Source organism: Bufo gargarizans, chromosome 1, assembly GCF_014858855.1.
Source record: "Bufo gargarizans isolate SCDJY-AF-19 chromosome 1, ASM1485885v1, whole genome shotgun sequence".
Lineage (NCBI taxonomy): Eukaryota > Metazoa > Chordata > Amphibia > Anura > Bufonidae > Bufo > Bufo gargarizans.
The window spans coordinates 336899875-337101914 of NC_058080.1; the positions used below are offsets into that span (position 1 = coordinate 336899875).

Genomic DNA, 202040 nt, shown 5'->3' on the forward strand with positions numbered 1-202040 from the left:
TCCTCTCCTCCGTGGGTGATATGATTGCGGTCGGTAGGTTCAGGATAATAGCAAAGTCAGGGCTTCAGAGACGGAGCTCAGCTAAACACGTCCGTCCATGCTTCGCTCAGGCCACGCACCCCACAAGCGTGACGTTTACATGCTCTCCTCCATTCATGCAGACACGACAATCGAAATTGAACGAGCAACTTCAGTCATTGAAAAGCCCCTCTGTGTCCACAACTATAATTCGCTCATGGGAGGGGTGGACTTCAATGACCAGATGTTGGCTCCTTATTTACTTTCCCGCAGAACCAGACGCTGGTATAAGAAGGTGTCTGTATATTTATTTCAATTGGCACTGTACAATAGTTTTGTTCTCTACAGTAAGGCTGGGAGAACAAGATCCTTCCTCAAATTTCAGGAAGAGATCATCGAGAAACTCCTGTATCCAAGAGGTTCCGTGGCCCCAACCACCAGTGTAGTGAGCCGTCTACACGAGCGACATTTCCCCAATGTCGTTGCTGGTACCTCAAACCAAGCGCCACCCCGAAAAAAATGTTGTCTGTTGCAGGAGAGGAATAAGGCCTAACACCTGCTATTTCTCTCCTGACTGCCCTGACCACCCTGCCCTATGCTTAGGGGAGTGTTTCTGGAAGTACCACACACAGGTACACTATTAGTATAGGGATTGCATCACACTGGACAGGCACACAGGGCCCTTTCACTCACAGCTGCTGCAAACCGCTCCTTTCACATGGGACAAAGTGCATAATGTGCAGTACAGACCAAAGTTTGGACACACCTTCTCATTCAAAGAGTTTTCTTTATTTTCATGACTATGCAAATTGTAGATTCACACTGAAGGCATCAAAACTATGAATTAACACATGTGGAATTATATACATAACAAAAAAGTGTGAAACAACCTGAAAATATGGTCATATTCTAGGTTCTTCAAAGTAGCCACCTTTTGCTTTGATTACTGCTTTGCACACTCTTGGCATTCTCTTGATGAGCTTCAAGAGGTAGTCACCTGAAATGGTCTTCCAACAGTCTTGAAAGGAGTTCCCAGAGATGCTTAGCACTTGTTTGGCCCTTTTGCCTTCACTCTGGCGTCCAGCTCACCCCAAACCATCTTGATTGGGTTCAGGTCCGGTGACTGTGGAGGCCAGGTCATCTGGCGCAGCACCCCATCACTCTCCTTCATGTTCAAATAGCCCTTACACAGGCCTGGAGGTGTGTTTGGGGTCATTGTCCTGTTGAAAAATAAATGATGGTCCAACTAAACGCAAACTGATGGAATAGCATGCCGCTGTGCAAGATGCTGTGGTAGCCATGCTGGTTCAGTATGCCTTCAATTTTGAATAAATCCCCAACAGTGTCACCAGCAAAGCACCCCCACACCATCACACCTCCTCCTCCATGCTTCACGTGTGGAACCAGGCATGTAGAGTCCATCGTTCACCTTTTCTGCGTCGACACAAAGGACCGGTGGTTGGAACCAAAGATCTCAAATTTGGACTCATCAGACCAAGCACAGATTTCCATGGTCTAATGTCCATTCCTTGTGTTCTTTAGCCCAACAAGTCTCTTCTGCTTGTTGCCTGTCCTTAGCAGTGGTTTCCTAGCAGATATTCTACCATGAAGGCCTGATTCAAACAGTCTCCTCTTAACAGTTGTTCTAGAAGATGTGTCTGCTGCTAGAACTCTGTGTGGCATTGACCTGGTCTCTAATCTGAGCTGCTGTTAACCTGCGATTTCTGAGGCTGTGACTAGGATGAACTTATCCTCCGCAGCAGAGGTGACTCTTGGTCTTCCTTTCCTGGGGCGGTCCCGCATGTAGCCAGTTTCTTTGTAGCGCTTGATGGTTTTTGTGACTGCACTTGGGGACACTTTCAAAAGTTTTCCCAATTTTTTCGGACTGGACTGACCTTCATTTCTTAAAGTAATGATGGCCACTAGTTTTTCTTTACTTAGCTGCTTTTTTCTTGCCATAATACAAATTCTCACAGTCTATTCAGTGGGACTATCAGCTGTGTATCCTCCTGACTTCTCCACAACGCAACTGATGGTCCCAACCCCATTTATAAGGCAAGAAATCCCACTTATTAAACCTGACAGGGCACACCTGTGAAGTGAAAACCATTTCAAGTGACTACTTCTTGAAGCTCATCAAGAGAATGCCAAGAGTGTGCAAAGCAGTAATCAAAGCAAAAAGGTGGCTACTTTGAAGAACCTAGAATATGACATATTTTCAGTTGTTTCACACTTTTTGTTATGTATATAATTCCACATGTGTTAATTCATAGTTTTGATGCCTTTAGTGTGAATCTACAATTTTCATAGTCATGAAAATAAAGAAAACTCTTTGAATGAGAAGGTGTGTCTTTTGGTCTGTTCTGTACTTCGCCACATCTGTGGGCGATTTGCGCTTTGTACATTGTCCCATGGGGAAGGAGAGGTGTGTCCTATAAAGGTAAAAAATAAAATAAATCACAGATAAGCAAAAAAGTTAATGTTCCAAAAGTTCAATAAAGTATTTAAAAGTTAATGTTCTGTTTCAAATGTTATCTAAAGTTAATGCTAATAAATTTATTGTGTTGCGGCCTGTTTTTTTTGTTTTTTTTTGTTTAGTTTTTTTACCTTCTAGGTGGACCAACCGATCGACCAGCTGCAGCACTGATGTGCATTCTGACAGAAGCATTGCGCTGCCGCTGCAAGACGAGATTTCTCCTCTGCAGTAAAAAACATTGCTGAGGCTCATGAGCTGGGGGGCGGTGTTCATATGCTTTGGCAAACACTTTGTATATAAAAAATTTAAATTCCGGCAATGATTTATTCATCCACATCGATTGATGTGAATGGAGAAATTGGGTTTGCCAGGGCATACGAGCTGAGTGGGTTTGGATGTTGGGCGAAGCTCCTATTCCCTGGCAGACACCTTTCACCTCCTTTTCTTTTTTTTTTGCACATTTTTTGACAGAGATTTTTTCATCCACATTGATCGATGCGAATGAATAAATCTGTGCCGTTCATTTTTTTCTTTCAGCCTCGGGCCTGAACGGAAAAAAAATCTCATTACCCTTATGCTCAATATAAGGAGAATATCAGAATCACGCCTAATGCTGGTCCATACATGTAATGATTGCGGAGACCCTCAAATGCCAGGGCAGTACCAAACACCCCACAAATGACCCCGTTTTGGAAATTAGAACCCCCAAGGTATAGCGGAGGGGCATATTGAGTCCCATGAAAGATTGAACTTTTTTTCCCAGTTAGCGGAAAGGGAGACTTTGTGAGAAAAAATTAAAAACAATCAATTTCCGCTAACTTGTGCCAAAAAAAAAAAATCTTCTATGAACTTGCCATGCCCCTCACGAATACCTTAGGGTGTCTTCTTTCCTAAAGTGGGGTCACATGTGGGGTATTTATACTGCCCTGGCATTTTAGGGGCCCTAAAGCGTAAAAAGTAGTCTGGAATCCAAATGTCTTAAAAATGCCCTCCTAAAAGGTACTCATTGGAATTTGAGGCTCTTTGCGCACCTAGTCTGCAAAAAGTTGTCACATGTGGTTCGCCGTACTCAGGAGACGTAGGGCAATGTGTTTTTTGTGGTGTCTTTTTACATATACCCATGCTGAGTGAGAGAAATATCTCTGTCAAATGACAACCTTTGTATAAAAAAAAAAAAGGGAAAAGTGACTTTTACAGATATATTTCTCTCAACCCAGTATAGGTATATGAAAAAAATCACCCCAAAACATATTGCCCTACTTCTTCTGAGTACGGCAATGCCACATGTGTGACACTATTTTTTGCAGCCTAGCTGTGCGCAAAGTGACCCAAATTCTAAGAGCACCTTTAGGATTCACAGTGCATTTTTTACGTATTTGGATTTCAAACTACTTCTCACGCTTTAGGTCCCATAAAATCCAGAGCAGTATAAATACCCCCATGAGTGACCCCATTTTGGAAAGGAGAAAGTTTAGTGGAATATGAGACTTTGTAAGAAAACATAAAAAAATAAATCATTTTCCGCTAAACTTGTGCCAAAAAATAATAATAAAATGCTAGGAACTCGCCATGCCCCTCACGGAATACCTTGGGGTGTCTTCTTCAAAATGGGGTCAAGTGTGGGGTGTATTATACTGCCCCTGGCATTTTAGTGGACCTAAAGCGTGAGAAGTAATTTGGAATCCAAATGCGTAAAAATGCCCTGTGAAATCCTGAAAGTACTCATTCGTAATTGGACCCCTAGGCAATGTGTTTTGGGGTGTATTTTTACATACCCATGCTGGGTGAGAGAAATATATCTGTCCAAATGACACTTTGTATAAAAAAATAATTGGAAAAGTTGTCTTTTAGAGAGATATTTTCCTCACCCAGCATGGGTATATGTAAAAAAGACACCCCAAAACACATTGCCGTACTTCTGAGTACGGGCGATACCACATGTGTGACACTTTTTTTGCAGCCAGAGATGTACGCAAAGGGGTACCCAAAGTCCAAATGAGTATCCTGATGAGATTTCGACAGGGCATTTCTACTGAATTGGATGCCAACTACGTTTTTCTCACGCTTTAGGGCCCCTAAAATGACAAGGGCAGTATAAATACCCCCACTTGTGACCCCATTTTGGAAGAAGACTAACCCCCAAGTATTCCATGACGGGGTCTGGTTAGTCATGTAAAATTATTATTTTTTGTCACAAGTGTAGTGGAATATGGAGACTAATTTTTTCATTTTTTATTACATAATTTTCCGCTAACTTGTGACAAAAATAAAAACTTCTATGAACTCACTATGCCCATCAGTGAATACTTAGGGTGTCTACCTTCCGAAATGGGGGTCATTTGTGGGGTGTTTCTACCAGGGGCTGTGGAGATCGGTAGATAAATGCTCCGATCCTCCGTTTTTTGTACTTCCGACTCCCCGACTCCGACTCCTCTGTATTTAACATGCGAATGTATTTTATACATTCCTTGAAGGAAAGAAAGAAGTTCTTCTAAGCTCTTCTAGCACAGAGAGGTAGAGGGGCAGAGAAGCTGCTGCCTGTCTCCGTTGTGGTGGCTGATTCCTTCTGCTGAAGATAGGGCGAGTGGGAGGATCCAGGAAGGGGACATTTTATTTTAAAACCATGATTTCCCAGAGAAGAATCCCATAGATCCATGTTTAAAGTTTTAAAGGGACACTGACAGGGGCCAATAAGCATATTGAGGTATATATATGGCAGTACAGGTCTTATAATGGGTATTACAATCATATAAGTATCCCCCCTGTCCACATTATACATACAGTAAACTTTAAGTTTTATAACCTGCTCCAACGGTCTTCAATCTGCCCAAGGGGCGGCGTTTCACCTCTCTTTGCGCCCAGCCAGCCTCCCCAACTGCCGCTTTGAAGCGCCGCCCAGCTCATGAATATTCAGTTTGCTGGGCGGCTTCTGCGGTCCCTGCTCTGAAGCGCTTCGCTTAACAGTGCCCGGCGCATGCGCCGGATCTTGTGAAGTCCGGTACAGTAAGGCGCCAGCCCAGCTCATCAATATTCCCTTCGCTGGGCGGCGCTTACTGTCCCCGACTTCACAAGAGCCGGCGCATGCGCAGGGCACTGTTCAGCGCAGCGCTTCAGAGCGGGGACCGCAGAAGCCGCCCAGCAAACTGAATATTCATGAGCTTGGCGGCGCTTCAAAGCGGCAGTTGGGGGAGGCTGGCTGGGCGCAAGAGAGGTGAAACGCCGCCCCTTGGGCAGATTGAAGACCGTTGGAGCAGGTTATAAAACTTAAAGTTTACTGTATGTATAATGTGGACAGGGGGGATACTATATGATTGTAATACCCATTATAAGACCTGTAGTGCCATATATATACCTCAATATGCTTATTGGCCCTGTCAGTGTCCCTTTAAGATAGCATTCTGAGTTTACACGTTTTATAGCCTTAGCTGAATGACAGCAGTTTTTCCAATGGTTTACAGCTTCAGTCTTGAACTTTGACCCTCCATTCCCTTCACTTATACAAGTGTCTCTAGTCCTGCAAAACACATACAGTCATGTGAAAAAATTAGGACACCCTTTGAAAGCATGTGGTTTTTTGTAACATTTTTAATAAAAGGTTATTTCATCTCCGTTTCAACAATACAGAGAGATTAAAGTAATCCGACTAAACAAAGAAAACTGAAGAAAAGTCTTTTCAAGATCTTCTGTAAATGTCATTCTACAAAAATGCCTATTCTAACTGAGGAAAAGATAGGACACCCTTGCCCCTAATAGCGAGTGTTACCCTCCTTTGGCTGAAATAACTGCAGTGAGACGGTTCTTGTAGCCATCTACCAGTCTTCGACATCGGTCTGAGGAAATTTTACCCCACTCCTCAATGCAGAACTTTTTCAGCTGTGAGATGTTTGAGGGGTTTCTTGCACGTACAGCCCTTTTCAAGTCACCCCACAGCATCTCAATGGGATTCAAATCTGGACTTTGACTTGGCCATTCCAGGACTCTCCATTTCTTCTTTTTCAGCCAATCTTTGGTTGATTACTAGTATGTTTTGGGTCATTGTCAATGTTGCATGGTCCAGTTCCGCTTCAGCTTAATTTTCTAACTGATGGTCTCACATGTTCTTCAAGCACCTTCTGATACACAGTAGAATTCATCGTGGATTCTATGATGGTGAGCTGACCAGGTCCTGCTGCAGCCAAAGCAGCCCCAAACCATGACACTTCCACCTCCATGCTTCACAGTTGGTATGAGGTTCTTTTCTTGGAATGCTGTGTTTGGTTTACGCCAAACATGTCCTCTGCTGTTGTGTCCAAATAATTCAATTTGGACTCATCTGTCCAAAGAACATTATTCCAGAAGTCCTGGTTCTTTGTCAACTTTATCTCTGGCAATGTCAGTCTGGCCTCGATGTTTCTCTTGGAAAGCAAAGGTTTCCTCCTTGCACACCTCCCATGCAAGTTAAACTTGTACAGTCTCTTTCTGATTGTAGAGGCATGTACTTCTACATCACAGTAGCCAGAGCCTGCTGTAGTTCTCGAGATGACACTTTAGGTTTTTGGAGACCTCTTTTAGCATCTTGCGGTCTGCTCTTGGGGTGAACTTGCTGGGGCGACCAGTCCTGGGCATGTTGGCAGTTGTTTTGAAAGCCCTCCACTTGTAGACTATTTCCGGACAGTGGAATGGCTGATTTCAAAATCTTTTGAGATCTTTTTAAATCCCTTCCCAGACTCATAGGCTGCTACATCTTTTTTCTGAAGTCCTCTGACAGCTCTTTTGCTCTCACCATGGTGCTCACTCTCACTTCAACAGTCAGGAGCACACCAAACTAAATGTCTGAGGTTTAAATAGGGCAAGCCTCATTCAACATGCAGAGTAACGATCTACTAATTATGTGCACCTGGTGTGATATACCTGTGTGAGATCTGAGCCAATTTAAGAGGGAATACATGTGAGGGTGTCCTATCTTTTTCCTCAGTTAGAATAGGCATTTTTGTAGAATGACATTTACAGAAGATCTTGAAAAGACTTTTCTTCAGTTTCTTTGTTTAGTTGGATTACTTTAATCTCTCTGTATTGTTGAAACGGAGATGAAATAACCTTTTATTAAAAATGTTACAAAAAACCACATGCTTTCAAAGGGTGTCCTAATTTTTTCACATGACTGTATTTACTTAATCCCTTATCAGTGAGAGGCTAGGTAAACCATGGGCATTGTGTTCCCTGTAACATCAGAACACAACACAATGGAAAGTATATGTATTGCCACTCCTAATTGTGCATTGCGTGCCATATAGTGAAGCATATGAAAAGCATGCTTCTTCACATCACTGAACGCGTTTGTTTTGCGGTTACGTGAGGCACTGCATGCATTGGCCTTTATTCTTACAGTAGAGAAGTCATTAATTATAACTGTTTATGAATTCGGACATTTAAACTTGCTTTTTTTATTTTTTATTCCAATTTAAATTTAGTCGGAGTCGGTTCATTTTTTGCCGACTCCGACTCCAGGTACCCAAAATTGACTCCGACTCCGACTCCACAGCCCTGGTTTCTACTGTCTGGGCATTGTAAAACCTCAGGAAACATCAGAAAGTCAGAGCTGCTTCAAAATGCGGAAATTTAAATTTTTGCACCATAGTTTGTAAACGCTATAACTTTTATCCAAACCAATAATATACACTTATTGCATTTTTTTTTACCAAAGACATGTAGAACAATCAATTTTGAGAAAAAATGTATATGGAAATGTAGTTTATTTGAAAAAATGTTAGAAAACGATAGGGTAAAAATGAAATTTTTTGCAAAAATGTCGGTCAATTTCGATTAATATAAAAAAAAAAAGGTAAAAAATGTCAGCAGCCATGAAATACCACCAAATGAAAACTCTATTAGTGAGAAGAAAAGGAGGTAAAATTCATTTGGTGGTAAGTTGTATGACTGAGCAATAAATCGTTGAAAGTAGTGTAGTACAGAAATTGTAAAAAGTGGTCTGGTCATTAAGGGGGTTTAAGCTAGGGAGCTGAGCTGGTTAATAATCCATCAGTTTTGTTAATGCCAAAAAAAAAAACAGGAGTGGATCTAAAACAGAGATGACACGTGAATGGAATATTTGCATGTCTTCTGTGTGTTGTACCCACTCCTGCTTTTGGCTATCAAATCATAAGCCAAGTCTGATGGGACCATACAGGACTTATAGCTGCTCAGCACAGGCAGGATCCGTTGTGCATCTCATTTTCCATTCATTCTGACGATCATAAGAAAGGTCAAATAAATGATGTCAGCCAGGCCGAAAGCCAAATAGTGGCCCACTCATGAAGTGGGGAGAGTGGGAACAGAGTGGAACTATGACATAGTGTGGAGATGGCATCAGGAGACCGCAGAGTGGCCCGATGACAGAGTGTGGAGGTGGCAGCAGCAGCATCAGGAGGATACCACAGAGTGGCAAGGTGACGTAGTGTAGAGATGGCAAGCAGCAGCATCATCAGACCACAGAGTGGCAAAGTGACATAATGTGGATATGGCAGCAGCAAGAGTATACCTTAGTGTGGCAATGTGACATGATGTGGATATGGTAGCAGCAGGTGGCTACCACAGAATGGCAAGGTGACATAGTGTGGAGATGGCAGCAGCCGCATCAGGAGACCACAGAGGTGGCAAGGTGTCATAATGTGGTTATGGCAGCAGCAAGAGGATAACACAGAGTGGCAAGGTGACATGGTGTAGAGATGGCAGCATCAGGAGACCACAGAGTGGCAAGCTGACATAATGTGGAGATGCAGAAGCAGCTGGAGGATACCACAGAGTGGCAAGGCAGCATAGTGTGGGAGATGGCTGCAGCAGCTGGAGGATACCACAGAGTGGCAAGGCGACATAGTGTGGAGATGGCAGCAGCCGCATCAGGAGACCACAGAGTGGCAAGGTGACATAATGTGGAGATGGCAGCAGCAGCATCAGGAGACAACAGAGTGGCAAGGTGACATAGTGTGGAGATGGCAGCATCAGGAGACCACAGAGTGGCAAGGTGACAATGTGGATATGGCAGCAGCAGCTGGAGGATACCACAGAGTGGCAAGGCGACATAGTGTGGAGATCGCAGCAGCATCAGGAGACCACAGAGTGGCAAGGTGACAGTGGGGCGGTGGGTGGCAATACCAGTACCCGATGATGAAGATGGCTTAAAGAATTTGGCATCAGACTGGTGGCAGCAACAGAGTAGTAGCTGAGGCAGGTAGTTAGAAGAAACCGTTCTCTTTTATCAAAGTGTTGGTGTGGCACCATGGATGATCTAGTCTAATGCATCAGGAATTGTTGTTGGAAATCCTGGTTGATCCACGCCAGATTCATCTTGACAAAGGTCAGTCTCCACATTTTGGGTGGACAGGCGGGTTCTACTTGGGGTTACTATGGCCGCCGCAGCACTAAACACCCGCTCTGAGCATTACTGCACAATTAACTGCAGAAATGCACTGAGAATATATTTTTTCTTGTTGTACTGAGATAGGCCACTATATGCTTTCAACAGAAATAATTGCAACAGTGCAGTGCGTATATATTTTTCAGTTTTTTACTGTAATGCTCCTATACACTTTCAACAGAAATAACTGCAGAAGTGAACTGAGAATATATTTTTCTTGTTGTCCTGAATAAGATATTAAGCCACTAAAGGCTTTTCAACATAACACTTGCAGCCCAATAACAAAAAGCTGGAATGACAGCTTTCTAATGACTATTTGGATCCCCAAATAATCGTTCCCTGCACTTGTAAATCACTTTCATATCCCTGCACTAAGATGCTGTGAAATGATTCCTCCCTATGCTTTCCATAATTTTATTTTATTTTTAAACATAGAAGTTTTTTCAATTGCTTTCACTAGCACCTTCATACATCTGTCCCTGCACTCTGAACGCTGGAAAATGTCTGACTGTAAGATGGCAGACTTATTTATAGGGCTGTGAGATCACAGGGCTGTCTGGCTGCTGATTAACTGCATGCAGGCATGTCAATCAGGTTGATCCCGCCTTCCCAGAGTAACTTGCCCCATGTCCTCAGTCCTCACACGTGTAGCTGCCATTTTAGGAAAATTGTGATTCGTTACCACGAAGCGTGAGGAGATTCGCATTAGTTGGGAATCAAATTTTTCCTTAAATTTTAAACGAATTCCACTTCGTCAGCTTCGCTTCGCTCATCTCTAATAATTACAGGCAGGATTAGAAAAAGTTAGCTGCAATAAAGTGATCTGTATAAATCATATTGTGCCAATTATTAGACATAGTGGCCAGTGCAGGTTTTTGGTGTTTGTGTAAAAGTGACGTGGAAATTAAAAAATTACTTGAAAAGTTATTTACAATATGTTAAACATAAAATGATTTAAACAGCAGGTCATTTTCTGATGACACAAAGAGCCTACCACCACAATGTATAATCGTGCAGGGGTAAGGAAAAGATTAAAGGGAGTCTGTCACCTGTTTTTCACCTATATAACTAAGAGCACTGCCCTATAGAAGATTGCATACACATCCCAAGCATACTTGTGTGCACTCTGTGCCGTCATTCCATGTCTAGGAAAAGTGCTTTTATTCTGCTGGATAACAGCTCCTAAGTGCCCAGCTCTGCTGCTGCAAGTGCCCGAAGCAAACCAGAGTGAAGATGAAAGGGCTGCTTTAGTTGCTCATATCTTGGGATTGATAGCAGCAAGAAATATGAACCTGACTTTGTTTGAAAACTGGCATATACCAGCTGTTTCTCAGCAGAATAAAAGTGCTTTTCCTGGAAGTAGAATACAGACACATAGTACACACAGGTATGTTTGGAATGTGTCTGCAATCTTCTGTGGGGCAGTGCTCTTAGTTATATTGGTGAAAATTGGGTGACAGACTCCCTTTAAGGGGGTCATTTATTATGCTAAAATACATCATCTGTTGTGTCGCTATCTGCGACTTGCCCCGCTCACGATAGTCTAAAATTGTGGACGAGGCATGGAAGGGGACAGGCTGGCAGGCCCGTCTTTTAATCATTTTCTACGCCATGGTGGTCAGTACTGTTACCAATTGTATCACTGTATATATACACAAAGGTGTTACATAACAATACTACAACCCCTGCAGTCTGCATGGACAACAGCTGTGGTTTACGACCCTCTTAGGCCTCATGCACACGACCGTTGTTTGGGTCTGCATCCGAGCCGCCGTTTTGGCACTCCTTGTGCTGTCCCGCATCCGTGGCTCCCTTCCACGGCCCTATAAAAAAATATATAACCTGTCCTATTCTTGTCCGCGCTTTGCGGACAAGAATAGGCATTTATATTGCCGTCGCCCATTTCGTTCCGCAAATTGCGGAATGCAACACAGGCAGCTTCCGTTTTTTGTGGGACCGCACACAAACGGCACAGCCGTGTGCATGAGGCCTAACACCCATCATTATAGTACTGGTCATTCAACAAACAGTAGTCTCTAAGATCTTCCTTTTAGTTTACTGAAATGATTCAATGGAAGATTCTAGACTGGTCAGCCATGAAAACTCTGGAACTTTCCTTTAGTGGCATATGATTACATTTTGTCTGCATTAAACCTCACTCTCTTCCTCCTACATATTCCAGCTCCACAACTCCTCCAGATTATGGCCTGTCGCCCAATTATAGAGAGATGAGTTATGCCTGTTTTGGAGGCTTAAGTCTGTCAAGCTGATTGTCCAGGACTGCATTGAAGTCCCCTAAAATAATAAAAGGGGATTGGGGCAGCTGTGACACCTTAATTATGACCTCATCCAGTATGGATCTATAAAAGGGAGGCAGTGTATATATAGACCCGCTACAACAGGACTATCCTGGACCAGACTGTATAAAATCACATATCTGCCATGTGGATCTATCAAGACTGTACAGGTCCTTCTCCAAAAATTAGCATATTGTGATAAAGTTCATTATTTTCTGTACTGTACTGATAAACATTAGACTTTCATATATTTTAGATTCATTACACACCAACTGAAGTAGTTCAAGCCTTTTATTGTTTTAATATTGATGATTTTGGCATACAGCTCATGAAAACCCAAATTTCCTATCTCAAAAAATTAGCATATTTCATCCGACCAATAAAAGAAAAGTGTTTTTAATACAAAAAAAGTCAACCTTCAAATAATTATGTTCAGTTATGCACTCAATACTTGGTCGGGAATCCTTTTGCAGAAATAACTGCTTCAATGCGGCGTGGCATGGAGGCAATCAGCCTGTGGCACTGCTGAGGTGTTATGGAGGCCCAGGATGCTTCGATAGCGGCCTTAAGCTCATCCAGAGTGTTGGGTCTTGCGTCTCTCAACTTTCTCTTCCCAATATCCCACAGATTCTCTATGGGGTTCAGGTCAGGAGAGTTGGCAGGCCAATTGAGCACAGTAATACCATGGTCAGTAAACCATTTACCAGTGGTTTTGGCACTGTGAGCAGGTGCCAGGTCGTGCTGAAAAATGACATCTTCATCTCCATAAAGCTTTTCAGCAGATGGAAGCATGAAGTGCTCCAAAATCTCCTGATAGCTAGCTGCATTGACCCTGCCCTTGATAAAACACAGTGGACCAACACCATCACTGACTGTGGGTACTTGACACTGGACTTCAGGCATTTTGGCATTTCCCTCTTCCCAGTCTTCCTCCAGACTCTGGCACCTTGATTTCCAAATGACATGCAAAATTTGCTTTCATCCGAAAAAAGAACTTTGGACCACTGAGCAACAGTCCAGTGCTGCTTCTCTGTAGCCCAGGTCAGGCGCTTCTGCCGCTGTTTCTGGTTCAAAAGTGGCTTGACCTGGGGAATGCGGCACCTGTAGCCCATTTCCTGCACACGCCTGTACACGGTGGCTCTGGATGTTTCTACTCCAGACTCAGTCCACTGCTTCCGCAGGTCCCCCAAGGTCTGGAATCGGTCCTTCTCCACAATCTTCCTCAGGGTCCGGTCACCTCTTCTCGTTGTGCAGTGTTTTCTGCCACACTTTTTCCTTCCCACAGACTTCCCACTGAGGTGCCTTGATACAGCACTCTGGGAACAGCCTATTCGTTCAGAAATTTCTTTCTGTGTCTTACCCTCTTGCTTGAGGGTGTCAATGATGGCCTTCTGGACAGCAGTCAGGTCGGCAGTCTTACCCATGATTGCGGTTTTGAGTAATGAACCAGGCTGGGAGTTTTTAAAAGCCTCAGGAATCTTTTGCAGGTGTTTAGAGTTAATTAGTTGATTCAGATGATTAGGTTAATAGCTCAGTTTAGAGAACCTTTTCATGATATGCTAATTTTTTGAGATAGGAAATTTGGGTTTTCATGAGCTGTATGCCAAAATCATCAATATTAAAACAATAAAAGGCTTGAACTACTTCAGTTGGTGTGTAATGAATCTAAAATATATGAAAGTCTAATGTTTATCAGTACATTACAGAAAATAATGAACTTTATCACAATATGCTAATTTTTTTAGAAGGACCTGTATGTATGTAGTTGTAATGAAGTTCTCTTACTGACAAGGATGGATACTCCCCGCGCAGTATTCGTGTATGTCGCGTGATTTTGTCCCACCCAAAGGCGTCGAAAAAGACGGCACCTTGCAGTCTCTTAAATGCATCTCCTGCAAAATAATCAGATCAGGGTTTTAAGACATAAGATAGTTGAAAACCAAAGCTCTTTTGATCTTGCAATTTAGACCACTCACATTCCAAATTACCCTAAGCATTACCATATTGAGAACAGAAACATATCTCTTATTGAAGAGACCAACGGTGACAATCACATCTTCATTCATAGACCCTACTGAGGAAGTGAAAAAGTGAGTAACACTTCCGCAGTGCGGTTTCTCATTTTCTCAATATCATGGGGCAAAAAAATTAACATCACTTTGTAGGTGGTCTATTTTTGCAGTTAGGGCAATCTGGCAAGCCGCTGTGGCTGACATAATTTTGTCTGCTTGTTGCGTGTCAGCAGATAGAGCCGCAGACATGTCCTCCTCCTCAGTTTGGCTCATGTTGTCTATCAAGACTTTGCCTGGAGTGTGAGGGGGCACTGAAGCTGTCTTCCGCCCATATACAGCAGCTTCTATGATCAATGTAGGTCGTAACCCAAGAACAGAGACTTGGAGCAAGAAACGAGTAATAAAGCACTATTCAGATATAATAAGTCTGTCTCCGTTCTTTCCCTCAGGATCAGTAGCATATGGCTGTATTCACCCGATCACAAAGTCCCCTTAATATGCAGGTCCCAAGTCAGCCAGGACTCCCAGGCCCCCAGTACCTGTCCTTCAGTGTAGAAAATTAGTTATCTGAGGGTTTTCACTCCAACTCTTCCATCTACAGGAGCCTAGGGTGCTGTAGATGGCTGCTGCCAGTTCAGGCCGTGGTGTTCGTGTCTCTGCAATCCCTAAGTGCAGCGCTCCAGCACCTTTGACAGTCGGGAGGTGCCTTTGTGCTGTCCCCAAAGAGTATATGTCGGCTATGGATGTCTCAGCACTCACCACCCCACTGGTCTGCGCCACACGCTCTCCTCACTCCCTTAGCAATGGTGAGCGCCCTTATTTCTCTCCATTGGTACTATGACTGAGCCTGTGCATCCAGGGGGTCTCCACCAGGTAAAGAGGGCAGCTGGAAGGATACAGGGAGATGGGGGGAGGGGGGGAGCAGGATTCTTGGAGAGCCTTCTTTAGTGCGTCCTCACGCCATGCTTGCCAGGCCACTCCCCCACTGTATCTAGTTTACATTCCGGCTTTCAGCGGACAGCAAAATGTTACAAGCGACACTTTTTTATCTGTCCGAAAGTCGGCTTGTATGCCAAAAAGCTGACGGATTACCTCTGGATCCCATTATAGTGAATGAGGATTCCTTAGTACACGGTGGTATCTGGCTATGATGGATTCTGTGAATTCCGCCAGAACAGACTGCCGGAGTTCACAGCGCTGATGTGAACCCAGACTTACACACCTACTTGCGGTCCATCCCATCTACTGTCATTCTGGCATGCTATAAAATGCTTATCCTGAAATCTGATAAGGGCATGCATGTTTTGTTTGTGGCAGAATGCCCGGTCAGTCAACAGCTCTCCTTTAATCTATGTAACTATTGTCTATTTGTGCATATTTTGCAACTGTATCCATCCATTAGCTGGTTCCTATCTTTATCTAACAGCTTTATCCAACAGCTATTCTGTCCCACCTTCCTTTTTTACATAGACACTCGATTCAGCCAGGTATGCATCTGTTCTCAGAGGCCCTTTGGCGACTGCTTCTCTCCCATGAGCACAAAGGGTCAGGCATGTTGAGTCTTCACACCTCCCATACACCAAAATCAACATTTGTGGAACACTTTGCTGTTATGTGAACGGATACCATTATTTTAAATATTTAGAATTGTTGCTGTTATACTTTTTTTATTTTTATTTGTTGTCATAGAGATGATTCATACTGGCCAGATTCTAAAAGAATGTCTTTGGATGATCGATATCATGATTTTGGAAGGCTGGATCGTTATCTAGACTTTGCAAATAGAGACCGTGGGCGGTACATGGATCACATGCACAATGACAGGTAATTTTCAAGTGAATTGTTATGTTACGGCATCTAAAAATCACCTTAACCCCTTAAGGACCCTGCCATATTTCACCTTAAGGACCAGGCCATTTTTTTGCAAATGTCACTTTATGTGGTGATAATTTTAAAATGCTTTTACTTATCCAGACCATTCTGAGAGTTTCTCATCACATATTGTACTTCATGACAGTGGTAAAATGGAGTCAAAATAGTTTTTATTTATAAAAAAAAAATGCCAAATTTACCAAAAACTTTGAAAAACTAGCAAATTTCAACTTCTGTACTTTCATAATAGTAATATCTCCAAAAATAGTTTTTACTCTACATTCCGCATATGTCTACTTCATGTTTGGATCATTTTGTGAATGCCATTTTATTTTTTTTGGGGACGTTAGAAGTTTAGAAGTCTTGACATTTTTCAGAAAATTTCCAAAACCCACTTTTTAAGGACTAGTTTAGGTCTGAAGTTACTTTGTGAGGCTTACATAATAGAAACCACCCCAAAATGATTTTAGAAACTACACCCCTCAATGTATTCAGAAGTGATTTTTCAAACTTTGTTAACCCTAAGTTTAAATCACCTGCGGTCTCCAGTGAAAGAGGTACACTCCCACAATATACAGAATAACACAACAGAAAAGGAGTGCGGAACACACCAATATAGAGTAATAAAACCAAATTTATTAATGTATAATCATAATTTACAATACATATATGTAAATGAGCAGGGACTAACCACAGTCATACATCACCCTGCTGTCAATCCCATAACAGTAATAATGATGGATATACCCCCAATGATCTATGGTAAATGGAAACAATATCCTAATGAATGTGATTGATCAGGGAGATATGACGTATATATATCCAATTCCAAATGCATGTGTGCCCTCTAGGAGTAACGGCAACACTGCCAAAGCTCAGAACCACCAGGTCTAAAGGCCAGGATGTGCACTAAACAATAGGGCAACTTACCAATATTGCTGGGGCTGACAGCATACCAATATTGCTGAAGGCGCTCCTCGACGCGCATTTTGCGTATAGTTCGCTTCCTCAGGAGGAGTTGATGACCAGGGGAGGGGGGGCGAGTTTAAAACATGCCGCTTACCAATCAGGTGTCCCGTTTTAGATCATGTGATATATCACATAGCTTTACTTTACTGGAGCGGCGCATGGCCAATCTGCGCCCGCCACGTCAGACAACTTCCGCCCTTCCCCTGAGGCCGGTGGTGGAGAGGGAGGTCACACATCAACGATGCTGATCGCCGTCGCCACCACCACCAAACCTGCACAAGAGAGAGAGGGCGGAAGCGGACGCACAAGTGACATCGGTAAATCGCGGCAGTTGTAAACATTAATCTGTGCCACTTAATTGTATCTCTGTATATCCAATGCCGAGGACCAATATATAGCAAACAATAGAGTCACCATCAGTTAAAAATCGCATAACGATTATTATCAAAATACAATGAAAAAGTGCAAGTGCAGTACAATTGTGCCAACTCGGTTAATTAGAAATTTAGTCCATGAAGTGTTTTGACATTGTTATTCACAATTCATAAATAATGAATATCATGAGTAATATATAATAAATATTAATATACAAAAAATAATTTAATTCAGTGATAAACATTTTGGCATTATTATTCACAATTCATAGATAATAAATACAGTGATTTTGATACAATAAATTTTAATATACAAAAATGAATTAAATTCAGTGATAAACATTTTTGCATTATTATGCACAATTCATAAAAAAAATGCAGTGATTTTGGTACATTAAATATTAATATACAAAAATTAATTAAATTCTGTGAGAAACATAGATTCCTAATAGTGCTGATTATATGCATCACGAATGTAATACATGATTATACAGTGCATATATGGAAAAAAAAAAAAAGTTTAGGTGTTCCTCAAGAATTAATGGTAAATAGAGATGAAATTTCAGAATTTCACTTTTTGGCAGATTTTCCATTTTAATGATTTTTTTCCACTTACAAAGCAAAGGTTAAATGCCAAACAAAACTTAATATTTATAGCTCTGATTCTGTGGTTTACAGAAACGCCCCATATGTGCTCGTAAACTGCTGTACGGGTACACGGCATTGCGCAAAAGGAAAGAAATGCCATATGGTTTTTGGAAGGCAGATTTTGCTGGACTGTTTTTTTTTTTTTTTTTACACCATGTCCCATTTGAAGCCCTCCCGATGCACCCCCTAGAGTAACTTAAAAAAAAAAACTTAAAAAAAAGTGACCTCATTTTGGAAACTACGGGATAAGGTGGCAGTTGTGTTGGTACTATTTTAGGGTACATATCATTTTTTGTTGCTCTATATTACACGTTTTGGGAGACAAAGTAACCTAAAATAGCTGTTTTGGCACTGGTTTTATTTTTAGTTATTTACAACGTTCATCTGACAGGTTAGATCGTGTATATATATAGAGCAGTTTGTTACAGACTCGAAAATACCAAATATGATTTTTTTTTTGTGTCTCCACATTATTATTTTTTTGAGCGACTGTCTTGTGTTGGGGCTTATTTTTTTCGGAATGAGATGACTGGTACTACCAGTCATCTCATTCCGAAAAAAATAAGCCCCAACACAAGACAGTCGCTCCAAAAAAAAAAAATGTGGAGACACTAAAAAAAAATCATATAGGGTGTATATACTTTTTGATCGCTTGCCATTATACTTTTTGTGATGTACAGTGCTTTTTTGGCACTTTTTTTTTTTACGGTGTTCGTGTGATATCTTACGGACGAGGCTACACCTAATATGTGTACTTTTTATTTGTTAGTTTTACACAATATCATTTTTGAAACAAAAAAGTCATGTTTTAGTGTCTAAAGTCTGAGAGCCATAGTTTTTTTTATTTTTGGGCGATTGTCTTAGGGTATCATTTTTTGCGGGATGAGGCGACTGTTAGATTGGTACTATTTTGGGGAGCATACGCCTTTTTGATAGCTTGGTGTTGCACTTTTAGTGATGTAAGGTGATAAAGCAGGTTTTAGCAGTTTTTTGTTTTTTTTTTGACGGTGTTCATTTGAGGAGTTAGGTCATGTGCTAATTTTATTTACTCTATTTTGGGAAACTGACTTTTTTTTTTCTTGAAACTTTTAATAATTTTTTTAAAACTTCCTGTATTTTTACAATTTTTTTTTTGTCTCACTCTGGGACTTCAACCTTTGAGGGTCTGATCCCCTTTACAATGCATTACAATACTTCTGTATTGTGATGCATTGGCTGTAAGTGTATTACAGACTGTAATAAACTTACTTCCTGTTCGCCTGTGAGATCCTGGGGGCTGGATCTCACAGGCTCTCCCGGAAGGCATCGGGGCTGCCTTCCCTGCCATCGGGTCCCCGTGACAGCAGCGCGGTGACCTGATGGATGCTCTGATTCCTGCTAGGATATCGCACATGACCATCAGCACTGACCACAGCACATCAAGGGTTAATGTGCCAGCAACGGTGATTTCAGCAATGCGGGCGCATGCAGCAGAGGTCCGGCTATCAGTGACTGCCGGACCACTGCCACAGATCGGGCGGACGCATCTCCTGCAATCCTTAAGTCATGGACATCTGCGCCGTACATCTACGCCGCAGTTCTTTAAGGGGTTAAAGAGGACTTTATCATGGATCCAGACATTATGAAATAACTAGTAGGATATGTAGGGTACTGTGCAGGGATGTAATATTGCTTACTATTTTTTCTAGCCGCCGCTCCGTTCCCCCACTGTGCCCTGCTGCAGTTTTCCCATTTGCTATGCTAATGAATACCATCTGTATATGGAGGTGAAGACTGCCCTGTTTCTCAATGGTCTTTCTCCCTGGCTTTTGCACCGTCCATTCACAGCGGAGAGCATCACAGCCAGGGAGAAGGAGACACCCATTGAGAAACAGGACAGTCTACTCCTCCTTGTACCAATGCTATTCATTAGCATACCAGGCGGGAAAACTGCAGGGGGGCACAGCGGACAAACAGAAAAAATAGTAAGCAATATTACATCAGTGCACTATGCCCTACATATCCTTCATAATGTCTGGACCCATAAAAAGTCCTCTTTAAATGTACACTTCCATCAAAAAGGAGTATTTTTGCAACTTAACCGCTTCACGACTATAAACGTCCTTGGGCTGGTCGTTTATCTCTGATTTGACGTTCTGGAACATCAATTCAGAGATGGCAGCTGCACGCTAATCGTGCAGCTGCCAAGGGGGGGGCCTGCTGTCAGTGACAGCAGGGCAACCCAGAGAGAAGGCAGGGACAGTTCCCAAGTGTCCCTACCTTCTAGATTGCTGTATACACAGTGCGTCCTGTCCCGGCCTGGTGGTCATGTGACCGCCGTGGCCAGCAGAGTGCAGGAGCTGTCGGGTCTTCCACAGACCTCGATCAGCCCTGCACTGAGGCTGTACAGCACTGTATACTGCTGTACAGCCTCTCTGGGTGGCGTATTTCCCCTGTAACTTGGGCTACTATGTCAGCCCCAGTTACAGGAGGAATCAATAGTGGAATCAATATATAAAAATCCCCAATTAAGTAATTAAAAAAAAGGTTAAAAATAGAATTTATTTTTTAAATAAAATACATATTTGGTATTGCAACATCCGTGACAGCCAGCTCTATAAATATCACATGATACACCCGTCCGATACACACCATACATTTTTTTAATAAAAACTGTAAAAAATAATTTTTGGTCACTTTACATCACATAAAGTGCAACACCAAGCAATCAAAAAGGTGTTTGCCCCCCAAAATAGTACCAAACAACCTATGACCTCATCCCGCAAAAAATGAGACCCTAAGACAATTGGTAAAAAAAAAAAAAAGCTATGGCTCTGACTATGAAGACACTAAAACCTCATTTTTGTTTTGTTTCAAAAATGCTATTGTGTAAAACTTAAATAAATAAGAAAAAGTATACATATTAGGTATTGCCACGTCCATAAAGATCTGCTTTATATCAAATTGTCACATGACGTAACCCCTCAGATGATCGCTGTAAAAATAAATAAATAAAAACTGTGCTAAAACAATTTTTTGGTCACCTTGCCCCATAAAGTGTATGAATGATCAAAAAATCATATGTACCCAAAAATGGTACCAATAAAAATGTCAACTCTGGATTTTTTATTTTTTTTATAAATACAAGTAAAACATATTGACTCAAATTTACCATTAAGAGTACTTGTTGCCATTTCTTTACTTAAGAGATAGGATAACCGGATTAAGTTGCTTCTGAACTTATCTTGTGTATTACAGCAGATCTCTGATGGAGGACATACTGACACAGGCACCAGCTTTTTGTTTGCTCAGGAACACACACTGCTTCTTACTGCGCAGCCTCTTTTTTTTTTTATGTGTGCAGCTTTATTTAAACACTTCCTGGTTAACAAACAGACAACATATTCATATGACTGTAGATCAACGGATAAGCTGTATGCATACAATTGTGTTCAAAATTATTCAACCCCCAATGCTGTAAAGGGTTTTAGGGAATTTAGTGTACATTTGTAATTGTGTTCAGAAGGAAATCTTACAAGAACTTTTTAAAGAACCAAATGCAACTAAAATGACAAATTGTTTTTGTAATGCAGTATTAAATGTTTTTTTTTGTGATTTCTTCATTGACACAATTATTCAACCCCTTAAAGACTACCACTCTTAAGAACAGAGGTTCATTCAAGTGTTTTCGATCAGGTATTGAAAACACCTGTGGATGTCAAGGAGCAGCAATCAAGCATAATAAGCACCAATTAGGCAGATTTAAAAGGACTGTGATACTCAGCTCCTTCTAGACATTTACTGGTATGTTAACAAACATGGTGAAGTCAAGAGAATGGTCCAGGAAGACAAGAGAAGAGGTGATTTCTCTTCACAGGAAGGGCAATGGCTATAAGAAGATTGCAAAGATGTTAAAGATACCAAGAGACACCATAGGAAGCATCATTCGCAAATTCAAGGCATAGGGCACTGTTGAAACGCTACCTGGTCGCGGCAGAAAGAAGATGCTGACTTCGACTGCTGTGCGCTACCTGAAGCGCAAAGTGGAGAAAAATCCCCATGTGACTGCTGAGGAACTGAAAAAAGATTTGTTAGATGTGGGTACTGAAGTTTCAGCGCAGACAATAAGGCGCACACTGCGTAATGAAGACCTCCATGCCAGAACTCCCAGGCGCACCCCCTTGCTGTCTCCAAAGAATAAGAAGAGTCAACTGCAGTATGCCAAAAGTCATGTGGACAAACCACAAAAGTTTTGGGATAGTGTTCTGTGGACTGATGAAACAAAATTAGAACTGTTTGGGCCAATAGATCAACGCTATGTTTGGAGGAGGAAGAACAAGGCCTATGAAGAAAAGAACACCTTGCCTACTCTAAAGCATGGCGAGGGGGTCAATCATGCTTTGGGGCTGTTTTGCTTCTACAGGTACAGGGAAGCTTCAGCGTGTGCAAGGTACCATGAATTCTCTTCAGTACCAGGAGATATTGGATGAAAATGTGATGCAGTCCGTCACAAACCTGAGGCTTAGGAGACGTTGGACCTTTCAACAGGACAATGATCCCAAGTATACCTCCAAGTCCACTAGAGCATGGTTGCAGATTAAAGGCTGGAACATTTTGAAGTGGCCATCGCAGTCACCAGACTTAAATCCGATTGAGAACCTCTGTTGGGACTTAAAGAAAGCAGTTGCAGTGCCCAAGCCTAAGAATGTGACTAAGGCTACTTTCACACTAGCGTTCGATCGGATCCGTTCTGAACGGATCCGATCGTAATAATGCAGACGGAGGCTCCGTTCAGTACGGATCCGTCTGCATTATATTAGCTAAAAAAAGCTAAGTGTGAAAATAGCCTCGGACGGATCCGTCCAGACTTTCAATGTAAAGTCAATGGGGGACGGATCCGCTTGAAGATTGAGCCATATTGTGGCATCTTCAAACGGATCCGTCCCCATTGACTTACATTGTAAGTCTGGACGGATCTGCACGCCTCCGCACGGCCAGGCGGACACCCGAACGCTGCAAGCAGCGTTCAGCTGTCCGCCTGTCCGTGCGGAGGCGAGCGGAGCGGAGGCTGAACGCCGCCAGACTGATGCAGTCTGAGCGGATCCGCTGGACGGCTGCGTTCGGGTCCGCTCGTGAGCTCCTTCAAACGGAGCTCACGAGCGGACCGGCGAACGCTAGTGTGAAAGGAGCCTTAACTGGAGGCTTTTGCCCATGAAGAATGGGCTAAGATACCCGTAGATCGCTGCAAGACACTTGTGTCAAGCTATGCTTCACGTTTAAAAGCTGTTATAACTGGAAAAGGATGTTGTACGAAGTACTAAGATTGAATGTCACTTGGGGGTTGAATAAAACTGATAATGATGTGAGCACAGAAAATACATTTGTGGTTATTTCATTATAAATGCTATGTTATATTTGCTGACTTACAATTGCCTCTTTGATTTAATTGTAAACAAGATGACTGAAATGATCAAAATGGCCAAAACACTCAATTTCAGTGGGGGTTGAATATCTTTGAACACAACTGTATAAAAAAAAATAATGTCCTATATCTTAACACCCCCACTTGCTCTTATACTGCTTATGAGAAATAGTTTGGTACAGTTACATCATTTTACTATCTATATTCCAAAAATATAACTCGCAAACCTATCAAGCTTAGACTTTGTTATTGGTTTAGTCATAACATCGGCTACCATTTTATCCGTAGAACAATACTCAAGAGCTATCTTGCCTTCACTCAGAACAGATCTAAGGAAATGAAATTTAATGTCAATATGTTTGCGTCTCTGATGGTAAACTGGGTTCTTTGCGAGAGCTATCGCACTCTGATTGTCTTCAAAAATCTTTACTGGCTCATACTGACATTCACTGTCCAATTCTCTTAGCAATTGTGCAAGATATAGACTCTCCTGTGTGGTTGCGGCTAATGCTATATATTTAGCTTCACAGGAGGATAGTGCTATTGTTGGTTGTTTCTTTGACTTCCAAGAAATCAGAGGTCCATTTTCAGTCAGGCTGAAACAATATCCTGTTGTGCTTCTCTTATCAATCTGGTCTGAGGCCCAACTGGCATCACTATACGCCTCTAGTTTTAATTTCTCTTTACATTTTCTGTAGCATAGTTCAAAATTGACAGTTCCTTTCAAGTATCTCAGTACGTGTTTGGCAGTGATAATGTGTTGTACACTTGGTTGTGAAAAATGTTGTGACAGTTTGCTTATAGTCCAACTCAAATCCGGTCTTGTACACGTAGCCACATAAATCAAACTGCCTACTATCTCCCGATAGCTTTTATCGTCGAAATCTAATTTTTGTTCACAGGGAGTAGATCTCGGTACACAATCTGACATAGAAAATCTTTCTATAATTTTCAAAATGTATCTCTTCTGATTCATCTTCACCGTTTCACTAGTCTGTCTAAAATCAATGCCCAAAAAATAGTTTAGTTTCCCAAGATCCTTCATTTTGAATTTTGTCGCAAGTGTTAACTTCACATCATTGAGTAGTTTTTCATTGCTTGCAGCAATGATCAGAGCATCAACCCATATTAGTAATATTGCTTGTTCATCGCCTTTCTGTTTGACATATACACAATGGTCTACAGAATTTTGTATAAATGCATTTGAACATAGATAATCATGTAGCATCTTGTTCCAGTTTCTTCCCGATTGCTTAAGACCATACAGTGACTTTTTTTAGTTTGAGAACTAGCTTTTTATTTGTGTCATCTTTGATCTCAAAACCTTCTGGTTGGTCTATATATATATATATATATATATATATATATATACATATATATATTCACAATCAATTGGGGCATGCAAGTAAGCTGTCTTCACATCCATTTGATGCAAAATTAATTCATATTGTGCTGCCATTTGCATCAGAATGCGTAATGAAGTAAAATTTGCAGTTGGAGAAAAAGTTTCCATGTAGTCAGTTCCCTTTACTTGACTATAACCTTTTGCCACAAACCTGGCTTTGTACGTTTCAGTTCCATTTGCATTGCTTTTTATCACATATACCCATTTAAACCTTCCCCCCCCCCCCCCCCCACTGAATTTTTACCTTCTGGTAATGTGGTCAATGTGAAGGTATCATTATCCTTTAGTGATTCCATCTCTATCAGTACCTGATCATCACGAACAGATTCTAGTACATGGTCATTTAAATACTGAGGAGTTTTTTTCTATTTCTTGTAGGGTATCTTGTACCCTGGTCATCATCTTTGTCCTCTGCAATCTCCACTAAAGAATCTGGGGTCTCTTTAGTCATTGAACTTGATACAGGAATTACACTCCTTTCCTCATAGTCATCATCATTATTGTCCAACAGCTCAGTCTGAGTTTGTTTCTTGATTTACATCCTTTTCAATGATTTTTTTCAGTCTGTGCTTGAAGACTTTGCCAGTTTCAGGGTAATACATCAGGTAAGAGGGACTATTTTTGTCATATCCTACAAAAATTCCTTTTGTGCATTTTGGATCCAGCTTTTTCTTATCATGTTTGTATGCAAAACATTCTGACCCAAAAATCTTCATTTTTGAAAAGTCTGGTTTCTTCCCTGCCAGTATGTTGTACGGCGTTTGTTTCAAACGACTGTTAAAGCATCGATTTTGAATCATAGCTGCTGTTATCACTGCATATGTCCATAACTCTTTTGGTACTTTTCTCTCTATTAGCATACACCTTGCTATCTCGATCAGTGTTCTCCAGTTTCTTTCAGCCGTTCCATTTTGATGTGGTGAGTAAGGTGCTGAAGTCTCATGTCTTATGCTCCTCTTTATGAGTAGTGACTGGAAGTCATTCGATGTGAATTCGGTACCATTGTCTGACCTCATTCTCTTGATGGTCCCATAGTATCAGCGATAAAGTTCTCTGTGGCTAGAACTGTGTCACTCTTGTTTTTCAGAAAGTATACAAACACTGCACGAGAATAATCATCAGTGAACGCTATGATGTATTTGAATCTGTCCTTTGCAACTGGCTCTATAGGACCTGTTAAATCTGTGTGTACTAGTTCAAGTGGGTATTTTGCACAGGTGTCACTCTGTTTCTACTCTGAGCAAATTTCCTTTGGGTACAAATCTCACACTTCAGGTTGGACTTATCAACCTTACCTTGGATCTTCATTCCATCTACTAGATTCTGTAGTTTCTAGATATCATCGTAATTACAATGACCAAGGATTTTATGCCATATCTGAATATCGTAACAACGGTCTTCACATCCCTTATAGGTGTCCAAATAGTAAAGCCTGTTGTATTTCTTTAGAATAAATTTTGTACCATTCTTATGAGCCAGAATACTGTCATCTTGTCGGAATTCAACAGACGCCCCATTCCTTGTTGCTGCTTCAACTGAGAAAATGTCTTATTGATATGTGGGTATAAATAATGCGTTTTATAGCAATGTTCTCATTTGTTTTCCCTTACTGTCCATTAGGTACACTTCTGCGTCGCCTCTCTTGAGTGCTACAGCGGAAGTTCTTTTCCCATCTGCCAACTCCATGTAGTGTTTCTCTGGCTTAAACGAGGTGTCAAATCTTTTCAATTTCTTAATGTCTGTAATAATATGCGATGTTGCTCCTGTATCTACCATCAGGCTTTTTGTTACGGGATTGCTTAACTGGTCTTCGCTTATTTTAAAAGCAAATGTTTGTAAAGCATGTAGTTGATGATACAGAACATTGTCTCGTGCTTTTTGTCTGCACAATGTCTCACTGTGAGTGGAGCTCTTGCAATAATTACACCACTGTGTCTTCCTTTTATTCACTCTGCTTGGACATGCATTGGCTTTGGGACCTTTCTGATTACAACTGTAGCAGATAATGATGTCTTTCCCCTTTGTTGGTATAACAGGGGTGCTGACCTTCATAACATTATCAGTGCTTGTGCTGCTACGATATTTTTCAGTGTCCTCAAAAATCCTTAACTGGGTTTTAAAGTCGGTAAAAGTCATATCTTCTTTACCTTGTGGTATATGGATTGCAAATGGTTTGAATGATTCAGTCAGGCCTTTAAGAGTCATAGCAACTAATAGTCCATCACTGAGGGTCTCTCCTGCATTTCTAAGTGCTGTAATAGCTGTTTCTGTGCGTATGATATAGTCTGTGACACTTTCACATTCAGATTTCTGAAGAGATGTTAGTTCTGTGTATAAATTTATGATACGTGGCTTACCTTGGCCAGCATAATGATCTTTCAGGATTTTCAGCGCTTTTCTTCCATTATCAGTTGCTTCTCTCATTATAAGAGATAGACTTTTATCATCTAGGAATTGTATTAGTTCAGCATAAGCTTTTTCATTCTTACTCCTATCTTGCATAGGGTCTACTCCATCTGCTGGTTCACGCAGGATGGTTTCTTTAAGATTCATCAAGCGTAGATGGCCTAGGAATTTTGTCTCCCACAGCTCATAATTCTTCTCATCTCCATCGAAAAGTAGCCTGTTCCGGGGGTGTGGCCTAAGAGCGCATGGAGTAAGTCGCACCGCTCCTCGCTCCTGCCGAAATCCTGACATCCAGAGTGGTAGCAGTCACTGAATAGCTGCTAGATCCTTGCCTGGTGGGTGAGAGGTGACCGGAGGGTGCGGTGACGATCCTGCGCGCACGGACATGCCGAGGAAGTCCAGCAAGGGGCCGCGATTCGACGCGCCGGAGGTGAGCCAACATGGCGCTGAGGAAGAAGAGGGGCCGGCCTTGCAGCCGAAATTGAGCCAGAGTGCGGCTGCGAAACTGAGCAGGTTTGCTCGTACGGAATGTGGTATGGGCGAGGGGGCCGAGGAGAAGGAGCCGGAAGCGCACACTTCCTCTGAGCAGGAGGATGGATCCATCGATGGGGAGGCTCTGGATGCGGTGAACTGGCCGCCATTGACCCCTGCACGCCCTGCTAAAAGTGCGGTAGGCCCTAAAGTTGCGGCTGAGGAGGAACCCACCTTGAAAGATATCATGGCTGCTGTGGCCAGCTGTAACAGCACCCTGAAGGTGCTTACTGTGCAAGTTGGTAGCCTGAGGTCGGATTTGTCTATAATTAGGCACGACCTGCATAAGATCTCTGAGCGCACCTCTGAGTTGGAGAAGAGGGTGTCCACCATTGAGGATGATATCCACCCTTTACAACTAGCGGCGAAAACTACTGCTAAAGACATAGCTGCATTGTATTCCAAGACAGATGACCTGGAGAACAGGTCCAGAAGAAATAACCTGCGGATTGTGGGAGTGCCAGAAAAAACGGAGGGGGATAATGCCACTGAGTTTGTGGAAAGCTGGCTGCGTCAACTATTTCAGGAAAAAGGGTTGTCTTCCCTGTATGCGGTGGAGCGGGCGCACAGAGTCCCCATGCGGCCGCTCCCGCCGGGAAGGCCTCCCCGTCCTATACTGGCAAAGATTCTGCATTTTAAGGACCGGGACACTATCCTGCGGCAATCAAGGGACAATGAGGAGATGGTCCTGAATGGGGTTAAAGTGTCCATATTCCCGGATTATTCCAATGAGGTCCAGCGGAGGAGAAGCAGGTTTCTGGACATAAAAAAGAGGCTGAGAGGATTACAGGTCCAGTATGCTATGTTGTTTCCTGCTAAATTGCGTGTGGTGGCCCTGGGATCCACCAGATTTTTTGAAGATTCGGAAGAGGCCGCGCAGTGGCTGGACGTCCACGAGCGACAATTGCGGAGTGGGGCTCTGGACACTTGATGGAGGCTAAGATGCGGTTCTTATATTTAATTGATATGTGTATTTGCACTCTGGGGTTGTGTTTAATGTTTCACCAGTTAAGGAGTGTATTATGCAATGCTACCATTAGGTAGATCCTGTGAGGGAGTTGGAGGCTGAGAAGGGAGAAAAATGTGTTTCTCAGATGGGGAGAGGTTTCTCTACCTGAGGAATGGTGTTATAATCTGTTATGATCTCGAAATGTTGAGGGTCATGGTGCTCTCGGATTGCCCTGTTTTACTGTGGGAGGTTGTTATCAAAGGGATAGAGATCCCAAGTTATTGTGATCTGACTATGGGAGGGAGGGTTGGGTGGCAGTTGGGGGGAAGGGTTAAGGTCATGATTGTTGTGCGGAGGGAGTGTGAGCGGGCTGTGAGATTCATGTATGGTTTGAAGTTCTACCATGTCACAGGGGATTAGAGTTTTAAGTTGGAATGTGAGGGGAATGGCAGACGCAAGAAAGAGACAGTGTGTTTTTCAGTACTTAGGACGGTTTCAGCCGGCGATATGCTGTCTTCAGGAAACGCATCTGATTGGAGACAATTTACAATGAATGAGTAAAAATTGGGTGTCCTATGCGTTGCATTCAACCCATTCCTCTCACTCTAGGGGTGTGAGCATGATTGTGCACAATAGTATTAGATTTGAGCGTTTGCAGGACTGTGTGGATGCTGATGGTAGGTATGTGTGTATGGTGTGTAAGGTGGATGGGATTCGGTTGGTGCTGGTGTCTGTGTATGTGCCCCCACCTTTTGCTTCCCCATTGATGAGAGAGATTATGGAATTTGTGGCGGACTTCCCTGGGTTGCCGTGGCTTCTGGTTGGGGACTTCAATTGCACGCTGAATAACTCCCTGGATAGGTGTAGGGTGGAAGGAGCAGGGGGTTCACCGGGGAGCGGGGCCCTCAGGAATATTATGTGTGAAATAGGGGTACAGGATGTATGGAGATTGCGTAACCCTGATAAGCGTGCATTCTCGTGCAGATCGGCCGCACATCATTCGCTATCGCGTATTGATTTGGCCCTTGTTAATGACGTAATGCTGCCGCTGGTGAAGGATGTGGTGTATCACCCTCGGTCGTTGTCTGACCACTCTCTGGTGCAGATTGACTTGTGCCTGGGGGTGCTCAGACAGGGACCTAGGCTGTGGAAATGTAACTCACATTGGCTGAATGTGTTGGAGGATTTGTCGGGGATCTCTCTGGAAATTAGGGAATTTTTTGCTATTAATACTGGGACAGCTTCGATACCGGGGGTCTGGGACGCCATGAAAGCATTCCTGAGGGGAGTCCTGATGAAAGAAATTAGCAAGCATAAATCCAGGTCTAGGGAGGCGGATGTCAAGGCGCACGTTCTAGTGGCTGAGGCTGAGAGAGAGTTTGGTAGACTCCCCACCCTGGTTAATAGTGAAGCGCTGGCGGTAGCTCAGGAGCAGTTGAGGTGTCATTTAGTGCAGGCCGCAGAGAGAAAGAGGAGTTTTTATCGTCAAAGATCCTTTGAAGAGGGTGAAAGGGTGGGGCATCTGCTGTCGGTGGTTTCGCAGGCCCAGCGTGCCTCCTCTTGTATTCAGGAGCTCAGGGATGACATGGGGAATGGTAGGCAGGACACAAAAGGAATATTAGATATTCTGAAAAGTTTTTATATATCTCTGTACGCTTCCACTGGCTCTAGTTCTGAGGAGGCTCTGACTGATTTCCTGGTGGGGGCACAGTTACCGGTGCTGTCAGAAGAAGATAGAGAAAGGCTGGAGGAGCCGATAGCGCTTGAGGAATTGGAAGCTGCGCTTGGGGGTATGGCGAATGGTAAGGCGCCCGGTGCTGATGGCCTCCCTGTAGAGGTATATAAAAAGTTGCAGGGGATATTACTTCCTGAATTACTTAAGGTGTTTGAGCACTCGCTGGAGGCAGGTTCGCTACCACATTCGATGCAGGAGGCTATAATTGTGGTTTTACCTAAACCTGGGAAGGATCCAAAGATGCCGGATTCTTACAGACCAATTTCGCTTCTCACAGCTGATGTTAAGCTCCTGGCGAAGGTGTTGGCGAACAGGCTGTCCAGAGTGATTCTGACTATCGTGCACCCGGATCAGACGGGTTTTATGCCTGGGAAGTCGACGGCTATTAATCTTCGTAGGTTGTATGCTAGCCTAAATATTCCGGCGGATAATTGTGGTGACAGGGCCCTGCTTGCTCTTGACGCCGCCAAGGCGTTCGATAGTGTGGAGTGGAGCTACCTGTGGGGGGTCTTGAGCAACATGGGATTTGGTCCGCGGTTCGTTCAGTGGGTAAAGGTCCTATACTCTAGTCCCAAGGCGAGAATCAGAGCAAATGGAGGGTTGTCAGACTGTTTCGCACTCGCCAGGGGCACCAGACAGGGATGCCCATTGTCGCCCTTGTTGTTTGCTCTTGCAATAGAGCCGCTTGCGGCCTATATCCGCTTGTCAACAAATATAGAGGGGTTCAGGTACGGTGACTTGCATAATAAAGTGGCCATGTACGCGGACGATACTCTGCTTTTTATGGGTGACACGGGTGCATCCCTGGATGCGGCCATGGCATTGATTTGACAAATTTGGAGGCTTTTCTGGGCTTCGGATAAATTGGCAAAAATCCTCTTTGATGCCGATTGATGGGCAGGCCCTGGCAGGTAGGCATGTAGATAGTTTGGTTCCCTGGGTGGATAAATTTAAATACTTGGGACTGCATATAACTCCCAGACTGTCGGATTTTGAGGATCTTAATCTGTTTCCGTTGCTGGCTAACTTTAGGCTGAAGGTGAGGTCATGGTGTAGGCTTTTTCTTTCGGTGGTGGGTAGAGTGAATCTATTAAAAATGGTTATGATGCCCCAGTTGCTTTATGTACTGAACAATGCTCCCGTGTGGATACCCCTGGACAGATTTAGGAAAGTTCACTCTATATTTAGGGATCTCATATGGAAGTATGGTCAGGCCAGGATTAAACTGGAGACATTGCAGTACCCTAAGTCTGAAGGCGGCCTGGCTGTTCCTAATGCATGGATTTATTTTTTGGCTTCCCAGTGTCAGCATTTCAAGGGTTGGATTAGCTTCCAAGTGCCGGACATGACAGGGCAGATATTGCAGCGTTGGTTGGGCAGTCGTGACCTCATGGGCATTCTGGAAGGGTCAGGTATGCATGGTGGGAGGGGAAAAGTCCTTCTGGTTGAACTTATGAAAAAAGTTTGGGCAAGGGTGAAGCAACTGAGAGGTGTAGGTGGAATCAGTGAGCTTTCCCCTATTAGAAATAATCACCTATTGCCTGAATTTTTTGCCATGACAGGACTTCGGAATTGGGAAACTCATGGAGTGATGAGAATTGGCCAATTGATGGAGGACAAGCTATGCAAGTCGTTTCAGAACCTGCAGCAGGAATTTAATATCCCTAGGGGATGGTTCTATAAATATCTTCAATTGAGGCATGCCCTTGAGGTCACGCTGCGGAAAGGGTGTGTGATAGCACAAATGGAGACGGTTCATAAGCTTGTTCTCTCGACAGGAGGGGGGAAAAGAGGGCTGATATCACAAGTGTACGCTCTTTTACTGGATAAATTCTTAGAGGAGTTCCCGCTCTTAAGAATGAAGAAATGGGAGGCTGACTTGGGAGGTATGTCTAAGGATAAATGGGAGGATATTCTGGAAGGAGTCCCCAGGGTGTCCTTGAGTGAACAGGGCAAGTTGTCCCAACTATTTATCATACATAGAGTGTACAAAACACCGGTATTCCTAAAAAAGGTTGGAGTAAGAAGTGATGATAAGTGTCCTAAGTGTATGGAAGATGGGGAGGATTTGTTGCATATGCTGTGGTCTTGCCCAGTTATTGGTGCTTATTGGGATGCTGTCAGGAATATGATTAACAGTAAAATGTCTTTGCAAATTCAAAAGGACCCTAAGGTGTGTGTGTTGGGGTATGTGTCTGAGATTGGAGGGACTGAATCGGTTAAGGTGGCTGTGGGGAGGTTGTTGTATGTGGCTAGGAAGTTGGTGGCCATGAGGTGGATCCAGGGAAGTCCGCCCACATTAGAAGAGTTTGAACGGAAAGTGCATGACATGTTGATATTGGAGAAAGGGGTGTATGTGAAGAGAGGGTGTTCTCAGAAATTTGATAAATTGTGGAGTGAATGGCTATCTCATACTCATGTGGTTATATAGACATTGGATGGCTCATGACCAGTTAGTAGGGTGGGGGGGGGGGTTAGGGAAGGGATGGGGGGGGGGTATTTGGGAGGGGTATTGGGGCTGGTTAGGACAGGTACAAATGTTTGTCTCATTACCTGTGTCTACGAGTATACATGCTATATACTGATACCTGGTATAATCATATGTTGGTATTTATATGGATACTGTTGTATATTGATTCCACGTGGTGGATATGATGCGGAAAGGCTGTATTGTTTTTATGATGTCCTACGGCTATTGTTTCAATAAAAACGATTTGATTCAAAAAAAAGAAAAGTAGCCTGTTCCATCGGCTTGTTCCCTCTCTCCTGGGCCCATAACCTGTTGCCATTTCTTTATTTAAGAGATAGGATAACCGGATTAAGTTGCTTCTGAACTTATCTTGTGTATTACAGCAGATCTCAGTTGGAGGACAAACTCACACAGGCACCATGCTTTTTGTTTCCTCAAGAACACACACTGCTTCTTACTGCACAGCCTCTGTGTGCAACTTTATTTAAACACTTCCTGGTTAACAAACAGACAACATATTCAAATGACTTTAGATGGATAAGCTGTATAAGGGCATATAAAAAAAAAATATATCTTAACAGAGTACTTTCGCACTTGCGGCAGAGGATTCCCGCAGGCAGTTCTGTCGCCGGAACTGCCTGCTGGGTCTTTCAAAACGTATGCAAACTGATGATATTTGTCAGACGGATCAGGATCCTGATCCGTCTGAAAAATGCATTGAAATGCCGGATCCGTCTCTCCAGTGTCACCTGGATAAACAAATCCGGCACTTATTTTTACATTTTTTGTGTTCTGAGCTTGCACAGACCGCAAAAACTGATCTGTCTTGCCGGAACACTGTGGGCCAGATCCGGGTTTAATGCATTTCAATGGAAAAAAATGCTGGCAAGTGTTCTGGATTTTTGGACTGAGGTAAAACCGCAGCATGCTGCCGTATTATCTCCATCCTGAAAAGGCAAAAAGACTGAACTGAAGACATCCTGATGCATCCTCAACGGATTGCTCTCCATTCAGAATGCATTAGGATAAAACTAATCAGTTCTTTTCCGGTATTGATCCCCTAGGACGGAACTCAATGCCGGAAAAGAATAACGCTAGTGTGAAAGTACCCTAACATTAAGTGCAATGTGTTATGAGAAAACAATCTCTGAATGGCTTTGATGAGTAAATGTGTTAAAAAGTTATTACCACGTAAAGTGTCACATGTCAGATTTGCAACATTTGCAACATTGCAACATTAGGACTGGTCAAGAAGGAGGTAAATGGCCTGGTCTGGAAGTGGTTAATATTCATAGAAAAAAAAAAAAATATATATTTTTTTTTTTCTATAATGTTTGGCTTCTTTTTGTTTTGGCAGTTATGTTCTATTAAAAATTAAATGCCAAATGTTGTCCTTCTGTTGTAGTAAACCTAAGACTTTCTATGTAGATGGTAAACCCATTGTCAGCTCACTGCTTCTGTGAATGAAAGATGTTATCTGAAGGGTAGTCCTCATAATAATAGTTGATGTAAAATATACTTAACAGTATGACAGCTTCTATTCTTTTGATAGACGTAGCTAAAGATGCCCCCTGTAAGACAGTTAGTTTTCTTGATAGCTAAAGATGTTTTGATTTATAGCTAAAGATGGAACAAATATCACAGAAAACAGATGATAATGCACTCACAAAAAAGAAGCAAGCATTATATATTTAATAAGGCTACTTTCACACTGGCGTTTCTGGGTCCGCTTGTGAGATCTGTTTCAGGGCTCTCACAAGCGTCCCAAAACGGATCAGTTTAGCCCCAATTCATTCTGAATGGATAAGGATCCGTTTAGAATGCATCAGTTTGCCTCCGTTCAGCCTCCATTCTGCTCTGGAAGCGGACACCAAAACGCTGCTTGCAGCGTTTTGATGTCCGTCTGACGAAACTGAGCCAAACGGATCCGTCCTGACTTACAATGTAAGTCAATGGGGACGGATCCGTTTTCACTGACCCAATATGGTGCAATTAAAAACGGATCCGCCTCCCTTTGACTTTCAGTGTAAATTAAAACGGATCCGTTTGCATTATACTAAACAAAAAAAAGATTATTTTTTTTGTTCATGGTAATGCAAACGGATCCGTTCTGAACGGATACAAGCGTTTGCATTATAGGTTGCGGATCCGTCTGTGCAGATACCAGACGGATCCGCACCTAACGCAGGTGTGAAAGTAGCCTAATCCCTCAGTCTAATATAAAATCTGAGACTCTCAGCCAATATATTTTGATCCAAACACATCTGTGCCTGCCTACCCACGTCAGGGTGGTCTCAGTCAGGCAGGTCCTAATCTAAACTTACCTATGCAGCTGTGCATCTATGTTCAGCAGAGCAAACCCTGCAAATAAAGTGTGCTGCTCCTAGTCACATCAGCTTTATGCTGAAGGCAGCATAAAATAGTGACAGAAATGCTGATTTCAGCGGTGTGTCACTCATGAGCTAAAAGTAAGTGGTTGCCAAGAACCGGCATCACAATCATTGCATTTCTGTCACTATTTTATGGTGCCTTCAGTGAGGTCAGTATAAAGTTGATGACAGGTTCCCTTTAAGACCAGTGTCTAAAACGCTAGTCTTAATAAATGTGCCCTATGATTTTTCTGAAAAACCTCTTCTGAAAAAGAGCTATTCTCTGCTAAAGTGATACCTGCCATATTTCCAAAATCTGGCTTGCTCATTTACCCCTTTAAGGACCCATGATGTACATGTACAGTCGTGGCCAAAAGTTTTGAGAATGACACAATTATTAGTTTTCACAAAGTTTGCTTCTAAACTGCTTTTAGATCTTTGTTTCAGTTGTTTCTGTGATGTAGTGAAATATAATTACACGCACTTCATACGTTTCAAAGGCTTTTATCGACAATTGCATGACATTTATGCAGAGTGTCAGTATTTGCAGTGTTGGCCCTTCTTTTTCAGGACCTCTGCAATTCGACTATGCTCTCAATCAACTTCTGGGCCAATTCCTGACTGATAGCAACCCATTCTTTCATAATCACTTCTTGGAGTTTGTCAGAATTAGTGGGTTTTTGTTTGTCCACCCGCCTCTTGATTATTGACTACAAGTTCTCAATGGGATTAAGATCTGGGGAGTTTCCAGGCCATGGACCCAAAATTTCAACATTTTGGTCCCCAAGCCACTTAGTTATCACTTTTGCCTTATGGCACGGTGCTCCATCGTGCTGGAAAATGCATTGTTCTTCACCAAACTGTTGTTGGAAGAAGTTGCTGTTGTTTTGATACCATTCTTTATTCATGGCTGTGTTTTTGGGCAAAATTGTGAGTGAGCCCACTCCCTTGGATGAGAAGCAACCCCACACATGAATGGTCTCAGCATGCTTTACTGTTGGCATGACACGGGACTGATGGTAGCGCTCACCTTTTCTTCTCCAGACAAGCCTTTTTCCTGATGCCCCAAACAATCGCAAAGAGGCTTCATCGGAGAATATGACTTTTCTCCAGTCCTCAGCAGTCCATTCACCATATTGTCTGCAGAAGATCAATCTGTCCCTGATGTTTTTTTTTTTGTTTTTTTTTTTTTAGAGAAGTGGCTTCTTTGCTGCCCTTCTTGACACCAGGCCATCTTCCAAAAGTCTTAGCCGCACTGTGAGTGCAGATGCGCTCACACCTGCCTGCTGCCATTCCTGAGCAAGCTCTGCACTGGTGGCACTTTAACCCCGCAGCTGAATCCTCTTTAGGAGACGATCCTGGTGCTTGCTGGACTTTCTTGGACGCCCTGAAGCCTTCTCAACAAGAATTGAACCTCTTTCCTTGAAGTTCTTGATGATCCTATAAATTGTTGATTGAGGTGCAATCTTAGTAGCCACAATATCCTTGCCTGTGAAGCCATTTTTATGCAACGCATGATGGCTGCACGCAGGTTACCATGGTTAACAATGGAAGAACGATGATTTCAAGCATCACCCTCCTTTTAACAGGTCAAGTCTGCTATTTTAACCCAATCAGCCTGACATAATGATCATGGCAAAGAAGGACTATGCACTTCATCTGATCACTCTTCATAACATTCTGGAGTATATGCAAATTGCTATTATAAAAACTTAAGCAGCAACTTTTCCAATTTTCAATATTTGTTATTCTCAAAACTATTGGCCACGACTGTACATCATATTTGGCCGTGACTTAAAGGGGTTCTGCATTTTGTTTAAACTAATGATCTATCCTCTGTATAGATCATCAGCATCTGATCGACGGGGGTCCAACACCTGGGACCCCTGCCAATCAGCTGTTTGAGAAGGCAGCGGCGCTCCAGGAGCGCCGCAGCCTTCTCACTGTTTACTGCAGCCCCAATGATGTCACGACTAGTATCAACTGGCCTGGACGCAGAGAGGCTCCATTCAAACTAACTGCAGAACCCCTTTAAGGACCAGTGACGTACATGACGTACATGTGATCGGGCAGGTGCAGGAGCTGCGTTCGCCTGATCAGTGGCAGGAGTCCAACAGTCACTGCATGCGACGACTTTGGTAAATCCACTGATGCCGGTGCATTAACCCCTGCATGGCCTCGGTCAGCGCTGACTTTAGACATACACCTTACACTTACAGCCAATGCATGACAATACAGAAGTATTGTCATGCATTGTAAAATGTAAAAATAGGGAAAAAAATAAATGCAGACATATCGGGTATCGCCACGTCCGTATCAAAAATGATACCCTACCTAAGACAATCACCCAAAAAATTGAAAAAACTATGGCTCTCAGAATATGGAGACACTAAAACATGAATTATTTTTTTTTAAATTAAATTATTATTTAAAAAAAAGGATACTTATTAGGTATTGCCACATCTGTAAGGACCGGCTATATAAAAATATCACATAAACTAACCTTTAGATGAACACTGTCAAAAATTCAAAATATACACTGTGCTAAATAAACCATTTTTTTCTCACCTTACATCACTAAAATTGCAACACCAAGCAATCAAAAAGGCATATGCCCCCCAAAGCAGTACCAATCTAACCAACACCTCTTCCTGAAAAAAATGAGCCCCTACCTAAGACAATCGCCCAAAAACTTTAAAAAAAAAAACTATGGCTCTCAGACTATGGAAACACTAAAACATGATTTTCTTTGTTTCAAAAATGATGTTGTGTAAAACTTGAATAAAAAAAGAACCTGCTCTATAAAAATATGATATCACCTAACCCCTCAGGTGAACACCGTAAATGTTTTTTAATAAAAACTGTGTCAAAAAAGCCATTTTTGTCACCTTACATCACAAAAAGTGTAATAGCAAGCGATCAAAAAGTCATATGCACCCTAAAATAGTACCAATCAAACCGTCATCTCATCCCCCCAAAAAACACAAGAAAGTTGCCCAAAAAAAATTAAAAAACGTAAGTTCTTTATTTGGGTCGAATCTTTTTCTCTACTTGATAGGTCGGGTAATAAGCATTTACCACTTACTCTATGACAATATGGGTTCACTAAAAGTAGTCTCCTTTAATGCTAAAGGGCTTAACATACCTCAAAAGAGGAGTCAAATTTTTCATGTACTTAAGAAAGCAGATATTCTGTTTCTGCAGGAAACCCACTTTAAACACAACCATGTTCCTGTCCTGTTCACTAGGCACTATAAAAAATGGTATCATAGCACACATTCCTCTGCTTCTAGAGGGGCTTCAATAGGATTTGGAACCAATGTCCCCTTCAAAGAACAGGCTCACTATATAGACCCAAGTGGACGTTATGTATTTCTAAAGGGAACATTGCATGGAAGTAAAGTCACACTTGTCAACATATACACTCCTAACACCAAACAAATATCTTGGCTTACCAAGCTTTTACAATCCTTGCAAGACTTCAGAGAAGGATTATTGATATTAGGTGGTGACTTAAACCTGGTTCTAGACCATTCCTTAGATTCTACTTCAGCTATCCCTAAATTCACAGCCAAACAAATTGGCAAACTCAAAAGAGCGTTAGCTTCCCATCAAATCTCTGATGCTTGGAGATTTGTTCACCCTAGTTTGAGAGATTTTACCTTCCACTCAGCGGTACATAGAACCTACCAACGCTTGGACTACTTGTTCATTTATAATCATATTATTGAGAGGATTGAACAAGCAACTATTGGCGAAATCTTGGTCTCAGATCATGCCCCGAGACTCTATTGGAGAACGAACAGGATAGGCTTAAGCTAGAGAGTAAACTAAAAAGTTTCTTTGAGATTAATGTCTCTCCGTCTGTAAATGAGGCTATTGTTTGGGAATCTCACAAAGCCTACATTAGAGGAGAACTCATAGCTCTGGGAGCTTGGGTGCGTAAATAAAGAACTGCAAAAATAGACTCTATAATTGCCCAAATCTCATCTATTGAAAATATTAACAAACTCTCCCCTACAGATACCAATTACACGGATTTCACTAAACTTCGAAGTCAGTTGAGAGATCTCCTAAACATCAAATCCGCCAAAGCCCTTAGAATAGCCAAATTTAAACACTACCTACATGGTAATAGAGGTTCAAAACTCCTCACACAAATGATAAAAGGACAAAGAGAAAAGGCTTTCATACCTAACATAAAAACAGATAAGGGGCTTAACATTTCTAGTACCCCATCCATAGCTAAAGAATTTGCTAACTTCTACTCAAAGCTATACAATTTAAAACAAATTGACCCTTCACAATTGACCGAAAAAATATATTAATTTCTTAAGTCGGTTCATGTCCCAAAACTAACTGAAATTGATAGGAATGCATTGCTCTCACCGATAAATGAGGTAACAGAGGTGTCGTCCCAGGCCCAGACAGACTCCCTGTCATTTATTACAGGAAATTCCAGAAATCTCTCATCCCGCATGTACAAGTATGTGTAACTTCCTACTAAAGGGAGGCTCACTCCCCCCACAATCGCTTATTGCCCATATTTCAATTATCCCCAAAGAAGGGAAGGATCCCACCAAATGTAGTAGCTATATACCAATCTCACTACTTAACGTAGATGTTAAGCTTTGGGCTAAGCTGTTAAGCCATCGTGTCGCAAGGCTCCTCCCTAAGTTAGTAAATGAAGAGCAGGGAGGGTAAACATAATGTAAGTAGAGTCCTACATGCTATTTACTACGCAAAAAAACATAATATCCCCTTAACACTTTTGGGAACGGATGCAGAAAAAGCCTTTGACAGGGTCAACTGGGCTTTTATGGAGGGTGCTTTGCGACACTTTGGCTTCCCACCAATGCTTATAACTGCAGTTTTCTCATTATACCGTAACCCATCAGCCAGAGTTTTAGTTAATGGCACATTGTCTCCACCATTTAGTATATTAAATGGGACGAGACAAGGCTGCCCTTTGTCCCCGACCTTATTCATCTTCACTCTGGAATAGCTTCTAAGCAAAATCAGATCTTCTGAGGTGATTAGAGGTTTGCAAGTTAAGGGGAGGACTCACTCTCTAGCAGCTTTTGCCGACGATTTACTATTATTTATAACTAATCCCAAATAAGCTATCCCGGAAATTTTGAAGATTTTGACAGACTATGGAGAAATCTCAAATTTCAAAGTTAATTATGACTAATCAGAGCTATTGAATATCTCAGCCAACACACAACACATGGCCAATGGAAGCTATCAAACACCTAGGTATTATGTTACCAGCAGATCCCCAAAAACTTTTTAGGCTCAACTATATACCACTTTTCTCCAAAGTAAAATCCTTTCTGAACTCAATTAAACTCCCTTTCCTTTCCTGGATTGGCAGGAAAAATCTGCTCACCACATACGTATTACCTCAAATACTGTACACACTGAGAGATGCCTACCTGTCCCGCTCTCTAATAAATACCTATCAGCAGGGCTGTCTTTAATATTGATTGGACCCTGGGCAAAAATTTACTTGGGCCCCCTGGATCCCGCCTTCCCACACCTTAGCAGGCAATCACGGCCTCCACCACAACACACACACAAAAAATCCACACATCTGGTAGAGTACAGTGAATGACTGTAAATACTTCCAGTTCTGAAGACTCCAGCGGCTCAGGATCAGTGCTCTGGGCAGCTGGGCTCAGGCTGGAAGTGGGCACCGCTCTGCAGGAAGGAGACCAGAGCTCGGCTCACCCTAGTGTTACAGTGCACCCCAGCACCCCACAGTATAGCACCCTATAGTATACAGCAACGCACAGTATGCAGTATAGCACCCCACACTATATAGTAGAGCAGTATAGCAGCCCACAGTATACAGCACCCCACAGTATACAACCTCACAGTATGCAGTATAGCACCTCACCGTATACAGCACCCCAAACTATACACGATACAGCACCCCACACTATACAGCCCCCCACACTATACAGTACAGCAGTATAGCACTCCACACTATACAGCACCCACAGTATACCACCCCCCACAGTATACAGTACAGCAGTATAGCACTCCAGGCCCCCCCACAGTATACAGCCCCCCCACACAGTATACAGCCCCCCCACACAGTTTACAGCCCCCCCACACAGTATACAGGCCCCCCACAGTATACAGCAGTTCTAAGCAGCAGATTGTGCAGTGTGAATAACCATCTGCCGCCTAGTAATAATGAATCGCTATTGCTCGTCCCCTTACAGTGCAGGAGATTGCAACATGTAAATGCAGCTTTTTTTCTCTATTTACGAGCAGGTAGTTATTGGGACGGAGCGGTCCCTACCCAATAATTGTCTGCTCCATCCGCACATTGTGCCTTGCCAGGGCAATGAGCTGCAAGCAAAACTACTTTCCCTTGTAAGCAATGGACCCCACTATATAACCCAACAGGCTATGATGCAACTGGTAAAATAGCCCGTGGGGTTTCTTTCTCTTAATTTTATAGATCAAATAGAACTTAAATTTTGTTTGGTCTTTTTATAGATTGTGAACATGTTTTAAATATTTTAGTACATCTTGAGATTTTAAAGCTTGATATTATTCTTCTTAGGAGGGATGACTCACGATCTGGCATGGGAGGGAAACATGTGAGTATGCTTAGTTAATAAAAATAAAATAAAAATTAATGTGTTCAAACATCTGTATCCTAACATTTTGCAAAACCACTTTAGTAGATTTTCTCTATTTAGTTCTTATGATCATGCTTAATTTCAGAATTATCCAGATCACCATGGAAGAGAGAGCCGTGAAGTGTGGGGAGAGTACAATAGACATGTGCATGAAGGAAGAGGTATACCACCACATGGAAGGTATGCAATTAGAGGCACTCTAGTCTGCTGTATCATAGCAGAGGTCCTCGGAAGCATTTATAGCTAGGATGACTACTTTTTGGACCTTCATGTAACTTAAATAGATTCCTTAAAGCTGATTCTTCTTGGAAAGGCATTAACATGTCTATTTCTTGATATAAATGACAGGATACAGAGTTGATTGAAAATTCAGGCAAACTTAAAAATAATGAAATAGTCTTAAATGAAGTGGTAGAATGGCAATGGTAACGTTTCTCTCGAACAATAGATTCTCATCACAGCCCTGAAATTGCTGGAGGGCGCATAAGCACCCGCCCTCCATTCATTTTCTATGCAATATTTTATTTTTAAATTTTCAGTAAGGAAAAACAACACAAAAAAAAAGGAATCAATATAACACAACAATCTCTCCTATGACACCTAGAGATGAGAATACAGAAAACAAATATAGACATGATTATGTATGGAAACTGAAGCTAAATCAAGAAAGATTACAACTTAATTTCAGATGGGTTGCTTCGTATCATAGGAAAGAAAAACACATCACAAAACGGGTGTTAACCCAACAACAAAAGATCAGTGCAGATATAACCCTTAAGTCTGAGAAGAGTAGTAAGAGCTATTGCGCCAAATATCCCATCTAGAATGATATGTAGGAATTTTGTCATGGACCCTTGCAATAGATTGTTCGAAGGAACAAGTAGTATTGACTTCTTGCCAAACCTCTTTTATATGGGGAGTATCTGTCGTTTTCCAGTGTCTTGTGATAATCAGTTTTGTGGCCATGACTATGTGTGCCACTATAGATCTGAATTGGTATGGTACTTCATCTAGGCCTAATAGTAAAAGAGCTAGCTGTGGAGTAAGATTTATATTGATGTTTAGAGTATTCCATATTAGGAGTTTTGCTGCTCTCCAGAGGGGTCTGATGGCGTCACATTCCCATAATATATGAAGAAGTGTCCCCTTCTCACCACATTGCCTCCAGCACCTATCAGTGGTGTCAGAAAAAATGAAGTGGAGCTTACTGGGGGTGTAATACCACCTCAGATAAGTCTTAAAGAGCACTTCCTTGTGTTTTGTGCTATGAAAGTATTTGTGGAAGTTAGCAAAAGAAGCGTACCAGTCAGCTAAGTCTAATCTGATGTTCAAATCTTGCTCCCATTTAACTATAGAATGGTTTGTAGAAGAGTTGAGGGGTTCTGTCAATTGTGAGTAGAAATTCTCCTTTTCTTTTTAAACAGACTGTCTACTGAAATCATGTGGGGAAGCTTTGGTTTATATCTAATTTCTCGTTTATTTATGAAATCTCTGACAATAAGATATCTATATAGATCATCCCTATTAAGGTCGAATTTATTTTTGAGCTCCGAAAAGGATAATATTCTATCCTCCACAACAAAATCATGTAGGGATTTGATTCCCAAGTCGCTCCATTCTTGGATAGGGACCAAGTCTACCTGGTCATGCAGGAAGTCAAGCGTACAATCAGATATTGATATGTGAACCTTTCCTTTCCTTATATTGAGGAAGGATTTCCAGACATTGTCCGAAAACTTGATTATATTAATAAAGGGGGGGGGGGGTATGCCTAGAACAGGTGCTAATAGTCTCAATTTCAATGTTCCAAGACCACAAATGTTTCTCTCTATCTGGACCCAGATCTTGTCTGGATTATTGGACCACCAATGAGAAAGTTGATCCAGCACTGCAGAGTGGTAATAAAATTTGATGTGTGGGACCCCCAAACCTCCTTTCTTTTGGTGCCTAATAATGGTCTTAAAGTCCACTCTAGATTTCTTATGTTCCCATATGTATTTTCTTAATCTATCATTCAATGACGCGAAATATGACTCAGGAATTTCGACTGGTATCGACCTGAAGAGATACAATAGTCTGGGCAGAAGCAGCATTTTATACGCCGCTATTCTGCCCAGCCAGGATACAGTGTTTTTTGAAAATTCAGCCATGTCTCTACCCATTTCAGAGGCTAGTTTAGGAAAGTTTTTATCAAATAGTCTTGAGGATGGATGCGACACCTGTATGCCCAGATATGTGATCTCAGATTCTTGCCAATCTAGTTTAAATCGTTGTTTAAGGGTATGTAATACTAATGGATCAATATTAATAGGAAGGGCTTGGGATTTGTCCTGATTGATCTTATAAAAGGATAGTTGGCCAAAGGAACTAGCCACTTCAAAGAAGGCTTCTAAAGACTTATGTGGATTTGTTAGCGTTAGGATAAGATCATCTGCAAATAAAGCCAGTTTGTACTCATGTTGTCCCAGTCGAATGCCCTGTATATCTGGCATAGATCTGATTGCAGCGGCTAGTGGCTCTATGGATAATACAAATAGCAGGGGGGAAAAAGGGCACCCCTGTCTTGTCCCATTTGTGATAGTAAAGGATTCTGACATGCATCCGTTAACATATACATTGGCAGATGGGTTGCTGTACAATGCTCCAATGCCGGTTTGAATAGATCCATTGATACCAAAGGCTTCCAGAACTTTTTTTTTTTTAAACTCGCTTTATTGAAAAGTGATAAGCAAGAAATACAATAGAGCAATCAAGGACAATTACAATGAGTTACGCATTGCATTGCAAAACAATAAGACAGAAATAGAGAGTATTTCTTAATTAAATCGTTAACAGTCAAGGCATATCAATATTACAGCATGACAATGAGCCCTTATTTTACATAACACCTCGTATTATTGTTGTCCAGTAAATACTGATTTGAATTCCTGGAGCTGTATGGTGAACAAACCAGTATGTTTAGGTTACGGAGTGCAAATGCGCTGTCGTGGCAGTTATAGGGGATTCACACCAAGGACCCCATATTTTCTGGTGTTTCTGAGGGCATCCTCTACGGGAGTAAATGATCTTCTCAAGGGGAATGATATTGTTGACCAGGACTTTCCATTGACTAACTGTAGGGGGCCTATCCGCCATCCATCTAAGAGCAATAGATTTTCTAGCTAGGAAAAGGGCTTCCCTGATAAAAGTGAGGGTGTAGCGTGATCTTGAGTTCTCATCAATAATTCCCAGTAGACAGACCTTGGGACAAACTGCCAAAGTATCTGGGATCAGGGAGGAAACAACATCTACCACCCCCCCTCCAGAAAGATTGAATATAACTACATTCCCACATCAGGTGCCAAAAATCTGCATTCAGCTGTGCGCATCTGTGACATCCAGTGTGTGGCCTTCTACCCATTTTATAGAGCCTAGTCGGGGTGAGATAACACCTATGTAATATGAAGAGTTGTATCAGTCTATTGGTGAGGGATGGAGATACAGCCATCGGTGCTTCAAGGGCCTCACTCCACTCCTCATCTGTTAATGTGGGTATATTCCCTCTCCATTTGATTTCCGCTCCCAATGGAGACGCTGAGATTTTGAGGTTGAGCAGGTGTGTGTATATGGCAGATATCATTCCCCTCGGTCCCTGTGTTCTAAATACTCCAATGAGTGGGTACGAAGACACCTGTCTCTTAAGTGCTCGGATCTGGGCCTGAACGGCATGCCTAAGCTGCAAATATCTGAAGAAATGTGGCCTCAAAACTCCCACTTTGGTCTGCAGCTGAGAGAAGGAAAACAAAATGCCATTCTCATATAAATCTTTCAAATAGCATATGGCATATCCCTTCCATATCCCCTCCCCTTCACAGAGTATCAGATGTGGAAATAACGGATTATTCCACAGCTGGATATCATCCGGTAGGTCATTGTATTGCTGCAATTTTGCAGCTCCCCAAACCTGATGTGCCAGTTTGTGAATCGGGAGGAGCGAGCCTGATATGGACGTCAGGCCCTCCAAGACCGGCCATAAAGTGGAGAGATGCAAATATTCTTGCAGATAATACTCTGAATTAGGAAGCACATCCCGGGTCACCCATGGCACCAGATATCGCAACTGACCAGCGAGAAAATACAAGAATAGGTCCGGCAAAGCTGCACCACCCTCCTCCCAGCTTCTCTGCAGGGATTTAATCGCAAATTTTCGTCTGTTCTTGCCCCATATGAAAGCCGCCATTAGAGAGTGCAATTTGTCAAAGAATTTACGTGGGATGGGTACACATGCATGCTCCAATAAATAAAGAGCCTTGGGCTGGAGAACCATCTTAATTATGTTTATGCGGCCCATGGTGGACAGCGGTAAGGTGTTCCAGGACTTAAATTTATCCACAAAATATGGTATTAATGGACTCGTATTCAGTTCGAGCGAGGTAGCGGGTTTTTTAGTAATGAACACTCCTAAATATTTAAATTTATCCACTACCATCAAATTCTGATACACCAGAGGCCATTCCGAATCCCACAATGGCATGATGGCTGATTTTGCCCAATTTATACATAGGCCAGAGAAAACCCCAAACTTCTCAATCAGGCTAATCGCTCTAGGCAAGGTGAGATCTACTGAGTCCATGTACAAAATGAGGTCATCAGCATATAGACCCAACCTATCTTCCCTATTTCCTATAGCTATCCCCTTATAAATACTATCCTGCCGGATTCTTAATGCTAGATGCTCAATGGCTACCGCGAACAACAGGGGCGACAAGGGACATCCCTGTCTGGTTCCTCTGTACAATTTAAACTTCGGCGAGAGGGAGCCATTAATCATAATATTTGCGGAAGGTGCGTTGTAAATGATATTTACCCATCTGATGAACAAAGGGCCAAAGCCAAAATGCCTGAGGACGTGTATCAGATAGGGCCATTCCACTGAGTCAAACGCCTTGGCCGTGTCCAGCGCGGCCAAGGCCCATCACTTCCGATCTGCACATCCCACCTGAGCTACAACCTGCGCCCTTCGTATGTTACTGGAGGTGGACCTGCCAGGAATGAAGCCGGATTGGTTTTCGTGAATAATAGATATCGCTCTGTTCAGCCTGTTTGCCAATAATTTGGTGAGGATTTTGTAATCTAAGTTTTTAATAACGATATAGGACGGTATGACCCGCACTCCATGGGATCCTTGTCGGGTTTTAATAGGATTACAATAGAGGCCTCGTATAACGATTCCGGGAGAGTGTCAGTGTTCAGGGACGATTTGTACATACTTAGGAGCTGAGGTGCTAAAATATCCGCATACTTAGAGTACACCTCTAACGGGATCCCGTCCGGCCCGGGGGCTTTGCCCGAGTTCAACCCTGAAATCGCCTCACACACTTCCTCTAAAGTGAACTCCCCATCCAGCATTTCCCTATCTGATACTGACAGCTGCGGGTACGAAACCTCCTGGAGATAATCCTCTAATGCCTGGTTGGTATACTGTGCCCTAGAACAGTACAGGTCTTGATAAAATTCTTTAAAACGACCCAGTATGTCCTCAGGCTCAGACATCACTGTCCCACCGCTGTCCATGATGCGTAGTATTGGAGGAGACATATTGTTCCTCCTCACTACCTGTGCCAACACTTTACCTACTCTACTGCCTTGTTCAAAGGATTGCTGCTGTAGAAAAAGCATCTTACGATCGCATTTTTCCTGTAAATGATTCATATACTGTCTGCCCTTCACCATCCAATCCCTCCTATTGTCTTCGGTGGGATCAGATGTATATGCAAGTTCTGCGTTCCTGCACTGCGTGCCCAACTCCTCCTCCTTACGGCGGGTAAATCTCTTAATGTAGGAGATAGAGGACTTGAGGCACCCCCGCAGGAAGGCTTTCAAAGTCTCCCACAATAGGGCTGGATCAGTGTCAGCTGAGTTAGCAGCAAGAAATGCATGGAGTTGGTCGGGTACTCTATCATTCAGGGACATTAAAGATAGCCAGAAAGGGTGTATACGCTGTTTGGGAATACGGGTAGCAGAATATGGGTCAGTGATCGAGGCCATAATAGGCGCATGGTCAGATGGACCCTGGTGCCCATAATGTATCTCTCGAGTCGCCATGAAGGTGCCAGGGGTGCCCAGGAGGTAGTCAATCCTTGAAAGAGCTCCTCTGGAGGGTGTGAAACAAGAGAATTCAATTCTATCTGGATATCTTTCCCTCCACATGTCAATCCACCCAAGCTCGGACAACAGGCGCGCCAAAGCAGTTTTACTGGATGTCGGTCCATAGGAACTATTGGACGGGTTACGGAATCGATCTTTCAGATCATCCAGGACCAAATTAAGATCCCTCATGCCGAGGATCCCGGCCGACGGAAATTGTGCTGCGAATCCTGCCGCCGGCTGCAGCAGGGAGATATTGGCAGGGGGGGGGGGGGGTTGTACATATTCATGATCACATATGGCATCCCGTTGACATGGGCATATACAAAAATAAACTTCCCTTCTGGGTCAACATTCATGTGATGGAGCTCCCACCTGACAGAGCGGTGGATCAACAATGAAACCCCTTTAGAATAAGAGGTACCTTATGCGCTTTCCACCCACTGAGCCCAGGGCTTCCTGACCCTCCCTCCAGTTTCTGTGGTAAGATGTGTTTCTTGCAAGCCCAGAATTTGTGGAGCATAACTACGGATATGTGCAAATACTGCCATTCGTTTCCTTGGACCACCTAAACCTCTGACATTCCAGGACATCACTCTTAACCCTGTCATGGTGGATACCAGTCACAGAGAGAGGAAGGTGCACCCAATTCCTGGGGTTCACCATGACAAGGATAATGCTCATTGTATATAACTCTTATATCTTGACCGTTAGACATCACAATAATAGCGTAACTCAAAGTGGAAATTCTAAACCACCCCAACAGTGGGTGAACTGTAAGAACATCATCACATCCATAGTAACAAGTGGCCATGTGCTTGGGGGACCTGCACCGTGTATATAGGTGGTAACCCAGTGCAGGTGGAATAGCTGGCTCCCAACATTTGCAGTAATACTTGCCGGTTACAAAAGTGACATTGAATAAGAGCTGTAAACCAGTAACCCTTAGTGTCCCTGAGACCATATGAGGAGAAAAGAAAAAAGGGAGGGGGGGGGGGGGGAGAAAGGAAACATGAGGTAATACATTACCCAGCTCTAAACCAGGGTAGAAGTGAAGAATATAAATGCAAATAACATGTGACGAGAGGGTGTCCATGGAGCAGGCTTCGCAGTAACCCTTTCATCTCCCCTACACAGAACAACCAGGCCTCAAGTGCAGCGTAGCTCACTTAGGAGGGGAACGGCGACGTCTTCCAGATAACCAGTCCTCCGCTTCAGCCGGATAAGAAAAGAAAAGTGATTTGTCTCCATCCACAACTCTCAAGCGTGCAGGGTACGCCATAGAGTACTTGAGGTTCATCTCCCGGAGGCATCTCTTAATGGAGACGAAGGTAGCACGTTTCTTCTGAAGGTCAGCAGAAAAGTCGGGATATAGAGAGATGTTCGCAGAGCCCAAAGATATGTTCTGTGTGACTCTAGCTTGCGCAAGAATGAGATCTCTGTCACGCCAGTTCAGCATGCGGGCTAGTAGAGGTCTTGGGGGGGCACCAGGAGGTAACGGTCTGGCAGGGACTCGGTGCGCCCTCTCCACTGTATACGCAGATGAAAAAACAGCATTAGGGAACACCTCCTTGAACCATCCCTCCAGAAAAGCTGCTGGATCTGGGCCCTCAGCCCGCTCTGGCATGCCAATGATGCGCACATTATTGCGCCGTGCGCGATTTTCAAGATCATCACATTTCTGGCGGAATAGCTCCACCGATGCTTCCACTACGGTAATCCTCGCCGGTAAGGGGTTGGTCAAATCCTCCAAGTCCGACACTCTGGTTTCGGTCAATCGGACCCGCTCACGCAGCTGCTGCACATCGTGGCGCAATAGGCCCAAATCCACCCTTACCTCCTCTATCTTCCCTGTCAGGGAGACCTGGCACCCGGTAATGGCCGCCATAAGCTGTTGGTGGGAGGTTTGCAGGGTGAATTCGGGCTCAGCCTCCGCATCGGAGTGTGGCTGCTTTGTCATCTGACTCCTGGTGCTGGCCGCACGTGTCGGGGACGGAGCTGCGGCGCCATGTTGAGAATCCTGTCTGGCGAACTCCTTAAGTCTCTCCGCCGCCATCTGCGCTTTGCTTGGACTCATGGTGCTCGTCGATCGCTTGCTGCCGACTTAAATGAGCTGGTCAGGTCTGTATTTGGCGAAAGTAGGGGTCAGGATGGCTCAGGATAGCTGTTGGGAGCCGGAGCTGCTCTCAGATGCGTCCGGCCATTACGGCAGTTGGCCACGCCCCCCCGGCTTCCAGAACTTTAAACGCATATAACCAGCTGATGCGGTCAAATGCCTTTTCGGCATCTATTGTGAGGAAGACTGAGGGGGTTTTGTATTTTTCACAGCATTGGAGCAGGGACAGAACACGCCTTGTATTGTCTGGGCCCTGTCTGTTTTTCATAAAACCAACCTGATGAATTAAATCGGGTAGTATATTTTGGAATCTGTCCGCGATAATTTTGGAATAGATTTTCAGGTCCACATTTAGGAGAGAGATTGGTCTGTAATTCTTTATTTCCAACGGGTCTTTATTAGGTTTAGGGATCGTTACAATAGTGGCCCCTAACATGTCTGCTGGAAATCTGCCTGTATTAAATGCTAAATTATAAACTTTATGAATATGTGGGAGAAGGGTGTCAATGAACATTTTATAATACTCTGTTGAAAAACCATCTGGGCCTGGGGCTTTCTGACTAGGTGAGGATTTGATAGCTTTGGTAATTTCCTCCAGAGAAATTGGAAGATTTAGACTCTGAAGATGGTCTGCTCTAATTTTGGGGAGGTTAAGTTTTTCTAAAAATTCGGTAATATGGGCTTCTCCTATTGGATGTTGGGGATCAGGGGCTAGGTTGTATAAATCTTCATAAAATTGTCTGAAGGCATTGGCTATGTCCCTAGGGGCCAATTTGATCTGTCCATTGAGAGGGTGTATAATTTGGCGTATTTTTGATCTTTGAAATTTCGCTTTCAAGCGTCTGGCAAGAGCTCCTGCTTTATTATCATGAGTAGTAATTTATTTTGGATTGCCTTACCATTTTTTCATATTTAAATAACATAAGGTTATATATTTTAAATCTAAGTTTCTGGAGATCTTGAGTGAGTGAAAATGATGGATTTAGTTTATGTTTAGACTCCAGATCCTTGATCATAATTAAAGAATCAGCCAGTTCCCTCTCTCTTTGTTTTTTGAGATATGAACCAAGTGACATAAATGATCCCCTGATCTTCGCTTTATGAGCAGACCAAACAATGAAGGGATCCATGTTTGGGGTATTATTAATGTTGAAATATTCCTTCAGATCTGTATTGATGGAATCCGCCAATTTATTATTCTTTAGGATATAGGAGTCCAATCTCCATACATAGTCACTGATCTGATGTCTGTTAATGGAAATCTTTAATGTGATAGGGGCGTGGTCGGACCAGACTATGTTTCCAATATCAGAACCATACACTAAATCGATAAGGGGTTTCTCAACTAGAAAATAATCTATTCTCGAATATGACTTATTTTTATGGGAAAAATGGGTGTAATCTCTTTCAGATGCATGCATTAGTCTCCATATGTCAAACATTCCCTGTTGCTCAATTAAATTTTTAACCGCCGTGTCTCTGTATCTGGCTCCATGGGTGGTATCTAATTGCGCGTTTAGAACTGCATTGAAGTCTCCTCCCAATATCAGATGTCCCTTTTTGATTTTCTCTATCTTATTAAATACTTTTTTCAAAAATCTTGTTTGGCCAGAATTGGGGGCATATATATTAACTAAAGTAAATACTTTACTATCAATAAGGGCAACCACTATAATGTATCTACCCGCCGGGTCAGTATATTGTTCCTGGACTTCCACTGTCACAGTATCTCTGAAAGCAATCAGAACCCCCCCTATTTTTATTTTTTTTGTATGTAGAGTATATGACTTTTGGGAACCGTTTATGGCGCAGTATGGGGGTATTATGTGTAGATAAATGAGTCTCTTGGGCATACAGGACGTCGCAGCCTCTATCCACAGCCTCTTTCCACATCTGATGTCTTTTAAAAGGGGAGTTCAAGCCCCTTACATTTATCGATGCTAGGGTAATAGACATGGCCAAAAATCATACACAGCTATGTATCGCCAAACAATCAGGTCAGAATACCAGTCATACTTACTGCAATTTGCGTCATTCTTTTCTTTAGGGTGCCTGGGTCCAGGACAGCAGCAATGTGTAAAGGCGCATAAAAGGGCATCAAATTCTGCAAGAGTAGCGTAACATAGTTGCGGGGCTACTGTATGTAAGACAGTAGTTAAAAAAAAGTTTAAAAAAAACAAACGGCCCTTTAAAAATCAGGGCAAAACCGTGTGGATGGACAAATGCCATCAAAAGGTAGAAAAACTATAGGGCGGGTTAGTCCGGCTAACATGGGGAGTGTCCCTCCACAGTGTTGAAGCTCAATGTAGCAGCCTCAGGTGGTACATCTTTATCTTCTCTGTGCTTTTGTTCCTTTGTCCTCTCTCGGTCTGGCAGGGCGTTGGCTCCCTTGAGGTCTATTGGAACTTCCATCTTGATAGCGCGGCATTGGTTCAATCTTCAAGCCCCACTGTTTCAGGGTGGCTATTGCGGTTTCAGGGGAGTGCAAAGCGTGCAATTCTCCATCTTTGAATACCAGCACCTTGACTGGGAAACCCCATCTGTAGTTGATGTCATGTGCAGCCAAAGTTCTAGTAACCACAATAAAGTTTTTTCTGGCCCGAATGGTTGCCGCGGATAAGTCTGTAAAAAGTTTTAAACCAGAGAATTGTTCCGGGAGAGAGGGATTCTTCCTTATTTCCCTCATCATCAGCTCTTTAATATGATAAAAGGTGAAACGAGCCAGTACATCACGAGGTACCTCTTTGTTTAAAAACGATGGTTTTGGAAGCCTATGGGCCCTATCAGTACTAAGCTCATAGTCTTTTGCATGTGGGATAAGGATTTTGATCAGGTCCACGATATATGGAACGAGATCTTTATTTGACACAGATTCAGGGACCCCCCGGAACTTTATGTTGTTCCGTCTACTGCGGTCTTCAAGATCAATTACCTTTGCTTGCAGCGACTCCACAGTGTCTTCAATCACGTTGTGCCTATCAATGACTTCATTCTGTGAGGCCGCAAATTCCTCCATTTTAGTCTCCACATGAGACCCTGTCTCCAATCTCTGTAACAGCCTGTTGCAGGGGGAGGATCGATGCTTTAAAATCAGAGTTGATGGAGGCTTTCAGAGCCAAGAGCATGTCTTTCAATAAAGTCGCTGATAATTCCTTGTCTGCCGCTGGAAAGCTGGCAAAAGTATCATGGCTTAAATCGGATGTCTGTCCAGTGTTCACCGCGCTTCGGCTCTGGTCACGCTGCGTCTTGTCCTCTTCTCCCTGCAGACATGCCGCAGGCAGTGTGTCACTTGAATCTTTGCCTTTCCCGGCCGGCTCACTTTGTTAATAATCGCTGGGCTCCAATGAACCCTGAGACCGGGCCTGCTGTTCCACAGCTGTCCCCACGGCCGGGTGGGGTGAGATAAGGACCGGGTGCTGCACTCGATGAGACCGTCGCTGCGTCCATCGATTTTCCCCTTTTATATGGAGTACAGGGAGGCAGCTGTGGTATCCTCTTCTCTCTGCTGATCGGGGTAGAATAGGATGATTTATTTCCAAGAATAGGGGCCCTCCTGGAGCTGGAGGCCGATGATATGTCCGATGCTGATCCTGCATCGTCCTGGTCATCTCTCTCATGGCTGGAAAAAGATCTATTCCTCCTAGCCGAACGTTCAGAGTTTTTAGACCGCTTCATCCTTGAGCTTCTGGATCTTTTGGTATTGGAAAAATAATCCATTTTGAGGCGAAATGTGGCTTTTTAGTCACTTTAGAGCCAAACTGCAGAGGAGCTCCTACCTCATGCGACCATCTCCTTCAGCAGTCAGCCACGCCCCCCTCCATTCATTTTCTATTGGGAGTGGTGGCCAGTCATGCATGGTGCACTCCCATTCACTTCTATGGGGAGTGTGCTTGGTGTTGGCTGGAGCGGAGGCCTCCAGCTACCACTCTGTTCCCGTGGTGGGTCTGCAGGAGGCTATGCATCTCTCAGGTGAGAGGGGCGCTTGGTGGCAGAGGGTAACTTTGCGATGTTTAATCACATGCAGGATTACCTACTATTATGGAGGAGGAAAGGGTTAAGGCTGTTTTCTTAGATATGGGTATGTTCCTTTGTCTTAGACTGTGCCTAAGAAGGTGGTGGCCAAGAAAAAGAACAAAGAATGCCCGATTTGCAAATGCTCGCTGACTTCTTCATACACTAAGAAGCTCTGTCAGCAGTGCATGGAGAAGACGGTGGCTGAGGAGACTCCGAGTCTTCTGAAAGATTTAAAGTTCAGTGTCCCTGAAAGCCGGTAGGAAAAGAAAAAGATCGGTGAAGCAGGAATCGGACGTGGAATCAGAGGATAGTGAATCTCACTCCGTGGATGAGGACTCTAATGATTCCTCCTCTTCTGTGGATGATACAAGAGAAAGAAAGTTCCTATTTCCAGCGGAGGATACGGACAAATTATTAAGTTATCCGATCTACCCTGTAGTTAGAAGATACCAGGGAGGACAGATCAGTGGAAGATGCCGTGTTTGAGGGGCTTAGGGAATTCCTTTCCCTAAGCCCCTCAAACACGGCATAGGTGTTTTCTTGTTCATAGGTCTATCTTAGCGGTAATAGAGAAAGAATTGAAGAAGCCGTTCATTTAAAAAACCTTTAAACGGAAGTACCCCTTTGAGGAAGAGGCTTCTACATCCTGGGATAAGGCCCCAAGACTGGACGTAGCAATTTAAAACATTTCTAAGAGATCCTCCTTACCTTTTGAGGATATGGGTTTTTTAAGGGACCCTTTAGATAAGAGGATAGATTCTTCTCTTAAGAATTCTTGAGAGTCTTCTGCGGCGGCTTTCAGGCCTAGTATAGCTGCCACTGTAGTTGCGAGGTCTATGTCGCTATGGTTAGACTGGAGGGGCAGATCAGGGACAAGTGCCCTAGAGAGCAGTTGTTGGCATCCATACCCACTTTTCAAAAGGCCGCAGACTTTATTGCGGATGCCTCAATGGACGCGGGGAGACTAGATGCGAGAGCCGCATCCCTTTCCAATTCTGCATGCCGGGCTTTGTGGCTTAAAAATTGGAAAGGGGGGGGATATGGCATCCAAGCTGAGGCGATGTAGCATTCCCTGTGATGGCCAATTTCTTTTTGGGTCTGAACTAGACTCTTTACTTGAAAAAGTGGAAGATAGAAAGAAAAAAATTTCCCCAGGAGTCCTTCAAGCAGTACAAGCGGCCCTTTCGGAACCCGTCAAGATTTCAGAATAAAAAGCAAACGGGGGGGATAGAGAGCAGGGAGCAAGGCCTAGATCTTGGAGTAAAGGTTTTTTGTTTAGATCAGCCACAGCCTGTACAGAAAAACAGGGAAAGCAATGACGCCATGATCCCAGTAGGAGGAAGATAAAAATTCTTCCTTCCTGCTTGGGAGAAGATGGCAGGAAAATGGCTGGTAGGTCTTCTGCGGGAGGGTCTAAGATTGGAATTCTTGAGATATCCCGCAGAAAGATTTGTGATTTCAAGGTCTTCTCTCGTAATTCTGCAAGAAATAGAAAAAAATAACAAACAAAAAGGTGTTAATTACTGTCCCAGAGTCAGAGCTAGGGAAAGGTTTCTATTCTACCCTGTTCCTACTGAAGAAGCCAGATGGGTCATACCGAACATTATCTATGCGTGAGTCTGGAGAAAGTTCCTGTCTTTTATAGGCGCAGAAGGGGTTTCTTGGCCGTTAGAATTTTCAGTGGTTCAGGTGTTGGATTTTTTACAGAGAGGGTTGTCCCTCGGGTTGGCAAAAAGTACACTGAAGGTGCAGGTGTCAGCATTGTCGGTCTTAGGGAGAAGGAGTTTAGCCATGGACCCTTGGGTCGTTAGGTTTTTTTAAGGCAGTTGATAGAATTACGCCAGGGACAGGCTCTAGATTTCCTCCCTCTAGTTTCTTGCTCAGTTAAATTGCTTACCCTTAAGCTAGTTTTGCTGGTAGCCTTAACGTCATCCAGGAGCGTTGGGGAGATTCAGGCCCTCTCCATTAACCCCCCTTTTATGTCCATCAGAGAGGACAGGGTAGTTCTCAGACCAGATCCCGGTTTTATGCCGAAGGTTCCTTCTAGGACAAATAGGGCTCAGGAGGTAGTTCTTCCAGCTTTCTTTTCAGAACCAAAAGATGACAGAGAGAAGGAGCTGCATTCCCAATACATGTCAAGAGGTGTATTTTGCAGTATCTGGAAGAAACTAAAGATTGGAGAAAATCTTCCGCCTTATTTGTTCCATTCGGTGGGGCTAGAAAAGGTAATACAGCCTCTAAGGCATCTATTGCCCGCTGGATCAGAGAAGCTATATCCTTGGCGTATTCAGTGTCCGGTGTTTCTCCCCCTGTTTCTGTGAGGGCTCACTCCATGAGGGTGGTGTCCACTTCCTGGGCAGATAGGGCCAGCGGATCCATTGAACAGATCTGTCGGGCTGCCACCTGGTCTTCTCAGTCCACTTTCTATAAGCACTATAGGCTTCAGCTTGACTCTATTTCTGACCTTCTCTTTGGCACAAAGGTCTTGAGTACTGTCTTCCACCCTGGGGATGATCTCTGAAATCTCTCTCTGAGGTGCTGTTGTGGGGAGGGGAAAAATTATGATTACACTTACCGGTAATCAGATCTTCCTGACCCCACGACAGCACCTCTTTATTCCCTCCCTCTTGGTGTGTGTTCACGGGTATCGCATAAATAAAAAATAAAAAAATATGTATAAGAACTAAACTAACGTAAGGGGAGAGTCCCTCTCATGCTTTGGAAACTTACTGAGGTGGGAGAGTAGCTCCACCTTTTTATGCTGCAGGTTTCCTGTCCTTGGGGCAGAGCCATCTCTCTAAGGTGCTGTCGTGGGGTCAGGAAAATCCGATTACCGGTAAGTGTAATCATAATTTTCAGCACACTATTCCAGAATCAATTAAGTGCATTATCCTGTCACTAACTGCAGGTTTAGACGGGCCGATGGAGCTGCCGGAATGCTTCCTTCCCGACAGTCGGCTGCTTGCTCTGTGAAGGAGTCTGCTGAGTTTACATACTATAGCGATCCCTTGTCCCCATACAGAATCATTGTTTCTGGGCAACAGATTGCTGTTTATGCAGTCTGCTGCCCAGAAATTATGATTGCTTGTTCATCAGGTGATCGGCAGCACGTTTAGATGGCCAGATTATCGGGAAAGACCGTTCTCGGGAACAGTCGTTCCTGATAATCTGGGCAATTATTGGTTCATCTAACTCCACTTTAGGACTACACAATCTCATGGTTACTCCTATCAGAAGACATACTTTCCCTATCAAGAACATAACACATTGGAATATATACTAATAGAGAAATTAACTGTTGGCTGATTCATTTCAGATATAAATACAAAATGCCCAACTAAAGGCTACTTTCACATCTGCATTTTGGCATTCTGGTCTTGAAATCTGGCAGAGGACCTCAAAACCGTGCCAAAACAGATCTCTTTTGGGCAAATGCATTCTGAATGGAGTAGGCTCCATTCTGGATGCATCAGTATGCCTTCCATTCTGTCAGCATTCCGTTTTGTGACCTGACACAAAACCACTGGATGCTGTAGTTTTTTTTGTCCAGTCATCGAAATGGATCTGTCACTAAAAACAATGTAAGTCAATGGTAGCGGATCATTTTTTTTTACAATCCTGAAAAACAGGATCCATCTCCCATTGACAGTGTATGTAGTGACGGATCTGATTTGTTCGGTTTCGATTTAACAGAACCACATTCTAATGGAACGGATGCATACTGATGTGTAAATCAAACCGGAACTGTTTTGGAAACAAAGCCGCAGATGTGAAAGAAGCCTGTGACAATATAGAGAATCTACACTACTGTTGCCCTTATTTCTTCCAGCTACATCTAGGGTGACTAGATCAAAAATATATAACAACTGCTTACAGATGCAGCTGCCGTTGTGTCTGTAAGGGTCTGTTCACACTGTGTAACTTGAACCTATCCATAATGCACCATATACTTGAGAGATGCCGAAACTGTAATCTTTTGGCATCCTTTGGTTTAGTACACGTTTTTTTCTAGCTGTACAGAAAAGCACAGTCAATTGCATTATTCCATACTGAGCTACTTGGTGAAAATCATGGTACGTCATGAAATCTCATGATGTTTACGAACGTCAGATGACCATTGTTGTAATTGGAGATGAGAGAATTTCTCAAAAATTTGATTTGGCCGCTTCGCCAAATTTTCCGAAAAGCTATTTCCTGGCTGCACAGAGCCTGTATAGTTGTGTAGAACACTGTGCCTTGCAGTAAGACGCAAGTGGTGGTGAAACAATACTGTCAGTCAGTATGACCTGTAGATGACAGGCATCGCTCTTAGAATCACTGCACACTTCACTGCAGTTACGGGGCCAAAACTGACCAAATAACTCAAGTGTGAACTCAGCCTTACAGGTCAACGTTAGCGCCAGGTACAGTTAGGTCCATATACAGGTCCTTCTAAAAAAATTAGCATATTGTGATAAAGTTCATTATTTTCTGTAATGTACTGATAAACATTAGACTTTCATATATTTTAGATTCATTACACACCAACTGAAGTAGTTCAAGCCTTTTATTGTTTTAATATTGATGATTTTGGCATACAGCTCATGAAAACCCAAATTTCCCATCTAAAAAAATTAGCATATTTCATCCGACCAATAAAAGAAAAGTGTTTTTAATACAAAAAAAGTCAACCTTCAAATAATTATGTTCAGTTATGCACTCAATACTTGGTCGGGAATCCTTTTGCAGAAATGACTGCTTCAATGCGGCGTGGCATGGAGGCAATCAGCCTGTGGCACTGCTGAGGTGTTATGGAGGCCCAGGATGCTTCGATAGCGGCCTTAAGCTCATCCAGAGTGTTGGGTCTTGCGTCTCTCAACTTTCTCTTCCCAATATCCCACAGATTCTCTATGGGGTTCAGGTCAGGAGAGTTGGCAGGCCAATTGAGCACAGTAATACCATGGTCAGTAAACTATTTACCAGTGGTTTTGGCACTGTGAGCAGGTGCCAGGTCGTGCTGAAAAATGAAATCTTCATCTCCATAAAGCTTTTCAGCAGATGGAAGCATGAAGTGCTCCAAAATCTCCTGATAGCTAGCTGCATTGACCCTGCCCTTGATAAAACACAGTGGACCAACACCAGCAGCTGACATGGCACCCCAGACCATCACTGACTGTGGGTTCTTGACACTGGACTTCAGGCATTTTGGCATTTCCCTCTCCCCAGTCTTCCTCCAGACTCTGGCACCTTGATTTCCGAATGACATGCAACAGTCCAGTGCTGCTTCTCTGTAGCCCAGGTCAGGCGCTTCTGCCGCTGTTTCTGGCTCAAAAGTGGCTTGACCTGGGGAATGCGGCACCTGTAGCCCATTTCCTGCACACGCCTGTACAGTGGCTCTGGATGTTTCTACTCCAGACTCAGTCCACTGCTTCCGCAGGTCCCCCAAGGTCTGGAATCTGTCCTTCTCCACAATCTTCCTCAGGGTCCGGTCACCTCTTCTCGTTGTGCAGCGTTTTCTGCCACTTTTTCCTTCCCACAGACTTCCCACTGAGGTGCCTTGATACAGCACTCTGGGAACAGCCTATTCGTTCAGAAATTTCTTTGTGTCCTACCCTCTTGCTTGAGGGTGTCAATGATGGCCTTCTGGACAGCAGTCAGGTCGGCAGTCTTACCCATGATTGCGGTTTTGAGTAATGAACCAGGCTGGGAGTTTTTAAAAGCCTCAGGAATCTTTTGCAGGTGTTTAGAGTTAATTAGTTGATTCAGATGATTAGGTTAATAGCTCGTTTAGAGAACCTTTTCATGATATGCAAATTTTTTGAGATGGGAAATTTGGGTTTTCATGAGCTGTATGCCAAAATCATCAATATTAAAACAATAAAAGACTTGAACTACTTCAGTTGGTGTGTAATGAATCTAAAATATATGAAAGTCTAATGTTTATCAGTACATTACAGAAAATAATGAAATTTATCACAATATGCTAATTTTTTTTAGATGGACCTGTATATTTGGACAGAGACCACATTTTTCAAATTTTTGTTCTGTACATTACCACAATGGTTTTTGAACAAAACAATTCAGATGCAGTTAAAATTGAGACTTTGATTCAGTGAGTTTGCATAAAATGATTGCATAAAAATGAGAGGAACTAGAGCATTTTTTAAACTCAATCCCTTCATTTCAGGGGCTCAAAAGTAGTTGGACAAATTAAATATTGTAACTAAAATGTGAATTTCTACTACTTGGTTGAAAACCTTTTGTTGGCAATGACTGCCTAAGGTCTTGAACTCATGGACATCACCAGACTATGTGTTTCCTCTTTTTTTTATGCTCTGCATGGCCTTTACTGCAGCGGTTTTCAGTTGCTGTCTGTTTGTTCGCCTTTCTGTCTAAAGTTTAGTCTTTAACAAGTAGCATGCATGCTCTATTGGGTTCAGGTCAGGTAACTGACTTGGCAATTCAAAAATATTCCACTTCTTTACTTGTAATAAACTCCTGGGTTGCTTTGGCTTTATGTTTTGGGTCATTGTCCATCTGTATTATGAAACGCTGACCAATCAGTTTGGCTGCATTGGGCTGGATTTGAGCACACAGTATGTCTCTGAAAACCCCAGAAGTCATCCAGCTACTTCTGTCCTGTGTCACATCATAAATAAACACTAGGGATCTAGTGCTACTGGCAGCCATACATGCCCAAGCCATCACACTGTCTCCGCCGTGTTTTAAAGATGATGTTGTATGCTTTGGATCATGAGCTGTACCATGTCTTAGCATGCTCCAGACTAAAAAAAAATACCTAGTAGCCATTGGCTCCTGAACTGAAAAGTTTTGGAGCCAAATCAAATTTTTAGTCGCCAAATCGAAACCAAATCTAAATTTTGGTATCGTGACAACGCTACGCCGATCAGATAGGTGTAGGGTTGTTTTGATACCAAAATTTTGATTCGCTTTCGTCACCATAAAGAAGTATTGCGATACTCAAAACCGTGCAAAAAAAAACAGGGTGCATTTTATGAAACGTTCGCCCATAATAGAACAGTTCTATCCTATTTTTTGGGGTGACAAGGTGACTAAAAAATGGCAAATGCTCACCGCATAGGAGATATTTTTTAATAATTGAATAGTTTGGACAGTGCTATGTAATATGTTTATTTATTGTTTATATATTTTAGATGTAAAATTGGGAAAGGGGGGATTTAAACTTAATTTTTTAGTAGGGCTGCACGATATGGGAATTTAGTGCGATTGCGATTAGGGCCCTAAAAATTGCGGTATGCGATGCAATATTTTAAGGGAATTGTGCTAGAGGTCTATTTGCTTGGATTTTCAAGGCAAAATCACACACAAATTACTGATGATGCTGAAATGTAGTTATGCTTAACTCAAGAACTGAAATGCACAGTGTTTTTCAAAATAAAACATCTTTTACTAAATTAAATAACATATTTGCATTACTGCAAAAGTACAAAATACAAAACTTGCCATTTTCTTAATAGCACTGCACAGAACAGATAAATAAAATAGAATAAATAAAAGAACATTTGTTCATTAAAATAACGACTTGCCTCCGGCCGCGCTGTGCAGCATAGCAGCCGGCGATACATCCATGTCAGCCACATAAAAAGTCAACCATCGCTTTATAAGGCGCACTGCCATTTTCCCCCCGCTTTTGGGGGGGGAAAGTTTGTCTTATAAAGCGAAAAATATGGTAATATAATTGCAGCATTTTTGGGTCGGCCAATTGGCGATTGCGATATGGCGATTAATTGCGATTGCTTTGGCGATACATTGTGCAGGCCTATATTTTAGGGTACTTTCACACTAGTGTTTTTCTTCTACGGCATAGAGTTCCTTCACGGGCTCTATACCAGAAAAGAACTGATCAGGCATATCCCCATGCATTCTGAATGGAAAGCAATCCGTTCAGGATGTCTTCAGTTCAGTCATTTTGACTGATCAGGCAAAAGATAAAACCGCAGCATGCTACAGTTTTATCTCCGGCGAAAAAAACTGAAGATTTGCCTGAATGCCGGCTCCAGAATTTTTCCCCATATGAATGTATTAGTGCCAGATCCGGCATTCAAAATACCGGAATGCACCCGCACTAAATCCAGACCCATTCACTTCTATGGGGCTGTGCACATGAGCGGTGATTTTCACGCATCACTTGTGCGTTGCGTGAAAATCGCAGCATTATCTATGTTGTGCGTTTTTCACACAACGCAGACCCCATAGAAATTAATGGGGCTGCATGGAAATCGCAAGCAAGTGCGGATGCAGTGTGGTTTTCACGCATGGTTGCTAGGATGAAAATCTATTCACTATATTATTTTCCCTTATAACATACAGAATGCATAGTAGAATGTCAATATAATAAACAATATATACCCCCCCCAATATATATAATAAACAATATATACGCAGTGCGCCCCCCCAATATAATAAACATTGGTGGCGCAGTGCGCCCCCCCCATAGTAAACATTGGTGGCGCAGTGGGCAGTGCCAATGAGGGTTAAAAAAATAATTAACTCGCCTCCTCCAATTGATCGTCTCCCGTTCTTTCTTCAGGACCTGTCAAAGGACCTGTGGTGACATCACTGTGCTCATCACATGATCCATCACCATGGTAATGGACCATGTGATGAGCTCAGTGACGTCGCCACAGGTCCTGAAGAAAGAACAGGAGACCGGCAGCTACGCGATCAATTGGAGGTGGTGATTTAATGTATTTATTTTTTTATTTTTTTTAAACCCTCATTGGCACTTCCCACTGTGCCACCAATGTTTCTTATACTGGGGGGCGCGCACTGTGCCACCAATGTTTATTATACTGGGGGGCGCGCACTGTGCCACCAATGTTTATTATACTGGGGGAGGCGCGCACTGCGCCACCAATGAAGATAACTGACCTGTTAATACAAATACAGGAGGCGGGTGCCAGAATCAAATAGCCGGCACCCGACCTCTATGACAGGTTGCTGCGATCAGCCGCAGTTAACCCCTGAAGGGTTAACTCAATTGCCGCTGATCGCAGCTCCCTGTCATAGAGAGGTCGGTTATCTTCATTGGTGGCGCAGTGCGCCCCCCTTCCTCCTCCTCCCGTCTCTCTTCTTATTGGCGGCAGCAGCAGCACAGGGGGGAGGAAGAGACTCCTCCTCTGCGCTGCTGAGAAGAAGTGAAGAACATCGGTGGTGGGGCAGAGAACTATCAGCTCCTGTGCCCCGCCGCTGTATTCAACGGCAGAGCTGCGGCGGTGGGTCTAGTCGCAAATGGCGACAAGACTAAAAAGTAATTTAGGTCGCCATCTGGAGCCCTGCTTAGCCATACTTTTTTCTTTCTATCATTCTGGTAGAGGTTGATCTTGGTTTCTAATGCCCAAAGAATGTTCTTCCAGAATTGTGCTGTTTTTTTAAGATTTTTTTTTTTTTTTTTTTTTTTTTTTAGCAAAGTTCAATTTAGCCTTCTTATCCTTGAGGCTTATTATGAGTGGCTTTCATGCAGTCTACTCTTTATGGTAGTTTTGGATATTGATATGCCTATATCCTGGGGAGTGTTGTTCACTTGGTTGGCTTTTGTGAAGGGGTTTCTCTTCACCATAGTAATTATTCTGCAATCATCCACCAATGTTGTCTTCCGTGGGCGTCCAGGTCTTTTTGCATTGTTTAGGTCACCATAAAAGGCCTGTAGTGTAGATTTTGCCACTCCTAATAGTGTAGCAATTTCTCGGATGTATTTTTTCTGTTTTCGCAGATGAAGGATGGCTTGTCTCATCTGCATGGAGATCTCCTTTGACCGCATGTTTACGTCTCGGCAAAATCTTCAAAATGCAAGCATCACACGTCAAATCAACTACAGGCCTTTTATGTGCTTAATTGAGAATGAAATAATAAAGGAATTGCCCACATCTGACCATGAAACAGCTTTTGAGTCAATTGTCCAATTCATTTTGATCCATTTAAAAACAGGGTGCCACGTGTAAAGGAGCTGAAGCCCCTAAACCCTTCATCCAATTTTAATGTGGATACCCACAATGAAAGCTAAAAGTGTGGACTTTATGTCCATGTCCATTATGCAACTATAATTTGAATATGTTTTAGTAAAGAGGTAAAAATAAAAATTTGATTGTGTCCAAATATATGGACCTAACTGTATAAAGAACCATGCAGATTCCCAAGATTCTACTATAGCGTGAAAGCGCACACTCCTTTTACAGCAATTCACTGATTCCACATAGATTTCTACAGAACCTGTTCTATTAAATGCTTATACAAACCAATTCTGATGCAAAATAGGGACCATGTCATGCATGCCTTACAGCTGCTACATAGACTGCATCCGTTGAGCATCTCATTTTTCCTTCCACCTGACAGATCAGAAGGGTCTAATAAATTATGTCAGCCAGGCTGAAAGGCTTAATAGTAGGGAGGGTGGGAACAGCATGAGAAGTCCACAGAGTGGCCCTATGACATAATGGTGAGGTTGAAGCAGCATGAGGAGACCACAGAGTGGCACAATGACAGCGTGGAGGTGGCAGCAGCATCAGGAGGCTACAGAGTGGCACAATAAGAGTGTGGAGGTGGTAGCAGCAGAAGCATCAGGAGAAGGCCACAGAGTGGCACAATGACAGTGCGGAGGTGATGGCAGCAGCATCAGGAGACCACAGAGTGACCCGTTGACAGAGTGGGAAGGTGGGCGGCAATACCAGTACCAGCTGTAGATGGTGGGTAAGAGAAGGAGCACTTGGCATCAGGCGTGTGGCAGCATCAGAATAGTAGCCGAGGCAGGTAACCAGTGTCTTTTTTCCAGTGTTGGTGTGGCACCACGGATGATCTAGTCTCATGCATCAGGCATTGGTGGGTGGAAATCCTGGCTGATCCATGAGTGATTCATCCTGACAAAGGTCAGTCTCTCCACATTTTGGGTGGACAGGCGAGTTCTTCTTGGTGTAACTATTGCCCCCGCCGCACTAAATACCCGTTGCCACTATACTGGCCGGGCAGGACATCTTTTCCAGGGCAAACTCTGCCAGTTGCGGCCACAAATCCAGTTGTGGGGTGGCAGGGTGCTGTCCAAGTATGCCACCACCTTCTGGTTCAGGTCCGGCTCCAGGTCTAGCTGCTTCTGCTGGTGAGTAGTTTAGACTCAAGTTGCTGCTGATGAAGCTGAAACTGCTCCTACACCCCCACCCTGCCACAGCACCCATGGCAGAGGAATGTGAGAGCAGAGGCCCCTACCCCCCACCTGCGAGACTTGCGAGAGGGTAGGTGATGGTGCAGATAGGCAGCGGCCAACTGACTACATAGGATGTCTCTATAGTAGTTCAGTTTGTCCTCAATCTCAGCGTGTGTAAAAATAAAATAAAAAAAGGCCCCCATTTTAGAGAGAGACAGTAATCGAGAGCCAGAGAGCCAGTAATCATCCCTCTGCCGAATGCTGACAATTCAGCTGTCACTACACAAGCAAGTTAGCATGCATCGGACCATTTGTGCAAGTGACTTGGCGGTACTCCATGCCTCCATCTCCACTGCATACTGTCACTGTGTGTCTGGGTCATCTGCCTCATCTTCCTCATCGCCCTGTAGCTCCTCTGGCTGCTGCTCCTCTCCTGTCGTGTGTATACAAAACACCCATTTCGCTACACATTGCTTGTGCTCCAATGTCGTCCTCCTCCAGTTCAGCCCCCACAGGGCTCATGTGGCCATGAGATCTAGGCGCCACGTCTCTATTCCCCTGACCAGCCAGATTTACCAGCATCTGTTCCAGGACATGAAGCAGTGGAATGATGTTGTTCATTCCGTAGTCCTGGCGACTGACAAATAATGTGGCCTCCTCAAAGGGCCTGAGCAAACTGCAGGTGTCACTCATGAGCTGCCACTGGCTGACATAAAAGTTACACGGGGGGTACTCCTGTCCGCTTGGATAACATAGTACATAAGGCCGAAAAAAGACATTTGTCCATCCAGTTCGGCCTGTCATCCTGCAAGTTGATCCAGAGGAAGGCAAAAAAAAAAAAAAAAAACTGTGAGGTAGAAGCCAATTTTCCTCACTTTAGGGGAATAAAAAATTCCTTCCCGACTCCAATCAGGCAATCAGAATAACTCTGGATCTACGATCCCTCTCTAGTAACTATATCCTGTAATATTATTACACTCAAGAAATACACCCAGGCCCCTCTTGAATTCCTTTATTGTACTCACCATCACCACCTTCTCAGGCAGAGAGTTCCATAGTCTCACTGCTCTTACCGTAAAGAATCCTCTTCTATGTTTGTGTACAAACCTTCTTTCATCTAGACACAGAGGATGTCCCCTCGTCACAGTCCTGGGGATAAACAGATGATGATATAGATCTCTGTACTGACCCCTGATATATTTATACATAGTAATTAAATCTCCCCTCAGTCGTCTTTTTTCTAAAGTGAATGACCCTAATTTTGATAATCTTTCAGGGTAGTTGCCCCATTCCAGTTATTACTTTAGTTGCCCTCCTCTGGACCCTCTCCAGCTCTGTCTGCCTTGTTCACTGAAGCCCAGAACTGTACACAGTACTCCATGTGTGGTCTGACTAATGATTTGTAAAGTGGTAGGACAATGTTCTCATCACGGACATCTATGCCCCTTTTGATGCAACCCATTATCTTATTGGCCTTGGCTGCTGTTGCCTGACACTGTTTTTTGCAGCTTAGTTTGCTGTTTATTAAAATTCCTAGATCCTTTTCCATGTCAGTGTTACCGAGTGTTTTACCATTTAGTATGTACGGGTGACTTGCGTTATTCCTTCCTATGTGCATAACTTTACATTTGTTAGTGTTAAACCTCATCTGCCACTTATCTGCTCAAGCCTGCAATCTATCCAGATCCCTCTGTAGTAGTGTACTGTCCTCTTTAGTGTCATCTGCTAAAATTGATATTTTACTATGCAAGCCTTCTACAAGATCATTAATAAATATATTGAAGAGAATAGGGCCCAATACTGATAATAAAAAAAATGGTTCATGGCCTTTCTCTGTTCGTATAGTTGGTCCAACTTATGGAGGGTGGAATTCCAACGGGTGGAAACGTCGCATATCAGACTATGTTGGGGGTGCCGTTGTGCTGCTGCAGCTCAAGGAGGGTGTGCTTTGTGGTGTATAAGTGGCTGAAGTGCATGCAAAGTTTCCTGGCCATTTTCAAAATGTCTTGCAGATGGGTGGAAGACTTCAGGAACCGCCTGAAAACCAGATTGAACATGTGTGCCATGCAGGGTGCATGACTCTGCCCTCCTTTACACAGCGCCATCACCATGTTCTTCCCGTTGTCACCATGGTTACCGATTTTGAGTTGTCTCGGAGAAAGTCAGGATTCAATTTCTTGATGAAGGACATGGAGCAGTTCCTCATCTGTGTGACTCAGTTTGCCCAGGCAAACGAGGTGAAGAACAGCGTGAAACCGCTGTTCGCTGCACATGTGGTATGCTGAAGGGGCACTGTGAATTGTCCCTGCAATGGAGGCTGAGGACACAGTGGAGGACCAATGGCGTGAGAACATGGAGGCAGAAGCGGCGTCACCTGGCCAAGTTGCTGGTGTGGCTGTGCAGGAACCACATTCACCCAGTGGGCCCAAAGGACATCTTTTGTCCCTGACCGTAGTTACAGCTCCACACGTCGGCGCTGCCTTGCACTTTGGCAGACACTGACAGGCTGAAGGGCTGGCCCACCTTCTGTTCTACATACGAGTGCATGGCTGGTTCTACCCTTTTGGCAAAGAAATTACGCTTGGGACTCTCCACCTTGGCTCGACACAAGCCATCAGTTCTATGAAAGGGGCAGAGTCCACCACTTGGAAAGGGAGGGACTGCAGCAACTTGGCCAGGAGCGCATTCAGCTTCTGCGCCATTGAATGAGTGCCCGCATACTGTTCTCTGTTATCTCTTGGTAATCGCTTCAGTGATTGTTGCTGACGGAATGACTGATTAGGAGAAGGAGCAGGGGCATCAGCACCAGTAGATGATGGGAAGGACAGACAGCTCCCTTCTGCTGAGGTGGTGGAGCCTTGATTGCCTGAAATTGGGTGCATGCCACTGGGTGATGCTTCGGTGGCTGGACCACCACATCGGATACACGGTTCTCCCAGGCCAATTTATGGTGACGCTGCATATGTTGACGTAGGGCCGTGGTGCCAACATTGGCACCCTGGCCACGCTTCACCTTCTGCCCACAGATTCTGCAAAAGGCCATGTGGCTCAACAAAAAACTGCCACACCGCCGAGTAGGTGATTCCGCCCCCCCCCCCCCCCAACAGTCTGCACTGACTGACTGCTATCGCCGCTGCTTCCGTGAACTCCTGCACCACTACTTTCCAGGCAGGTAGGCTCCTGATCTACCCTGGGCACGTTTGGCTCCCGACCTCCCACTGCTGCCACCCTGCTGACTCCTGGCCTCGCTAGCGACTTGCTGTGTCCGCTGCTGCCTCACAGGCAAGCTGCCACCCTCTTCTCCCGATGATGATGAAGACCCTTTAGCCCTGCTTTAGAACATATACCATAAATGTTTTGGTTAAAGGTTTGAAATTTGCACAAAAATTATCAATAAATTCTAGACATACCTTGATGTAAACAAATATGTACGTAAGCTAAATGTATGTAAGTACAGGTTATTGTATCCCAGAGCAGAAATTGTGCCAGTAGAAGGAAATAAAATTGCCCACACATGTATCACGGCTTGGAGGTTGTTTGCCGTGACACTTTCGCCGTGCATGCTGGTTGCCTGTGGCAACGTGTTATATTGCATGTGTGTGTGCTTTCCCTTTAAGGCTGTTGCCCTTCCTTTCTGGTGTTCACGGGGTTAAGGTGTGAGCAAGGTGGAGCTGGGTGTGGTCTCGGGTCTCTTCATATTCTGTTGATGTGAGACTGAGATCATTGTTATGTCTGCCTTTGTTTGAGAAGGAGCTTGCTATTTTCTTGGATGCTATCTGAGGGCCATCCTAGTTTGACATCGATGTCCTCTGCGATGTCAGCCCCTTGTCTTCCCTTTCTTTCTATTCCTTTACCTATGCTCACTTAGTTTTGAGTACGGTGTGTGATTTACAGGGTGTTGTATGTCATTTGGTTTTCCATGTCTGGTCTTTTGGTGTTTGGTGCATCTTGCCGCATGGTGGTCCAGGCAGTTACTACTGCTCCTTTGTTTGGTGTTTATACTGAGTCTAAAATTTGTGTGTTTGGGCTGCAGTGCTTTTCACAGGATCCAGTGGTGGTGGTGCGAACGGCTCGTTCCTTTTAGTTGTTGTGGGCAGTTAAGTGACGTTGTAATCCTGTGGTCTGTTGTCGTTCTGCCACAGGCCACTTACCTGTCGAGTTTGTCTTCTGCTTGCTGTCTGCTCCTCTCCTTGCTGTTAGACCTGCTGGAGATTCCAGTTCATCCGTGTTGTGGATGAACTGGTTGTCTCCTTTTTCCCAGGGATCATCAGTTAGGATCCGAGGTTCCGGTGCATGAGCCCTCCTACCATCTGGGTTCGCTCGTGCGGTTAGACAGTCAGTGCGAGGATTAGGGATCTGCTAGGAGGTTTCCAGCTCCCTTATCCTTGGTTTCAGGCCTGGTGGCATTCCTTTCTTCCCTGACATTGTACGGTGTTTCCCCCATTCCCCACCGTGACAACAGGTCTGAAAGATAAATCTAACTTCTGCCCCATGAATAAGAACAATGAATGCTTTGAAGCAGTGAAAAGGGATATTATTATTGATGATGAAAAAATAGGGTCCTTTTCTCATATTAGATATAACCTGAGGAAAGGGTAGCAATAAAAACCCTAGAAAAGAATAAAGATCTAGTGATAAAACCAGCAGACAAAGGGTCATTATGGATAACGTGAACTATATTAAGGAAATGGAGCACCCGCTAGCAGCTAACAAAACATATAGAAAGTTGAAAAATTACACTACAAATATACGGTATGTAAGAACGAATTAGAGGAATTATTGAAAGGAGGTCTAAAGGGGAACATACTGAGTAAAAAAGGAGTATGAGTACTTGTATGTGAAACTCCCCATTATTCTTGTTATATACCACTTACCTGTAGTGCATAAAAATCCAGAATGTCCCCCTGGAAGACTTATTGTTTCAGGCATTATGTTCCTAACAAGTAGGTTTAACTTACTAGATTTTTTCTGATATGCACAGACTGCACCATCATACTTAAAAGACACAGAGCATGTCATTAATATCTTAAAAAGTCTAAGGCCAATGGAGGTAGACATCAACCTAGTTGACAGTTGATGTCATGTCTCTATATACCATCATCCCTAAAAATAAAATGATAGCAGCTGTAAATTATTATTTGGAATAAGATAATCAGATCAAAGAAAAGCATTGCCTTTTTATTTTGAAGTGCATCAATTTCTGCCAGACACATCATTATTTTTGGTTTGGTGGGTCACTCTACCTGCAGAAAGTCGGAACAGCGATGGGGGCGAAATTTGTGCCCAGTTTTGACAATATATTCATGTGGTATTGAGAAAAGTAATTTATTGATGGAAAAATTGTGGAAAACTGGGAAAAGTGCAGTTTAAAGATGTGGAAGCACTTTATTGATGACTGTCTATTTGAAAGGGTCCTAATGTGGAGGTCGAGGAATTTTAGGTACATTAATCACAATAGTTGGAACATAAAATTTGCAGAAACCATAAGTAGGCAGTGTTCATTTTCTCAATATAGAGATATTAATTGAGGAAAATCAGATTAAAACTAAAACCTTTAAAATCTCAGACAAAAAAACCTATAGTGAACAAAGTCGAGTACTATCTGAAAGATTTTTAGAGAAGGACTCTGATAAGGAATTCCTAGAAAAATGTGTGGATGAATTAGAGAAGGGAGATATTAAAAATACAAAAAAAGATATGTGATCAGTCTGCAAATGACATATGTTTGCATAAGTTGTCTGCCAGAATCAAACAACACAAGTGTGAAAGTACCCTTATCCTGGTTTTTATGCAAATAAGGTTTTTCGGCTCTATTGTTCCCCCATAACACTGTTCAGCTCCCACTTTTTGTTTGATTGAAACTCTTAAGATTCTTCAATGCTGGTAGCAATTACACATGGGAAGTCATGTTCACCAAACAGAGTGGTTATGTTTGGGGGCACCTACTCAACATGGCATTGTTCTTACTTTGAAATAGATATTAGAGGTGACAGTCACCTTTTAAACACTTGCTGAATATAATCTCAATTTAACCTCCTAACAGTCACTTTAACCCTTTTAGGACCCTGCCATATTTCACCTTATGGACCAAGCTTCTTTTTAATTTTTTTATTTGACATGTCACTTTATGTGGAACGCTTTTACTTATCCAAGCCATTCTGGGATTGTTTTCTCATGCCACATTGTACTTCACAATAGTGGTACATTTCAGTCATTTTTTTTATTTTTTTGAAAATCCCAAATTTACCCAAAAATTTGAAAAATTTGCAACTTTCCAAATTTCAATCTTTTTTTTTTTTTAAAACAGATAGTTAAACCTAATATAATAGTTATTACTTTAAATTTCCCACATGTCTACTCTGTTTGGATCATTTTGTGAATGCCATTTTATTTTTTGGGGACGTTAGAAGTTTAGAAGCAAATCTTGAAATTTTTCAGAAAATTTCCACAACCCACTTCAACCCCTTCACGCAACATCACGTACATGTACGTTGGGGAATGTGGTGCCTCACCGCATCCCCACGTGCATGTACGTGATCGGCTTTCACTGTCAGCGCAGCGACTGAAGCGCTGAAGGTTCAGTGAAGCCGGCGTGCTGGGGTTGCTAGGCAACCAGAGAAGCCGGAAGGAACTGTATTGGAGCCCTGACCCGCCCACGATTGCTGTGATTGGTCCAATACTGCAGAGGGACCAATCGCAGCGCATCGGGGCAGGTAAGGGGGGGTTAGGGAGGGACTGTGTGCTTCTCCTTCTCTGATCGTCCCCATTCCTGTCAGGGAAGCGATCAGAGAAGGAGAGAGTGTGACACTGCTACTTAGCGCTCCATGATTAGTATACTCGTCATGGCATTCAACTGTCACCATGTCTGCAGACATGGTGACAGCGCTGAGTGCCGGCTGTTACACACAGCCAGGCACCTTGGGTCAATGCCGAGGGGGGGGTCCTGTGACCCCCCATATCGGCGATCGCTGCAAACCGCAGGTCAATTCAGACCTGCGGTTTGCAGCGCTCTATGTAGTTTCTGATCCCTGCGGTCCCTGACCGCAGGGATCAGAAACTTAAAAATTGCCAAAAATCTAAATTCATTTATGTGGCGGGGTGCAGGGGGGGCTGTTTGTGGGCAGTGCGCAGGCGGGATCGCGATCCCCTGCCCGCCTCCCATTATAATAATCGTTGGTGTACAGTGGGTATACCAGGGTGCCAGCACATTGCTGACACCCTGGTATAAACGGCTGACATCGGTGATGCGATGTCAGACGTTTAACCCTTTCCATACTGCGGTCCGTACGGACCGCGGTATGGAAAAGGTTAACAGCTCAGGGAGCTCCCTCCCTCTCCCATCGGAGGGCTGCTGTACCTTTGCAGCCCCCCGATGGAAAGGGAGAGAGCCCCCCGAGAGCCCCGTCCTTACCCTTCCCCGTCTGCGCAGTTCTGACCATAACTGAGCAGACGGGGAAGGTTCCCATGGCAACAGGACGCCTCCTCAGGCGTCCTGCTGTCCATGGTGCTGAACAGATCTATGCTAAAAGCATAGATCTGTTCAGTGTAAGTAAAATATAGTACAGTGCAATATATATTGTACTGTACTGTATTATACAGACATCAGACCCACTGGATCTTAAAGAACCAAGTGGGTCTGGGTCCAAAAAAAAGTGAAAAAAAAAGTAAAAATCAAAAAACACATTTATCACTGATTAAACATGAGAAAAATAAAATTCCCTACACATGTTTGGTATCGCCGTGTCCGTAACGACCTGATCTATAAAACGGTCATGTTACTTTTCCCGAACGGTGAACGCCAAAAAAATAAAAAACTATGATGAAATTGAAATTTTGCCCACCTTACTTCCCAAAAAAAGGTAATAAAAGTGATCAAAAAAGTTGCATGTACGCCAGATTTGTAACAATCAAACCGTCATCTCATCCCGCAAAAAATGAGACCCTACTTAAGATAATCGCCCAAAAACTGTAAAAACTATGGCTCTTAGGCCTCATGCACACGACCGTTGTGTGCATCCGTGGCCGTTGTGCCATTTTCCGTTTTTTTTCGCGGACCCGTTGACTTTCAATGGGTCCGTGGAAAAATCGGAAAATGCACCGTTTTGCAGCCAAGGCCGTGATCCGTGTATCCTGTCCGTCAAAAAAATATGACCTGTCCTATTTTTTTGACGGACAACGGTTCACGGACCCATTCAAGTCAATGGGTCCGTGAAAGAACACGGATGCACACAAGATTGGCATCCGTGTCCGTGATCCGTGGCCGTCTGCATAAAAGCTTTTTCAGAGCTGAGTTTTCACTTTGTGAAACTCAGATCCGACAGTATATTCTAACACAGAGGCGTTCCCATGGTGATGGGGACGCTTCAGGTTAGAATACACTAAAAGAACTGTGTACATGACTGCCCCCTGCCGATCTCTTACAGGGGGATATGATAGCACAATTAACCCCTTCAGGTGCGGCACCTAAAGGGGTTAATTGTACTATCATATTCCCCTGTAAGAGATCAGGGCTGCCAGGCAGCAGGGGGCAGACCCCCCCCCCCCCCTCCCCAGTTTGAATATCGTTGGTGGCACAGTGTGCGCCCACCATCGCCCCCCTTCCTCCCTCTATAGTTAAAAATCGTTGGTGGCACAGTGTGCGCCCACCATCGCCCCCTTCCTCCCTCTATAGTTAAAAATCGTTGGTGGCACAGTGTGCGCCCACCATCGGCCCCCCCTCTCTCTATAGTAGTAACAACCATTGGTGGCAGTGTGCGGCCTCCCATTCCCCCCCCATCATTGGTGGCAGCAGAGTTCCGATCGGAGTCCCAGTTTAATCGCTGGGGCTTCGATCGGTAACCATGGCAACCAGGAAGCTACTGCAGCCCTGGTTGCCATGGTTACTTAGCAATAGTACAACAGTAGAAGATTCATACTTACCTGCTTGCTGCTGCGATGTCTGTGACCGGCCGGGAGCTCCTCCTACTGGTAAGTGACAGTTCTTTAGCAATGCGCCGCACAGACCTTTCACTTACCAGTAGGTGGAGCTCCCGGCCGGTCACAGACATCGCAGCAGCAAGCAGGTAAGTATGAATCTTCTACAATTGTACTATTGCTAAGTAACCATGGCAACCAGGGATGCAGTAGCTTCCTGGTTGCCATGGTTACCGATCGGAGCCCCAGCGATTAAACTGGGACTCCGATCGGAACTCCGCTGCCACCAATGATGGGGGGAGGGGGGGAATGGGAGGCCGCACACTGCCACCAATGGTTGTTACTACTATAGAGAGAGGGGAGGCCGATGGTGGGTGCACACTGTGCCACCAACGATTTATTACAATAGAGGGAGGGGGGGGCGATGGTGGGCGCACACTGTGCCACCAACGATTTATTACAATAGAGGGAGGGAGGGGGGGGCGATGTGGGGCGCACACTGTGCCACCAACGATTTATAACAATAGAGGGAGGAAGAGGGGGGGGCCCGATGGTGGGCGCACACTGTGCCACCAACGATATTCAAACTGGGGAGAGGGGGGGTCTGCCCCCTGCTGCCTGGCAGCCCTGATCTCTCACAGGGGGATATGATAGTACAATTAACCCCTTTAGGTGCGGCACCTGAGGAGTTAATTGTGCTGATCACGGCCCCCTGTAAGAGATCGGGTGCTGCCAGGCAGCAGGGGGCAGTCATGTACACAGTTTTTCAGTATATTCTAACCTGAAGCGTCCCCATCACCATGGGAACGCCTCTGTGTTAGAATATACTGTCGGAAATGAGTTTCACGATGTAGCTCATATCCGACAGTATATTCTAACGTAGAGGCGTTCCCATGGTGATGGGGACGCTTCAAGTTATGTTCGGGTGTCCGCCTGGACGTGCAGAGGCAAGCAGATCCGTCCAGACTTATATTGTAAGTCAATGGGGACGGATCCGTTTGAAGATGACACACTGGCTCAATTTTCAAACGGATCCGTCCCCCATTCACTTTCAATGTAAAGTCTGGACGGATCCGTCTGAGGCTATTTTTACACTTAGAAATTTTTAACAATATAATGCAGACGGATCCGCTCTGAACGGAGCCACCGTCTGCATTATGAACACAAGTGTGAAAGTAAAGGGACTCCTGACTTTACATTAAAAGTCAATGGGGATGGATCCGTTTGCAATTGCACCATATTGTGTCAACGTCAAACGGATCCGTCCCCATTGACTTTCATTGTAATTCAGGATGGATCAGTTTGGCTCTGCACGGCCAGGCGGACGCAGAAACAACTTTTTTTTCATGTCCGTGGATCCTCCAAAAATCAAGGAAGACCCACGGACGAAAAAACGGTCACGGACCCCGTTTTTGCGGACCGTGAAAAAAAACTGTCGTGTGCATGAGGCCTTAGACTATGGAAACACTAAAACATCATTTTTTTGTTTCAAAAATGAAATCATTGTGTAAAACTTATATAAATTAAAAAAAAGTATACATATTAGGTATTGCTGCATCCGTATCGACCGGCTCTATAAAAATATCACATGACCTAACCCCTCATGACCACCGTAAAAAATAAAAATAAAAACCGTGTAAATTTTTTGTCATCTTACGTCACAAAAAGTGTAATAGCAAGCGATCAAAAAGTCATATGCATCCCAACATAGTGCCAATCAAACCGTCATCTCATCTCACAAAAAATGAGACCCTACTTAAGATAATCGCCCCAAAACTGTAAAAACTATGGCTCTTAGACTATGGAGAAGCGAAAACTTTTTTTTGTTTTAAAAATGAAATCATTGTGTAAAACTTACATAAATTTAAAAAAATTGTATACATATTAGGTATCGCCGCGTCCGTGACAACCTGCTCTATAAAATTACCACATGATCTAACCTGTCAGATGAATGTTTTAAATAACAATAAAAAAACAATGCCAAAAAAACGATGCCAAAAAAGCTATTTCTTGTTACCTTGCCGCACAAAAAGTGTAATATAGAGCAACCAAAAATCATATGTACCCAAAACTGCTACCATATCCCGTAGTTTCTAAAATGGGGTCACTTTTTTGGAGTTTCTACTCTAGGGGTGCATCAGGGGGGCTTCAAATGGGACATGGTGTCAAAAAAAACAGTCCAGCAAAATCTGCCTCCCAAAAACCGTATGGCATTCCTTTCCTTGTGCGCCTTGTCGTGTGCCCGTACAGCAGTTTACGACCACATGTGGGGTGTTTCTGTAAACTACAGAATCGGGGCCATAAATAATGAGTTTTGTTTGGCTGTTAACCCTTGCATTGTAACTGGAAAAAAAATATTAAAATGGACAATCTGCCAAAAAAGTGAAATTATGAAATTGTATTTCTATTTTCCATTAAATCTTGTGCAACACCTAAAGGGTTAACAAAGTTTGTAAAATCAGTTTTGAATACCTTGAGGGGTGTACTTTCTTAGATGGGGTCACTTTTAGGGAGTTTCTGCTCTAGGGGTGCATCAGGGGGGCTTCAAATGGGACATGGTGTTAAAAAACCAGTCCAGCAAAATCTGCCTTCCAAAAACCATACGCACCGCTGTGTGGCCGTACAGTAGTTTACGGCCACGTATGGTGTGTTTTTGTAAACGGCAGAGTCAGGGCAATAAAGATACAGTCTTGTTTGGCTGTTAACCCTTGCTTTGTTAGTGGAAAAAATTGGTTAAAATGGAAAATTAGGCAAAAAAATGAAATTCGCAAATGTCATCCCCAGTTGCCAATAACTCTTGTGCAACACCTAAAGGGTTAACAAAGTTTGTAAAATCAGTTTTGAATACCTTGAGGGGTGTAGTTTATAGAATGGGGTCATTTTTGGGTGGTTTCTATTATGTAAGCCTCGCAAAGTGACTTCAGACCTGTAGTGGTCCCTAAAAATTGGATTTCTGAAAAATTTCAAGATTTGCTTCTAAACTTCTAAGCTTTGTAACATCCCCAAAAAATAAAATATGATTCCCAAAATAATTCAAACATGAAGTACACATATGGGGAATGTAAAGTCATCACAATTTTTGGGGGTATTACTATGTATTACAGAAGTAGAGAAACTGAAACTTTGAAATTTGCAAATTTTTCTAAATTTTTGGTAAATTAGGTATTTTTTTATGCAAAAAAAATAAAATTTTGATACTTAATTTTTCCAGTGTCATGAAGTACAATATGTGACGAAAAAACAATCTCAGAACGGCCTGGATAAGTCAAAGCGTTTTAAAGTTATCAGCACTTAAAGTGACAGTGGTCAGATTTGCAAAAAATGGCCTGGTCCTTAAGGTAAAATAAGGCTGTGTCTTGAAGGGGTTAAGGTTCAGTTATGAAGTCACTGTGGGGCTTACATAATAGAAACCACCTGTAAGGCCTCATGCACACGACCGTTCCGTTTTTGCGGATCTGCAATTTGAGGAACGGAACAGGCGGCCCATTGTAGAAATGCCTATTCTTGTCCGCAAAAAACGGACAAGAATAGGACATGTTGGTTTTTTTTTTGCGGGACTTCGTAACAGAGCAACATATGCGGATAGCACACGGAGTGCTGTCCGCATCTTTTGCGGCCCCATTGAAGTGAGTGGGTCCGCACCCGAGATGCAAAAACTGCGGCTTGGATGCGGACCAGAACAACGGTCGTGTGTATGAGGCCTAAGTGAATCCATTTTAGAAACTACACTCCTCAAGGTATTCAAAACTAATTTTATTAACTTTGTTAACCCTTTAGGTGTTCCACAAGAATTGAAGGAAAATGGAGATTAAATTTCAGAATTTCACTTTTTCCATTTCATCCACCATGAGGGCTACGGATGAGATTGACCTCTGTAGGGGCAGGAATACACAGAGATAGTTTGAAAGCCCACACCCACTCTCTCCCTTTAGTGTTTCCTGTCCCTAGAGAGGGCATTGCACAGAGAGGCTTCCCAAGAATGGAGGTGAAGTTTTTTATTTCACTTTATTGGGGGTTTTCTTCCTCTTTATTTGGGAGGTAGACTTACCAAATTGTGTTCTCCTCTTGTACCTGATATCGGGGGCCTTCTCTCACCTCGTAGCACGGTCTTCCTTCCCTCTGACAAGGAAGCAGACCCGCTAGAGTGGAATGCTGCACGCCGGAGGGGGCGGAGCCAGATTTACCTCCTAGATTCTCATTCGAGGTCGTAGAGGGCAGAGCTTTCAGAGGAGCACGGGCTGATGATGTCAGACGCCTCTCGGGATGAAAAAAAGAGCAGGGCGATCCTGTAGGCGCCGTCCTCCTCTGTCTCCCGGCAGCATGTCAGCTCCCGACTCCCGCATGGACAGCACAGACCCACCTTTGGTCGCTCAGTGAGTTCCCCTGTGGGGAGACTGCAAATATATCCTGTGTCTCTTTATGAAGCTTTCGGATACCTGGTTGCTCTTCTTTCTCAGGGAGTGAAAGAAACTAAAACTAAATCTAAATATGTCAAATTGTACTAAAAAGCTCCCTGATATATAAAAAGGAACTATGCAAATCCTGCATTAGTGATCTATTAAAGGAAGAGCAACCATCTATCCTTATAGAAGTAAAATCCATGATTCAGAATGAAATTAAATCCTCCCTGGTTTCTCTGACGCCAGTTAAGCCTATGCTACCTGCCAAAAAACCAAGGTTATCAGCTCTGTCCTCCTCTGACGCAGAGGACATGGACAAAGAGGCATCCGTCTCTAGACATGATATTGAGGAAGAGCAATTGTCAGAGGGCGAAGTAGTTGAAGACGTTAAAAAGTACTTTTTATGGAGGAACTACTAAAGGCTGTAAGGGAGACCATGGGTATTAAAGACATCCAAAAAACGAGATCGGTACAGGATAAAATATTGCGGCAACGTCTGTTGCTAGGGCCATGTATTTCTGGCTTAATGAGTTAGAAAACCATGTAAAGAATAAAACCCATAGGGAAGAAATCTTGTACTCCATCCCCCTTCTAAAGTCCCCCACTGCGTTTCTGGCAGACGCTTCCACGGAATCATTCAGATTTGCGGCAAAAAATGCAGCCCTTTTAAATTCCGCTAGGTGAGCGCTATATTCCATAGCTTTTTCAGGAGAATACATGTTTGGCCCCGTATTAGACAAAATCCTAGAAAAAGCGGCCGATAGAGGGGTTTTCTTGATGAAGGAATTAAAAAAAAAAAAAAAATAAATGAAAAAATTTTTGTCCATTCAATTTGCAATCCAGACCCTATAGGGGGAAAGGAAAAACAGGATGTTGGCGCTATCAGAAGGGGGACAGAGGTAGAGGATTCCTCCTTAACCCCCAAAATAAACAGAACGATAAACAATGACGCCAGAGTAGGGGGGAGGTTGAGAAATTTTCTGATCCAGTTGGAGTCTTTAAAATCGAACACTTGGGCATTGGAAATTGTAAAGAAGGGTTACAAAAAAGAATTAGCCTCAAACCCCCCAAGAAGATTTCAGACCACTTTCCACAGTTGCGCCATTCTTGTTGGTAGTAGAAATGATAGCCCCCTCAGACAAGAGGTTCTGTTAATCTGTCCAAATATCTGAAAAAAAAATCATAGTAGGAAATTCAGGAGGCGAAGCAATCAGACAAAAAATAACGAATTTGGCTTGGCTAAAAAATGTAAAAAAAGTCATAATTAATCCCATCACCCAAAAGGAAGTTTCTAGGAGTAAGATTGTACTTTGTATCGCAAACCTCATCTCTTCCACGAGAGAAGATAGAAGACATCATAGGAAAAATAAAAAATAATCTCATTACTGGTGCTCAATCAGGAAGCACCAGTAAAATTGGCTCTGAATTGGTGGAAGAAAAGGATAAATCTATCAAGGGGTGTAAACTGGCTCAAAGAAGCAGAGATGCAGATCGTGACTGAAGCAAGCAGTATGGGTTGGGGAGCAAAGGAAGCCTCCTCAACCTGGCAAGGAAAGTGGCCAGAAGAGATATAAAACAAATCCTCAAATTACATAGAATTGCATGCGGTCTGGGAAACCCTAAAAGTAACTCAAAGTCTGTTACGCAAAAAACACTGGTCGCTAATTTAAAACATCAGGGAGGTACGAGGTCCCCAAGTTTAAAATCCCTAGCAGAGAAGATTTTTTTCCTGGGCAAAAAAAAAAAAGTCCTATCCATCACAGCAGTCTATCTCAGAGCATTAGAAAATCTAGAGGCAGACTTCCTGAGCAGAAAGACCCTAGACCTGGGGGAATCGTCTATAAATCCAGAAATCTTTCAAAAAATATCTGCCAAATAGTGCTTGCCGCAAATAGACCTGTTCACCTCTAAATAAATGCAAAGGTCAAGTGCTTTTGTTCCTTCGCCTTCTCAGTAAAATGGACATTGTCAGAATGTTTATACTGCTCTGAAAAACATAGTAAGGCTACTTTCACACTAGCGTTCGGGCGGATCCGTTCAGAACGGATCCGCCCATAATAATGCAGACGGAGGCTCCGTTCAGTACGGATCCGTCTGCATTATTTTAGCAAAAAAAAGCTAAGTGTGAAAATAGCCTAGTACGGATCCGTCCAGACTTTCAATGTAAAGTCAATGGGGGACGGATCCGCTTGAAGATTGAGCCATATGGGCTCATCTTCAAGCGGATCCGTTCCCATTGACTTACATTGTAAGTCTGGACGGATCCGCACGCCTCCGCACGGCCAGGCGGACACCCGAACGCTGCAAGCAGCGTTCAGCTGTCCGCCTGTCCGTGCGGAGGCGAGCGGAGCGGAGGCTGAACGCCACCAGACTGATGCAGTCTGAGCGGATCCGCCTCCATTCAGACTGCATCAGGGCTGGACGGCTGCGTTCGGGTCCGCTCGTGAGCTCCTTCAAACGGAGCTCACGAACGGAATACCGAACGCTAGTGTGAAAGCAGCCTAACATAATACAAAGCCGAAAAAAGACATTTGTCCATCTAGTTCGGCCTGTCATCCTGCAAGTTGATCCAGAGGAAGGCAAAAAAAAAACAGAGAGAGAAGCCAATTTTCCCCACTTTAGGGGAATAAAAAATTCCTTCCTGACTCCAATCAGGCAATCAGAATAACTCTCTGGATCAACAACCCCTCTCTAGTAGCTATAGCCTGTAATATTATTACACTCCACAAATACATCCAGGCCCCTCTTGAATTCCTTTATTGTACTCACCATCACCACCTCCTCAGGCAGAGAGTTCCATAGTCTCACTGCTCTTACCGTGAATAATCCTCTTCTATGTTTGTGGTTTACAAACCTTCTTTCCTCCAGACGCAGAGGATGTCCCCTCGTCACAGTCAGTCCTGGGGATAAATAGATGATGGTATAGATCTCTGTACTGACCCCTGATATATTTATACATAGTAATTAGATCTCTCCTCGGTCGTCTTTTTTCTATAGTGAATAGCCCTAATTTTGATAATCTTTCAGGGTACTGTAGTTGCCCCATTCCAGTTATTAGTTTAGTTGCCCTCCTCTGGACCCTCTCCAGCTCTGCTATGTCTGCCTTGTTTACAGGAGCCCAGAACTGTACACAGTACTCCATGTCTGGTCTGACTAGCGATTTGTAAAGTGGTAGGACTATGTTCTTATCACGGGCATCTATGCCCTTTTTGATGCAACCCATTATTTTATTGGCCTTGGCAGCAGCTGCCTGACACTGGTTTTTGCAGCTTAGTTTGCGGTTTATTAAATTTCCTAGATCCTTTTCCATGTCAGTGTTGTTACCAAGTGTTTTACCATTTACTATGTACGTGTGACTTGCATTATTCCTTCCCATGTGCATAATTTTACATTTGTCAGTGTTAAACCTCATCTGCCACTTAACTGCCCAAGCCTCCAATCTATCCAGATCCCTCTCTAAGTAGTATAATGTCCTCTTTAGTGTTAATTACTTTACACAGTTTAGTGTCATTTGCGAAAATTTATATTTTACTATGCAAGCCGTCTAAAAGATCATTAATAAATATATTAAAGAGTCTAGGGCCCAATACTGACCCCTGAGTTACCCCACTAATGACAGTGACCCAATCTGAGTGTGTACCGTTAATAACCACCACTGTTTTCTATCACTCAGCCAGTTACCCACATACAGACATTTTCTCCCAATCCGAGCATTCTCACCTTTTATGTGGTACAGTGTCAAATGCAGTTTAAAACTGTTTAATTTATTTATGAAAAACAAGCTAGAATCTATAATAGAGGAGATTCTGACTTATTTCCACAAATAAAAACAAGAGCTAACGAAAGATCATTATCTGCGCTAAGTTGAACACTAAAGGAAGACAGTTGTGTACAAAATATATATATATTAATATTTTTAGTGAAATAAATAAAATATAAGACGATATAAAATTGGTGACAATTCAAGTACAATTATATACAAATAATTGGAATAGGATATAGATATAATCAATAATGAATCAGATATCTTAATAATAACGGGAAAATCATGAAACATAAACTCAAAATTGATACTTGTCTTCTCCCAGCGAACAGATTTTCATAATCCAAAATCTAAACAGCGCATGACACAGTTGTTTCTTTATGCACGTGTTTGATTAAATCCCAGGATTATAATGAAAGTAAAATTAGGCATTTTTTATAGATAGATATCTATATATATATATATATATATATATATATATATATATATATATATATATATACACACCACCATAAGAGGACTATAGTGTTCTACCGGTGAAACTTGAAAAATTAGAATATCGTGCAAAGTTCATTTATTTCAGTAATGCAACTTAAAAGGTGACAGTAACATATGAGAGAGACTCATTACATGCTAAGTGAGATATTTCAAGCCTTTATTTGTTATAATTTGGATGATTATGGCTTACAGTTTATGAAACCCCAAAGTCACAATTTTGAGGTACCCTTTGCTCAGGGGATATGGATTAATTGGCTGACTAGAGTGTGATACTTTTAGCCTAGAATATTGAACCTTTTCACAAAATTCTAATTTTAAGCTGCATTAATGCAATTCCTTTTAATTTGCATTGCTGAAATAAATGGACTTTTGCACGATATTCAAATTTTTAGAGTTTCACCTATATGTAACAGTTTGTGTAATTGCACTTTATTCTTCTATTTTCTTTTAATTTGACAAAAAGATAACCCTTGACCAATGTCTTAGACCAAGTTGTAAATATAGATAAGAACAACATTAAGGCAACTAGCTTAATGTCTGTATAATAGTTACTACCTGAGACAAACTCTGTAAAAGCATTTATTCTCCTTACTCCACAATTTTTTTAGCCAGGAGGTAGCTAGCTCCAAATGTCTTTCTTTCACACTTAACAAGATTAAATGGAAACCCTCATCTAATTATATATACAGTTAGGAATAGAAGTTTTTGAACACCCTGCAATTTTGCAAGTTCTCTCACTTCAAATCATGGAGGGGTCTGAAATTCACATTGTAGGTGCATTCCCACTCTGAGACACAGAATAAAATAAATCAGGAAATCATGTCTGATTTTTAAAGAATTTATTTGTCTTGCACTGCTGAACATAAGTATTTGAACACCTGAGAAACAGCAAGTATTCTGGCTCTCAAAGACTTGTTACTGTGCCTTTAAAAAGTCCACCTTTACTCCACTCATTAATCTAACTTAGTAGCACCTGTCTGAGCTCTTTGAAGACGCCTGTCCACCCCCCAATCAGTCAGACGCCAACTACTGTAATGGGCAAGACCAAAGAGCTCCAGAGACAAAATTGTGGACCTCAACAAGGCTGGAAAGGGCTAGGGGGCAATTGCCAAGCAGCTTGAGGAAAACAGATCAACTGTTGGATAAAGACGACTGTCAGTCTTCCTTGGACTGGGGCTTCATGCAAGATCTCACCTTGTGGGGTCTCACTGATGATAGGAAAGGTGAGAAATCGACCCAGGAGTTGCTGGTCAATGACATGAAGAGAGCTGGGACCACAGTTTCAAAGGTCACTGTCGGAGAACACTATGCTGTCATGGTTTCAAATCATGCATTGCACCAAAGTTTCCCTGCTCAAGTCATCACATGTCCAGGCCCGTCTGAAGTTTTCCAATGACTATCGGGATGATCCAGAGGAGGCATGGAAGAAAGTCATGTGTGTTAGATGAGACCAAAGTAGAACTTTTTGGTCTAAACTTCACTTGTCATGTTTGGAGGAAAAAGGATGAATTGCATCCCAAGAACACCATCCCTACTGTGAAGCATGTAGGTTGTAACGTCATTCTTTGCTTTTCTGCGAAGGGAGCAGGACGACTGCACTGTATTAAGGAGAGGATGAATGGGCCATTGTTTGTAAGATTTTGAGCAACAACCTCCTTCCCTCAGTCAGAGCATTGAAGATGGGTCGTGGCTGGGTCTTCCAACATGACAATGACCCGAAGCACACAGCCAGGATAACCAAGGAGTGGCTCCGTAAGAAGCATATCAAGGTTCTGGAGTGGCCTTGCCATTCTCCAGACCTAAATCCAATTGAACATCTTTGGAGGGAGCTGAAACTCCGTGTTGCTTAGCGACAGCCCCGAAACCTGACAGATCTAGAGGAGATCTGTGTGGAGGAGTGGGCCAAAATCTCTGTTGCAGTGTGTGCAAACTTGGTCAAGAACTACAGGAAATGTTTGACCTCTGTAATTGCAAACAAAGGCTTCTGTACCAAATATTTACACTGATTTTCTCAGGTGTTCAAATACTTATGTAAAGTAGCAGTGATGGCCAGTTCGCATTGTTCGCCCGCGAACACATGGGGGCTGCCATCTTTTCTCACAAGTCTAGTGAGGCGCAGGTAAGTCCTTACCTGTGCGCGAGCCGGTCTGAAATCAAATGCGGTCACCGGGAGCAGGCAGCCACCTGGGGCCTTCATCGGGCCAGTTCGCGGGCGCTGTTCGGCCATCGCTGTTCAGCAGTGCAAGACAAGTAAATTCTTTAAAAATCATACAATTTCCTGATTTTTTTTAATTTTTATTCTGTCTGAGTGGGAATGCACCTACAATGTGAATTTCAGCCCGCTCCATGATTTCTAAGTGGTAGAACTTGCAAAATCAAATACTTTCCTCACTGTATCATGAAGATAATTTTGGATTATAGGATTATACTTGACTTTATTTTTTTAAAACATATACATATAGAATAAATCATATAATATCACTCACATTATGGTTACTCTAATTATACAATGAATAGTAAAATTTATTGGGAGAAATTTAAAAAAAAAATTTTTTTTTTAGCTTATTCAGTCCACTGTTTTCAAGGGCTTACAGTTTTATACGACCTGGGAAATGTTTATGCAAAGATTCTTGAGTTTCTTTGCACTTATTTGTCTGAGAAAATCAACTCACTTTGACCTTTTAGAAACCAGACAAGATAGTTACCATAATGTTCATATATGAATCTGCAATGTGACCTGTATAGGCTTTTATTGATGCCTTTTCTGTTCAATATATCTGACAACATGGGATCTGGCATACACTTTCCCTCCTTGCGCGCTAATCCCCCACGTTCTAAAAGATTCAAACAGACCCAGTAAAGGTGATAATAATAGTAATAACCCCCTACTGGCCAAAAAGAATCTGGTTCTCCATTCTAAAGAAAATAGCTCTGGAGGATCCTTGGGTGATACCTTTTCAGGAGGACAAGGGCCCAATTCTGCATCAGAAACCGGGACTTTTTAAACTGCCAGCCTGGATCCTGAAAGCGAGGTCTTAAGGAGTAGGAGTCTTTCAGACAAAGTTATTCATGCATTAAAAGCCAGTAGGAAGAAGGTTACCTCAGCCATCTACCTTAAAATCTAGAAGTACTGTACTTGGTTGGGCAAAGACTCTACAAATGTGTATTCGCCATGTATTCAAAAAATGTTAGATTTTCTTCAGAACAGGCTAGACCTAGGCCTTAGACCAAGTACCTTAAAAGTACAGATCTCCGCCCTAGGGGCGTTCTATGATACAAATTTAGCCTATCATAGATGGGTTAGAAGGTTTATAAGAGCAGCCTCCAGACTTAGACCTTTCTTAAAATAGGGTTCCTCAATGGTACTTAAATTTGGTCTTAAATGGGTTAACAAGATCACCTTTTGCTCCCATTTCAGATATTTCCATTAAGCACCTCTCCTTTAAGACTGCTTTCTTAATAGCATAACATCTGCTAGATGGGAGAAATTCAGGCCCTCATGTAGAGAACCTGTCACAGACGTTCCCGCGACAGGTGGCAGAAGACCAGTGAGACGGGCAAACACGTGCTTTGATCTGACATGTTTTCCATTTGGATCAAATGACGTCTTTGTTGTTTCTGGTGCTTGCCACACCTTTCCCCATGTGTGGCTATTAGGGTCATTTAGACTTCTCTATTTGTAGTTGCTTCTCCCACAATGGTTTACAGCTTCTGTTTGGACCTTTTGAATAGATTGTGGTTGGATCTCGGCTGAGTTCCTGGTGCTTCCATTGCTCCTTTGAAGTTAAGTCTTTCTTTTCCCTTTTGTATTTTATTTGGGTTCTGTGTGTTGCATTTCCCTATTGTTTGTATTAAGCCTGTAGGAGACTCCGGTTCGTCCTTCCTTACGGAGGAACAGGTAGCCTCGTCCCTGCCATTAGTACCTGGGTCCTATAGGACTCTAGTTATTCGTGCATATGAAATCACCTACCTTTGGTGTCTGTTCTTACTGGTAGTCAGGATTTTGGTCGGGGTTTTCACTAGGAGCTGTCCATTTTCCTTCCCTAGTTCTCAGGCCTGATTCTCTGTTCCCCTGTTACCTCCTATGCTCAGTGTGGTGTTTCGCTCCCACACCGAAACATGACATTATAAACCGCCAAAAACTTCATTTTTTTGGTTTGTTTGTGTGCAACCATGGATCTTATTGCTGTACTGGCAGGTCAGCTGCAAGGGCTATCTTTGAAGGTAGTTGACCTCCACACGACCGTCTCGCAGATGCAGAGATCACAGGCTGTTGGTCCTGGTGGTAGTGGTGGAGACCAGGTCTATCTGGAGCCTAAAATTGCCCTCCTGGACAGATTTGACATATGTGATAATTTCATTTTCTTTAAGGAGGCGTGCAAACTGTATTTTATGCTACTTCTACACTCATCTGGGGATCAGAAACACACTTCTGTAATACATAGTAATACCCCCCAAAATTGTGATGACTTTACATTCCTGTCATGCCCCACTCTGGCGCTGTACGGAGGTCGGCCAGGATTGCAGCACAAGTTTAGTGGTTGCTTTGGAGCCGTGCTGGATCCGCCTCTCATCAGGTGCACTGGGTGGGGTCATTAGTTTAAATAGCACACCGCCCAGTGCCCTGAGCGGATTATACTGTTTATTATGTCTGGGAAGCTTGGAGAGAAGGTTAGCTGTCTGTTCCTGCTCTCTGAGATAAGTGTCATTGTTAGTTTGGTTGTTTGTGTCTTCTTGTCCATCCAGGTTCTGTGCGAGCAGACTGCTCCTATCTCCCCACTTCACCATCTTAGGGAATTCAGGGTTTTTGCTAGCCCAGGCTGGAGGACACTAGCACACCTACCTTTAAGGTCTGCTGTGGGCTGAGCAGTGCAGGGAAAGAGGTCAGGGATTAGCTAGGAGGTGACCCTTCCCCTGTCTCTCGTCCAGAGCCTGGTTGGTGTTATCTTTGGTACTATTGTATGTCCGCCGTGACAATTCCCCATATGTCTACTTCATATTTGGATCATTTGGGGAATTATATTTTATTTTTTGGGGATGTTACAAGGCTTAGAAGTTTAGAAGCAAATCTTGAAATTTTTCAGAAATTTTCAAAAACCCAATTTATAGGGACCAGTACGGGTCTGAAGTCACTTTGCAAGGCTTACATAATAGAAACCACCCAAAAATGACCCCATTCTAGAAACTACACCCCTCAAGGTATTCTAAACTGATTTTACAAACTTTGTTACCGTTTAGGTGTTGCGCAAGAGTTATTGGCAAATGGGGATGAAATTTGAGAATTTCATTTTTTTGCCAAATTTTCCATTTTAACCCATTTTTCCCACTAACAAAGCAAGGGTTAACAACCAAACAAGACTGTATCTTTATTGCCCTGACTCTGCCGTTTACAGAAACACCCCATATGTGGCCGTAAACTACTGTACGGCCACACAGTAGGGTGTAGAAAGAAAGGTGCGCCATATGGTTTTTGGAAGGCAGATTATGCTGGACTGGATTATTTACACCATGTCCTATTTGAAGCGCCCCTGATACACCCCTAGAGTAGAAACTCCCTAAAAGTGACCCCATCTAAGAAACTACACCTATCAAGGTATTCAAAACTGATTTTACATATGTTGTTAACCCTTTAGGTGTTGCACAAGAGTTATTGGCGAATGCGGATGAAATTTGAGAATTGCATTTTTTTGCCAAATTTTCAATTTTGACCAATTTATTCCACTAACAAAGCAAGGGTTAACAGCCAAACAAGACTGTATCTTTATTGCCCTGACTCTGCCGTTTACAGAAACACCCCATATGTGGTTGTACACTACTGTACGGCCACACGGCGGGGCGTAGCGGGAACGGAGCGATGTGTGGTTTTTGGAGGGCTGATTTTTATGGACCGCTTTATTTACACAGTGTCCTGTTTCAACCCCCCTGATGCACCCCTGGAGTAGAAACTCCCTAAAAGTGACCCCATTTTGGAAACTACGGGATAAGGTTTTTTTTGGGACTGTTCTTAGGGTACATATGATTTTTGGTTGCTCTATATTACATTTTTGTGAGGTAAGGTTACCAAAAATTGAAATTCTGAAATTTCATCTCCATTTGCCATTAACTGTTGAGGAACACCTACAGGGTTAATAAAGTTTGTATAATCAGTTTTGAATACCTCAAGGGGTGTAATTTTTTTTAGATGGGGTCACTTTTAGGGAGTTTTTACTAGGGGGGCTTCAAAAGGGACATGGTGTCAATAAAAAAGGCCATCAAAATCAACCTTCCCTTTTACTGATATAGCAGTTTACGACCACAAATGTGGCGTTTCTGTAAACTGCAGTATCAGGGTAATAAATATAAACTTTTGTTTGGTTGTTAACCCCTTGCTTTGTTACCTGAAAAAATGGATTGAAATGGAAAAGTGCCAAAAATATTTTTTGGACCGTGTTAATCTAGGGCAGTGGTGGGCAAACTTTTTTGTGAACTGAGCCAAATATCGCCAAAACCACGATTGAAATTTATTTCGAGAGCCACATTTTTAACACCTAAAATATTGCGTCAACAGTACCAGTGAGGACTATTAGGGCTCATGCACACGACTGTGTGCCCGCCGTTGCCATATTGCAGGCCGCATACAACGGGTCCGCCATACACGGGCACTGGCCGTGTGCAGCCCGCATCAAGGACCCATTCACTTCAATGGGTCCAGGATCCGGGATATGAGTGCTACAGAGTGCTTCCATGGTGCTTCTGGCTGTGCCTCCGCAACGCAAAAAAGTAGCACATGCACTACTTTTTTGTGTGCAGCCCGCATCATGGACCCATTCACTTCAGCATGCGCTACTTTTTTGCGGTGCGGGCAGTCGGATGTGGATCGCGAACCCCATTCAAGTGAATGGGTCCGCGATCCTCATGCAGCTGCCCCATGGTCTGTGTCCATGCATTGCGGACCGCTATTTGCGGTCCGCAGCACAGGCACGGCGCCCTTACATTCGTGGGCATGAGCCCAGAGTGTGTTTTTACATACTTTTATATTTACTTTCTTTTATTTGGATCTTGCTTATTATTTCATTTTATCTTTATCATTTTTTACTTTTATTAAACTTGTCTGCAGATGTGGATGTAATGTGGATGACGCACTTATGGGGGATATCTGTGGATGACGCACTTATGGGGGATATCTGTGGATGACGCACTTATGGGAGATATCTGTGGATGACTCGCTTATGGGGGATATCTGTGGGTGACGCACTTTTGGGGGATATCTGTGGATGGCACACTTATGGGGGATATCTGTGGATGACACATACATAGCATAAAATGCTATATATGTGTAATCCACAGATATTCCCCGTAAGTGCCCTCCACAGATATCCCCCATAAGTGCCTTCTAGTAAGTAAAGTAATGTATTAGTGGGGGGAAGGGAGGAGGCAGGGACACTTGCGGCGGGGCCGGTGCAGTGCCCAGCGCTGTGCACACACCGGGGTCAGCTCCTACCTTTCTGCTGCAGGACATTTCGCTCCTCCTGAGCAGCAGCCTCTTCACCACTCCTCACATGGCCGGCAGTGGGCAGCCGAACTAGAGCGCCGCTGCCCGCCCTTCTGCTGCTGTGCGCAGCGTGACATCTCTCCCTCCGTCATGCGCCTCCTGCCCCGCCCCCGCCTGCTTCATTCATAAGGTGGAAGGAGCAGACAGATGGGGCAGGAGGCGCATGACAGACATTTTGCAAGCAGCTTGAGCGGCGCGATATGGCTGCGCGACCGCCAGCCCACACCAAAGAGCCGCATTGAAGGTTCTAAAGAGCCGCTTGTGTCTCGCGAGCCGCACTTTACCGACCACTGATCTAGGGGGTTAGGTCATGGGGTATTTTTATAGAGGAGATTCTTACGGATGCGGCAATACCTAATAAGGCTACTATTTTTTACAATTATTTAGGTTTTAGACTATATTGTCCTTTTTGATACCAAAAAAATGTTTTTTTATCTCTAAAGTCTATCAGAATTTTTATTTTATTTTTAGCCAATTATCTTATGTGGGGGCTCATTTTTTGCGGGATGAGAGGACTGTTTTATTGGCACTATTTTGGGGGCTATATGACTTTTTGATTGCTTGCTATTAAACTTTTTGTTAAAAAATGTTTTGCCTTTTTTTTTTTTTTATCTTGGGGGTTGGGTCATTGGGTATTTTTATAGAGGAGATTCTTACCGACGCTGAGATACCTAATTTGTATACTTTTAATAAATTATTTTAGTTTTTACAATTTTTTTGGGTGTCAAGTCTGAGAACCAGTTTTTTTTTATCTGATGTCAGTGCTAAATTGGGATATAAATTTAGTACTCCATGGAAGTGTGGTACTCCCTGAAGCAACCAATAATGCAGAGGCCCGGATGATCGGGGCACGTGTCACATTGAGTAGTGGTGTCCTTCCGTATCCCCCTCCTGTGACACACTCTGAACCTTTTTTGGGTTCATCCCTTCTTTCCAGTATGGGGGACCACACCTGGAAAGTGTTGGCCAGGGACAATCCAGGCGCCAACAGTTCCCGAGGTACTCCGGCCTGCTCTTTCCCGATCCGAAAAGATCAGGGCCTTCAGGATTGCTGCATAGAACCAAAGGGATGTCCCTGTGTTGCCAGCGCTCCGGGACAGCACAAAAGAGTTGTACATGGCAACCTGTACCAAGTAGACCACAACTTTTTTGTACCATGGCCAGGTTTTGCGCATGGCATTATATGGCTTGAGGACTTGATCAGAGAGTTCAACTCCTCCCATATACCGATTGTAGTCGACGATACAATCTGGCTTTAGGACCGTTGCTGCGGTACCTTACACAGGGACAGGGGTGATGCCGTTACCATGAACTGTGGATAGTACAAGGACATCCCTCTTGTCCTTATACCTGACCAGCAACAGGTTTCCAGTGGTAAGGCCATGGGTCTCACCCCTGGGGATAGGTACCTGGAGGCGGTGGGCAGGGAGGCCACGTTGATTTTTCCACACGGTCCCACAAGCGGACGTGGATCTGGAACAAGGGGACACTAGTATAAAAGTTATCCACATAAAGGTGGTAACCCTTATCTAGCAGTGGGTACATAAGGTCCCACACAAGTTTCCTGGTAACACCCAGAGTGGGGGGACATTCTGGGGGTTGAATACGGGAATCTCGCCCCTCGTATACACGAAACTTTTAAGTGTACCCTTAGGTAATTTTGTATAGCTTCACGCCAAACCTCACCCGCTTGGAGGGCACGTACTGACGGAAAATGAGTCTCCCCTTGAATGCAATGAGACTCTTCAACCGCGACCCCCCTTCCAGTTACATAGGCCTCCATGAATATGGCCCCAAAGTGATCGATGACCGGCCGCATCTTATACAGACGGTCATGGGCACAATCACCTCGGGTGGGGTGGGGGGGATATGCTGCATTATCTGGATAATGCAGACATTTCCGTATGGCCTCAAACCGGGAGCGTGTCATGGGCGTACTGTAAAGTGGGGTCTGGTCCAGGTACAGTACTCCTCTATTCATCAGGGAATCCCAAAAACTCCTCATCACTACTGTTCAGGTTAATCACATTCTGTGGCTCAGTATCACTAGTATCGCTGCCTTCAGATTCGTCATACAGCATATTGTCCTCAGTGCCATCCAAGGCATTGCTAATGCCACACTTTTTAAAGGATCTGACGACGATTTCATCGTTGACTGCCTGCCATGATGTTTTCACCCACTCACAGACTTGGGTGATTGTGGGCCTCTTCATCCGTCCAGTGGGAGTCAGGTCATGGTTCCCAGCTGCCATCCACTTGTTCCATTCCTCCCTCATGAACACTTTAAATGGCTTATTAATGGAAACGTCCAGAGGTTGTAGCTGGCTGGTAAGCCCCCCAGGAATTACCGCTAGATGGGTGTTCACTTCCTTAAATCTTGTTTTTGTGGATTCGGTGATATGTTCCCTAAACTGGTCAAGTACTAGTAGGGCAGGTTTGTTCAGAAGTCCTCCAGTGCGTTTGGACCACACCTTTTCGATCCATACTTTCATGCCATTTTTGTCCATCCACCCTTTGTCGTGAACATGGACAATCACTCCTCGTGGGATCACCTCTTTTGGCATGGTCTTCCTTTTGAAAATCAGCATTAGTGGCAGTTTGGTGCCATCTGCGCAGCAGGACAAGACAACCGTGTAATGTGTTTTCTCCTGTCCAGAGGTCTTCACAGTTACAGTTTTTGTGCCTCTCACATTGGCGGTCCTATTCAATGGAACATCGAAGGTTAACGGAACTTCATCCATGTTCCCAATCTGGCCGATTTCATAGCCATGTTTCTTTCTTGAGTCCAGCACAAATTTATGAAAAGAAAGAATCTTGGACTCATATTCTTTGGGCATTTTTTGTGCTATTCTTGTTTTGGTGCGCATAGCAAGGCCACATCTCCTCATGAATCTGTAGCACCATGATGCCGATCCAGTAAAGTCATCAATGCCTTTCTCTGCAGCAAGACGTTTGGCTTCATAGATGATCATTTTTGTGGATACTGAGAAGCTGTTATTCCTGTGACATGTGATCCACTCTTTCATGTCCACGTCTAGCTGTGGCCACTTTGCAGCACACCCACGAAGAGTGTGTTTACTTTTCTCCGCTTTCTCCAACCGATCCTCTTGTTTCCTCCATGCACGAATCATCTTTTCAGTTGGAGACGGCCCAAAATGTCTCTCCGCTGCCCTGTTTCCATGCTCTTTGGCGTACTTTATCACCTCTAGTTTAAAGGGATTCTGTCACCAGGTTTCACCCCCTCCAGATAAAAATATGGTTATGTTCAGGGAGCTTTAACCATTCCTAATGTGGTCTTATAAATGTAATCTGTAGGCTCATTTTGCTAAAAATACACTATTACTAACCTGTCAGTCATAAAAATAAAGTGCCCAAGAGGATGTCAATAGCTCCAAGCTGCAGCCCTCACCTGCTGCCGTTCGTGCCCAGCTCCGCCTCATAATCTTCTGTGGGATATCATGGACAGTGCTCCACGGATGTCTGCATGACGCCTTAATAATGGGGTCACTTTACTAGGAGTGAGATCACTTTACTAGGAGTGAGCTCACTTTATTACCGTAGGAGTGAGCTCACTTTATTACCCTTAGGGATGTCTTTCTGGCAGGGCACACCACTTTATTATTATGGGTGGCACTTTATTAACACTGGGATTCCTTAGGGATGTCTTTCAGCATTTTCAATGTAAAGTGGGGGGAAGGAAATGTGCATAACACCAAACTTGACAGCCCCCCCTCCTAATAAAGTACAAAACACTGCCTGCATGAACATTTCATACAGTACCTCCAGCGATGTCTGACTGGCCGCAGCGACTGAGACAAGGGGCGGAGCAGACTTCCTTGTCGCACTTGCCAGCTCCGCCCCTTGTCTTCCTGCTCCTGCGCTCCATTTCCTCCTCCGGCCGGCCCCTACAACCTAGCTTACTGAGGCCAGATCGCAGCAACAGACTCCAGCAACACTGCCCGCCGGACATGGGAGCTCTGCAAGTAACAGACTCCGGCACCACTGCCCGCCGGACATGTGAGCGCTGCAAGCAATAGACTCCCGCACCACTGCCCGCCGGACATGTAAGCACTGCGAGCGCTGAAAGCGCTGCAGGTATAATGAAATATAAGCGCCGGATATGTTTTTTTACCCCAGGTTTCACCTATATTCGCCCCATAAGACGCACTAACCTTTCCCCCCCCATTTTGTGGGGGGAAAAAGTGCGTCTTATAGGGCGAAAAATACGGTAGATTGTATAACCTTTCTGGAACTGAAAGACTGGCCATGAGAGAATATATTTCCGAGAGTTTGGCTAAACGACACATAAGACCTTCCAAATAATTGGAAGACTGCTTTTAATACTCCTGAGGGGCAACAGATAATAAATTGCACGCAAAAAGTGTGTTTTTTCTGTACACGAGGTGGAGTTTTTGCGCTACCTGCTGTCATCTTCATGTTTTCGAATGGATCCAGAGAAAGCCCGTGCTGTATTGGACTGGGATCGACCCGAAAATCTGAGGGCTCTTGCGTTTTTTGGGGTTCACCAACTATTATGAAAAATGTATTCAGAACTATTCGACAATAGTAAAACCCTTAACGGACATGACTAAAAAAAGGGACAGATGTTTCAGTGTGGTCTGATTTGGCGTTGCAAGCCTTTTCTGCGATAAAGGAATGCTTCTTTTTTTTTTTTTCTTAAAAAAATAAAAATGATGTGTGGAATTGACAGTTACTGGCCATTAAGTTGGCTTTTGAGGAATGGCATCATTGGTTGGAAGGGGCGATTTATCCGATCAGTGTTCACAGATCACAAAAACCTGGCTTACCTGGAGTCGGCTAAACGATTGAACCTGAGGCAGACCAAATGGTCTTTGTTTTTCACCAGATTCAATTTCACTGTCGCCTATTATCCTGGGGTTAAGAACGTCAAGGCTGATGCCTTGTCACTTAGTTTTCCTGGAGGTGGTGATTTTGAGAATCCGAGAATTCCTAATACAGTCGGAAGAGGTGGTGATATCCGCTCTTTACCCTGACCTAGAGGTGAAGGTGTTAGAGGCCCAGGGAGATGCACCAGATTTGTGTCCCTCTGGGAAACTGTGCCATCGGAATTGCGTCACAAGGTGTCTAACCCCTTCAACCCCGGGCCTGTTTTCACCTTCCTGCCCAGGCAATTTTTTGCAAAACTGATGCGTCACTTTATGTGGTGATAACTTTAAAACGCTTTTACTTATACATGCCATTCTGGGATTGTTTTCTCCTCACATATTGTACTTCATGACAGTGATAAAAATAAGTTTAAAAGAAATCATTTTTATTCATTAAACAACGCCAAATTTACCAACAATTTTGAAACATTTGCAAATGTCAATGTCTCTACTTTTATAATAGATAGTAATACTTTCAAAAATAGTAATTACTTTACATTCCCCATATGTCTACTTCATGTTTGGATCATTTTGATCATTTTTGGGGACGTTAGAAGGCTTAGAAATTTGGAAGCAAATCTTGAAAATTTCCAAAACCCACTTTTTAAGGACCAGTTCAGGTCTGAAGTCACTTTGTGAGGCTTACATAATAGAATACACAAAAGTGGGCCCTAGTGAGACCCTCGGGATTAAACCCAGAAATACACCACTGGCCAAAAGACCAAAGAAAGTCCCTGTAGGGGTCTACTAATTTGGAAAATAAAAGCCAAATACTTTATTTTGTTCATTTAAAAAAGGGGAGTTACTACCCCACAAAAACCACACATTTTAAAACTAACAGGTGGCAATGCAAATTTATGTAAGGATTTGCTTCTCTCTCATTTGAGTTGAGAACATATATATGTGCAGGTGGGTGGTTGGTGACAGTGTACCACAATTAGATAAACCCTATTGCTTTGTGTCCTGGGACCTGGGCCCAAGTTCCGGACACCACTGCGCTGGTTGTCTCTACACTGGCACCAAATAAACACCACACTGGTTCATCACCCACAGAACTGTAGCCCTATTGAGGTTTACACATTTGCTGCCAACTGAACTAAAACAAGCGCCTAACACTAGTCCCCACCCGACATGTTTCGCCGCGATGCGGCTTCGTCAGGGGTTCGGGGTATTAGTTTTTAGTTCAGTTGGCAGCAAATGTGTAAACCTCAATAGGGCTACACAGGAACGGAAGGTAAGCGAGTGGATCTCCAGCCTGCCAGCGGCGATCGCTCGCTGGCAGGCTGGAGATCCGAATTTTTTAACCCCTAACAGGTATATTAGACGCTGTTTTCATAACAGCGTCTAATATACCTCCTACCTGGTCCTCTGGTGGTCCCTTTTGTTAGGATCGACCACCAGAGGGCTCAGGTAGGTCAGTACAGTAGCACCAAACACCACACTACACTACACCCCGTTCAGACGTCCGTATGATTTTTACGGATCCACGGATACATGGATCGGATCCGCAAAAAGCATACGGACGTCTGAATGGAGCCTTACAGGGGGGTGATCAATGACAGGCGGGTGATCACCCATATACACTCCCTGATCACCCCCCTGTCATTGATCACCCCCTTCATTGATCACCCCCCTGTAAGGCTCCATTCAGACGTCCGCATGATTTTTACGGATCCATGGATACATGGATCGGATCCGCAAAACACATGCGGACGTCTGAATGGAGCCTTACAGGGGGTGATCAATGACAGGCGGGTGATCACCCATATACACTCCCTGATCACCCCCCTGTCATTGATAACCCCCCTGTAAGGCTCCATTCAGACGTCCGCATGTGTTTTGTGGATCCGATCCATGGATCCGTAAAAATCATGCGGACGTCTGAATGGAGCCTTACAGGGGGGTGATCAATGACAGGCGGGTGATCACCCATATACACTCCCTGATCACCCCCTGTCATTGATAACCCCCCTGTAAGGCTCCATTCAGACGTCCGCATGCGTTTTGTGGATCCGATCCATGTATCCATGGATCCGTAAAAAATCATGCGGATGTCTGAATGGAGCCTTACAGGGGGGGTGATCAGTGACAGGGGGGTGATCAGGGAGTCTATATGGGTGATCACCCCCCTGTCATTGATCACCCCCCCCCCCCCCCTGGTAAGGCTCCATTCAGACATTTTTTTGGGCACAAGTTAGCGGAAATTTTTTGTTTGTTTTTGTTTTTTCTTACAAAGTCTCATATTCTACTAACTTGTGTCAAAAAATAAAATCTCACATGGACGCACCATACCCCTCACGGAATCCAAATGCGTAAACATTTTTAGACATTTATATTCCAGACTTCTTCTCAAGCTTTAGGGCCCCTAAAAAGCCAGGGCAGTATAAATACCCCACATGTGACCCCATTTCGGAAAGAAGACACCCCAAGGTATTCCGTGAGGGGCATATTGAGTCCATGAAAGATTGACATTTTTGTCCTAAGTTAGCGGAAAGTGAGACTTTGTGAGAAAAAAACAAAAAAAAATCAATATCCGCTAACTTATGCAAAAAAAATAATATTCTAGGAACTCGCCATGCCCCTCATTGAATACCTTGGGGTGTCTTCTTTCCAAAGTGGGGTCACATGTGGGGTATTTATACTGCCCTGGCTTTTTAGGGGCCCGAAAGTGTGAGAAGAAGTCTGGGATCCAAATGTCTAAAAATGCCCTCCTAAAAGGAATTTGGGCCCCTTTGCGCATCTAGGCTGCAAAAAAGTGTCACACATGTGGTATCGCCGTACTCAGGAGAAGTTGGGGAATGTGTTTTGGGGTGTCATTTTACATATACCCATGCTGGGTGAGAAAAATATCTTGGTCAAATGCCAACTTTGTATAAAAAAATGGGAAAAGTTGTCTTTTGCCAAGATATTTCTCTCACCCAGCATGGGTATATGTAAAATGACCCCCCAAAACACATTGCCCAACTTCTCCTGAGTACGGCGATACCACATGTGTGACACTTTTTTGCAGCCAAGGTGGGCAAAGGGGCACCTTTCGGATTTCGCAGGCCAATTTTTACACATTTTGATTGCAAGGTACTTCTTACACATTTGGGCCCCTAAATTGCCAGGGCAGTATAACTACGCCACAAGTGACCCCATTTTGGAAAGAAGACACCCCAAGGTATTCCGTGAGGGGCACGGCGAGTTCCTAAATTTTTTTTATTTTTTGTCACAAGTTAGTGGAAAATTATGATTTTTTTTTTTCTCTTTTTTCCTTACAAAGTCTCATATTCCACTAACTTGCGACAAAAAATAAAAAATTCTAGGAACTCGCCATGCCCCTCACGGAATACCTTGGGGTGTCTTCTTTCCAAAATGGGGTCACTTGTGGGGTAGTTATACTGCCCTGGCAATTTAGGGGCCCAAATGTGTGAGAAGAACTTTGCAATCAAAAGTAGATGGTGCCAATAAAAAATACCATTTGTTCCGGAAAAAAAAAACACGCCTTCATACAACTATTTGAATGGAAAATTATAAAAGTTATGGCTTCGGGAAGGCCAAAAAAAAAAATATTGAAAATGTCCTGGTGTTGAAGTGGTGAAATGGGTTGTATATATTCATGATCATCAAGGTACCGTAGATCATCAATATCTAATCAGCTGTATGAAGAGGAGGCAGTGCTTCCTGGTCATTGCACTATTCGTTGTCTCCTCTGGAGCAGAGACGTAGTATAATTACAAGCACTGGCTCCATTCACCTGAATGGAGTGAGTACTTTTATTACACTGCATTTGCAACGACAAGCAGTGTAATGAAGAGGAAACAGCGCTCGCATGGAGCACTGTCTCCTCTTCATCCAGCTGATTGGCGGGGATGCCGGTTGTCATGCCCCCGCCTATCAGATACCGAAGACCTACGGTATCTTAAGAATGTCATCAATAGATCTGGACGGTCCCTTTAACCCTTTCAGGACCAACCCATTTTTCACCTTTCTGCCCAGGCCATTTTTAGCAAATCCGACATGGTCTCTTTATGTGGTAATAACTTTAACCTCTTTAGGACCCCCCGTGTAGACGATCGCAGAAAACCGCAGGTCAATTCAGACCGGTCGTTTGCTGCGTTTCCGTGTTATTCGGGTCTCTAAGGACCCGATAACCCGGAACAGGATGGTGATTGGTGGTGTGATAATAAAAGGCTAGGGAAAGGTTGGGCTAGGCAGGGATATAAAAGGGAAAGTTAGTGGGAAAAAAAAAAGTTTGATTGCATCACCCTAAGTAGGGTGTCTGGTGTCCACAAATTTTTTGGGACGCAGGCATTTTTTTTTTTTTTTTACGCTACTGTTTTTTTTGTACGCCAACTTCGGAAAAAAAAAAGGGGAAAAAATGTGAATAAAAAAAAAAAAATTATAAACCGCTGATCAACCATCAGCGGTTTATAATATATTTTTTTTTATTCACATTTTTTCTCCTTTTTTATTCTTTTTTTTTTCTGTTCGTTTTAGGGATAAGTACGCAAACACTTGTGCCCCCACACACACCTCACTGAATAAAGATTTACACACACGCACCCTTATGGCCCGCCGGATGTTCTCGGCCGAGGAGGCATTTGCCCAGCCTGCCACTTATTCCGAGAGTCCTAGTGAGGACGAGGATGACCCCACTTTCCTATTGTCATCTGCGTCGTCCTCATCATCTAACGATGATGATGAGCCCTCAAGGCGGCGGAGACGCTGCCAGACTTAGCAAGGGGACCGCCATGCTAGTGACCCTGTGGCTCACCCTAGTACGAGCCGCTCTGGGGCTCGTACTAGTTTTACAGGCCCACCAGTTAAATCTACAGGTGCCCCCTTCCGGTGAACTTGTCTGCTGTAACCCCAGAGTGATTTGAGCCCGTGATTCCTGATTTTGTAGGCCAGATTTCCACAGTGGGCTTCACTGAATGACTTTTTTTTTTGTCTTTTTTTCAGTGACCAACTGGTAAATCTAATGGTGGAGCAAACAAATCTGTACGCCCAACAGTTTGTTGCTCAACACCCGGGCTCCTTTTTGGCTAGGCCCAGTGGCTGGACCCCTGTCAGTGCAGCCGAGATGAGAACATTTTGGGGCCTCGTGCTGCACATGGGCCTGGTCAAGGAACCTAGTGTCAGGCATCACTGGAGTGGGGACGTCCTCTACCAGACCCCACTTTACAGTACGGCCATGACACATACCCAGTTTGAGGCCATCCGGAAATGCCTGCATTATTTAGATAATGCAGCATGTCCCCCCCAAGGTGATCCTGCCTATGACCGACTGTACAAAATCAGGCCGGTCATCGATCACTTTAGGGCCAAATTTGTACAGGCCTATGTACCTGGTCCCGGTTGATGAGTCTCTGATTGCATTCAAGAGGAGACTCATTTTCCCCCAGTATGTTCCCTCAAAGCGAGCGAGGTATGGCGTGAAGCTGTACAAACTTTGTGAGAGTACCTCAGGGTACACTTACAAGTTTCGTGTGTACGAGGGGCGAGATTCCCGTATTCAACCCCCCAGAATTTCCCCCCACTCTGGCTGTTATTGGGAAACATGTGTGGGACCTTATGCACCCACTGCAAGATAAAGGTATGTGGATAACTTTTATACTAGTACCCCCTTGTTTCAGTCCTCTGCCGCCAGATCCACGTCCGCTTGTGGGACCGTGTGGAAAAATCAACGCGGCCTCCATGCCCACCCCCTCCAGGTACCTATCCCAAAGGGGTAAGACCCGTGCCCTTACCATTGAAAACCTGTTGCTGGTCAGATATAAGGACAAGAGGGATGTCCTTGTACTGTTCACAATCCATGGTAACAGCATCACCCCTGTCCCTATACGAGGTACCGTGGCAATGATCCTCAAGCCCGATTGTATTGTCGACTACAATCGGTATATGGGAGGAGTTGATCTCTCTGATCAAGTCCTCAAGCCATATAACGCCATGCGCAAAACCCGGACATGGTACTAAAAAGTTGCGGTCTACTTGGTGCAGGTTGCCTTGTACAACTCTTTTGTGCTGTCCCGGAGCGCTGGCAACACAGGGACATTCCTTCAGTTCTATGCAGGAATCCTGAAGGCCCTGATCTTTTCGGATCGGGAAAGAGCAGGCCGGAGTACCTCGGAAAATGGAGGCGGATCAACAGGTGTAGTCCCCATACTGGAAAGAAGGGACGGACCCCCCAAAAAAGTGCAGTGTGTGTCGCAGGAGGGGGATGCGGACGGACACCACTACTCATTGTGACACGTTCCCCGATCATCCGGGTTGACTGTTGCTTCAGGGAGTACCACACTTCCATGGAGTACTACATTTATATTCCAATTTAGCCACTGACAATCGGATGAAAAACTGTTTTTTTAGACTTGAGACACAAAAACAAAAAAAGGTTTTAAAAATATTTTGTCAAACTAAAATACATTAAAAAAAGTTGACTTATTAGGTATCGCCGCGTCCGTAATAATCTGCTTTATAAAAATACCCCTCACATGAACACGGTAAAAAAACAAAACAAAAAAAAAACGCTCCCAACAAAACTGCCACCTAATCCCGTAGTTTCCAAAATGGGGTCACTTTTATGGCTTTTCTACTCTAGGGGTGCATCAGGTGGGCTTCAAATGGGACATGGTGTAAATAAAACAGTCCAGCAAAATCTGCCTTCCAAAACCATACGACGCACCTTTCCCTACCGTGTGCCCGTACAGTAGTTTATGGCCACATATGGGGTGTTCCTGCAAACTACAGAATCAGGGCAATAAATATAGCATTCTGTTTGGCTGTTAACCCTTGCTTTGTTACTGGAAAAAATTGATTAAAATGAAATTTGAGAATTAAAATCTTTTAGCAAAAAGTTTGTAAAATCAGTTTTCAATACCTTGAGGGGTGTAGTTTCTTAGATGGTGTCATTGTTACAGTTGTTACAGTTACACTCTGGCTGATACTTTGTTGCAACAGTGATACCCCAGATTGCTATGCCATGTAGCCCATTCGGATAACGAAAGACTATGTGAAAGTAAAGACTTTAGCTCTATGGTGATTCTACTGTATTCGTGTCGACTGAGTGCCATTTACCTAATAATATGCACTCAGACCGGAGCTATTAGCTACTGTAATGGTTGTGACATTGTATGTTGGAGTAGTGATTTCTGTCCTATTGTCTTCACATGTGTATTCACAATCTCCCTTTGTCCTGAGAGATAATTGAATTGCTCATTGGTTGTCTCCAGGGCAGAGAGGAGAAAACTAGAATGCATTGTGGGGATGTATTGTGTCTGTGTGTCCTGAATGGTTGTGAACTGTTGTTTATCTGTCCCGTGTCACAGTCTTTCATCTGGTCCCCTAGGGGAGTGTCCACCAGATGGGGACCTGCATAAATACGGGCGGGTAGCCTTCAGGAAAGAGAGATTCTGCTTCTTACCCTCACTGCGTGCGGCAGTGTTCGCGTTATCGGGAGGTTGAGCGAAGTGCCCGCGCATGCGCACTTCGCTCAATGAGGCTGAACGGAAAAGTCTGCACGGGCGCATCAGGCACAGGCCAGTGAGCACGCGCGGGATCTTAGAAAAGGAGGGGGGAGTGAGGGAGAGCCGGAGGCGTATCTAAGTATTTTCAGGCGGCGCGAGAGCAGAGGAGGAGCTGGGCACGAACGGCGGCGGGCGGCATCTTCAAGCCATGAGCAACGCCCTGGGCACCTTAACAAGATGACTGACAGGTTAGATAAAACTTTTTTTAACTAAATGAGCCTGCAGATTTAGCTTATAACACCACAATAGGAATCACAAGGGCTCCATGCACAGAACCATATTTTTAAAAGTGGGGGTCAGAAACTGGTGACAGTCCCTTTAATTTGTTACTGGAAAAAATGGATTAAAATGGAAAATTTGCCAAAAAATAGAAATTCTCTAATTTCATCTCCATTTGCCAATAACTCTTGTGCAACACCTAAAGGTTTAACAACGTTTGTAGAATCTGTTTAGAATACCTTGAGGGGTGTAGTTTCTAGAATGGGGTCCTTTTTGGGTCTTTCCTATTATGTAAGCCTCACAAAGTGACTTCAGACATGAACTGGTCCCTAAAAATTGGGTTTTTAAAAATTTCAAAAAAATTTCAAGATCTGCTTCTAAACTTCTAAGCTTTGTAACATCCCCAAAATATTAAATATCATTCCTAAAATGATCCAAACATGAAGTAGACATATGGGGGAATGTAAAGTAATAACTTTTTTTGGAGGTATTACTATGTATTATTGAAGTAGAGAAATTTAAACTTGGAAATTTGCCATTTATTACAAATTTTTTATTAAAATTTTTTTTATAAATAAAAATTATTTTTTTTAACTTCATTTTACCAGTGTCATGAAGAACAATATGTGACGAAAAAACAATCTCAGAATGGCCTGGATAAGTCAAAGCGTTTTAAAGTTATCACCACTTAGTGACACTGGTCAGATTTGCAAAAAATGGCCTGGTCCTTAAGATGAAATACGGTGTGTCCATAAGACGTTAAAACGCTTTTACTTATGCAGGTCATTCTAAGATTTTCTCATCACATATTCTTCTTGACAGTGGTAAAATTGAGTAAAAAATTTCATTTTTATTTATAAAAAAAATACCAAATTTACCCAAAATTTGGAAAATTTCCAAATTTCTATTTCTCTACTTTTAGTATAGATAATAATAACTCCAAAAATATGTCTACCTTATGTTTGGATCATTTTCTGAATGCCATTTTATTTTTGGGGACTTTAGAAGTTTAGAAGCAAATCTTGACATTTTTTCTGAAAACTTCCAAAACCCACTTTTTAAGGACCAGTTCAGGTCTGAAGTCACTTTGTGAGGCTTACGTAATAGAAACCACCCAAAAATTACCCCATTTTAGAAACTACACCCCTCAATGTATTCAAAACTCATTATTCATTGCCCTGATTCTGTAGTTTACAGAAACACCCCATATGTGGTTGTAAACTGCTGTATGGGTAAATGGCAGGGCGCATTAGGAAATGGAAACGACGGATAAGGTGGCAGTTTTGTTGGTACTATTTTAGGGTACATATGATTTTTGGGTTCATCCCTTCTTTCTCTATATTACACTTTTTGTAAAGCAAAGCAAAATAGCTGTTTTGGCACCTTTTTTTCTTTATAGTTATTTATAATGTTCATCTGACAGGTTAGATCGTGTGGTATTTTTGTAGAGCAGGATGTTAGACACGACAATACCAAATATGACAACTTTTTTTTGTTTTTGTTTCAGTTCTACATAATAAACCATTTTTGCAAAAAAATTATTTTCTTGTGTTTCCATATTCTGAAAGCCATAGTGTCTTATGTAGGGGCTAATTTTTTTCGGTATGAGATGACAGTTTGCTTCTATTTTAGGGTGAGTCTTACTTTTTGATTGCTTGGTATTACACATTTTGTGATGTAAGGTGACAAAAAATAGCTATTTATATAGACCAGGTCCTTACGGACATGGCAATACCTAATGTCTACTTTTTTTTTAATTAAAGTTTTACACAATAATAATTTTTTAAACAAAAAACTGTCATGTTTTAGTGTCTCCATAGTCTGAGAGCCATAGTTTTTTTAGTTTTTTGGCGATTTTCTTAGGTATGGTATCATTTTTGCGGGATGAGATGACTGTTTGATTGGCACTATTTTGGGGTGTGTATGACTTTTTGGTTGCTTGCTATTAACCTTTTTTGTGATGTTAGGTGACAAAAAATGGCTTTTTTGACACCAAATTTATTTTATCTTTTTTACGGTGTTCACTTGAGGGGTTAGGTCATGTGGTATTTTTATACAGCAGGTTGCGGCGATACCGAATATGTATACTTATTATATATTTTTTTACATTTAACACAATATCATTTTTGAGACAAAAAAATCATGTTTTAGTGTCTCCATAGTTATGTTTATTTTTTGGGCGATTGTCTTTATTTTTTTTGTGGGTTGAGGTGACGGTTAAGTTGGTACTATTTTGGAAGGCATACGACTTTTAATCACCTGTTGTTGCACTTTTAGTCATGTAAGGTGACAAAAAAACAGTTTTCATTTAGTTTTTTTGATGGTGTTCACATAAGGGGTTAGGTCATGTGATATTTTTATAGAGCCGGTCGATACGGACATGGCCATACCTAATATGCCCATTTTATTTTTATTTACTTTATTTTAGGAAAAGGATTTTATTTATTTTTTTACTTGAAACCCAAAAAAATTACGGTAGCTGAAACTTATATTTATTTTTTTCACTTTACTTTTTTGTCCCAATCTGGGTCTTTAACTTCTAGGGATCTGGTCCTCTTTACAATGCATGATAATACTTCTGTATTATAATGCATTGGCTGTAAGTGTATTACCAGTGTAATACAAAGGGCTGGGTCTCACAGGCTGTAACGGAAGGCAGCCATGATGCCTAAGGAAGGCATCGAGCTGCCATCGGGTCCGTGTCACAGCAGACCCGATGGCGACCCCACAGATTTCTTAAGCATGCACGTGCTGCGGTCAAGTATGAAACAACTGAAAATATGTCATAGTCTGGGTTCTTCAAAGTAGCCACCTTTTGCTTTGATTACTCCTTTGCACACTCTTGGCATCCTCATGATGAGCTTCAAGAGGTAGTCACCTGAAATGGTCTTCCAACAGTCTTGAAGGAGTTCCCAGAGATGCTTAGCACTTGTTGGCCCTTTTGCCTTCACTCTACAGTCTAGCTCACCTCAAACCATCTCGATTGGGTTCAGGTCCGGTGACTGTGGAGGCCAGGTCATCTGGCACAGCACCCCATCACTCTCCTTCATGGTCAAATAGCCCTTACTTTCAAAGTTTTCCAAATTTTTGTGCTGACTGACAGACCGTCATTTCTTAAAGTATTGATGGCCACTCGTTTTTCTTTACTTAGCTGCTTTTTTCTTGCCATAATCCAAATTCTAGCAGTCTATTCAGTAGGACTATCGGCTATGTATCCACCTGACTTCTCCTCAACGCAACTGATGGTCCCAACCCCATTTATAAGGCAAGAAATCCCACTTATTAAACCTGACAGGGCACACCTGTGAAGTGAAAACCATTTCAGGTGATTACCTCTTAAAGCTCATCAAGAGAATGCCAAGAGTGTGCAAAGCAGTAATCAAAGCAAAAGGTGGCTACTTTGAAGAACCTAGAATGACATATTTTCAGTTGTTTCACACTTGTTTGTTATGTATATAATTCCACATGTGTTAATTCATAGTTTTGATGCCTTCAGTGTGAATCTACAATTTTCATAGTCATGAAAATAAAGAAAACTCTTTGAATGAGAAGGTGTGTCCAAACTTTTGGTCTGTACGGTTATATATATGGTGTGTGTGTGTGTATATATATATATATATATATATATATATATATATATACACACACAATATATACATACAATTCTGAAAAATATATCTTTCATTTTTATAGTGTGTATATATTATATATGGTTTATATACACATAATTATGTATATACTGTAAATATGTAACACGTGTATATATAGTTATATACGGAGTGTGTGTGTGTATATACAGGGAGTGCAGAATTATTAGGCAAGTTGTATTTTTGAGGATTAATTTTATTATTGAACAACCACCATGTTCTCAATGAACCCAAAAAACTCATTAATATCAAAGCTGAATATTTTTGGAAGTAGTTTTTAGTTTGCTTTTAGTTTTAGCTATTTTAGGGGGATATCTGTGTGTGCAGGTGACTATTACTGTGCATAATTATTAGGCAACTTAACAAAAAACAAATATATACCCATTTCAATTATTTATTTTTACCAGTGAAACCAATATAACATCTCAACATTCACAAATATACATTTCTGACATTCAAAAACAAAACAAAAACAAATCATTGACCAATATAGCCACCTTTCTTTGCAAGGACACTCAAAAGCCTGCCATCCATGGATTCTGTCAGTGTTTTGATCTGTTCACCATCAACATTGCGTGCAGCAGCAACCACAGCCCCCCAGACACTGTTCAGAGAGGTGTACTGTTTTCCCTCCTTGTAAATCTCACATTTGATGATGGACCACATGTTCTCAATGGGGTTCAGATCAGGTGAACAAGGAGGCCATGTCATTAGATTTTCTTCTTTTATACCCTTTCTTGCCAGCCACGCTGTGGAGTACTTGGACGCGTGTGATGGAGCATTGTCCTGCATGAAAATCATGTTTTTCTTGAAGGATGCAGACTTCTTCCTGTACCACTGCTTGAAGAAGGTGTCTTCCAGAAACTGGCAGTAGGACTGGGAGTTGAGCTTGACTCCATCCTCAACCCGAAAAGGCCCCACAAGCTCATCTTTGATGATACCAGCCCAAACCAGTACTCCACCTCCACCTTGCTGGCGTCTGAGTCGGACTGGAGCTCTCTGCCCTTTACCAATCCAGCCACGGGCCCATCCATCTGGCCAATCAAGACTCACTCTCATTTCATCAGTCCATAAAACCTTAGAAAAATCAGTCTTGAGATATTTCTTGGCCCAGTTTTGACGTTTCAGCTTGTGTGTCTTGTTCAGTGGTGGTTGTCTTTCAGCCTTTCTTACCTTGGCCATGTCTCTGAGTATTGCACACCTTGTGCTTTTGGGCACTCCAGTGATGTTGCAGCTCTGAAATATGGCCAAACTGGTGGCAAGTGGCATCTTGGCAGCTGCACGCTTGACTTTTCTCAGTTCATGGGCAGTTATTTTGCGCCATGGTTTTTCCACACGCTTCTTGCGACCCTGTTGACTATTTTGAATGAAACGCTTGATTGTTCGATGATCACGCTTCAGAAGCTTTGCAATTTTAAGAGTGCTGCATCCCTCTGCAAGATATCTCACTATTTTTGACTTTTCTGAGCCTGTCAAGTCCTCCTTTTGACCCATTTTGCCAAAGGAAAGGAAGTTGCCTAATAATTATGCACACCTGATATAGGGTGTTGATGTCATTAGACCACACCCCTTCTCATTACAGAGATGCACATAACCTAATATGCTTAATTGGTAGTAGGCTTTCGAGCCTATACAGCTTGGAGTAAGACAACATGCATAAAGAGGATGATGTGGTCAAAATACTCATTTGCCTAATAATTCTGCACTCCGTGTGTGTGTGTGTGTGTGTGTGTATATATATATATATATATATATATATATATATATATATATATACAGTACAGACCAAAAGTTTGGACACACCTTCTCATTCAAAGAGTTTTCTTTATTTTCATGACTATGAAAATTGTAGATTCACACTGAAGGCATCAAAACTATGAATTAACACATGTGGAATTATATACATAACAAAAAAGTGTGAAACAACTGAAAATATGTCATGTTCTAGGTTCTTCAAGTATCCCCCTTTTGCTTTGATTACTGCTTTGCACACTTTTGGCATTCTCTTGATGAGCTTCAAGAGGTAGTCACCTAAAATGGTCTTCCAAAAATTTTGAAGGAGTTCCCAGAGATGCTTAGCACTTGTTGGCCCTTTTGCCTTCACTCTGCGTCCAGCTCACCCCAAACCATCTTGATTGGGTTCAGGTCTGGTGACTGTGGAGGCCAGGTCATCTGGCGCAGCACCCCCATCACTCTCCTTCATGGTCAAATAGCCCTTACACATCCTGGAGGTGTGTTTGGGGTCATTGTCCTGTTGAAAAATAAATGATGGTCCAGCTAAACGCAAACCAGATGGAATAGCATGCCGCTGCAAGATGCTGTGGTAGCCATGCTGGTTCAGTATGCCTTCAATTTTGAATAAATCCCCAACAGTGTCACCAGCAAAGCACCATCACACCTCCTCCTCCATGCTTCACCCGTGGGAACCAGGCATGTAGAGTCCATCCGTTCACCTTTTCTGCATCGCACAAAGACACGGTGGTTGGAACCGAAAATCTCAAATTTTGACTTATCAGACCAAAGCAGATTTCCACTGGTCTAATGTCCATTCCTTGTGTTCTTTAGCCCAAACAAGTCTCTTCTGTTTGTTGCCTGTCCTTAGCAGTGGTTTCCTAGCAGATATTCTACCATGAAGGCCTGATTCACACAGTCTCCTCTTAATAGTTGTTCTAGAGATGTGTCTGCTGCTAGAACTCTGTGTGGCATTGACCTGGTCTCTAATCTGAGCTGCTGTTAACCTGCGATTTCTGAGGCTGGTGACTCGGATGAACTTATCCTCCGCAGCAGAGGTGACTCTTGGTCTTCCTTTCCTGGGGCGGTCCGCATGTGAGCCAGTTTCTTTGTAGCGCTTGATGGTTTTTGTGACTGCACTTGGGGACACTTTCAAAGTTTTCCAATTTTTCGGACTGACTGACCTTCATTTCTTAAAGTAATGATGGTCAATCATTTTTCTTTACTTAGCTGCTTTTTTCTTGCCATAACACAAATTCTAACAGTCTATTCAGTAGGACTATCAGCTGTGTATCCCCCTGACTTCTCCACAATGCAACTGATGGTCCCAACCCCATTTATAAGGCAAGAAATCCCACTTATTAAACCTGGCAGGGCACACCTGTGAAGTGAAAACCATTTCAGGTGACTACCTCTTGAAGCTCATCAAGAGAATGCCAAGAGTGTGCAAAGCAGTAATCAAAGCAAAAGGTGGCTACTTTGAAGAACCTAGAATATGACATATTTTCAGTTGTTTCACACTTTTTTGTTATGTATATAATTCCACATGTGTTAATTCATAATTTTGATGCCTTCAGTGTGAATCTACAATTTTCATAGTCATGAAAATAAAGAAAACTCTTTGAATGAGAAGGTGTGTCCAAACTTTTGGTCTGTACTGTATATACAGTCGGGTCCATAAATATTGTGACATCGACACAATTCTAACATTTTTGGCTCTATACACTATCACAATGGATTTGAAATGAAACGAACAAGATGTGCTTTAACAGCATACTGTCAGCTTTAATTTGAGGGTATTTACATCCAAATCATGTGAACGGTGTAGGAATTACAACAGTTTGTATATATGCCTCCCACTTGTTAAGGGACCAAAAGTAATGGGACAATTGGCTTCTCAACTTTTCCATGGCCAGGTGTGTGTTATTCCTTTATTATCCCAATTACAATGAGCAGATAAAAGGTCCAGAGTTAATTTTAAGTGTGCCATTTGCATTTGGAATCTGTTGCTGTCAACTCTCAAGATGAGATCCAAAGAGCTGTCACAATCAGTGAAGCAAGCCATCATAAGGCTGAAAAAACAAAACAAACCCATCAGAGAGCAAAAACATTAGTTGTGGCTAAAACAATTGTTTGGAACATTCTTAAAGAAGGAATGCATCGGTGATCTCAGCAACACCAAAAGCCCCGGAAGACCACGGAAAACAACTGTGGTGGATGATGGAAAAATTCTTTCCCTGGTGAAGAAAACACCCTTCACAACAGTTGACCAGATCAAGAACACTCTCCAGGAGGTAGGTGTATGTGTGTCAAAGTCAGCCATCAAGAAAAGACTTCACCACAGTGAATACAGAGGTTTCACCACAAGATGTAAACCATTGGTGAGCCTCAAAAACAGGAAGGCCAGATTACAGTTTGCCAAATGACATCTAAAAAAGTCTTCACAGTTCTGGAACAACATCCTATGGACAGATGAGACCAAGATCAACTTGTACCAGAGTGATGGTAAGAGAAGAGTATGGAGAAGGAAAGGAACTGCTCATGATCCTAAGCATACCACCTTATCAGTGAAGCATGATGGTGGTAGTGTCATAGCGTGGGCCAGGCCTTTTTTTCTGGCGTTCCGCCACCTATTTTCTCTGTCTCGCCCCACCCCCCCTTATGGGCGTCCGCCCACCGCCGCAAACTAACCCAGTACGAAGTTAGAAATCCTCTGCGATCCTCTCTGTACTCACAAACTCAGTAGCAGGCCGGGCGGCAGCGTAACTCACTGACGTCACTTGCTACGGGAGTTTGTGAGTACAGAGCGGGAGGGGATCGCAGAGGATTTCTCTTGTTTAATGCCTATTGCCTACATTAATGCCTCAATATTACAGTGAGCGGGGCCCGGTGTAATAGAATACAGTGACTGCACCGAGCCCCGCTGCCATTACAACACCAGATGCCGGCCCCCATACCTTGTATTGGGGATCATTACCTCACAGGGACACTGTTATGGGGGGATCTGTGGATAACACATACAGTGGAGGAAATAATTATTTGACCCCTCACTGATTTTGTAAGTTTGTCCAATGACAAAGAAATGAAAAGTCTCAGAACAGTATCATTTCAATGGTAGGTTTATTGTAACAGTGGCAGATAGCACATCAAAAGGAAAATCGAAAAAATAACTTTAAATAAAAGATAGCAACTGATTTGCATTTCATTGAGTGAAATAAGTATTTGAACCCTCTAACAAAAAAAGACTTAATACTTGGTGGAAAAACCCTTGTTTGCAAGCACAGAGGTCAAACGTTTCTTGTAATTGATGACCAAGTTTGCGCACATTTTAGGAGGAATGTTGGTCCACTCCTCTTTGCAGATCATCTCTAAATCCCTAAGGTTTCGAGGCTGTCTCTGTGCAACTCTGAGCTTGAGCTCCCTCCATAGGTTTTCGATTGGATTAAGGTCCGGAGACTGACTAGGCCACTCCATGACCTTAATGTGCTTCTTCTTGAGCCACTCCTTTGTTGCCTTTGCTGTATGTTTTGGGTCATTGTCGTGCTGGAACACCCATCCACGACCCATTTTCAGTTTCCTGGCAGAGGGAAGGAGGTTGTCGCTCAGGATTTCACGATACATGGCTCCGTCCATTTTCCCGTTTATGCGAATAAGTTGTCCTGTGCTCTTAGACGAAAAACACCCCCAAAGCAAAATGTTTCCACCCCCATGCTTGACGGTGGGGACGGTGTTTTGGGGGTCATAGGCAGCATTTTTCTTCCTCCAAACACAGCGAGTTGAGTTAATGCCAAAGAGCTCTATTTTGGTCTCATCAGACCACAGCACCTTCTCCCAGTCACTCTCTGAATCATTCAGGTGTTCATTGGAAAACTTCAGACGGGCCTGCACATGTGCCTTCCTGAGCAGGGGGACCTTGCGAGCCCTCCAGGATTTTAATCCATTGCGGTGTAATGTGTTTCCAATGGTTTTCTTGGTGACTGTGGTCCCTGCTAATTTGAGGTCATTAACTAACTCCTCCCGTGTAGTTCTAGGATGCTTTTTCACCTTTCTCAGAACCATTGACACCCCACGAGGTGAGATCTTGCGTGGAGCCCCAGAGCGAGGTCGATTGATGGTCATTTTGTGCTCCTTCCATTTTCGAACAATCGCACCAACAGTTGTCACCTTCTCTCCCAGCTTCTTGCTAATGGTTTTGTAGCCCATTCCAGCCTTGTGCAGGTCTACAATTTTGTCTCTGACATCCTTGGACAGCTCTTTGGTCTTTCCCATGTTGGAGAGTTTGGAGTCTGCTTGATTGATTGATTCTGTGGACAGGTGTCTTTTATACAGGTGACTAGTTAAGACAGGTGTCCTTAATGAGGGTGACTAATTGAGTAGAAGTGTCTAACCACTCTGTGGGAGCCAGAACTCTTAATGGTTGGTAGGGGTTCAAATACTTATTTCACTCAATGAAATGCAAATCAGTTGCTATCTTTTATTTAAAGTTATTTTTTCGATTTTCCTTTTGATGTGCTATCTGCCACTGTTACAATAAACCTACCATTGAAATGATACTGTTCTGAGACTTTTCATTTCTTTGTCATTGGACAAACTTACAAAATCAGTGAGGGGTCAAATAATTATTTCCTCCACTGTATATAGCATAAGGTGTTATATATGTGTCACCCACAGATCCCCCCCCCCCTCCCCACAACAGTGCCATCCACAGAGCCCCCATAACAGTGCCATCCAAAGGGACGGTTTTAGGGGTGGGTAGGGGCGTGGCCAGGGAGGGGGGGGTGAGTTCCACCACCTTTTCTTTGAGAAAAAAAGCCCTGGCGTTGGCATGTATGGCTGCCAATGGAACTGGTTCTCTTGTATTTATTGATTATGTGACTGCTGACAAAAGCAGCAGGATGAATTCTGAAGTGTTTTGGGCAATATTATCTGCTCATATTCAGCCAAATGCTTCAGAACTCATTGGATTGCACTTCACAGTGCAGATGGACAATGACCCAAAGCATACTGCAAAAGCAACCAAAAAGTTTTTTAAGGGAAAGAAGTGGAATGTTATACAATGGCCAAGTGGATCACCTGACCTGAATCCGATTGAGCATGCATTTCATTTGCTGAAGACAAGACTAAAGGGAAAATGCCCTAAGAACAAGCAGGAACTGAAGACAGTTGCAGTAGAGGCCTGGCAGAGCAAAAACGGGGTCCGTGATCCGTGACCGTTTTTTCGTCCGTGGGTCTTCCTTGATTTTTGGAGGATCCACGGACATGAAAAAAAAGTCGTTTTGGTGTCCGCCTGGCCGGACGGATCCGTTTGATGTTGACACAATATGGTGCCATTTCAAACGGGTCTGTCCCCATTGACTTTCAATGTAAAGTCTGGAGTTCTTTTATACCATCGGATTGGAGTTTTCTCCAATCCGATGGTATATTTTAACTTGAAGCGTCCCCATCACCATGGGAACCCCTCTGTTAGAATATACTGTCGGATATGAGCTACTTCGTGAAACTCAGATCCGACAATATATTCTAACACAGAGGCGTTCCCATGGTGATGGGGACGCTTCTAGTTAGAATACACTACAAACTTTGTACAAGACTGCCCCCTGCTAGGTGCGGCACCTAAAGGGGTTAATTGTACTATCATATTCCCCTGTAAGAGATCAGGGCTGCCAGGCAGCAGGGGGCAAACCCCCCCCCCCCCTCCTCCCCAGTTTGAATATCGTTGGTGGCACAGTGTGCGCCCCCCATCGGGCCCCCCCTTCCTCCCTCTAATGTTAGAAATCATTGGTGGCACAGTGTGCACCCACCATCGCCCCCCCCTCCCTCCCTCTATTGTAATAAATAGTTGGTGGCACAGTGTGCGCCCACCATCGCCCCCCCTCCCTCCCTCTATTGTAATGAATCGTTGGTGGCACAGTGTGCGCCCACCATCGGCCCCTCCTCCCTCTTTAGCAGTAACAATTGGTGGCAGTGTGCGGCCTCCCATTCCCCCCCCCCCATCATTGATGGCAGCGGAGTGCCGATCGGAGTCCCAGTTTAATCGCTGGGGCTCCGATCGGTAACCATGGCAACCAGGACGCTACTGCAGTCCTGGTTGCCATGGTTACTTAGCAATAGTACAATAGTAGAAGACTCAGTTACCTGCTTGCTGCTGCTGCGATGTCTGTGTCCGGCCGGGAGCTCCACCTACTGGTAAGTGACAGGTCTGTGCGGCGTATTGCTAGAGAACTGTCACTTACCAGTAGGAGGAGCTCCCGGCCGTTCACAGACATCGCAGCAGCAAGCAGGTAAGTATGAATCTTCTACTGTTGTACTATTGCTAAGTAACCATGGCAACCAGGGCTGCAGTAGCTTCCTGGTTGCCATGGTTACCGATCGGAGCCCCAGCGATTAAACTCCGCTGCCACCAATGATGGGGGGGGGGAATGGGAGGCCGCACACTGCCACCAATGTTGTTACTGCTATAGAGGGAGGGGGGGGCCGATGGTGGGCGCACACTGTGCCACCAACAATTTATTACAATAGAGGGAGGGAGGGGGGGGCGATGGTGGGCGCACACCGTGCCACCAACGATTTCTAACATTAGAGGGAGGAAGGGGGGGCCCGATGGGGGGGCGCACACTGTGCCACCAACGATATTCAAACTGGGGAGGGGGGGGGGGTCTGCATTGTCTGTATGAAAGCAACCTACGGCCACGGATCACAGACACGGATGCCAATCTTGTGTGCATCCGTGTTCTTTCACGGACCCATTGACTTGAATGGGTCCGTGAACCGTTGTCCGTCAAAAAAATAGGACAGGTCATATTTTTTTTGACGGACAGGATACACGGATCACAGCCTCGGCTGCAAAACGGTGCATTTTCCGATTTTTTCACTGACCCATTGAAAGTCAATGGGTCCGCGAAAAAAAAAGGAAAACGGCACAACGGCCACGGATGCACACAACGGTCGTGTGCATGAGGCCTAAAGCTGACAGTCTGCAGTTAAAGCACATCTTGTTTGTTTAATTTCAAATCTATTGTGTTGGTGTATAGAGGTAAAAAAATTTAGAATTGTCGATGTCACAATATTTATGGACCTGTGTATATATAGCCAGGTCCATAAATATTGGGACATTGACACAATTCTAAATTTTTTGGCTCTATACTCCACAATGGATTTGAATTGAAAACGCACAAGATGTGCTTTAACTGCAGACTGTCAACTTTAATTTGAGGGTATTTACATCCAAATCAGGTGAACGGTGCAGGAATTACAACAGTTTGCATATGTGCCTCCCACTTGTTAAGGGACCAAAAGTAATGGGACAGAATAATAATCATAAATCAAACTTTCACTTTTTAGTACTTGTTTGCAAATCCTTTGCAGTCAATTACAGCCTGAAGTCTGGAATGCATAGACACCACCAGACGCTGGGTTTCATCCCTGGTGATGCTCTGCCAGGCCTCTACTGCAACAGTCTTCAGTTCCTGCATGTTCTTGGGGCATTGTCCCTTCAGTTTTGTCTTCAGCAAGCGAAATGCATGATCAATCGGATTCAGGTCAGGTGTTGGCTTGGCCATTGCATAACATTCCACTTCTTTCCCTTAAAAAACTTTGGTTGCTTTTGCAGTATGCTTTGGGTCATTGTCCATCTGCACTGTGAAGCGCCGTCCAATGAGTTCTGAAGCATTTGGCTGAATATGAGCAGATAATATTGCCCAAAACACTTCAGAATTCATCCTGCTGCTTTTGTCAGCAGTCACATCATCAATAAATACAAGAGAACCAGTTCCATTGGCAGCCATACATGCCCACGCCATGACACTACCACCACCATGCTTCACTGATGAGGTGGTATGCTTAGGATGATGAGCAGTTCCTTTCCTTCTCCATACTTTTCTCTTACCATCACTCTGGTACAAGTTGATCTTGGTCTCATCTGTCCATAGGATGTTGTTCCAGAACTGTGAAGGCTTTTTTAGATGTCGTTTGGCAAACTGTAATCTGGCCTTCCTGTTTTTGGGGCTGACCAATGGTTTACATCTTGAGGTGAACCCTCTGTATTCACTCTGGTGAAGTCTTGATGGCTGACTTTGACACACATACACCTACCTCCTGGAGAGTGTTCTTGATCTGGCTCACCGTTGCGCTCCTTTTTTTTTTAAGAATGTTCCAAGCTGTTGTTTTGGCCACGCCTAATGTTTTTGCTATTTCTCTGATGTTTTTTTTTTTGCCTAATGATGGCTTGCTTCACTGATAGTGACAGCTCTTTGGATCTCATCTTGAGAGTTGACAGCAACTGATTCCAAATGCAAATAGCACACTAGAAATTAACTCTGGACCTTTTATCTGCTTATTGTAATTGGGATAATGAGTGAATAACACACACCTAGCCATGAAACAGCTGAGAAGCCAATTACTTTTGGTCCTTTAAGAAGTGGGAGGCTTATATGCAAACTGTTGTAATTCCTGCACCGTTCACATGATTTGAATGTAAATACCCTCAAATTAAAGCTGACAGTATGCTGTTAAAGCACATCTTGTTCGTTTCATTTCAAATCCATTGTGGTGGTGTATAGAGCCAAAAATGTTAGAATTGTGTCCATGTCACAATATTTATGGACCTGACTGCGTATATGAGGAGGTGAGTAGTAGCCTGGACAGAGGGGGCCTGTGCATGTAGTGTTTCTGGATTTTGCAAAGGCTTTTGATACTGTCCCTCATAGATGCTTAATAAGTAAAGTAAGGTATATTGGCTTGGAAAGTATAGTTTGTAATTGGATTGAAAACTGGTTGAAGGACCGTGTCCAGAGAGTTGTGGTCAATGATTTCTATTCAGAATGGTCCCAGGTTATCAGTTGTGTACCCCTAGGTTCGGTGCTGGGCCCTTTTATTATTTAATTTATTTATTAATGATATTGAGGACTGGATTAATAGCACCATATCTATTTTTGCAGATGACACTAAGCTGTGTAGAACTGTACGGTTTATGGAAGTCGTCCACAAACTACAAGCTGATTTGAACACTTTGAGTGATTGGTCATCAACTTGGCAAATGAGGTTCAATGTGGACAAATGTAAAGTTATTCATTTTCGTAGTAATAATCTCTGTGCTTCATATGTCCTAGGAGATGTAGCACTGGGAGAGTCACTTATAGAGAAGGATTTGGGTGTCCTTGTGGATGGTAGATTAAATTACAGCACACAATGTCATCAGCTGCTTCTAGGGCCACCAGGATATAGTCATGCAAAGCGCTGGTGCAGCCTCATCTGGAATATGCAGTCCAGTTCTGGGAACTAGTACATAGAAAGGATGCACTGCAGCTGGATAAAGGACAGAGGAGAGCGACTAAAATAAGGGGCATGGAGGGTCTTGGTTATAAAGAAAGATTAAAAGAATTGAATTTATTTTGTCTTGAGAAGAGAAGATTAACCTACACAAGTATATAAATGGGCCATACAAAAAATTTGGTGAAAAGCTGTTCCATGTAAAATGTGCTCAAAAGACAAGGGGGCACTGCCTCCGATTGAAGAAGAAAAAGTTCAGTCTCCAGTAGCGTCAAAGCTTTACTATAAGAACTGTGAATCTGTGGAATAGACTTCCTCAGGACGTGGTCACAGCAGGAACATTGGACAGTTTCAAAAAGGGTTTGGACGAATTCTTAAAAGTAAAAAAAATAAATGCTTATGAAAACATGTAGAAATCTGAGTCTCACTTCCTTCTGGGATTCGCGTCCCCACCTTTCCCTTGTACAGTGTTCATTTTAGGACATGGTCAGATATCATAGTCAAGTATCAAAATAATGCCAATGTGACGCCTGACCCTGACCCTGACGCCTGACCCTGACGCCTGACTCTCACATCTGACTCTCACATCTGATACTGTAGTTTTATATGCTACATCACATAGATGAACAAAATTCACAAGCTTATATAAGGCAAGCTGGTAGCTCAGTGGTAATGCTGCTGCCCCATGTCCAGGCTTTCTGAGTTCAAAGCCCCTTTCAGCCTCTCAGAAATGTTTACATTTTATTATGCCCTAGATAAGAGGGAAATTTAAATGATGTGTGACGCTGACGTGTGACGCTGATATCTCACGTCCTTCACTTCTCAGTGTCACAAAGGATCTTAGTTTTACTGTGGTTTTGTATGTTACATCACATAGATGAACAAAATTCACAAGCTTATACAAGGCAAGCTGGTAGCCTAGTGGTAATGTCATTGCCTTGTGTCCAGGCTTTCTGAGTTCAAATCCCCTTTCAGGCTCTGAAAATACTTTACATTTTATTATGCCCTAGATATGAAGCAAATTTAAATGATGTGGACGCTGACGTGTGACGCTGATATCTCACGTCCTTCACTTCTCAGTGTCACAAAGGATCTTAGGTTTAATGTGTTTTTTGCTATACTACATCTCATAGATCAAAAAAATCACTAGCTTTGGTGTCTAAAGCTATAGCTCAGTGGTAAGACACTTGCTTTGCATGTAGTGTTCATGGGTTCAAAACCCCATTCAGGCTTTTATTAATATTTAAAATTTTATAGAGCTCTATATCAGAGACAAATTCAAGTGCTGTGTGATATAAGTCGTCCTTTTTTATTTTATTAGCACTATAGTAAAGGGGGCACTAATTTACTGTATCTTCATCTATTTCAAGTTGACAGTTTTTTTTGTTTTATTTTTTTGTTGTCTTGAAACAGTCACTGTACAATATAATAATGTATATTCTGGAGTAGCTGATGAGGAGACTTGCCAGATTCATTACCTCTTCACAGCAAACCGAAATATCTTACTGTAAGTCTGCTCTCCTCCACTATCTTACATGGCTTATACATTGATTCACCTCTCTCAAGTGTGTATGCAGTTCCATATTAGCTAGAATCACTGTATTTCTGGTATTTTTAAAAACTGTCTAGTCATGCTGTTTTTACTGTATAGCTTCCTCTAATTTGTTGTTCAGTTTCAATAATAGGCATTTTATGCATCATATAAGCCACTTTTTTTTACCACTTAGGAGATATAGCATGCCTACCTACTGTCACTCTTTTCGACCAAAGTTCCTCTATCACTTTTTGCAACATAAAAAAGTTGTCCGGATTCAGCTCTGGGCCCCTGTATTCACTCATATACTATAAGTGGAGCATCAGAGCTCCCCCTTGCACTTCACTGCATAGCGCAGGATAAGGGCTTATTCTTTACTACCGGTGACGTACTAGCATTGAGCCCAGTGATGTCACTGTCACAAATGGGCGATCTTCAGCGCTGCCCTAGGCTGTTTTAGAGCCTAGGGCAGTACTGTAGAATTCCCATTTGTGCCAACGACATCACCGGGCTCACTGCTAGTTGGAAGTCTCTACCTAGCATACTCAAGGGAAGCCCTTTAAAGGGATTCTGTCACCTGCTTTTACCATTTTAAGCTGGCACCATCGCTATGTTGACTGAAGTACCTTATTTCCAGGAGTCTTCTTTTTACTTTATTTTGTTTTGTAGTTTTGATATAAAAGCGATTTTTATGGTATGCTAATTAGGGTCCAAGGTGCCGAGAGGGGCGTTTTTTTCACTGTATATACAGTAAAAACTGTGTATACAGTAAAAACAGCATGACTAGACAGTTTTTAAAAATACCAGAAATACAGTGATTCTAGCTAATATGGAACTGCATACACACTTGAGAGAGGTGAATCAATGTATAAGCCATGTAAGATAGTGGAGGAGAGCAGACTTACAGTAAGATATTTCGGTTTGCTTTGAAGAGGTAATGAATCTGGCAAGTCTCCTCATCAGCTACTCCAGAATATACATCATTATATTGTACAGTGACTGTTTCAAGACAACAAAAAAATAAAACAAAAAAAACTGTCAACTTGAAATAGATGAAGATACAGTAAATTAGTGCCCCCTTTACTATAGTGCTAATAAAATAAAAAAGGACGACTTATATCACACAGCACTTGAATTTGTCTCTGATATAGAGCTCTATAAAATTTTAAATATTAATAAAAGCCTGAATGGGGTTTTGAACCCATGAACACTACATGCAAAGCAAGTCTTACCACTGAGCTATAGCTTTAGACACCAAAGCTAGTGATTTTTTTGATCTATGAGATGTAGTATAGCAAAAAACACATTAAACCTAAGATCCTTTGTGACACTGAGAAGTGAAGGACGTGAGATATCAGCGTCACACGTCAGCGTCACACATCATTTAAATTTGCTTCATATCTAGGGCATAATAAAATGTAAAGTATTTTTAGAGCCTGAAAGGGGATTTGAACTCAGAAAGCCTGGACACAAGGCAATGACATTACCACTAGGCTACCAGCTTGCCTTGTATAAGCTTGTGAATTTTGTTCATCTATGTGATGTAGCATACAAAACCACAGTAAAACTAAGATCCTTTGTGACACTGAGAAGTGAAGGACGTGAGATATCAGCGTCACACGTCAGCGTCACACATCATTTAAATTTCCCTCTTATCTAGGGCATAATAAAATGTAAACATTTCTGAGAGGCTGAAAGGGGCTTTGAACTCAGAAGGCCTGGACATGGGGCAGCAGCATTACCACTGAGCTACCAGCTTGCCTTATATAAGCTTGTGAATTTTGTTCATCTATGTGATGTAGCATATAAAACTACAGTATCAGATGTGAGAGTCAGGCGTCAGGGTCTGGCGTCAGGGTCTGGCGTCAGGGTCTGGCGTCAGGGTCTGGCGTCAGGCGTCAGGGTCAGGTGTCAGGGTCAGGTGTCAGGGTCAGGTGTCACATTGGCATTATTTTGATACTTGACTATGATATCTGACCATGTCCTAAAATGAACACTGTACCCTTGGTTGAACTTGATGGACGTTTGTCTTTTTTCAACTGTATTAACTATGTAACTATATACATTGAATATAAAAAGTCTACCCACCCCTGTTAAAATGTCAGGTTTCTGTGCTGTAAAAAAATGAGACGCAGATAAATCATTTCAGAACTTTTTCCACCTTTTAATGTGACCTATTAACTGAACAACTCAATTAAAAAACAAGCTGAAATCTTTTAGGTGGAGGGAAGAAAAAAAAAAAAACTAAAATAATGTGGTTGCATAAGTGTGCACACCCTCTTATAACTGGGGATGTACAGTGGGATGCGAAAGTTCGGGCAACCTTGTTAATCATCATGATTTTCCTGTATAAATCGTTGGTTGTTATGATAAAAAGTGATATTATATATTTAACTGACATTTTTTATCGTAACAACCAACGATTTATACAGGAAAATCATGACAAGGTTGCCCAAACTTTAGCATCCCACTGTAGCTGTGTTGAGAATTAAGCAATCACATTCACAATCATGTTAAAAAGGAGTCAGCATTTACCTGCCATCATTTAAAGTGCCTCTAATTAACCCCAAATAAAGTTAATCTGCTCTAGTTGGTCTTTCCTGAAATTTTCTTAGTCGCATCCCACAGCGAAAGCCATTGTCCACAGAGAGCTTCCATAACATCAGAGGGATCTCATTGTTTAACAGGTATCAGTCAGGAGAAGGGTACTAAAGAATTTCCAAGGCATTAGATATACCATGGAACACAGTGAAGACAGTCATCGTCAAGTGGCGAAAATCTGGCACAACAGTGACATTACCAAAAACTGTCCGTCCCTCCAAAATTGATGAAAAGACTAGAAGAAAACTGGTCTGGGAGGCTACCAAGAGGCCTTCAGCAACATTAAAGGAGCTGCAGGAATATCTGGCAAGTATTGGGTGTGTGGAACATGTGACAACAATCTCCCGTATTCTTCATATGTCTGGGCTATGGGGTAGAGTGGAGAGACGAAAGCCCTTTCTTACGAATAAAAACATCCAAGCCAGGCTACATTTTTCAAAAACACATCGGAAGTCTCAAAAAAGCATGTGGGAAAAGGTGTTATGGTCTGATGAAACCAAGGTTGAACTTTTTGGCCATAATTCCAAAAGATATGTTTGGTGCTAAAACAACACTGTACATCGCCAAAAGAGCACCATACCCACAGTCAAGCATAGTGGTGGCAGCATCATGCTTTGGGGCTGTTCTTCTTCAGTTGGAACTGGGGCCTTAGTTAAGCTAGAGGGAATTATGAACAGTTCCAAATACCAGTCAATATTGGCACAAAACCTTCAGGCTTCTGCTGGAAAGTTGAACATGAAGAGGAACTTCATCTTTCAGCATAACAACGAACCAAAGCATACATCCAAATCAGCAAAGGAATGGCTTCATCAGAAGAAGATTAAAGTTTTGAAATGGCCCAGCCAGAGCCCAGACCTGAATCCTATTGAAAATCTGAGGGGTGATCTGAAGAGGGCTGTGCACAGTAGATGCCCTTGCAATCTGACCGATTTGGTGTTTTTGCAAAGAAGAGTGGGCAAATCTTGCCAAGTCAAAATGTGCCATGCTGATAGACTCATACTTAAAAAGACTTAGTGCTGTAATAAAATCAAAAGGTGCTTCAACAAAGTATTAGTTTAAGGATGTGCACATGCACTCAATCAAATAGAACCACTAGAATTAAATAGTAAATGGTAATTTTATTATGATAAATGCGATAAATAGCAGGGCATTTTTTACGCATTAGGATTCCAAACTACTTCTCACGCTTAAGGGCCCCTAAAATGCCAAGGCAGTATAAATACCCCACAAGTGACCCCATTTTGGAAATTAGACACCCCAAGGTATTCTGTGAGGGGCATGGCGAGTTCCTAGAATTTTTTTTTTTTTTTGGCACAAGTTAGCGGAAAATGATCTTTTTTTTTTTTTTCTTTCAAAGTCTCATATTCCACTAACTTGTGACAAAAAAGAAAATTTTACATGAACTCACGAAATACCTTGGGGTGTCTTCTTTCCAAAATGGGGTCACATGTGGGGTATTTATACTGCCCTGGCATTTTAGGGGCCCTTAAGCGTGAGAAGTAGTTTGGAATCCAAATGCGTAAAAAATGCCCTGTGAAATCCTCAAGATACTCATTGGAATTTAGGCCCCTTTGCGCATCTTGGCTGCAAAATAGTGTCACACATTGTGGTATCGCCGTACTCAGAAGAAGTAGGGCAATGTGTTTTGGGGTGTCTTTTTACATATACCCATGCTGGGTGAGAGAAATATCTCTCTAAAAGACAACTTTTCCCATTTTTTTTATACAAAGTTGTCATTTGACAGAGATATTTCTCTCACCCAGCATGGGTATATGTAAAAATACACCCCAAAACACATTGCCCTATTTCTTCTGAGTACGGCGATACCACATGTGTGACACTTTTTTGCAGCCAAGATGCGCAAAGGGGCCCAATTTCCAATGAGTACTTTAAGGATTTCACAGGGCATTTTTACGCATTTGGATTCCAAATTACTTCTCACGCTTAAGGGCCCCTAAAATGCCAAGGCAGTATAAATACCCCACAAGTGACCCCATTTTGGAAATTAGACACCCCAAGGTATTCTGTGAGGGGCATGGCAAGTTCCTAAAATTATTTTTATTTTTTTGGCACAAGTTAGCGGAAAATTATCTTTTTTTTTTTTTCTTACAAAGTCTCATATTCCACTAACTTGTGACAAAAAATAAAATTTTACATGAACTCGCCATTCCCTTCACGAAATACCTTGGGGTGTCTTTTTTTTATATATATACCCATACTGAGTGAGAGGAATATCTCTGTAAAAGTCAACTTTTCCCTTTTTTTTTTTTTTTATACAAAGTTGTCATTTGACAGAGCTATTTCAATCACCCAGCATGGGTATATGTAAAAAGACACCCCAAAACACATTGCCCTACTTCTCCTGAGTACGGCGATACCACATGTGTGACACTTTTTTGCAGCCTAGGTGCGCAGAGGAGCCCAAATTCCAATGAGTACCTTTTAGGAGGGCATTTTTAGACATTTGGATTCCAGACTTCTTCTCGCGCTTTATGGCCCCTAAAATGCCGGGGCAGTATAAATACCCCACATGTGACCCCATTTTGGAAAGAAGACAACCCAAGGTATTTCGTGAGGGGCATGGCAAGTTCATGCAAAATTTCTTTTTTTGTCACAAGTTAGTGGAATATGAGACTTTGTAAGAAAAAGTAAATAAATCATTTTCCGCTAACTTGTGCCAAAAAAAAAAAAATTCGAGGAACTCGCCATGCCCCTCACGGAATACCTTGGGGTGTCTTCTTTCCAAAATGGGGTCACATGTGGGGTGTTTGTACAGTCGTGGCCCAAAGTTTTGAGAATGACACAAATATTAGTTTTAACAAAGTTTGTTGCTAAACTGCTTTTAGATCTTTGTTTCAGTCGTTTCTGTGATGTAGTGAAATATAATTTCATGCACTTCATACGTTTCAAAGGCTTTTATCGACAATTACATGACATTTATGCAAAGAGTCAGTATTTGCAGTGTTGGTCCTTCTGTAACGGCTACCCTTTGAATGAGAGGGTATCAGCCGTTGGGGACGTCCTCTTTCCTGGCAAGCTGCTGGGTACAAGTACGGCTGGTATAATCCCATCCACGAGTTCCAGAGGTAGAGTCAGGTTCAGCGGTAAAAAGAGCGGCGTAACGGTCCCATAGATTTCCCTTTCCAAGAACGAGACGAGGCTCCGTTTAAAGGGTCAAGCAGAACGGACTGTACTTTACTCTTTTATTCACAAACAAGAAAACATAGTACTGCCCACAGGGTTTTGAAATACAACCAATCGGTATATTACAACACATACACAGCAACCAATCGTTCACGCCCCTAGGGGCCCAGAAGGGAGACTGCGACACAGGACAGATACAACACATCCCCACAATGCATCATGGTTCCTCCTCTCTGCCCTAGAGACAACCGAGAAGTAATCCAATTATCTCTCAGGACAAAGGGAAATCGCCAATACACGTGGAGACAACAGGACAGACATCACCATTTAAACACACAATAGAACAATGGGACAATAGAAACCCACCCAGCATATTCCAACTGCGTTCGGTCATATTAATAGTCCAGACCTGCGGCATAGTTCTGTTACACTGCTCCCCTTTTGTGGAAAACTCCGGCAGACCCGGATTGATCCTATTCGGGTCAACTTGGGGCTGTCCGGTCAGCTGTTAAGGTAAAAGTTCCGTTTGTCTGGACAGTCCGTCTGCGTTCCCATTGAACCGGCTAGGGCGATATTGAATGGAAAAGTTATACAGTTGTAGGGCCAAGCTCCATCTCAGCAATTGTCCGTTCTCCCCAGCCACTCGGTTCAGCCATACCAGGGGGTTGTGGTCTGTGATCAGGGTGAATTTCTGACCGTGAGCTTCTTTAGAGCCCAGACCAGGGCTAGGCACTCTTTTTCCACTGCCGCATAGCTTACTTCCCTGGGTAATAGCTTTCTACTCAGGTATGCGACAGGGTGTTCCCCCCCCCCCCCCCATCTTCTCCGACCTGGCTTAGTACTGCCCCCAGTCCGTACATGGAAGCATCTGTGTGGACGACAAATCTTTTGTTAGGGACGGGGGCAGACAAAACAGGTGCGTTGATCAAGACTTGCTTCAGGGTTTGGAACGCTGCTTCACAGGCGGGAGACCACAGGACTACCCTAGGTAAATTCTTCTTTGTTAAATCGGTCAGGGGTTTGGCGATGGCACTGTAGGCAGGGACAATTTTCCTGTAGTACCCTGCTGTCCCTAAGAATGCTAACACTTGAGTCTTAGTGTGGGGCCAATTGGCTACGGCCTCTACCTTAGTGGGTTCTGGTCGTTGTTTCCCACACCCCACTCTGTGTCCCAGGTACTGGACCTCAGCCATACCGAAATTACATTTCTCTGGTTTCAGGGTTAGGCCGGCGGCCCTAATATGATCTAGCTGTAACGAGGGTGTCAAGAACCACGCTTGACTACGTTATACCCGGGGTCAGGAAGTCGCAGCGGTTGGCTGCGCGATCTATGTAAGATAGGGCTGTTTCCTTATGGTAGCTTTCTGGGTTTGCTTTGTAACCCTTTTTGGCTCACTCAGGGATCCGTAGCTCCTTCTCCTCAGCTGTTCCTTGTCCAGCACTCCCAACCTCCTTATATTCCCCTCTCACACTTCTCTGGTTGCCAGATATAGAGCTTCCTGCCTGGACTTCTATACTGACCCACTGGAGCTGTGTTGCTGCGTTCTCTGGTTGTTGGTCCAGAACGTTTCCCTCCGGATCCCTGTTGGACGTTTGTGGACTGCTGTGGTCGCCCACCTGGGTTTATGTGTTTGTCTGTATTGTCTGTCCTCTCCCTGGTGTTTCCCTCTTAGTGTCAGTGGTGCGGACTAGCGATACCACCGGCCCGTTCACTAGCTAGGGCTCATTTTAGGGAAAGCCAGGGTTTAGGCACGTGATCGCCGCACGGTTGAGGAACCCGTCTAGGGACGTCAGGGCAGTCAGGTGCCAGCCGCAAGGGGAGTCAGGGGTCACCACCTTTCCCTCTCCCTTGGGCAGGGCTTTCCCTTTTCCCTCCCTGTGCGTGACGCCGGTCATTAGATTATATCTGGCCCTTATTTTGTGTAGGTAAAAATTGCTGCTCTGTCCAAACAATTTCATGGCCTGTCTCTGGAGGTGGCAGGATTGAAGGCGTCGGTCCTCCAGCAACAGCAGCAATTACAACTGACCGCAAGCCCAGCGGTTGCTACTGGTAACCAGGTTGTTGCGGAACCCAAGGTCCCTCTCCCTGACAGGTTTTCTGGGGGAAGGGACAAGTTTTTGACATTCTGTGAGGCCTGTAAATTATATTTTAAACTGCGCCCTTACTCCTCTGGTAATGAAGAACAGCGGGTGGGGGTTATTTCCCTGCTGCAGGGGGACCCGCAGTCCTGGGCGTTCTCTTTACCCACTGATTCCCAGGCTCTTCGGTCAGTGGATGAGTTTTTCGGGGCCTTGGGTCTCATATATGACGACCCTGACCGAGTCGCACTGGCTGAATCAAGATTACGGAGACTCCTACAAGGAGAGCGGCCAGTAGAGGAGTATTGCTCTGACTTCCGTAGGTGGGCTACGGATACCCAATGGAACGACCCGGCTCTCAGGAGTCAGTTCTGCTCTCGGTTATCCGAAAGGGTTAAGGATGCGCTTGCATTATATGAGACCCCCTTTTCCCTTGATGCGGTTATGTCCCTTTCTATCCGAATAGATAGACGCCTTAGGGACAGGTTGAAAAAACCGGAGCAATTGGTAACCCCTCCCAACCAGCAGTTAGTCTGTACGGACTTAGACGAGCCTATGCAGCTAGGAGGAACCACTCGTCAGGTCCATCCTCCTGAGGTTCGCCGTAGGCGTGTTTTTTTTTTTTTTTTTTTTTTTTTTGTGGGGAGAGGGGTCATTTCATTAATGTCTGTCCTTCTTTCCTCAGAAACAAAAGACCGTCGGAAAACTACTAACCCCAGGCTGTGTGGAGGATGTCAGCGGGGGGGGGGTATATGTTTCCTCCATACATACATCGCAATTTGTGTTGCCAGCGGTTATTGTTTTTGGTGTTAAGACGGAGACTATTTCTTTCTTTCTAGACAGTGGAGCAGGGGTAAATTTGATAGATGCCCATTTTGCCTGCACTATGGGTTTGTCTCTCTGTACACTACAGAAACCTATTCCCATATTCGCTATTGATTCTGCTCCTCTGTCTCAGAGAAACCTCACCCACATTGTTCATAATTTACACCTTCGGATAGGGGACCACCATAACGAGATGCTTTCATGTTATGTTCTGGAGGGGCTTCCCACTCTGGTAGTGCTGGGCCTTCCCTGGTTGGTAGCGCACAATCCAATAGTGGATTGGCAGGCCAGGAAGATATCGGAGTGGAGTGAGCATTGCAGAGAAAATTGCTTAAATAGCAATTGCTTAGTTGCCTCCATAACTATCCTACCTACATTTATTTCGGATTTTGAGGACGTTTTTTCTGAAAAGGGTTGTCAGAAGTTACCACCTCACCGTCCTTATGATTGCCCGGTTAACTTTATTCCCGGCGCAAAATTACCCAAGACCAGGTTATATAATCTTTTGGGTCCAGAGAGACAAGCCATGAAAGATTATATCTCCGAGAGCTTGGCTAAGGGACACATCAGACCCTCTTCTTCACCCGTGGCTGCAGGGTTTTTCTTCGTTAAAAAGAAAGATGGGGGGTCTGTGTCCTTGCCTAGATTTTCGCAAATTAAATCGGATAACCATCCGAGACCCATACCCTCTTCCTCTCATTCCTGACCTGTTTAACCGGATTGCGGGTGCTAGGTGGTACTCCAAACTTGATCTTAGGGGGGCCTACAATCTGATTCGTATCAAGGAGGGGGATGAGTGGAAGACAGCTTTTAACACCCCTGAGGGGCATTATGAAAATCTAGTTATGCCTTTCGGTCTGACCAATGCTCCTGACGTCTTTCAACATTTCGTTAATTACATTTTTAGTCATCTAATCGGCAGGTTTGTGGTAATATACCTAGATGATATTTTAATTTATTCGTCTGATCTGAGAACACATGAGGTGCATGTCAGACTGCAGGTCCTACGGACGAATAAATTATATGCTAAAATTGAAAAATATGTCTTTGCCGTTCAGGAGATGCAATTCCTAGGTTATTTTTTTATCTGCTTCAGGTTTCCGTATGGATCCTAGGAAGGTCCAGGCAATTTTAGATTGGGATCTTAGATTGAGAAGCTCAAAGCACTGCAACGGTTCTTGGGCTTCGTGAATTTCTATAGGAAATTCATTAAAAATTATTCAGTTATTGTAAAACCCCTTACTAACATGACTAGGAAGGGGACTGATTTTCTAAATGGTCTGACGCCGCTAAAGTTGCTTTTTCCTCTCTAAAAGAGAGGTTTACCTCGGCACCTGTACTTGTCCAACCTGATGTCGGTCAGCCTTTTATTGTTGAAGTCAATGCGTCAGAGGTGGGAGTGGGGGCAGTGCTGTCTCAGGGTCCGTCTCCTGGCAAATGGCATCCTTGTGCTTTCTTTTCTAAAAAACTATCTGCAGCTGAAAAGAACTACGATATTGGCAATAGGGAACTATTAGCTATTAAACTAGCGTTTGAAGAATGGCGTCGCTTTTTAGAGGGGGCAGTCCACCCCGTCACTGTGATTACAGACCACAAAAATCTTCTGTACCTTGAATCAGCTAAGGGTCTCGCTCCTAGACAAGCTAGGTGGTCGCTATTTTTTACCAGGTTTAACTTTGTTATTACCTATCGCAGGGCTTGACAAATTTCCTTGGAATCTAGTAGCCAGCTAAAAAAGTTAGGAGCCAGGCGGAGCCGCGTCATAAAGCCCCCAGTAGATTCCCCCATAGTGCTCCATAGAGCCCCCCCAATAATACTGTATACCATGTTACATATGCAGTGTACATGTGCTGTATAGTATGGTATATGCAGTATACAGGACCATGATATATGTACAGTATATGACTGACATTCAGTGTACATGCTGTATACTATGTTACATACGCAGTATACAGGACCATGATATATGTACAGTATATGACTGACATTCAGTGTACGTGCTGTATACTATGTTACATACGCAGTATACAGGACCATGATATATGTACAGTATATAGGACTATGGCATACAGTGTACATGTGCTGACACCTCAGGCTCCTGCCTCACTTGGATGAGAGTAGTAGTAATTTGCACTAGAGGCGTGTAAGTTGCCTGCAGGTGAACCTGAGAGCCACGAGGAGGGCGCAGGTCAGCACTATGGCCCCCGCACAGCAGGTCAGGCCTCCAGCCCATCAGACACAGCAGCTGCTTAACGTGCTGCCAGGCCAGACTCTGCATTCCGCTTATAGAGCACATGGGTGGCCCGAGCCCGTTGGGGGCAGGGCGGCGCTTCTCCTCATCACGTCTGTCACAGTGGACATCCGCGGCGTACGCTCAGCCATGGGCAGGGAGCGTGTCCAAAGAGCAGCCGGGTATAGGGAACCTAAGGCACCGTCACACAGCTCTCCGCTCATCTCCACTCCTGTGCTGCCTCCGGACAGAACGGTGCTCCGCACCCATCGCCCAGGCACCTTTGAAAACGGGCTGACAAATACCCAAGCGCCAGGACTAAATTCCTGGTCGCCATGGCGACCTGGCGCCTGGGATTTGTCGAGCCCTGACCTATGGTCCTGGGGCAAAAAATACCAACATCTCGTTGTTTCCCTGGAGGGGGTAATGTGAGTGATCCGGTACCCATTCTTCAAAGAGGAGTGGTTGTTTCTGCGGTACACTCTGCTTTGGAGGGGAAGGTGTTAGAGGCCCAGGGGGACGCCCCGGTCTCTTGCCCCTCAGAGAAATTGTTTGTACCGTTGAACCTGCGTTTCGAATTATTAAAGGAACATCATAATTCGGCACTTGCTGGGCACCCGGGTAGTAAAGCAACCTTGGAGCTATTGTCTCGTCGTTTTTGGTGGCCAAGGTTGCGTCAGGATGTATTGGATTTTGTGTCTTCTTGTTCTACCTGTGCGCGCGCAAAAGTTTCGCATACACGTCCTGCAGGGTCTCTATTACCACTCGTCATTCCCAATAGACCATGGACACATCTGTCAATGGATTTCATCACTGACTTACCTTTGTCTGCGGGTAAAACTGATATTTTGGTGGTAGTGGACAGGTTTAGCAAAATGGTACACTTCATTGCTTTCCATCCTCAGTCAAATGGACAGACTGAGCGTACCAACCAAAACCTTGAGACATCTAAGATGTTTTGTGTCTGAAAACCAAGAGTTGTGGTCATCATATTTACCGTTAGCTGAGTTTGCCATAAATAATCGTTGTCAGGAATCCACTAGCAAGTCACCATTTCTTGGTGCATATGGTTTTCATCCCCAATTCTGTACTTTCAAAGAGGGGGGGTCTTCTGGGGTTCCCGAAGAGGAACGGTTTTCGTCATCTCTTTCATCGGTATGGCAGAAGGTGCAAGCTAACTTGAAAAATATGGGAGGTAAATACAAATGCATGGCTGATAAGAGACGGTCGCTAGGTCCGGACCTAGGAGTGAATGACTATGTGTGGTTGTCTACTAGGAATATTAAATTAAAGGTTCCCTCTTGGAAACTGGGTCCTAGGTTCATTGGCCCTTACAAAATTGTAGCCATCATCAACCCCGTGGCTTTTCTCCTGGAGCTACCTCAGACTTTTAAAATCCATAACGTCTTTCATAAGTTGTTACTCAAAAAATATGTTCCACCTCTAGAACCGTCACCGCTGCCACCCCCTCCTGTTGTTGTGGATGGTAATCTAGAGTTTCAGATATCCAAAATTGTTAATTCTCGTCGGGTCCGCCGCTCTCTTCAATATCTGGTGCATTGGAGAGGTTACGGTCCTGAGGAAAGAATGTGGGTTCCTGCGTTTGAGGTAAACGCTGACAGGCTAGTTCGGGCTTTTCATGCCTCTCATCCTGAGAGACCTGGTCCTGAGTGTGCGGAGGCCCCTCGTAGAGAGGGGGGTACTGGGTTTATGTGTTTGTCTGGTATTGTCTGTCCTCTCCCTGGTGTTTCCCTCTTAGTGTCAGTGGTGCGGACTAGCGATCCCACCGGCCGTTTCACTAGCTAGGGCTCATTTTAGGGTGAGTCAGGGGTCACCACCTTTCCCTCTCCCTTGGGCAGGGCTTTCCCTTTTCCCTCCCTGTGCGTGACACCGGTCATTACACTAGCACAGCCTCTACGTGTCTCAAGTGCTCCCCCCAAGTCTCACTATAGATCGCAATGTTATCCAGGTATGCGCAAGCGAAATCCTGGAAGTCATCAAGGAGGCGATCCACTAAGCGCTGAAATGTAGCTGGGGCGTTTTTCATCCCGAAGGGCATGACCTTAAACTGGTACAAGCCAAACGGGGTGACAAACGCCGACTTAGGGATAGCGTCCTTGGCCAGGGGAATCTGCCAGTACCCTTTGCACAGATCGATGGTGGTCAGATAGCGTCCCCTGGTAATACGATCTAATAGTTCGTCCACTCGGGGCATGGGGTATGCGTCTGTCACGGTTCGGTCATTGAGGCATCGATAATCGACACCGAACCGGGTCGTTCCGTCCTTTTTGGTGACTAGAACGACTGGGGATGCCCAGGGGCTGTCGGATGGCTCGATAACTCCTAGTTTTAACATCTCCTGAATCTCCTTTCTCATCTCTTCTTTTACGGCTTCGGGGATTCTGTAGGGAGTCTGTCGGAGCGGATTTTGTCCCGGGGTTTCGACATAATGTGTCGCTAAGGGTGTGTAACCGGGCTCCTGGGAAAACGTCAATCCATTCTCAGCTAGTAATTGTTGGAGTTGCTCCCTTTCTGTGGAAGTTAATCGCTCCCCTAGCTGCACTGTATTAAGCAGAGTTTTAGGCTTGGATTCGGCTAACAGATCTGGGATAGGGATGCTGTCTGGGTCTTCAGTGGCCGGGATACATATGGCCGCTATATCTTCGGGTCTTTCTTGGTACTCTTTTAATAAGTTTATATGAAAGGACTTCTGTATTCTTTCGCCCTTGCTACTGGCAATCACATAGGTGGTGTCACAGACCTGGGCCACTACCTTGTAAGGGCCTTGCCAGGAGGTCTGTAATTTGTTCCCTTTAACTAGTCTAAGTACTAGGACTTTCTGCCATACCTGGAACGTTCTCAGTCTAGCGTCCCGATCGTACTAATGTTTCTGACGGCTCTGGGCCGTCTGGAGGTGTTCTCGGGCCATCCTGGCTAGGTGCCCCATGCGGTCCCGCATCTCCAGCACATAAGGTACGATTAGGGACCCCCTCATGTTCTATCTCTCCCTCCCAGTGCTCCCGGACGAGGTCGAGGAGGCCTCGTACCCGCCGTCCATAGAGCAACTCGAAGGGGGAGAACCCTGTGGATTCCTGCGGCACCTCTTGATATGCGAACAAGAGATGTGGTAAGAATCGCTCCCAGTCTCTGTATTCCGCCGTAAAGGTCCGCAGCAATTGCTTTAGGGTACCATTAAAGCGTTCACAGAGACCGTTAGTTTGAGGGTGGTACGGTGAACTAAGCAGGGTTTTGACACCGCAGACTTTCCATAGCTGTTGAGTTAGGTCTGCGGTGAACTGGGTTCCTTGGTCAGATAGGATTTCCCGAGGAAATTCCACCCTGGTGAATATCCCGACTAGGGCACTGGCGACGGTGTCCGCCTGGATATTCGTCAGAGCGACGGCTTCTGGGTAGCGGGTAGCATAGTCCACTACGGTCGGAATGTACTTTTTGCCCGAGGGGCTGGGGTTAGGTAGGGGACCCACTAGGTCGACTGCCACCCTGCTAAATGGTTCCTTGATCACGGGCATAGGTGATAGTTGGGCTTTAGGATGATCCCCTCTCTTTCCTACCCGTTGGCATACGTCACAAGTGCTGCAGTAACGTCGCACATCCCTCGAGATCCCCGGCCAGAAGGAGGTCTGGGTGATCCGGTAGGTGGTCCGGTTACCCCCTAGATGCCCTGCTAACGGAATGTCGTGGCCAATTCGGAGAAGCTCCAACCGGTACTTTCTGGGTACTACTAGTTGGCGCTTCTGCGAAGGGACACAGCCTCTCTTTCTGCCTTCGGTTAGTCTATATAACCTGTCGCCCTCCCTTATAAAACGTTCCCGCTCATCCCCTCTACTGTCGGCTAATTCTCGGTACCTTTGGAGGGTGGGGTCCTGTCTGGTTTCCCTCCCAAACTCTTTTGGGTCGTCCCAAGCTATGGGCCCCTCTGGGGTGTTAGTACTAAGTGCCTGCGGGTGGCTTACCTGGGTCTCCCGACCTGTTGTCGAATCATCCTTGGTACGGATTTGTGAGCGGGTGGTCACGGGACAAGCAGCAGCAGTCGTGGGTAAAAAGGCTGAGGCTAGAGGGCCAATGTCGTTTCCCAGCACAACCTCAGCAGGTAAATTGTCCATGATGCCCACTGTGGTCTTTTCCGACCCGACTCCCCAGTCCAAGTGTATCCGGGCGGTGGGTAAGCGAAAAACAGCCCCCCCTGTGACACGAACAGCAACGGTACGATTAGATACATGTTCGGGTTTTACCAGATGTTTCTGTACCAAAGTGATGGTAGCACCCGTGTCCCTTAGGCCTTGTGCTATCTGTCCATTCACTCGCACCTCCTGGCGGTTATCTGGGGAGGCAGTTTGTATGGGGTTGGCCTCATACAAGATTCCCAGACACTCCTCAGGGCTCCCTTCAATTTCCAGGCAGTGAGCAGCCGAGGGGCGTGATGGCGGGGTCTCTGTGTTAGGGTTTGTGCGCCTCCAGTTATTATTGGCTGATCCCAAAGGGCAATAACGGGCAATATGCCCTGGGTTGCCGCAGAGATGACATGTCACTTTGTAAGGTTCCCGGGGCTGGTTGTTAGACCCCTGGGGACGTGGAGGCCCTGGGGGTACTGGGGCTCGAAATTCTGTGCGTGCAGCGTAGGTTGGGGTGCGTGCCTCTGTTCTAGGTGCTGGTCGTGTGGTAGCTTGGCTCACCTTCCTTGTTTCCGCGTATTCATCTGCTAGTCGCGCTGCCTCAGTTAAGTCGGCAGGGCGGCGATCTCTCACCCAGTCCTGTATTTCCACAGCCAGATCTTGGAAGAAATGTTCCATCAGGAACAACTGTAACACCTCCTCTCCGGTGTTGGCGTTGCACCCTCGCACTCAATGTGACGCCACCCTTTGTATCATGTTTGCCCATTCCATGTGGGAGTCCCCAGCCTTCTTTTTGGACTCCCGGAAGCGACGGCGGTAGGCTTCTGGGGTTACGGCATATCGGGTGAGCAGCGCCTTTTTAACTTGCTGATATTGTAAAACATCCTCTGGAGTAAGAGCCCGAAAGGCTTCATTAGCTTTGCCCGACAATTTCCCAGACAAAATAAAGACCAATTGGTCTGATGGTACCTAGTGTAGTGAGCACTGCCTCTCAAAGTCAGCCAAATATCCATAGATTTCCTCCTCACTTTCTACAAAAGCTTTAAATGCAGCGAACTGTATTTTCTTTCCTGTAGCAGGGGGTGTGGGAGTAGGAACTGCATGTGTAATGGGCTGTCTAGCTGTTACTAGTTCCAGTTCTTGTCTCCTCTTAGTCTGTATCTCTTCCCTTGCTTCCCGGAACAGTTGGTTTATTAGTTCCGTGGACGTTTCTGGATACAAGGATAATCTCCACTGTACAATAGCCGTAATTGCATCTTCCTCGCTGACAGGTGCCAGGGGCTCCGTTCCTTCCATGGATCTATCCATTTCGTCCAGCTCCAGCAGGTCAGCGATCAGCTCCCTCCGTGGTCTGTTACTGGCACTCCTACCACGACTCTCCAATAAATCTTTTAGTGTGGGCCTTTTCAGCCGAGCGTACTGAGACTCCATGCAGCACTTGCTTGTTGGATAAAAGGACCAATCCCACTGCTGCCACCAATGTAACGGCTACCCTTTGAATGAGAGGGTATCAGCCGTTGGGGACGTCCTCTTTCCTGGCAAGCTGCTGGGTACAAGTACGGCTGGTATAATCCCATCCACGAGTTCCAGAGGTAGTCAGGTTCAGTGGTAAAAAGAGCGGCGTAACGATCCCATAGATTTCCCTTTCCAAGAACGAGATGAGGCTCCGTTTAAGGGGTCAAGCAGAACTGACTGTACTTTACGTACAGCCTCTTTTATTCACAAACAAGAAAACATAGTACTGCCCACAGGGTTTTGAAATACAACCCATCAGTATATTACAACACATACACAGCAACCAATCGTTCACGCCCCTAGGGGCCCAGAAGGGAGACTGCGACACAGGACAGATACAACACATCCCCACAATGCATCATGGTTTCCTCCTCTCTGCCCTAGAGACAACCGAGAAGTAATCCAATTATCTCTCAGGACAAAGGGAAATCGCCAATACACATGTGGAGACAACAGGACAGACATCACCATTTAAACACACAATAGAACAATGGGACAATAGAAACCCACCCAGCATATTCCATCTGTGTTCGGTCATATTAATAGTCCAGACCTGCGGCATAGTTCTGTTACACCTTCTTTTTCAGGACCTCTGCAATTCGACTGGGCATGCTCTCAATCAACTTCTGGGCCAATTCCTGACTGATAGCAACCCATTCTTTCATAATCACTTTTTGGAGTTTTGTCAGAATTAGTGGGTTTTTGTTTGTTCACCCGCCTCTTGAGGATTGACCACAAGTTCTCAATGGGATTAAGTTCTGGGGAGTTTCCAGGCCATGGACCCAAAATGTCAACGTTTTGGTCCCCGAGCCACTTAGTTATCACTTTTGCCTTATGGCACGGTGCTCCATCTTGCTGGAAAATGCATTGTTCTTCACCAAACTGTTGTTGGATTGTTGGAAGAAGTTGCTGTTGGAGGGTGTTTTGGTACCATTCTTTATTCATGGCTGTGTTTTTGGGCAAAATTGTGAGTGAGCCCACTCCCTTGGATGAGAAGCAACCCCACACATGCATGGTCTCAGGATGCTTTACTGTTGGCATGACACAGGACTGATGGTAGCGCTCACCTTTTCTTCTCCGAACAAGCCTTTTTCCTGATGCCCCAAACAATCTGAAAGAGGCTTCATCGGAGAATATGACTTTGCCCCAGTCCTTAACAGTCCATTCACCATATTTTCTGCAGAAGATCAATCTGTCCCTGATGTTTTTTTTGGAGAGAAGTGGCTTCTTTGCTGCCCTTCTTGACACCAGGCCATCCTCCAAAAGTCTTCGCCTCACTGTGCATGCAGATGCGCTCACACCTGCCTGCTGCCATTCCTGAGCAAGCTCTGCACTGGTGGCACTCCGATCCCACAGCTGAATCCTCTTTAGGAGACGATCCTGGCGCTTGCTGGACTTTCTTGGACGCCCTAAAGCCTTCTTAACAAGAGTCGAACCTCTTTCCTTGAAGTTCTTGATGATCCTATAAATTGTTGATTGAGGTGCAATCTTAGTAGCCACAATATCCTTGCCTGTGAAACCATTTTTATGCAACACAATGATGGCTGCACGCGTTTCTTTGCAGATTACCATGGTTAACAATGGGAGAACAATGATTTCAAGCATCACCCTCCTTTTAACAGGTCAAGTCTGCCATTTTAACCCAATCAGCCTGACATTATTATCTCCAGCCTTATGCTTGTCAACATTCTCACCTGAGTTAACAAGACGATTACTGAAATGATCTCATCAGGTCCTTTAATGACAGCAATGAAATGCATTGGAAAGTTTTTGGGGGGGATTTAGTTAATTTTCATGGCAAAGAAGGACTATGCAAATTCATATGATTACTCTTCATAACATTCTGGAGTATATGCAAATTGCCATTATAAAAACGTAAGCAGCGACTTTTCCAATATTTATGTAATTCTCAAAACTTTTGGCCACAACTGTACTGCCCTGGCATTTGAGGGTCTCCACAATCATTACATGTATGGCCAGCATTAGGAGTTTCTGCTATTCTCCTTATATTGCGCATACGGGTAATGAGATTTTATTTTTTTCCGTTCAGCCTCCGGGCTGAAAGAAAAAATTTACGGCACAGATTTCTTCATTCGCATCAATCAATGTGGATGAATAAATCTCTGTCAAAAACTGTGCAAAAAAAAAAAAAGAAGGGGAAAGGCGATTGCCAGGACATAGGAACTCCGCCCAACATCCAAACCAACTCAGCTCGTATGTCCTGGCAAACCCGATTTCTCCATTCACATCAATCGATGTGGATGAATAAATCATTGCCGGAATTTTTTTATTTTTTTATATACAAAGTGTTTGCCAAAGCATATGAACACCGCCCCTCAGCTCATAAGCCTCGGCAAACGTATCTTTTTTTACTGCAGAGGAGAAATCTCGTCTGACAGCAGCGCAATGCTTCTGTCAGAATACACATCAGTGCTGCAGCTGGTCGATCGGTTGGTCCACCTAGAAGGTAAAAAAAAATAAACAAAATTTTTTATTTTTTTTACCTTTATAGGACAAACCTCTCCTTCCCCATGGAACAATGTGCAAAGCGCAAATCGCACAGAGATGTGGCGAAGTACATTATGCACTTTCACTCACAGCAGCTGCAAACCTCTCCTTTCACTTGGGACACAATCCCTATACTGTGGGCCTGTCCTGTGTGACACAATCCCTATACTAATAGTGTACCTGTGTGTGGTACTTCCGTAAACACTCCGCTAAGCATAGGGCAGGGTGGTCAGGGCAATCAGGACAGAATTAGCGGGTGTCACGCCTTATTCCACTCCTGCTACAGACACATTTTTTTCGACGTGGCGGTTGGTTTGAGGTACCAGCAACGACATTGGGGAAATGTCGCTTGTGTAGACGGCTCACTACACTGATGGTTGGGGCCATGGAACCTCCTGGATACAGGAGGTTCTCGATGATCTCTTCCTGAAATTTGAGGAAGAATCTTGTTCTCGCAGCCTTACTGTAGAGAACAAAACCATTATATAGTGCCAATTTAATTAAATATACAGACACCTTCTAATACCAGCGTCTGGTCCTGCGGGAAAGTAAATAAGGAGCCAGCATCTGGTCATTGAAGTCCACTCCTCCCATGAGCGAATTATAGTTGTGGACACAGAGGGGCTTTTCAATGACTCCAGTTGCTCGTTCAATTTCGATTGTCGTGTCTGCGTGAATGGAGGAGAGCATGTAAACGTCACGCTTTTCTCTCCATTTCACTGCGAGCAGCTCTTCGTTACACAAGGCAGCCCTCTTCCCCTTTCAAGACGGATGGTAACGAGCCGTTGGGGGAAGCCCCAGCGACTAGGTCACGTGGTGCCACAGCAGCCAATCTGCTCTAAAAACAAATGCCTGAAGAGGGGCACACTTGTGTAAAAATTGTCCACATAAAGATGGTACCCCTTGCCAAATAAGGGTGACACAAAGTCCCAGACTGTCTTCCCACTGCTCCCCTGGTAGTCAGGGCAACCGACCGGCTCCAGGGTCTGATCTTTACCCTCATAGACTTGAAATTTGTGCGTGTAGCCTGTGGCCCTTTCACAGAGCTTATACAATTTGACCCCATACCGGGCGCGCTTGCTTGGGATATATTGTTTGAAACCAAGGCGCCCGGTAAAATGTATAAGGGACTCTTCTATGCAGATGTTTTGCTCAGGGGTATACAAATCTGCAAATTTGGTGTTAAAGTGGTCTATGAGGGGCTGAATCTTTTGGAGCCAGTCAAAAGCTGGGTGGCCTCTGGGACGAGAGGTGCTGTTGTCACTAAAGTGCAGGAAACGCAGGATGGTCTCAAATCGTGTCCTGGACATGGCAGCAGAGAACATGGGCATGTGATGAATTGGGTTCGTGGACCAATATGACCGCAATTCATGCTTTTTTGTCAGGCCCATGTTGAGGAGAAGGCCCAGAAAAGTTTTAAATTCGGAAACTTGGACGGGTTTCCCTCGGAAAGATTGGGCATAAAAAAAGTCCAAGAGCTCCGCAGTTAAGAACAGCTAAAAAAAAAAAAAAACTGTGCCGATCCGATCGGAGCTGTCTCAACCCGGGTGGTGAAAGGGGGAACTACTGGTGCGGCTGAAGTTGGGGGGCTGCCAATCAGGGTTTGCCAGCACCTCAGAGACTCTAGGGGCTCTACGGGCCTGTCTGTGCGGTGGCTGTGACGGGGAAACTACTGCACGTGCCACCGTACCAGCTTCAACTGCCCTTCTGGTGCTCGCCACTTCACCATGTTCTACAGCAGTGCTGGTACTAGGTCCAGGATGGGCTGCGCTGCTGGTGTATGCCTCACCACGTAATCCGACAGCGCCAGCCCCACTCTGCTGCCCTTGAAGCAGATCCTGCGCAACCTGTGGTCTAGCAACACGGGGTCGAATATGCCTGTTGGTATCAGGGACCTTAACCTCATCGTCCGAACTTTGGGTCAGACTGCCACTGCTTTCTACAGGTTTGTATTCTGACCCGCTGGATTTCGTCAGATAAGGGTTCCCATTCCTCATCCGACTGGGTCAGAAGCCTGTAGGCCTCTTCAGAAGAATACCCCTTCCTTGCCATTTGGTCAACTAAATTTAGGGGGTATTCCCTGAGACTACCCAAGAAAAAAAGCAAGCCTGTCTTACAAATGGGAGGCTAGCAAAGTATCGGAAGCCGCTGCGATTGATAAAAAATATCAAAACTGATTTTTTTATTGCCGCAGCGCTTGTAAAGTGATTGTGCAGTGATAGAAAAATAATTTTTGTCACTGCGGCGGGGCGGGTGTGGGTGAACGCACGTGTGGGCGACCCATCAGGCCTGATCGGGAAAACACTGCGTTTTGGTTGGAGGGCGAACTAAGGTGACACTAATACTATTATAGATCTGACTGTGATAAGTTCTGATCACTTACAGATACTATACTATAAAAGTACCAATGCTGATTAACGATGCGCTAATCAGCGATTGCAATGCGGTGGGCTGGGCGATAACCGACGCTAACTATCTAACAAAGGGGCCTAAACTAACCTTTACACTGACCACTTTTTTCCCTTTCACTAGTGATTTACAGGGGTGATCAAGCTGTTAATTGGGGTGATGGGGGGGTGATCTGGGGGCTAAGTGTAGTGTTTGGTGTACTCACTGTGATGTGTGCTCCTCTGCTGGGACCAACTGACGAAAAGGACCAGCAGAGGAGCACAGAAGCCATTTAATACCTTATATTTATAAATATAAGGTGTTAAATGGCTTCTGATTCAATTTTTTTTTTAAGTCACCAACCTGCCAGCGCTGATCATTGGCTGGCAGGCTGGTGACAAACTTCTGATGTAATGATTTCCGGCCCACACTGCGCATGTGGGGGCCGGCTGTGCCCGAAATCTCGCGTCTCGGGAGAAGACGCATCGGCGCGTCTAGGAGGAACAACAGGGCCGCCGCCAGGACTCAATCCTGCTTGCGGCGGTCCTGAGCTGGGTAATAAGATCTAGCCCTTAGCAACCAGTCTGCATAAAACTGCAATTTCACTATTCAGTTAAGATGGCCGCCACTGCCCTCACCCTGAGGCTAATCCCGCCTGCCCTCACTAGCCAGTAACAATAGCTCTCCCAAAAGTGTCATTAACCAGAGCCCTTCCCCCAAAGGGTTAATCTCCTGCAGCACAAAGGGGTCCTCTTACCACATGTTGCTTTCATTTATACACTGAGCAGATGGCAGATCTCCCTTCCCTGGTCTGCATCTACATTATCCAGCTCTGCTGAGTGAGGGAACGTCTGCCAAGTGCAGGGACAGGGATAAGTGCACACAGCCCAGGCACTGTTATCAGCTGCTGGGGAGGACCTGGCTTTAATCATTTACTTACAGTCCCTGAGTGTCAGTAATGTGACCTTGCAGCAGCCTGCACTCTGCTGCTCTGTCCTTCAACACATAGATGGACCATGCATAGCAGCCCTATTTTAAGCACAGGTAAAAATAGGCTGTACAGGGAACAAAAATGTGGAATTAAGGGGTAATTGAATACACAGTGAAAAGTTGAAATGGGGCCACCAAGGTGATATTAATCCCCACAATCCAATGCTCCCCAAAAAATATATACGACAGTTATCTTTTAAAAGTGTTAGGCCAGTAAGTTGAATATCTGTTGTGGGTAAGCTTAAGGTTTTCTAAGGGATGCTATCTTGGAGTACCTCAGTGAAAATAAGCGTATAACACCTTATCGGCATGGCTTCATTTTCAATTTCAGACTAATTTAATCATATGCTATGAGAAGGTAAGTTCTATACTTGACCACAGCAAGTCAATGGATATTGTGACTTCTTCAAAGCATTTAATACTGTGCCACATACATAAAGGGTTAGTATATAAAATTAGAATGCTTGGACTGTGAAAATTGTGGCTAGGTAATTGGCTCAGTGATAGAAAACAGAGGGTGGTTATTAATGGTGCACACTCAGTTTGGGTCACCATCGCTAGTGGGGTACTAAAGGGGTCATTATTATTTTCTTCGATATATTTATTATGAGCTGTGTATAAAAAATAAGCAGAAGCAGGAGATAAGGTAAATGCTTTTGCGCTAAAATTTTTAGGTTGTGTAAACCATGATCGTTGTGGCTGTGGGTTGTTTTTTTTATACTGCACAGCAAGCGGTGTTGGTGACTGCCTGGGTCCTTTTGTTCTGCCTTCGCAGGTAACCGATAGTCCCCTCATGTGCCTCATGAAGGGTAGCCCCCTGAAACGCATAGCTCAAGTAAAGGATGTTTAAATATACTTTTGCCCAACTGGATTCCATTTATTGGGTATTTATTAATGATATTGTAGAAAGCTTGCGCTGTAAAATATAAATTTTTGCAGATGACAATAAAATATGTAAAGTAATTAAAAAGAGGAAAGTATACTGCTACAGATGGATCTGAATAGACTGGAGGCTTGGGCACAGAAGTGGCAGATGAGATTTAACAATGACAAATGTAAGGTTATTAACATGGGAACGAAAAATAAATGTCAGTGCGAACTTGACAGGCACTCAATCAAATAGAACCACTAGAATTTAATAGTAAATAGTAATTTTATTATGATAAATAGCGTACCAAACTATGCCCTAAAAGTAGTGAGGTCAGAAGTTATGCTAAAAAAAATAATAATAATCTGTAATAAATAGCCATGAATCTGTAATAACAATAAAAACATCAGAGATGGCATCTAAAACATAATTAATGAGTCAATAGTCCCAAAAGAGCACAGACTACGTAGTCTTTAAGAGAATATATAAAAAGAATATAAAAGAATTAGTATATTTTGGCAATCAGCCTACCCTTATTGCAGATAACCAACAGCTTAGTGGAAAACAGTCTCTTATAATAGAGAGGTAAAAATAATGACGCTGATGGAGATGTTGAGGGTATTAAGATATTAGTAGATATTGTGAAAGATGATATACAGGTGAAACTCGAAAAATTATAATATCGTGCAAAAGTCCATTTATTTCAGTAATGCAAATTAAAAAGAATTGCCTTAATGCAGCTTAAAATTTAGAATTTTGTGAAAAGGTTCAATATTCTAGGCTCAAAGTGTCACACTCTAGTCAGCTAATTAATCCATACCCCCTGAGAAAAGGGTACCTCAAAATTGAGACTTTAAGCTGTCAGCCACAATCATCCGAATTATAACAAATAAAGGCTTGAAATATCTTGCTTTGCATGTAAATAAGTCTTTCTCATATGTTAGTTTCACCTTTTAAGTAGCATTACTGAAATAAATGAACTTTGCATGATATTCAAATTTTTCGAGTTTCACCTGTATATTGTAGCTCAAAAATGCTCAGGTGGACATATGTTAGTAACTAACTAATATTTAGTCCTGGACTCATCGGTAAACAAAACATTGAAAGTTATAAATTTGTCAAGAAGAGCGGTAATACAATCGTACTATGACATTGGGTACCCAGATATATTTCTAATGTGGCGTCCTACACGACATTGGTAGCCCAAATATTCGTACCTCTCTCTGCGTTTTCACCAACCTGTACCGCTTGTTTGAAGGCCAAGGCCATTCCCTGTCCAGGTTTGGCATCCCACGTAGATGGGAGGTATGCAGTATACATCACGTAGTAAGGTGCGATTACTTAGGCTCATGTGGTCTGTTCCGTTCAAATTTTTTTTTGAAAGAGCTTTCAACACCATCATCAGGACCTGGCTTTCCTGTCCTCAAACTATGAATGGCTGCATAGAGAAGCACATGACATAGAGCGGCACAGACCTCGTGAGCCTCAGTGATCGCACCTTACTACGCGAGGTTTAGTGCTTACCTCCTATCCACGTGGGACGCCAATCCTGGACAGGGAACAGCCTTCAAACAAGTGGTACAGGTTGGTGAAAACCTCAAGAGAGGTACGAATATTTGGGCTACCAATGTTGTGTGGGATGCCACATTAGACATATATCTGGGTACCCAATGTCATAGTACGATTGTATTACCGCTCTCCTTGACAAATTTTGAACTTTTCAACGTGTTGTTTTCCGATGAGTCCGGGACTAAATATTTGTTACATTATACTAACATATGTCCACCTAAGAATTTTCCACCAATATCTACTAATATCTTAATACCCTCAACATCTCCATCAGCATCATTATTTTTACCTCTATTATAAGAGACTGTTTTCCACCAAGCTGATGGTTATCTGCAATAAGGGTAGGCTGATTGCCAAAATATACTGGCAGTTTTCCAAGATTGGTAGGTGTCAGATCAGTTACTGATGACTTATTCTGAGGATATGTCATCAGTAGGAAAATCCTGGAAAACCCCATAAAAAAACTACTATTGTTAGTTTTTGGGATTGGTGATAAATGGCTTACAAATACACTGCCTACTGTAGAAGCGTTTACTGTCTAAGTAATACAGATAATGATACAGAAACAAAGACACCCTATCGGATGCTCCAGCAGTATTCAAGTACACTGGAGGGGTATATCCTCCTGTATTTAAACATATCTGCTTGCCGCCAGTGACCATAATCCCTGGATATGCGCAATATACTGTACAATGCTAAGGAAAAATGTATGAAGCCAGCGAAGGAGACAATATAAACAGTCACAATATATTAGTAGATGCCTTGTATTAACTGCAAGATAAATGCTATTTGCTTAAGTAAGACAACCCCTTTAATTGGTTTGCCTGAGGATCCCACATAGACCATACTATGTGAAATAGGCCCATAATAATGGGAAACCCTGAAGACATATCTTGAATGTGTGTGCTAATTTGTCATCTTATTTTTGACCAGTTTACATGCTTATAAGTGCCATCAGGGTTACTTGGGCGGCTGCTGGTGTAGTTTCCAAGTCATGAAATCCTTTCCAGATGTCATCCCTGAAACGTGTTACTTGAATTTGAAATGAAGAATAAAAGCCGTAAAGATCCTTGGTGTTTGGTGCCTATGTATTCAAATTTTTATTGGAGTTTTACTCCATTTATCCTGTATACACAGAGAGCGCATGCCCTGAGGTCTCGTGGCAAAACAGAAGGAATGGTTTGTTGTAATTGGGCAGGACCAGAGCTAGAGTTGATGCAATGTCCTTTATCCACCTAACTGTTTTCCGCCAGTCCAGCTGGGCTCAGGAAGAAAGTGGAGGGCTGCTTTAGATGTTGCTAGAAACATGCAACTGGTCTTGTTTGTAAGCTCACATTCCAGGCTTTCATATAAGACAAAAATGACAAAGTCCAAGCAAAGGGGGATAAAATCACTGTTAGAAATCGAGTCGAAAATAATCACGAGTAAAACCTGCTTTTGCTTAAACTTTCAGCAGTATTCAATGCATTTCTATCAGTGATATATTCATTTCTATCAGTGATATATTCCCCTGTACTTAACATATTGCTGTCATTCTGGTATCTAAAATCTTTTAATGTCAGCTTTCAAACAATACAAAGCCCATAACTCTAGCTGGTACCAAACCAAAGATATGAGCAGTTTAAGCAGCCCACCTCCCCTTCAGTGTAGAGGAGATAGAGCAGGAGGAGAGAAAAAAAAACTGTAAAAAAAAAAATATAGAAATGTGATATTATCAATATCCCACATAATAAAATTATTTTTACCACACCGTGAATGTCATAAATAAATTACACAAAATAATGTAAAAATTGCTGTTTTTTAATCTTTCCCCCTAAAAATAAAATAAGTTATTTAATACCCCCAAATGGTTCCTAAAAAACCTACATCCAATCCCGCAAAATAAAAAAAAATAGGAGAAAAAATTCTGAAGTTATGACTGCTTGAACACATAGGGAGAAAATATTATTGGTTCTTCAGGCCAAAATTAATGATGTCACTAAGGGGTTAAAAATGCAATAGTGTCCCCTGAGTTGTGCAAAAGATTTTAAAAAGTGACATTTTTAGGAGGGTTTTTCCAATTTTAATGTGATTGTTAGAAGGTTAAAGTAATCTACAGCCTCGAACGTGAATGAGTGTTTTTTTTTTGTTTTTGTAGTGTTATACTGTGCCTATAGAAGGGCACTGTAATCCAGTCTCTACAATAGCCTACCACATCGAGAGAATCGGGTCTCCGCTGTTTCAAACAGAGACACTTGGCTCACGCCGATTGTGGTCATTAAAGCCTTTAGATGCCATGGTCAACTGTGATCACGCATCTAAAAGTTAAAAAAACCCGGCATCCCCTGCAGCCAATGAGGATTTTGGTATTTGAATTCAATACGCTCGGTCTCTCTGAAAAGATTCAGGGTATTGGAGCTGCAATTCTTATTTTGGCCAGTAGGTGACAGGCCAACATAAGAAATGAGCAATTCTGCTCTCATCATGGATCATGGATCAAACATGTGCTACAAAACTATTTCTAAAAGTTTAAAAAATGTAAACAAATATATATATAAAAAAAGAACATGTAAATTGCCTCCATTTCCATAGAATTAAAAATATACAATACATAAATGACAAAAAATATAAGCATCTTGAGCATCACCACATCTGAAAACACCCGTAGTTTTAAAATATAAAAATATTTTTCCAATACAACGAATGGCGTAACAGAAAAAAGTGTAAAAAATGGCTGATTTGCCATTTTTTCATTTATTCTCTTACCCAAAAAAGGAAATAAAATGTTATCAAAAAGTCGCACACTCCAGAATCATATCAATGAACAATACGGTTTGTCCCGCAAGACAGCTCAGTAGATAGTAGTACTATAAAAAGTTTTGGGGGAGTTGCAGAGAGCAATGAGGAGAAAGCAAAGCTATTAAATACATTTTTCTCCACTGTCTTCACTGAGGAAAATTAAACTGTCAGATGAAATGCAGAAAAACTTAATTCCCCATTAACCCCCTCAGGACCCTGCCATTTTTCACATTAAGGACCAGCCAATTTTTTGCAAATCTGATATGTCACTTTATGTGGTGATAACTTTAAAACCCTTTTACTTATCCAAGCCATTCTGAGATTGTTTTTTCGGCACATATCGTACTTCATGACGGTGGTAAATTTGAGTAAAAATATTTCATTTTTATTTATAAAGAAATACAAAATTTACCAAGTATTTGGAAAAATTTGCAATTTTTATTTTATTTTAATTTATCTGCTTTTAAAACAGATAGTGATACCTCTTAAAATAGTTACTTTACATTTCCCATATGTCTACTTCATGTTTGGATCATTTTGTAAATTAAATTTTCTATTTTGGGTCAGAAAAGACGAAAATTTCCAAAACCCACTTTTTAAAAGGAATCTGTCACCTATTTTGAGCATATAAAACTGCTAACATAGCAATGTTCAATAAAGTACCTTTATTCAACTTTTCATTTAGATTAAAAAGTGATTTTTCTGATATGCTAATTAATCTTCAAGGTGCTCAGAGGGGCGTTATTCCTCTTCTCTAGTGCCCAGTAACACCCCCCTGCAGTGCCCAGCCCGCCTCCTAAGAAATAAATATGCTCCCACATCCTTGCCGAATGGCGCCGCCCCCTCTACTACGTCATGTAATTTATTCACCCCACCATCCTTGCGTCCTCCTTTCTTGGCCTCTGAAATCTCGCGCAGCCACAGTATCGCTGACTGCCTGCGCTGGACGATACTCCGGCTCCTGAGGCAACAGCACTCTGATTACATCACTGGGCTCGGCGCATGCCCAGTGACACTATTGAGGCTGTTGCCCTTAAGTGCCAGAGTATCGTACAGGCTCAGGCAGTCATCGATATTCCGGCTGCGCGAGATTTCTGGGGAAAGAAAGGAGGACGCAAGGCTGGTAGGTTGAATAAATTACATGATGTAGTGGAGGGGGCGGCGCCGTTCGGCAAGGATGTGGGAGTATATTTATTTCTTAGGTGGCAGGCTGGGTGCAGTGCTACTGGACATTAGAGGAGAGTAATAATTCCCCTCTGGGCTCTTTGAAGCTTAATTAGCATATCAGAAAAATCGCTTTTTGATCTAAATGAAAAGTTGAATAAAAGAAAGACAAATGCTGGAATGAAGGTACTTTATTGAACATTGCTATGTTAGCAGTTTTATATGCTCAAAATAGGTGACAAATTCCCTTTAAGGACCAGATCAGGTCTGAAGTCACTTTGTGAGGCTTTACATAATAGAAACCACCCATGAATGGCTCCTTTTTAGAAACTAAACTCTTCAAGGTATTCAAAACTGATTTTACAAACTTTGGTAACCCTTTAGCTGTTCTACAAGAATTAAAGGAAAATGAAGATGACATTTCAGAATTTCACTTTCTGGCAGATTTTCCATTTTAACACCTTAAGGACCAGGCCATTTTTTGCAAATCTGACCAGTGTCACTTTATGTGGTGATAACTTTAAAACACTTTGACTTATCCAGGCCATTCTGAGATAGTTTTTTCGGGACATATTGTACTTCATGACACTGGTAACATGAAGTAAAAAAAAAAACCAAATTTACCAAAAATTAAATAGTAAAAAATTAAATTGCAAATTTCCAAGTTTCAATTTCTCTACTTCTATAATACATAGTAATACCTCCAAACATAGTTATTACTTTACATTCCCCATATGTCTACTTCATGTTTGCATCATTTTGGGAATTCTATTTTATATTTTGGGATGTTACAAGGCTTAGAAGTTTGGAAGCAAATCTTGAAATTTTTCAGAACTTTTCAAAAACCCAATTTTTAGGGACCAGTTCAGGTCTCAAGTCACTTTGTGAGGCTTATATAATAGGTACCACCCAAAAATGACCCCATTCTAGAAACTACACCCCTCAAGGTATTCAAAACTGATTTTACAAACTTTAACCCTTTAGGTGTTCCACAAGAATTAATGGAAAATTGAGATACAATTTCAAAATTTCACTTTTTTGGCAGATTTTCCATTTTAATAATTTTTTCCAGTTACAAAGCAAGGGTTAACAGCCAAACAAGACTCAATATTTATGGCTCTGATTCTGTAGTTTACAGAAACACCCCATATGTGGTCATAAACCACTGTACGGGCACACGGTAGGACACAGAGGGAAAGGAATGCCATACGGTTTTTGAAAGGCAGATTTTACTAGACAGTTTTTTGGGACACCATGTCCCATTTGAAGCCCCCCTGATGCACTCCTAGAGTAGAAACTCCATAAAAGTGACCCCATCTAAGAAACTACAGCCCTCAAGGTATTTAAAACTGATTTTACAAATGTCATTAACCCTTTAGGTGTTCCACAAGAGTTATTGGAAAATAGAGATGAAATTTCCGAATTTCAATTTTTGGGCAAATTTTCCATTTTACAATTTTTTTTCCAGTTACAAAGCAAGGGTTAACAGCCAAAAAAAACTCGTTATTTATGGCCTTGATTCTGTAGTTTACAGAAACACCCCATATGTGGTCGTAAACTGTTGTACGGGCACATGGCAGGGCGCAGAAGGAAATGAATGCCATACAGTTTCTGGAAGGCAGATTTTGCTAGACAGTTTTTTTGGACACCATGTCCAATTTGAAGCCCCACTGATGCACCCCTAGAGTAGAAACTCCATAAAAGCGACTCCATCTAAGAAACTACACCCCTCAAGGTATTCAAAACTGATTTTACAAACGTCATTAACCCTTTAGGTGTTACGCAAGAGTTATTGGCAAATAGAGATGAAATTTCAGAATTAAAATTTTTGGGCAAATTTTCCATTTTACAATTTTTTTTTCAGTTACAAAGCAAGGGTTAACAGCCAAACAAAACTCATTATTTATGGCCCTGATTCTGTAGTTTACAGAAACACCCCATGTGTGGTCGCAAACTGCTGTACGGGCACACGGCAGGGCACAGAAGGAAAGGAATGCCATATATACGGTTTTTGGAAGGCAGATTTTGCTAGACAGTTTTTTTGGACACCCTGTCCCATTTGAAGCCCCACTGATCCACCCCTAGAGTAGAAACTCCAAAAAAGTAACCCCATTTTAGAAACTACGGGATAGGGTGGAAGTTTTGTTGGTACTAGTTTAGGGTACATATGATTTTTGGTTGCTCTATATTACACTTTTTGTGAGGCAAGGTAACAAGAAATTGGCACAGTTTTTTTTTTTATTTACAACATTCATCTGACAGGTTAGATCATGTGGTATTTTTATAGAGCAGGTTGTCATGGACGCTGCGATACCTAATATGTATACAATTTTTTTTATTTATGTAAGTTTTACACAATGATTTCATTTTTGAAACAAAAAAAATATGTTTTAGCGTCTCCATAGTCAGAGAGCCATAGTTTTTTTCAGTTTTTGGGCGATTATCTAAGGTAGGGTCTCATTTTTTGTGGGATGAGATGACTGTTTAATGGCACTATTTTGGGGTGCATATGACTTTTTGATCGCTTGCTATTACACTTTTTGTGATAGATGACAAAAAATGGCTTTTTTAAAACAGTTTTTATTTTTTTACGGTGTTCACCGGAGGGGTTGGGTCATGTGATATTTTTGTAGAGCCTGTCGATACGGAGGCGGCGATACCTAATATGTATACAATTTTTATTTATTTATGTAAATTTAACACAATGATTTCATTTTTGAAACAAAAAAATGATGTTTTAGTGTTTCCATAGTCTAAGAGCCATAGTTTTTTCAGTTTTTGGGCGATTATCTTGGGTAGGGTATGATTTTTGCGGGATGAGATGATGGTTTGATTGGCGCTATTTTTTGTGATGCAAGGTGACAAAAAATTGTTTATTTTCTATTTTCAATTATTATTTTTTTTACGGTGTTCATTCGAGTACGGTGTTCATTCGAGGGGTTAGCTCATATGACATTATTATGGAGCCTATTCGATACGGACGCGGCAATACCTAATATGTATACTTTTTATTTATTTATGTACAAACCGAATTCAAAAAAAGTTGGGACACTAAACAAATTGTGAATAAAAACTGAATGCAATGATGTGGAGATAGCAAATGTCAATATTTTATTTGTAATAGAACGTAGATGACAGATCAAACGTTTAATCCGAGTAAATGTATCATTTTAAAGGAAAAATACGTTGATTCAAATTTTCACGGTGTCAACAAATCCCCAAAAAGTTGGGACAAGTAGCAATAAGAGGCTGGAAAAAGTAAATTTGAGCATAACGAAGAGCTGGAAGACCAATTTACACTAGTTAGGTCAATTGGCAACATGATTGGGTATAAAAAGAGTCTCTCAGAAGCCAAGATGGGTAGAGGATCACCAATTCCCACAATGTTGCGCAGAAAGATAGTTATCAGAAAGAGCAATATCAGAAAGGTGTTACCCAGCGAAAAATCTGCATCTATCATCATCAACTGTGCATAACATCATCCGAAGATTCAGAGAATCTGGAACAATCTCTGTTCGTAAGGGTCAAGGCCGTAAAACCATACTGGATGCCCGTGATCTCTGGGCCCTTAAACGACACTGCACCACAAACAGGAATGCTACTGTAAAGGAAATCACAGAATGGGCTCAGGAATACTTCCAGAAACCATTGTCAGTGAACACAATCCACCGTGCCATCCGCCGTTGCCAGCTGAAACTCTACAGTGCAAAGAAGAAGCCATTTCTAAGCAAGATCCACAAGCTCAGGCGTTTTCACTGGGCCAGGGATCATTTAAAATGGAGTGTGGCAAAATGGAAGACTGTTCTGTGGTCAGACGAGTCACGATTCAAAGTTCTTTTTGGAAATCTGGGACGCCATGTCATCCGGACCAAAGAGGACAAGGACAACCCAAGTTGTTATCAATGCTCAGTTCAGAAGCCTGCATCTCTGATGGTATGGGGTTGCATGAGTGCGTGTGGCATGGGCAGCTTGCATGTCTGGAAAGGCACCATCAATGCAGAAAAATATATTCAGGTTCTAGAACAACATATGCTCCCATCCAGACGTCATCTCTTTCAGGGAAGACCCTGCATTTTTCAACAAGATAATGCCAGACCACATTCTGCATCAATCACAACATCATGGCTGCCTAGGAGAAGGATCCGGGTACTGAAATGGCCAGTCTGCAGTCCAGATCTTTCACCTATAGAGAACATTTGGCGCATCATAAAGAGGAAGGTGCAACAAAGAAGGCCCAAGACGATTGAACAGTTAGAGGCCTGTATAAGACAAGAATGGGAGAGCATTCCTATTTCTAAACTTGAGAAACTGCTCTCCTCGGTCCCCAGACATCTGTTCAGTGTTGTAAGAAGAAGGGGAGATGCCACACAGTGGTGAAAATAGCCTTGTCCCAACTTTTTGGGGATTTGTTGACACCATGAAATTCTGATTCAACATATTTTTCCCATAAAATTGTAAATTTTCTCAGTTTAAACTTTTGTTCCATAATTTATGTTCTATTCTGAATAAAATATTAGAAGTTGGCACCTCCACATCATTGCATTCAGTTTTTATTCACGATTTGTATAGTGTCCCAACTTTTTTGGAATCCGGTTTGTAAGTTTTACACAATAATATCATTTTTGAAACAAAAAAAATCATTATAGTAACCCCATAGTTTTTTTTTGGGGGGGGGCAATTGTAGAGGCTCATTTTTTGCGGGATGAGGTGACTGTTTGATTGGTACTATTTCAGCGTACATGTGACTGTTTTGATCACTCTTATTACTTTTTTGGGAAGTAAGGTGGGCAGAATTTCAATTTCCTGATAGTTTTTATTTTTTTATTTTTATGGCGTTCACTGTGCGGGGAAAGTAACATGACCGTTTTATAGATCAGGTCGTTACGGACGCGGCGATACCTAATGTGTAGTGTATTTTATTTTTTATTTAGTGATAAATGTGTTTTTATTATCTTTACTTTTTTTCACATTTATTTTGCATTTTTTTTTACCCAGACCCACTTGGTTCTTGAAGATCCAGTGGGTCTGTCTGTATAATACAGTACAATACACCATATAGTGTATTGTCCTGTATTTTACTTACACTGTCTGAACAGATCTATTCCTTTAGCATAGATCTGTTCAGCCCCATGGACAGCAGGATGCCTGAAAAGGCGTCCTGTTGCCATGGGAACCTTCCCCGTCTGCCACAACTGAGCAGACGGGGAAGGAGGGGAGCTCCCTCCCTCTGTCACCCCATCCATCTGGGGGCTGCAAAGGCACAGCAGCCCCCCGATGGCAGAGGGAGGGAGCTCCCTGACTTAACCCTTTCCATACAGCGGTCCGTACGGACCGCTGACATTCTGACATTCTAAATTCTAAATATGACTTTTTTGCAATATTTTTAAGTGGTCTTAAACTTTTGATCAGGACTGTATTTTGGGGGCATACATCTTTTTTGATCGATTGGTGTTGCACTTTCAGTGATTTAAGGTGACAAAAAATGTTTTTAGCACAGGTTTTTTTATAATTTTTTTTTGACAGTGTTCACCTGAGGGGTTAGTTTGTGTGATATTTTTATAGAGCCGGTCGATACGGACGCGGCAATACCTAATGTCTACTTTTCTCCCTATTTTTAAAAAAAAAAAGTTTACTTTCTTTTGGGAAAAGGACACTGTTTTTTTTTAAACTTGAAACTTGTAATTTTTTTTTAACTTCTTTTTTAACTTTATTTTTTGTCCCACTGTGGGGCTTTAACTTTTGTTTGTCTGATCCCCTTTGCAATGCATTGTATTGTAATACATTGGCTGTAATACAGTGTAATAGAGTTACAGCTTCCTGCCTGTGCGATGCAAGGGGCTGGATCTCACAGGCTGTCACGGAAGGCAGCCACGATGCCTAAGGAAAGGACCCAATGGACACCCCGGCAGGATCCCGCTCGTTCCACAGTCAGCGCTGATCGCAGGAGTGTGGCTATCAGTGGCTGCCGGACCCCTGCCGCTGATTGTGCGGGCGCAGCTCCTGCACCTAACCGATCAGCCCGCTGTACTTGTATGGCGCTGGTCCTTAACCCCTTCCCGACCGCAATCTGTATATATACGTGATAGCTGCACATACCCCGTGCAGCTACCACGTATATATACGTTCTGGCAGCTCTTTAATCCAAGCGATGCAAAGCGCTTGGATTAAAGCTTCTGCCCCTGCCCTGCTGCTGTCACGGACAGCATACAGTGCAGTAATGCCGGCAAGGGACCAATCAGAGTGGCCCCTTGCCGGCAATCGATCCGATTGGTTAGTCTGTGCAGACTAACCAATCGGATCGCGGCAGTGTTAAAATTCCGGTTTCAGGCTCTGATCTGCGCTCTGCAGATCAGAGCCTGAAATCAGTGTCCTTGCAGCCCCCCATCTGTGCAGCCCCCCGCCCCCGATCTGTGCCTGCAGACACTTACCCCCCTGCCCCGATCTGTGCAGGCCCATCTGTGCCCCCTCCGTCTGTTCCTAGTGCTGCGGCACTGCCCCCTCCTTGAGTCCGCCCCCTGCTGCCTTGTCATACCTCCCTCCCCCCCCTCCCCCTTCCAGCGCTGCCCCCCGTCTGCCCCCCTGCTGTTTGATGGCGGCGGCTCCATTCCTGAGCCGCCGCCATCATCAGAGTGTCAGCTCTATGCTGACACTCTGCTGTAAATTCTGTGACCCCATAGATGCTGCGGCAGCAGCATCTATGGGGTTAATAGAGGGAGGGGGCTCCCTCTCTCCACCATCGGGGCTGCTGCGCTGCGATGGTTGCCCTGGCAACCGGACGCTTTGCAAAAGCGTCCGCTGTTGCCACCTACAGGGCATCTGAATGTATTACACTTTGCAATGCAAGAGCATTGCAAAGTATAGTACAGCCATCAGCCCCACTGGATCTTCATGATCGAAGAGGGACTTGATAAAAAAAAAGTGAAAAAAAAAATAAAAGTAAAAATTATTAAATAAAAATGTAAAATAAAAAAAAACATTTTCCTATAAAAAATTAAAAATGAAAAAACTACACATATTAGGTATCACCGCGTCCGTAACGACCGTCTCTATAAAGATATCACATGATAGACCCCGTCCGATAAACACCATAAAAAAAAAAAAAAAAACTGTGTAAAAAAAAGCCATTTTTGTCACCTTACATCACAAAAGTGCAACAGCAAGCGATCAAAAAGGCGTTTGACCGCCAAAATAGTATCAATCAAACCGTCACCTCGTCTCGCAAAAAATGATACCCTATTTAAGACAATCGCCCAAAAAATAAAAAAGCTATGGCTCTCAGACTATAGACACTAAAACATCATTTTTTTGGTTTCAGAAATGCTATTATTGTGTAAAACTTAAATAAATAAGAAAAAGTATACATATTTAGGTATTGCCACGTCTGTAACGATCTTCTCTATAAAACTATCACATGACCTAACTCCTCAGATGAACGCTGTAAAAATAAATAAATGAAAACTGTTCCAAAACAGCCAATTTTTGGGTCACCTTGCCCCATAAAGTGTAATAATGAATGATCAAAAAATCCTATGTACCCAAAAATGATACCAATATAAACCTCCACACTTTCTGCAAAAAACGAGCCCCTGCACAAGACGATGGGCAGAAAAATAAAAAACATATGGCGTTCAGAAAACCAATCCAGCACAATCTGCCTTCCAAAAACTGTATGGCATTCCTTTCCTTCTGCGCCCTGCCGTGTGCCCGTACAGCAGTTTACGACCACATGTGGGGTGTTTATGTAAACCGCGGAATCAGGGTAATAAATATTGAGTTTTGTTTGGCTGTTAACTCTCAATTTCATCTCCATTTTCCTTTAATTCTTGTGGAACGCCTAAAGGGTTAACAAAGTTTGTAAAATCAGTTTTGCGTAACATGAGGGGTGTAGTTTCTACAATGGGGTCATTTATGGGGGGTTTCCACTATGTAAGCCCCACAAAGTGACTTCAGACCTGAACTGGTCCTTAAAAAGTGGGTTTTGGAAATTTTCTTAAAAATTGTAAGAATTGCTTCTAAACTTCTAAGCCTTGTAACGTCCTAAAATAATAAAATTACATTTCAAAAATGATGCCAACATAAAGTAGACATATGGGGAATGTTAAGTAATGAATATTTTATTAGGTATGACTTTCTGTTTTAGAAGCAGAGAAATTGAAATTTGGAAAATTGTGAATTTTTCCACATTTTTGGTAAATTTGGGATTTTTTCATAAATAAAGGTGAAATATATTGACTCAAATATATGACTATCATGAAGTACAATGTGTCACGAGAAAACAATCTCAGAATGGTGTGGATAAGTAAAAGTGTTCCAAAGCTATTACCACATAAAGTGACGCATGTCAGATTTGTAAATTTTGACCTGGACACTGGGGCATCAATGACCCTTGGTCATGAAAGGGTTAAAGAAGACCCTTCACCAGGGTACATGTATAGAAATAGTTATATTACCTAACAGTGCGGCCCCCAGTGATGTATTTCCGCTTATTATTGTTTTTTAAAGGAACCCCCCCTTTCGTCCGCTGTGGTCTCCGGTAGTTCTGGCGCCTCATATGCTAATGAGGCAATTCGGTTTAACTAGGCGGTGACTTGAATTTGTCCTGGGAGCGGTCATCTTCTCGCTGGCTAAGATTGCATTTTACTTTTTTTGGGCTAAAAATATATTTTTTTAATTGGTCTGTATTAAAAATATTGAGCTGTTCCATCACAAAGGGTTAACTGTTTTTCTAGCCGTGTGCATCCTACTTTCACTTTGTGCCAGTAATCTAATAACCCTTATCTATAATTTAATAGGTCATAAACACTTAAGCCAAATTCTTATCAGTCAGCTGTAATGCCTGTTTATGTCAAAGAGCAGGGATAAGGAGCCTGTCAGCTCCCCAATTGTAAGGCGAGAGAAAAAATTAAGATCCCTCTATTAGAGCATCGCAGCTCTGTACAGAATAAAAGACTCCATATTTTTTCTAAATATCAATTGCAAAAATTATTTTTACCTCATAATTAGTGTTGAGCGAACTTGTGTTTTAAGTTCGGCGTCTAAAGTTCGGGTTCGGGTTATCGAAGTATCCCGTTATGGATTCCACTACCACGGACCATAACGGAATTTAGAATCCATAACGGGATACTTCGATAACCTGAACTTGAACTTTAGACGCCGAACTTAAAACACAATTGCCCCAAAGATGTACGTATGTGTTTTATCTCATTTTGCTGAGTTCTCAAATCCTCATTATTCTTACTTTCCTCTACTTTATTGCTATTTCCACCCTCAGTAGATGCATTTTTACAGATCGCAGCATCTGTGGTTGGGATTAGAGATGAGCGAACTTCTGTTTTAAGTTCGGCGTCTAAAGTTCGGGGGCGGGTTAGCGGAGAATCCCGATATGGAACCGGATATGGATTCCGACTTCCGTTGTGGTCCGTGGTAGCGGAATCAATAATCGGCCATTATTGATTCCGCTACCACGGACCACAACGGAAGTCGGAATCCATATCCGGTTCCAGATCGGGATTCTCCGCTAACCCGCCCCCGAACTTTAGACGCCGAACTTAAAACAGAAGTTCGCTCATCTCTAGTTGGGATCTTCACTAGTACAATAGTCTGTGAAAAACCTTTACCATATGGAAAATATTCCTTATTTTCGCTCTCTTTTCTGACTAAAATACGCTTACAGTAGTCTATTTTCTTGTTTTCCTTTTCACATTCTGCATATTAAATCAAACTATATCTTCTGCAAATCATACTTTTTACTAGGCTTCAATGTAAATTGTAATCTACTCTTATCAGCAATAGAATGTATTATTTCCATACTCACAACCTCAGTAGATTCAAGGCTGCGCTTCTGTCATCAGCACAACTTGGTATGTCTGACACTTGTTGTCGTCCTTCATAAGTTTCTTCTTAGATTCTCCAATTTATTAAAGCTTGATAATTATTTTTGAGTTCTCTCCTCCCCCTCTTCAAGCTTAAATTATGTATCAGTATCGCACTAGCTCACCAAATGTAATATGTCTCTTTATGTAAAATATTTATGTATGAAAAATGTATCAACCTAATTTGGTAATCCTCTCCAAATCTAGTGTATGCTTATTTGGAGTAAAGAACACCTGGATGACTCATCACCAGGATTCAACAAAAGTTATAAAAAATGAATAATGTGATTTATATTCAGTCTTCATAAGAGTTGATTACTTACAGAAATGGGTTTGGAAAAGTCTTAATCTATTGTCCATGAGTAAATGTTGGTAGTCCTTGAAGTATCATTGTTAAAGGTCAGGAATCCTTTTCTCAAGCTCCATGTGTCCTCCCTTCATTTTCTCCAGCAGCCAACAACCCCCAACAGACTTGAGAGTGAGTGTAAGAAGACCCCCCTTTGTCTGTCCCTGTCAGTCATTTATACCATAGATACAGGCGTGTCTTTACTAATGTATGGGCTCACACATTGTTATATATGGTAGACTTCAAATATAGTTCTTGACGTTCCCATACAGACCTCCCATTGCCAAGTGTATTACTATAAATGGTGTCACTGTGTAGTGTAATACATACTTTATATTAAATACCAATTAATATGATATCACATATTATTTAACATGGGCCCAGACATACATGAAGACTCATTTTCAAACAAAATTGTTGACTGATGTGTGTGCAACCCTGGATGGTCGAGATGGATGTAGTAGTGGAAAGTTGGTGGATGGCCACCATGTCCCAACAATTCTGCACCATCAGCAAGGAGGTGGCAGAGTAGTCTTTTGGGCCAGAATCATGGGGAGAGAGCTGGTAGGCTCCTTTAGCGTCCCTGAAGGTGTGAAAATGACCTTGGCAAAGTATATAGCATTTCTGACTGACCACTTTCTTCCATGGTGCAAAAAGATGAACCGTGCCTTCTGTAGCAAATTAATCTTCATGCATGACCTTTATGCTACAAAATACTTTTGGTTAATTGGCTACTATGGGCATAAAAGGAGAGAAACTCATGGTGTGGCCACCATCCTCCCCTGACCTCAACCCTATTGAGAACCTTTGGAGTATCATCAAGCAAAATATCTATGAAGGTGGGAGGCAGTTCACTTCAAAACAGCAGCTTTGAATGTTTTTCGTTGAAATAGCTGTTGATTTCAGTAAATGTGACCTCTTAAAGGGGTTGTCCAGGTTCAGCTCACATACCCACAATTTCACCCAGGCAGCTGTTATAGCCATGCCAGTACGTATCTCCACTGGACCCCATTATAATTCATTCCAGCAGGTTGTTCTCTTCTGGAAACAGCCTACAAGAATTCAAACTGGAGGTCTGAAAGTAGCCTTAAGGGACTAGAAACATTTGTATTTTAATGTATGCATGTGATTGTGACTATAATATATATATATATATATATATATCATTGTAAAATTTTTCTTTTAATACATGGTGTGATAAATATTGCCTCAACGCAAGTCATCACATATGATTGGGGAGTGTTTCCCAGAAATTTGCATGACAGACGGTCTCATTCCGAGGAGCTTCAGTGTCTTGGCTAGAAATGTGCAATAAACGAGCATTGATTTCTCAAAATTACTAATTGTGTGTAGTTATTGCTAAACTCATTGTAAAGAGACAGTTTACCTATGCATGTTTTTGTTTCTCTGAATATGGACAGAGGAAATTCAAGTATTTATAAAAACAGACATGTCCGTAGTGATGCTCTCTATAAGCTAGTTATTACAATTTTAAAAATGCTAAATGTTTTTACTTTAGGGATGGTCGGGATTGGGGAGATCATGGACGTAAGATGAATACTTATCCTTCAAGATCTGGTAAGATTGAGAGTCTAATATATAAAGCTGTGTATGTGCGCTAAAGGAATTTGCACCGTCGCACTTACAATCACACAGGTACATCAGGTACACACAAACATTAAATTAAATAGATTATATACCGGTGCAAAGCCAGGTCCTTCAGCTAGTATGGAATAAACCGAACACTTAGTTATCTTAGGATCAATCTTGGTCAACAGACTGTACTTTTGTGGCAGTGGATTTTTCTCTTTTGGACCTATAAAACATTGTTTTTTATTTTCATTGTCACAAGTAGATCGTGGCATACCAGCTCCCACTGGGCAAGGACATATGAACAGAGGAGAAATTCATAGGTAAGCGGATATCCATAGTGTTTAGATCTACATGAATGTTAAATGTAGAATTTGGGCTGTAACTGAAACAAATTTTGCACAGATGTGAATACAAAATAGCAATATAAGTCAAAATTAAGAGCTATTTATCATTTATTTGTTTCTTTTAGTTTCACAGTAAAAAACTAACATGCTATGATGAAACTGGTGTACCTTATTCCAAAAACAAAATGTCTGCAGTTTTTTTTAATAGATAAAATCCAGACTTGTGCTTATTAATAGAGATGAGCGAATTTCAGGTTATGAAATTTGTTCACGCTTCGTTTACTGGTAAAAGGGGAATTGCGTTATGGATTCCGTTACCACGGACCATAACACAATTCTATGACTAAATGCAGGAGAGGACACCCCTGCATAATAGAAACGGCACGGATGCTTTTTGCAGCCCATAGACTTAATGAATAACGGAATGCCTCTAAAGGCATTCCGTTATTCATTCTGTCATAGAATTGCATTATGGTCCGTGGTAACGGAATCCATAATGCAATTCACCTTTTACCAGTAAACGAAGCATGAACAAATATCAAAATATAAAATTTGGTCATCTCTACTTTGAAGACCAAACCATTTTTCACCTTCGTGACAAGGCCTAATGTTTCAAATCTGATGTGTCCTTTTATATGCTAATAACTTTGGAATGCTTTTACTTATCCAAGCGATTCTGAGACTGTTTTCTCATGACATCTCGTACTTGATGTTATGGATAAATTTGGGTCCATATGTTTAACCATAATATTATTAAAAAAATACAAAATTTACCCCAAAAGTTTGAAAAAAATAGCAATTTTCTATAATTCTTATAAAATTTTCAAAACTAACTTTTTCAGTTCTGAAGTTAATTTGAGGTCCTTAAATAATAAAAAACCACCCCTCAAACTATTCAAAACTGGTTTTACAAACTGTTAACCCTTAGGTGTTCCACAATAATTAAAGGTAAATGGAGACGAAATTTACATTGTTCAGTTTTTGTTTTGGATTTTTTTGTTTTAACCGCTACCCTACCGCCTAACGCAGGATTGCGTCCTGCGGGTGGCCGGGTTATTCCTCATTGACGCGCCACAATTGCGGACAAGAATAGGACATGTTCTATAGGCTCTACAGTAAGCAGTGTTCGCCCGATCAGGCCTGATCTTGTGCGCACACTTGCGTTCAGTCCGCCCCACCGCAGTTACAGAGTTTTTTTTTTTCTGATCACTGCAAAAACATCGTAAAATCGCTGCGGCGCTATAAGGATCACTTTTGAGGGGCATTGAGAGTTCATAGCGGAAATAGGTTTTTTTTTGTGTTTTTTTTTGTGTTTTTTTTTTCTTACAAAGTCTCATATTCCACTAAATTGTGACAAAAAATAAAATCTCACATGAACTCACCATACCCCTCACGGAATCCAAATGCGTAAAAATTTTAGACATTTATATTCCAGACTTCTTCTCACGCTTTAGGGCCCCTAAAATGGCAGGGCAGTATAAATACCCCATAAGTGACCCCATTTTGGAAAGAAGATGCCCCAAGGTATTCCGTGAGGGGCATGGCGAGTTCCTAGAATATTTTTAATTTTTTTTTCTCTCTCACAAAATCATTTTCTGCTAACTTGTGCCCCCAAAAAATATTCTAGGAACTCGCCATGCCCCTCACGGAATACCTTGGGGTGTTTTCTTTCCAAAATGGGGTCACATGTGGGGTTTTTATACTGCCCTGCCATTTTAGGGGCCCTAAAGCGTGAGAAGAAGTCTGGAATCCAAATGCCCTCCTAAAAGATACTCATTCGAATTTGGGCCCCTTTGCGCACCTAGGCTGTAAAAAAGTGTCACACATGTGGTATCGCCGTGCTCGGGAGGGCAATGTGTTTTGGGATGTATTTTTACGGCTCCATTGTAACAATGCCTATCCTTGTCTGCAAAACGGACAAGAATAGGACATATTTTTTGTGGGGCTACGGAACGGATAGCACATGGTGTGCTGTCCGCATTTTTTGCGGACCCATTGAAATGAATGGATCCGCATCCTATCCGCAAAAAAAAAAAAAAAACGGAACGGACACGGAAACAAAATACGTTCATGTGCATGAGGCCTTATGTCCGTAAACAACTGTATGGGCGCACAGCAAATCTCAGAAAGAAAGGAGCAACATACTGTTTTTTGAGAGCAGATTGTGCTGGAATAATACTCGGGTTACTAATATTCGGCAAACTAAGGAATTCCTACAGTAGAAACCCCCAAAAAGTGACCCCATTTTGGAAACTACACCGAATTTATTGAGAGGTGTACTGTAGGGTTGTCAAGATACCAAAATTTTGATTCGATTTCGATACCATCAAAAACTATTGCAATACTCAATGTTATTGAGTATTGCAATAGTTTTTAATGGTATCGAAATCAAATAAAAAACACAAAGAAAACCATGTCCATTCCCCATTTTATGGAACGTATTTTATTTTTTTGTCACGGCGTTCACAGCAATAGTACCTATTTTTAAATATTTTAATAGTTTGGATTTTTTCAATTGTAGCGATATATATATATTAGTTTTTACATGTAAAATTGGGAAAGGGGGTGATTTAAACTTTTAATATTTTGGCGTTTTTTATTTAATAACTACTTAGGGGCAACGACCCTTGTCCTATTCGCCCTAATAGAGCTTTATTAGGGTGAATAGTATTTTAGTACTGTCCCTGCTGCCCTGCTCTTTGTTGACACAGCAGCAAGGAGCTTACCATGGTAGTCATGGATGGCTTCAGTAGCGTCCTGGCTGCCATGGTAACTGATCGGAGCCCCGCAATTTCACTGCTTCGGCTCCGATCAGAAGCTGCCACCAATGAACATACTGAGGAGGAGGGGACCCTGTGGCCACTGCCACCAATAAATATAATACAGGGGTAGGTGTGGGGCTGGGGATACTGCACCACAAATGATTATAATACTGGGGTTTGTGGAGGGTGCACTGCGCCACCAATCAATATAATTTACCCATAAATACAAATGTAGGCCTCTTTCACACGACCGTATGTCTTCCTTATCTGTTCCGTTTTTGTGGAACCATTCTTGAAAATGTTATGCCCAGCCCAATTTTTTATATGTAATTACTGTATACTATATATGCCATACGGAAAAAAAACGGAGCAGAAACGGAAACCCATCGGAAACGGAAAAACAGACCGCAAAACACTGAAAAAGCCATACAGTCGTGTGACAGAGGCAGTAGGCTGGGGGTGCCGGCAGTATCACATACCCATCCTCAATGATAGACCAGGGCGATCCCCCAAACTGTTGCAATTAACCCCTCAGGTGTGGCACCTGAGGGCTTAATTGCCACAGTTTGGCGGATCGCGGCGCCCTGTCATCAAGGCTGGGTGCCAGGAATGTGATACTGCATGCAGCTGCCGCCTGCATTTGTATTCAGCGGTAAATTTTATTAATTCGTGGCACAGTGGCCACAGTCCCTCCCCTCCTCCTCAGTACTAACTCCTCATTGGTTGCAATGGCAGACATGTTCCAGTGGGGAGGGAGGGACTCCCTCCTCCCCTGTGCTGCTGAGGAGAACATGGCTCGCTCTGAGAGCGGCGTGTGACGTGTTCTCTAACTAATTCTAGGATGTGCAATAACATCGAAGTATAGTAAATCCCGGTATCATATCGATTGGGTATCAAAAATTCTATACCCGTTGCAACCGTAGTGTACTGACTACTTTGACCCCACGGGCAGTTCATAATATTTAGAAGCACTTGGATGCGCAGGCGCATTGAGGAGCAAACGGCCAGGCGAGTGGCCGCCTCTCAGTGCGCCTGCGCAGATTGAAGAGAGGTACGGCCGCGGCGCAGGCGCCAGATATTGAATCAAAACAGGCAGGGCCAGCAGAGAAAGGGCCAGCGGACGGGATCTGTCAATCAACAAGCAGAGGGGGCGTCATTACCATCGGAGGATGCGGCTGCTACCAGCAAGTAGCCGCCCTACTTGCTGGTAGCAAGGTAATTTACATATTTCAAAAATCGATTTTTAATAAATTCTACTGAACGAAAATCATTAATTAGCTTATGTATGATGCGATCGCAGTGAAGGGATTATTAGTAAAGAAAAAAAAAAAAAAACTGTTTAATGGGGTGACAGAAGCCCTTTAAGCCCAAAATTCTTTACTTTAACCTCCTCCCGACCACCTAACGCAGAGATGCGTCATGCGGGCGGCCTGGTTATTCCTTGTAGACGCATCGATGCGTCATCTCGCGAGATGGCGCGCATAGCCGGCCCGCACATGCGCAGTGCGGGTCGGGAAAAGTCGCAGGAGGAGTTCTTCACCAGCCAATGATCAGCGCTGGCAGGTTGTTGACTTGACATTTAAGAATATAATGTGTTAAATGGCTTCTGTGCTCTCTGCTGGGTCCTTTTCGTCGGTTGGTCCCAGCAGAGAGCACAGATCACTGTGAGTACAACAAGCACAATACATTTAGCCCCAGATCACCCCCCCCATCACCCTAATTAACCCCTTGATCACCCCTATCACTAGTGAAAGGGAAAAAAGTTATCAGTGTAAACTGTCACTTTTTTTTTCCCACCAGTATTGACTGTTAGGTTTAGGTTAGTTTAGGCCCCTTTGGTAGGTAGTTAGCTTCAGTTAGCGCCCACCGCACCGCTGTCACTGATTCGCTGATTAGCGTATCGCTAATCAGCATTGGTACTTTTATAGTATCTGTAAGTGATCAGAACTGATCACAGTCAGATCTATAATAGTATTAGTGTCACCTTAGCTCGCCCTCCACCCAAAACGAAGTGTTTGCCCGATCGGTCGCCCACACGTGCGTTCACCCACGCCCGCCCCGCCACAGTGACAGCATTTTTATTTTTTATCACTGCACAAGCGCTGCGGCGATAAAAAAATCAGTTTTGATTTTTTTTTATCAATCGCAGCGGCTTCCTGTACTTCGCTAGTCTCCCATTTGTAAGACAGGCTTGCTTTTTTTTTCTTGGGTAGTCATAGGGAATAACCCCTAAATTTAGTTAACCAAATGGCAAGGAAGGGGTTTTCTTCTGAAGAGGCCTACAGGCTTCTGACCCAGTCGGATGAGGAATGGGAACTCTCATCTGACGAATCCAGCGGGTCAGAATACAAACCTGTAGAAAGCAGTGTCAGTCTGACCCAAATTTCGAACGATGAGGTTGAGGTCCCTGATGCCACCAGGCGTACCCAGCCCCGTGTTGCTAGACAACAGGTTGCGCATGATCCGCTTCAAGGGCAGCAGAGTGGGGCTGGCGCTGTCGGATTACGCGGTGAGGCATACACCAGCAGCGCAGCCCATCCTGGACCTAGTACCAGCACTGCCGTAGAACATGGTGAAGTGGCGACCACCAGAAGGGCAGTTGAAGCTGGTACGGTGGCACATGCAGTAGTTCCCCCGTCGCAGCCACCGCACAGACAGGCCCATAGAGCCCCTAGAGTCCCTGAGGTGCTGGCAATCCCTGATTGGCAGCCCCCAACTTCAGCAGCACCAGTAGTTCCCCCCCTTTCACCGCCCAGTCTGGAGTTCGGGTTGAGACAGCTCAGAACGTATCGGCACTGTGGTTTTTTGAGCTGTTCTTCACTGCCGAGCTCTTTGACTTAGTCGTGGCAGAAACAAACCGGTATGCCACTCAATTTATAGCCGCCAACCCGGGAAGCTTTTATGCCCAGTCTTTCAGGTGGAAACCCGTCCAAGTTTCCAAACTTAAAACTTTTCTGGGCCTTCTCCTCAACTTGGGCCTGACAAAAAAGCATGAATTGCGGTCATATTGCTCCACAAATTCATCACATGCCCATGTTCTCTGCTGCCATGTCCAGGACACGATTTGAGACCATCCTGCGTTTACTGCACTTTAGTGATAATAGCACCTCTCGTCCCAGAGGCCACCCAGCTTTTTCCCAGAGGCTCCACAAAATTCGGCCCCTCATAGACCACTTTAACACCAAATTTGCAGATTTGTATACCCCTGAGCAAAACATCTGCGTAGATGAGTCCCTGATACATTTTACCGGGCACCTTGGCTTCAAACTATACATCCCAAGCAAGCGCGCACGGTATGGGGTCAAATTGTATAAGCTCTGTGAAAGGGCCACAGGCTATACGCACAAATTTAGTGTCTATGAGGGTAAAGATCAGACCCTGGAGCCGGTCTGTTGCCCTGACTACCTGGGGAGCCGTGGGAAGACAGTCTGGGGCTTGGTGTCATCCTTATTTGGCAAGGGGTACCATCTTTATGTGGACAATTTCTACACAAGTGTGCCCCTCTTCCGGCATTTGTTTCTAGAACAGATTGGCTGCTGTGGCACCGCACAACCTAGTCATCGGGGCTTCCCACAACGGCTCTTTACCACCCGTCTTACAAGGGGGGAGAAGGCTGCCTTGTGTAACGAAGAACTGCTCGCGGTGAAATGGAGAGACAAGCGTGACATTTACATGCTCTCCTCCATTCACGCAGACACGACAATCCAAATTAAACGGGCAACCAGTGTCATTGAAAAGCCCCTCTCGGTCCACAACTATAATTTGCTCATGGGAGGGGTGGACTTCAATGACCAGATGTTGGCTCCTTATTTACTCTCCCACAGGACCAGACACTGGTATAAGAAGGTGTCTGTATACCTAATTCAATTGGCTATGTACAATAGTTTTGTTCTCTACAGTAAGGCTGGGAGAACAGGATCCTTCCTCAAATTTCATAAAGAGATCATCGAGAACCTCCTGTATCCAGGAGGTTCCGTGGCCCCAACCACCAGTGTAGTGAGCCGTCTACACGAGCAACATTTCCACAGTGTCGTTGCTGGTACCTCAAACCAAGCGCCACCCCGAAAAAGATGTCGGGTCTGTAGCAGGAGTGAAATAAGGCGTGACACTCGCTATTTCTATCCTGACTGCCCTGACCACCCTGCCCTATGCTTAGCGGAGTGTTTCCGGAAGTACCACACACAGGTATACTCAGTATAGGGATTGCGTGACACAGGACAGGCACACAGGGGTCTTAGTGCCCTTTCACACAGAACTGCTGCAAACCTCTCCTTTCACCTGGGACAAAGTGCATAATGTACTTCGCCACATCTCTGGGCGATTTGCGCTTTGCACATTGTCCCATGGGGAAAAAGAGGTTTGTCCTATAAAGGTAAAAATAAAAAAAATAGAAAAATCACAGGTAAGCAAAAAAGTTAATGTTCCAAAAGTTCAATAAAGTTTATAAAAGTTAATGTTCTGTTTCAAATGTTATATAAAGTTAATGTTAATAGATTTATTGCGTTGCTGCCTGTTTTTTTTTTTTAACCTTTTAGGTTTTAACCTTTTTTTTTTAACCTGCCTGATGTGCATTCTGACAGAAGCATTGCGCTGCTGTCAGATTACTGAAAAGTCTGTGTATGCGGCGCTGCAAGACGAGATTTCTCCTCTGCAGTAAAAAAGATACGTTTGCCGAGGCTTATGAGCTGAGGGGCGGTGTTCATATGCTTTGGCAAACACTTTGTATATAAAAATAAAAATTCCGGCAATGATTTATTCATCCACATCAATTGATGTGAATGGAGTAATCAGGTTTGCCAGGGCATACGGGCTGAGTGGGTTTGGATGTTGGACAGAGCTCCTATGTTCTGGCAGACGCCTTTCCCCTCCTTTTTCTTTTTTTTGCAAATTTTTTTGCAGAGATTTTTAATCCACATTGATCGATGCGAATGAAGAAATCTGTGCCATTCATTTTTTCTTTCAGCCCGGAGGCTGAACGGGAAAAAAAATCTCATTACCCGTATGCTCAATATAAGGAGAATAGCAGAAACTCCTAATGCTGGCCATACATGTAATGATTGTGGAGACCCTCAAATGCCAGGGCAGTACAAACACCCCACAAATTACCCCATTTTGGAAACAAGACACCCCCAAGGTATTCGCTGAGGGGCATATTGAGTCCATGAAAGATTTAACTTTTTGTCCCAAGTTAGCGGAATGGGAGACTTTGTGAGGAAAAACCAAAAAAAAACTATTTCCGCTAAAAAAATCTTCTATGAACTCGCCATGCCCCTCACGGAATACCTTGGGGTGTCTTATTTCCAAAATGTGGAGTATTTATACTGCCCTGGCATTTTAGGGGCCCTAAAGCGTGAGAAGAAGTCTGGAATCCAAATGTCTTAAAATGCCCTCCTAAAAGGTACTCATTGGAATTTGGGCCCCTTTGTGCACCTAGGCTGCAAAAAAGTGTCACAAATGTGGTATCGCCGTACTCGGGAGTAGTAGGGCAATGGGAAAAGTTGTCTTTTACAGAGCTATTTATCTCACCCAGCATGGGTATATGTAAACATACACCCAAAACACCTTGCCCTACTTCTTCTGAGTACGGCGATACCACATTTGTGACACTTTTTTGCAGCCTAGGTGCGCAAAGGTGCCCAAATTCCAATGAGTACTTTTTGAATTTCACAGGGCATTTTTACACGTTTGGATTCCAAACTACTTCTCACGCTTTAGGGTATTTATACTGCCCTAAAATGCAAGGGCAGTATAAATACCCCACATGTGACCCCATTTTGGAAAGAAGACACCCCAAGGGGTATGGTGAGTTCATGTAAATTTTTAATTTTTTGTCACAAGTTAGTGGAATATGAAATTTTGTAAGAAAAAAAAAAAAAAAAATCATTTTCCGCTAACTTACTTCCATGAACTCACTATGCCCATCAGCGAATACCTTAGGGTGTCTACTTTCCAAAATGGGGTCATTTGTGGGGTGTTTCTACTGTCTGGGCATTGTAGAACCTCAGGAAACATGACAGGTGCTCAGAAAGTCAAAGTGCGTAAATGAATTTTTTTGCACCATAGTTTGTAAACGGTTTTCTCCTGAATATGGCAACGCCCCACATGTGGTCGTAAACTGCTATGTGAGGAAACTGCAGAATTCAAAAGGAATTCTCTAACATGGAATTCACTGAAATAGATTTTAAGAGCCATAACTTTTTTTGTTTTTTTGTTGACTGAGCTATGTGGGGGCTAATTTTTTGCGGGACAGGCTGTAGTTTTTAATGGTAAATGGTACCATTTGTGTGTACATATGACTTTTTGATCACTTTTTATTTTTTTTAGGTTAGAGTGGGCTAATATTGCAAAATCTGTCATTGTTTTATTTTTTTATGGATTTCTCCATGTGATATATTTGATATGATAGTTTTATTTTGCGGGTTGATGCAGTTAATGGGTCTATCTAACTGCAAATAACTGATTAATTTCTGAGCCAGCCTACATGTCTTTGATATTATTTTTCTCGGGACACCTTAGACCTTTCTTTTGCGTCATTAGATGATGGATATAATATAATAAATAAAATAAAATATGCAGTACAGACCAAAAGTTTGGACACACCTTCTCATTCAAAAAGTTTTCTGTATTTCCATGACTATGAAAATTGTAGATTCACACTGAAGGCATCAAAACTATGAATTAACACATGTGGAATTATATACATAACAAAAAAGTGTGAAACAACTGAAAATATGTCATATTCTAGGTTCTTCAAAGTAGCCACCTTTTGCTTTGACTACTGCTTTGCACACTCTTGGCATTCTCTTGATGAGCTTCAAGAGGTAATCACCTGAAATGGTCTTCTAACGGTCTTGAAGGAGTTCCCAGAGATGCTTAGCACTTGTTGGCCCTTTTGCCTTCACTCTGCGGTCCAACTCACCCCAAACCATCTTGATTGGGTTCAGGTCCGGTGACTGTGGAGGCCAGGTCATCTGGCGCAGCACCCCATCACTCTCCTTCATGGTCCAGGCTTACACAGCCTGGAGGTGTGTTTGGGGTCATTGTCCTGTTGAAAAATAAATGATGGTCCAACTAAACGCAAATTAGATGGAATAGCATGCCGCTGCAAGATGCTGTGGTAAGCCATGCTGGTTCAGTATGCCTTCAATTTTGAATAAATCCCAAACAGTGTCACCAGCAAAGCACCCCCACACCATCACATGTCCTCCTCCATGCTTCACGGTGGGAACCAGGCATGTAGAGTCCATCCAATTACCTTTTCGGCGTCGCACAAAGACACAGTGGTTGGAACCAAAGATCTCAAATTTGGACTCATCAGACCAAAGCACAGGTTTCCACTGGTCTAATGTCCATTCCTTGTGTTCTTTAACCCAAGTCTCTTCTGCTTGTTGCCTGTCTTTAGCAGTGGTTTCCTAGCAGATATTCTACCATGAAGGCCACATTCACACAGTCTCCTCTTAACAGTTGTTCTAGAGATGTGTCTGCTGCTAGAACTCTGTGTGGCATTGACCTGGTCTCTAATCTGAGCTGCTGTTAACCTGCAATTTCTGAGGCTGGTGACTCGGAATGAACTTATCCTCTGCAGCAGAGGTGACTCTTCCTTTCCTGAGGCGGTCCGCATGTGAGCCAGTTTCTTTGTAGCGCTTGATGGTTTTTGTGACTGCACTTGGGGACACTTTCAAGTTCAATTTTTAGGACTGACTGACCTTCATTTCTCAATGTAACCATGGCCACTCATTTTTTACTTAAAAAACTTACTTAGCTTAGCTGCTTTTTTCTTGCCATAATACAAATTCTAACAGTCTATTCAGTAGGACTATCAGCTGTGTATCCACCTGACTTCTCCACAACGCAACTGATGGTCCCAACCCCATTTATAAGGCAAGAAATCCCACTTATTAAACCTGACGGGGCACACCTGTGAAGTGAAAACCATTTCAGGTGAGTACCTCTTGAAGCTCATCAAGAGTGTGCAAAGCAGTAATCAAAGCAAAAGGTGGCTACTTTGAAGAACCTAGAATATGACATATTTTCAGTTGTTTCACACTTTTTTGTTGTGTATATAATTCCACATGTGTTAATTCATAGTTTTGATGCCTTCAGTGTGAATCTACAATTTTCATAGTCATGAAAATAAAGAAAACTCTTTGAATGAGAAGGTGTGTCCAAACTTTTGGTCTGTACTGTATATATATATATATATATATCTGTGGTCGTGGCTAAAATACGAACTCGGGCAGCGTGCCTGCCTTGTACCTAAACCGGCTGAGGTGTGCCTGGAGCCGGGTACGAGAACAGCCTATAAGGGGGCTGCCCTAAAGGAGGACCCTTGGAAAGGGAATGGGTGGGTGTGTCCAGAACCGGAACGCCTACTAAGGTGAGGGAAAGAGGGGCTTATAAAGGCTCAAGCCCCTCCCACAAATGCAGGCTGAACTTCAGCCTTACCAACTTGTGGTCGTGGCTAAAATATGAACTCGGGCAGCGTGCCTGCCTTGAACCTAAACCGGCTGAGGTGTGCCTGGAGCCGGGTACGAGAGCAGCCTATAAGGGGGCAAAAAGGAAACCAAGCTAGTTAAATTCAAGACTTTATTATCTCATAATACTTGAGACTGGAATGCCTGCGAAATCTCCACCTGGGGGTTAGGTACTTATCTGGCGAAGCAAGACGAGCGCCACCTTCCCATCTTTCGGATGACATGAGCAGGGACCCCGTGTCAAGAAGCCGTGGAAGCCGCTCCAATGCGGAAGGAATGGCCGGATATAGACCCGGGGTCAAACCCTAAGCCAGTAGCAACTGTACAGATGTGGCTGATGAACTGCGCTGCGGTGAGAGCGCCATTGAGATGCGGTAGTAGGGGGCTGTGAGGGGGAGCATCATGGATGGTGAGCATGAGCTGGCCAAACACCTGTACCGGGCACCATTCATTGCTAGACGGGAAAAACTTAACCTCCATCGGGGGACCTGCTTGGCTTGTTTTGGTGGACATTAACTTCAGCGTGTGATGGTCCTGGTTCCGTACCAGCTGTTCTTTGTGCAGACTGCACCGCCCTGCCGTACTGCAAGTGAATTCGCCTGGCCTAAGGAACCCGTAGAAGCCCAAATACATACTTTAAAGACCAAGCTGGAGATTGGCCCAAAAGGAGCACCATCCAGGGCTGAAGACAACCTCCAGAACATCTCCCCAGTGATGCCCTGTCTACGGGACGGGGGATTGGCCCTACCCTTCTGGATGCCTCGCAAGGTGGCCCTGATCGCGTGCGCAGAAAAAATGGAGCCCCCCCCCCCCCCGGGTTGCGGCGCATGGCGTGGTGTTGGACGCCCACCAGGTATAACTTAATGGTGTTGCATGAGAGATGCAAATGTTGATGACAGTGGGCAATGAAGGCCATGATGTATGGAATGTACGCCAGGCCACCTTGCAGGTGCAGATTCGAAAACCCCTGGAAGGTTCTTAGGCCTGAAAGATAGTTCCTGGCCGGATTGGGGGCGAGGGACTGCTGCGCCAGGTCCCTTGCCGAAGAGACAAGCATACTTAGCCCATTGTCAGGGAACTGAAAGCCGGGGTGGGACATCTGAGTGGATCGGCCCCGGTGTGTGAAATTATACCGGGATAGCGCGTCAGCCGCCACGTTTTGCTGACCTGGAATGTGGCTACAATGCATACTGAAGTTGTGTGACAGGGCCAGCCATACCAGCTGGCGCAACAGGGCCATGATTTTGGGGGACTTGGCCCTGCCCTTGGCCAGGATGTCGACTAGGGCCTCATTATCCGTGACGAACATCACTGGCAAGTTAGCCCAGAGATGACCCTAAGCCTGAGCAGCTGCGACAATAGGGTACAACTCCAACAGGGAGGAGGTGCGGATGGACTCGGCATCCTCTAGGACAGACATGGGCCAACGGTCAACCAGCCAACGGGGACCCCAAATGGCCGCGTAACCACAGGATGCGGCGGCATCTGAAAAGATAGTTTCTCTTCCGGGATGCTGGCCTGCAGCTTGACAGAATCCAGGATGATGCCCAGGAACGAAAGCCTCGTGGCGGGACCCTCCGCCTTGGACTCCGCGAGCGGAACAGCCAGACTGGCGAACATCTCCAGGAGGACGGCGAGAATGCCAGACCCGCCCTGTGGGTCCTCCATGACCAGAAAGTCATCCAGGTAGTGGATGACTGACTGGAGACCACCGTGACGGACCAAGATCCAATGCAGCGCCTTGGCCAGCTGGTCGAATAACCAGGGGCTACTTTTGGATCAGAACGTAAGCCTGCTCGCTAAATAATACTGGCCGGCCCACTCAATGCCATAGAACTGCCACAACTGAGGAGCCCCCTGCCCCTGCAACAGGATGGCTTGAATTGCGTCGTCAATAGAGGAGTACCGCATAGCAAATACCTCAGATGGAATCAGGGAATTGAGGCTGGGAATTGCAGAAACGTGAGGGGCGGACATGTCATAAATCAACCTTTTTTTATTAGTGTTTTTTTTTTGGACACTTGGCCGATGGGGTTGATGCGCCAATGGGATGAGTGGAAAAGGGCCTATGAGGAAACCTTTCTCCACCTCAGACTGGAGCAACTCGCTAGTTGCTGGAGGGTCCAGGGTGGCTGACAGCAGATTCCTGCCTTCCCAGGGAACCTGTGGCAGTGTAATGAGCCCTGTGTGGAACCCTGGCCGGGAAACCTGCCAACAGAAACGCCACGAAGTCCTGATCATGGTGATCCTGAAGGAGAGCCGCCAAGAGGTCCACGTTGATGTCGGCTAGTCAGGATCCCTTAGCTGCTTTTTTGGGACAGGCGGACCGCGGGTGGGCTCTAAAGCACAGGGAGCACACATGGAGGGATCTGCAGCTGGCATAGGAGCAGCCTCCTGAGTTAAAATTATTGCAGACCTGACTTCTTCCTAAGTATACAATGGGTCTGCCCAGCTTGTCAGAGGATGGGTTGGACGGCAGAGACCCGGAGGTTCCCGGGAGGGCCCTGTCCTGAGATGGGTGAGCGCTATTTGGGCACCATTCAGATGAGTGAAAAATGGACTGGCGCGTTGCGCAGTTGGGTGCCCTGAGGCCAGCGAAGTGACGACAGAACAGCTCTGTGTCAATTAAGGACTAGCTGGTGACATATTGGGACTGTGCCAAAGCCTTAGCCGAGAAGGAACGATGGTAGTCGTAGAAGGCTGAACCACCATACTTGTGACCTAGGTCAGTGACCAGGTACAAGTAGCTGTCCAGCTCTTCCCTCCTTTCCGGCTGTGCGGTGCAGATAATGTCTCTGAAAAGGCTAAACGCCAAGATGAACTCGGGAATAGTCAGTTTGCGATTAAGCCGCGAGTCCTTGGCCCTGAGGACCACAGACACATCCCTACAATTGATAACCCTGTTCTCGGGCACATCTTGAGCGGCAATAAGGATCGACGCCAGATTAACGTCCTTCCCTGCCAGAATGTCCCTCTTGAGGTTGTCAGGAATGAAGTGTGAGGGGAACACTTGGGGAATGGGCCTGGGCTTACCTGGTGCCAGCCAGCCCGATGTGGACGGTGCCATCAGCGGGACGGGTGTTGGGGGGCGCCATGGGTGGCCGGGATTCCAACTCTGATATCCTCGCCCGGACATCAGCTACCGAGTCGACCAACAAGTTTAGGGTAGACTGCAGCTGCACCAGTGATAACTGGATTGACAACGTCTCCGGCTGTACTGCCGAAGTGCTGGAGTTGGTCATGAGCAGTTTGTACAGCTCTGCCTTCCTAGCGGTGGCCGGGTGCGGGATGCCTCTCCTGTTCAGCTCTGCTAACAACTTTGGTATGGTCCAACTCCGAAGGGATGATGGACCTGCCTGGCCTGAAATGACCGACCCAGAGACAGATAGGCTGTCATCTATATCCGAGGCTCGAGACATAGTAGAGCTGTTGAAGCAAAAAGGCGTGACAAATAAAGAGGAAATTTTTTTTAAAATAAATTAAAAAAAAGTGATGAAGGAACGGGCTTGAAAAGGTGCCAGATGGAGAAACACTTACCGGAATGAGTACTCGTAACACGGACTATCAGAACCTGACCTAGCCGGACAGACGAAGAGCCAATTAAAACGTGAACATAGACCCGACTGGTACACTGACTGAGTCAGTGCGAACTTACCTGTATAGGACCGATAGGAACAGGAAATACGGAAAACCCTGAAAATAAAAGTAACAGGCGAAATTTGAAAGTGCAGAATAACGGATTACCCCATACCTGTTAGAACCAGGCGAACTGGCTAGGATGGGGCGCACCCCTAGGTCAAGTAAACAATCTGAGTGTATCTGACCGGCTACTTGACCGGAGAAGTAGTAGCAGCCCGCGAAGGGCGGCAGACTGACATGGTGAACCTTAGAGTCAGGGAGAAAATAGCAAAGAACGACCAGGGGAGCAGCCGGAGAATGGCCCCTTTGAAAAAACAACCTGGATAAGCCAGCGGACAGGTGAGTCAAGACCCATGTAACAGAGAAGGAAAAAAATGAAGACCTGGCCGTACCAGGGATGTACGGTCCCCTGGGCGAACCAGGGGAGACACTGTGACAAGACCACCGACTGTGCCCTGGTGACAAAACTAAGTGGCTATGACATGACGACAACAGTGGCCTGGGCGTACCAGGAAGACGAGACAAGCCTGGGCGTGACCAGGTGCAAGAAGGTGCGAACGATGCAGGGCGAGTGATGTTGCATATATGAAAAAAAAAAAATGTGAATTTTAGGGGTTTTTTTTTTGGGTTATACTTTTTTTTTTTTTTTTTTACGGGGTTTGTTTTTCTTTATTTATTTTTTTGGACCTGAGCATTGCCTCAAGAACGCTATGTTGGATGTTTTGACAGTAGGTTAAAGGGTATCAGGAAACGCAGTGCCAGGTTGCGGATGCGCATGGACAGAAGGATGGGCGGGTTGTGCATCCCTGTGCCCCCATGCGTGCCAGCCTGAAATGCACTTCTGCTCCGTGCGCATGCCCAGCAACTTTGGGTGCAGCGCTGCTCACAGGAGCAACTCGACGGCCTGTGTGCAGGGCCGGAAGCTGAAACGCAAGTTGCTCCTGGCTAATACAATTCCACAGGCCGTTATGCCTTAATTGATTGTGTAGAGACAAGATGATGGTGCAGGACTTGTGGTGGCAGGGTTTGCATGCAGGAGAAGGAGCTTCCTGCGTTCCACAGTGGAACGCACGCCGCTCCCCAAGACCACTGCCCGACCATACTGCTCCCCCCCTTATTACGCCGGCCTGGGAGATCACGTGCGTTCCACGCCGGAACGCACACAGCCGCCACAGCCATGGGGAAGGCCCAACAAGCCGGCAGCACCGGGAGGTACATGCGCTCCGATGTGGATCCCAATGCTCCCCCAGGAAAAGCGCTATCTATGAGCAGGCTGCGTGCGCTCCACGATGGAACACAAGCAGCCACAGTGCCATGCGTGGCATGGAGGACTCTTGGACCGCCGGACCCGGGATCCAGAAGTGTGTGCGCTCCACGCTGGACCACACCCGCCGCATGAACAGAAGCGCGCCCGTTGGCAGGACCGCCGCTGTCCCTGCTTGATAGGAAAACACTCACCCACGCGCTGCGGGGCTGTAGCGTGAGGCGGCCGATGAAAACGAAGTACAAGCGCATGTCCAACGTCCCAAACGAAGTCCACAACCGGTACGCCTACTAAGGTGAGGGAAAGAGGGGCTTATAAAGGCTCAAGCCCCTCCCACAAATGCAGGCTGAACATCAGCCTTACCAACATATATTACAAAAGGTTTAAAGACAAAACATTTCTAAAACCATTCCCGTATGCTTGTACCCTGAAAATTGATGCTTTTTATGTAATTTATTTATTGATTAACTCTATTAATCCCATGGATATCTCGGGTGTTTACTGACCGCGGCATCTAAGGTGTTAAACAGGCGAGATCAGTGCCAGCACTGATCTCACCAATTACAGCAATGTCCGCATACAGCTCAGGAACAGAGCAGCCGGCTTCACCTGCAGGGGGCAACTCAACACTGTCCGTGACATGGGCAGTACAGGGATAAAAGCTTTACATCGCTTGGATTGAAAAGCTGCCATAACGTTTATATATGTGCTATCTGCATCGGGTATGTGCAGATAGCATGTACGTACCCGTATGGCCGCCTTGAAGGGGTTAATAGAATATCAAGTATTTTGTAATATCACAGTATTTGACATGTTTTAATTGTTGTTTTTTTGTACTTTTTTATTTTAAGCGATATTCCCGTAAATGAAAATTCCCAAAATATGTCAGCTACAATGGGACCTCAAGGTGGTGGAAACTTTGGACAAAACAGGCTGAATGATGCACAGTTTACACGTCGTTACTGAAAAATGTAAAACTTGCGTTGAAGGGACATTTCCATCAGCAAGCAGTATTTTCTTAAACTCTGTATTCGTAGAAAAAAAATTTTTTTGCTTTTAGAATTTGACTTTGCTTTAAGCAGTACTATACAACTGAAAATTAAATGTAAATATTGTCTTTTTGTAGCAGTCTACATTAATTTTAAGACTTCTTGTACAGATTGGTAATCTATTGTTAGTTTACTGTTGCTGTGAGGGTAAGATATTATCTGCAAGTTAATTATTGTAATAGTATGTGTAGAATTGGGACAACAGTATGACAGCTCTATTGTTTTATTGATAGGTCTAGATAAAGATGCATTAATTAGTATGACGTTTGAGGCTATCATTGAATCTATACAGACGGAACTCTTCGGTTGCAACAATGGCCTGATGGAAAAAAATGTACTCTATTAACTCAAACATAATTCCATGTAGCACTTGTGTTTAATATTAAAAGCATACATTTGCTTTGAAGAGCTTTTTGAGCATCTTGGAGAAAAATCACTTTTTAATCAGCACCAGAGTTCCGTCCCTCTAGTCTGAAAGCCTCTCCTTCCCCTGGTAGATTGACAGGGCAGGACATTTGTATCCTGCTGCTGTCTGACCCTGTTTTCTTGTGCCTGTGCCATGTGCCAGATTTGTGGCTCATTACAGCACAGATTTTCTGTTCTGGCCACTATTGGCCTCTTTTGTGAATTCACCAACTTTCTGACACACATTGCTGATGAGATATTAATGATTCCAAAACGAAAGTAATTGTTCTCTATGTTGAACAGCTCAGCAAAGCAAAGTTATGCTTTTAATTGTCAACCCTAGCACTACATGGAGCTATGGGGATCATTTACTGTCCAGAAATATGCAGATTGAGGCTCAAAGGTTCAAAAAAAAAAGTGGGCTAGGAAGCGGGCAGGCCCGTCTCAATCATTGTCTACGCCTGTTTTATGCCAGCTCCTCTTCATAACTTTGGTGGATCCACCACCAGATATACAGGTTAAGACGGGCATCTAAAACGTCTTAATAAATGACCCCCTATGTTAAAGGGGTTCTGCTCTTTGTTTAAACTGATGATCTATCCTCTGGATAGATCATCAACATCTGATCGGCAGGGGTCCGACACCCGGGACCCCCGCCGATCAGCTGTTTGAGAAGGCAGCGGCGCTCCAGTAGCACCGCGGCCTTCTCACTGTTTACTGCTGGCGAGGTCACGACTTGTATCCACTGGTCTGGGCGGGGCTAAGTTCCATTCAAAGGAATAGAGCAGGGATCAGCAACCTTCGGCACTCTAGCTGTTGTGAAACTACAATTCCCAGCATGCTCCATTCATTTCTATGTGAGTTCTTAGAAGAGCAGAGTAAGTATGCATGCTGGGAGTTGTAGTTTCACAACAGCTGGAGTGCCGGAGGTTGCCTACCCCTGCATTAGAGCTTAGCCGCGGCCAGGGCAGTGATACTAGTCGTGACGTCACTGGGCCAGCAGTAAACAGTGAGAAGGCCGTGGCGCTGCTGGAGCGCCGCTGCCTTCTCAAACAGCTGACCGCCGGGGGTCCCTGGTGTCGGCCCCCCGCTGATCAGATACTAATGATCTATCCAGAGGATAGATCATCAGTTTAAACAAAGTGCAGAACCCCTTTAAGGTTATTAGGGTAAAGTTGACAGACTCCCTGTAAGCGAGTATGTCCAGAAACCTTTTTTTTTTTTTTTTTTTTTTTTTTTTTTTATATAAATACGGTACATAAAACTAATTATTTTATGTATTGTATTTTTTAAATTAAAATAATGTAGGTTGTTAATGTGATTCAAACATTATAGTAGTAGCCCTTTAACATTCAAATGCTTTCAAGTAGTTTTCATTTTGTTACCAAACTTTCTTTTGAAGCAGATTATTTTGTAGGCTTTCAAGACAAATTTTAATATATAATTTTGTTTAGTCTATTTCCATAATACATGTCTACATTTCTTTTGTGTTTTTATTTCTCAAATCCATATTATGTTGTTTTTGTGTTGCTCCCATGTTATCAGAGATTTTATGATTATCTGTATTGTGTCAAGGAGCGATTGCTGTAACAATAATGTGCATCTTTTGTATTGGTTTCTGGTATTAAACATTGCATATGAAAAAAAAAATGTATTTAATTATTGTCGAGCACATTTAATAAACACTTATAAGATATCTGTACTTTATTTATAAAAAAAAAAAAAAATCTATATAAAAAGTTATCCCCCGTTTACCTACCGGAATACCTCTTTAAAGGGGTTATCTCATTAAGACCACTTTCCCCTTATCCACTGGATAGGAGATAAGTGTTTGATTGCATGCTATATGATGTCTTACTGGCACAAACCCTTTAAATTAGTGTTTGAGCTGCTAAGAAAGTAAAGAGGAGGACTACAGATTGAGCCTACAGAGCAGCTTTCTGATGCATTTCTCCAGGAAGAAACAGTCTGCAGATGAAGTGAAATGGACAGCTGCTAAAGTCAAGCTTACTGAAAATGTAATAACATAAAAAATCCCCCAAAGGTGTCTATAGCCTTAAGGACTAAGGCTACTTTCACACTGGCGTTTTGGCTTTCCGTTTGTGAGATCCGTTCAGGACTCTCACAAGCGGTCCAAAACAGATCAATTTTGCCCTAATGCATTCTGAATGGAGAGGATCTGCTCAGAATGCATCAGTTTGCCTCCGTTCCGTCTCCATTCCGCTTTGGAGGCGGACACCAAAAACTCTGCTTGCAGCGTTTTGGTGTCTGTCTGACGAAACTGAGCCAAACTGATCCGTTCTGACACAGAATGATTGTAAGTCAATGGGGACGGATATGTTTTCAATGACACAATCTGGCACAATAGTGCTCAAGACAGATCCGTCTTGGCTATGTTAAAGATGATACAAACTGATCCGTTCTGAACGGATGCAGATGGTTGTATTATCTGAACCGATCCGTCTGTGCAGATCCATGACGGATACGCACCAAACATGAGTGTGAAAGTAGCCTAAGCCTGTTTAGGTTTTTTTTTTTTTCTCAACCTCAAAGGACCATATATTTGTAAATTTTCAGCTGCTTGTATTGAGGGCTTTTTTTTTTTTTTGCAGGGCAATTAGTATTTTTAATGGCACAGATTGTTTCGTATGATATGTTGCGTAACATTAAAGAATATATATTTGTGTGGGTGGAATGAAAAAACAGTTGTTAAACCATTGTGTTTTGGTTCTGGTTTGTACATTGTTCACTGTGCTTCACCCATAAGGCTACTTTCACACTAGCGTTGTTTTAATCCGGCGTTCAATTCCGACACTGGAACTGCCCGCCGGATCCGGAAAAACGTGTGAAAACGGATTACATTTCAATCCTGATCAGGCTTTCGATCACAATGGAAAAATGCATTGGAAAAAACGGATCCGCCATTTATGGACTTTAACTTTTTTTTCACATTTTTCGGGTTTAACATGCAAAAGCCGGATCCGTTTTGACTGAACACACGGGGCCGGATCCGGCGTTAATGCAAGTCAATGGGAAAAAAGCCTGATCAGGCGTTCAGTCAAAGTGTTCAGGCTTTTTGGCCGGAGGTAAAAATACTGCATGCTACGTTTTTCTGAAAAGCCTGATCAGTCAAAAAGACTGAACAGAAGACATCCTGATGCATCCTGAAGGACTGACTCTCCATTCAGAATGCATTAGGATAAAACTGATCAGTTCTTTTCCGGATTTGAGCCCCTAGGACGGAACTAAGCGCCGGAAAAGAAAAACGCTAGTGTGAAAGTACCCTAACTCTTTTTTTTTTTTCAACTGCATTTGACCGCTTTAAGCTTGTTTTTTTGCAGATGTAGTTTTTATTGATAATATTTTTGGGTACATACAAACTAATTTTTTTTGTATTTTTTGGGAGCTGGTGTGACCAGATACTGCAGTTCTGGAGCTTGGGATTGTTTGCACAACACACTGCAAAATTTAGGGTTTATGCATTGCTGTGTATTTTCATTTTACCATCATCCCTTGACACATGGCCAGAAACAAGGCATAATAGGCCCAAACATGGGAATAAGGGGTTAAACTAACAGGACAAAGTACATAAATGTAATAGTTAATGGCTCAGTCCTCATGCCATTAGTCCTTTAATGTGGGTTAAGGCAGCACAGTATGGCCATAGATCACCGTTAAAGGATTTGCCTAGTTGTTCTGCTGATAAAGAGTAAGGCTTCTTTCACACGGGCAAATTTTCCGCGTTCATGCAATGCGTGAGGTGAACGCATTGCACCCACACTGAATCCGAACCCATTCATTTCTATGTGGCTGTGCACATGAGCGGTGATTTTTCACGCATCACTTGTGTGTTGTGTGAAAATCGCAGCATGCTCTACATTGTACTTTTTTCACGCAACGCAGGCCCCATAGAAGTGAATGGGGCTGCGTGAAAATCGCAAGCATCCGCAAGCAAGTGCGGATACGGTGCAATTTTCACACATGGATGCTAGGAGATGATCAGGATGGGGACCCAATCATTATTATTTTCCCTTATAACATGATTATAAGGGAAAATAATAGCATTCTTAATACAGAATGCTTAGTAAAATAGGGATTGAGGGGTTATAAAAAATAGTTTAACTCACCTCATCCACTTGTTCGTGCAGCCCGACTTCTCGTCTGTCTTCTTCTTTGATGACCTGGAGAAAAAGGACCTTTGGTGACGTCACTGCGCTCATCACATGGTCCATCACGTGATCCATCAACACGGTGATGGATCTTATGATGAGCACAGTGACGTCACCAAAGGTCCTTTTCCTCCAGGTCATCAAAGAAGACTACAGAAGAGAAGCCTGGCTGCGCGAACAAGTGTATGAGGCGAGTTAAATAATATATTTTTTTTTAACCCCTCCATCCCTATTTTACTAAGCATTTTGTATTAAGAATGCTATTATGTTCCCTTATAACCATGTTATAAGGGAAAATATTGAAATCTACACAACACCAAACCCGAACTTCTTGGAAGAAGTTTGGGTCTGGGTACCAAACATGCAGATTTTTCTCACGCACGTGCAAAACGCATTAAAAAGCTTTGCACTCGCGCTGAAAAGTTTCACATTTTCCCGCGACACACCCGCATCCTATCCGGCCCTCACACTCGACGCCCGTGTGAAAAAAGCCTAAGACTTCAGGTTCTGTAAAGAGAAACTACAAGCGTGTTGGGTAAGAACATATAGAGGCAAGTGTATGGGTCCGCGATCCGGACGTTCCGCAAAAAGATAAGACATGTTCTATCTTTTTGCAGAACGGAAGTACGGGACGAAACCCCACTGAAGCACTCCATAGTGCTTCCAAAGGGTTCGGTTCCGTACCATTCCACATCTCCGGATTTGCGGAGCCATTCAAGTGAATGGGTCTGCATCCATGATACGGACTGCCCACGGAACGGCACCCGTGTATTGCGGATCTGCAAATGCGGTCCCCAATATGGCAACGGGAAACACACGTTCGTGTGCAGGGGGCCTTACCATTTGACAGCGATACATCAGCTGGAAAGCAGTCAGAGTCTCGATCGGGAAAATATTGGCTTCCTAGGCAAAGTGTCCTTCTGTAGATAAGCTGAAAAGTTCCACCTTTTATACTGTTTAACCAAAGAACTTCACTCCCTAGTGGAATGTAGCCATCATATGCAGTTTATAAAGATCACTGAGTATATCTTTATCTGTTATTATTCCAGACCTTGGAGTGGCCAATTCCTAGATCTGCAATAAATCTGAATCCAAAGATGACCTTGGTAGATAATGTGTAAGGCTACATGCACAAAACAGTGAAAAAAAAAAGTCTGTTGAAAATAGATAAACTGTCAATTTTTAACTGACTTTTTGTTCCCTGATGTGTTTCTGAGAAACAGACGTTACAAAAACGGACCCATTCAATAGTATGGGGGCAGTCGGTCAGTGAAAAACTATTCTATTTTTTTTTTACGTCCGTTTTTCACTGACAGTCAAAAAAAACTGCCGTGTTAATAACCCCATAGACAACCATTGGTTTCAAAATGGATGTGTGATGGTTGTTAAAATAATGTACATCACATGTCCGTTTTTTCACTGTCGTGTGCATGTAGCCGAACTCTCTGTACAAACATTTCAGACAAATTGCTTTGTTCATTTTCAGGTCATAAGGATTCTATCAAATAAATGGGACATTACTTTGCACATTTTCTTTGTTCATTATAGCAGATAAAATGGACACAGTCTCTTACAAACATTTCAGACAAGTCTTCATTTCATAGGTCAGGACAATTTGACACAATGAAGTCCTGATCAGAGACTCCATTTTTCACACTTTACTGTTTTCAAGTGGAAACAGAGTAGCCATCAGGATACACCTGCAATAGTGGTAAGTACAGTACTTAACTAACAGGTTCTGCTGCTTTGGTTCTCTCATTCGTACTCTATATACCTGGCTTCAGCAGGAAATTTGTGTGGACAACAGCTGCAGCTATTTACTAGCCTTTAGCGGTGCATCTAATCACCACTTGGTTCCGGTCCTGTGTCCATGCTCCTCGGTGGTGTATGGTGAGGTGAGCTCCAAGTGTTTTCACGTTCACATCACCACTGCAGCCGGGTAAAAAAAGCCTGGCTGGGAGAACTGGAATGGTAGTGTGGAAGCGGTTAGGTAAATACATACCACTGAAACCTGACAACCCATTTAATTTACATGCTGCATACGCTGCATGCTTCTTATAAATTAAAATGTGCCAGTATTTGACATCTAATCCCACAGGCACAAGTATAGAATATGCATTTTGCTTTGTGGTTAGGTGCTCAGGCATTTAAGGGGTTGTCGCATACTGCTGTTCAGAATGGCAAAAACAAAAGTAAAAGGATACCAGCAAATATAGAAAACAAATTGGTCATTATAAGAAATTAAAAAACGCGCTCATCTCCATAGTCATCTATATCGCCGTCCTCAGGACGGCGATACAGATGTCTAATATGCTGCGGCAGGGGAGGGAGAGGTGTGTCCCCTCCTGTTTATCTGATAGACTGCCGGCCCAGTGCTGGCAGCCTATCAGAGGTCGGTGCAGGCGGCGCGATGACGTCATCGAACCGCCTGAGCCATATAGCGAGGGACACAGGCCAGAAAAGGCCTGCATCGCATCGCTGGAGGGAAGTATAAGTGTTTATTTTTTTTATATAGGTACAATACTGGATCATGATAAGGGTAGGCCTACTGGCACATGATATGGGGGCTACTGGCACATGATATGGGGGCTACTGGCACAAAAGGGGGGGTTACTGGCACATGATGGTGGGGGGCTCTGGCTGCTGGCACATGATGGTGGGGGGCTCTTATTACTGGCACATGATTGGGGGCATCTTACTGGCACATGATTGGGGGGCATCTATTGGGGCACATCTTACTGGCACATGATTGGGGGGCACTATAGGGGCATCTACCAAGGCTAAAAAGAATGGGTATTTTATATGGGGGGCTCTGTATAGGGGCATTTTATACTGAGACATATGGTGGGGGGAGGAGCACAATGGGGTCATCTCTGGGGGCACTGAGAAGGGGTATTTTATATTGGCACATTAGCTCAACTGGGGGCATTACAAAGAGGTATGTTTTGCACATTATAAGGGGAATAATTACCACTGGGGGGGCATTATGGTGGGCTTTATTACTCCCCCATGGTATGAGCCCCCTAGTAGCACCAGCCTCTCCCTGCTCTGCTATCCCTCTGCCCCTTCTCCAAATCCTCATTATGAAATCTTTCTCATTAGGATAAAACACAACATCAGCTCCGCCGAGCCCCCCAGCCAGGTGTTGAAGTGGCGTCCGAGATCCCCAAGGGCCAAGTAATTGTAAGTTTTCATGTGAAATATGTTTATGTTTGTAGTTGATCTTTATTATCGATTTTACATTGCAGATTATTTTTATTTTTTTGCAGCATATGGGTGAGATTTTATAAATATTTTTATTATTTGGTTGAAAGGCTCATGGGGGGGGGGGGTTGTAACAGGACTGCCGTAGAATATCTAAAATAGCTGGTCAAGTAAAATGTTGCATGCAACAATCATTAAATAGGTGGCCAACAAAAAAGGGGCATGTCAAAGGGCGTGGTAAAACACTGTCTGAGCATGCTGAGAGTTGTAGTTTTGCAATAGTTGGAGGCATGGGGGTTCTACAAAAGAGCTATCGTGGGGCAAAGTTCATATTCGTGTTTACACACGTGTTTTAAAATGAATGCTTTCTCCTATTATTAACAAGTAAATAATGACGCAATGCTGTGGGGCTGGTATGCAACTTTTTCCAGGGTTGGTTTTTATCCCCAGTCTGGCACTGGTGACCAGGACAGTCATGATGCAAGACCGGTATTCCTGGTGGGGTAAGGGGGTCAATCCCCAACTTTGTTTATCATCTTTTGTGCTCTAATGGGGTTTATTTGTTATTATATTCTAGAATATAATACAACACTGTGTAAACAAGATGGTAGAAGAGGAATCCCCATTGCTAATGCAGAGTATCAAAAATATTGTAAAGTCTTAGATCTCGGATTCTATGAAAGAATTAAAAAAAAATTATCACCTTCCGGCAGGCAGGGACACTCTAGTAGAATATCTGATTCAGACTCTTCAGAGGACGAGGCAGAATAGGGAATGGTTCTGGATAGTTCTAACCTATCCTCGGATGACGAGTCCATGGGTAAACCTTTATTCTCCCATGAAGACACTGATTCCCTACTTAAGGACATTAGAGCCACTATGAAGGTGGACGAGTCTAAAGAACAAAAGACAGTCCAACAGATGATGTTCGGTGACCTGGGTCATAAAAAAATCAAGGGTCTTAATGTCACGGAAGGTGTATAGAAAATTAGAAGACACAAAATGAAGATCCGACTGACTGGATCCAAAACTAAGGAACAAAAAGGGAGAGCCCTGCAACAGACCTGGCTCTCTCCCTAACCGCTCAGCCTATGCAAAAATCTCAATGGTAGATGATCGATGAACTTATCTGTAGAAGACTCCGTAGTAGCATCCAGCATGCATACACTTCAGGAAGTTGAATAAACCACAAAGTGATGCAGTATGGGAAGGGATTTAAAGGGATGCAATCAGTGCAACTACATGACAGCTGAGAGAGGCTAACGAGATGAGAAAATGAAAGCAAAACAAAAGGAACCTCAAGGAGGAGGTTCTGAAGGACGTCTGTCAGAGCTTCTCAGATGTCTGGTGGTGACACTTTTCGATAAATGAAAATATAAAATACCTAATACAAAAAGAGTGGATGAAACCTGACAAAAAAATGATTTATTCCTAAGAATGTTAAAAGAAAATACCCCTTTGATGAGGGTGAATCCTCCTATTGGGACAGACCCCAATTGCTAAAATGTCCAAAAGATCGGCTTTATCTTTTGAGGATTTAGGTTCCCTAAAAGATCCGATGGACAGAAGAGCGGAGGTATATGTCACGAGGGTATCAAGAACCACGCCTGACTCCGTTATACCCGGGGTCAGGAAGTCGCAGCGGTTGGCTGCACGCTCTATTTAAGATAGGGCTGTTTTCCTTATGGTAGCTTTCTGGGTTTGCTTTGCAAACCCTTTTGGCTCACTCAGGGATCCGTAGCTACTTCTCCTCAGCTGTTCCTTGTCCAGCACTCCTAAACCTCCTTATATTCCTCTCTCACACTTCTCTGGTTGCCAGAGATGGAGCTTCCTGCCTGGACATCTATCCTGACCCACTGGAGCTGTGTTGCTGCGTTCTCTGACTGTTGATTCAGAACACTACCCTCCGGATCCCTGTTGGACCTTTGTGGACAATTGTTGTCGTCCACCTGGGTGTTTGTGTTTGTCTGTCCTCTCCCTGGTGTTTCCCTCTTAGTGCAGTGGTGAGGACTAGCGATCCCACCGGCCCGTTCACTATCTAGGGCTCATTTCAGGGAAAGCCAGGGTTTAGGCACGTGATCGCCGCACGGGTGAGGAACCCGCCTAGGGACGTCAGGGTAGTCAGGTGCCAGCCGCAAGGTGAGTTAGGGGTCACCACCTTTCCCTCTCCCTTAGGCAGGGCTTTCCCTGTTTTCCTCCCTGTGCGTGACACCGGTCATTACATTATCTCTGGCCCTCATTTTGTGTAGGTAAAAAAATATATATATATATATTTATATATATATATATTTTTTTTACCTACTTAGAATCCAGTATGGATCAAATTGCTGCTCTGTCCAAACAATTTTATGGCCTGTCTTTGGAGGTGGTAGGATTGAAGGCGTCGGTCCTCCAGCAACAGCAGCAATTACAACTGACCGCAAGCCCAGCGGTTGCTACTGGTAACCAGGTTGTTGCGGAACCCAAGGTCCCTCTCCCTGACAGATTTTCTGGGGGAAGGGACAAGTTTTTGGCATTCCGTGAGGCCTGTAAGTTATATTTTAAACTGCGCCCTCACTCCTCTGGTAATGCAGATCAGCGGGTGGGGGTTGTTATTTCCCTGCTGCAGGGGGACCCGCAGTCCTGGGCATTCTCTTTACCTACTGATTCCCAGGCTCTTCGGTCAGTGGATGAGTTTTTCGGGGCCTTGGGTCTCATATATGACGACCCTGACCGAGTAGCACTGGCTGAATCAAGATTACGGAGACTCTTACAAGGAGAACGGCCGGTAGAGGAGTATTGCTCTGAATTCCGTAGGTGGGCTACGGATACCCAATGGAACGACCCGGCTCTCAGGAGTCAGTTCTGCTCTGGGTTATCCGAAAGGGTTAAGGATGCGCTTGCATTATATGAGACCCCCTTTTCCCTTGATGCGGTTATGTCCCTTTCTATCCGTATAGAGAGACGCCTTAGGGACAGGTTGAAAGAACCGGAGAAATTGGTAACTCCTCTCAAGCAGCAGTTAGTCTGTACGGACTTAGACGAGCCTTTGCAGCTAGGAGGAACTACTCGTCAGGTCCGTCCTCCTGAGGCTCGCCGTAGGCGTGGGGTTTGTTTTTTTTGTGGGGAGAGGGGTCATTTCATTAATGTCTGTCCTTCTTTCCTCAGAAACAAAAGACCGTCGGAAAAACTACTAACCCCAGGCTGTGTGGAGGATGTCAGCCGGGGGGTATACGTCTCCTCCATACGTACATCGCAATTTGTGTTGCCAGCGGTTATTGTTTTTGGTGATAAGACGGAGACTATTTCTTTCTTTTTAGACAGTGGAGCAGGGGTAAATTTGATAGATGCCCATTTTGCCCGCACTTTGGGTTTGTCTCTCTGTACGTTACAGAGACCCATTCCCATATTTGCTATTGATTCTGCTCCCCTGTCTCAGAGAAACCTCACCCACATTGTTCATAATATACACCTTCGGGTAGGGGACCACCATAACGAGATGCTTTCAGGTTATGTTCTGGAGGGGCTTCCCACTCCGGTGGTGCTGGGTCTTCCCTGGTTGGTAGCGCACAATCCAGTAGTAGATTGGCAGGCCAGGGAGATATTGGAGTGGAGTGAGCAGTGCAGAGAAAATTGCTTAAATAGCAATTGCTTAGTTGCCTCCATAACTACCCTACCTACATTTATTTCGGATTTTGAGGATGTTTTTTCTGAAAAGGGTTGTCAGAAGTTACCACCTCATCGTCCTTATGATTGCCCGGTTAACCTTATTCCCGGCGCAAAATTACCCAAGACCAGGTTATATAATCTTTCGGGTCCAGAGAGACAAGCCATGAAAGATTATATCTCTGAGAGCTTGGCTAATGGACACATCAGGCCCTCTTCTTCACCCGTGGCTGCAGGGTTTTTCTTCGTTAAAAGGAAAGATGGGGGCCTGCGTCCTTGCTTAGATTTTCGCGAATTAAATCGGATAACCATCCGAGACCCATACCCTCTTCCTCTCATTCCTGACCTGTTTAATCAGATTGCGGGTGCTAGGTGGTTCTCCAAACTTGATCTTAGGGGGGCCTACAATCTGATTCGTATTAAGGAGGGGGATGAGTGGAAGACAGCGTTTAACACCCCTGAGGGGCATTATGAAAATCTAGTTATGCCTTTCGGTCTGACCAATGCTCCTGCCGTCTTTCAACATTTCGTTAATGACATTTTTAGTCATCTAATCGGCAGGTTTGTGGTAATATACCTAGATGATATTTTAATTTATTCGTCTGATCTGAGAACACATGAGGAGCATGTCAGACAAGTACTGCAGGTCCTACGGACGAATGAATTATATGCTAAGATTGAAAAATGTGTCTTCGCCGTTCAGGAAATACAATTCCTGGGTTATTTTTTATCTGCTTCAGGTTTCCGTATGGATCCTAGGAAGGTCCAGGCAATTTTAGATTGGGATCTTCCTGAGAACCTCAAAGCACTACAACGGTTCTTGGGCTTCGCGAATTTCTATAGGAAATTCATTAAAAATTATTCACTTATTGTAAAACCGCTTACTGACATGACTAGGAAGGGGACTGATTTTTCTAAATGGTCTGACGCCGCTAAAGTTGCTTTTTCCTCTCTAAAAGAGAGGTTTACCTCAGCACCTGTACTAGTCCAACCTGATGTCTCTCAGCCTTTTATTGTTGAAGTCGATGCGTCAGAGGTGGGAGTGGGGGCGGTGCTGTCTCAGGTCCGTCTCCTGGCAAATGGCGCCCTTGTGCTTTCTTTTCCAAAAAACTATCTGCAGCAGAAAAGAACTACGATATTGGCAATAGGGAACTATTAGCTATTAAACTTGCGTTTGAGGAGTGGCGCCACTTCTTAGAGGGGGCAGTCCACCCCGTCACTGTGATTACGGACCACAAAAATCTCCTGTACCTCAAATCAGCTAAGCGTCTCACCCCTAGACAGGCTAGGTGGTCGCTATTTTTTACCAGGTTTAACTTTGATATTACCTATCGTCCTGGGGCAAAGAACACCAAGGCTGATGCACTATCTCGTTGTTTCCCTGGAGGAGGTAATGTGAGTGATCCGGTGCCCATTCTACAAAGAGGAGTGGTTGTCTCTGCGGTACACTCTGTTTTGGAGGGGAAGGTGTTAGAGGCCCAGGGGGACGCCCCGGTCTCTTGCCCCTCAGAGAAATTGTTTGTACCATTGAACCTACGTTTCGAATTATTAAAGGAACATCATAATTCGGCACTTGCTGGGCACCCGGGTAGTAAAGCAACCTTGGAGCTATTGTCTCGTCGTTTTTGGTGGCCAAGGTTGCGTCAGGATGTATTGGATTTTGTGTCTTCTTGTTCTACCTGTGCGCGCGCAAAAGTTTCACATACACGTCCTGCAGGGTCTCTATTACCACTCGTCATTCCCAATAGACCGTGGACACATCTGTCAATGGATTTTATCACTGACTTACCTTTGTCTGCGGGTAAAACAGTGATTTTGGTAGTAGTGGACAGGTTTAGCATTTTCATTGCGTTACCCGCACTACCTAATGCTAAGACTCTTGCTCAGGTATTCGTCAGTGAAATCGTGAAGCTTCACGGGGTCCCCTCCGATGTTGTTTCGGATCGGGGTACCCAGTTTATTTCTAAATTTTGGGAAGCTTTTTGTTCCCGTTTGGGGGTACACTTGTCCTTTTCCTCGGCTTTCCATCCTCAGTCGAATGGACAGACTGAGCGAACCAACCAAAACCTTGAGACATATCTAAGATGTTTTGTGTCTGAAAACCAAGAGTTGTGGTCATCATATTTACCGTTAGCTGAGTTTGCCATAAATAATCGTCGTCAGGAATCCACTGGCAAGTCACCATTTCTTGGTGCATATGGTTTTCATCCCCAATTCTGTACTTTCAAAGAGGGGGGGTCTTCTGGGGTTCCCGAAGAGGAACGTTTTTCGTCATCTCTTTCATCGGTATGGCAGAAGGTGCAAGCTAACTTGAAAAATATGGGAGGTAAATACAAATGCATGGCTGATAAGAGACGGTCGCCAGGTCGGGACCTAGGAGTGAATGACTATGTGTGGTTGTCTACTAGGAATATTAAATTGAAGGTTCCCTCTTGGAAACTGGGTCCTAGGTTTATTGGCCCTTACAAAATTGTAGCCATCATCAACCCCGTGGCTTTTCGCCTGGAGTTACCTCAGACTTTTAAAATTCATAATGTTTTTCATAAGTCGTTACTCAAAAAATATGTTCCACCTCTAGAACCATCACCGCTGCCACCCCCTCCTGTTGTCGTGGATGGTAATCTAGAGTTTCAGATATCCAAAATTGTTAATTCTCGTCGGGTCCGCCGCTCTCTTCAATATCTGGTGCATTGGAGAGGTTACGGTCCCGAGGAAAGAATGTGGGTTCCTGCGTCTGAGGTAAACGCTGACAGGTTAGTTCGGGTTTTTCATGCCTCTCATCCTGAGAGACCTGGTCCTGAGTGTCCGGAGGCCCCTCGTAGAGAGGGGGGTACTGTCACGAGGGTATCGAGAACCACGCCTGACTCCGTTATACCCGGGGTCAGGAAGTCGCAGCGGTTGGCTGCATGCTCTATTTAAGATGGGGCTGTTTTCCTTATGGTAGCTTTCTGGGTTTGCTTTGCAAACCCTTTTGGCTCACTCAGGGATCCGTAGCTCCTTCTCCTCAGCTGTTCCTTGTCCAGCACTCCCAAACCTCCTTATATTCCTCTCTCACACTTCTCTGGTTGCCAGAGATAGAGCTTCCTGCCTGGACATCTATCCTGACCCACTGGAGCTGTGTTGCTGCGTTCTCTGACTGTTGATTCAGAACGCTACCCTCCGGATCCCTGTTGGACCTTTGTGGACAGTTGTTGTCGTCCACCTGGGTGTTTGTGTTTGTCTGTCCTCTCCCTGGTGTTTCCCTCTTAGTGCAGTGGTGAGGACTAGCGATCCCACCGGCCCGTTCACTATCTAGGGCTCATTTCAGGGAAAGCCAGGGTTTAGGCACGTGATCGCCGCACGGGTGAGGAACCCGTCTAGGGACGTCAGGGCAGCCAGGTGCCAGCCGCAAGGTGAGTTAGGGGTCACCACCTTTCCCTCTCCCTTAGGCAGGGCTTTCCCTGTTTTCCTCCCTGTGCGTGACACCGGTCATTACAGTATATCTTAAGAATGCTTGAGAGGCCTCTACTCAGGTGTTCAAGCCTAATATCGCTTCTACAGCAAGGTCCTTAAAATTGTGATTACAGTATTTAGAGCCCCACATTGAAAATAAAACTCCCAGATAACAGTTATTGGAAGTGTTTCCTACTATCTTAAAAACAGTCGACTTCATATCCGATGCTTCTGCTGATGCCTTAAAGTTAAATGCCAGATCAGCCGCCTTAGCAAATTCCGCAAGAAGGGTCATTTTTTTTGTTCGGACCAGTCTTAGATTAGATTACATTTTCGAAAAGGCCTACTAAAAGTCGTCAGTTTTTTCGCAAAAGCAGAAAAGATTTTAACATAGACAGATACTGAAAGGACAACATGGGTAGAAAAGATAAAGGATTCCTGTTTAACTCCCAGTCCAATACCCGTTCTAAAATTAATCGGCAATGACGTTTTTGTCCCGGGGGGGGGGGGGGGGGTGAGACTCTCTCTTTTCCATCACGCTTGGGGGGAAATATCCTCAAGTCCGTGGATTTTAGGGGTTATAAGAGACGGTTCCGTATGGAGTGCCGAAAAGAATAAGAATTACAAATCTAGATCCAAATTCTGTAAAAAAAAAAAAAAAAAAAAAAAAAATAGCATTAAAACAAGATGTCCTTTCTCTTTTAAAGAAGGTCTTGATTCAGGTACCAGGCTTATTTGTCCCTTTTTCTTGTACCCAAGCCAGACGGGTCATTCAGAATGATAATGAACCTAAAAAACGATTTTATGAAAAACAAAAAATTCAGGATGGAATCAGTACAATCAGCAGTAAAACATCTTTTCACAAATTGCGTCATGTCAACCTTAGACATAAAGGATGCATATTACCGCATTCCAAGTCATGCAGATTCCCAGAAATACTTAGAAGTGGCGATATCCATGGAAGGACAGATCCATCATTTTCAATACAGAGCACTCCCGTTCGGAATTTCCCAAGCCCCCAGACTCTTTACCAAACTGATGGCCCACATAAGAGAGTGAGACATTTTAACAATACCATATTTGGACGATATCTTAATGGTAGCGGAATCCAAATGGTTTTACCCTCCCACCTCCTAGAAATAATAAAGATATTAGAAGGATTAGGATGGCAGATAAATTGGGGAAAAAATTAAAATCTAAACCCATCCAGAAAATGTCTCTTTCTAGGTCTGATCCTGGATTCAGTAAATAAATGCTGCTTTCTCCCCCAAAACAACATTTCCCAAATAGGAGAGGATGTGAAGTCTCTAGTCGCATAAAAAAAACAGAACCGTCAGACAAGGAATGGCGGTGTAAGGCAGGATGACCTCCACAATCCCTGCTGTCAACTGGGCTTTGTTTCACTCCAGGAAACTTCAGTGGCAGATTCTGCAGGAATGGCAGGGATTGTTTTCTCTGTTGAATGCTTCACTCCCTTTAACCCCTCAGGTTGTAGAATCCCTAAAATGGTGGCTAGAACCATCAAATCTATCGCAGGGCCTTCCCTGGGATCTGCAAGAGCAGATATCAGTTACCACGGATGCGAGTCAGGGTGGAGAGCATATTGTCAGTCGGAAGTCCGTCAGGAAGAGTGAAGTCCATTAGAAAGACAGGATTCTCAAAATATGAGGGAATCGAGAGCGGCTCCACTTGCTCTGGGAGCATTTCTACAGAAAATAAAAGGAGTAAAGGTTTTCTCGGACAACGCAACGGTGGTATCCTAGGAGCAGACAAGAAGGAACAAGATCAGAAAATCTTATGTCACTGACCACAGATTTTTTTTCTCTAATTATCCCCTATGTTCCTTTTATCAACGCTGTTCACTTAAAGGGAACAGAAAACAAAATGGCGGACTATCTTAGCAGAAACTGTTTAGACCAGAGTGGTGTTTAAATCAGGAGGTCTTCAACCAGATAATTCGGCTATGGGGCAATCCTCAAATAGACCTTTTTGCGACCAGACAAAATCGAAAGTGCCAACTTTTCTTCTCTCTAGATCCAGAAGATTTACAAGCAGGAAAGGAGGATGACAAGTACATTTATAAGATTAGGCAGAGAGAGGCCAAACAAGTTATAAGAGCTTCTAAAGCACAGGCAGAAGAGAAATTAGCTCAGTAACCCTGGGTTCACACCTAAGCGTTCCTCAAACGCGCGTTTTACGCGCGTTTTTGTCGCGCGTTTTTATGCGCGTTTCTTGTAATAGTAAACGCGCGTTTGACGCGCGTTTGTGTCATTGACTGCAGTGTCCTATGGCCACAAACGCGCGTCAAAACGCCCCAAAGAAGCTCAAGTACTTGTTTGAGCGTCGGGCGTTTTACAGCGCGTTCGTACGCGCTGTAAAACGCCCAGGTGTGAACCCTTCCCATAGGGAAGCATTGGTTTTCATGTGTTAAGCGTTTTACAGCGCGTTTGAACGCGCTGTAAAACGCTCAGATGTGAACCCAGGGTAAGTAAAAGAAGGCGATAAGACATTCTTCAGATAGAAGGATGGAAAAAGATAAAGAACTAGCTGACTGCCTCAATGAATACTTCTGTTCAGTTTTTACAAAGGAAAATGAAGGAAAAGGACCTCAGTTAGGAAAGAAGACTAATAAATCTTTTGCTGCATGTGTCTTATATGTACAGAGGAAATGTCAGCTGTCTAAAATTTATACAAATAAGTCACAGGGGCCTGATGGGATACACCCAAAGTTATTAAAAGAGCTCAGCGGCGAACTAGCAAAACCATTAACAGATTTATTTAACCAATCACTGGCAACAGGAGTCGTTCCAGAAGATTGGAAATTGGCAAATGTTGTGCCCATTCAGAAGAAAGGTTGTAGGGAGGAATCGGGCAACTATAGGGCAGTAAGCCTGACATCAATAGTGGGGAAATTAATGGAAACCATACTCAAGGATAGGATTGTGCAACATCTAAAATCCCATGGATTGAAAGATGAAAAACAGCATTGGTTTACTTCAGGGAGATCATGTCAAACTAATCTTATAGATTTTTTTTTTGATTGGGTGACTAAAATAATAGATGGCGGAGGTGCAGTAGACATCGCTTATCTGTACTTTTGTATGCTTTTGATACTGTCCCACATAGAAGGCTTATCAATAAATTGCCGTCTTTGTGCATGGACTCCCATATTGTTGAATAGATTTGGCAGTGGCTGAGGGACAGACAACAGAGGGTTGTAGTCAATGGAGTATATTCAGACCATGGTCTTGTTACCAGTGGGGTACCTCAGGAATCTGTTCTGAGATCCATATTGTTTAATATCTTTATCAGCGAAATTGCAGAAGGCCTCGATGGTAAGGTGTATCTTTTTGCTGATGACGCAAAGATTTGTAAGAGGGTTGATGTTCCTGGAGGGATACACCAAATGGAAAATGATTTAGGAAAACTAGAGGAATGGTCAAACATCTGGCAACTAAAATTTTATGTTGATAAGTGCAAGATAATGCACCTGGGGCGTAAAAACCCAAGAGCAGAACATAAAATCAATGATACAGTCCTAACCTCAGTATCTGAGGAAAGGGATTTAGAGGTCATTATTTCAGAAGACTTTTAAAGGTAGGCAGACAATGTCATAGAGGAGCAGGAAATTCTAGCAGAATGCTTGGGTGTATGGGGAGAGGCATTACCAGTAGAAAGAGGGAGGTGCTCATGCCGCTCTACAGAGCACTAGTGAGACCTCATTTGGAGTATTGTGCGCAGTACTGGAGACCATATCTCCAGATGGATATTGATACTTTGGAGAGAGTTCAGAGAAGAGCTACTAAACTACTATATGGATTGCAGGATAAAACTTACTAGGAAAGATTAAAGGACCTTAACATGTATAGCTTAGAAGAAAGATGAGACAGAGGGGATATGATAGAAACTTTTAAATACATAAAGGGAATCAACAAGGTAAAAGAGGAGAGAATTATCCCATTATCTTATTGGCCTTGGCAGCAGCTGCTTGACACTGGTTTTTGCAGCTTAGTTTGCTGTTTATTAAAATTCCTAGATCCTTTTCCATGTCAGTGTTACCGAGTGTTTTACCATTTAGTATGTACGGGTGACTTGCATTTTTCCTTTATCAGTGTTAAACCTCATCTGCCACTATCTGCCCAAGCCTCCAATCTATCCAGATCCCTCTAGTATACTGTCCTCATCAGTGTAAATTGCTTTACACAGTTTAGTGTCATCTGCAAAAAATGATACTTTACTATGCAAGCCTTCTACAAGATCATTAATAAATATATTGAAGAGAATAGGGCCCAATACTGACCCCCGAGGTACCCCACTAGTGACAGTGACCCAATCTGAGTGTGTACCGTTAATAACCACCCTCTGTTATCTATCACTGAGCCAGTTACTTACCCACATACAGACGTTTTCTCCCAGTCCGAGCATTCTCATTTTATATACTAACCTTTTATTGTGGTACAGTGTCAAATGCTTTGGAGAAGTCCAGATATACGACATCCATTGATTCGCCGCTGTCAAGTCTAGAACTTACCTCCTCATAGAAACTGATTAAATTAGTTTGACATGACCGATCCCTCACGAAGCCATGCTGATATGGCGTTATTTGCTTATTTCCGTTGAGATGCTCTAATATAGCATCTCTCAGAAAACCTTCAAAAAGTTTACTCACAACAGATGTTAAACTTACCGGCCTTTCGTTTCCAGGCTCTGTTTTTGGACCCTTTTTGAATATTGGCACCACATTTGCCATGCGCCAATCCTGTGGGACATTCCCTGTCAGTATAGAGTCTGCAAATATCAGAAATAAGGGTCTGGCTATGACATTACTTAATTCTCTTAGGAGACGGGGGTGTATGCCATCCAATCCTGGCGATTTGTCTGTTTTAATCTTTTTAAGTCGCTGATGTACTTCTTTCTGGGTCAGACAGGACACTTTTAATGGGGAATTTATTTTTGCATTCTGCATGTCATCTGACAGTTTATTTGCCTCAGTGAATACATTGGAGAAAAAAAATATTTAACAGCTTTGCTTTCTCCTCATCGCTCTCTGCGACTTCCCCCTCATTACTCTTTAACCACCTCCCGACCGCCGTACGCGTATATGCGTCCGGGAGGTGGTTGTTTTACTCCTCCTGGACGCATATACGCGTCCTCTCGCGAGACGCGAGATTTCCTGTGAACGCGCGCGCACAGGAACAGAAGGTAAGCGAGTGGATCTCCAGCCTGCCAGCGGCGATCGCTCGCTGGCAGGCTGGAGATCCAAATTTTTTAACCCCTAACAGGTATATTAGACGCTGTTTTCATAACAGCGTCTAATATACCTCCTACCTGGTCCTCTGGTGGTCCCTTTTGTTAGGATCGACCACCAGAGGACTCAGGTAGGTCAGTACAGTCCCACCAAACACTACACTACACTACACCCCCCCCCCGTCACTTATTAACCCCTTATAAACCCCTGATCACCCCATATAAACTCCCTGATCACCCCCTGTCATTGATCACCGCCCTGTCAGGCTCCATTCAGACGTCCGCATGATTTTTACGGATCCGATCCATGTATCCATGGATCCGTAAAAATCATGCGGACGTCTGAATGGAGCCTTACAGGGGGGTGATCAATGACAGGCGGGTGATCACCCATATACACTCCCTGATCACCCCCTGTCATTGATCACCCCCCTGTCATTGATCACCCCCCTGTCAGGCTCCATTCAGACGTCCGCATGATTTTTACGGATCCGATCCATGTATCCATGGATCCGTAAAAATCATGCGGACGTCTGAATGGAGCCTTACAGGGGGGGTGATCAGTGACAGGGGGGTGATCACCCTGATTACCCTGATCACCCCCTGTCATTGATAACCCCCCTGTAAGGCTCCATTCAGACGTCCGCATGCGTTCTGTGGATCCGATCCATGTATCCATGGATCCGTAAAAAATCATGCTGATGTCTGAATGGAGCCTTACAGGGGGGGTGATCAGTGACAGGGGGGTGATCACCCTGATTACCCTGATCACCCCCTGTCATTGATAACCCCCCTGTAAGGCTCCATTCAGACGTCCACATGCGTTTTGTGGATCCGATCCATGGATCCGTAAAAAATCATGCGGATGTCTGAATGGAGCCTTACAGGGGGGGTGATCAGTGACAGGGGGGTGATCACCCTGATTACCCTGATCACCCCCTGTCATTGATAACCCCCCTGTAAGGCTCCATTCAGACGTCCGCATGCGTTCTGTGGATCCGATCCATGTATCCATGGATCCGTAAAAATCATGCGGACGTCTGAATGGAGCCTTACAGGGGGGGTGATCAGTGACAGGGGGGTGATCACCCTGATTACCCTGATCACCCCCTGTCATTGATAACCCCCCTGTAAGGCTCCATTCAGACGTCCGCATGCGTTCTGTGGATCCGATCCATGTATCCATGGATCCGTAAAAATCATGCGGACGTCTGAATGAAGCCTTACAGGGGGGGTGATCAATGACAGGGGGGTGATCAGGGAGTCTATATGGGTGATCACCCCCCTGTCATTGATCACCCCCCCTGTCATTGATCACCCCCCCCTGGTAAGGCTCCATTCAGCCATTTTTTTTGGCACAAGTTAGCGGACATTTTTTGTTTGTTTTTGTTTTTGTTTTTTCTTACAAAGTCTCATATTCCACTAACTTGTGTCAAAAAATAAAATCTCCCATGAACTCGCCGTACCCCTCACGGAATCCAAATGCGTAAACATTTTTAGACATTTATATTCCAGACTTCTTCTCACGCTTTAGGGCCCCTAAAAAGCCAGGGCAGTATAAATACCCCACATGTGACCCCATTTCGGAAAGAAGACACCCCAAGGTATTCCGTGAGGGGCATATTGAGTCCATGAAAGATTTAAATTTTTGTCCTAAGTTAGCGGAAAGTGAGACTTTGTGAGAAAAAAAACAAAAAAAAATCAATATCCGCTAACTTATGCAAAAAAAATAAAAATTCTAGGAACTCGCCATGCCCCTCATTGAATACCTTGGGGTGTCTTCTTTCCAAAGTGGGGTCACATGTGGGGTATTTATACTGCCCTGGCTTTTTAGGGGCCCGAAAGTGTGAGAAGAAGTCTGGGATCCAAATGTCTAAAAATGCCCTCCTAAAAGGAATTTGGGCCCCTTTGCGCATCTAGGCTGCAAAAAAGTGTCACACATGTGGTATCGCCGTACTCAGGAGAAGTTGGGCAATGTGTTTTGGGGGGTCATTTTACATATACCCATGCTGGGTGAGAAAAATATCTTGGTCAAATGCCAACTTTGTATAAAAAAATGGGAAAAGTTGTCTTTTGCCAAGATATTTCTCTCACCCAGCATGGGTATATGTAAAATGACCCCCCAAAACACATTGCCCAACTTCTCCTGAGTACGGCGATACCAGATGTGTGACACTTTTTTGCAGCCAAGGTGGGCAAAGGGGCACCTTTCGGATTTTGCAGGCCATTTTTTACACATTTTGATTTCAAGGTACTTCTTACACATTTGGGCCCCTAAATTGCCAGGGCAGTATAACTACGCCACAAGTGACCCCATTTTGGAAAGAAGACATCCCAAGGTATTCCGTGGGGGGCACGGCGAGTTCCTAGAATTTTTTATTTTTTGTCACAATTTAGCCGAAAATGATGATTTTTCTTTTTTTTTTTTTTTCCTTACAAAGTCTCATATTCCACTAACTTGCGACAAAAAATAAAAAATTCTAGGAACTCGCCATGCCCCTCACGGAATACCTTGGGGTGTCTTCTTTCCAAAATGGGGTCACTTGTGGCGTAGTTATACTGCCCTGGCAATTTAGGGGCCCAAATGTGTGAGAAGAACTTTGCAATCAAAATGTATAAAAAAAATGCCCTGCAAAATCCGAAAGGTGCACTTTGGAATATGTGCCCCTTTGCCCACCTTGGCAGCAAAAAAGTGTGACACATCTGGTATCGCCGTACTCAGGAGAAGTTGGGCAATGTGTTTTGGGGTGTCATTTTACATATACCCATGCTGGGTGAGAAAAATATCTTGGTCAAATGCCAACTTTGTATAAAAAAAATTGGAAAAGTTGTCTTTTGCCAAGATATTTCTCTCACCCAGCATGGGTATATGTAAAATGACAGCCCAAAACACATTCCCCAACTTCTCCTGAGTACGGCGATACCACATGTGTGACACTTTTTTGCTGCCAAGGTGGGCAAAGGGGCGCATATTCCAAAGTGCACCTTTCGGATTTCACCGGTCATTTCTTACACATTTTGATTGCAAAGTTCTTCTCACACATTTGGGCCCCTAAATTGCCAGGGCAGTATAACTACCCCACAAGTGACCCCATTTTGGAAAGAAGACACCCCAAGGTATTCTGTGAGGGGCATGGTGAGTTCCTAGAATTTTTTTTTTTTTGTCTCAAGTTAGTGGAATATGAGACTTTGTAAGAAAAAAATAAAAAAATAAAATCATCATCATTTTCCGCTAACTTGTGACAAAAAATAAAAAGTTCTATGAACTCACTATGCCCATCAGCGAATACCTTAGGGTGTCTACTTTCCGAAATGGGGTCATTTGTGGGGGTTTTCTACTGTTTGGGCATTGTAGAACCTCAGGAAACATGACAGGTGCTCAGAAAATCAGAGCCGTTTCAAAAAGCGGAAATTCACATTTTTGTACCATAGTTTGTAAATGCTATAACTTTTACCCAAACCATTTTTTTTTTGCCCAAACATTTTTTTTTTATCAAAGACATGTAGAACTATAAATTTAGCGAAAAATTTATATATGGATGTCGTTTTTTTTGCAAAATTTCACAGCTGAAAGTGAAAAATGTCATTTTTTTTGCAAAAAAATCGTTACATTTTGATTAATAACAAAAAAAGTAAAAATGTCAGCAGCAATAAAATACCACCAAATGAAAGCTCTATTAGTGAGAAGAAAAGGAGGTAAAATTCATTTGGGTGGTAAGTTGCATGACCGAGCGATAAACAATGAAAGTAGTGTAGTGCCGAAGTGTAAAAAGTGGCCTGGTCATGAAGGGGGTTTCACCTAGCGGGGCTGAAGTGGTTAAAGGGCCGACACCTTCAGATTTATACTTTTTAACATTTTATATAATTGAAGAACATTTTAGGGTTAGTTTTACTCTCTTTGGCAATTAATCTCTCGGTCTCTAGTTTGGCCGCTTTTATTAGTTTTTTACATGTTCTATTTTTTTTCCTTACAGTTTTTCAGTGCGGAAGCACTGAAAAACTATAAGGAAAAAAATAGAACATGTAAAAAACTAATAAAAGCGGCCAAACTAGAGACCGTGCTACCCTCATGTTTCAGTGAATGATATGCTTTCTTTTTGTCATTTATTGCTTTCTTTACAGTTCTATTTATCCACATTGTTTTTTTTTGTTCCTTAACCTTTTATTCCCTTACGGTATGTACCTCTCACAATGAGATTTTAGGATGTTTTTAAAGATATCCCATTTTGTGGCTGTATTTTTATTTTTGAGGACTTTGTCCCAGTTAGTTCGGCCTATGGCCTCTCTTAGTTGGCTAAATTTAGCTTTTTTGAAGTTTGGTATTTTTGTTCCTCCCTGTAGAAACGCTCTTTTGAATGATAATTGGAAGGTTATTACTTTATGGTCACTATTTCCCAGGTGTCCCCCAACCTGCACGTCTGTTGTTCTGTCAGGCCTATTGGTTAATACTAAGTCCAGTATGGCCGTCCCTCTAGTCGGGTCCTGAACCA

The 202040-nt window shown here is 43.5% G+C and overlaps 1 protein-coding gene across 2 annotated transcripts; it reads left to right on the forward strand.

Moving 5' to 3' along the window:
• Window positions 1-15886: 15886 nt before the first annotated feature.
• LOC122946578 (scaffold attachment factor B1-like) lies at window positions 15887-178460 on the forward strand. Of its 2 annotated transcripts, none has more exons than XM_044306303.1 (6): window positions 15887-16020; window positions 41906-41942; window positions 42070-42164; window positions 159843-159901; window positions 160176-160236; window positions 177251-178460. In XM_044306303.1, exons 1-6 carry the CDS (start codon window positions 15917-15919, stop codon window positions 177363-177365), a joined length of 471 nt encoding a protein of 156 aa, XP_044162238.1. In that variant the 5' UTR covers window positions 15887-15916; the 3' UTR covers window positions 177366-178460. The 2 variants fall into 2 exon arrangements, with proteins under 2 accessions (XP_044162238.1, XP_044162246.1); XM_044306311.1 differs by having other exon boundaries at window positions 160179-160236.
• The last annotated feature ends 23580 nt before the right edge of the window (window positions 178461-202040 follow it).

What these genes read in the sequence shown, in the direction of transcription:
- LOC122946578 (XM_044306303.1), top strand. Translation starts at nt 15,917, where the DNA reads ATGTCTTTGGATGATCGATATCATGATTTTGGAAGGCTGGATCGTTAT. An exon ending in GGTATACCACCACATGGAAG is followed by an intron (nt 42,165 to 159,842) that starts GTATGCAATTAG and finishes TTTTTACTTTAG; the next exon opens with GGATGGTCGGGATTGGGGAG. An exon ending in AACAGAGGAGAAATTCATAG is followed by an intron (nt 160,237 to 177,250) that starts GTAAGCGGATAT and finishes TTTTATTTTAAG; the next exon opens with CGATATTCCCGTAAATGAAA.